This window comes from Cuculus canorus, chromosome 9 (genome assembly GCF_017976375.1).
Source record: "Cuculus canorus isolate bCucCan1 chromosome 9, bCucCan1.pri, whole genome shotgun sequence".
NCBI classification, from domain to species: domain Eukaryota; kingdom Metazoa; phylum Chordata; class Aves; order Cuculiformes; family Cuculidae; genus Cuculus; species Cuculus canorus.
The window spans coordinates 14,654,031-14,870,360 of record NC_071409.1 but is presented as its reverse complement, the minus strand read 5'-3'; the positions used below and the strand labels follow the sequence as shown (position 1 = coordinate 14,870,360).

The following is a 216,330-nucleotide window of genomic DNA, read 5'->3' as shown; positions in this document are numbered from 1 at the left end:
CTGGCCCCGCACACCCTGCATCATCCCCGCACCCCCGCATCGGTTCCATGACCCCCGGGTCCGGCACACCCTGCACCAGCTCTGGCACTGCCCTGCGCCACGCCGAGCACCGGACCCGGTGCAGCGGGAACGTGGGGCCAAGGATCGCACCACCGCCTGCAGCAGTGCCAGCCGCAACCCGGGAGCGGCACCCGCGGCTCCCGGTGAGCAGCAGCCCAGGGCCGGGGGACATGGCCGAGAGAGGACCCGGGACTTCCACATCTGCACTTGCACAGGCGTCCTGCGAGTCAGGTCCTGTTACCCCAGGGTGGAGATGGTAAAATACAAGCAAAAAACACGTGCTGTGGAGGGGTAGGAAGCTGGAGAGGGACAAGCAAAGGCAGCAGTGACTGCGAAGTCAAGATCTTGATAGAGGAGCGGCTGAACATGCACCCTCAAGGGTAAAACGTGCCCCCCCAGGGTGCAACACACCGTGCCCCGGGGCAGCGATGGAGTGGCCTCTGCAGGCATCCTGTGCCGTGGAGGAGGTACACCTCTGCACACCCTGGCCAGGCTACAGCCACATTGACAGCACTCTTTGGGGAGCGATCGCCTCCTGAAAGGCCAATTTGTGCCCAAGTGCAAAATCTTAGAAGCTCTGCAAAGCCAAGCCGCAGCTCCCACCCCACGTGCTGTAATTCCAAGTACTTTCCCAAGCAATTTCCTTTGGTTTGCCCTCTGCAAACACCATATCCACTCCCATGCAAAACACAGCTCAGGTCATTGTCACACCCCCACCAGCACTGTCAGGGCTCCACACATCCCATCAAAGCAGAGAGCGTTCGCAGGGATGAGTATGGAGCTGTAACCAGGGCTTTGGTCCCGGCACATGTTGTACAGCCACAGTGCAGAAAAAGGCCCATCTCCCACAAACTGACTCTGCCAGCCAATGGTGAATTAAACCCTCTTGACAGCAGTCACTGTGCCCATCTCTGGCAGTTGCTTGGTGTTGGTGTGCCTGCCAGATGAGCCAGGAAGCTCTAATCCATGGTACATGGTAAACACTTATCCTGTTCCACATCCATCCTTCTCCAAGCCAATAATGTCTTATAACAAGAACCCATGAGGGGATAAGCAGCTCAAAGGTGTAAACAGCAGCAATTGCCTTGGCCCGTTGCTCTTTAAGGCTGCTTGGGGCCAAACCACCTCTGCAGGGTGGGCAGAAGTGTTCCAAGAGCACTGAGAGTGAAAGCAGAGCCAGAATCCACAGGTCTGCCCTAGATCAGTGATTCCCAACGTGTATATTTAGACGCTCATATGCTACGAAGGTGGCTGAGCTGGTGCACCTGCTCCCTACCTGTCCTCTTGGCTACCCATCCCCAGAGTCTAGCAGGCCAGAAGCCACCACAGGGAAGGGGCATGCCACAGGCTGGTCCCCAGGCACAGCAGAGGTGTGGCAGCCTAGGAAGGTCACTGTGTGCCACCAATTTTAAGCCAGGCAAACATTTGTCCCAGTTATGACAGGCTTAGCAAACACTGTCCCATGCCAGCATCCCAGGAACCAGACAGCCTGGATGAGTTTCAGAGTGACTTGCTGCCCTGGGTCCTAGCAAAAGTAACTTACTCATTGACAGACGTGCTGATCAGCAAGCCCAGGGGAGATAAACCAGAAAGATTAGGCTCCTCTTCCAAGGATCAGAGTCTATTGTTGCAAGAGCCCATGTTTCTACACCAGCGTAGTAGCTCCAAGAGCAGCTGTCAACATGGCAGGGCTACAAAGTCAGACACCATTCAACAACCACGTCTGGCTTTAGTGGTGCTCCAGTTTTGTATTTACAAGGATCTTTTTTTCTCATCTGTCCAGAATCCTGCTCATGGTCCTGTAGAGAAAAGCGCTGGGTGTAACCAGTGCCCTGAGCTGTGCCAGCAGCCGTAGGAGTGGGTGCTCATCCCAGGAACCCTCACCTTGGGGTGACTCTGCTCATACTTTCCCTGGCTACAGAATTTCAGGTACAGCCCTCACTCAGATTTGTTCATAATCCAGTCGCAAGCGGAAGGTGTCTGGCGAGGGGGATCAGCAGCTTTGGCTTCTCCTTTCAAGGAACAAACCAAAACCAGACACTTTAGCCAGCTTGACCAGGGAAGCCCAGATGTCTTGAACTTGGCCTTAAGGAAACAGGGTGCTCCCTGCAAACTGCCAGAAGACCTACAGCATGTTTGAACTCTACACGAGCTGCCAGTACAGCCCATGGTGTGATGGTGCCAGATACACCTTGTCTGATGTGCTATCAGTCTCTCAGGGCTCTTTTCAAGCAGTGCTGTGGCAGTGACTCACACAGAAACCCCAGAATGCCTTGGAAAGTGGGCTTTCAAGCAGGCCACCCCCAGATTTACAATGATGAGTCCTGCGGAGAAGTCACAGAAAACATTGAAATGATCTTCCTAACTCGGCTCAGAAGGAGCCCCACTGGCTGTTTCTCTGCAGTGGCCTTGATGTTTAAACTGCCAGCACAGCCTCTAAAAACTAATATTTGGGACTGGATAGAACTCTTCTTTGTGGCCACTGCAATTCTCTAGTTAATTTTGGGTACACGTGTACCATTGCTGGCAGAGCCTGGTCGGAAATGTGAATGTGATCCACAATACCCAAACAACCCTGTTTACACTTCTTTACTCATTAACAGAGGTAAGATCTAATAGCAAATACAACTTTATCCTCCTTTGTGTTACTTAAAGGGGTACAGCTCAAACAGTTCAGACGCAGTCATGAGCTCACCAGTGTTCGTAGTTTTCAAAAAAGTGACTTCAGAACTCTGGCAGGCATCAAAGCAGCTGTATCTATAAGGTCTGAAACTCCTTCAAATGTCCATCTGAAAGACGCATTTGTAGAAAATCTCTCCAGATAACCCTAAATGAGGGTTATCTCTCACACATGCCCATGGCTATTCAGAGCAAACACATTGTCTGTTCATTTGAGACTTCAAAGGAGTAAGAGAAGATGCTTTGTTCAGCGAAATAAAATTATCATGTGCATTAGTAGTGCCTTGAAGTCCAAACAAAATCAAAGTTCCATTGAATTAGGCCCCTAAAGCGATTCATTTCCCAAGACAGATCTCTCTTTCTGAGGAGAGTAGAAAGAAGACAGGAAAAAGGATTCTCGTGCCAGTTTTGATGATAGGTGGGCAGAGAGGCTAAATGAGCAGGAATGGGTCTGCAGGAGCCACTCTGAGACCCCCAAGTCCAATGACACAGCCCAGCTCCTTAAACTCTTCCTCTCAGCAGCCTTGCTTCTCACAGGGGCACTTGGAAAAGCCTCTAAGCCAGCCAGGATAGGGAACTGGCTGCTGAAAAGCTAAAGCTTTAGCAAACCTTTGCACAAGTGCTGTTCTCCAAACCTACCTCCACTTACTGCTCTGGGAAAATACATCACCCTTGAGAGTCATGGAAGGACATCCGCTTTGTTCGCGCAGCTTTACCAGCTGCCACCAGGAGCACTGCCACAGGGCACCAGCACTCACTGAGCTCTTCATCCACAGGTATCTTTGTTGCCACAAAGAAGCAACAAAGAAGGTAACTGCAAGTGAAGAAAATACCACAAGCCTCTCCTATTCCGTTGCCCTGAACCACCCAGTGCCACTTATCCCCTTTTAGCTTCTGTCTTCTGTTTACTCTTCCATGGCTCTTCCCATCTTTTCCTCTGACCTTCTCAACCTTTCTAGCCCTGAATCCAGATCCCTTCCCACTTTTCACCAGTCTTTAACTGCATTCCTGTGACAAGCTCAAGTCACAGCTGAATCCAAACTTTGCTCTGTCCCATCTCCCACACCCAGCCACCTCCAGGACCGCTGACGCAGCCCAGTTTTGGTTCCCTGGCAGTCCATGCCAACCCATTCCTGGCCTGAATCCATTCAAATCATCACCCCCCTCTGACCTATGCGCAGCAGAGGTTACAACTCATAAGTAAATAAGCCTGGGAAGTCCACAGCTCAGATACAGACTGGCTTCCTGATGGGGAACAACAAACCCTTCCCTGCCTCTCTTCTCCAAAATCCCATTCCCTTTGAAGGCGACACTTCATCCTGCCCCATCTCTGTATTTGCCCTAAGTTTCCTCATGTTTCCTTGAGTCAACACCTCTTTCTGGATGGCAGAGGAGCCTAGGAAGGTATTTCAGAACAGGAGGATGGGGACTGGGCCGTGTGCAGAGTGCCGCTTGTATTGGGAGTGATGTCTCTGCCTGTTCCTTGGGGGTCAATGGAGGCTGCCCCTTAGTCTGCTCAGCTCTTTGCTGCTCCACTGGGAAGATCTTAAAACCCTGGCTGGCGACAAACATGAAATTAAATGTAAGGACCAAGTTGCCTCTTCTGGACTTTTTCCAGATGTATTCTACCGTGTAACCGTATATACTCGCACAAACTGATGCAACCCCAGGCAGACACACGAGAGTCCCTTCTTTCCACTTAGATTTATCCCATTTCCCAGCCTCACTTTGCCATCAACTGTGTGCTGAAGCTGCTCCCCTTATCAAGAGTTTTCTCTCAAGGATGAGTGATCCTCAAGTCCCAACAGAGCCAAGGAAAAAAAATAGCCAGGGATGGCACTGTTCTTGTGCTCCCGGCTTGGGCAATCCCTGAAATCTAGTGAAATGAACTTAAAGGAGATTGGTGCCGCAGTACTTCAATACTCCCATCATTTTTACCTGTCCCTTGCAGCTTGTGATGGTTCCATCCATCGAAAACCTGTGACTACCTGTTCACAGCCAACAGCCTCCCAGATCCACAAGCTAATGGGATCAAGACATACTGGGTAGAGGAAGAAAGACAGGGAGGAAAAGATAACCAGGATGGCATGCGTGATTATACAAGGATCAGGATTAATGTAATAACAGCTGAGTGAACCAGTATGAGTATAAATCTAACAATCAAAAAATAGCATTTCACCAAGTAGGGTTGAACCCACATTTCTTATCCTTGGGTTTCTCTCTCTTAGATTACTAGCAATGGTAAATAAACTCCAGTCTGAATGTATAACCCACGAGCAATAATAATTTTCGAGCACTCAATGGGGCGCCACTTATTTTCCCAAAAATGTTAAGGTTTAGTTTTGTACCTAGAATCCCACTGGCTCAGATAAATTTAGGGGGCTTTACAGGCACTACAGAGTTGTATCATGAAAACATGACTGAAGAAACGACATCAAGCAGACACTACAGGCATGCACGCTGCCCAGGTACACATGGCCTCATTCTTTGCGATTCCACTGGAACTATTTTTAGATGCGAGCTAGGACTGCACTTGCCAGGATTCAGCATCCCATTACGCTCAAAAGCAGTCACTGTCAAGTGACAAAGAAGTGGGAGTCAAGCCCCCTCTAGTAGGAGGGCAAGGAAATACTTCTCATGTTCTATACAAAGCTTGTGTGCACAGTTTAAAGGTTGCCAACATTTACTGTTTAGCCCTGCAAACCATTCAGATTCCATGATGGAAGGCACGGATCGCTCACAGTAAAGTCTGCCAGTTATGCGTTTTCATAATGTATTCTGCTTGACAAATGTCTTGGCAAGCACAGGCGAAACCCCCATGTCATCACCCAGCCCACTCACTAATCCACTCCTCTGCCACGAACTCTGAGGTGCTACTGAAAAATGAACATGAGTCCCTCAAAATAGTTGAAGCAGATAAAAGCAGAAATGTACAAAAGTTAAACAGACTCTCCATTTTATTTTCAATAAAAATTTAGATCCTAGATGGATACAGCATCTGTAAAAGGCAAGAACAGAGAGAATCACGTTAGAAATCTTGCTATTGGATAGTACTACTTTAAACAAAAGTTTTGCAGTTAGAATCTAGATCCTCTACCTCTTCAACTACTATAAAAGCGATCCCCCCTTTACACAGAAGAGGACCCAGAATGGGAAAGCCTAACACCTCGTTCAGCAACATGCAGTAGCCCTTTGCTGGCATACAGGCTCCCGTCAGCCAGCCCTCCTGTTTGCTGACAGGGAGAGGCCTCACAGGATTTAACTGTGCTGCTCCTACTGTGTTTTTCCTAAGGCACAGGAGAAAGAAAAGAAGGACTGCACTCCTCTGATATTCCTTTTGACAACATCACTAGAAAGATACTGCATCAAAACTCCAGGTAATGGATCCAAAGGGACAGTCCCACTGAAGCCTCTTGGCTAAAGCACTGACTATGGAACGGGCACTCAGCAGACACATCAGGGCAGCACACTCCTCAGTTAAAACATTCGGGAGGTAGGAACTGGAGCAAAAGGGCGCAAAACTACACGTAGAAGATCTGGGGAAATTAAGATAGCTTTAGAAGGGAGTTGAGCAAAAATCCTGGAACTCGAAGAGCCTTTCCAGATGAGTTGAAAAAGCACACAAAAACTCTTGCCAACGGGACAAGGAACCAGCCATAAACCTCTCCTAGCTTCAAAGAAGCACTTTTTAAAAGAGCCACACTGAACACAACAGCAACCAAACCGAACCATAGTTCAAGTTTTCCCTAGTGTTATATGGGATTAAAAGGCACCCTGAAAACTGCCAATAAAGATATTGTTGCTGAAATAAATTTGCTTACCACTCGGATTCTGTGTCCAATGGCCTTGGCAGGAAGGTTGGAGCGGAACTTGGCACGAACCATGCCACTGTTGCCATGGGCGCGGGTTACCTTCCCCCAGATCACTCGTGTCCTGTTGGGCTTGCCACCAGGGGTTACAGTGTTGCTGAGGAAAAAGAGGAAAGGCACTGTTGAGCTTACCAGTCACAGCTCCACAGGGCACTATGGGGCAGACAACACAGTCTCTTTTAAGGCAGAACTGTTACCAAATCACAAAACTTAGAAAGTCTGGCAAACAATAAATGCTAAGCTATCAACCCAAAACCATACCAGTATCAACTGTTCGTTCAAGACTGCTTTAAAAGAAAAGCCATCTAAAAACAACAGAGGTTAACTTACCAACCTGACCAGTTTCATTCAAGGCAATTCTGAACTCCCATAACTGTACTCAAAAAAAATACACTCAAAAGCAAACAAAGGGGAAGGAAAAGTCACTGCTCTTAAGGCCTCCAGCAATGCCAGCAGAGCAGAAGTGACCATGTTCCAACACGGACACGAAAAAGCCAGTATATAAATTCCTCCAGGCTTCACAACATAATTCTGCTGTTAAAGTTAACTCCACAGCTCAGTCCTTGAACAAATTTACCTCCCTTTCATTTACTCTATCAAAGCTGCCTTCAGTTTTTGCAAGTTTCAGGCAAAATTTCTTTCTCATTCCATTTGCTCTCTAAGCTATCACTTACAGCAGCGAGTGATTATTTCTCATAATTTCAGGATCTGAATTAAGAACACATGGGCCAATTAAAGCAAAAGATACCCAGGACTTTAAAAATGAAACCAACCCAGGAAGCCAGTCTACACAGTTCTCTCCACAGACACTGTATTGATAAACTGAGCCAGATTTATTGTTGTTGTTCCAACAAAAGCTCTATAAACACTGCTCACATCCCAGCATTTGCAAAAGCTGATACAGGCATTGGCTGACATTTAGCATAACAATAAAAGTTACTTACTTTTTAGCTTTGTACACATAGGCACACTTCTTGCCTAAGTAGAAGTCTGTCTCCTGACGGGCATAAACACCTTCAATTTTCAGAAGGGCAGTGTGCTCCCGCTGGTTTCGGAGGCCACGTTTGTAGCCAGCAAAAATGGCCTTGCACCACAGCCTAAAGGGATTGAAAACATTACCAAATTATAATTCACTCCAAAGTATCAAATGTAAAGACAAATAATGTTCTGTTTCAGTAAAAACCATCTCCAGACCAGCAGAAATTTAGCTGAGGAAAAACCCTACTGCTTTTGCTTCTATTAATTACCACAAATCCTTACACTCAGTCAGTAGAGGACAGCTAAGTAACTGGTATACAAGGTACTTATGAGAACTTTGTATCTTTCTAGTTATAAACTTCTGACACTACAAGCTTCATGCAAACCCCAAAGTTTCACCATCAGTAGGTGTTGTTTTTTTCAAACATCTACAAAACATTCTGTGACGATTAAATATCGCTTTTTTCTATACACCACACAAACCAAGTCTCCTCTGTTGCAGTAACTGCTACAGGAGTAGCTACCAACTGGTGTTAATTTTTACCCCTGCAGAAACAGGGGGGTAAACAGGGACAGCCAGAGAGTCCCACATGCACTGGGCAAGTGACACTGCATGAACTGTTTGACAACTATTTACAACAAAGACTTGCCAGTACTACGCAGGCAACGTCAAAAGGCTCATTCCACACAAGCACACGCATCGTGACTGCATCAGCTGCATCCAGCAACTGTCTCATAACACAGCAGCATCAAACTAAGCTACCAGTTCTACCTTCACATGTCCACAACAGAACATAAACCCCACAGATCAGTATTAAGACAAAAACCTGTGTTTCAGATTCAACCTTTCTACCATTTACCACCACGATTCCTGTATCCATCAACACAGTAGCTCCCTTACCCAAGGGAACAGTAAGTCAAAGCCTCTGCTGCACAATGAGAGTTCAGAAACACTGTGTTAACAAACCCACCACTAACATCCCGCACTTACTGACAGTGAGAACAAGGGATGCCACACAAACAATTACAACCAGTTTAAGGCAGAAACACAACTGTGGGTGATTAACAAAGGGCCCAGCAGGACGCTGGGCAGATGAGGTGTCCTGGAAAATGACAGCACCCACAGGGAAATTGGTGCATCACTACCAACTTTAACAGAACTCTCCCAGAAATGCCCTATTTCAAAGAAGCATAGAATAGTTTGGACTGGAAGGGATCTTGAAGCTCATTTGGTTCCGACTCCCCTGCTACAAGTAGGGACATCTCCCACCACACGAGGCTGCTCAAGGCCCATCCAACCTGGCCTTGAACACCTCCAGCAAGGGGGCATCAACAGCTTCCCTGGCAACCTGTGCCAGTGCCTCAACACCGTCATTGGGAAGAATTTTTTCCTAATGTCTAATCTAAAACTTTCCCCTTCCAATTTAAAGCCATTTCCTCTCATCCTGTCACTCCATATCCTTGTCAAAAGTCCCTCCTCAGCTTTCCCACAGCCTCCCTCAGATACTGGAAGCTGCTCTAAGGTCCACCTTTCTCTTCTCCAGGCTGAACAACTCCAACTCCCTCAGCCTGTCCTCACTGCAGAGGTGCTCCAGACCTCGGATCCTCTTCGTGGCCTCCTCTGGACCCATTCCAACAGTTCCATATCCTTGTGTCAGGGATTCCAGAACTGAATCGACTCCAGGTGGGCTCTCAGGAGAGCAGAGGAAATAAGAATCCCCTCCCTCGCCCCGTCGGCCACGCTGCTTTTGACCCACAGCGAGATCCGGGCCCCATCCGGCGGTGCCGGCCACTCACCTCCCGGTCATGGTGTCCTCCTAGAGCCCTGGTCCCCGCAGGCCTAGAAACGACACCGAACCGTGAGCGCCTCGCAGGCCACCCGAGAAGCCACCCCCCCGCCGGGCCTCACACCGGGGCGCTCCCCTCAGCCGCGGGCCGCCCGCCGGCACCATCCGCCGCGCATCGCCGCCATCCCGCGCATCGCCCATCCCGCCCGGTTCCAGCCGCACCGCCCCGGCGGCTCCGGGCCCGCCGCCGGCTCTGTGCCCGGGACCAGTCCTCTCAGCCCCGTCCTGGGCCGCCTCCCGCGCTCACCCTGCGGCGTCCCACCAAAATGGCGGCGAAAGGCCGAACGCGCGCGCTGCCCCCTGGGAGGTCGGAGCGAAGGACCCCAGGACGGCCGCCTCAGCGCCTGAGTGAGCGCGACAGCTGCGAGGCGGGCACGGCGGGCACAGCGGGCACAGCGCTTCCCTCACCCCGTCTGCTGCGTCCCCTGAGGCGATAGGGACAGCAGCGGACTCGGCCCCGCCGCGCAGGCACTGCCTGGGGCAGCCCCACGAGGACCCCGTGGCGTCGCGGTCGCCATGGAGACGGGAGACCCCGCCTGCCGGTGAGCGGCGCTGCGCCGGGCCCGGCAACGAGGGGGGAACTGGGACTGCCGGGGAAACCGGCACCGGGGGAGGAGCTGGCACCGCCGGGCCCGGCACTGAGTGGGTGGGAGGGAACCGGTATCGCCGGGGCAGCCCGGGACTGGAGCGGATGAAGCCCCGGTGGCCGGTGGGAGGTGTGACAGAGCGGGCACCGTCGGGAGGGACCGGGAGCAGGGCCGGGGCTCCGGGGCTGCCGGCGGCTCTGCCCCTAGTCTCCCTGCTCGCCCGCAATTCTGAAATCGCCTCCGCGTTTGCGGCGCTCCCTGTGTCTCCTCGGTGACAGAAAACTCGTATTTCAGCCTTCAGATCCCTGCAGTGCAATTTCACGTTCCCTCGTTGTCCTGAATCAGAGCAGGTGGGAGCGCGTTGTTACCCGTTTCCCCAGTCGGGATCATCCTCTCGTGACTCCTGTCGCTTCCCTCTCACAGCCAGAAACCCAGGTGCAGTTTCAGAGCGCTTTAACCCATCCAGGAACTTACTCCAATGCACGATGTGCCACGGCCCTCCTGACTCTGGCTGCAACTTTGTTCCTGGGTGTCTCAAGCAGCACCTGAACGTGTGCCCAGAGTGCTTTTATTAAAAATTGGATCTCAGAAATGCAATCTACTGTTGTCTTGTCACAAGTTTGGAGAGCTTCAACTTCCTTCCTGAGGAATTGGATCCCAATCCAGGAGAACAGAATCTACCCATTCTTTGCTGGGCCAAGGCAGATGCACTCGATATCTTGTCTATGTGTTTATAAGCAGCGGGCTTTTTTTCAGAGAAGTGAAATGATTAAGAAGTACGAGCAGAGAAGGGATGGAATATTATGAATCACCCAAATTTTTCTGTCAGCTGATCCTTTAAGGAAGAGGTAGAAAGCAAAGCAACACTCAGTAATCTACCCAGTTGGCAGTGTCAAATCTGTGCTAGGAACCTCTCTGGTCAGAGGACAAAATGCCTGCTTTGAGGAGAATAAACGATCTGACAGAACCCTGTTTCCCAGCTGTAGAGATGCTACAGCCAATAAATGCTCCTTAAATCTTATCTTTTCCTGTCACATATAGATTTAGTCCCATATGGGACATACAGCTAAAAGGTAGCACTACGTCTTTATTCCTACTGTCTGTTCTCCTGAATTCTCACCACTGCACCTCCAGAGAGTTGGAGAGGAAAGTGTTTCTATACAGTCAGGGGGAAACCTAAATTCTGCCTTTAAGCCCAAAGCCAAGTTACTTCAGCTTGTCAAGGTTTCCTTTTATTTTTGCTTTCTTTTTCTTTTTTTTTTCTTCTTCTTTTTGCTTTTCCCAAATGAGCAACTTATGTTCTAACACTTGTAGTGGTATGCAGGATTTGTAAGGCCACAAATATTTTCTCTTGCCCAAGAGCCATTTTTAGGGTAAAAACAAAGGTATTTTTTATTTATATCCCTGCTGCTGTGGAGATTCAGAGTCTCTCTTTGCCAATCATTTGCATCACAGAGCTGAAGGAGATGTGACTTTCTCAGCTTTGAGTTTTCTCACTGGAATTCACCGGTATCTTCTTAAGTGTCTAAAAGGAATGCTGCAAAAAAATCTGCTTTTGAAGCTGTTTTAGTTTATCAGGCAGCAGGATGGGAGAACTGTGCATCCAGGACTCTCACAGAACAGAGGCAGTTGCAATCCTCAAAGGAATAGGAGGCCAGACCCTTTATACAGCTGTTTTAGAAATTATTTCTTGATATGTTTTTCTTTCCCTTTAGATAAGCAGGGAAAGAATGTCAGCCTAAACTCTGGAGGAAGCTGAATCCTTCACATACCTCTTTTTTTTTAATGAATAGAGTTTGATGAAGGAGTTGAGCCAAGTGCAGTGATTAAGGTCGATGCCAATGGCTGCATCAGGACGGTCTGTGGGCACTGCATTACTGCTAAACTCCAGGGAGAGCAGCTCACTGTTTATAGTGTTTCTTAATGGACAGCAGTTTCCTTCTCACATCGCAGTCCACATAAGATCAGAGCGTACTGGCTTGGCACATGCATGTGCTGAGTGAGTCTATGGTTCTGAGAGGAGATATATAGGAGGGCAAAACAGCAGGCTGTAGAGAAATATCCCAGCTGTGAGCTTTCTCAATGCACATTAATATCTTGAGTTAATTTTCTCCGGAACAGAAGTTGCTGATGAGAAAGAAGAAAAGCTATTGCATTCTCCCTTGTTTCCAAATAAGTCCCATTTTCCTATGAGAGCTGCAAGTGTTATTTCTTCTTTTAGGAACTGTTGTAATCATCTGTCACAGCTATCGCACAATAAAGCCTTTTTCACCAAATTTGTAGCATTAAGACTCCACATGTAATAGATTATTCTTATTTTGGACTCAAAATATGGATCATAGATTTCTTAAAAAGTGGTAAAACATTTAAATGAATAAAACATTTAAAAATACTTTATTAGCGTGCGCTGAATGGGAAGTCAGGTATTGTCTGACTTTTACCATGTAAAAGTACTTTATTTGTACATCTGCGCTTCTGTCATTGATTCCAAGGTTGAAAAGAAAGGAAAAGCAATGTTTTTAGTTTATTGTACTATATTAGATTATTAGCAATTTATTTGTTCATTACATTACCAGATTCCTATCTCAAGCTGTAGCAATTTTTTTAAAATTAAGAGAAAGGATAAATAGTACAAGAAGGATAGTAAACATATTCAGAATCACTCCTTTGCTACTATCTTTTCTACCATGATTTAAACAAGCTTCTTGAAACAATTTAGGGTGCCTCTACCATTATCTTGTCTAACAGGCTGTTCCATATCTTCATCCATCCAGAAGTTAGAAACCTTATCGTAATTGCCTGGCTTAGGGGAAATTACATTCCTTTGACCCTTGTCCAGTATTATCCTTTAACTGAAAGAGCTCTGTCTCTCCCTGGTATCTGCTTTACATATGTATTTACAAAGAGTAATCACAGTCCTATATTCCTTTAACCTCTTGTAAAACAGAATTTCTATCCCCATGATCGCCCCACTGGTCATCTTCTGTACTTGTGCATTATTTTTAACACAAACCACTAGAAAGGTGCACCACGTCTTACTTGAGGTTTACTGATGCGTTATGCAGTGGCACTAATACTTCTTTATATCTGCTGAAAATACTGGTCCTGCCATGTTCTGTCACTTTGCATTATTCATGGTTCATAGCACTGGAATTGTCCCACCCTCATAGCAGAAGTTCTTGTGAAAATCTTTAATGCAAGACTGCGCACTTGGTAGTCTTGCATTATGAGTTATTGTTCAGTTCAGTGGAGAAAAAAAGTCTAAGCTGAAAAGAGCAATATTGCATTCTCATTGACTATTCACGTAGCTGTCATGAAAAAGACTGCCGCTCGCACACTAGTCTTTCTAGTTGTAGTCTTATGCACAAGGAAAGAAAGCTGTGTCGTGTTATAGAGGGCTGTACATTTAGATATATGTTGCATTAAACAACTTACTGCAAGAGACAGGGATATCAAGAAACAAGTATATGGAAATATATTAAAAATATCAGAGAATTTCTCCACTGTTATGCAGGTTTTTTTCTCATGCATTTTTCTAAATGGACCAATTTCACTTGGATTAATAGTGATTTTTCATCTTTCTGTAGGCATGCCTTCACAATAGTCCATCTGTAAGTGAGGCAAAGGGATGGTTAAGCACACATCAAAGTAGTTGTACATTTGAAATGAAACTTAAAATAAAAGAACATAGAATGTTAAAGATAGTTTACTTAGTCCAGATATGGGTTCTCCTTTGACTTTCAACATCTTAAGGTGGTAACAGTTCCTGCTGAGAGGATTGGGATGATAGAAATGCTAAGGCTACACACTAATAACAAGGAATGATTAGAGCATGAAGGTTCATCATCTGAGATTTTATAAGACATGTGGGTTTTTTTTTTTCTTTTAAAGCGGCACCTTAATCTCATTGTTTCCCAAAGAACAAAGTCCGTCATGAAACACTGCTCCCACTTTAACTGAATGGTGAGATCACCTCACCCTTTTGTGCCTTCCATATCTATTCCCTTTTCAGCCTATCTACCCAGATCTGCTGTAGGAGGGACCAGGACCTACTTTATGTTGTGAAAGCTAAACATTCCCACTGCCCCTGAAAGCAGCCATTAACAGAGCATGGTTCCTCTTATAAACAGTGTATGAAAGGCTATAAACAAAGCTAGGGAAGTATATGAAAAGCTGCAAATAAGGCTATTTCAGGTCTATTTTTAGTTTAAACTGTTGTAATTTACGTTAGTAACACCACACCATCCTTCTCATTGGTATCTTTTGTCTTTGTCCCTCTTAGCAAGAACACAGAGACTAAAGAAATGGAAAAATTCAGTCATCTGGAAGCTCTGCTGTTCACTGCTGTGCTGGAGAATTGTGTCGATGAGCTGTCAATTCTTGGATACATCATGCCGGTTTCACATAAGGGCAAACCAGACCTCAGCCATGTATGTGCCTCTATCTTTGCTTAAAAAAAATCTTGTGCTTTTTTCTCGCCCTCCCCTTGTCTTGGTTTTGTGTCTCCTACCAGCATCTTTTAAGAATCAACTTAAGACTTTTTTCTGCTGAGTGCTCCATGACACTTCGGTGAAGAAGCACAATAAAAGTGCTTGGACAACCAATTTTAATACTTACACTGCAGGACCACTGAGAAGCTTTTGTCCAGACTTTATGCAAAGGACCCTACTGACCCAAGATCAGGTTCTGGGGCTTGTAATTTTAAAATCTTGGTGGCTAGATGACAAGCAAAGGATTAGGGAAAAGGACACAAATCATATTTAGGTTCCTATGCAGACAGACAGCTATTTTAAAAACACAAACAAATAGGATATTTGAAAGTACTCAATCCCCGCTTAATTCTGTTCCTTTTAAATACACGCTAAAGTTTCTTTAGTCCCCATAGACAATGAATTAAGAAAGATTCTGCTTCAAAATGTATTAGTTACTACACATTCTCAAAGACCATTATTAATTAGCTGATTTCTAATAGGCATCATAACTAAGAGGGTTTGGCAGAGATACGAAGAACAAAGGCCTGATGCTCAGGCAGAGATTTGTTACTGTGGAGGAAGGCGGTGTGTTATTTCTGGTAGCTGCTAGACATAGGAAACAGAACAGGACTGTCCTGAGGGGTAAATGGTTCTAAGAGCTGTTGTCATATATTTTAAGTGACATAGCAGGCTGTTTCAAGTTTAAGCAGGTTTGAAACTCTTTTTTTAATAAGTACTCAAAAAAGAGGAAAAAGTGTGCAACGAGGGTGAAAATAACAACTGGGATCTGAGTTTTCAGATCTAATGCTGTTCACTCTGATGTACCACCAAGAGGAAGGTAAATCAATACGCCTACTATAAATCAGCTAATTACTAATGGTCTACTTGTTTCCTTTCCATACCGCCTTCTTTTCAAAAAGATCCACTGCAAAGCAGCTGGAGCTGCATTTCAGGGCGTGAAGGATGCGTAGACTGTGCAATAGAGGGCACTCCTCCCCTTCAGAGAGTCCTGTGAGGCAGCCTCGCCCTCCCAGAGCTGGGTGGGAAACCTTATGTGCCAGCAGCAAAAGCACAGAGGAAGAGCATATCTGTAGGACAGTAGGAGTCGTTCTTCAGACACACAGGCTCTGCTGATAGACCTACTAAAGGTACACTTACTTAAATTATAGAGAAAACACTTCTCTTCAATCATAGATACTCATTTTTACCAAGTCATTTCTTTAAACCGTTTTCTCACAGACTACAAACCCTACTTGTGTTTTTAAAGATACCAAAACAAATCGAGAAGGAAACGATTTAGAAACAAGAAAAGGGCATAAGGAAGCTACTTGTTAACTTCGGTGCTCTGTAATTTGCTACTCCTCCCTGTTTCTCAGTTTACATTTGGCTATTATCATTGTACTTGTAGAAGACCTGTGTTTGCAAAGCGCCCTTAAGCCCTGTCAGTCAAATCAATGACATTTTCAAAGTTGATGACATTATTGAGAGGATTAATCACAGTGTTGGCCAGCACCTCATTGATTTTCCAGGTTGGGGACTCTTGTATGCTGCTTCATGTGGCACATCCTCCAGACGAAGGCAGCCTTTCTATTTGCTGAATTTTGGGCAAAAGCCTAGCAAAAGATAAACAGACTACACAGATGTTAATACTTGCAGTTTACAAACTCCTTGCTCTTCCATAGTTACTTGGCAATTATGAGTGTCTAAGTCCCTACTATTTACAGACAAACCAGTTAAAGCCTTTTTGACCTTTTGCAGACATTAAAAAAGTCAGAACATTGATAAAATCTACATGATATTAAAATAATTTGTTTGTCAAAATTAGTTCTTTCTGAAGTACAGTGATCACCAGCAAAATAGTTAAACCTTTTTTTCCTAATTAACTATGTAATTTTCATTGGTCTCTGTATACTTTGCATGTGATTCATTTAATGTAAATTTAACTTCAAAAATTAAGCATGCAGTCACCTAGACTCCATCTGTAGTCAGTGGTGAGTCAGGCACTGCCAGAACCTGATTCATCCCATCCAGATATGGCCAAGATACTCATAATGAAGCAGACCCTTCCAGTGCCCTGTGCACTGTCCCCACGGAGCACGGCACCATCGCAGACCACTAACGGAGCCTCGTTTGACAAGCAACTTATTGGAAATTCTGCTGGCATACCCAGTTGTTGCCCGACCACTGGTTTTCACTCTGCCCTCTGTGCTGTGTTGGCACAAACGTGTGGTTGTGGAGGGATCCAGACTGAGAACTGGTGCTGCTAAAAATAGACTTTTTTCTTCCTTTTTGCTGGAAAATGTTCACTGAGTTCTCTAACCCATTTCCCCCAGCAGCCAGGGTGGGGAGCAGGCAGCTATGGACTAGGATGGGGCTGGCAGGACTGCGTTAGCGGGCTTCAGCAGTACTGCTATTAAGTGTTCAGCCACAGAGATGGCGGTAGGCAGGCAAGAAAATTTTATCTTTTAATGTCCCAGTATATAGAGCAGGGAAATTCCTAGAAGCAAGGCCTCAGCTCATTTTATAGTGTGCTTTTGCTTTTCTGGGCTTCTCTTTTTTAATAAAATTCTACATGGCCACAAGATACATTTCCACATAGAAGATTGCTGCTAAGATTTTGAATTTGTTTTCTGAATTCATGTTATACTTGCTGTGCTGTCACCTTCTCAAAAAACAGCTAAGCAGATCACTGATGCCTGTCACTTATTTGCATACATCTCAGCTCTTGTTATAACAATAATATTGTAGGGAAAGGTCATGGTGTCAGGCAGTGGGAAATGTTTAAGATGGAGAGGAGGTGAAGGGGAAGTAGGCTAACAGTCTTCCAGTACATAAAAGCTGCTGCAAAGGAAAGAATGATTTGTTCTCTGTGCCTGTGGAGACTAGAACAAGAAACCAGGGGCTCAACTGCAGCTGAGGAGATAAAAAAACTTTCATATGGTAAAGATTGTTAGGACCTTTGATCCCATAAATTTTAATAAGCCTGCATTGTGTGCTCAAAGCTAACCAAGATAAATGTTTCTGCTCTTTGTAGAATGTTAACATACACTATCAAGAGCTCTTAGTATAGCTTCATGCTAGCTTATTATTAATTTTTCTTCCTTTCATATAATGTTGCATTGGGTTTATTTCTACTGTGCAGTGTGCAAGCAGGTCTCTGTTACTCCCTTTTAGACTGGCAGCCACGAAATTAAAGAAATCAGAGAGACCCAGAAGGAGCTGGGCATTAACAAGCAAGAGCTTATGTCAGCAAGGCAAGGGAGTGGGGAAACAGTTACCTCCACATCTCTGAAAAGCATCGCACACAAGCAACAGTGGGGAAGAACTGAAGATCTGAAAAGTGTCCATCATCTTTCCAGCAGGGCCTTGAAACACAGTGCTCAGTCCATAGAGAATCTTAGAAAAATCCAGGCTGACTGGTGAGTGAAGCACAAACATGATGGCTTCTCCATCTGTCTCTTGAAAGCAAACTCACAAACTTCCCACTGTCCCACTGCTGCTGTACTTCATGGTCCAGGAGTAGCTCCAAGGAGAGCAGTGGGGTCTTGCTTCATAGGACATTTAGTTCTGGCCTTTGCTTGCCTCTGGGTGCCAAGTAATAACAATCAGTTTATTTTGAATGTTGTTGCAAAATATTACCCAGTTGATGATGGTTGCTTGGGTGGAATCCATGCCAGTGCTGATGTTCTGGTGTCTGGAGTCAGGTTGCCCTAGCAGATAAGTACAGGCAAGGCAGGATCCAAGCATTGTCTTGCAAACTCAGTTTATTCTGCAGGGCACACAGAGCCTCTATGGCAGCTACAGCCATTCTCCTTTATAGAACAGATAATGTATATAAAGACCAGAGAGTTTCTTTCTTTTTTCAAAAAATACATTCTATTTCTCTATCTAATCGGGTGACTCGATTTGCAGAAATACCAGTAGCCTTTGTTTTAAAAGAGCGATTGGAGAGCTTAGCATTCAGCATGCATTTTTCTGCATCCTGGCTTCTGTCCTTTAATGTTATTTCAACAAAGGGTTTAAAGGCGATCCTAACACAAATGAGGCAAATATAGCTAAGATGTAAATACCATATGCCCCATGACATTCAATAAACTGGGCTAGCCCATGTATTTGTTAAAATCAGCTTAGGGCTGTACTAGGATATTTTGGCACCCAGATGTCCCTTCACACACACACTTGTCTGCATCCCCAGGTCTCATTTTCCAAGATCCACCTAGCAGTCATCACTATTGCAGGTCAGCAGCCTTTTTTCCTGATGGCAGCACCACCTGGCACAGTATGGATATTTTTGTGCCTCCATCCTGTCTTCTAGAGTAGCATTCAGGGCAGCTGAATAGGTAACTTTCAAATTATAAACTTCAACTAATTCCTAATACAGAGTTCTCTAGAAGTACAAGAAGCAGATACAATGGGAGAAGCATTCCTGGGTTTGAGAGGACATAGAAACAGAAAAGGGATCTTGTATTTCCTTATCTTTTTAGCTGTAAACAATAGTGGATAAAGGTAGCAGATGCTGTAACAGCACCTATAAACCTGTTGTGATCCTTTTCTTCCTGGCAGGCAGTATGCAAGTGATGTAATTACAGCCACTATGAAAAAGCTGCAGGAATCGGGAACATTTAATATCCTAACAGAAGCTAATGAGCGAGAGAAGGCAAAAAAGAACAAGTGTCATGATGCTCTCGTCAGGTCAGTGTTGTGTTCAGTACTTTCCTGTTTAAATGTTCAAAGCCAAAGCCCATTCCCACTCAGTACTTGCTAAAAAGGGGGAAAAAAAGCCCAAACCCAAATACAGAAATGATTCTATTTTTTTTTCCACATGAACTATTCTGTCTGTTTTACAAGCTGCACTTCTTTCCTCTTCAGAAAGAAATAATTGATGGTTCCAATACTGATCTGAGCTAGGAATTGCCTGAGCTTTGACCATAGTGGACACCAGCATCTGCATCAATGCAAATACTGCCCCATATCAATTAAAACATAATGGGATGTAGGAGCTCCCTGATCTCTAATTCCTTGTCCCTAGTGAAAGCCAGCGCAGCAGAGAATCTGTTCAAACCAAGGCAAGCAGCATATGGTCTTTAGGTTACGTGATGCTCAGGAGAATCTGCTCTGACCCATATGCTAATATGCTCCCTTTTCCCAGTAGCAGCAGGCGAGCACAGATGGTGACAGACAGTTGTCTTATTTAAGGCTAAGCCACCAGCCACAGCACTATAGATCCTTTTCTGTCCCAAATCGGATAGGGTACAGATTTGTTATAATCTCAGCTCAAACTGATGTGTCCCAAACGGGATAGGGTACGGATTTGTTATAATTTCAGCTCAAACTGGTAATTTCTTAGTTCAAACTTTTGTGCACTAGAGGTGTGGAAATTTTTTTAGCATGGGAAGCTCTGGTTTAATCCCCATCCTGTCAGAGCAAACAGCAGTCATCAAAGGAGTATTTAGCCATTTTAAAGCTATTTTGTTTTGTGGGTTCAGGCTCATCATTTAGGGTAGACAGCAAAGCTGCTGTGAGCGCCTGAGTCCAGCTCACTGGAACAGCCCTGATGGTGGCTCCGTGGTCTGACTCCAGTGCACGTCTCCAGCTTCTAGTAAGCTGTGAGATTTCCAGCACAAAACCCAACTCTTCTACTGTCTAGAGCCAAGGGATTTATTGTTAATCCATGGAAAGGAGATAAAGCAAAAATGAAAGCAGCAATTACTTGTGGAATAACTATCCAATACTGGAACATGGAAAAGAGCAGACAAATAACAATGGGAAAGGACACAATCCTTTTCATTCTATTCTATCAACCATATCTAACCATGTTGTTGTCTGTTCTAAAATACATTGTTTTCATGAAATGAACTTGATCTGTCTTTCAATATAATATATATTTGTCTGGCTTTGTGTCAATATACCAGTCTGTGGTGAGACTGGAACTTCTCACCAAAAGCTTTTGTTTATCACATCCACCTAAGAACTCTGAAAACCAAACGCATGCTTGATTGTATGGTTGGGATTGTGTATGAAGTCTCAGGTATCAACTCTAGTATCTACTGGCTTTAAATCAAATCATGAGCATAAAAGCCTAGAAGAGCACTCCAAGTGAAATAAGATAACAACACCTAGAATGTTACTACACCTGTTTTGTTTTAAACAGGTAAACAACTCCGTAGCTTTTGGCCTTCACTCATGCCCCCATGAATCTCAGAATCAGAGGCTGTTGTTTTTGAAAGATTTTAAGTCTGATATGAAAAAAACATATTCCATATAATGAAACTTACACAGTCTGGCACTCTCTGCTGACTAGGCATCATTCTGCACAGAAACAGGGAGAGTTTTGTCTGAAATGCAGAAACTGTCCCACAATGATAGGCTTCTTTCCTCTGCTACAGGAACTGCATCATCCTCAAGCTGATTCCAGGGTTTCAAACGAGAGCATCCTCTTGTTATGAGCTCATTCTCCCTTTCATTCCCATCTCCCTTGCACAGTCCCTGCACCTTTTCTTTCGAGATTTACTTACCAAGTCACTGGCTTTGCTTAGGAGCCTCTGTTCCTGACTTGCAGGTGTGCTGCCTCCCTGAGGCTCAGAGATTGATGCCTTTTTTGCTACTCACCCACGGGAAGGGGCTTGCCTCGTGCTCTTCTGAAGAAGCAAGCCAAGCTTTTGTGTGCACTTCTTTTAGTTCAGCAGTTAGAAACTTGTTGAGTGAGCAGGATAAGCAGGCCAGTGCTCGGTTAGGTGCTGCCATGACTCAGGAGACAGGAAGCTCCCCTTTTTGGTAAACAGCTCTGGTCTTTTTTTATGTATTCAGGTGATTGTATTTTCCCATTTTTCTTCAGGGAGGAGGAAGGAAAGAAAGAGATAAACACACTCAAGAAACAGCTGCAAGATTTCAAGAAAGAAACTGAGATAGAACTTCAGGTGAGATCACGTAACACTGGGCATCATGCCAGGGGGAAAGCCCGTTGGCAAGCTCTCCTCTGCTGCCCAGGAACTAGCACTCAGATGAGAGGATTTGTGGCATATATGATGACCCATCATTTAGAAATATAGAAGCAGAATAATTGCTATAAAGATTTTTATTCTGAATATGCCTGCTAAGGGCTTTAAGAGCAATGACCAATGATTTTCAAATGGGAGCTCAAAGTGCTTCTAATGGTGAGATACCACGATCAAATAAGAATACACCAAAAACACTGCTAGGAGTGGCAAAGCACAGACATCTGCAATCAGTAAGAAAGAGGATACCTGAGATAGCAGTATCAACGTTTCTGCATACTTTCTCATGCAGACGTGATGACTAGAACAGAAGAAAGCATGACAATGAGGGAGTAAGAAAGAAATAAAGCTGGCATAGGGGCATGCCATTTTTCTGCCTACAGTTTTGTCTGGGGAAAATATCATGATTTTAATCTTTTTTTTTCCTAGGCTTCCAGATGTTAGAAAATCCCACACGTGGAAGTCCTACACAAGGGCAGATCAATGTTATTGCACATACGCTGTCAACTTGATCTTTCTGGAAAGCGTCAGCCCTTGTGTTTGCAGCACGCAAATGGTGTGTGCATGCACAGTAAATCTGGGGCATTTTGGTCTTGTCAGATTTGCTACACAAGTGCAGATCAATTGAATGACAAACCCCTGGTCCCTTTGATGCTCACCAGACAGCTCAGACTTTATGCTTGTGTGCTTTAGAGCAAAAGCACATGCAGTTCTATACAGAAACATGGAAACACAGCCTAGCACTCCTGAGGCAGGAGAGAGCGTGTGATAAAAGACAAGCAAAGGCAGGCAAGGTCAGAACTATTCAAGGACTGAAAGGAGGAGCAAGAATCTGACACTTGGTTCAGTGCTGAGCAAGAGAACAGCAAGGGTGTCTGAGGAAAGAATTGGTATCACGGAATTTTTTCATTGGGAAAGGGTAGTCAGTAATCAAGCCAGGATATAGTTGGTTACAGAGAAATTTTAAGCCACTGGCACAGTGGTAGGGTATAGTTTATAGAAGATGAGGTTTTGTTTTGGCAGCCTGCATGCATGTGTAGTAAAAAGTTTAATTGTAAATACAGCACAGTTGTAAGAACATGAAGGATCTTTTGGCACTGGTAGCATATGCAGCTGTCTCTTAACTGATGAAATACCAGAGGCCCAAGGGAGACATTAGAACAGCGGAGAAGAAAGCAAGAATGTATAAGATGGGAAAATTGATTTAGGTCATTACTCATCTCCTAGTGGAGATTCTGGAAATGCATAATGTACACCGGGAAGTGTAGCAAAGTAAAAAGACCACTTGAAAAAAAATTGTAGACACAATGGAGAGGAGAAAGAAGAGAAATTATAGAAGGAAATGGAAAGTTAGCAAGTTAGGAGACAAACCAAGAAAGAACAGTTATGGGAACTGAAAAAGAAATTAAGGATGAACCATTTTTTTCCTTACAGATGTGAATATAACATCTAAAGGATGTAGAGGTCACAGCCAGGACTGAAAAGGGGAGCTGTATGTTTCAATAGATGTTTACTTACTGCCACTGGCAATGGTATGGGAGCCTACTTCCAAGCCCTGTGGGACAATTCAAAGGTCCCTTGACATCTGTGTGGCAGTTAAATGGATTAAGCTGGATAATTTGTCAGGCTCAAGGACAAATGTTGTCCATTTGCACCTGTGCACTGTCCCTTCTCAGTCAGATTCTCATGGCTCCTGGAAAGCTCCTGCTTTCCCACTCCCCAGGCTAGTGACTATGATGAGGTAGTTCTCCTTCTGTGTAGTACTCCTCAAACCTCACAGTGTCTGTACACACAGTGTACGTATCTGCTTCTGGTTTAACGCGTTTCCAAGGGCTGGTGTACAGGAGGCTGTGCTCATCCCATCTCTCACTAGCAGCAACATCCTGGCACTGTGTAGTCAGGCTTCTCCTCTGTGTCCTGCCCTGCAGCTCTCCTGCCTTTTGCAGTCATAGAAGGTGTGCAGTTCCCATACTCAGAGGATGCTTTTCTCAGTGTTCTTTCTTCACCTTCTGCTAACTTGGTTCTTGCTTTTTGCCTCATCAAGAAGGATCTGCACTAATCTGGGATTTTGTTTTTAAGTTTCCAGCTTAAAAGTCCTTTTCTGGGCTTCCTTATAGTTTCAGCTTTGATAACAAATCAAAGACAAGACTACTTTCAAGTACTGCTTTCCTCCTGTGCCAAAAATAATGGTGTCTCACTATGTCTCCCAAGGGAGAATAATTTCTATTCTTTTCATATGGGATTTTCCCATAGGCAGTTTTACAGACACTCACATGAATTGTCACCTCGCCAACTAATTAAAACCAAAAATACAGCTTGCTGATTTTGGAGTACTTTGAACAATAATAATAGACAGACCTATAGACAAAAGCCTACATGGTTGTCTCTAGTCTGGGGGATGAGAAAACAAAAGCAAGCAAATCTAATCATGGAACCAGAAAAACACGGTCTTCGCTTCACACATGTTGCTTGTATGTTTCATTTTCAGCCTTGCAAGCTCTTAATGAGATGCTAATTAATGCGGCATTAGCCTGCTTAGCTAATTCTTCTTTCTAATGGCACACAAATCAAACGCTAAATGTTCTTATTTGTTTTGTTTTCTTTCCCCTTGGGAAGCACCGATGTCTCTAAAAGAGCCATAATGAACAGTTTGGTTTTGTTCTCACCCCTCTGTGCAGGAGCATCACTAATGGCTCCGCTTTGGCTCCAGGAGTTCTGTTTGCTGCTGCAGCATTCACTTCCCAGCTTGGATAAAAATACACACTTTCCAGGACAAGTGATGGCAGCCTGCAGATTTTGAAACATGTTGTTTGAAACAATATCATATAGGATTATACAGTTTAACATAAAAATTTAGGACATGTAAACTTCAGAATTCCTGCACAGCTTTTCACACAAAGATTTTTTGTGTCCAGTAGGTTTTGTGGTACGCTTATGCCATACGTGTGTGCAAGTCATGGTATAATTTTATAACAAGCAGTAATATGGCAGGTTGCATGCCAGACAGAAAACCAAGACGTTGCACCACGGTAGCAGTGAAAACAGGTCCGTAACTTTTATTCTATGTGGGCTCTCATAATACACTCAGCTCTCAGTGAGCCACTTGTTAGTGCTTTAATCAGCACAACTAGAATCTGTCATGTTTCTTCCCCAATCCTCTCCCAGGAGGACAAATGCATCAATGATGTGCTCTGGGGGGATGTTTTAAACACACATACACGCCCATTGGTGCATATTTCTACTGGAGAAATGCACCAGATGACTATAGTGGAAGGTGCCAGGTTTGTGATGGTCCTGAGCTCCTGGGCAACTGCATTCCACTGCCCGCAGAGCCTTGAGGCAACTCAGCAGAACCCGGAGCTGGTGCAGCACATCCAAACCTGGCTCCAGAGGGACAGGACTTTCCACAAGAGTGCTGCTGCCAACACGTCTGCTCCCTCTGCCAGCAAACTGCCCCTCACACAGCTCGCTCCCGCCGTTGCTGTGGTTGGAGATGTGCTAGTGGAGGGCTGCAGAAGCTGTCACACCAAGGCTGGGTGACCTTTCAGGCCTGCTGTCCTTTTGGCTCAGGCATTTCTTGGGGGCGTGCAGCACAGAGATGATCTGGCAGCGGGGACAGAGATGCGGGCTATGGCCTTATTGAAGTGTCTGTAGGGCTGCACGTTGTGTTTTCAGGGGAAGCAAGTTCCGGCTGCAGCAGGTGTGCAGATCTAAGCATATCTTCAGGCTTTCCACCCTGAGAGAGCGCAGCTGCTCGTGGAAAGATTTGAGGTCATACGCACTCGGTGTGGAAGCGAAGAGGCAGGCAACGGGCACCCACACCCCTGCCAAATGGTGGGTGAGCTGCCGGCGGCAGGGGTTATCCAGCTGCTGGAGGAATTCCTCAGACTGTTTGCTCCCGTTTGCTATTTTTGTAACCAGCTGTATTTTAAGTGACTGTAAATACTGATTGCTGGGAAGAGCTGAGAGATCTGGCACTTGCAAGAGAGATCAGTCGAAGTAAATGATAACACAGGAGTGTGCAGAACCTCTCTTAAGTGCAGTTGCTTTTGCAGCCAAACTGCATCTGTGGGGCAGACTCCTATGGCACCAGATAACAGCAGTAGAGAGGCCTCTGAGGTGATGTCTGCGAGCTGAGAGATCGGAGAAAAACAGCTTGTTTACCTGCTTGCGAAGCAGACTGGCTCTTGACAACTATTTCCTGTGGTTTGATCTTGGTCTCTGCCAGTCTTGTGATACTTTTGGATATGAGGCATGATTTTGTATCTTTAGTTTAGCAGATTCAAGGCTGAAGTCATCCCAAATAAGCAGCCCAGAATTAACTGTGAAATGGCTGGGACCTTTGCTATGATAAACCAGAATGAACAAACACTATATTAACTCATTTTCCCAGTGCCTGCCGCTGAAGTTCAGGGAACAGTATACTCTATAAATGGTGCCAACAGGTTGTGGGCATTGACTGCTGCATTTACTACCTGCAGCCTCATGGCGAGGGTGCCCAGTTCTGCAGTTCTAGGTCCAGTAGCTGCCCACATGCTTTCAGCCCACTTTCCCTCTCCAAGTAAATACATTGTTGTAAATGACCTGTGGGGGTTTGCATTTCACTTCCTGTCTGCTTTGGATTGTGCAACTAAGCCCCCAGACTCCTCATCTCCAATGAAGATGTTTTACACCACCACAGCCCAAATGCAAACCACCAACATGCCATGCAGCAAAGAAAGCAAACAGAGCAGACGGGCCCTCACCCCAGCTGAGGCTTGGAGCGCTGGAATCAAAAGCACTTTTCACTTTAATTTGCTAAAATATGAAAGGAAAAAGAAAATAATCTGGTGAAGCATTCATGCTCTGCCCAAGCTCTCTAATACCCCAGTACTTTGTGACCTGGGTTGAACCCCTTTTCTGTCCTGTTTGCAGATCCTAGCAGATAGTAGTAACACCCCAACACCAGCAGTGCTTGGCTTTGCTCAGCCTCTGTGCCGTGAAAAAATTGGTGTTTTTCATTAGCATCTCTCCAGTCTCTCTGCCAGCACCTCAGTTTAGACGTGATTCCTCCACGATACAGGAAAACAACCTGAAAAACAGTGGTACGGTCACCACCCATGTTCAATAAAGGTCATTACTAGAAACCTTAATAGGGCATAAATAGGTCACGTCTGAAGCTGTCTGCAGTCATGTGTTGATAGAGCCATAAAATAAAATCTAGTGTTGGAAACATTCAAAATAATTGGAATGCATGACTTTTAAATCCACAAGCCAGCATCAGCCAAGGCCTGTCCTGTGTCCAAGTTGTCCTGCGTCTTACAAATATACTTTACTCTTCCTAACTATGTCCCACAAGGGGTGCAGACGGAAGGATTTTCCTTTTAACCGTTCCAAACTCTTCTTATAAGAAAACCTTTTCCAAATGAGTCATGCTGCATTGGCTTTTAAACACAGCTCTATTGAGCTGGCTTCTTCCTGTGGCATTTTTCCATGTTTACACAGCTAAGGAATGCAAGAGTGCTTCAGAGACAAGATATGCGGGCTTCAAAACCTTTAAATGCCAGCACTTTGGTGTTTCATCTTCAGCTGCAAGGTTTGGCTGATGAATATCAAAAATATCAAAAATAGCATGGCAGGAAAGCAAAGAGAAAGGCTGTAATGGAGCAATCGGGCGCCAAACCAGAGCCATTGCGACTGATCTTGCATAATCGCACAGGAGACTTTGATAACCATTTCAATTCTTAATACAAAAGTCTAGAGTTTTTCATTTTGCAGGAGGTTCTTCCAAGTTCCCATCCCAGATTAATGGACTTTTTAACTGTTACTCAAAGGAATTAATTAAAAAGGAATAAACATAACAACAAACCCAAATGTATTTTCCTTCCAGAGCATGCTCCAAAAGCCAGACAAATGGGGCATATTGGCTCAGGATTCTTGCCCAAGGGGAGCTCCTGGGACAGAATTCCTGCAGGAAAGCTCAGCTCCACTGCAAAACAAGGCATGGGCAGGTGCTGGGAGCTCACAGCCATCTTTTCCTTGGCACTGCTTCCTTACCCTGGGTGTATGTTTTTACAATAAAGTGGGCACCATCTACCTGGTAAGAGTTCAAGAAAGAACTGTTTAAACATATCAGTGAGACAATACTAGATTTTCACCTGTTCCTAAAGTTGTGTTTATACAGTTGCTGCCTAAGTAGAAAAAAAATGAATCCAAGGAACAGAATAAACTTTAATAAATTTGGGTTATGTGAGGCTGAGCCATTATCTTTCTCTTACAGATGCACACACACTCACTGAGATGGCCTAATCCATGAGGTCAGTAAAGCCTAACTTTAAGCAGTTGAAATTATTTGGCTTCTTTCATGCTCATAAAAAGCATGAGTGAATCCATTCCTGGACCAGAGACCAAAAGGCCTGTCTTCTTGTCCCATTCCATTCATCACTCCACCCTCTCCAGAGGTAATCACTCCTCACTGATGGGTTTATTGCCTCCTGTATGGGTTACAAATCAAACTTTCCTTTGAAGCAGAGGCTGAGATGGAGCAACATTCAGGGAAAGTGTGAAGCCTATAGCCTTGTGCCTTCTGACTGTTAGGGAGTGGAGAGATTAAAGGACAGTGAACTGACCTCAGTCTCCAAGCTCACTTTTGTGCTTCTTCTGTCTCCTCCACTAGAACCGGGATGATATGATTGCTTATCTCAAAGACAAGCTTCAAGCAATGAAGGCCAAAACAGACATGGAGAGACGCTACATGAAGAAAAGCACAGATCTCCAGGTCCACCAAACTCAGAAGAAGTGCAGGAATGCAGAGAATATCTTGGACAAGGAAATTCAGGTTAAGTCCTTCCCCATGGGCCCTACTGGAAGGCATGTCAGCTAGTAAGGAAAGAGCCCTCCCTTGCTCCTCAAATGCCCTTTCTGTTCTCCATCACAGCAACCAACGCAACTGTTTGAACAGGCAACTCATCCAGGTTCTAAACCTTTCTCTCTCCAATTAGTTCTCTGTGCATCCTGCAAGCAGCAACAGCACAAATAGCATGGCTGCAGGAGACAATAGCTGGAGGCAGGGACTGTTTAAACTAATATTGTCAGAGAAACATGCCCGTAACTGTGTCCGAAGGGTGTAGTTAGAAGGCTGTTTAGCAATGTAAGCAGCCCGAGCTCCCAGCATTGCCCACAGCACGTTACGCTGATGGAGCTCTTTGCGTGGCTACGAGGTGAACCAGACTAGAAAATTGCTCTGGGTTTGGAAGCATTTATTTTTTGACTGATAAAGGTCTGATCTAGTTGTCCCTTTCTCATGGATGGCCCAGGGACAAGGACTGCCTCAGTTAATTTTGTCACCGGGAAAAATGTGTGTGGACTACCCAGAGCTCTTGCACGCTTGCTCACTAGCTCAGCTTCTGGCAGCACGTGTGCGTGCGTGTATGCACTAACGCTGTCCGTCATGTTTTCTGTCTGCACCGATCACAGAAACTAAGGAGCGAAACTGAGGAGGAGAATCGAGTCCACACGGAGACTGAAAATTTCCTCAGAAACCGCTATAAGGTTTGTGCGACTTTCTGCTAATGCTTAAAATAGCAACTGATAAGCATAATATCATCAATTGGTGCCTAAAGAAAACCAGTTATTGTTCTCTCAGATTTACAGGTTCATGATTGCCGCTCTTTGAATGAGTACTTACTGGAGTTTTAGATAACACAGCTCTGGCAGACTTGGTATTTGCTATGCTTGGATACATTTCCTTAAAAATAGGCTTCACGTAATGATTGGAGTTGCTTATTCAGGTGTTAGGAGTTTTTCCTCCCTCGGCTGTATTCAGCTAATCGGGATTTTGTTTCGACTTTCCTTGGCAGTAGCTGGGGCTCCCAGCAACTCAGCAAAGAGCGCTGCCGCACAACGCGAGGGCAACACCTTCACAGCCCCAAGTGTTGTAGAGAGGGGGCACTGAGAAGGAAATTACACAAACTGCCAGCCCAGTTTTGCCTTCTTCTGTGGAAGAATCAGGGTTGGATAATTGGTACCTCACAATTATTGCACTCAGTTTCAGCAACAAACCACCATGAATGTCCTTGTGCTGTTGATCCAGAGCTTTCCTATTAACAGCAGTGCCCAGTACAGTGAGTAACACTGGAAGGCATTTCATGCGCCATATGACTGGAAGAAAACCTGTACCACTGCAGAGTACCTGACATCACTGCCTGCAGGGAATTTAAAAGAGGATAATGATTTTTAAAAATGTAATCCGTGGGCAAAAAAGTGCTGTATCTCCAGAGCAATTAAATGGTGTCCTCCATGTTGCAGCCTATTTGACCTCTACCAGAAGGCAAAGTGCAAGCCTCACTGTACTCGGGCAGCAGCTGGTGGCTCTATAGGGGCCCACGGAGAAGAAGTTGTCCATTCCCTCCATCTCCCTTGTGTGTCCAGCTGTGACGCCGTAATGAGATTGATGCTTTTCCGCAAATGATTTTTCCACAGAAGCAATCGTGGTTGTTGCTATGGAGACGTTATTGGTGAATGGGAGGAAGTCAGACGGGTAACTGTTTCAGAAACACCTGCCCTCCTATTCACGGGTGAGACAAAGCCAAGATCACAACCTGAAATAGCATGAAGTGCTGTCCCCTGTGACCTTACTCTTGGTGCATCGAGTTTAATCCAGAAAGGGGGCAGGGAGTCAGGCAGAGCATAAAAGTTTTCTCACTATCAAGTTCCATTTAACTCCCCTCTTCATCTGTATACACACAGAAAATGGTTTCTGGTTGCATTCACCCCACAAGGATTGCCCACAAAACTAACCTCAGTGCTTTTCCATTCTTCATGCCTCTCTGAAAGCACAACCCAATCTCTCTTTACCTCTAGTCCAGTGCTGCGGCTCCGTGGTGAACCCCAGCAAGGAGCCTGGCAGCTACCAGTTATTTATCACTGATCCTGGGGGTCTGATCCTTTCAAGGCTTAGGTGAGAAGGAAACTTTGACCATGCAAAATGTACAGGGCTCCTACCACCATCCTGAAAGTGGGCCAGATAACAGCAGCAAACCTCACCCCTGTACGCTCTTTGTACTCTATCCCCATGCAGATTGTGGAAGAGAAGCTTGAATCCTGGGTTGACAAGTATGAAAATGACATGGATGCTAAAGAGAAGGAACTGGATGCCCTAAAAGCATCAAAGGCAAACAACTTGGAAGTAATGCAGAGAATCGCCAAGGAGGTAAGGCAGCAGCATCATGTCAGTGCTCAGCCATGCAAAACTGCCTCCTAGCTTTTTCCTACTCTTATTAAGGAAGCAGGACCATGGGAAAAAAACCAGTAATCCTGAGGTGCAGGGGGTGATTATAAGCACTGCTCCTGGGAAAGCAGGGACCAAGTAGTCATCTTCTATTTGCCACCTGTGACATTGAGGAGAGATGATGGTATTTCCCCTATGGCTATTTTCAAATAGCAGAGCTGTCGAAAGCCTTTGCAAAGGGCAAAGACACTGTTCCATCCCATCAATATGCCTCACCTTAGTTTGTTTCTTTAGTCGGAACAAATCTGCTCCTTCTAGCAGTACTCAGGTATGCCAGGCTGAGACTGGGAGAGGCAGCTCCAGCCCTCCCTGCAGGTGTGCATTCACAGCTGCACAGTGCTCTTATATAAGGGAATTGATTCCAGTTAAATCCTTTCCTGCTCCACACTGGTTTCTTGATTAACTGCTGAGCTCTGAGTACAGTTACGCAGGCACCACAGGGCAGAGAGAAGCATCTAGAAAAAAGAGGTGTTTTACAGCCAGAAAGAATTAACTTATAATAATCCTTTACTGTTACTGGCTCTGAGATGATGGGAATGTGTTAGATATTTCCCTGCTTGTGGGCTCATTCTTCACTCTGTACACCCTCATCTCATGTCCTAAGTGTGTTTGGAGATCATCTGCTGCCTGGCCTGGCGGAGATGGGTCCTTCCCACCACCGTCTGTTGCCTGAGACGCCATCAGACAGCCACGTTACAGCACAGGCACCGAGAGGGTTCACTTTGGCAGCAGCGCTCAGTGCATTGGGAGTTATAGTGATAATGAGCAACATTTGCCATCTGGGTTCAGGAGAGATCAAGTAAAGGAGGTGAGGGAGGAAAGTCCATGCTTACATTACCCTGGAGCTGCCGGGGAGCTCCTTGGTGCATCTGCACCGTGACCCACGGGTCAAAACAGCCCCAGGAGAGGAACCTGCTCTGGGAAGAGCAGGTTGTGGGGATGAGACCATAGGCAGCCAGAGGAGAAGACTCCTTGCCCCAGGGTCCAGGTGAGCCCTGCCCTGCCTTGGCAGGGGCAGCCCTGTAGTGTAGGGGAGGTGTTTTTCATACAGCTGCTACCACCCCTGTGCTGTCTTGCAGTACCTGACATTTGAGGAAACCATCATCAGGGACCGGGCGGAAAAGGAGGCTAAAAGAAGAAAACTGGAGCAGGATGCCCTGGAGCTGAAGAGCATCCTGAAGGTAAAGGGGAGGAAGGCTGAGGCAGAGCTGCTCCATCAGCAGTTGGGCTTTAATAATTTGCACCACAGGCTTTGTTCAGGCAGAAAATGACCCAAGAAAGTTGGCGTGTGTGGGGCAGCACAAGCAAAGGAGAGATAAAGCCTGTCCCTTTCCCCTGGGGCAGACACAAAGGCAGCACCCAGCTGCAGGTTTGAGAAGGGCGTGAAAGGGGAGAAGCCAGACACCTGGAGCAATCTGGGGCTGTATTCATTGCACCAGCCCCACTGCATGGGCACCATGGGGAGGGTCACAGGGCAGTTCCCCTGCTTGTCCCCTTGCCACTAGCAACCGATGCTCTTGGCCCAGACGTGGACACCTTCAGCATAACCAGCACAGGCCCAGCTGCTGCTGTGTGGGCCAGGGGTTCCCTCTGGCAGCTGGGGAGGGGGTGCAGGAGAGAGGCTCTGGGCATTGAGCTGTACCAGGCACCCCAGCAAGGGATGTCCCCTAAAGACCTTTTTCTCTCTCTTCCAGCTGCAGGCCTGGTGGAAAGGCACAATGGTCCGCAGAAACCTTGGCCCCTACAAGGCCCTCAAGAAAATGCAGGAGAAACAGCTATTACAGCAGAATGAAAAAGGGAAAAAGGAAAAATCTAGAGCAAAGAAAAAGACACGATAGTTAAAAGAACCCTGGTGACAGACATGCTCCAGTGCTGCTGCTGGGCAGAGCATCACGGTCTGCCTCTCTGACAGGACAAAATAAACCACGTATCAGAGCTCAGACTGTTCTGGGGAGCACAGTGGAGGGAAAGATGCAGTAACTTTTAAGATCTTGAAGCTGCCCTTGTACAGCAGAGATGCTGTTTCTCCAGTAGAAGGGGGAAATGCTTCAAAGCAGTGAGAAAGGCTGCATCTCCAAAGTGCTTTATGGAAACACCAGAGCTAGCTGGAGGTCATCCTGCTAACAACCCATAACTCACCTGCACGGGACGCTCTGCACAAGAGCCTCCTCTGCAGGCCCCAAGGCGCTGCCCGTGGCAGGAGTGTGGGCGTTCACTGCGGCTCTGAGTGAGGCATGGAGGCCAAGCCACCCACATCCAGGCTCAGGCAGCTCTCCCTGCCATCAGTGCCGGCACCAGGTCGGTAGCAGGACAACTGCTGAGTTTGCAGTGTGAACACAAAGGCACTCAAAGCACTTAGGTTTCCATTCCCACAGTCCCGCAAAATGTCAGCACAGACTGGATCGCTCCAAATACCTTCTAGCCAAGGGAAGAAACAACGGAAAAAGACAGCCGGCTGTGCTGCCTCCAGGAGCTAATCTGTCACAGCTGTACCCACCACCCTGGCCACCAGCCCTGCACTGCAAGATGAGGCGGTAGGCAGGGAGCGAAGCTGCTGGGGAGCAGTGTGCTGCCTTTTTAGCCAACAGGGAGCCCTCTCCCCTGACACGACTTTTGGTCACATGCAGGTTTGCACATAAAGCAAAATGAGCCCTGCAGCCAAGCTGGCAGGTTTCTGACACTCCAGTGGGGGAGAGCTCAAATGATAGTGTCTGCTGTGCTCTTTGTGACTCTATCCAAATGTCCTCGTGTCCAAGCTGAACTGTAAAAGGCAAAGGCTGTAAAGCTCAAGGGAGATTGACTGAAACGGTGGGCAGAGAGCCTTTGGCTCAGAACATGGAAAAGGAGAGGGGCTGGTGCCCAGCCGTCAGGCAAAGTCAGTTGTCCGGGGAGCCCTTAAATTCCAGACACTCCAGACAAACTTGTGTTGGAAGTATTGACATAACCACCAGTGCTGTTGCTTACTTTTAACCAGAGTGCATTCCCGTCCCAGCACTGGTACCAGAGCCATGAACAGTCACTCCCTTTTCCATGGTCCCTGCGTGGTGGTAAGAGTAGGGCTCACTCCAGTCTAATGCTGGCAGGAGCCGAGCCTGGACCGTGCTTACACCCCACATCTATACCTGCACCATGGCTCCTTGCTGCAGGAGGCACCGCAGAGCCACCGCGGCTGCTCCTCATTTTAACTCCTTTTTCATGTGCTGCTGACTTGGTACATTGCATTCAGTACCAGTATTTTCCATGTGTGGGGAGTGCTAACAGGTGACATGTTTGGATGGAAGGAATGAAGGTTGATCATAAACTCTGTAAAAGGTTTTGAGCTAAGGAAAAAGTGAGATTGAACGCAGCAGATCCCCACTGTCCCCACCAGACTCTGAGCACCCATCAGTAACACAACCAAACAACTAAAGTGTGAGGCACGGCACTGCTGGGCTGCAGAGAACAATATATAAAGTATTCCTGGGAAGTTCTCCGCATCCAAGGACTCTGCCAAGACTGGGCTCCCAGTCAAGCCCAGGTTCCTGATGCCAGTGGAACTGCACTTGTTTTTATGGTACCTCAAGCCCCTGGAACTGCAGTGAACAGCCAGCAGGGAATTAACACGCTGCACTGCGTCAGGGAATAATTAAAAACTTCCATTTCAGTAACTGGAATCTCAAAGAGAAAAACCACAATCCCCAAACCATGGATTGCAGGGCACAGCAAAGGCTGCTTCCAGAACCAGGATGTTCTGTGTCTGCATGGGGGACAGGGGCTCCTTGTTTCAAAAATGAAATAACATTATAAAGAACAACAGTAGAATTGGGTCTGTGGTTCCAACAGCGCTGAGACCTTGTGCCCCAACATGACCCACCCGGGCTGCTGGGGGTAAAGGTTTTTAACCTGACTGACCCCCTATGAGCTTCCACCTCCCAGGTGAGAGCAGTGGGGTCCTGCCTGGAGCTGCCCTCCCACCCATCCACCCAACTCCTCCCATCCCAGAGGCACTGCTTCCCTTACCTCGCTCGCTTGGGAACCGTGGCGGATTTCTTTCTTGGCTGTTCAGCTGCTGAGCACACAAGCTGAGCGCATCCAGTGGTGGGAGCAGAGAGCAGAGTCCCAAAAACTCGGCAGTTTTGAGGAACTTTGCCAGAGTGGTACTGCTCGTTTTTTCCAGCTATGGAGAGATGGGGTCAAAGCGCACATCCATGACATTTTCTGCAGGGACAACCAGAAATCACAAGCCCTTTGGAGGACCTGGTTTCCAAGGAGGGAAATGGAGAAACCTGGAGACTGAGAAGCTCATTAGGAGGTGGCTTTCAACAGAGCAACAGAAATGAACGCTCGGAGAGAGCTGTGCAGCCCTCATGAAGGCAAGAATGGGGTTGTCCCAAGGACTGACGGCGTCACCAGGAGAATAAGGAAGGATGCTGAGGCAGCCTGGCAGGCAGGGAACAGTCCTGTGGGGTTGGCAGTGTGTACGGAGTGGCGAAGGTTTGTGGATCTCTGGCAATTTCCAGGCCTTCCATCTGTGGTTTGTTTTTTTTTTTTTTTTTTTTTTTTTTTTTAAATAATAAAAGGTAGCTCAAAGAAGGGAAGAGGAGCTGATGTTTTGGCGAATAAAAACAAACCTTTCAAATGCTGCAGGTGGATGACACAGGGGTGCAAGCTTTACAGACTGAAACAAAGATAGGATCAAGCCAAGCAAAAGAGAGCACCAACACTGGCAGCAGCAAATGGCCTGAACCCAGGAGTCCTTTTACTTGGAGAACAGGAAAAAGGAAGGGGGAAGCACAGGATTCTGTATGAAATCACTGCTTCTCAGTGCCTAGGGAAGGTTAAAAACATCCCCAAGAAAACATTTCTGATGTGGCTGCAGAATGCGTGGAAAAACACTAGAGTTTTTCTGGCCTGGCTAACAAAACCAGAGAAAAAAACCAGGTCCATTAAAAGGCAACTGTGAGGATGAGGATGGGGAAAGGGAATAAACACGCGGCACAGAGGGCGTAATGTTCATTGATCAACAGAAAAACAGCAGCAAGAAATACTGGAATTCATGGAAGTTTTAAAACTTTATTTCAAATTACCACGGTTTCCTGTTACGTTATCCATGTGCTGGAAGCTCACACTACTGGCAGAATACAGGCAACTTAAAATAAAGTATACAAGATCCCGACACATTTATATGTAACAGACTTAGAAATTATGGAATGTATTTACACACATACAGCATGGGATGAAGCTTTAAAATCCTTTACTCTATTAATTACACGTGTACACTGCTTTCAGAAATAACAAAATTAGATTGCTTTGTAAAACATCACCATCTCTATACAAAAGACTTCTTTAGACATCCAAATTCACCTTCCAAGTCCTTTGTTTGTAAAACATTTTTTCAAAGAACCATTTATAGTCATAAAAGGGTAAAAATACCATTTCCCATTGTGTCACTACCCGGAACAGAGGTGTTCTCGACACTGTAAAAAGCAGCCTCTGATTTATTTCATGCATGCCTCTACGGTCAGGGCCTTTCCAAAAGCCTCCTTTTCCCAGGGAGGGAAGACCCAAACCCTGGCTGGTTTGCCCTGACCACTAAGACAGCACCAGGGTCTCCCGAGTGCCAGAGCCACTCAATCTGAGCATGCGGCTGTGCTGAGTCTCAGCTGCTGCTCAGTGCTTGACATGGTTTGAGGCGGGATGGTGACACGATGGAGTCAGTGTATTAAATACCAGCAAGCACTGAACACTGATGGATTCCTCCCACACCCTCCAAGACAAATGCCCCGGACAGGAAGGACCTTTTTGCTTTAACACACAAAATAGAACTTTATACACGTTTTCTTTAAAATACTCTTCATGGGATACAACAAAAATTGCACATAAATACACCAAAAAATCCCAACCCATTTTGCAAAAGGGAACCGGAGTTGGTGTGGGTGTAATACATTAAATAAAATGTGTGGTGAAACCTCAGGTCTGGAGTTTTGTTCTAAACATCTGGTCAAGATTTACTGTTTGCCAGCACGACAACACGGGCTTATGAAGTCAAACTCACATGAATTGAAACCTCCAGAGTGAAGGTTGCTGAGAGCAAAGGAAGCGACACTGCGGACGCCTCGCCTGCCGCTGTGCAACCATCGCTCCTTTTGGGAGCCCAGCTGCAGCCCACGCCCCGCTCGTGCAGAAGAGGAGCGGTGTTAACTGGGCACTACAGGAATAGCTGTTTCTTGCAGTTGAGACTCAAGCCCCCACCCCCTTAATTCCTAAAAGCTAGTATTGATGAAATGTCAAACTTCCACCAACTGGAATACTGATAAGTTCATTTCCCCTAAGTGCTGGAATCATAGAATAGTTTGGGTTGGAAGGGACCTTAAAGATCATCCGTTTCCCGCCCCCTGCCATGGGCAGGGACACCTCCCACACGATCAGGCTGCCCAAGGCCCATCCAACCTGGCCTTGAACACCTCCAGGGATGGGGCAGGCACAGCTCCCCTGGGCAACCTGTGCCAGTGTCTCACCACCCTCATTGGGAAGTTCCTCCTGGAAGCTGGACTGAAGCAAACAACACCCCCTCACAATTCCAGGAAGGGAATGGTTTTCTTAAAATGGGAAGAAGGGTGTGCTGTTAAAAAGCAACGCGCCCTGTACCAATATAAGAGACCTAATATGGAAAACTAAGACAAAGTTGGTGCCCCCCTCTTTCATATTATGTGCAGAGACAAATGCAAAGGAAACCCCTGTGGTAGGTGATGTTTGCTTGTGAGCGGCAGAATCTTCCACTGAGCAAACACAGCGGAGACTGCAGACACTCCTGTGTGATCCCTTAAGAATTACCAACGCTTCTTGCAAGCACAAGGCCAACTGAAAGATGGAAGCATGTCTGTATGGAGTTGCTCCCCTCCTCCACCTATTCCAAGTACTGGCATTTTCATTTCTGACAGGGCCCAGGACAACGCGCTTACCCTGCAGGAAAACCTTTCACTTTTCAGCTGTGCAGTTTTAAATACCCTTCAGGCGTTCCTTTCCACTTGCGACACGATCAGCCAATGCCAATCAGAAGCAACTGGAATAATTATGTGAAATAAGAGATTCACAGCCACCACAATGGACCTTGAAATAAATACATGAAGCAAAACGGAGTGGAAACAGAACTACAAATCAAAAGGGGAAAAAATCCAGCTAGAGCCAGTCCTCTCCAGTGTTCCCACGGCAGGTTTACTTCCAAAAAAAGGCCCTGTAGCTAGCCTGTTTCCCTTTCTTCTTCCTTAATCCCTGTGAAATCCGCTTGGTGTGTTCTGCTTCAAACATATCCCCAGATGCAGTACCTACAGCAAATGCCTGGAGTTGGTCTCAGACCCCTTGCTCCATGTATCAGCAGTGTAACCATCTGGGCTTTAAATTGGGCTAAACCTAACACAGAACTGCACAGGCGGATAACTGGATTCTCCAAGGCCTTTTTTTGAGAGAGGAGGGTTATTGTAATGGATCTGGTAGTGAGCTTGGCCTCCTGACAAGGACCCAAGCACAGAGAGCTTGTCTTTGCTTTGCAGATCAACTTTCCAGCAAAACGCAAAACCTGTCTGCTGCATCTCCTGTTCCTGCACACTGGATTTCCATATTTATGTTAAGGAAAGAGGAAGGAAGTACTGGCAGTTCTGGAAAACCAGAGCATCTCTCCACATAAACTCCAGTGAAAAAAGACTTTCATTAAAGCCTTGTCATACCCACAAACAGGAGCAACATTTTGTAACAGATTTTGACAATTTGCAGCCCACCTGGAGAAATTCAGTAATTGTGTTCTTAAAATCATGCATGTCTCAGTGTCTGCGACAACCACCAGTGCTGGCACGTCTGCGTATGACCTTCAGCCTCGAACAAATGTATTATTTGATAATGGGTTCCTAAAGATGAGCATGGCAGGCTGTACCTCTTCACCCCACAGTGACAACACAGACACAGTTCCTGACGACACCTCGCCACCACGTGACAAACCGCTGAGTAACCAAACGCATCCTTACATGACCAGAATGGGAGGTGAAAGGAGGTAGAGATCTCCATCCACTGATGTTGGAAAAATGTTCAAGATGAAGACATGTTAAAACCCAAAGAGAAAGCGAACCTGGCAAGAATACCGATGTGCTTAACACAATTTGAACAGTTCTGACTTAGTATCTTTACAAAGGTGTTTCTTGTGGAGAAAGCATGCAGTACTTTTTCCCTTGGGAAAAAAAAAAAATTACTTCGTTTTTTCCTTCCAATTTCCAGTACTGAGGACACGACAAGACAAGTTAGAGCTGCCCGAGGTTCGACCCTGTTAAGAAACATTGCCGCTTATGATCGTGTGTCGCAATTTTTTAATACATAATGGAAATGGCTGTTCTGTGGGGGCAAAGAAATTCCCTTTCTTTGAACCCTGTGAGGAAGGAAAGAAATTTCATTCCCCCTGTGCCCACTGCAGCAACATCCTTTTTTACAAATTAATTCCCCTAGGAATTGCTTTTCCAACTCTACATCCACATCTTCAGTTTACACAAGGCCAGCCGGCTCCAAGAGCCAACTTCCAGAATTCCCTGCCTTCCTCCCAGTGAACTCTTATATTTTTTTTAAATAAGGGGCAAAAATATTGATAGTAAAAACGTTTGGAAACTGTTGTGATCTCCAAAAAAATGGAGAAATGACGTAAAACATTCCTGTCAGGAATCACGGAAACTCATTTCCTTAGAACAGAGCTCTGCGTGTTTGGATGCACTGCAAGGGCAGTAAAGTCTTCATGTCCTTCTGCTTAGCCAAGGTAACCCAAAAGGTCCCGGAGGTCTTTACACAGCAGACAAGTGGTGAAGTTGCTGCTGCTTTGGGGGTGCCAGCTCCAGGAGCGCCTGGACAGTCACAGCTACCTGTGTCAAACCCTTCTCTTCTAAAATATGTAGAGGCAAACATAATTGCTCCTGAATGGGGAACAAAACAAAGACAAAAACAAAACGGATGAAAAACACTCAACTGAAAAGAAAAAAAATTAAGCAAAAGGTGACTGAAATATGAAATGTTATGGACAGGCAGCACACACACACGAAGTATGAAATGAATTCTCTGCTTGTGACTAACAAACCGTGAACATGGCTACTGAAAGAAGGCGGCCCTGGGGTGGTCCTTGAGTTTGTTTATTAGAAAATTGTACAAGTAAGAATCCAAAAAAGGATGCTGGGAGAAGTGGGGAAGTCCCCTACTTCTGCCCACGCTGAAATGGCAGCAGTTTATGAAACCAAAAGTAAATGGAACTCGAGGAGGCAGAAAGCTTAGCTTCAACATGGTGAACCGTCTATACCACAGAGCAGGAAAGGACCCCTTTCCAAAACACAACTGCCTTTTTGAGGCAGCACTCACATAGCAAGTCTGTCCAGCTACCAAATGCGAGGAAAGATCTGCTTTAAAGCAGAGAATGAAATACCCAGTATGGGCTGTGGAAACACTATTCAAGTCTGAGAGGAAATGTTACACTGAAAAGCACTTCTCATCTCATGAGACATGCTGACTATCTGTCTGAAGTCCTATCCACATGCATGTAGTGATCTCAATCAATACCGAAATTCCTCAGAAGGCACAAAAAAGCAGAAGCCTTATGGAAGAAAAAAAAAAAAAGACTTGCTTTTATGTATGACTGAAACAACCTTGACAAGAAATGCAGAACGTGCCATTTCTCCTGTTCAAGGCAATGAGAAATCACCAGTGTATTTACAGACAAATCTCCATCCTATGTTAGGTGTGAGCCCCAAAGCACACCTGCTTAGCAGGTTACCTCCAGAGTCATTCTAAGGAATAAGAGTAATACGCAAAATGCAAAAAGAGGTTTCAAACTGTTTATTAATAATTGTGCTATTCTCAGTCTAAGAAGGATTTAAAGCCTCATCCTACATAAGTCCTTGGCACATCCTGGCTGTCCTCACTCCACAACAGCCAGGATACATGCCCAACAGTTCTCTGCATCTCTAGAAAATAACCAAAGTGTGTCCTTCCTATAGAACTACAAAGATGATTTTTCACATGTCATTTTCACAGGAACCTGCATTTCTCCACTTTTTGATGTTAAAGAAATCCTTCGGCATAAACAGTGGCAGGCAACACTCCTCCCGCAAAGCTCAGAGCAGAGAGAAAACAAACCCAGACTGATATTCTCACAGTAAAGCCATATGATCAGGCTGAAATACATTTTTCTTCCAGCAGATTTATGTTATTTTGAAAAAAAATCTGCTTTTTGAGAAAATACTTGTAAACTTGAGCAAATATGCCTTATCTTTTTTGTTATGTATGCAAATAGATAAGGAGGAAAGCTTTGGAATGACTCCATACCACAACCATGACAAACAAAACTTAAAAACTGGAAGGCACTGTTAGTGTAAAACCCCTTGCAGCTTTTATCACAGTGTTCATTAGAAGAAGTTAAGAAACATAGGAACCGAGTTCATTTTAGTTCATACCAGTAACCAGCAAAAATAGCTTATTTAAAAATAAAACAACGTCCCCCTGTCAAAGGTCCCTTCTTTCCTCAAAAATGTTTTGCTTGGACAGAATACTTTGTGCCATTTGGACAGAGGGCATCAACTCCTCTCCTTGCTCCTTTGTTGAATACTCACTTTATGTTACAAGAGCTTGTGAGATGCATGTACACAGAACCCAGTCTTACTGGTAGTGGCCATATCTGCAACTGAACTCCTGTGTATCTTAAACTGTGCCTCAGAGTCGTTGCCAGATTAATGTCGGAATGCTATCACCACTTCCACCAGGCTTACCAGCCATTTGCTGTATTTTCAGATCCAGCAAATTCACTGAACTGATGTTTGGAACAACCCTTTTACTGAACACTTACCTGTCCCTGGCCTCTGGGCAGTGTTCCAGAACTGATCTACACTCTGAGGAGACATGGACTTTTGCACATCCCATTGGGAGTGCCCTGAAGTTCTGAGGTGTCCCTGAGACATTAAAGCATTAACACACCAGGATGCTTTTCCTGGGAGGAGGAAAGCTTTGTGGAAGACTACCTGAGCTTTGTAAAACATTATAGAGTTGGGACTTATATTTCTGCAACTGTACAGTACAAATGTTTCTGAAAACAACTGGGTAAGTGGAAGAAGAGAATAACCATGGACCATGCATGGGTTGGGGTGCCCACAATCATGTGGCAACTCAAGAAGTTTTTGTAAAGTTTTATCCAGTTTATCCAGATATGCTACGCTGCTCTGTGGCACCTGATAGAATCTTAAAGATTTTTCCTTTGGTGCTAGAAAACTTTTCTCTCAAAGCCGTTGAAAAGCTCAATTTCTCTGAAAATTTCCTGTTTGACCTGTTAAGAAGCTCAAGTAGGTCAGGGTTCACTGATAGTTATTTTAAAAATCCTGACTCAAATACACCAGATCATACAAACATGAGAAATCAAATGCTCTGAGAAGCCGGATAAGGGGCTGAGGGTAACAAAATATAGATCAGTTGCAAAGTCCTGTGGACAAAACTTACCAGCCCATGTCTCCTAAGACTGTGAGATCTCATCAAGAACACTGATGTTGGAAAAAAAATACTCTGCATTCTTTAACATTTTTCATCAGATAATCCCCAATCAATTTACCAACGTGAGTGCAATTCCCATTATTCAGATAGGGAAACTGAGGCACAAACTGACAAGGCTGTTTGTTTTCCCAGTACTACATTGTTCGTCAGCAGACTGTATCATGCACTCACGTGTCCACACCTCAGTCCCTCGCTCTAGCCCATGGACAGCACTTCCTCCTCTGTACAAGTATTATATCTGCTAAATGTCACACAGCAAATGCAAAAGTGAATTGATTCACAGATGGTTGTGTCGGTGCACCAGTGTGTTTGCACATTGTACTTGTCACTTCTGTCCCGTCAGTGGGAAAGAAAGTGCTTCATATGCACAGTCTTGACAAAAACCAAAATCCTTTCCTGAGCACCGGAGTGATGGAGGGAGGAAGCAGCAACACTATCCTCAGCTAAAGAAAAAAGACCCAGCGATAGAACATACAGAGCGTTAGCATTAGAGTACAGTAAAACACCACAAAGCCCCAGAGCTGAATGGAAAGGGAGACAAGACTGGATTCTTCTGAATCTGTCCCCAGGGAAAGAAGAGTCTCAACTGTTCTTTTAACGCTGAGGTTTAGCTGAAGAATGTCAGAAGGGGAACAAAGATTGTCCTGTCCAGAGTGTGTGAGCAGGAAGGGAAAACAGACAGAAAAAAAAAGGTCAGTCAGTTAGCCATAGCAACATCTGCAAAGCAGTCAGTCATCTCAGATATAACCTACACGTTGGAGAAGCGCATCACAACTGGTTAGTTCTCACAAAGGAATCTGCAAGACTCCCATTGCAAAGAACTCACTCAATGCAAATATTTAGCATTCAATGAGGTGCCCATTATCTGTACAACTTAAACTTCTAACAGTCTTTGTTAAAAACATAGTAGTTTACACACACCTTAGTGAAAACCACTTCTCCCCAGGGCAAATGAAGAGGCTACAGGTTTCTGGGAAGCTGTTAGCGCTGAACAGTCACCAAAACTAAGTCTCCACATGTACCTAGTTAATGAAAACTGTAGGACAAGGGTCTATTTAGGGGTAACTGATGCTTGAATGCCATATCCTACAGAAATATCTACTACTAATTAAAGTTGAAGAGTTCTGTAACTACTCCCAATGTGTATACTTTTCCTTCCCCCTCACAGAGGTAACTACTGTAAACCAGTGCAATCTAGATGCATATGTCAATCTGTTCAGTTGTCAGTTTCTTTTGATGCAAGAGCTTTACCTAGCAAAGTCCTACAGAAACAGCTGCTCCCCTGTGGTGTCTGTAATGAGCATATCCTAAAGGCAGCTGTCCTCTTAGAAGATATTTCTAGGTAGATTCATACTTTCAGAAAGTCTTTTATTTTGTAATTAGAATTTATACAAAAGGAAATACCTGCAGGCATCTTTTCAAGAAAAGTACATCAGGCTGCCAGGCCCCTCTTGCGCACAGACATCTTAGGTTCAAATCTCAGTGGTGGGGGTATTTCAGTACATTTCCCCTGAGACACTCCCCTTCAACTCTTTCCAGTTAAAGCAAGAAACACGAAGAAACCAGAAGGGTTCTGATAGAGAGCAGGTGTAGCAGACTGGGTGTTCAGGCGCCTTTTTCTCCAGTGGTTGTTTTGTTTGTTTTTAAATTTGGATCATTTCAACCATCTGCCCTGTACTGCAATCCCATAAAAAATACATCTTCATATATGAGGGAGTTACAAATAGGACAGCTGGGGTGGAACTGAACAATTTTGCCCCAGACAATTTTATATTGTGCAGTTCTGCTGGGAGCAAAAGTCTGGAGTTTCTCAGGGGAGCAAAAGAGCGCAGGATCTCAAAGCACTAATGATTACTTACAACTCCCTCCCACTTTCCAATGAGATTCACCACTGAATCATGTAAAACTGCCAGGCAGCTAAATAAATATGCTGTCCTGAAATCCCAGTGGCTCAAATGTCTGCCAGTGAGGCTATCTGAAAATACCAGAAAATACTGCAGGATTGACTCAAGAACAGCGCTTTTAGAAATAGCTGGGAAATGAGTCACTAGGTCTGCCTTCCCTTTTTAATATATATGAAAGAAAGAAAATGGCATCTACAACAGAAACACTAAGCCTTAGTAGCACAAGAAATCAAACCAACTAATGCATTAGAAGAAAAATTAAGAAAAATATGACATATCAAAACTATTTGTACTGAGACAGCTGCTGAATAAGAAAAAGTGGAAAGGACAGGACAGTATAAAACAGCATGACCGGACTCAGATGGACGATTTATATGTTTCCATCTCCTAGCTCTTCCAAGTTTCAGAATAGGATAAGGAATACCAGAAGATAGACTTCTACCACTGGTACATAACAAAAGACTTTGGATCTACACAAAGATAGCTACCACGAGAGAAAGGCCAATAACACTGCAGCTTTTTGGTGAGACAGTAGAGATGTTCATGTAAGAGAATTATTCTGAAGGAACATGAAAAGCTCTATGATAAAAATAACACAGGCCAAATATCATCCCACGTTTAAGCTGTCAAATATCTAATCTTGAAAAAATGTAATTGTTCTTATAGAAACACCTTGCAATTCTAAAGGCAGACTCTAGCTGCATCGGCTATTATGAATTTGAAGCACAACAGTAAGTGAATCAGACACCTCTCATAAACTGTAGCTGACTTCATTTTACTCTGGAAGACAATGCAAGATAAGTCTGCCTACTGCAAAAAATAGCTTATATTTAAACCTTCTGAAGTTTTAATCGTTTTGTTTTCACCAAATGTTTCAAAGATTCTACTTTGTGAAGCATACAAAATTGCACCTGAAACAATATAAGAGGATAGCAGAAATACATACCTGAGGCACTCCAATCCTTCTGCAAGCTTCCAAAAAATTCTCCACATTTCGCCTGCATTTTGCCATTGTAAGTTTAGGCTGTAAAGAACAGGAGGTAAGCATTCAGTGTTCTTCACTGGCAGAATTCTAAAAGATTATTTATTTAATATTATATATTATATATTATATGTATATTATATATTAATATTATATAATATTAATATTATTTATTTCTTTATTTTTATTTAAATAAAACTCTCAGTCAAAAATCTACCACGCTGACAGCAGCTTCTCTAATTCAAAGCAGGCTCTGTTGTAGTTTGCCCTTCTTTAGAAAAGCAAGCCCAAATTTCAAAGCTATTTTATGAAGAGCTAATTGATGAATGCTGGATGGTTGTTTTTTCTTTTTTAAAAAATACACTTCTAAGCTGTGCAATGTTTCTGTATACGGTGTTAGTTAAAACTGGCTAACGTTTTAGTGACTACACTTTGACAATATTAAAAATATATTTTGAATGAAACACACATGCTGTGATTTCAGAGCAATTTCATGACAGGAAGCAATCTGAAGCCTTTGCTGGACTACTATAATAAAAAAATACATAAATATCAAACCATATTTCAATTAACAAAGAGATAAAAAAATGAAGGCTAGATGAAATCAGAAAATAATAGGAGAGAACTGGATTTGAAGCTTGTTGCCTGTAAGCCTCTTGTAGATGTGTCTGATGCAGCTGTTTGAATTGCCTTCACTGACATTTTTTCAAGCTAGCTTTTTCCTGCAGTTGGCTTTCACACCTCTACATAGACAAAACTACGGCACAGGCTATGTCTTTTTTCTATTCTTGAAGCTTATTCTTTTCTGGTTAAAGGGACACAAGCTTCCTACTCCTTTAAAGAGGTGACCCACAGTCTACATAGCAGCAGAGAGCAGTCTCTGTGAGTTCAATATTTTTCCTTAAGTTGAGGGGTTTCTGCTCTGTCTCCTCAATGTGCCGCATTTCTCTACCGAGAAAGCATATTAAAGGCTAGTGCTGACTTCTTCCCCTGAAGGATGAAGGGAATACAAAGATCACATTGTGACTGAGGAATGACATGATGCCTCTTCTGCTCCTGGAGCACTGTAGCTAAAGGCTGCCTCTTTCTTGGGATTTATATGACAAAGTCATGATTTAATTCCTCACACAGAATATTCAGCAGCACATAAGATCAGGCCACTTAAGGGATACTCTCAATGACTCAAGTCTTCTGAATAGTGGCTGCATGCCTTTTTTCTTAATGACTCCACAATCTGTCTGAAGTGTTGATGCATCCAGTTTAATCGTTCTCCAAATAATGAGATATCTGCTTGTTGACATTAAGTCCAAGAGAGAGGAACCACAATGATATATTAGGCAGCCCTGTAAGTGTGAGTGCAGATTCCAGCCAACACAAAGACTGACTCCAAAATAAGGAAAAACAAACACTACACGCATGTTTCAACAGCTCCATGAACTATCTTCATGTTTTTTTTCCTTATTCACATAATTCAAAAGTGTGTAACAAGCAATCTGCCCCCGCCCCGTAATACTTTTAAGTAACTGACCCTCAATATTGTCACCAAACTTTCCAACTTCTACCAATATAGATCAGGTAAATAATCTGTCACTATTTCATAGTTGTTGACCTTTCTCTGATTCTCTGCATTCCCTATATGTTACACAATAATGTACGCAGAAACACATTATCTGCATTGCTTTCCAGAAACACTGCTGTTAGAGTAAGAAAAACAACTTCAGAAATTTTCAGACTTTGCTGTGCGCTTCCTTCCTTGCTCTCAGTGGTTCCCAGATACAACACCTTTCTTTGCTGTTACCACAAAGACATGACTGGATTTGTTTTGTCCTAGGAGATGCTGTTCTCCAAGAAGCTGCTGAACTTCCTAAGCAGAGGAATTTGTAGAGCTGTGAAGTGAACCCAAGAACCAACTTGGCTTCTGTGGCTGTCTTCACCGTCTTGTGTAGTGGAATCCTAAACGTGGTGGAGAATGTTGTATTTTTGCTACTGTTTCCCTGAACTTCTTGGACCTCTTGATCTGTTGAAATATCCTACTTCAGCTTTCTCACTGAACCGTCTCTTAACTCACCAGTTTTCGAGTTAATAGGACTTGAAAATGTTAACATCTTCCTAAAATCTGTGCTTAAAGTAACTTCATTTAAACGAAACAAATCCAAATATATTTTTTTAATCAAGCTATACACCATTTTTAGACAGAACAAATGGCTATTTTTTGTCATGTACGTTCACAGAGAAGAATGCTGAATTTAGCATTTGTCTGGATCACAGAACATTGTTGAATGTTATTCTGGATCCCTATAAAATCCTGTCATTATTACATACTTACAACAGCAGGTGAGGGGACATGAATGCTGGGAACAGATCGGGGTCGCACATGATTAGCTAAATGGCACAGAACAACCCCATCGGTGAGAGCTGCTCCAAGATCACTGGGCAACGACACTTTCAACCGTGATTCAATATTCTGCAGAAAAATGAACACGGACACACAAAAAGTAAGAGCTGGTTTTCTCCAACTGCTTCCCTCTGTACAACGTTTTATAGGAGGCAGAAGTGGTTCCGTTACAAGACTCTGTCCATCCTCATGACATTTCTAAACAGCTTTCTGAGTAACAGCAAGGAGAGCTCTGTGCACTACTGTGGCCCAGAGCTGACCACAATCTGGGAGCAGTAAAGTTCAACAATGAACAAACAGTTTTTATTGTACAGCACAGGGGACGAATACAACCATTATTAAAAAATAATGGAAAAGGGGGTCCAAGAACAGTACTGCTAATCCTACTTGTTCTCAGAGAACAGTTCTGCCAAGGGAAGTGAAAATAATTGTCTGTGGGCTGGAGCACAACACAGTTACCAAAAGTCATGGTAGTATTTTCCACTGTAAAGAAAAACCCGAACTACTTGGCATAAACAGTTTTAAAGAAACAAGGTAGTTACCATTTGTATAAGGGAATGAATAAAATTTTCAGTTTGGGCTTTTAATCCTATTTCAAATGCTCTGTGAATTTCACTGAGTTATTATGATGTATCTATTTTTTTTTTAAAAGTATTAAACAAGATTTACACTTACTTGGGAAGCAGAACAAGAGACAAGAGTACATACAGAGCATTCTGAGAAAAGAGAGGCTCTGCAAACAGTACCAAGCTTTGCTTTGCTTTATTAAGTTACATAATAACTTTCTCGTTTAGGGAAAGGTGATTATCTTTAGTTTAAAATTTACACAGAAAAGGAACTCTTTCTGTCCATCTGGGATGGCTTTTCAAATCAGCTTTAACAAGTAGGAATTCCTATTTCTTGAGAAAGCACTAACAATTAATTACTGCATCCGAAGGGATCCCTTCCTACTCTGCAGAAACAAGCATCAGGCAAAGCACAGCGGTACCTTAATGCCATGTGACATTTTCAATATTCATGTGTATTGTCATTGTATCCAGGCACAAACCAGGAGCGTGTGGCCCTGACCAGGCAAAGAGCACAACCATAAGGAATATTTGTATCTCAAGTGTTCTGCACTTAACTAAGGATAAGACTATAACCAATAGATGGATCCCAAGCACACAAGGAAACCAATCATGCTGTTACCATGACTGGCAGTAGTCTGCGTTCCATCTGCTCCTCTGTGGGCTTTACAGCAAAGAGGAGTTTAAAAAAAAAAGGTTAAAAATGCAGTAAGGCAGCTTTCCAGGGAGTTCCTTACAAGTGTGAAGGCTGATAAAGAAGAAAGAATTAAAAGCAGAGTCACTCTGCTGGACACTCAGAAGCAAGAATCAGCACAGTATATTTTACGGAATTTGAAGCTGACTTTATCCACCACGAAACCCACAGTGAACACTACTGCACCACCTGAAAGAAACACTCAGACTGTACAATGACATTTAAATTTGGTCAACTGTTCACCATATTGATTCAGAAATCGGTCCAAAACAAAAGGACAGATTTAGCATGATGCATTTACTAAGCTGCTTGCACACTGGCTGCTGGCAGCACTTACCTTACGGAGCTGCTCTATCAGCTCCAGCTCCTCCTCTCGCTGTTTGGAGTTTTGTCTCACTCTAGGGTCCACAGAATCATTAGCGGGGGACAAGGCACGGGGAGAAGATGGAGTAACAGCTAAAAAAGTAGCATAAAGGAATGAAAATCACTAAGCTTGGTTTGGCCGATTGCCCTTCACTGCTGTATAACACATGCATACACAAGGTTCTGGAATGCGTACAATGCATTCCTTTCCACAAATCTGTTTCTTTCATTTGATTATTAATCAAACTAATGACCTACTAATCTAAAGGAGCTGTTCTATAACACATTTGCCTTTCTCTTTAGATTCTGCTCTTTCTGTTGGCTAATAATCAATCACAAAAAGAGGACAAAGTCTTGCCAGATGAAATGTCTTGAAATAGTTCAGTCCTTCTACACAAATTGCAATTCTGTTATGTGCAACTGTACAATGCAAAATTTAAGAAGCTGCCTCCACCCATGGCATTTTTTATGGCAGTTTTTTATGGCATTTCCTTGGTATCTTTTTAGCACAGACCAATTTAGCCACATTTACACAAATATGACAAAAGAATATTTGACAGCTCTAAATATAAAAATTGCTTATTCACAAACTATTTAATGCCATTTGTCTACAAATGGAACTCTAAAAGTAGTTTGATGATAATGACCTGAAGTAACAGAACAGTGCAAACCTTAAGTAATGCAGATGTTAATATAACAGAGCAAAACTTGCTAATTTCTGTGCCATATAACCTACCTTTGTTTGCTTCACCCCTGACAGCTGCTCGGAAAAGGAAACTCTCAGGTCGCTGGGAAGGGTTTCTATAGGAAGGTGGGGCTGCATGGCCAGGATATGGAGGGGAAAGGTGGACTAAACAAATGTGGAAAGGCACAGGAAAGGATAAGAGGAAGAAGGAAATGGTTAGAGTTTAAATAGGAAATGGGTTCAGCAATGTGGTAATTAAAATGAACAAAACAAAAATTTTAATATAATAATGACAAAATAAATTACAGCCATGCATGATAAAAGCACAGAGCAGGAAAACACACTTCCAAGGATGCCTGCATGCAAAGCACATTCCACATACCAGTTCCAACAACTGTTCTGACTGTTGCTGAATGCATCTGTGTGCCACAGCCTGTATAAAGGCCTAAACCACCCAAAACCCACGCTCTGCCTGAGGACACGCTTCATCCTTGTTCTCTTCCCTCATGTGTTTCTAAGGAGACCCAAATATCCTGAGTAGATTCTTCTAGAACATACGCTCTCTTCTCTTCAAAGTACAAATAAGTAAGCAGGCATTTTGAACTTGTTTTTCACAAACTGTTCTTCCTTTTCCTGTTACCTGTCTGAGCAGTAGGTGAGCCGGAGGAGATGGTAGGTCTGTCATCACTCTGTGGACAAAAAAGCAGAAGAGGGTAAATGGTCCTAATCTGGAAAAGCTGTGACGACATTTCACTTTGCTGTATTTTAAAAAAAATGCTCCATCCATCTAAATGTGTTTCAGAAAAGAAAGCAGGAATGTGGAAAGACACAGTAGACTGTTCCCCAAGTCTCATCTCTGCAGAAAGTAACGAAGTCTTTTCTTTTGCAGAAATGACACAATTTTTTTTTTCTGGGGGAAAAGAATGATGAAACAGCACTGACTGCAGTGACAGATCTTCATTTATTCTGCCTTCCAACCAAAAATTTCCAAGTGTTATTTGCAAAGAGGACACTGAAAACCAGATAATTAAACAACATGCAGAGCTTGCATCACAGCAGCACCAATAGGGATACACCTCTGACACCCTGCTAATGCAAAACTGCTACTTACTGAACATCACTCTCCCCAGTGAAAGACACTGCGGTTCTATTACAGTCCTGACACAGACTGATGATTTCTTGTGATGAATGCTTTCAGTGTAGCAGTTTCCACAGAAGAGAAAGAAACATAAGATATCTGTATTCAAAAGCAAGCTGGCAAAGATTACAAAAGTATTTTTGATGAACTCAACTTGGTCAAGACTAAATCATCTTGTACAGAAAAAGCAACGTCATAGACAACCAAAAACCCCTTGGAGCACAGACTGGTTACCATGTGTTTATAGCTTAGGCCTCCTGCAGACACAGCCTAAAGCTAAGATGCGGTAACTTCTAATACAGTTTAAGCAGGTTAATTGGATTCATACCCTACCTGAATGTTTGATTAGAAGCTGACAGACTAACACCTGTTAAAACAGATGTGTGGATCCAAGAGTTTTTTTGTTGGCTTTAGTGGTGAATGATAATAGCAAGAGATACCTTGACAGGACTGAAGATAGAGGCATTAGGCAGGGTAGCAGCACAGCTTTCCTGATTCAACCCTGACTGTGACTGAATGCAGAAAGAGAGATAAGGCAGTAGCAGTGTTAGCAAACAGCTGACAGGTCATGCACAGAGGTGGAATGCAGCAGACAAGTTAAAAAGGAAGAGGTGATCATGAGCACGTTCTCAGAAACACTCAACAGGCAAAAGATACACACTTGCTGAACTACAGTTAAAGCCTTCCTACCCTCCTGAACCTCCTGGCTAACAAGCTTGGGAGATGCGATGTTGCTTTTACACATAACACACTGGCATCAAAAGCAGAACTAAGAACAGCAAAATAAAAGCTTCTTTATTAACACCTAATATAACACCTATGCCATTAGACAAAAGGAAATTTTACCCTATAACAGTTCATTCTGAGCCACTATTCAGAATAAACAGCTTTATTTTTAATGTTTCAAGCATGTTATGCATTTTTAGTAAGTTATTTTCCTTTCAACTTTGTAAAACCAGAAAGACCCACATCTAATGGGCTCAAGAACATACACTGTGTCTACCACAAACACCTAATGCTGATCCTTGTGAATTCGACATTAAATAAATAAGACTCTAGCTCTTGGAGAAAATGTCAGTGTGAAGATTGATGGTGGTGTCACAAATAAAGTGCAGCCAAATTTCAAATATAACAAAGACAATCAAAATAAACAACTTATTGTTTGCAGAACGGGATCACCAATATGCCAATCTGTCACTGACAAACACCTAGAAGGCCAAGCACTGTGGTCTTATGGAAAGCACAATCAAGATGTTAACATTTGAGGACTGAATGGCTCAAGAATGAAACTAGATTCTCTGAAATGGCATTGAAATAGCCAAAGGGCAATTCAGCACAGGAAAAGAACACCAAATGGCACTTCAGAACAGTACAACCAGGAAGGACTAGAAGAAGAGGCTATACTTAGGGCAAGCCATAAAACCAAATATCTTTAGGCCCTATGCAGGCTCAACAGCTGATCCTCAAGACAGCCTCTTTCTCCACAGCAGTGCAGAGCAAAAATTGTGAGTTTCTTCTTGTTTTGAAGAGTGTCAAATTATCACTTGACTTGCACAGAATGTAGGCTAGTATATGAGAACAGTAAAATAAACTGAAGTAGGTCACCTGTAACATTAACATAACTGTTTATTCCCGCATGAAAACAGCAAGACAACCTTGATGCAGACTAACAAGAAGTCGTCACAATCCACGTACCCTGCAGTGGGTGAAGGGAAAGGGAACACGGCACGGCACAGCACAGGGTAGGACAATCACAATAGCAACACACTGCATGCTCGTCACCTGTTTGCGAGTCCCTGGCCTTCTTTTAATGGTATTGGTGTTATTGTCAATCTCAAACACAAAGAGAGGCTCAAAGCCATTCTGTCAGGGACAGCAAAGAAAGAAAGAAAGGGAAGAAAGGAAGAAGTGAGGCAAAGAAAACTCAAAGTTAAGTTAGCCTCAATACAAAAGGAAACAGGCTGCTGCAATTCAGACGTACACACTGCAATCGGCCTCTAGCACTGAAGTCAGAGAAATCTCCTGGCGCCAGAAACAACTGTAGATACGAGGACTGCCAAAGCAGAGCCCAACCAGAAAGAGCTCCATGCCATCCAAATAAGGGTATTTTAAGGGAAGCTGATTATTAACCGTTTGAATACGCAAACAGATTCCAACAGTCTGTGAGAAAACTCCAGGGTACAAGTTAGCATAATTCAAGTCCTGCTTACTTTACTCATACCATTACCATCTGTAACACACTGGTGCCTAAAAGCCTTGACTTAAAACGTTTCAGGGATCTCATGTGCTAACAGTAACACGATGGCCTCGGGCCATGTTAGAGACCACAACGAGAAAACACAATGCAATGCAGGGAGCCCACGGGTAGCGATGGCACAAAGGTTATGAAAGGAAGAGGCCACACCAGCCACCTGATGTTTGTCAAGCATTTCACAGCCTTCACAACAGAGAAACTAAGCAGCAGTCTAAGAGGACGTTTTGGGTTTTATTTTCCTTCTATAGTATCCACCTTGTAAGAGACAGTACGGGAGAAAACAGGAAGGTGTTTGGGGAAAAACGAGATTCATAAGCAATCAAGGCTGAAATCATTAGCCCTGTCTGAAGCCCTGACACTGTCTCAACAGGTAACCCACAATGAGTGGGACTGACTGCCCTTGTAAGAACAGCAAGCAGAATCTGACTAATATAAAATTTTGAGGTATATAGCGTATTTTCTCAGAGAGGCTCGTGACTACATTTCTTCAGCAAAATTTTAGTTAGCTTGGCTACGAGAAGTCAAAATTTTAGTCAAGCTTGGCTCATGTGCAACGAGCCAAACTTCACTCCACTTCTAATCACAGGGATTAAAAGAAACACAGAACTCAACTGAAGTATTAACATTCATAGAAAGTATGGGGAGACCTTTTGTGAGCTCAGACTGTCCTGAAATTGCTGTAAACAGAAGGAAACAGAGTAACCTGTCCAATACAAATACATATGAATTTTAATTAGTGAGAAAAAAAACAAGGAAGAGACCAAAAGAAATATGATGTAAGGTTTAAAAAAAAAAAAAAAAGGATAACCACAACTTAAATCTTGGTTTTAAGAAAATTTTTGTTAAAGCAGTAACAATACCGGAAGAGGTAAATAGTAAAATAAAAGGAAGCTTACTTGCTTTCTAACTATGTATTAAACTTATTAAATTTTTAATCTTTCTCTTAAATATGAGCTGAAAACATTGTTTGAAGCAAAAGAAAAGCAACTGCTCAGTTTACAGTGCTCAGATGTAATGAGGGAAATGCTGAACAAAAGAGTATTTACCATACCTCTATGTAATACTCCCCTCTTTTGCCATGAGGTGTTATTCCCACACCACAAAGCCTGAACTACCAGATGAAAATCTATCACTTTTTAAAAAAAACTTTAAAATATTTTTTTAAAACTACCGTATCTGCAAGTTTCAATGTCCAGAAGCTTTGTAAGGCAAGGTTTACACTACTGCATGCAGTCTTTACACAGAGAGAAAAAAAGACAGAGGGGAAATGATGTAAATGGAAAATGTATACTGAAAACTATCATCAGCAAACAGAATTTTGGTATGAACTGCCTCTCTGCTTTGGTGGAAGAAAAAAATGTCCTCAGAAATTAGATCTAGCTAAATTTCAAATTAATAAGCACAGGGACTATGTCAAATGAAATGCAATAGAATATAAAAAGGCAAAAAAGTAATTTAACTCTGACAGAGCATTTTTTTTTTTTTTAAAGCAAACTAATGAACTTTTGTTTGTTGTTGAACAAGTTTTCACCCTACAAAATACATTTGTGGAAACAAAAATGCCACAAATTCATGAGCTAGCATTGGCTTAATGTTCCAGTTACAGTAACTGCCAGAAACAGCTGCCCTGGCATATGTCATCATTAGACACAGTGTGTATTTCCACTACAAAACAGAGTTGCAGATCATACTTCAACGGTTCAGAAAAAAGTTATTTCATACACTACTATAGTTTAGTGCCACTGAAAAAAAGCAAGGAATTAAAAGAAAAATGATTGCTTTCCAATCTAGTCCAATCCTTCCCTACAAGTTGGGCCACTGTTTTGTGAAGTGCAGGATGTAACTTGGATAAAGACACAAAGGAGGCAAACAGCGATGCAAGACAGTTTCAAAATCATTTCTGAAAATTCCAAGTCAGATAATGTGAAATTCTACGCATTAATTTGCCACAAAAGTCACGGGATCACACAATCTCACAGAAACGGGGCCTTTAAGGTATCTTTAAAATACATTCCAAAGATTAACTGACAATAGAGTATCAATACTTAACTCACACCAATACTGCTCTCCTGCTTCTTGTTATCTAAATATGAAAGCAAGTTTTTATATACTAATTGATTGGGATTTCTCTAAAAGGGCACATGCACGATCGCTAAAACTCTCTCCAATATTATAGTCCTTTTTCCTCTCCTACACAGTGCTAGAAATGTGAAAGCAGGAAAACCAGAAAGCCTGAAAAAAAGAGACAGTAAATATCTTGACCAACATGGACTGGAGATATTCTAACTTAGAGCAAAGCCTAAAGAAAATTTAGGCAGATAATGCAAGTGCATGAATTAAGAAAATAAATCCCATGCATGCAGTCATGCAACAGCAGGCAAATCAGGCGTATTTGTATTTTATAGAAATAGATTATGGCATTAATGAAATTCTTTAGTAATTCCACATCACAGATGCCACAAGGAAGAAATAGCATAAAACATGAATTAAGTACATAAATGTTTTAAGTTTTGCTAAGTGTTCAAAATGGATTATTTCTGAGACATCTTCATCAATAAACAATAAAAAAGTATGAGGAATATTTCATTAGATGTAGCATTCATATATAGAGTAGCTTTTCCCTGTGCTATGATATGGTTACCCAGACACTATGTATTCCTAACCACCCTGTATGCAGACAAGTTACAGTATAAGGCTGTACTTGAAGCATTAAAACTGCTTACTTGACGCTGAAGGGCACAGCAATTAGTAAGCAAGCTAAATAGAGAAGAAATCAAACCAGAGCAACTGGATATGAATTTTTTATTTCAGAAGCTATTCTTTACTATCAGTAATTTTCTTCTGCTCTCAGCAAAAGATAAACTCTAATTATTTTGTGGAAAAACATCACTATATTATTAACAAATGGATGACAGTACAAGTAGCAACATATTTATAACATGAAAGTTCACAGCTAAGCTACTTTTGAAAGAAGATGGTCATGTTTTATGCTATTTAGATTAGCTCTAAAATAGTTGGTCTAATCTGAGACAATCATAACATGTTATTTCTATGCTCTAGAATCAGCCACATAAAAAGGCCGTTACGTGCAGGATCTTACCACTAACAAGGCACTATCATCAGTATGTTGAGACCTTCTGGATGGAAAGGGACACTGGGAGGTGGGAGAGATGGAGTAACGTCAGAAACACACAGAATGTCAGAAACACACAGTATGTGAACAGACAGACATTTTGGAACACGTGCTCCTTCTTTATAGCATTGTGAGGCTTCTTTTAAAAACCCATAAAATGTATGTAACTCCGTAGGAATACAGAGCCACGTGACCCATGAGTTAAAGTGTATTCACATTACTTAAGGAATCAATTATTCTGCTTTCTGCGTTGTCTCAAGCAAATACAGACAACTATGTATTCACAGCTCTTACTGTGGTAGAACAAAGGACCCTTTAAAGGAATAAATTAAGAACAGAAGAACATTCAGAAGGAAAAGGAGCAAAACCTATTTCAATTACCCCATGTTTCAGTAATTTTCTAACAAAAAAGAGTTAGTTGGAAAATGCTGCTAAAGAAGTATTTATATTCATTATATCATTAAAAGTTTTGATCTGATTAACACTGCCAAGTGAATTATCTTCCCCTGGAGTAAACTATGGATACCAAGTAGTGGAACAGCTATTACTATGCAGAAATCTAATGCAGAGAATGAACAGATGTCATTGGCTCGGCTCTGTATATTCTACAAGACTGAGTCTTGTATGATTTGTGTTCCCTGCTGACTTACTGGTTTTGATTATAGAACTACAGCAGAATAAAACTTAAAAAAAAAAAAAGTATTGCTTTTTCTGACAGCCCTCTAAATTCTAATGCTTAATCTTTCTGAGACAGCTGTTGATCTACTGGGAGAAAACAGATCAACCATGGATGACTGGAACACAATAACTTGTCTGAATCGTCCCCTTAGAAAGTAACCTGTGCTGCTCACAAGGAGCATCTTAAAATGGAATGTGAAATACATTTTCCACATAGAACATAGACAGATACAAGAAACAATAAAACAACAAACATGGACATGCAATCTAGGTGAACAGAAGAAAATATTAGATTGGTTCCATAAGCAAAATAAACAACCCAAAGCTTAGTAATCAGCGTGGAAAAAACTATGCCATAACCCAGTCCTGAAAAGATATCCACAATCAAGAAAATATCTCTGGTGGAGAGAGATAAGAGTTCAGGTGCTGATATCCCTAGTAATAATCTTATCGGACTCTTACCTCACTATCCAGAGGACTTTGTTTCTGAGGACCTGAGGATGCTTTTTGCTGTAGAGAAAAATGGAAAAAAGAAAGACCAATTTAAAAGAATGTGACAGAGAAACAAAAGCTCAGAACAAACTAGAACTGTTTTAAAACATAAGAAGCCTCAGTTTTAAATAAAACATGCATTCGGGAAATTGTGAAGTTCCACTGAGCTGAAAATCTGGATACTATTAGTAAAAAACCCCAGCCTTTACTCCATATGAAAACAAAAAATATGAATAGTTTTTGCATATTAGAGATGCATAATAAACCCAGTATATAACCCAAGGAGTTATTTAATTGCTGAGAATAAAATGCTCGTGAACAACAAAGGCAACAGAGAAAAAAATACAACCAAACTCCAGAAGGCTCATCAATGAACAAAATGCATTCTAAACAGTGCAAGTCTTTAACTGAAAGACTGATTTGCATCTTTAATAAGAGCAGCTTTTCTACAAAACATCACGAGGGGCCTGAGATTAGCTGATGGTAATGAAAAGCCTACATTCAGGCAGCTGTAAACCATTTTCTAAACCGACTTTATACATTACATAAATGCAATAAATATTCTTTTCCCCTCTGCAGACCACCCCGAGCCCAAAATATTAGCTGTAGCATTTCTTAAATTTGTGGCAGGGATATTTGGGTAGGTGACCAGAGTCACAACAACAGTGAAATAAATTTAAGTCAACTAGCATATAAACAAGTTTGTATGTTAGGCACCAGAGTACTTCATATTGACTACAGTGAAAGAGAAAGTAAAGATGTGGTGTCCACGGAGTATCTGATAAACCATAACTCTGCACCTGTGCTTTACCTGGAGGTAACTTATTTATCCATCATAAACTATCAAAGCAGATGAGGCAAAATTATCTTCTTGTATTTACGATTGCTTTTCTTCTTTTCCAATTTGCATTAAATTGCCTCTATGCCTTCTCAAATAAAGACCCCTTCTTTCTTATATCAATCCTGTCACATCCATGCAAATGAAAAATTGACAGAATGAGGTGGGCAATGTAAAACCAGAATTCTTTGCAATAATTATATTTTGAGTAAATCTCTCCCATCTTCCTCCCCAGTTCTATTTTTGCCTCTGTGAAGCTACAGTACCAACACCGAATGGACTTAAAACGCCATTTCTCCATTTTCTTTATAAAGTGCCATGCACACCCCAGAGTGTAACATACAAGTATTAACTATCCTGGCAATTAATTTTCCTCACAGGATTAGGAAAAGATAAACTATCAAGTAGGTACTAAAAGAAAGTACCTTAACAAAGTCAAGGACAGCTTCCCTCTGAATCTGTTTTGTTCTCATCCTCTCCTCCTCGTACTGAAGTGCTGCGAGCTGGGCCTCCCGGCGGGTTCTCTCTACGTGCCTGCGGTGCAGCTCAGGATCTGTACTAGACACCTGGAACAAAACAGTGCACTAGGCTGTAAAGACAGTGCTACACGGGGTACAAGAGATGGGTTATAGTCCGTGTCTTACAGCTTATTTGCATCAAACTCATCCAGAAGAATAAAGTCGTAGAGGTCAATGGGTTACCTGACTGTGGTGACTTGATAGAAAGTAAGGTGAATCAGCCGGGGGTCTGACAAATGGAAAAACAGAGAGTAAGTACACTTTTTATCTTAAATATAAACGAATGCTCATGAGTTGTCAGTGACACACAAGTATCTCATCAAATCAGATGAGTAACTGTTTAGTAAGCAAAGCTGTTAAACCAACTGCTGAGATATCAATTTGACTCATTGTGCATGACAGATTTTGCGCAGTCATTTCTATATTTTCTCTTGAATTGTGGTAGTATTTTTCTACAGCTCAAAATGTACCAACAGGATGATACGTTTGGCCTATTATATTGGTATACTCAGTACTTCATATCCATTATCTAAGAGCTGGTTAAGTAACCAGTCAGGAACTTTTGAGATGATCCTCATTAGAGGAACAACTGGTTACTAAGGTTATCGGGGAGGGGGAATAGAATTAATCCGTAGAACCTATGCATTTCTTTTCACTACCTCTCTGTCCTGTCCACATAACTCCTTAGTACTTGCTGATGCTCTCTGTTCTGCATCAAATTTAGAGTTTCAGGTCTTCGTAACTCATCAGTATCCCTGCAGGTAAACACCATGTGGAAGGGGGATTGGCCACTGATGCATACAAACTACTGTCAGATGAATTCTTCTCTAGATTACAGCTGGTTTTCCAGGAGTAACTGTCTAGACAATTAGCTTCAGGTAACCACTACTGCAGTTCATTTAATAAACTGCAATTTAATAAACGCAACTTGCTTAATTAACAACAATTTCAACACACACAAAGGTGAAACCTCTCTTTTAAGACTACACTCTGATTACCGTAGGCCTCACTCTGCTCTGGAAAGAACAGAATTGGTTTTAAGCATTAGCACCCTCTGATATTTTCAGAAACAAATCTGCTCACTTCACCAGCCTAGTGATGACTTCCTACTGTCAGTGACACAAGCCAGCAAAATCACAAGGTAAACAATAACTGATCTCTCTTATCCATCAGACCAAGAACGAAAGAGAAATTTTGCAGTCAGTTCCTTGCTAGAATGCAGCTGGTAGCACTGAAACAATTCCCAAGGTCCACAGTCTACAGTGTGTTCCTTGCCATGTTGCTGCCTAAAAAGAAAGGTAGTGGAAACTGTTAAGCTTACTCTTAACAGCCTGGACTCTGCAACTTTCACCCAGGGCAACCATGGAACTGAGACACTTATCAATGCATTCCCAAACAAGTCAGTCTTGCTGCCTGTGTGTAGCCATTACCTATGATGCATGGAAAAGCTTAAGACACGTGGAAGACCTGTACGCTACAGTTCTCCTCTGTCACTTAAATTAGCAACAATGCACATGACAAATCCATCAGTGCGCTGCGGCGAACAGACAGGACCAGGTCCAACTGAGTGCCAAGAAGCGTATTCAGATCAGAGTACACACAGCTCTGTTGCATCAGGAATGCACACAGTCCATCCAGAGGCACAGACTGAATTTACTGAACTCAATCAACTAATGTAAGTCCTCGGGAAATGAAGTCTGCATTACATTACTCAAAGACTTTTAATGACTCCAGCATGCCAAAGGAAAAAAGGAGGCTGCTTGCCAAGGCATTTGCACAGAATTATTGCGGAAGCAGTTCACAGCTTGTGGTTGCCACAAATGAAATATTTGCCTAATACAAGCTTAAAATACAAAAAATTACTCATTGTCACATGGCTGTTTTTACAGTTTTGAAGGCAATAGCAGTATGACCTGTTCTCAGTGCCTCATGAAGAACTTCAATCTGCTGCAGCATAAAATGGATAAGCTACAATTCATTGAGATCATTAACTGCTTCCACATGAAGATCGACATCCTTACGTGAAATTTTGAGAACACTGGTTACCCTAGTGAATTACAGGTTCCTTTATCATTAAAATCTGTTTATGCAACAGCAACTCTCTCCTGGCTACTGAGCCTTCTCTTACTTCCTTCAGATATGCTGTGGAATCCAGTGTTTGCAAAATCTAATTATTTCCATGTTGACCACCAATGTTCAAATAGAAAAATCAAAAAGAACAAACAAAACCACCCCAGTCTTTCAAATCAAAAGCACTTTATTTGGGGGGGAAAACACCTCAGACTGCTGTGTTACTTTACACCTTACCTGTAGACAATACAGGATAATGAACACTGATAAATGCTGAAGGAGTTACCCTCCTTTATATCAGTACAGCTACTGTATCTGCACATTTCAAAATGCCTCTTAAAATGTTGCCATAACTCTCAAAAGAATTACACACTATTCTTGATTTAATTTTCTCTTTCAATACTATTTTAGAATGCCATTAAAGATTAACTTCTACTAACAGTGCAAGCAATGACAAGCTTACAGCTAGCACTCATCTTCTTTTTAGGCATTCCTGGTACAACCGAGCTGGCTTTCTGCTTGCATGTTCACTTTCACTCCATGGAATACTGAAATGCTTTTACAGCATATTAAAGGTTCTATCGATCATGATGTCAGTTCCATTAGCAAGAAGCTATACATTTGCTTATCTTCTATTCTTTTAACTAGACACCTAAAAGTATTTCCTCAAACCTAAGCACCTAATTTATATTCCGTTCAACTCTGGCCCATATTTTACAGATAATCATTCCCTTCAATAAGCCAAGTAACCACTAAAGAGTAAAGACACAACTCAAAAAATCAACTTTATTAAAATCAACAACCTGTTTTCAGCATTGATTCCCATTCTATCCCTTCTTCCTTGATGTTCGCTCACGATTATGGTACAGAAGAGCACATTTTAAATTAAACTAAACTAAACTCCCACAGTACTACAACTACCAAGAGTTAGCCAAGAATGTGACCTCACAGCACATCAGATATAACTCTTTCTCCCTCCCCTAAACCTGCAGCAGAAATACATAAAGCCCTTCTGTCCTCTATGTTATATTGCTTAAGTCAACTATTGAATCAAAGCACAAATTAAATCATGGAAAGCAGATATCTGCTTAAAAATATACACTTCAGTTTGGTAGAATTCTTTAACCAACTGATTTAGAACCAAGCATTGGCCTAGAACAGCCAAGCCTTTTGGTCACCACTATGACTGGAATACAAATTCCTAATCTGGAGCAATAATTTATAGACAAAACATCATGTACATTTCTGGTGAAGCAACAGAAAATAGCATCATTTTTGAAACACCTTTGGTAAACATATGCTCTGCATTTATTGTGAAACTTTGGATAAAATTACTGTTACCACACATTCTTCTTACCTGTTCTGATGTACATGTCGTTTTATATCCTCTGTTCTCTGAAATTCTTTCACAGATACAGGTTTCACTGGTGACCCCTAAGCAAAACAACACAGAAGACAAACTTAGCAACTTTTCAGAAACCTGTAGATTAATGTCAAAGAATCTCTTTGTAAACATTTGTTACAAATGTTACAACATTTGTAACTCCTGGCATTGAAAGTACCTGACAAAGAACTATAAAACACAACTCAGGGATGTTAATTTAAAACTAGGCAAGCTCACTTTTATTTTCCCCTCCAGTTTAAATAAATGTTAGTTTCAAGATTAAATGTGCCCACTGACAAATGTGAGAGTTTAAAAACCTCCACTATTAAGAATCATGCAGAGAAATACCTGTAGGTAGAAAATAATAAATGTAACATAGAAGAAATGTAGAGTTAAGCTCTGAAGAATACAGCAATGCAGTCTGGATTCTCAGAAATACAGGATACAATAGGTGATGGTCTTTTATGATGCCCTAAAGACAGGTCACAGAGGGTCTAAGAAAGCAAAACATGGGATGAATGAGAACATCTCAGGTTTAATTTGAGCTATGAAATCATTTATCCAACTGGGAACAGAGACATACTGCCTCTAGTGTTACTGTAAAACTTCTACTGGCACCCATTAACGTAGGAAAATGGAAACTTCTCAAGATTAATTTGTCCATTTTCACTTGTGCCTGTATGCATTTTGCTATACGGCACAGTCAGCCTTCCTAAGTAGCAGCATATTTTGGATCATCTTTTAAGAGAAACTATGGCTTCACTTAAAAGCAAACAGTTTAATTTTTATGACTTTAATCCCTATGAAGAGAATTTTTATGTTGATCAATGCCTTTTGACTCTCTACAGCAAAGAATCCTTGGGCTGCATTGCTAATTGGTATCTTTGCTGAGTTCTGCTCTTCTGTCTATGCTTTTAAGTGGCAACCACTTTTGTGATCTGATACTGAATTTATGAGATCTGCAACACAAAAGCACCTCTCAGTGTTACTGATTTTAAACACAGTAAACACTCATACAAAGTGGACAAAATAGGGATCAGGTTCCTACGTGAATGCTAAAAATCCATGTTTTCTTTCTTTCTTTCTCCAAAAACGCAAGTACCTTTCTGCTTCAAAGCCCATCAAACTTTGAAAGGACACATTTGAATCGCAGCATAACAGGTACTGTTGAAGCATAGAAAAGATTTTCTCAGACAGGCTATTCATATAGTAGGCACAGGGAGCCACTGAGCTGTGTAGCTGTGTACGCAGTTATTAAGACTGACAGAACACAAAACAAAACGTTACGTGGCTGAAAATCTTTTTGGTAGGTTTAATTTCTAAGGACGCTCTCCAAAAGTGTACCATCCAAATGACTTAATGGGGAACAGTTTTCTCCACATTGCTCTCACAGCAGTGGCTGCTATAACTGGAACAAAGACACCTTCCAGTTTTGTCAATTCACACACTTTCAAAGGAGCTCCGGTGAATTTTACTGAAGTGCACACTAAACGTCATGCAGAGAGAAAGCAATGAAATGACATAAGCTAAAGAAAAGTGTGTTAGTAACTTTACTGGAAACACTGCCCTCCTCTGCACCAGGACATTACTTGGACGCCGTAAGCAATCAATAAAAGCAGCTACTGTTAGGACAGTGTACACCAACATTGCCCTTCATTTATTTATTTATTATTTTTCTTTTTTTTTTCTGTGAGAAAACAAGGCAATGCCCAGAGTTACTTCCACCTATTTCTAGATATTTGTAGAAAGCTGTCCAGAGAACTTTCTAACCTGTCTAGTAATAATTTTACTTACTGTTCATTCAGCAGTGTACTTTTACTGACTATGAACAGTTTCACACCAGATTTATCTGAAATTACAGATGGCATTTCTTGTTCAGAAAAGTGACAGTATACATATCCAGGGCTGCACCTGTAGGTTCAGAGCCTTGCTCAACACAGAAATAAATTGTTCTCTGCAAATAGTAAGTTTTCTGAGAAGTCTAAATATTTAAGTTGGATTAAACTTATACAATGCTCAAGATATGGAATTTATGGCAAATCACTCATATTCAACATGAACAGTCAACAGAGTTGCAAAGTTCCTGTATTAATACTTCAGGCTACCAACAATCAACATTTTTCCCTTGAGAAAGCCAGTACGTATTTGGTACTAAGAAGTAAATGTTAACCACTGTCTTGATATCACCAATTATCATTTGGAAGCATCAACTTCAGTGTTTTTTGAAGACAGCATTCCTTTCTAAAAACCATTTACTTCACATACGCCTAAACCACAAACTTGCAAGGACCCAACATGACAGGAAAAAATCATGGCTGCTTTAGACTTATTCTGTGTATCCCAAAGGGTACTTGGGAACAGCCTAACACTCCAGTTTTGACCCTCAACAAAGCACAACGCACTGCTCTTCCCCCAGATCAGACCTGACTTTCTAAATCAACAAATAAATAAAACCACAGAGAAAACCTCTGAGGATAAGCAGCGCTAATACCATCACAAAAGCTTTCCTGGAGTGTACGAATTTAATGAATTTAAGTAAAAGCACCACCTCGTTAGAGATTCTCCGCTGGTCAATATATGCCATGAATTGCGAGCTGAGGCTGTCTGAGTCCATGCACTTGGGTTGCCTCACCTCTTCCTCCTCCTCTTCTGTGGTGCAGCTATCAATATAGTCGATCTGATCGAGATCATGTTCCACTTGACAGACATACACAAAGAAAACACTCATAATTAGATAACCAAGAAGAGAGGTAAGAACCCCCCAAAAAAAAATTGTTGGGAACTAAGGCCCAAGTGTTGTTCTGTCTGGGAAAGCTCTGCCTAAAAGCTCTTGGATTTTGCCAGGCCCACTAACATTTGTTAAACATCAGATTTTGAAATAATGATAAAATTTATGGTTTTATAAAGTAATGAAAAGCACAGATCAAGCATGCAGTTTTACACTGCTGGCCGCAGATACTTTTGCAGTGACTGAAAAAGTAAAGTAAACACTGTGATTTTTTTTCAAAAGGAAAGGAGCTTTCAAAAGCTCCGAAAAGATGCTATCAAAATCTGTCAGCTCACACCAAGACTGTACAATTATTTGTGTGCATTTTGAATAATTTCTCTTGGTTTCATCTGTCATAAAAATTAAATGGATGTGACAGATACTTCTATTTTACTACTACAATGACAAAAGAGAGGGCACCATGTCTAAGTTATCTGGATGCAAATGTGATAAACATAAAGAGCTTATGAGGAAATAATAAAGGACAGTACAGAAAGCAACAAAACCCTTCTAAAACAATTTAAAGCATCTGCAGTTTTATTTTAAAAAGAGGAAGAAAAATGAGAAATTAGGAGTCACCAAAATGAGAGCAAGGAACAGCATAGTTTGGCTAGTATCGATTTTCCCTTGTGTAGGCGATAAAATGTAGGGCAATTTTTTCACTTGTCAGTGACTTCGCACATTGAGAGTCATGACAGTGAGCAAACTACCCTGGTGAAAAATACAGTGCTGGGGATGCAGGGCAAAGCATAAGCCCCTGTTCTGTGTACTGGAGCTTTTTTTTTCTTAGAACTCTCCCCAAACTTGCTCCAGACTATTGTAGACATTCTTTTTCTACTCCTCCGCCCCCTTCCTGCTTGTCTAAAACAGGCTCCTCTTTGCCTCACCACGCAATCTAGCAACTGTTACTGCCAAAGCTGCCTCCTCTGCTACTAGAACCATCCAAAACAGCATTCCTATATACTTTGGCTTCATTCAATCTCCATCTCAGTTCCAAATCTTAAAGAAACCCTCAACAACACAAAGAAACTCTTCTTTCTAGATTTTCTTATTAAACTTAAATAGTAATAATACTGCAGTAGAAAGTGAAAGACATTCATATCTGTGTTAGGAACACAAAATTGGAAAGGATCTCATGGATCGCCAACAGCCACATGCTATGGCTTGTGCCCCTCTCAGATACTCCTACTCATGAACTCACTGTGCTCCATCTTAAGACTAGTGAGGCATTTCAAAATTCCTGGTGCACAAAACCCAAAGAACAAAATAAAGTTAGTCTTCGAGGCGGAGCTGGCAGCAATGCCTGTTATCCAGGCTGCCCACAGCTTCCTCCAACACCATCTTCAAACTTTGCCAGAATTTAACCATTTGAACTGAATTTTTGTCTGTTAATGTGTAAAAGAATGTGAGTCAACCAAGAAGTTCCAGATATTTCTAGAAGGTGGCAAAGAAAAGAAAACACTGCGACAGGGAAGAGCAAGTCCAAGAAAAGAAGATGGCAAAAGATGAAGAGGGGTGTTAAGGAGGGAAGAAGGAAGAAAAAGTTGGAGCTGTGCCTGGAAGATTAAAACTAGCTGGGAAGAGTGACACACTCAGATAGGGAATATGAACTGGAGCCATTAGGGGAAATGGAGAACTGGGAGCAAGTGACAAGGAAGAAAAATTAATCCAAGTATATGGGGATGAGATCTAATAATCAGTAGTGCAAAAAAATGGAGAAGAGGGAATGACTGAAAAAATAAAACTGGAAGAATGATAAAATCAAGACACAAAAGCAAAAGGAGGGCTGAACTGTGAGTCAGTTGTAGCGGCAGATTATGAGAAATTGAATTACGAAGGCCTGCAAAGATCAAGAAACGTGGGAAGTGGGCACTATCACCTCTTGACCAAATATGCAAGTGCTGCTGTAAGACTGCAGGATAATAAACTGAGAAAGTGAAAAAAAGCAATGTCACCCACAAACACCAGTCCCTCCTAGATGGCTTGCACGTTTGGATTAAAACCCAAGACTGCTGAGAGAGACACTTTTGCTACTTGGAAATAAGAAAAAATTACTCATCCCATTCTGACAGCAGCCAGCACAGAGCACTGACAATTTACTACTGCTGTAAATTTTCCCCAATAATGCATGCAGCAAAACTCCATGCACTGAAATTCAAGATTCCAAAATAACACTTGAAGCATTTGGAGACTTGGACATAGCACATATGCAGAAGCTGACAATGTTTCCCAGATAATCCTGACTTTGATGCTATTTGATTTTGCCTTGTTACATCATTAATACAATAGTGGTTTTACACTGTTTACACAACTGTGTTTTTGTGTTATTTCACCCAGACCTTTATCTTTTCCCTCTTTAGACAATCTATTTATAGCAAATATAATATATATAGCAAACTTTAGTAACAAAGACAATAAATATTGTGAAAGATCATTATTTACCTCCACCATTAGGTATGACGGTGCTCCCTCTGTTTTCTTGATACTGACTTTCTCTTCTCAGTCTCTGTTCTTTAGTGATCTCTGCTACACGTAAAGGGAGATCTGAGAACTCATCTGTCGGCTTTAGAAAACAAACAACAAAGTCAAGGAACACTTTTCTTTGAAAACATTATCTTGTAAACTACGACCTCCTGATCTGTGGTTTTACTTCAGCTGTCCTGTTCTGCTCCTACAAAACACTAACAAAAAAAAAAGCTATAAAGCATTGTTTTTAAAAAACATACATTTTAGGCATTTTTTAAAAATCTGCTTTTTTTTTTTGCTCTGCAATACCTGCAAGTGCTTGAAAACATTCCAGGATGGAAACTCCTAGAACTCTCTCAAAAGTCAAGCTAGGAGTGCAAACAGGTGTATGGTGCATAGCTCACTGAAACACTTTACGTCTTGGCTACTACCTTTTCTAGTAGTCCCAAGAGGAAAAGGGAGCTTCTTCCTTGGAAGAATAATTGACAGAATCCTTGCTAAGAGATCCCACGTTCCTGCTTCTAAATGGCAGACAAATTTTATTTTTAACATTTGAAACACACTGCACAGATAGAAGATGTAATCTCTATCTCATTTTTGAAGCTTAGTTTTCATGTTCAAATTTATTTCATTGAAATAACTACTCATAAGTAATTGTAGTTGACTCAATATTGTAATGTGATAGTTATGAGCTTTTTTCAAAATGAAGAACCCTTTTTTTCTCATCTTTGATGATCCAGTTAATTATTCTGCCATGCATTGTTTCATACATTTCACTCATTATTTCTAACTTTGTGTCCATCCCATATGGTTTTCTCTGATAAAACAACAATGAATTTTGGCTCAAGGCAACCTGCACACTAGCCTATACATGCCATCCACTGAATGTGCTTCCAGACTTGTACTCGTTATTTCTCTTTTGTGTACAATACTGCACTCAAGAAAAATAAAGCTGCAACACTTACTTCATTTCCTGACCATCTTTTGTCTCCGCTGTCCACACTGTTGAAACCAGAATCAAGTGCTCCATACGGCCGTCCGGAATAAAGTTCGTCATGGCTGTCAAACATACAGTTTTAGTTACTGTAATCTAAATGCCATCAGAAGCTTCTCAGCTATTACAGAACAACAGCAGAATAAGCCACCAAGCACAGTTGCAGTGTGTTCCCAAGCTCAGCATAGTAGAAAGCATCACACTGCATTTGCCACACAGAGCAAGAGATATGCGCACACAACTACAACCACATTTGTCACTCATCTGTCCACCTGCCACCGCCTCATGTTTACGAGCTAATCTGATCCAAAGGATATATCCACACTTCAAATATTTCCCACACAGAAATTATGACAAAGAAAACTGCAAAATGGTCTCTTATTTCACTGCTTAATGAGTCAAACTTTCACTTTCCACTACTTATATGTTTTGGTTGAAAAACACCATCTCTCAAAAGTTTTGTAAGCAAGCATAAACCCATACAAAATCACTAAAAATACAGAATGTACTGCTTCTACACAACAGTACACATAATGTGTAACATTAATGTATAATCTTCTGTACCATTACCCACCCAAGAAATTGTGCAGTAAGCTGGACAGTATTTCAAATACTCCAGAATATAATAAATACAGAAGTAAAGTTTTCAATTACAGAGCCTGACTTCATCAACGACCTGTCTAGAAAAGGCACCAGACATGTGTCTAGTGTTACAATACACAAAACCAAACAGCCATGCAGTTCTTCTCTAAATTTCTGGGCTTTGAAACTATGTAATCCAGCAGTACAGCCATCACAGATGTCAAGTCTGCAACTGCTGCAGATAGCTACAGCAGGAGAGACAATGGGACTTGTCTGATCCACTGCAGATGGCATTTCACAATGGCTTGACTGTCCCACTGGCACTTGATGCCCCAAGGAGAACTGCAGCAGTAATTACTACATAATACACAAGGAAGAACGAATTTGAGGAAGCTAACTGCTTCACCCATCATAACTAAATTGCAGGTCCTTTTCTCACTGGTATTGCTCTCAAGCTGTTGCTCACTCTGAAATCTCTCCTTAATGAATTACTTATTTTCAAATTATTCATTACTATTTTATTATTGTCTCACCATATGTCTGCATGGGACAGACTGTTATTCCAGACTATTCTAAATTTCAGATAGACATAAAGCAGCAAAAAAAGGAAGAGGAGGAATGGAGGGCTACAGATGAGAAATGTTAGGCTATATATCTGCTTCTCTGCAGATGTTCACCAAAACACAAGCTTTCGTATTGGCATGCAGTTTTGATTAACTCAAAAGAGTTCCACTATTATGGCCCTGTATTTGAACACCTACATCATCTACACCAGATCATCTACATAATAAACCCTTGGAAAGAAAAAAACAAATCCCTTCTTTGGGGTGGGTAAGACAAAAGAATGACCACAAAATCACCCAGTGCAGTTAAAACTATTAAACTGAATCACTAACAATAGACCCATACTTATGCTAACAGTCCACAGTACTTAAATATGGGACTTAAAACATGGGTCAGAGAACAGAAAAATCCATCTGCAGTATAATTCTATTTTAAATGCATCAATATTTTCAGAATCTCCCGAGAGCCCTGTTGTAATCATTTACTGAAAATTGATAACAATCAAAATGATTATTTGGCTACATCTCAAAAGTGAGGAAGTATTTTGATACAAATTTTCTACTTTCAGATTTCCTTTACAACCAGAGACTTTGAAAAGCTATACCTCTAACACTAAGGTTATCTGGAAGCTCAAAAATTCATAATCACTGTTCCCAGGACTCCTGCTTTCTAACACAAAAGCTACTTTCTGTGTCCCCAACTCTCACATCTAAAACCAGCTACCAAATGCTGCAGACTTTACACATTTATAATTGTATGATTATCAGCAGCCATCCTGAAATCAGCCGAGACTTAGAGAAGATGATCCGAAGGCTAGAGCATCTCCTATACAAGGACAGGCTGAGAGAGTTGGGCTTGTTTAACCTATAGAAGAGAAGGCTCCGGAGAGACCTTAAAGTAGCCTTCCAGTACTTAATGGAGGCTACAGGAATGCTGGGGAGGGGCTCTTTATCAGGGAGCGCAGGGATAGGACGAGGGGGAACGGTTTTAAGTCTAAAGATGGGAGATTTAGATGAGATATTAACAAGATTTTTTTTTTTACTTTGAATGCGGTAAGGCAGTGGAACAGGCTGCCCAGAGAAGCTGCAGATGCCCCACCTCTAGAGGTGTTCAAGGCTAGGTTGGATGAAGCTTTCAGCAATCTGACCCAGTGAGAGGCGTCTCTGCCCATGACAGGAGAGTTGGAACTGTATGATCTTTAAGATCCCTTCCAACACAAACTATTCTATGATTTTTATTCCTCTCTGACCAGCAAATGACAAAGAACAACGTTTGGGCATTTGAATAGATCAGAGAACTTTGGGGCAACTACAACTTACCTGGGAATCTATGTAAAACTTGAAATCAAAGGATGAGAAGCTTAATGCCTTGTAAGGCCAAGAGCCAAAGGAAACAGTACTTGACAACATTTCACAGCCACAGCTCCAAAGCCACACTAAACCACCTATTTTTACCTCCTGTAAGAAAAGACAGTTGCCCAAGTCCCAGAGTATCCTCTACACTGGTTCATGCATGAGTACTTCATTTTAAACCTTCTGACTCTGGGCTACATCAGTTTGCAAAAAAAAGTGCCAAAAGAATTGCCACACAGCTCAGACTTCAGTGCTGCTAACGAGAGACTGGCTACAGCAGATCAAAACTTGCTACAAGATATATTTCACGTATCTTATGTTTAGTAAAGGACTGTGAAGATTTCACTCCTGTGACACAGTTTGATACAATATAACAAGGCTAAAACGAATAATCAGCTGCATTAGAAGCCTCACCTTCTGCCATGATGTTTAGCTAGTATCTTGTTTTACTTGCAATATTAACAAATATATTATTAAAAACATTTGATAAAGACTGAACTGATGGCATGATTCAAACTTCCTTAAACTTTAAGAATCTCTACCACTCAGCTTCAGACTCTTGACCTCCACAGGATTTCACTTAGCTTAAGAAACAAAACAGCAACAAAGTCTAGGTGTACTGGCTGGTACCTTACTGTTGGTCACCTTTGAAGATAAAAAGCTCTTATTACTTGCCTGAAAATATTAACTATGCCGTAGCCAAATGCTTTTATTTTTCTCATTCCAAGTTCCTAAAAAATATAAGAGTTTGGGATCCTCTGTTCCACTGGATCATTCTACCATTTTCTTCCAATATGCACTCTGATCCATGAACAGTTCTTCCACCTACAACACTAAATGCCCTAAACAGAACAGTAACAACAAATAACTATCACCAACTCTTATGTCCTCTTGGGTATGAAAATACAGCTAAAGAAGAACTAGTGGAAGCTTATTTCACAAAGCTGAATCTGGAAGCAACTCTAGAGATAGCATCCTCAACCAGTTCTGCCTTGTTATATAAATGATTCCAAGCTAATATTAAAATCCTTCTCATGTCACAAAAGCAATTAATGAAAACTTCCATAGTAATATACAACTATAAACAATAAGTCAGTTACCACACAACCTCCAAATTTTTTGGGAATTTCTCTTAAAAAATAAACAAACTACGCTAGAGATAAGCAGATTAAGACATTTTATCATTTAGAGCCTTTTATTTTTCCATAATGGGACACTAACCCCAGTATTACGCAGAAACCATCTGCAACACCTCATACTCTAGGAAACTGAGTAACACTCATAAAATGCTCTTAAGTCGACCTCACCTAGAAAAATTATTCAAGACATTCACTGCTGATGGGGAACTGCTCTGTCAGTCTCTCGTGCAAATTTTTCTTCATGAATCTGATTCATGATGACTTACTGTGACGCCCTCTGCTTTGTGTTTTATCACTGCTAAGGCAGTAACACATCCTTTAGCAACTTACTGCTCCACATCTTACTACCATCTTCCAAAATGACTGAGGTAAATTTTATATATGTTTAGTACATACTTCACCAACTCCCTTCTTCCTATATCATGTAAAAGAAACAAATCTTAGCTCCTGCTTTTCTCCAGACATCTTAATTTAGCAGCCGATACGGCTGACTGCTCTAATATTTGTGTTACACTGCTAAATGATAGTGCCAAACCTTGCCAAAAATAACAGTTTACTAATGGGATGGAGATCAACATTTACACTTGCGGCTTGTGCACAGCAGTTATAAAATTCTGAACAAAAGGTTAAAATTCACAGCAGGGCTATAACTTCAGCAAATACATGGAAAACACAAAGAGCTTACAAACTGAATACATATGTTAAGAACGAGAGCAGCCTCTCCGTACTACGAAAATACAAACACTCTCTTCTTACCATAGACTCTTAACAGTGCCTTTCATATTATAATGCCCAGATTTTCTTCCTAACTGCACCTCGCTTCTTATGTACCCTGTTCGAATGCACTGGGAGATAACATGAAATGTGGTGTTACGAAGCCACCTCCACTGATGCGCTTACCAAAGAACAATGCTTGGATCTATTATTTTAAAAAGCTCAGGTGACAAAATTTTCCTGAATGTCAACAAAATTAGGAACTTGGATTGTGCCAGACTTACCAAGATCCAAATCCCATGGGTCTCCTATCATAATCAGGCAAGTCTGGAGCTATCTTGCATGCTTCTATGTTCAGGTATTTAAATATGTGAATTTTTCCTTTTATACATATCTTAAAAAGAAAAGAAAGAAAATAATACTCAAGTATAATTTCACAAAACATTTTCAAAGTAGTTTACAGACATTTAACCTGTAGTTGGGTAATAAATGAACAGATTTCTGCCAACCAATGTATCTTTTCTTCTAAGCTCACTGTATTTCAGAGAAACACCTATACTGGAGCATCATGGGACACCCATGATAGACAAATGGAAGCTGTCCTCCAAGTACATCTGTCCGTATTCAGCTTTGTCAGCTGGATGTTGAAATTTTATCATGCAAACAAGACAATCATTTACTAGTACTAGAATTTATACCTTTGGTATCAGAACAGATGCATCCCACCTCTGTCCAGCTTTGAATGGCAGTGGCAGACTGCCAAAGCAAGCTCAAATTTAAAGTGAACAGAGCCAGTTACAGCTGTCTTTGCTTTCAAAAGGCAGGCAAAACCTACTGAAATTACAGGTATTCGCAAGTGCCTCTCTTGACTCAGAAGCAGCAGCTCACAATAGAACCTGCAATACTCAAGGGCTTAGATACTCACATTAAAAATCAAATTAGTCAATAACCATATTGCAGGTTCTAACTCAAAGGCCAATTTGAGCACTTGGCTGCAAAGTGAGCCTGCGCACAGCAGCACCGAGGCCTCAGCTGAAATTTTGACATGAGCAGTACAAAATCAGCCTTGCCTAACAGAGCTTCCTCTCTCCTACACTGAAAGCAGGAATGTTTAGCTAACATTAGTACCATGCTTTACAGTGGAATGCTCAGTAACATCCCATAAGTGAGACTACTAATGCAGTAAAGTAAGAGGAAAAATGGGTTTTTCAAGTTGTGCTGTGTATTTAACATTTTCAGACAATACTGTTTATTTGAAATCATCTTTTTCTTACAAGAGATTTGATACATAATCCTTCAGCTTTTAACTTTGTTCTCCCCTTCTTAGTTGAATGAGTCTCCTGAATTCCTAGCTGCAGTTTACCTGTGCAGGGGGTGACTGGAGAGGGTTGTTCTCTAACATGATGGTCTGCAGGTGTCTGAGGTTTCTATAACAAACCGGTATTGTTGTTATTTTATTGCAGGAGAAATCTAATCGAATCAAAGGCAACTCAGCAAGCTCTGGAGATGGAAAATAAATACAATTAATCAGATTTAAATGCAAGAGCATAAAAATATGTTTTACAAAATAATTAAGTATGCTGCTTCTGGTTCTCAGGGGAATAAAAAACGCATTGAAAATGGAGAAGTACATGAAGTTCCTGCTGTTAGAACTGACAGCCCTCATCTCACCTTCAGGTAAATGCACCAAATTATTTCTTCTGACATTTAGGTCCCGCAAGGATTCCAAATTGCCTATCTGTGGAGGTATTGTCTGTATTTCATTACAGCTCACATCCTACAAAGCAAGAGTAAATAATAAGTTAGTGATTTTGACATTAAGCCTGTTAATTACAATATGTAGTCTTTTAGCTAGGGACTGAAAGAAAGAAAACTATTTTCATAACATCTCAGATCCTTATATTCATTAAATCTCACTTCTGATGTGAAACATTATTCTAATTTTAAATACATGGGGAAATAAAATCTTTAAAAGATTAAGCAGTCAGATGCAGAAGTTTATTTCAAGTTATCTCATTCAAGTTATTCCATACTATTTGAGTCAGTGCAACTTTCTACATAAAAGCCAGAAACAAATGCATGAACAGCTCTAATTCCATCCAGCTTTTCTTTCAAAAGTAGGGAAGACTCCTAGTTAAACTGACATGGATCATTCGATCTCCAGTACAAGGAATCTTTCCTCCACATAATTTGTTTATTTAATCTCAGAATATTTCAAACGCTAACACCTCTATACAAAGTCAAAGCACAGTTGGAGATACTACAGTAGATAGAAATCTTTCTTAAGCTAAGAGCAGATTTGAAGAACCTGCTATTGCATACAAGTGACTGGTTTACAATTACAAAGTGTCAGCAGAATAAGAAAGAGGATGTCAATCTTGCACATGCCTATACAGCATCCTACTCGTTGCACTATTTTGATCAGTTTAAAAAAAATCTTATTTCTTCTGAAGAACTTCTGAACCTATTAAACCAATCAAATAAAAACTAAAGACTGAACAGTAAAAGTTAAAAAGTAATGGTATACTCACAAGCTCTGTCAACTGTCTGAGCTGTCCAATTTCTTCAGGTATTGAAACCAACTTATTATTACTTGCTATCAAAACCTTTAGTGGTAGACTACAGAGGTGCACTGGCAACGTGGAAAGCTGGTTTCGACTTTTTGGACAGAAAGAATAAAAAATTATCAAAACTCCAATAAGAAATCACCTCACATCTTAACACGATGAAAGACACATACAAAAAGCACACAATTTAGATGATCAACACAGTTTTTATACAGTCACAGTGAAGGTAGTTCCATGAAGTCTTTCTTCGTTATTTGCTTTATCTAGCTAGGCGTGAACAAACTCTGAATATCAAACACCAAGCGTGATCGAATGTTTTGAACTCAGCGCTGTGAAATATGATCTTTTCGTGCCCTTTTGGGTGCTTCTGATAACTGACCACCCCCTGTCACAAATGAGTATGTTCGAACAGAGTGTAAAAAGCCTTTCTGATGGGTAGCATTGTAGGTCAGCACATACAAAACGCCCCAGAGAAAGTCATGACTTGCTCAATTAGAAATATACTTTAAATATTCAGTAAGTCATGTGGATCACGAACCTTGGTATGATGGGATTTCACTATTCCAAAACACAGTCTTAGACATTTCATAATAAACTACTATTAAAGCAAATATGAAGTCATATGACTGGACTGTAATCTCAGGTAAGAATCAAGCAGAAGGAGAACACTGCAAAATGAAAGATTCCCTTTAAAAATAAAACATAGCAAGCAGCGGCTGGATGATCAGAAACAAAGTTATTAGGATCTTAACTACAGCTTTGACTGGGTCTTGACATTTACGAAAATATTCTGCTGTACTATTTCATTCTTGAAACCCAGGTCTCCCTGCTATTAAAGGATAAAAGAAATCCCAAACTTCTGAGCAGTAGGTGAGCCACCAGCAGCTTTTTAAAGAATAACTGGATTGCACCTAATAGAGGTCACAGCAATAGGAAACCCATACCTGATTCATATCCTATTCCTACAATTCTCACTATCAATTAAAAAGCAAAATAAAGAAACGTAAGCACATGAAACTGGCAAAAATGTAACACCGGAAGGAAACAGCCTAAAGTTCTTCTTGTTTTATATCACTGCCAATTTGTGAGGAGGAACTTTCCACACCTCTTAAAAGGACTTTTACAAATGGAGCGCACTGTACACAGCCAAATTTTATCAAGAGGCTAAAGCTGCAGTAATTAGCTTTTAATTCTGGCGGAGAAGAGTTAATGGTTGAGAAAGATCTTTAAAAGCCACCAGTACACGGAAGGCAAAAGGAAATTGCACAAGCTTTATGCAGTTGCTGAGAGCTGAACTGTAAGCCCTTCCAAAAACTATGCTCTCTCTTCAGTCTGCAGGCCTATGTTTCACCTGAAAATTACAGGAATTTATTTTGTGAGTACTTTAAATTTGAATTAGCTTTCTTCTTCATGCTCCATTTCTACAAGCTGCTGCTTAATCCCCATATTCCCTACCTACCCGAGTGGGTAAGACTGGCTCAGGTTGCTTTGATCAATGACACAGAATACATCAACATGACAATTACATATCATGTTAGCATTACTTATAGACGCATCAAGATTTACAAACCTAGACTACTGATGCCAAAGCAAAAGTTTTAAGACAATTGTTACCTGATATTTAGAAACGTTAAAGACTGTAAGTTTAAAACAGCCTCTGGGATATATCGAATGCAGTTCTGGTACAAATTAAGACTCTCGAGGGAGACAAAGTGACATGCTTCTGCTGGAAGCTCTGACAGTCTGTTCCGTGAAAAATCTGAAGGGAAGGAAAAAAGGAAACATTCAGTACAACTACCTTAAAACTTCACAAGGACAAATATCATCTGTATATTTGCCATCACACAGTGGGAACAGTTGGACAGGAATCAGTTTCACCGTTGAGCCCGCAAAATTTTCGATACTATGAAGTGACTCTCACTTCACACAAAATAATTCAACATCTTTGAAAATCTTACAGTCACAATGATAAAGAGAGAGACAGGCACAACATTCCCTTTAAAGTCACGCTTTCACACCCCAAACTGTCTCATACTTAGAAGAAGCTAGTTTAACATGCTGAAAGCCCAGCTTCAAACTGCTGTTCCAGGCTAATTTTCAGCTTACGGAGTTGGTATTGGGTGGGCAGTGCCATATGAAAAGCATCAGGAAGTACTTTTCTCAGCCCTTGGCTAAGGTACTCTGTCCTACATGGAAATCTCAGCTTCAAATTTCTGGTCTAAAATTCACAGTTCATACAGATACTTATTTATAGGTAATAGTTCCAACAGGGGAAACATGAGGCACAGACAAGCCTTCTATACTCCAGCCAAAGCATTTCCTCCTTCAGAGAGACACCAGTTCAAGCATGTTGTCTCAACCAGGTGATGGATTTTCAATAAAGGGTCTTCCCAGCTGCAGAGAAATGCTCTTGTGCTGCTAGCAGTAAAGTTTACTATTTCTTTGTGTTCATACATTCCTTGCTTGGCAAGAGAAAAAAGTTTAACTAAAACAACTACCAAACATTTGTAATTGAAGAATCAATATTTGTCCTTAGCCAGTTCCAGTTACAAACTATTCCTCAGTATTACTCTCCTTCAAGAGTAAAAGCAGCATTGTGATAAACAATGCGGTTGGAAAGAGTTCCTTTTCTTTAAAGGTCAAGGAAAGCTCTTGCTTATAAATGCCAAAGGCCAGTTCTCACAAATACGCTCTAACAACTCACACTTCCTAACACATCCAGCTCTTACTTCTGACAGGGGCCATGCTCACATCAAGAGCACCTTGTGTCGGCAGGGTGCTCCTAGAGAAGTAGTGCCCATTTAATAAACTGACACACAAGTGGGAAGGAACAGCATTATCCCATCTACAGGTATGGCTGATGCTAATTGTAGTGGAAGCTACAATGGATATAAAGTTCAGCAGATGCTACAGGGTGCACACAGGCGATAAAACATGGAAATAATGGAAAATACTAATCCACCAATAAAAAAATATGATGGGGACCATAAAATTCCTTGTCTGTTCAGCAATGAATATTTAAAAATAAAATAAAATAAAATAAAATAAAATATTAAAAACCCCACACAAAGTACTTCTTTCCAGCCCACGTCAACCTCAGCTTAAATTTGTCCCAACTTGATTTTGAAGAAACAACACTTCTAAATGAATATTCCTGATCAGCTCTAACAGCAGGAGCTAAACTTACAACAAGACAGAAGCTGTGAGTGTTACATCTGCATTGAATATCTGGAACCGTTTAATTGCATTATGACAGAAAATGGTTGGAGATCTTTGCCCCCCTCATTTTCTTGTTTTTGTGAAAAAGACAACCCTTCCTCCCTCTCTTTTTTTTTTTCTTCTTCTAAGAGTAAAGAAAAAACTGCACTTACGGATTGCTAAATACAGCTTCCGTAAACATCCTAATCTTACCATATGCTAATCCAGATAAACATCAGATAAATGCATCAAATGCAAAGAAAGACCATAGTGATGGATCCTGCTTCCTGCTACTGCCAAACCCAAAGTTTTCTTACGCTCTGTCGCTGGCCCTTTGTATTGTCAGAGTTTGTGGGAAACTGACTGGAATTAAATACAATTTTTTCTGATCACCTCACCTCACAGCCCCACAGACCCTACGCCAGCACGAGGGAAAAACGATGATGCAGAAGAGTCCCTCGTTTTGGTGGCAGGGATTACTTTTGCTGATTTAAAGCATTTGCTGAACTTCAGCCTAAGCAGAAACAGCAAATGAATCAGCCTGATCAGAACATGCTTAGGAATCTGTAGAAAGTAAAGGAGTCAATAGAGTAATTGCGTATATTCTGCAGGGACACTGCATACACTTTCAAGGGAATTTATGCAAAGGACACTTATTTTACCTAAGTCGTCTCTCATAATACACAACCCTTTTCAAAGGTTTCTTGTGCTTTACTTCCATGTTTTAATTCTCGTTAATGTTTAGTGAAAATGACAGCAAATTTTGACCCTCCACTCCTCCGAGTTGTACGGCTCCAGTGGGTTTAAAGCAGACTAATAGTGCTAGAACTGCAACAATGGGATGTCCAAAATTGCGACATTCCCAATGGAATCTCTCCTGCGCCAACATTGTTGTAAAATGTAACAGGAGAAGGGTGATTTCCAAACAAACACACTGTCCCAACACAAATAAAAATGATGTATCCTAAGAAGTTTCTAATAAACACAGTCAACTATGGTATTTGACATCACTTAAACTATCCGCAATACATATAGCTGGCCATAAGATTTCAGTGTTTGGCTCTGTTACCATGTAAAAAAGGGAAGAAGAATGCAAAATATTTCAGAGATTACAAGAAACAAGCAAGAGTAACTTAGAAAAAATACTTTGCTTCCACATTGAACAGATGTTTAAACACCTATCTATTTTAAAGAATTTTTACAACATTGGTTCATGTATGGAGTCTCAAGTATTTTTCTTACAGACCCTGGAGGATGGAACTGAATTCCATCACTTGTCTCACAATATACTGATATCCTTCAGCACACAGCTTTATCCGTCCTTCACACAGCTGTGCTGGCAAAGTCTGTTTTAATACTACCCATTTTAACAAAGAAGGCGGCTCCCCAAGTACTTAGCCATATTTTCCAGCAGAAGAGTCACAAAGAAGAAGTTTCTTTCAACTCCGTTTAGTAAAGGGTTTAGCCACAGACAGGAAAATCCTCAGTTGCTTTTTGTTTCACTTTATCTTACAAAAAAAATTAATGTTTGCACAGGGTTCAGAGCACAAGGCCTGGGAGTACTAGTCAAGAACTTCATGTATACTGACCTATGATTTAGTATGTCTAAAGAAATAACTCCCTGCAAAATAACATTAGGTATGAAGAAATGGATACACACTTTTAAACAACAACTGAGGCCCCAGCATGATAGAAAAGAGACACCAAAGCTGGTTAGGAGAAACGAATAAGTTTCTCCAGACTTCCCACACAACCTACAGTGATTTTCAAAACTTGGCATTTCTGTTCAGCAGTAGAAACTCAGTAGAAAGCAGATTAAATCAGAGCTGAGTTTTGATGCTGCAGAACAATCTCTTAGATAATTCAAAATTAGTCTAACCAGCTAAAAGCTTGGTTAATAAGGCTGTAGCATTTTTACTTTCATGATGGCCATCTCATACCGAGCATCCATGATCTCATGTGTTCAAATGGAGAGCTACAGGGGAGGGTCTCTCAGGACCTTAAAAAAAGCAAGTGCTAGAAAAACAAGATTAAGTTATACAGTCAAACAAGAATAACTTGAGGATTCAATAGAAGCAATACATGATAAAACTCAATGAATTCTGAATCTGCAAACATAGAACTTTTGGGTTATCTGCAATCCCTGCCTTGCCCCTCTGCAAAGCTCCAGCTAGCATTTATATTTCCTGAAGTCCAGAACACAGCATCCCCCACACTTGGGGGCATTTTTTTTATTCTGGCCAGTTTCTCTGGAACCCTCCCCTACTCCAGAAAGCAGACCTTAAATGAGATCAGAAACAGGGCAAAGAGTACAGCAGTCACTGTATGAGATGATTCTATAACTCCATCCTCTTCCCCACCTTCCTCCTAAAAACACCTGAATGAAAGGAATGGCTCTAAAAAAACCAGGAGAGAAGAGAAAAGCACTCTAATGACTGGTTGTATGTTTACATATATGCCATCGTGCTGATAGCTGTTGCTTTTCTGGAAGAGAAAGTGGGAGTGGGGTAAGGAACAAAACCAAAGGTATTTTACTGAAAATATTTTGTCAGTTAACACTTGTTCTAGTGATATTTTTCCACTACTGTATGCATAAAATAACTGTTCAATAACAACCAAAATTTAAAAAGGTGTTAGAGTACAAATTATTGTGCAAACTAAAATTTGTGCAAAGATTTCTCTCCAGTACTCAGAAAAATGACAGAAAGCTGCTGTGAGATATTTATTTACAGATATCGTAGCATGAATTAAGAAGCAATCAATAACTGTCAAACCAAGCAAGAATAGTCAGCGTGATGCAAGTTATTTGCTTCAATACATACGTACACATCCTTACTGCATGACACACAGCATAAAAGCCAAGAGTGACTAATCTCCGTAAAAAAGCATGAATGCTGAATTTTACTATCAGTAAGCGTGAACGAAATATGGCTACTGTAATGTAAATTAGGATTAACTTGTTAGCGTCCACATTTCATGAGTTAAAATTACTGGTACGAGAAATCTGCTTCAAAACCAGCTCTCTTAGCCTCTAAAAATGGATGTGTTTCCTTGAAGGCAAGATCATGTGGAATTTTGGCAAAGGGAAAAGCGTTCTTTGGAACTAAGCTCTTTGTGAAAGATAAAAAAGCCTACACTACAAATACAAAATGAAATCTTGGAGTGGGGTCAGATCACTGACCTTTTCCATCTTAACTAGGATTCTATGTGGAAAGCCAGCAAATCTAGTGTTAAATGTGACTAGAGAATACACTATGTTTAAAACTGCATCACTTGGCAACACATGTAAACTCTTTCTGCTTAAAGAAGAAGGTTGCTCCACCATCAAACATTAGCAGGGCTGTGTTCATACATCTTTAACTTCACCTGTAACACAAATTTTGTATCCAAAGGAAAATCACTGATGCATCAAGATGCACTGTTTAAGGTACTGGGGACTTTAACCCACTACAGACACTAGAAAGAGAGGGAGCTGCAGCTCAACTGTTGCTGGCACTCAAACTGGCTGGGTGATGGTGCATTCCAATTCATCACGAGATGCTAATGTGATCTGTTCACTAATCTTGTTGCGATGGGAATACAGCTTCTGCTCTCACTCCGATTAACTACGACAATGAAGGTCAGTTCTAGGCCTGGCTTGTGCTACAAAAATCTGCCTTTCGTCACTCGAGATCTGCACATGTTCCCCACACACTTTTAAATTTATTTTGTTTTATTAAATGAAACCCAGTAGAGCCTAGATTTTTGGCCAACTATTCAAAACCAAGTCGGCAACCACCACACCACCCGCTGGCAAAACACTAATGTAAAAGACTGTGACATGATGTCAGCAGCTATAAGCTGTGGGTTCCCACACAAGATGTATGACGTCTTCTACAACCACCCAGCTGCAGCTGTGTGACATCAGCCACGAACATACAACAATCCTGGTATCTGAGTTGATATGAATCCTGATTGTGATGCTGGCTGCCATACACTGCCCTCAACTAGGATGACTTCACTTAAAGGCCAAAACCATGTTCTGGTTTCCGTAAAACTACGAAGCATGCAGTGTAACTTAAAAGCACACTCAGGGTTTTCCCTTTATACCAGACAAATCTAAGATATATTAGCTTGCAGCTTACAGACAACACTATGTTTTCATACCAATGACTGGAATGTCAATCAACACCCAAGAGGCTGACAGCTAGCACAGTGACAGAAGGGAAAAGGCTGAATGAACTGCTGCAAGAGGACCAAGTACAGCTGTTCAAGAAGAATGATGTTCAAAATGTGGAACTGTATAAACTGACTTTTTCTTCCCACATACCCAACTTAAAGATCAGAAGCAAACTCCACAGTCTCACAATGATAACAAACCCACAATCACCAGCTTCTCACTGAGGAACATCCTTGAAGTAGCTGATGTCATCTCACAGCCACAGAAAACAGCTCACCTGAACAACTCATCTACAGCTACTGCTCTGGGAGATTTCAGGTTTCTCCCTGGAAATTAACTGTTTAGGTTAAAGGCATCTTTCAGATAACATCACTAAATAGATCTCCCGAGGAACTTCATGCCATTTGATTGCTCAATTATGACATTTAGAAATCACCGCTATTAGAATGATTACTCACGTTTCCAAACGCATTTATGCACGTTGTTATATTAACCTTAACTGCACTTTTTATTTGTCATTTGTTTGCTAGAAAAATAAATTAGTGCATATTGATCCTGGTCTTACAAATGTATTTCACCTCTCAAACATTTCAGAACTTGAAAATCATAATCTGTGAAGTGCAATGCTTCTGATCCTGATGATTTTTAAGAAACACTCCCATAAAGCTACTACAAGAAAACTAATAAAATGAAAGTACAGCCCCAAGCAGATGAGCTATAAGTGTTATTGCACTGACTACTTTTGCACAAGAAGACTAGAAATCATCATAACAGAATACCTCTATAACGTAATTCTGATGCTGTTGGCCTCTGTTCTGTTTCCTTTCTAAGCACTAAAAATGCTGGCATCCTTAGAGCTTCATTTCACACCTGGAGGATTTCCTGACGCAGGAGGGCTGATTTTACCTCTTCCTGCCTGCTGGGATAAAACACTACCGCTTCTGTCATACCCTAATTTAAAACAAACCTCAGAAATGTCATCTCCCAACTCACCTCCGACCTGCCAGTCCTGTCAAACCTGAGCTTTTTTTCCCAACTATTCTCCCACATATCCAAGATACACTTCTTGTAAACCTATTAAGGCAAAAGAAGGCATCCACTGAAACAAAATGAGGCTGTTTCTTCTTTGTTTTACCCAGGTAACGCACACTGCCAACATGATAGCACCACTGCCCAAGCTGGAATACCTATGTAACAGGCATAATGAAGACTGTTTTCATCTACATTATTTTTGTAGGCCTGTAATGAAATACATCCCCCAATTTCTAGTTTCAACTTTCACATTTCATGAAGGAAAATCAGATTCAGACATGCAATATGTCCTTGATACTCTCACACATTTCAGTTCCCAGCAGATCCATTCCTGATATGTACAATTACATTCCTACTCAGCAGCAGTACCAGCAGCATTAAACTGTGTTTAACCACTTCCATAGACTAATATTTTGTAACCAAGAATCTCCAGCCTACTGTTTTTTGCAACACAAATCAGCTGTGATTTCTGCTGTTGCAGAAAACAAGGTAAAGGTTAGCAGTTTCTTCCGAATGTCAACTTGGCAATGCTATGCCTGGAGTGCAGAGATACTTACCACCAAAGCCAGCTTCACCAACCTGAGAATACACTGCATGACATGCCAAACAAATGCAAAGATTTACACTTCACACTGAAATCAACCCACTAGATTTACTGCCTTGCTTGCTAAAGACAAGGTTTGTATCATGCTTTTAACCAGAGCTGCTTAACACTGTCCTTTACAAAACCTGTTCCAAGTCACTGCCAAAGTTTCAGATGTGTGGACCAAAGTTCCACATATGCCGTTTCCTCTGACTACACTTTTATTTTGAAACTTTCAATACAAATAACAAAGCTTCTTGCCAAAGGACTTAAAAAACAAGAAAACTCCTCACTTTTCTGAAGAACTCTCACAAATCCCTTGCTTGAAGCAATTTTAGTGAGCAAGAACTATGCCCAAAGCATTTACTCCCTCCTTCAACACCTGGATTACCAAATGAAATCTGGCTAGTTTTTTTAAGTCAGGAGCACTTTAAGATCGGTCTCACCGGGGATTTTTCCAGCATCTGGCTTCCAAATTACTCGAACCACACTAGGGTTTTTTTAACAGCAAGTTGCCCCTTCAACTCTTCTCTATTAAAACACAACTCATAAGCCCAAGAAATTAATCAAGTACGACTCTTACTGAGTTTGGTCTCTGCCACATTCACCATTCTGTGTAAAGACTAGAAAAAGCTATGTACAAAGTTCTGCAAGAACTTTAATTAAACTAAATAAGAACACTCAGTCATAACTGGGATCAAAGAGGAAAACAGAAGATTCTAAGCACCAACTCCCATTCTCCCTCCCTTTTTTCTCTCCACACGATTTTAATGCATATTTGTTGCAGTTTAGTTTTCTCTTTTACATGAAAACCTCATAGGCATCACCATAAAAAAACACTGACTACGCACAAACACACCTTTTACAGCCCTGCACTTAAAGTCAGCTACCCTACATCTTCTAACAAGAAAGCACATTCCCAACAAAAGCATGAGTTTCTTGCAGGAGCAGACTGCACAAGTACTGCAAGAAGAAGATAAATGTTATAATGAGAGTAACAACTTGGAATACAATGCCACTTCCTCTGAAAAAATCCCAAACCAGTGGAACCTATACTACACCATTATACAGTTGTTTCTGTGTGGTTACTGGAGAACAGGCAATAGCAACAAGCTCCAGTCTCTGCAAGGAACCCAGTACTCCTAACACTATATGGACTCTGGTTGCTTTTTCCTCTAGTTGGCTCTACAGCAGGAAAATCAGTAGCCTAAATGAATCAACTTGTTATGTCAAGCATTATTTACTCATTTTATAATGTAGACCCTGGCTTCACAGTCAGCCATTCTAAGCCAGTGAAAGGAATGATTCCTTACTGGCCACATGCTACCATCCCCTCCCTTGTGCCAGCATTTCCGACTGTGCAGCCACACAGCCAGTTGGGTCTCATTACTGAGAGCAAATTCTGCAATAAAACCAGAGCCACAAATAGTTTTCAGCCGTTTTGAGGCATGGTCTGATTCATGCTGCAGTCGTGTAATTGCTAACATCAACATAAGGGAGAAGATGAGAATGTGTGGCTGCACGTGTAGGGAAGAAAGGGACCCTGGCTTTTGGCAGTAGCTGGGATTTGGACTAACTGTTTAATAATAACCATGAAACTGCAGGTTTTTTAATTCCTTAACACACACACTTCCAATAAAACATGAGTTCTTTTCAGACTAGCAAATACAGGGTTGTGATCAGGGATTTATTCCCAAGTTTTGCTCATTACTGATAGCTACCTGTGTACACAGTATAACATTTTAAGGATAGCACATGGTGGAGGAAAGCAAACAAGCCAGGAACAAGGCAACCACTTTTCATAAGATGCTCTGGGAGTGGAATTCAGTGGCTTTAAAAGGGAGGGAGATAAAGGAAGTCAGATGACCCATCAGCTGGGCCTCATGACTGGTCAGTAAACAATGGGACAGACTATAGACAGAACACAAACGGCAAATGCATGCACTGCTACAGCAGAGATGACGCAAAGTGGAACTGTTTATCCATGTTTGAAAATAAGGATTAATTCTAACCCCTTCCTATGTCGTTTGAGGTTAAAGAACTTTTAACACATGCCCCTCCCCAGTCTTCTCTCTTCCAGCAATTTCATCCTCCTTCCTCACTGAACTTGGGCATCCACCCAACACCACAATCATGCTCCTCTTTCAAACAACCCTAAAACATAAAGCCAAACAAAATACAGTAAGTGAAAGTTGGAGAAGCAATGTTGCAAGAGATCTGACACTGAGGAAATGAACCAGTCTCCAGCTCACCAAGGCAAGTTAAATTGGGGAAGTTCAGTTCCTCACTGCCCAGCTGCACTGCACATCCCTCTTCTTTTTTTCTGTGCAAAACATACATACAAGTAATCATCTCCAGGGAAAGCAGTGTTTAGACTACACCTACAAAGCTGGTAAGGCACCACACAACCTTTCATTGATAAACGATATTTAAAGGAGTCTATTTTTGGGTTGACCCAAACCTAATCCTTGTTGACTTTAAAAAAAAAACAACAAACAAACCCCTCAAGCCAAATAATAGGATGGCACCTGCGTGCCTAGCCTTTTATACTAGTTTAACCAAGATGGTTCAAAGGGATATCTGAAAGCCTTGGAGATAAAACATCTGAGACCCAACTATACTGGTGTGAAATTATCACATCTACTGGATACTCGGCAGCCCTTTGCTGTGAGCTATGGATTCTGCAATGCTTGTGCGAGCATTTCTCATCAGGCAAAATAACCCAGTCAAGTTAGCTGATATGACTTTAAGCTGTTTAAACTACTCTTGCAAATTCTGCCTGAAGCTAACCCGGGGAGGACTTAGATGAACTGCATCTCTAGTGGATATGTAAGGGCAGTGACTTTCTTTGGCAGTACTGTCTCCTTGAAGTAGCCGTTATCTGCACACGGACATCAAGTTGAAGCCTTGGCTTAACAATAAGGTTTAGAAAAATACAGAGTGGAAGAAAGAAAACATGAAAGAATATCTTTAAACAGGATTTTCTAAGCAGCCTTTACTTGGAATTGAATCAGATCAAAGTCCTCATTACTTAAGTATTCTATTTTCTTCTAGCATTAAGCAACCCTTTCAGCTAAAACAAAGAAGACTAAGATCGTTTAAATAAATTTCATTATCAGGAAAGATAAATCTCCCTTCTCTGGACTCTCTTCCCTAACTGGGAAACAACAACTCATTTTCTTCTGTATCTCCTCACTTTCCTATGAATATTTCAAGACAACTGATGACTCAAGACTTGGGTACAACTTCTCATTTCCACAGAGGTACAACTAACCTGGCTGTCACTTCATAACTTACAGCAACTTGTTCTTAGTGACCTGGTTTATAGCACAGAGGAGATTAACTGCACAGAAATAGGAATCAACGTGGCAAAAGGCTGCAACTTCTTCAATCTGCTGTGACAGCGTCTCCTGAAACTATACGAGAGCTTCCTTAAACTTCAGTTAAAGACACCGTTTTTCAGGCATGAGTCAGAACACTGAATGTAAAAGCCAAGTCACTTAATAATACATACTTTTTTATCTCGTTTCTAACTAAAAAGCTTGCTAGTGTCATTATAAAACTTGTTCTCGCACGATGGCAAGCTGTATTCAAAAACATACTTCACTACAGGACATGATGCATGCTGCCACCTCCAGAACGAAGAGCCAAGCTGGTGCTGTAATGGGAAGATACACTCGCTAAGAAAGGAGAGATGGCAAATTTTCATTTCATGATAAATATCAGTTCCTCTATTTCAGGATTAGGCTCTAAGATACAAGGCCAGACACCTTAGTCTACAGTTTAAAATCCATCGTCAGCTTTCAGTTATTCAGAAAGGAGAGGGAAGGGAGGGCCAGATCAAGTGGGTAAAGCAACAGCAGAGGTTAATATAAAACCTAATGCAGACAGCATACAATCCTAAGAGACGACACTGCTGACAGAAGAGCGTCTAGACCTCTGAGGTAGCACTGAGCCAGGCTAGAAAACCCCCACAAGGCAGCACAGTGCCTTCTGAATAAATTTCTGCTGTCCAAGCTGGCACTCCCACAACGAGCTCAGGCATTCCAAGTACACCTACTACATTATTAAACCACCCCCAACAATCTGTTTATCGCTATTAAGAGTTGTATATGAAGGGACTACCAGTGAGGAAGATTGTATGTTTCTGTCTCCACGCTTGATGCTCTGCTCTGACTTTCATCCGTCTCAATTAAATATTTCACATGTTCAGCAATTCCAACAGCTCTGTGACTAAACTGTAACTTGGGGAAGCAGACCTGGCACTGAATAAAGGCAGGAACAGGTCAGTCAGGAGGGCTGGAAATGCAACCAACAACGACTTCGTATTTCCACTGTTCATCTATTTATTTTACTAAAAGCCATCAATGACTCCAGTTCATCTTAATATTGTACATAAAATTCTTCATCTACAAGTACTTTCACATATAAATATGTCAGCTAATGTACCAGGTCCAATTTACCTAGTATCACATTAGTTTTGCATATTCCCCCTATATATTTCATCAATCAGTTCCAAATATATTACTTTACTCCCTTTTTTCACAGTTTAAATAGAACAGTATATTAAAGTCCGCAACGGATGGACAGACCATAAAGAAAAATATTTTAGTTGTGAATACATTTCAGAATGTCTTAAGTGGAGAGTAAGAAACAAACCAGCTCAAACCAGAACTGAAAATTCAAAGGCAAGTGAGTAATTTCACACAAAAAGCCCAATTACCTTCAGAGAAAGGCAAGCATTTCTATAAATTTTTATGCTAGTTATTACTGCATTTCTCTGAAGCTCTAACAGAGTCCCTCCGTATTTACGGCACCCAGATACAGCTTCAGACTTCAGTAAGGTCACCAAAGATGTCTCCTATCACTGCAGACACTCATCTGTCTTCAGCAGAATGGCATTTTATTGAGGAGCAAAGTCAATAAAGTCCAACAGTCAAAAGTCTTATGTTCTTTTAATGACTCCTTGAGGCCATCCCTCATGCTGACATCACTCCTAACAAAAAAAGCCTGTTACTCTTCACTCAAGCGGCACTGCAATCTTCAATAGGACAATTATTGCCAGAATTATAGAAAAAGAGCTAGAGGCTGACCGAGTCATCTGTGCAGTACAAGCCATTTTAGTGTCAAGAAATAAAGCAATGGTATAGGATATGTATGGAAAATATCCTGTATCGAACAGAGGGAACAGCCAAATGAGGAGATAAATGACAGCAACTGCCAAAACATATGTTCATAAAAGAAATAAATTTTGAATCTGGAAATCCTAAAAGTCACTCTCAGTCAAAAACACACCATGCAGACATTAGCAGGGATGAAGGACTACAGAACTGGCAGTCACTATTTAATACTTCACTTTTTTAAAAGCTAAGCTTGTTAAAAACTAGTAGCAAGGCTATCAAAATGATTGTTACAGTCTCAAATTAATACTTCAGGTGAATTGTATAAATCTTTTCACAAAAAACTCAACATTATGAATCCCTGGCAGCAAACACACATGCCAAAATCCAACTGATCTGACTACAACTCAAAATAATTTTGCCTTTTTTTTTTTTTTCCCTCAAAATCAAACCCAACCCATCCCTGTTCAGGAAAATGCTTAAGTCAAGGTTTAACAGCAAACACTGCTCTTAAGAGGCGGTGATGTAAATTAATCTCTAACTACAGTAGTCGATTTCAAAGGTTTTGCCTGGTTGGCTCTATCCCTCCAACTCCTTCTGGGAAACATTGATATTGTGCATGTGACAGCTCTATCTATACCAGCTCAATACAAACTGCATGGAGCAGGAGAAAAGGGAGAACAAAAGCTTTTTGCCTTGCTAGAATTCTTGACAAAACACTGAACCACAGAAGAAAAGCTCTGTGGTGACTGCCCACACTGCCCAACGACAACAATGGGAATTCCACTTACAGAGATCTCTGTTATTCCATTTTATAATAACTATTTTAACTGCTAGTATTTTTAGAACTCTACATACATATAAAATCTTATTTTAAAGTGTTTCTTTGCAAATGTGTAAAAAACCCAAATGGAAAAATCTCAAATTACAGAGAAATTGCTTCCTACACACTAACACATGGACACAAGCACGACACTTGAAACGTATGAAAGCTTACTAGCGCTCCTCAGCAACACGACACCCTGCCTCCTGCCTACTGCTTATGAAATACTTGACTGTGTTCCAGCAGAGCAGGGTTTCATTTTACAAGAGTGCTTCACAAAGTTAGCAGTGAGAGGAAGTGTGCAGTAAGTGAACTCATCCCTCCCAGCCCCCCACATGAAGTCTCTTCAGGTGTAAAAGGAATTACCCAAGTGAACAAATCAGCTTTGAAAAAATTCATTTTAAAACAAAAGGCATCCAAAAAGCATTAAAAATGTAGCTAGAACTACTGCCAGATTGTAAGTCCATATGCAAACCTCTGGATTCATCTTCTTTTGAACTGCAACTATACTCAAAGAAGGAACAGTTGCTGTAACTGTGACAAGAAATACTACATAAAAGAAATACAGAGCACTGCATTTCATTGATGCAGAGTAAGAAAGCACAAGTGGCAACCGTCATAAGACAAGATGCCATAAACTGACTAAAAATTTGGTTAAGGAAAATTTGCCACTGGAGTTTGATGTTCTCTGAAGAAATTAACAGCAACAACACAGCAGGAATGACTCTTCTGTCACAAGAGCTACACGGAGAAGTTGTCACAGGGAAAACAACATGAAGAAAGCTCTTGAACAGCTGGAGTGAAAAAATCTGTTACAGTGAAGTTATACTGTGCTACAGGTGTGAAGCAAAATTAAAGCCACATTTAGAATTTAATATGCGTGCACACATATATTAAACTCTTCTTCATTCTTCTTTCTCATCAGAGAAGACGCCACCTCTCAGAGGAAGGCCGACTGTTCTATGAATCAAGATCTCCAGAGCACCATCAACTATTTCACTTATCAAAAAGGATTTCTGCCACTTTACAACTGTTAACACCCCCAGTCCCTGATAAGCACTGTCATCCCTGTACATCATGCAATTTTATGAGATTACATAAGTAGTCATATAGTTTCAAATCAACTGGCATGGAAACAGAACCCAAAGGCATATTAAAAAAAACTACCCTTTTTCAACAAATTTAGTCTATGTGCAATGTAAAACTTGAAATTAAATTAAAGTCAAGTCTCTCAAGTCAGATGGCTGGCTTATGATTTCTTTCTTACTCCTCTCTTCATGGGCCAGAAACTCTGTTTTCTAGCTTTAAAATTACACAACTCTGCCTGAGAAGTAAAACAATACAGCAAACAAGTTTTTCTATCAATGCCCCTGACACAGGCATGTATCACCATGCCAACAGCAAGGAAGCAGGATATACCACACAAATTAGAGAGAGCAACATGCAAAAAGACAGGAAATGCAGCAGTAGAAGTGTTTCTTTAAGGTCAAAACCAGAGAATGGATATAGAGTAGGCAAATTTAAGAAGCACCATTTATTTTAACTACAAATATACTTTCTTCTAATATGATTAAAAAATAGACACCAGAGTTCAGGAGACTTAAAAACCCCTAGATTAGAAAAACAGAAGTATGAACTGCTACTCAGAGTGAAGTGGCATCCATGCAGCTGAAAGAAATCCTCTCTGCCTCTTGCACTGCATCGCAGTGCCGGAGCAAAGAGAAATTGCTATGATTCCACCCAGAACTTTTTGCTTGCTTCCTTTTCTAATCCCCAGAAATTGTCAGGTGTCAGATTCTTCTCTCATTACCTTACGCAGAAAGCCATAGAGATGTGTTGTAGTCATTCATTTGAAGAGGAAACCCCTTCTGTGCAAGAGAGGGGATAACACCTCATTCAAGTTATCTCAGAATCTGCTCATAACACTTGCAATGCATGCCTCTACAAAAACCTTTTATTTATATTTATTACGTACTCCTCTGGTCAAGAGCTGAAAAGAACTGCATCATATGGGAAGAAAAATCAGGTTTAAAAGACAATAAATACCCCTCACATTTCTGCATGAAAATCTAATTAGACAGAAATATCAATGGTGGTATATATGACTGTATAATACATGCATATACATAACTGTAAATTTTTTTTTTCATTTAGATACTGCAAATATGGCAGCACTGTACTAAGAATTGCATTACTGAGGAAAATATACTGGTTTTGCCGCCTTTTGCTTTGAATATCCAAACAGGAAAAATGTGTTTTACGATAAAAGAATATGAAATGAATAATATTCTAGTTTTATTTAAATGGGAAAAGCTATTTAAACAATCTATTTTCAAACTGATAGTGTTATTGAACTAAACTTCCTCAGACTTATTTCTTAACCACTTTCTGAAGCAGCACTACAGCGATTGTGAATAGAAATTATACTTCAGTAATGCTGATACAAAGAACTTGACAGATTAACAGATGCACTCCTCATTTTAGCACATATTTGTGAAAGAAGAGAAGGCAGATGTTTAAAAGATTACATCGAAAATTCAACTTGAAAAGCTGATTTTAAATAAATGTGTTTTCAAGGAGAACAAGAACTACAAGACAGACTGAATAGTATCAGTTATGGAGGGGTAGGGGTGGTATTCTCCATGAAAATTTCCTTCACTATGCTCAGAATGAGAAGCTGGTATTTAATCCCCAGCAAAGGGAATCAACACTGAAGCTCCTAGGCTTTCCTTCTTCCACTGTAGCTTTTAACAGTAATTCTAACAATCTTCAGACACATTGGTGTCCCTTAAGGGTGGGATATGATCTGCACAGCAGCCGGACAGAGCCATGCCACATAAAATAGCTGACTATTTTGCAACACATTTAGAGCTCAAATGATCAGTCTGCTGGTTTAGCTTTGATGGGTTCCAAAGATAATTTTTTTACCTTGCTAAGCACAAACATGCCCAACCCCTGGCAAGTCAAAAGAATAAAAGGAAGTAGCAGACATTTTATGGCTGATAACCACACAGTTGTGGCCCTCTGCAAAAACATTTATTCCACAGCTGAGCTTGAAGTCAATGTGATGACAAGCATCTAATTGTCCTACTATTACTGTGCCTAAAGACTCTCTTACTCCTAGAGAACAGCGTGTAGGACACCAACTCAAAGACCAGTAAAAGCCTTGGGCTATGACTGCACTAAAAGGTAATATATATGGGCATAAATAACAGTAATAATGAATTAAGCCAGTTTAAATTACTGCTTATCTCATCAGCACCCTAGAATTAATGTTCTCCTCTGATTTAAAATGAATTTTCTACCAATGCTGAGATGCCAATTAAGTCTTCTTTTTACCACACTAACAACTGAGGAAGTCTAACTGTCAAGATGCTTCTAACACAAATAGGTTTTCACCCCTCCACTTCAGAGAGGGGGACACAGCAGATTAGGAAGAAATCACACTGTGTAATCCATGACTTCAGCTAAACACACAACTGCAATTCATTCAAGCTGTTTGGCTAACATCAGAAACCATGCGATCCAAGCCTCATTAGTTATGAGAGAGAGAAGAACCCTTCAATTGAGTTATAGTCTTTTCATTAGCCACCATGTAATTTTATTTTTAACACATGCTATATAATATGAAGTGTTTGCTGTAACTAATTCTTTACTGCTTGTTCTTCTACTGAAGAAACTCATGCTGTCTACTGTAGTCTGATGCTAAACGATCGGTTTCAAATCACTTTCATAAATTAACATTTTGTTAAATGAAATCATGAGATCCAAATCTGTCAGCAGTAAAGTTTCAATTAATGCAGTTCAGCTACATGAGCCAGGCTCCGAAAGAAAAAATTCCTAGGCCCACTGACTCAAAGGCTAGTGCACTGTTTTACAAAAAAATAGTTAGCAAATTTACACCAAGGCAGTGGTAGAAGGTTACAAAATAGAGTTAAGCTGTGATTTCACAATTGGTGTGAGTCAATATATGCTTATATATCTGCCAAAACAGGCCCCCTCATTCTCATCACCCCATACAGCCTTTCCACCCTTTCTGTTTGCTGGTGCTCAGAAACATGTGAAAATGCAGCGAGCTGTCCAAGGATTTGATCCAACTGTGAACTAGTTACTGGCTGACTTTGCAGCCAGATAAGTACAAAACAGCTTGCTGGAAGGCAATACAATTGCTGGTGTCGACTGTGCAGCAGGAGATGGAAGACAGAACTTCCCCTTTTGGCATCAGCATTGACCTTTAATCACATTAGGCTGTGTATTTACGACTAACTTCAGGGAGCACTTAAACGATATAAGTTTGCTACCTCCAACCACAGGTACAGGCATGGGAGAAGAGTGCTGGAAACACCATGGGAGAAACAAAGACTTTTCCTAAATTCTTAATTTGTTCTTCATACGACTGCAGGATTCAATATATTCCCCTACCAATCCCTCTGCTCTCTACTTTTTATGTTGTTACAGTTATCTCCAAAAACATAACAAAGAGCGTGTAAGCAGACAAGTCAGTATTAAAAACAAAATAAATAAATCTGATAATGGTGGAGGCAGGGAAGTGGAAGGCTACTAGGGAAGTAACTAGAAACATGTGCAACCCTGAACACCATTTAGAGACTTTACTGGCAGTAAAAGTTTGATTATAGGACTTCTTTTTGTTTTAAAAGGTCTTTTTAAGCTAAACAAAGGCATTTTGAATGTCAGGTACTACTTTCATTGCAACAAGGCTTAGAAATTACAAGCTCAGACTCCCCATTCCCAGTTGCTATAACATATTGGGCAAAAAATGTGCCTGTGTGCCAAGAACCTTTGAGCACTAACTGCAGGCCTCAGCTCTCCATCAAAACACCACACAACCCATTCAACAGAAACGAACTATGAACTACGACAGTCAACTGCTCTCCACGTTTTGAGGGTAACAAAATAAGCATGAGAACTGACCTCAGCTTACCAACGGCACCACACTTAAGCAATTCCGTAAGTCTAGACTAAAAATCGCCAGTATTTATGCACAGAACACACATGAGATCCAGACTTTTTAACAACAGAAACATAAGGAGAAAGAAAACAAGAGGAAGCAATAGTCAAATTAAAATGGGACTGACACAGTAGGAGGTAAGACCAAAAGATGGAATCAAATGGAATAAGTTACATAACCATCTAAAGTTTGGGGAAAGGTTGTCATCTCCCTCCTCAATCTTAGAGCTATTGGAACCTCTCTGGACAGCATATTTCTGTTTGGGTTTTGATAAGGGTAGAGACAAGTTCACAAATCTGAGCACAAGACTCTAACTACCCTCATGAAATGTTAAGATTTGATTTTTAATACCAAAACTTTAGATAATCTTAGTACCAACACCGTAAATTCTTCTGACAATCAGTCTGTGACTTCAACAAAGAACAATCTCATTTCCTTCCAAGTTATCTTACACTCAAGACATAGTAACCCAAAGAATTTTTTCAAACAATCATTTAATTTTAGGATGGTCTGGGTTCTGCTGTTGTGGCCTTAAGAACAAATGTTTGGGAAGCATGGCCAATGTTATTAAGCCACACTGTACTGCTCAAGCTGTTTCACATTTCATCAGGTAATATTAACTGAACTCTGGCAAGAAAGAAAAATACCAGTGAGACCTCTTACTGCAGAACACTCATACACTCGCTGTAAGCCTTCCAAATGCATGCAAGCAGTTAGCATGTAGATGTTTTATTGACACTATGGTCAGATTTTACCATTTCTATGGAGGGCTGCTAAGAACAAAACTATAGAGACACCTTACTGGAAAAGTCATTCAAAAGGCAGTGGCAGACATTTTTTTTCTTCTTTTTTCTTTCTTTTCTTTTCTTCATTGTCAGAGTCTTGCCATCCATTTTCACTATTCCCATCTTCTCCTTTAAAAACGGAGACAGTGAGTGGTTTACTCTATTACGGCTGTCATGGAGGGTTTGACAAACAACTTTTCTGCTCAATGTACGCTTTAGGCCAGTGGGAAAACTGTCAAATAATGACATCAGAGTCTACATTAGCACTGGCAAAATGCAACTGTGCTTCCTTTCATATTTAATTTGGATAGTTTATAGCTCTTTCTTTTCCTATTCTCTGGTTGAGAGCAAGAGAGGAATGAATAGACAGGCTGTAATTCAACTCAGATAAAACAGGGATAGATAATGCAGGTTAAATGGAAGAGTATGAAAGAAAAAGAGAAGGACATACTTGCTCTATAAATGAAGCTTGTTCATTCTTCATCATCAAATGAATTTTGTAAGCATGAATCACTTCCTAAAATTCCAATTATGTTGTAAGAGATGAGCATAAAGAATATCTGCTTTCCTCTCTTTCAGTATCTACGTTATTATCACACTGCATTTCTTGTACCTGAGCCATCCCACACGTACCAGAACGTTAGATGAACAACTGCACCAGACACTGTGGAGAGATACCTTCCTACTAATATATTCCCAAGCTCCCAGGCATAGATCTTCCCATCTTCAATTTGATTTTATATTAAGTGATCTTAATTCCAGTTAAAGTACAAAACAACCAGGAACTCACTATTACTTCAGTGACTGCTGAAGTTACCTGCTCGGTTCTGAGAACAACCTGGAACACTGACCTTGGTTTAAAAAGCCACCTGTAGGTCTTCACCACCTGGGAGACAGCAGTACCCAGAACAGGTGAGGCAACGGCATCGTTAGAGAATTCACTTTCCAGTGAAAAGCTTAGTGGTGTAGGCAAATGATTAATGAGGAACTTAATTATTCCACTGATGCCTAACAAAAATACTATATTGACTTCCATAATAAGAACACAGCAGACCTGATCCGCTCCTGCAAGGAGCAGGGAGCTGTACTCAAGTGATCCTTATGTGTCCCTTCCAACTTGAGATATTCTATGACCTGTTATCAAATACTTTTCCAAAGTTAAGTCACACCTGCCAGAAACTCAGCTCTGATTATTGTTTAGTGAGCAGTTAAGAATAGTACCTAGAAGCTATTAAAGTTTGAGCACCAGTGTTAGTATTACTTTCAACTCTGAACCCATAAAAGATCCAAATAAATGTGATCTTCCCATTGGTTTAATGTTTGAAAATGTACTGCTGACACCTACTTAAAAGAGAGTCTCCCTTTGCTCAACATCAGCCTCACAACATGCACAGAGCACCCAGCTAAACTTGATCTAGCATCTAATCTTTAACACTCTGTGTCCCTACTGACCCGCTTTGCTGGTTCATCTGCATTAACAACAGCTTCCAGGCAAGGCCAGGGATAATGTTAAGGCATAAGGCTCTGCTAGATGCTGGAATTCTAGCAGTGTAGTTACATTAAAGAGGGATGTGATTCCTTCCCACCTCTTTAGCATCACTGCAGTTCCAGTGACGTGCAATCACTGTTATCACTACAAGAACAGGAATGAGCTATACCAGTATAACATGATCCACACTTAGAGAGGTGTCTATTCTGGCACATAAATGGAGTATGATTAGCATAAACATTGTTTCGTCTTTAGTTTTACAGTCTAGGAGTAATTCCAGTGATATTTATGAAACTCCACACACACATGCTCCATCTGATGTGCTTTGAGTCTCTGCAGCACAGCATGCAGAAGGGCACTCACAGTCTACGGCGTAGGGGGTTATTTAAAGTGTTTATAACACCTAACATGCAATATACATTATATCATATTATTTGTAGCTACTCCCATATAAAAGGACTAGAAGTTACACAAGAAAGAAATTGACATAGGGAAAGAAGTGGATTAAATTCATTGCCGAGTACTTAACTGAAAACTGGTTGCCAGAAATGCTTGGATGAATTTTTTCTCCACTGCCCAGCCTTATTCAAAACAAGTCACAGATCAGACCACACTAAAAATGGCATGAGATGGAATTATTCACAGCAGCCTTCAAAACAGAGAACTTAAACAGAATGTGTCTCCCAACTAAGCTTTGCTTCTTAGAACTTAAGACCAGTTCCAGCTTTTTTCCAAGGTTCATTGTGATGATAAATGCACAAAAGTGTATGGTATGCACTGCCGCTTATTAGCATTTAATGCTCCTTGAACAACTACAATGCAAATATTCATCACAATAGATGGGAACCTTGGTTGAAACAAGAATTCCCACAAATTGTTTAAGAGTACAGTAAATGAATAGTATTGTAAACAAAAAGCCCCAGTCCCTCACAAATGTGTATGCTGTGTTTGCTTATGGGTCAGACCACCACACATTCATTGTGCAGCTGCATTTGTTAAAAATCCTTTGAACCAAAATTTTTATACTCTAACAAGAAGTATTTTCTATTTATAGATGCGTTCAATCAAACAAATCACAGTTGACACAAGGTTTGTTTGGGTGGTTTTCTTTTTTTTTTTTTTTGCATTAGCGACAGTTCTGCATAAATAGGTTGTTACAGGACAGAGTGTGAAGTCAAGACAATTTTAAAGGAGGCTCCATTTTGAATTACTTAACCGAGTGTGTCAGCACACTAATAAACATGGTAACTTTCAAAAGGCGATGTTTGTTGTTTATTTCTAAGTTTCTAAGCTACAACTCTAAGCAAAACACTAGAAAACCTAAATGACTGCATAGGAAGTAATCAAAACTACAAACAAATGGCATACCAATACCTTTTAAAACTACTTTTACTTTTATGCAAGCTGACAATCAAAATAGAAATTGCTTTATATGATGCATTAAGAAAACTTCTACATCCTGCACAAACCTTCATCGCTTCCCATGTCTCACCTCTATTCAACACAGTAATACGTAAATGTATTCCACAAATGTGTTTTTGCTTCGGATCAAGCTTCTTACAGGGAAACCACACATTTTTGGTTTACTCCTATGAATATATTTGAGGAGCAGAAGGGAAAAGAACAGCCCTACTCTGTACTGTACCTTGTGAAGTATTTCTTAAAAATCCTTAATATTTTTATCCATATAATACAGGAGACAAACAGAAAAAGAGAGGCGGTTCTGTTAGCAGTGTCTTTCAAATCTTGCTTATGGCTGTCAGAAATGAAAGAAGCCTAAAAAAGGGGCTGAAGCACAAGTCTTCTGAGGAGCAGATGAGGGAAATGGGGCTGTTTAGCCTAGAGAAAAGGAGGCTGAGGGGAGACCTTATCACTGAAAGAAGGTTGTAGGGAGGTGGGTGCTGGTTTCTTCTCCCAAGTGACAGGTGATAGGACGAGAGGGAATGGCCTCAAGTTGCACCAAGAGAGGTTCAGATTGAACATTAGGAAAAAATTCTTCACCGAAAGGGTTCTCAGGCACTGGCAGAAGCTGCCCAGGGAGGTGGTTGAGTCCCCACCCCTGGCGTTGTTTAAAAGATGGGCAGATGAAGTGCTCAGGGATATGGTTTAGTATTGGACAGATATGGTTGGACTTGATGATCTCAAAGGTCTTTTCCAACACAGTAATTCTATGATTCTGTGATTGATTCTAAGAAAAAAGCCTAAGAGCACAAGAAACAGTTGTCTTTAGCGCACGTACACCTGACAGCCCTTCTTGGAAAGTTGGTTTCCGCTGTCAACGGCGCCGGATGAGATGGCGAGGGCGCGTCTGTACGTGTTTGCACACTCACACGGCTGCCTAAAACAACATCGGTGAGCGGCAGCGCGGGGGAGAACCCCGGTAACCCCTCTTACAGCGGTCTGAGCAGCGCAAGGTCAGGCAGACCCCAATGCCCGGAGCCCCCGCGGGGCTGGGAGCGGTTCGTGACCCTCGGCGGGAGCGGAGAAAGGCGCCCAAGCACCCCCTGCACCCGGGGAAAGAAACGGGGCGGAGGCGGGGGAGTCCCTCAAACAACCCCTGAGGAAGCGTCTCCTCCTCCTGCACTGAGGGGCGGCGAAACCTCTCCCTCCCGTCTCTCTTGGGGGGATCACGGCCACTCCCGGGATCCTTTCCCACAGGGGCACCCCCAGACTATCTCTGAGGGGGAGAAGCAACCCCTTAAAGGCACCGGCGCCCCCAAAGCCCCTCCCAGGGGCACCTCATCCTCTCTGAGGGGGAGAAACACTCTCCACAAGGGCACCCGCGCCCCTCTTGGGGCCTCCCCCATCCCCTCTGAGGGACTCCCCGTCCCGCGGCGCTGGGGGCAGCGCGGGGCCCTCCCTGCTCACCGGCCCGGGTGGTGTCGCTGAGGTCGTGCCCGGCGGCGCTGGCCCGCGGGAAGTCCCGTAGCTTTCTGCCACTCAGGCTGAGGGCGCCGCTGGCCGCCGCGTCTTCCAAGGCTCGGTCCAAGGACCGGCTCCACGAGCCCGGCCCCGCGGGCCCGGCGGGCGGAGGACCTGCCGCGACGCTCCCCGCCGGCATCGCGCCGCAGCCTCCCTCCGGCGCCGCCAGCGCCGCCATTTCCCCACGCCCGGGCTCGGCGCACGCGCGCGGCGGCAACGCGGCCGGCCGGGAGCGCGCGCGAGACGGAGCGCGCATGCGCAGAGCCACCCGCGGGCACGGGACAGCCCCCTGCGGCGAGGGGCGGGGCGGAGGCACGGGCGGTTTATGCATAAAAAAAAGCAGACTGTGCATTACCTGAAACGGCCTCATTCCGCGTCTTGCTCTTGGCCTGGAACCAGCGCCAGCGCTGCCTGCGGCGGGGAACGGACGGACCCGCCCGAGGAGCGGGGCGCGGGAGCCGGCGAGGGACAGTTACGGGCAGCGCGTCCTTCCCGCACCAGCACCGCCGATCCTGCCCCACGAGGTGTCGAGCGCGGCCGCTGCTTGGGAGCAAAAGATGTCACAGCGATGGAAAACTTGGTGGGACAGATGAAGGGAGCTGGTACCGAAAGCACAGCGGAGGAAACACATTAACAGCAGATACGCTGAAATGGAAGTGAGCTTACGCAGTGCTGCTCGGCGAAGTCCTTACTTTTCAGGATATTAAGCTGGACAATAGCGAAAGCCCTCTTTAAATAAGGCTTTTTGTATAGTCATCAGAACGCTTAATAGGAACTTAAATCATTAAGAAGCCCTTGAAGGATGTCAGAAAATTGACGTAACCAACGTGGTTATAACAGGAACAAGACAGTATGAAACCTGTAACTTTTTATTTAAAAAAAAAAAATTAACAGCTTCAGAATAGATAAAATGTAATAACTTCTCCAAAAAATACCAAGAGGTACAGTGTAAAGCATCTTCTCATTAAATACAAACTAGCATTTTTTGATGCACTGCATCAATGTTTTGCATCTATGTTGATGCAAAAGAATTTTTTTGTTGCATCCTGGCCTGGAAAATGTTGCATTGAAACAGGATGGCTAACAACACCTTATCTACTCAAATTCTAACAGTGGGGCATTTTTTCATAAGAAAAATCCTACTAGTAATTAAGAAAAAAAAACCTTAACACCATTACATTTAGTTTATTTCTGCTAAGGTATATTTTAACATTAAAAATAAGGGTTTAAGTACTATATAGCATATCAAGGATGACTTTCAAACCCCTATACGAACAAAAGCCCTTCTACTCTCAAATGCTCTTCAGCACTGAAGTTCCTGGTCTATGCTAGTTAACTTGGAATTTGAGATAAAAATACAAGGAAACCAACTCTGTAAGAAGTCAAATGTATATTCAAGACAATCAAAAGGAATTAAACCCACTTTGAACACCATACACATTTCTGGATGCAGCAAGCCAATCCTTCTTTTACCTGACTGTACCTAAATCTCATTGCTATAGAACAGTGCTAAGTTCATCAGTTCCTGGTCTGGAAGTCATTCTGAACAGGTACCTCAGTTTTAGGGATCACAAACTCACACTGAGGATGCACCAGTTGTAACCATCCTGCAGATTCTGATGCATAAAGCTAAGCCTAAAATAAGTGACTCCATGCTCCTGCTTAATGCCTTCATGCTGGCAAACCGGGGGCTTTCCTCCAGCGACGTTCCCCAGTTTCAGCCAATTTCAAGACGACTGACCACTTCTGATCAGCTTCATATCTTGCCTCTCTTTGGTATACACAAACAAGTGCCATTAGACTGCTTGTCCCTGGCTGTTTGTAAGAGCCAGAGAAAACCCTCTGGGGCAAGGTATGAGAGATGAGAATCCTGTGTCTGGGAGGGTGAGGAACTCTACCATACCACTGACCTTGTCAACTGTTGGAATTTATTCCTATGAAATTATTGAAACATGAAGTTATTGCATTGAATTTGTGGGAAAAAAACTTACAAAAAGAAACAGAAAGCAAAAGAAGAAAAAAAGATTTTTTTTTAAAGAAAAAAACAGAGACAGATATACTCAATTTACAGAGGACAATGATGAACTTCAGCTATTTGCAATTTAATTTACTCTCATATTGCCTGTGCAGTACTCCTCCAATATGATCTGGACCACTTTTTAGGATAAGAGAATAGTCTCCATCCCAATTATGTGTTTTGGATCTCAGCTAACATCTTTATTTGTGAAAGTGAGGATGCAAGACATTTAGTTTTGAAGAAAAAAATGAACTTCAAAAGCACAAGTAAGTACAACCAATGCTCCCATGAAAAATGCCGCTACATCACTACCAAAGTATTCATGGACTGAGGCTCTGTGCCAAACTGCAGTCCATAAAAAGTTCATAGGCAGTCCCTAAAAAACCCTAAAATGGGGTTTGTAATGAAACACAGTCTTTATCATAACAGAGGGGCCAAAGAACAAGATACTGATCTCTCCTAAATAACAACAAAAAAAAACCTTTTAAAATTCATGTTTGTGTTTTGGTTGCGAGATGAACCAAAAGTCAGTGTTTGTTACCAGTTGGGCAACGAAATCTTTTCCAACCATCTGATGGTAGCGCTCCAGTGGATCTATTTCCTCACTTTCCTCCCCCTCGGGGTACCATGTCTTTTACCATTCAAAGTAAAAGTAATACAGATAAGATAGCTCTGCCACCATCTTAGCAAGAAGTCTGGAGAATTTCAGTAACATATACTATGTTCTTCTGCCCACTTTTTATTTCAGTTTCTTAGGTAGGTGGGATCAGGGCTCAAAGTCCATCTGTCAGGTTAGCCCACTGTTACAAACCGGCTTCCTTTGTTCTGAGACAGTGCTGTTCTTTGTTCCTTCAGGATCCCAAAACGTTCGTTTAACGTCATCCCTGTCTGCAAAATAAAGTCATTTCACCAGGAATGTAAAAGATTTTGGGTTAATTTAATCAAAGAAGTAGAGAGAAGAATACTTTTTTTCCTCATTGTGTATCATCACTTGACTTCTTGACTGCCTCACAAATTAAAAAACAAAAAGGAAGTTTAATTTTATTTCATCACTTCCCACAGCATTTAAAATCAGATTGGACTATACATCAAGAACTAGCATTTCTCAGAATTCATTAAAAACATATGGTACACAGTGTCAAAAATGAAAAGTCTACTCAAAATATTGTAGGTTAAACTGAGGAGAGAAAGAAAGAGGGAACTTTTGCTACACTCTTTTCCCCAGATCGTATGCAACTTTGACAAATACAGCATTTTAACTGTGTTAATAAGGTTGTTTTCCAGTCCATCCAGCTGAGGCAGCAGACTGGAGTCTAGTCCAAAAGCTCAATTAATTTTACAATATAGTAGGGACTATTTTCGATATACTGCTTATTCATGGAAGAAGCAAATCCAGACTGATGCCCTGACCCCATGTAGTTTTTCACAGCTTGCAGGAAGGAGCTGGTTAAAAGAACAGGATCCAGCTCTTACTCTGTAACAACTCCTTCAATAACAAGTAAGATTCTTGCCTCAAGTTGCCTGCTTTCATGAAGCTTGTGAAAAATTGTTCATCTTTCAAGCCTTTAAGTCATCATATTTGATTTTTTTCTTCCTAGACGCATAGAAAAAGTTGCCTTTTAAATTCAGCTGTCAGGGTTCCCTGCAGATTACACAACTGAAAGCAGCTCATCCCTGAATTACGCACATTTGTTGATTCAAACGCAGTAGGAGCACCAGAAGGCTTTTAGGAATATTTAACAATTTAAATTGCATTTAAAGCACGTGGGCATGCAAGACATGAACTAGAGCAACAAGAAGAGTGAGTTTGGTTACTTGAAGTTACATGGCAAATTAATGGAAGAACTCTTAAGTGGAAACAAGTAGTCGCTAGTTCCCTCTTTCTGCCACTAGTGAATCTAGGCAGAAAGTGCCTGGCTCACCAACTTTTATCTGTCTTGCAACTACTTCCACAGTTAAGGAGAGAAACTGCATTTACCTGTTTTCCAACACTATTGATATCAAACTGCAAAGGAACCCCTTTGGGAATTTTCTTCTCTTCAGATTGGTCCCTCTTCATCAGAAATGGTGGCACAGGAGTACGAGTTAATCGTAATTTCTGGGAACTGTGGGAAGAATGTTAGAAAGGATACAGTGAATACGCCTTATGTAATAAAGCCTTAATGCTGATAGAGGTATTAATTTTTCATCACACCATTTGATTAGGTGGGCTGAACAGCTGGAGGGCAGATTCAAGAAGCTAAAAGTCAGGCAGAACTACCAACAGGTAGCATTTGTTATCAGATAGCAAGTGTCCCGATTGGAAGTGATCTTACCTTTTATCTCTCAATCCTACTGACAAATGTATAATTTGCGGTTAATTATTCCCATAAAACAAAAAAAAATCAGTACAGTCTTCCTTACAGACAAAATCCTATTAATGAAAAAAAGCTACTCAAGAGATTTTTTTAAATAAAACCCTTCAAGAAACAACAGTACCATCATCTTCCCGAAGATCTATACAGCAATGCTTTCTTTAAGCACAACTCTAGCAGTATCTTTATGAATCAGGGAGGAACTATGACTATCACTCATCAACAAGATGGTCATTCATTTTCATTCAGGCAGGGGAGGAAACCAGCAAACATGGTCTGGTTTGGAAGAGACAGACAGGGTGAAAAATATACCTGCCCAGCAGTCTTCAACTCCATGCATCACATCACTCTCCTAAACAGGAGACACCTTGTGAAATCCAGCTGTGATATTATCCAAACACAGCTGAGAAGTGCTCAGAAAGTTTTCATAAGAAGCTGCAAAATACTGAAGTACTATCTGCAAGGAACTTGCAAAATGCCTCAGAACAGCAATTTCAATTATGTCAAGAACATTTCAGAGCTTTTTTGAAAACTTACATTGGGGTTATGATTGCTCCTGGGTTGTCAATAGACACAGTCAGAATCCCTCCACTTGTAGTCGAAGTTCGCCATCTAGTTTGAAAACACAGAAATCACTTGCAAAGACAATGCAGAAATTTGAGTCAGAGTATCTTTACATGTGTGTCCAGAACACAAAAGCTTCCAGAGTATGGGCCAGTACAAAGACCACATGCAGTCAAACAATCTAAAAGAAGCCTGGCTATTGATTCTTCTATCTTTTACATTACATAAACCTATTCAGGAGAGCACTAGATCACCTGCTGGCAAGGTGTACTAAAACTACAGCAGTGACTGAAACTTCACTTTTTAAAAACATTGTTTCATTGCTACAGATGGGACCAACAGGGTCCTGACAGCAAATCAAAGAGGTGACAGACTGCAGGTCTGCAGAATATGCTGCTTACTCAGCCTCTTGGGTTACTGACAAACAAGTTGCAAAGAGCCTAGCACGCACAGAATAATATAAGAAGAACACCTGTGGGAAGAGCTGAGTGTCCACCTTGTGACCTGCCTTGCTTATTTCCAAACTGCTTCATCAGTTTATATGTAAAATAAATAAAACAGAAATTACGTCGGGAGCTCAAGAGAATCTTGACATTTGAATCTTAGTTCCAATCTATGCAGTATTCATGAATGGCAAAGGTTAGTCTGATCCTCTGAAGCTATCACCTTCCCCCTCATTCCTGCAAGCATCTTATGCAAATAAACTCCTCCGGGTTAAACTAGAAGATAATTTAGGAAATGACTGCAAATAGGGGGAAGATCACTGTCACTCAGCTGACAGGCCTACAGGAAAAAAAATCTCATTCAATTATCATAGTCAGAATTAAAGTGAGAATTATAAAAGCAACCAAACTAAAATTTTCCATATAAATACTTACTGACGAGCCCTCTTTACTGTCTGATTATCAAGATCATCTGTTGATTGCACTTGGGCCTGCACCTGAAAATACATCAAATCAGACACTGGATTTGAATATTATCTCAATGCCTGTGGTAGCAGTTGTAAATACAGAAGTTCAGAAGTAGAAGTTTAAGGCAGTTTGTAGGCTCTGCACAAATGCCGCTGTACTTTCAGAGCGACTTCAAAGGTAGCGATCCTATTACTTTAAGACATTGGAAAGAAATTACTTTAAGAACACAGAACGATTTAAACAAAACAGTCAGTGACAGTAACTTAACCAAACAGAGAGACGGAAACATTTGTGGACTATTGTCAGCAAACATACACTTTGCCAAGATCCACCAAAACGTTACCAGGCAAGTAAGAAAAACCTGGCTAGTTTCTAATCTGATCAATGTTAAGACACATAATATCCAATATGCCACTGAGTCACACTGCTCTTTTAAAGGACGTTGGGTTTGGCTGTCTTCCTCCTGATCCTGTCTGTAACTCTACAATCCACGTACATGGAAGATGGCAACTGCTTACTGTCTCAGTGATGGCAGTTGTAGAATGAAGGTGAAAACAAAAACCAGAAACACCACTATCACTCACTGCAAACTCTCTATTCTCTTGATCCTATTCAAAACAACTGAAAAATCCTTACATAACTAAAATAACTTAAAAAAAAATAACGCTAATAAAAAAATCTGATTCTAAAATATGTTTTTGCTTTATTCTTCACCTGAAGGCAATTTCTGAAAGCTGCACAAAGCTTTCTAACCTATACTCTTAAAAGGAAAAATTAATACCCTGCAACTATTCAGTGCCAAATACTCTGACATCTGGCTATGCTGGAACAGGAAGCCAGACTCGGTGGGTTACAGTAACTGAAAAGGACAAGTACATTTCCCTAAAAGAATTCGTGCGTATTTCCCAGTCTACCTGAAGATTCTACTCAGAACTAATATTTGAAGTTGATTCTTAAGTGAAAGAGGTTAGCTTAGAATCTGTGGCACAATTACATTGCATTTAGTAATTTTTGTTACCTTCAGCCCCCTTCTAAAAAGGAAAGTTGCTTGACGAGTGTCTTTCTGCTGATTTAGTTTGTTTCCAATTCTGGCAAAAGCGGATGGCATGTTATTCCTGTAATATTTAATAAAATACAGTTATCAAATGTCGACAAGTAACATCTCGGAGAGATCACTATGAAAGTCAGGAAATTGCCCAAACACATCCCTAAGCACAGCTGCAATACTGCCTCTTTGGGGCTGAACATTTCAGTTTCAATAAGCTTCCTTCTCATCTACTAGGAACAAAACACATTACTCATAAATGGGGAAATCACTTCTGTCACACAGAAGCATAGCACTCCTACATCACATGGCAGCATGGCTATTATTTATGCTTTTTAGTTTGCTCAGTATCCACCAGCACTTTAAATATTGCTGATTAGATCAAGAAAAAAAAGGGTAGTCTTGATATCTACAAAGAACATTTGTTTACAGTTTCCACAATAGAGCCACATAGTGAAAGTTTTCATCATGCAGACCAGTGAAGATACAGTTTGTAACAGATATGTTAATTCCAGCACTAACAAAACATGCAATAACTTCCATAATACTGAAGATGGCACCAGCCTCCACAAAGGCATTTTATTTACAAAGCCACTTCAAAGCTACTGAAATTCACATTGGTCATACAGGCTGCATATGATAGGCAGAATACCAGGTGCTCACAAACAGAGGTACTTCCCCAGTGCTCTACACAGAAATAAATATCTGGCTTCATATTGAGAATGTTTGTCCCATACTCCTCTTCCAGATCTGTAGAACTTCATACATAAGATAGCCTTGACCATATTACTACAGCTAGTACCTAGTGCCTTCCCCTGGACTCAGTCCTGTCCAACAGAAATCACTATGGAAAGTTGTCAAAAAGAATTCAGTAAGCAGACATGGTATTTTACCTTCTGTCTAGCAAGGCAGACCTCTGGAGGGCTGGAGCTCGTTTTCTCTGCATTTCAGATTGTCTCTGCAGGTTTGTTTTCTTTTTCAAAACTGGGTAATTCCGCTGTGCATTCTTAAAAAAACCCAATAATATGGATACTGTATACACACAAACACTTTTCCTTCAATTTCCATTTACAAACCGCATATATATTTGGCTTTACCTACATTTCACAGTGTAGTATGATTGAAAACAGCTTTTACACTTCCATGAATTCTAGACTCCTCTCCTTACCAGGCAAAAAAAAATAATAGCAGAGCTTAGTAGTGACTATTTGATTACTGTACCTCCCTAAACGTACAAAACACATGCTCCATGCATCTTTAAAATTCCTCTCCTTCCCAAACGCAGAAGTAATCCCCATTCTACAGCACTGAATGAAATGGAGCAGGAAACAATGCAGTGGAGGAGTGTAGAAAAGGGAGCCAACTGAAGGAGTGAAGTATTCCACAGTAACATTTTTGCAAGAGACATGTGCTTAACACCTGCATGTTTGCTGAATCCCAGATTGTAACAAAGTTACGCAAAGACCAGTAAGTGAGCTTGTCTTGCAAATACTTTTGTACTTCAATTTTCATGACTTGCAACCCAATTAAGTGTTAAAAAAAAAAATACTTTCAAACCCAGTCTTTAACTACACTCCTCAAACCAAACAAGAATTAAGCTCAGGCATCCTCAATTTAATAAAAGGTTGTACCAGATGTCTCCATTTTAGCATTGTTCTGAAGGCACTGTATTTCATTCTTTTAATCCGTTCTTACATGAACCACTAGAATTGCATTAATTACCTTCTCAGTAAGTGGCTGTCTGTTCAGAGGACTAACTCCTTTGGGTGAACCCACTGCCTTCTTGGCTGCCAAGCCAGTTATAACTCCGTAAGAACGCTTCTTCCCTGCTATCTTCTTTCTGCGTCCCAAACGATTTTTACTATAACCTGCGAAAAGCACAGAGTTCAACAGTTCTTATTGAAAGAAAAGGTTTATTGCTTTAAGATGCTACAAAGGCAACAAAATTTAGTTGGCTGCACACTTCAAGCCTTAGAGCAGAAGCTGTCACTACAGCTGGAAGATGATTTGGTCATTCAGTCACTTCAGTAGGTCTGGCCCGAGGCCTGGCATGACAATAACCAGCTTCTCATATAAATCACAGCATTGCTCTGGTTTGTTGCATTAATTTCTTAATTTTGTTATTTGACATGCCTACAGAGTCATTCTGGCATAGAAAACCAGCAGTATACTCTAAAATGGAACTGCATCAAGTACTGAATAATACAGACCAAAACCAAACAACAAAAAAAACCCAAACCCAGCTCCTCACCCAATCAACAAACTTTAAATTACCAGTTTAAAGGGAAAAGGAAAAAAAAAAACACAGAGAAAACACAACTTCAAAGTTAATTTATTTAGATCAGTGGCTCCCAAGACATGACTTAAGAAAAAAGAACGTAGCAGTTGGTCCACAAAACCATATTAAACAGAGTACAAATTACATCACATTTAAAGTGTTTTCAATTAGAATTCTGCATGGTGATCCAGACAAAACTGAGAATTGAAAGCAGCCTTTGAATATAAGAGGCTTATAAGTCTGAAGTCTGTGGTATAAACATCTTTAATCTTCAGTTACAAGGGTTTGGTTCACCCTGTCTGGAGCCATTTAGCTTTGCACTGTGAATACAGACCACACTTCAGTTTCGTCCCCAAGTATCGCTCCCTCTAGAACCTCAGCCAGCAAGATAAATTCAAGACTAAGGAGTCAGCTCTACAGCAACAGACATGTCTAGTTTTGACATATCTGACTTCACAGCATCAATAATAAATCTGTGCTTCTTCATGAATCAGGATCCACCACGAGACCGGTCAAAACCCAGCTTAGATAAATCTGCCATGGAGAAACTGCTGTGTACCCACTTTTTGTGAATGCTCTTTTCAAACAGAAAAGCTGAGAAACGGTTACTTAGGCTGAAAGGGACCTCATGAGCTCTTTGGACCAACCTTTGCTCAAATGAATAAGTACCTCAAAGTTAGCTCAGGCTTCACAGTGGTTTCTGTAGTTGCATTCTGTGTGTCGCCAAGGACAACTTTTATTTAAATCAACAATGTTCTTCTCTCTGTTTCTCCCCTCAAAGACTGAAAAGCGTCCCAGCTCAAGTTCCCTGCCTCTTTCCAGAGAGTTTGGCAGCCACTTCTAAAACCACAAGGAATTGAATGCTGTTGTAGACAGCTACAGAAACCACAAACAATCAAACAACATAGTATTTGCTACTTATCAGAATAACTTCAATGGCAACGGAGCAGCAATAAATATATTGTTCATGAGCTACTAATAACTAAAATGTTCAGAGCTATTTAATGATACGTTTTGCTCAAAACCCAATATAAACAAGTTTTGCTTTAAGTGGGAGAAAATGTGTTGAGCTGTACAGAAGAGAGCAGCTGAAGCAATCCACATTTCAATATGTGATGAATCTGGCAATTTTGGACACTCACTTTTTCCTATAACAAGGGCAGGTAAGGAGGGAAGGTTGCAAGAGAGAAAAGTAACTGTCAAGACAGTTGTATTCAGAGTTCTTCCTAAAATTCTGAATTCTACTTCTTGCTTCTTTCGTGCCCTTCGGATCATAAACAACTGTGGTCATAAACAGAAGCAAACCTGTTTGATAATCTACAGCTTAAATTCACTTACTCTTTCACCTACACAAATATTCTTACACTTGGGGCTGACTGACGTAAAATATTTTCCTGCATTGTCACCAATTTACTGAAGATGCACACATTAAGCAACGCTGCCCTGATGACCTATAAGCAGCAGAACTCCCCTGAGCAACATGACATTCCACTTACTCCCAAAGACATTTGCGTCCAAGATGCTAACTATGAGCTGCAGCTACAGCAAAATTAAGCAATGACAAAGATAAAATGGGGGTCACTGTGAATACACCAGAGACACATGTATTTGTTTGAAATGAATGCCACTAAACAGGGAATTGCATCTATTAACTTAAACACTTCATTAGTTTGGGATTGAGGTGGTAAGCTTTCTGATGAGACAGTATTTTTCCATATTTTGATAATTCAGTGCTAAAAAGGTACTTTTCAACATTAAACATAAGCAAAACCAGTCTATACTTCAAGCAGGTGCTGGCCATGTACTGGACTAACACCTGGAGACCATTTTAGAATACGACTCCGGTTTATAAAAAAATCCTGACAGTTACTTGGGGAATCTGCAGCAAAGTCTTTATTGTGCACTACTCCACCTCTTCACTCACTTGCTACGTGATTTTTTTCCCCTGCTTTCGTATTCCACTGTAAAAACACTGTCTTAAGAAGGCTGACACAGCACTTCCTCTACATCCCAAGGACTTAACAAGAAAAGCCAACTCAGACACTCTGCACTATCCATTTACATATCCCAGAGGCAGCATTACAGTCTCAGTAACAGCTATTTTGGGGAGGCCTATAAAAACTCTACCTAGCAAAATTAAAATATGCTGTCTCTTTTGCACAAAGCTCTGGGCTGTGGCAAGGCCTCCGCTTTTCTAAATATACAGTCCCTGGCACAAGCACACTTTCTGTCCATCTCTGAGAATGAACAAAGTACCAAAACAATTTCCAAAATTAAAATATTAAAAAAAAAATAAAAATCAGAAAGCAAGCCAAACCTTCCTTGAGTCAAGAAGTCCCTCAAGCACCTAAGCTCCCTGTTGGCCAAACACATGAATGCTGTTCTCGCACTGAACCAAACATAATGGATTAAAAGTACTGAATTATATAATCAAAGCTGTATAATCAAAGCTATTTCAAAGACCCCTCAATTGACCGTGTCCATCCACGCATTTTCATTACGTTACATTTCAGCTCAAAAATACCCAAACCTCTGCAATCCACATGATTTTTGGGATACATACCTTTCTGCTGTTGGATCCCCCACTTGGAGCCTGGCGTCCCGAACTGTCGAGTTCGATTCTGCTGAAGCCCTCTTTTCAGTTTGGGGGAATACTGTTTTCTCTCTTCTTTCTTGTTCAGTTTAATTATATCATCTGCAAGCAGGACATAAAAAAGAAAGATTGGCCACATTGCAGACATATTCTAGTTCAGAAGAAAACATCCTCGCAAGCTGCAGTCATGGGAAACAGACCAGTTAATCTCACAAATCCAGCACATACAAATTAAGGTTCTAGAAACATGTCTAAAGAACAGTGAGTCCCTATTAGTCTTAAAGCGCTGCCTTTATAACATAATGCCCTAGCCAAAGAGAAGGAGTTGCATACATCCAGAACATCCAAGAGACTTGAAATATTGTGGCACTCAGCCCAGTATGAAATTCTAAACTGAATGACTCCACTAGTTTTTGTCTTCCATTGAAAAGGAGATAATCCCTTCTCACTATCAGACTTTGCATATTCCAGACAAAATGTCAATTCAAGCCTTAGTTCTTTCATCCCAAGTTACTTGAGAAAAATGACACAGAGAGAACTTGGCCCATCAGTTATCTTCATAAGTTCAGTGAGGCTCAGATGACGGGGAAAAAAGCAAACAAGACTTCCGTCCCCAGGTACCAGCAATCCAAAGAAACTATTTTATCTATTGTCCAGGGAAACAATGTTGAACAAATTATTAATTGGTTTATGAATACATGTAGGATTATAAACTCATGAAGAGTGAACAGCAGGTCTGTCAAGTGCAAATCATGCCACATCAGTTTGATTTCCTTCACTGACCTGAGCTGGCTCAGGACAGAAAATTAAAGCATGTTTTTATACGACTATCGCTTTGTTTACAAAAACATCATAAAGGAAAATGTCTAATTATGTTTATTTTGTCTAGATCATGAAAGAACAACTGACAAAAACATCACATTTCAGCAGGGATCTACCACAAACACGTGGATATCTTTTTTTTGAGTCAGTGGATATCTTTTTTTTGAGACGGGGAAGGGTTACTGTAATAGAGTTCAAACAGACTCGGATGGGGTGGAAAACAGTATTAAAAAACCTTCATGACATTGTTATCCAATGTTTTGTATCCTGCTGAAGTAAAGCCAAGAGAAAAATCAGCTCACAGTGCTTCAAAAATGACTGACTATTCAGGAAAAAAAGTCTATTAGGATAAGGAATACTGATACAGGTCACTCAGGGTTGATTTCTATGGAATCTTCTTTACCAAAGGTATCACTCCTGGAGCAATGATTCTCAAACAATCCCTTCTATATGACAAAGGAAAGCAATGGAACTCCAAAGTTGTACAGAGGTCCAAAACAGCAGAAACAATTGCTGCCAACAGTGGTTCTCAAGCAGAAGCGCTATCTGAACTTGGTGCCATTAATAAAGCAATGTTCAACAAAAACTAAAACTTCCAAAACTGTTAGAGCAGAATACATAATTCTGTGTAAGAGCTGCTTCCATCCTTATGGACTTGTGATACAAAACAACATGTTCAGAGAGCACTTGCTTCACAATTCATCTGCTACATCTTAAATCCCATTTTTGCAAGTTACTTGCAAAAGTAACTATGTGCAGAGTTACAAGTTTCTAAACAAAGGAACTTAAGTTTCAGCTATCCTCTTCTTTGGGGAAATGAAGGATATCTAGGACATCACAAATTTGTTTGCTCAGATACACTGAAGCGTTCTCCTATCTTACCTGAGACTGGAGATCAAAACTACAGCTAGAACAGCAGAGTAATCTGGGAACATTATCAAACTGCAAACTTAGCTTCAGATGAGTTGCATGTAACACGCTAGCACCAAAAGTAAGTTTAGTCTTTATTACTAGAAAATATTCAACGTTAGGACCTACATCTTAAGATTTCGTAGATTAATGTCATGTCTATTTTTTGGATATCATGACAGATGTGGGACTGAATATTATCTTTGCCTACACCAAACCATAGAGCTTTGGCATGGGAACAGTAGCCACGGATGACACTGTTCTCCCACAATGCTGCCCTTGCAAGGAAACAAGTTAAGGTACACACCTGTTCACAGCAGCTTCTTACACAAAAGCTCACCATGACACCAGAGCAGCTTTTTGCAACCTGCTATTAGTCAGTGTCCAGGACACGTACCAGTGGCTACCTGAACGGTTAATTTGGCCAAGTAAGAAACATCAGATCATATGAAAAGAGAGAACTAGCAACTCACTATCAGTAACTCTATTAATCTTGGCAACCTTGGAAACAAAGATTCAGCACTCTATACTGTAAGTAAAAATAGATGTTCAGATTTATATGAATGCTGTAACGCTACTCTACCTTCAGACAAACTCTAAACTTCTTTTCACAAGTTGTCTCCGTTGACAAAACAAAGAACTCCACTGGATCATTTACAGAAAGAAAAGTTGTACAAATCCTCTTATTTTAAGGTGGCCCACAAAAGCTGAGTCTACCCTTAACATTGCAACTCATACTGTGATTTCACTGTTTTAAGCAAGTCTCCTAATAGTACCTATCAGCCACACTCTGGCAGCGCCATGGAGCTGTACTGGAGCATACAAAATCGATTCTTTTTTGGTAAAACTTAACTGGAAGATGCACTCCAGGTACACAACAAATGTGTCCTCAGCTGCTAAGGGGCCTCAGTACACAGGACCAGAACAGAACTACTCTGGGATACCTCTGAAATATAACAGCATGGGAGGCAGGTTCTCAGACAGACACAGCCCTGCAGCGAGGCTGTGGAGCTCCCTCACACACCCCAATGGGAGCAAATGGAAGAAAGGGGGAAGCTGTCACAGGAAACTACGCGCTGAGAGAACATCACACTTGATCTGCCTGGTACCTTACTGCAGAAGAGTTACAAAGACTTGCCATTACCAACTTCCAGACCTGGGAAAAGAAAAATGCAAGGCCAGCTGAGCAGCAAGCAACCCAAACCCCCGTCCCTGCAGTGCTGAGCCCCGAGACGCTCCCCTCAGCAAAGGGCACAGGCACCCAGATAGCACAAAGGGGCTTCACCCCTCTGACCTCGGCCCCGCTGCGGCGCGGACACAGTCGCCCCGCCCGCCCCCCCCGCGCCCCGGCAGTGGTAGGGGCCGCCTGCCCCCGCGCCCTGCGTTGGTTCCGCCCGCGCCACAGCCCAGCAGCTGGCTCCCCCCCAACCCCGGCGGGGTTTCACCCGCGGCCCTCCACCCCCGGCGCGGCGGGCCCGGACATTCCCCTCACCGAGGGACATATCGATCTTCTCCAGGCTGTCGCTGCTGCCGGCCCGCACCCCCACCGCAGGCGAGGAGCCCGACAGCGGCACCGCAGCCCCGAATGCGCTCATGGCTGCCGGCAGCACCTCCACCACCACCCCTCGCCGCCTCAGCCTGCCCCGCGCGTGCGCGCGTACGCACATAATGCGACGCGCATGCGCTGTAGCACCCCCCAGCCCCGCCCGCGCATGCGCAGTGATCGCTCCCCGGAGTAGGGGAGCGGGCGGCGCTCTGCCCCCCCTCACCTGGCGCCGCGCGCCGCCCCCTGCTGGCCGGGAGGAGCAGGGCCAGGGGGCGCTGGTTCCAGCGTCGCCTTTGGAGCGGGGACAGGAGTGGCTCTGCTCGGCTTCTGGCAGAGTGGTACCTCCAAGAGCGGGGTTCCAACCAGGGTCCTAGTTAGAAATATCACGGTGGGCTTAAAATTAGTACTTAAACCCAGAAGAGCGTGACTGCTGGCGTTCTGTTCTCCAGCTTTTGGTCAGGAGCACATGAGCCAGAAACTCAGAGAGAAATTAACTACTTGTTTCTTTGAACAAGGAATCCAGTGAAGGCTTTCCCTCCCTGTCTATTTATGTACCCCATCTGGAGTCCAGTTCTGGAATCCCCAACATATGAAGGATATGGAACTGTTGAATGGGTGCAGAGGAGTCTTCAAAGATGATCGGAGGGCTGGAGCACCTCTGCTATGAGGACAGGCTGAGAGACTTGGGGTTGTTCAGCCTGGAGAAGAGAAGGATCAGAGGAGACCTTACAGCTGCCTTCCAGGGGCCCTACAGGAAAGCTGAGGAGGGACTTCTTACAAGGGCATGGAGTGATAGGGCAAGGGGGAATGGCTTTAAATTGGAGTTGGGAAGATTTAGATTAGACATCAGGAAGAAATTCTTCCCAATAAGGGTGGTGAGGCATTGGCACAGGTTGCCCAGGGAAGCTGTGGCTACCCCATCTCTGGGCGTGTTCAAGACCAGGTTGGGTGAAGCTCTGAGCAGCCTGGTCTGGTGGGAGGTGTACCTGCCCTTGGCAGGGGGGTGGAACTAGATGATCGTTAAGGTACTTTCCAACCGAAACCATTCTATGACTCTATTTGCATTCTTCGGAGCTGTGTGCATGATTGTTGGGTCAGTAGGGCACACTGGGATCTGCCTCTCCTACACAGCAGCGCTGCCTCCCCTTGGCACCCTCTTTATTCAAGTTTTTATCTGGAATCTCTACATCTTGCTCATAGTTGGCTGAAATTGGTCAGTGAGTTCCAGAGGGAAGGAGCAGATGGGCAATCATTGTGATTGCAGAGGCTGAACTTCCTTCAGAAACCAGGCAGTGAACGGCAAAAGGAAAATCCATACCAATTTTCCCCACTCACATTGATCACCTGGCATTACTGTCTGCATCTCCATGAGTTTTCTCCAGGAGCTGTGCTGAGGCTGCCATAAAAAAGCTGCTTTCCCTTGCCCTTCAGTGGACTTTGCAACATGACCAAAGGATAACTTGTTTTGGGGTTTGACTGACTGCCTCCACTAGTGGGGAACTCCATTCTGAGACTCCAAGGACTATGCTGTGAACACCCTCGGGCAGGAGTAAATATTTCCATACACACAACCTTACACAAAACTTTCTGCAGTAGGATCACACCCACATCTCATTAACTGCCCACACACTCCATATGCCCATTTGCTAAATAAATACTCCGTGGCAAATGTGATCTACTAAGCATCTGATCCTCGCATGTGACCCCAGGCACGGTTGTGTCCCTCTGTGCTGGGAGGTGCCTGTAAACGCTGTACCGGCCTTTGCCCCTTCACTGCCAATTTGATCTTTCTAGGAGCATTTCATGAAAAGCAAGAGTGGCAGGGGAAAGCTGAGGCTTACTGGTCTCTGTTCTGTACTACAGCCTGGTTCTCTCCATTTACACTTTTCATGCGACTCTTCCCTTTTAAAGTAAGGCAAATAACAAGCTGTTAGGTGTCCCTCTTGCTGCTTTCCACTGCCTAGAACAGAATGGCTCAATTATTGTTAGAGGACATCTTCAGCCAGTGAGAGATTTTCCCTTCAAGCAGGAGGAGCTTGTGACCACAGTGCTGCAGGTGGAATTCTACCTCATTTTGTTCTCTGTATTCTCTATAAGGAATCCATACAGAATCTTGGAGCCACATATTTGGTAATTTATGCATTTTTCTCCAGATGACAAGTGGGATTTGATGACAAGTGAATGATAACAAGTGGGACTTGAGCTTCTGAAAGTAAGGCTGCATTTTTAAATCTCCAGATGACCAACAAAAACTAATAATAAATGTGTCACATTAAAGATGTGTTTTTTAAAAAACTTGAAACCAAATTCCTGTGATGCTGTAGGGTGCAGCTCCATCTGGTGACTATGTCACACTGGCAAACAAATGCTCCGTTTACCCTAAACAAATAAATTCCCTGTGAAGGTGGCAGATGCTGCCGGTCCTCGTGACAGGTGGGAATCAGAACAAATTCAGACTGCACCACATCCATGGGTTGCATTTATTATCCAAACAGAACAGCTGCCTGCTGCTCAGCACAACAGAAAACCAGTCAAAGGTTCTGATCCTGTATTTCTGTTTGGTGTTCAAAGTGGCTGGAATGCTGTAGGGATCATGGAGGCAGCCATGGAAACATCAGTTCTTGATTTTCTGTCTAATTCTCAGGGCTGTGTCAGCATTGAACCTTGTGGCGTGTTCCATGAGGCATTGATCGTTACAAGAGCTTGTATCCACTGCAAGAAGACAGTGTGTCTAAAGCATCCACAGGCTGTAGTAAGTTTTGGAGCCGATTCTTCCCTAGCCCTTTCCCAGACTTTTCCTGAACACCAGTTGTCTCCTCACAAAAATGGGACTTCACAGCTTGGCTGCTCAGTAACCTCTGTTATTATGGTACAGGACATTGGGGTCGGACGGGGAATTGCAGACTAGATGTTCCCTGCTGCACATCCTGGCTGAAATTCCCAAGAGGGAGTGTTTAAATTGCCAAGCAGAAACCACATCAAAAGAATAAGGTACTAAATGCACTCATAGATTTAAAGCCAGAGGGGACCATCTAGTCCAAGCTGTGGAATATCACACCTGCATTGGTCCCAGAAACAGGTGAGTTACTCAAGTGCATTTTCCAAAGGGTGTCTCTGCTTTCCCTAGGGAGTGATTCCAAGGCACAGGCATTACCCCTGCTAAAAATAGGTTCTTGTTCCTAACATGAAATTGTCTGGCACCTACCAGTAACATCCAATTTTGCCTTCTCTGTGAGGTACTTTTAATAAGTAAAGAAATTACATTGAGTTGTTAACTGACTTTGTGTTACCCAAGTCTTCCCCAAACAGCAATCAGGTCTGTTGGTTCCTAATTCTGCTGCTGCTTAGCAAAAGGATACATACATGCATTTAAAATTGACCTCTCTTGGCGCACTCACATTTTACACTGGAGAATTAATCTTTGGTTTAGTCTCAGCACGGTCCCAGAATCCAACACGTTTGTGTCTGGCTGTAGGGTCTATATGATCAGGCTTACTTTAGACACAACGATTTTTTATACGCTCTCTAAAGTGACATAGGCATTGATACCAGTTCAGTAAACAGTGTCTAGAAGTAACATAGGAAAAACAACATAATCAAGGAAAAGGAGAGGATTTTCTTAAGTAAAATGTAAAAAAATGACAGTCGAGCAATACGCAAGCTATTTTTGACTTATGGAGCTACAAGAATCTTGTAAATTCCTGTTGTAGGAGCTAAATTAGTTTTGTCAGCTTCTTCTTATCGACCAGCACCCCCAAGTCCTTCTCTGCAGGGCTGCTCTCAATTCTCTGCAGGGCTTCTCCCAATAAGGCATCAGACAACTCTGCAGACATCTCTGGGTTTTGCCTCCCACAAGAATTTGTCTTTGACTGTTCTCAGTCTGGCGGGAGCTGCACCACGTTTGAAGTTTCATTTAACTGCTTTTTAGTGGAGAGTACGTAATAGTTCTGCAACGTTTTTCACATGCCCTTTACTGTGGGCAGTGGAACAGAAACGCTGTTCGCCTCTGCCGGTACCGGCGGTGTGAGCCGTCTCTCGGGGACACGTCGTTTGTTTTTTTTCCTTGCCATTGATACCGAAAATACCATTTTCCCATCATTGCTGATGTAGCGGTTGTCTCGGTCAGCGATTATTGTGGTTTAACTCTGCGGTGCAGCAAAACCCCAGTGCAAACACTGCACGCGGAGGGCTGAGACCGCTCAGTCCCTCGGTCGCCACGGACACAGACACACGTGAGCGCCCGATACGTGGCGTCCGCGGCAACGGGACGGCGCGCAGTGCATGCCGGGAGCCTTAGTTTGCGGCTGGGCAGGGCGGGTTCTCGCCTCCACGTGACAGGGGGGCGGTGGCAGCGGGCGAGGGCGACCTCGCGCATTGCATGCCGGGAGTTGTAGTTCGAGGCGGGACAGGGCGGGCTCTACCCCCCACGTGACGGTGGCGCGGTGGCAGCGGGCGGTGGCGGCGGGGCCGGGATGGAGGTCGGGCCCCGCGAGGGGGCGAGCAGGTGGGGCGCGGCGGGGGTGCCTTGAGCTGCGTGACTGTGTCGGGCAGGATCGGGTTTGCCAGGGCACGGTGGGGGGTGCGTGCGGGGATACGGGTGGCAGCGGCGCTGCGGTGCGCCCAGTGCCTGGGGATGCGCGGAGGGGGGGCCCGGATGCCCTGGGGCACCGGGGCGCAGGTGCGGGGGTGCCTGGGGCGATCCCGGAGAATCCGAGCCCCCCGTGCCCGGCGGCGATCGGCGCTTTGCCCTGGTTCGGGCGGCGACGTGAGCTCTGAGCAGCTGTGGCCGCTGTCACCCACCCGGGGCCAGCGCATAGCTCTGCTGCCTGCCCCGGGCGAGCGTCTCAGCCGCACGAAGGGCAGTGGCGGGCACAGACCTCGATACCTGGTGCCGTGGTGGAGCCAGCAGCTCCTCATCATCAATGCCAAGGCAGCAGCTTGCCATCATCCATGCCAACGCTCCATCATCCGTGCCAAGGCAGCAGCTCCCCATCATCCGTGCCAAGGCAGCAGGTCCCTATCATCCATGCCAAGGCTCCATCACCCATGCCAAGGCAGCAGCTCTCTGTCATCCACCCAAGGCATCAGCTCCCCATCATCCGCACCAAGGCAGCAGCTCCCCATCATCCACACCAAGGCATCAATTGCCGAGCCTTTGCTCTGCATGCTTTGTGTGGAAGGCCAGAGCCATCCGGCCCTCGTGCCATTCTGGTGGCTCTGAGCTCGCTGCTCTTGGATCACATCTCCCTGCCCTCTTGGCATTTCGCTGCATTGCCCTTCCAGGTGCTGGAAAGAAACCTTCAGCTTCTCTATTTCTGAAGGTGAGGCCCTGCGCCTGCAGGTGGCTGGCAGCGAGAGCGGCTGTGCTGTGGTGCCCTCCTCTATGTCATTTTATTTTATGCTCTAGGGATGGGTTTTCTTGTTAGTGTTTATAAAGCAGCAGACGTTGTTCCCTGGACGTGTTTTGATAACAAGTTCTGTGTACTTCAGGTTTTTGCCTGTCTTCAGCCTTTGCTTTGTGCTTTGGTTTTACCTGGGTGCTCCCAAGTGCAGGGCAGATGTTGGATGGGAAAGGGAGTGGCTGAAACTTGATATGGGAGAGAAGCATTCCTTATCTGAGGGACTCAGCTAGCTGCTCTATTCCTGCTGGCAATATCAGCCGGAAAATGCTACCAGTGCTTTTAAAGCCATAGTGCAGGTTTGCGTGGTTCGAGCTGTTCTCCCTCTTTAGCTGATGTTTCAGACCCAGCAGGTTCAGAAGGGTAAAAGGGATTGACAGTATTCACTTTGTTTTCTTTCCAGAATCATCTTTGTGTGTTTTCTTGCCTTTGCAAGTGTGGGTGCTGCACTACCAGACTCTGCCATCGTGTGACTGATAGGGCTGATGTGGTGCCAACCCAGCACTCCCCCGACGATGGGGAGGGCATTGTCCCCTCTGGTGCTGGCAAATGAGCGGGCCTGCTTGTTCTCCTGACTGTCACTGGTGCAGTGGGGAGGATCCTGGCACGGGCCTTGCACAGGCTCGTTGTCCTCTGTGCATTTTAATTTAATTAGCGTTTTAATTCCCAGTGAGGTGCTATTTCACTATAGATTGAGGCCACAACTGACAGCAATAGGATCAGTTTCACTAGATCCATCTTCCTGTGGACCATGGGAAACACAGAAGCAGAAGTTATTTTGCTGAAGTCTAGTCTTCTGCCAGAGCAGGAGAGGTAAATGAAGAGATCGTGCTGGGTTTTGCCATCTCTGCTCCTGAGCAGCAAGTACCTCTGGGAGCAGAGACTGTAACGCCAGTGTCCGGTGCAGTAGGAAGATTAGAGCTCTCGGTGCCTCAGAGTGGCGGGTGGGTGGCATGGTGGACACAGCAGCCCCTGGGGGAGCAGAGGAACCAGGCAGGTTAGCAAAGAGCTGCCACCTTTGGCGTTGGTGCCAGTGAGGCCCAGGGATGGCAGGGTCAGGGGAGAGAGTCCCTAAGGACAACCTGTGCTGGGAGTGACGAGGGAAGGCAAGCAGCTGGTCCTGGGGAGGTGGGCTGGACGGGGTCTGCTCGGCCTGCCGTTGCCTCTGGCTGCCTGCATGCTTGTTGCAGGCAGGTCCTGTGCAGATCGAAGTCTAAAGAACAGTATCCTGGGTCCACAGGTTGTGGTTGTCTGCTTATGGGAGTCTTTCCCAGGATGAGTAGGCAGAACAATTTGCCGTGCTGAGGAGAAGGCTAAAACCACCTTTAATCCCCATTTCCTTCCTTCATCCTTCATCCTTTGCTAGTGCAGAGCAAGAGTGCTCTGGTGAGCAGCAGCTCTGGCCTGCATTTGCTATGGGAACCTTTTGTGGTTGTGTCCCCAGTTTTGTACTGGTGCAAGCAGCCCTGTGTTTTGTTTTCCCAGCCAGCCTACTCGGCTCTACTGCCCAGACGCTGTGGAGCTGACCTGCCAGGCTGTCAGAGCTCTCCTGGTTTCCTCTGCCTTGTCAGCCGCTCCCCGTGACTGCAGATGAATTGCATGAAGCCTGTCTTTCTTTAAATACCATTTCCCAGCAGTGCTGAGCCTGCTGGAGGAGCTGGGGCTGCTGGTTGTCTGGGAGATACAGGGATAGTGAGGAGGGAGCAGGCTGTGCACAGTGGCGAGTTCTGCAGTGCTTTTGGAATCTGCAAGAGGAACCGGCAGTCAGCACAGAAATGTCCTTGTAGATCTGGTGGAAGTCCCTCCACGACCTTGGTGTCCTCAGCTCGACCTCTTTACTGTGCTAAGATCAAGCGTCTCCTCCAGGTAGAGGACTGTTCAAGCAGCCATTGCTAGATGCTTCCTGCAGAGCACAGACACAAAGCAGATAGTGTTTGCAAGGAAGACAGCTTCATTTTTTTCTGAATACTTGCTACCTGTGTGATTATGTTTTGGAAAGTAACTAGGGGTTGGTTTTGTTTTAAATGAAGAAGTTCACTTGAGTCAGCAGCATGGCTCTGCTGTGAGTCACCTTTGCTGACTTGGTCCAAGACAAGTTCCAGCCCTTGCTGGTATGGAGGGGCTGAGAGAGCCTTGGGCAAGCAAACGGCATTTCCCTGTCATCATCATCAGCGGCATTAAGCCATTTATTACTCCAAGGCTGGATTCTATCATTTCTCACTGAACTGCAAAAGGTTCGGTTAAGTTTGGAGCTGTTCCTGATAGTGGCTTAATGTTGCTGTACCTGAAGATAGAGTTTGTGGTGGTAAAGCCAGGAAACCCAGTGCCAAATGTATGGAGTGGGTGGCTAAAATTGATGGCTGGATCAGAGGTCGCCTTTGAGGAAGGAGAGGGATGCTGCTGAGATCTTCCTGGTGCTTTGCCAGCAATGACTCCTGCAAACACTCTTGCTCTTCTGGCAGGGGGACCAAGCTCTGCTGGAGCAGGAGAGCAGGAGCATGGGTGGTTCTTGCAGGGGAAGCTCTGCTCATGTACTGTGGCCTCTTTGGGGTGTGTTGCTCACTTTGCCCTTCCTGTAAGCTGGAGTGTTTTCATGATGTGATATGAAGTAGCCTTACCCTGTGTGTCAGGATTTCTTTAGCTCTAGCAAAGTAAAATTCTCTTTATTCAGGAAAACACAAGTAGATTTCTCAATATTGCTCTGGACATCTGCTGAAACAGGGAACTGGAGGGCAGCTGAGACACGGGCTTTTGCTGTCCATCCTGGCAGCCCAGGCTCAGGCTCTGTCAATGGGAGGGGGGCAAACCCTGTTGCTAACTCAGGTTTAACCCTGAATTTCAGTTCAAGCTGAAATGCAACTAGCTGCACTGCCTCAGTGTCTCTGCCACCTGCAGCCAAGTTTTGAGCCCCTCAGTACAAGAAGGATGTTGAGCTGCTGGAGGGTGCCCAGAGAAGGGCAATGAAGCTGGAGAAGAGTCTGAAGCACAAGTCTTATGAGGAACAGCTAAGGGAACTAGGGCTGTTGAGTCTGGAGAAGAGGAAGATGAAGGGAGACCTGATCGCTGTCTACAACTACTTGAAAGGAGGTTGTGGTGAGGTAGGTGTTAGTCTTTTCTCCCAAAAAACAAGTGATAGAATTAGAGGAAATGGCCTCAAGTTGCGCTGGGGGAGGCTTAGATTGGATATTAGAAAAAATTTAATTACCAGAAGAGGGGTGAAGCATTGGAACAGGCTGCTGAGGGAAATGGTGAGTCTCCTTCCCTGGAGATGTTCAAAAAACGTGTAGATGTGGCACTTTGGGACATGGTTTGTAGGCACATGGTGTTGGGCTGACAACTGGACTGGGTGATCTTAGAGGTCTTTTTCAACTTTAATGATTCTATGTTTTGTTTCTTTGGCCTTGTGTCACTGTATGCCTTTCAGCACGCACCATGTACCAGCCCAGAAGCAACTGGGTTTTGGGTGTCAGTAGGGTCTTGTGCATTCAACTGCAAACTGCTTTGGGCCAGCAAGTCCTGTGGGATCCTTACTGTCTTACAGGGATTTAATTCACTTTTGGTAGCTTCTGAACCACCTCTGCAAAGGTGCTTTCGTTGTTCTGCTTGTTCCCTGTATGCTTCAGAGTTCAATATTTTAACTTTTTGAGGTCATTTCGTTTGAGGATTACTTAACTTTTGCCCAATATGCTAGAAGGGAGCTGTGGCTCCAGTCTGTTGTTTCTTGGTTTCCTACCACTTGGTTTCCTACCACAACTCCTCTTTTAATGAAGTGGTTCATTTGGTGAGGCATGGCTCTGCGTGTCCTATTCCTGCATCCTTGTGTGCATCACTCGGTTTTTATAGCATGAAAAAACAGGGAGTTTCCCTGGCTCACTGGCTTGGCAGATCAGCAGCGTGGCTGAGCTTTCACTTGTATTTCCTAACTCTGAGTGTTAGAAATATCTTGGGGAGGAGCTGGTGATCTTTTCAGTTCAGTGGCTGCAGGTGCTCTTTGACCCAGGACCAGCAATGCTGCTCTGGGCAGCTTCGAGTGCCCAGAGAGTCATCCCTGGTCAAAGAGCATCTACATCCCTCAGGGCAGGGATGGGGAAAGCCCATAAATTCAGGAGAACCTCTGGATCGGTTTTCTGAGCTCTCTGAGTTGGGTCTCCTCCAGGAAACTGCTTTTGATTTATAGCTGTCCTTTCTTCTTCAGTCTCTCCTGAGATAAAGCCTGACCCTGCTTGTTAGTCTAAGTACATCATAAACATGTACCTGCTTCTTTAGGCATTGCAGCTCTGGCTTAGGGCTTCTGTGCTGTCAGGGTGACAGATTTCATTGGTGAGGTGGGTTGGCTTCTGTGTGGTTTAAGTTTAGGGGAGCACTGAAAGTGGTGTGGTTTCCCTGGGAAGACCTCCTCCTGAAGGTGGTGGATGGAGAACTTGAAGTAGAGCAAATATTTGATGATCTTCTTGGTCAGTTAATCAGTTGTGCAGTAACAAAAGAGATGCAAAAAAGAGAATATTGTTGAGAAAAGCTTGATTTTAAATACTGGGATTATGTTACTTTTTAGTGTCCTCTATGCAGGAAGAGCTGTGCAGCCCACACTTTCATCCATAAAGATGGAAATGAGAGCAGTTTTAAATAATGTTGTTTATTTAAAATTTATTTTCCTTTTTTTTTTTTTTCTCTATTGCTTTGGAAATCCAGTTTCTTTTGGGCAATGAGAGGGATTAATGGCTAAAACACTGGCTTGTGTCTAGCCAGTTCAAAGGTTGGAGTTTTGTCACCCCCAGTGCTTTTGCTAGAAATCCTACATTGGTGCTTTTTTTTTTAGCATTTACACCCCCAAATCTACAACATTCCTGTTGCTTCTGAGAGAGTGACTCCTATTTGAATATGATTCTGACAGCTGCTGTTCCTCTGGCTACACTGTTAAAGCAGCTTGAGCTCAGTCATCCAAAGCTTCCTTCCCCAAAGTTGCTTTTGCATAGGCAAATGATGTTCCCTCTCTGCAGTGTCACTCCCAGTTCAAACGATGGTGATTCCTCACTGCACACAGGGCAGCTGATGGGACTGATATCAAGGAGGAAAGCTGTGCAAGCTCTAGAGCACGCCTGTGGCTTGCATTTTATTAAATTCTGTCCAGAACACGATGAATGCTTTTGCAAGCAAGTTAACATGCGCCTACAGCAGCTCTGGGGCCAGAGAGCAGCTGTGCAGTTGGAAATGCAGATGAAGAGCTACCAGACTCAGAGTGGAACACCTCTGCACCCCGATGCTGCTGGAGTGCCTGATGCAGTGCCCATTGCTTGGGGACTGCATCATTCTGTAAATGCGGATACAGCATATCCAGTGTCTGTTAGATGTGGTGGACATGGTGCTGTTGCCTTACAGCTGCTGTACTCCTGATGGGCTGCCGCTCTGAACATCTCCGATAGAGCATGCAAGTGAAGCAAGCGAGAGGCTTGCTGAAAAGATGTCCTCTAGCATTGTTGGCCTGTGCTAAGCAAGTATTGCAAGAGCCACTGGTGTTTGTGCTGGCTGTCTCCTGAGACCACATTGGGTGCCGCTACCAGTCACCATGAGAATCATTACTGCACGGCCTCTTGTCCACAAACCATGCATGCGAGACCACAGGGAGGTGTAAAGTCCTTTAGTTCACCCTTGCTAGCTTCTGGACCACCAAAGGTTTCAGCCTGACCAGAGTCTCCTTGGAGAAACTGCAATACTGTGGTCCTGTTGTGAAGCTCCTCTTGCCGTATATCTGACAAAACTTGCTCTGTGCCTTTGCAGGAAGGAACATTGGAAGCTGCTGGGTGACCTGAAGACCACAGTGGAAGGCTTGGTGTCCACCAGTAACCCAAATGTCTGGTCCAAGTATGGTGGTTTGGAACGGCTCTGCAGAGATATGCACAGCATCCTCTACCACGGGCTCATCCATGACAAGGTAGGGCTCTGTTCTGCCGGCACCGCTGCCTGTAGCAGCTTCAGTGCCTGTCCTGAGCAGGTGGGACAGCCCTGTCTGCCTGCAGCTTGCTGCAGTGCTTGTAGCATGGAGTGGGTACAACACTTACAGCATTGTGGGAAATGATCAAAGCAGGGACTGAGCTTGCCTGGCAAGTGCCTTCTGGTTGTCAGAAGGACCTGTCTGTGTGCGTTCTTTCTGTTTTATCCACCTTTGGCATGGTTTTTCTGAGTACCTGTGCCCCTCATTGCAGAATCCAGCCCCTCTGTCCTTTCTTTCTGCTGCAGCCAAGAGATAAAGCTGTGTTGGCAATGAGTCAGCCCTGTATCGTCTGCACTTGGACAAGTCCCCAGCGAGGCCTGGCAAGAGAAACCTTGCATCATTACTGTTTCTGGTTAGCTGTGTTAATAATGGGAACTCGCAGCCTAGTCCACGCTCTGCATGAATGAGATCTCTCTTTCCAGGCTCTTGTCGTGCCTTGCAGTTTCTCACCCAGATGTTTTTCCTTCCATGGCTGCCTGGAAGAATTTCTCCTTCCCACTTGCGTGCAGAGGCCTGAAGATCTCCCTTTCAGCTTGCAATTACCACCACGAGTAATTTGCAATGGAAAGTTGAAGCAAGGCTGCTGGGCACGCCTGGGGGCCGATGCCACCCAGAGAGAGATGCAGAGAAGTGAGCAGTACAGAAGAGCCCTGGGCAGCTTGCACGGCCCAGCTGGGTCCAGGAGCAGGAAAACAATGCTGCACGCGAGCTAATAAACCTCCAGGAAGAGCCAGGCTGGCAGCTCATCCCAGCAGGGTGCTTTGATCCCTGGCTGTATTGGCTGCGGTCAGTGCTCTTTACAGTGCTGCTCCGTTCCCGTTAGTCCCCAGTGGTGTGGGGAGGGACCTCTGGGAGATATGCAGAAGGAGAAGCTACCTTTTACATGTGAGGAGTGCAGTGCTGTTTTCTGATAGACTTGCTATTAATAGGCTTCAGGAAGTGAGGCTTAAATTATTTATATTCATCTCTCTGTTGGCAACAGTTCATGCCAGACCTGCAAAGCATGATGATGTGCTGCCTCCCTTGATGCTTTTGCAATGGGCAAAGGCAGCTCTTTTACCTAGAAATTTCTCCCTTGCTTGGGTACGTGTGACACCAGTCAACTGTAAGAGCTGCAAAGGGAAGCTTTTCAAAGTACAGCTTCCTAACACCAGTTTTCTCAGTTTCTCTAGTGAAAGACTTCCTTTTGCTTACTACTTTCTCAGCTATTTTTATCAACTTTCCAGCAACTGGGAATAAATTTAAAAAAAGGTTAAAAAATCCCTATGTACATGTTCAGAGAACTGGAGTAAGAGTTTTTAAACTTTTGAGTGAATTTTTGCTGAAGAGAGACATTTTGGACTGTGTTTACACCCAATAACATGGTGAGGAAAACAGCAACTCTGCTGCAGTTCCTCTTTAACAGGAAGAATAATTAAGAACAAAATAATTCATTGTCCGAATAAAGCTGAGTCAAACAAGAGCAAAGAGCTGATAGAAATGCAATGCCAGATTCCTTACCCAGGGTGCTCAGTGTGCCAGTGTCCTTGGCGTTGGCATCAGAAGACAGCAATGGCTGCTGGTTTTGCTGGGATTTGCTTCCATGTTGCCCTTAGTGTCCCCTCGCTGAGGTCTGACTCTGTGCGGTGCTGAGGCATCAGGGCTTCCCTCCAGGTCTTGCTCCACCAGGAAGGTGAATGGCGCCGTGTGAACTCAGTCAACTTTGAATTTGGCAGACCTTCTTAAAGAATCAGGGTTGACAAAACCAAGGCACTGACCATGGCACAGCTGTGACACTGCCATGCATGGAGTGATTGGGAGGAGTCCTGCCATGCTGAGCCCCCAAACATGCTTTGCTGTAGGTGCAGCTGGCACCCGAGGGCCATTCCATCTCCTGTCTGCGTGCTTTTGCCTGCCTGGCAGCAGAGGTGCAAGCTCTGCTCTGTGATCCGCTAGTGAGCTGAATTAACCTTTGGGATCCTCATTGCCACACAGCAGAGGTGTGAGCACTTCAGTGCCACATACTGTCCCTGTCCTGAAACCTCTCCTGTCTCCATGGTTTGAGGGATTACGATCTTACCTTATGAAAGAAGAGAACCTTGGGGTATCTTTTGTCTGATCGCTTGTGAGCTGACCGTGATTGTGAGACTCCAGCCCACCATGGGAGGGGCTGGAGGAAACTTATCTACATCACATCCATTTTTTTTGCCTTGGTCCCTTCGTCTTCAAAGCTGTGTTATGCACTTGCTTTGTTTCTCCTCTGTATAGCAGTGCTGCTCTTCCTTTGCCTATTTGCTGGCCCATCTTGCCAGGCTTAGGGGCTGTCCTCTCTGGCTAGCAAGGGGTTAATGGGGGATGTTGTCATTTACCTGGGACTTGGGTGGTGGTATCTAACTGTACCTGTCCTGTCCTGGACAGGTGTGCTGCAGGCAGAAGGATTACTGGCAGTTTGTGAAGGACATTCGCTGGCTGAGTCCTGGCTCTGCTCATCACCTGGAGAAGGTGGGTTTTGGTGGGGTGGCCTTGGGTGCCCAGAGGGGAGAGGAAAGGGCGGGTGGGCTGTGAGCCTTCCTGGTGCGATAGTGGTGCCTTGGCTGTTGGTCTGCTGTGGGCAAAGCAGTGCCATGTCTTGTGGAGGCTGCAGCAGCCGTGTGTTTGTGTACAAGGCACATCCTGGGAACTCAGTGTGGCTTGGGCTGAGACAACTGGCTGCTTATTTTTCTCAGGCCAGTCTCCAGCTCAGCTTGGCTGGCTGCAACGGGCGTCACCAAGGGAACCGGTACAAGGGATGCTTGTGTGTGTGCAGGGGTGATTCACATGTCTGCAAATCTCTAAAGTTCTGGGCTGTTCCATTTCTGGGTTGTGGCTTCACTATGCATTTAGTTCACCTGTTCCTGGCTTGTGCTGACCGCTGGCACAGAGGGATGCTCTCGGCCCTTGGCTGCTCTGTGCCAACACCCACGGTCCATGCCATGGCTGGGCACAAGGGGCTGACCACTGGTGGTCCCTGTGTGTGGCCTCCTGTGGGGAATGTGCTATGTGACTCCAGGCCAGCTCTTCTAGCTGCAGCAGCTCAGGTGTTTTGCTATCACCTTCCCCAGTTAACGTATCAGCGAGAACGTGACCGTCAACCACCGAGAACAGGTTGGATTTGGGAGCATGGGGTCCCTTCAGGTCAGGGGTGAGACACACGGGAGGGAGAATGTGCAGGAGAAATTCATACTGCTCGTGGCTGTTGAAGGACTTTGGTCACTGGCTGACCTTTGAAGCGTTGTTCCCGCCCAGTGCTTTTGACTCCTAGGTGGCTGGGGAGCTGCTGGGATGTGTCCTCCTTCCCTTGACAGTCACCAGGGTTGGAAAGCTGCCATTATTAGGGAGATCCAAAGCCATGTGTTGGAACAAACCTGGCTTTCCTGCTTGCCTCTTTATGCCTTAACTTATGTCTGGTATTACTTTCCAGTTCATCAGCCTGCAGAAGAGCGGCCAACCTGACCCAGAGGGCTCGGGGGACCAGGCCATCGCAGAGCTGTGGCTGCAGCACAGCCTGCAGTGCCACTGCCTTTCGGCACAACTGAGACCACTCCTGGGGAACCGGCAATACATCAGGAAATTCTACACAGGTAAAGAGAAATGAGCCTTTTCCTTCTTATTAGATAAATATCTAGCTGGTGGCATTTCCAAGTCCTGTAGGAGTGAGGGTGGATGGCAGAAAAAGGTGGTTTGCCTGTGAGCAACCAGTGAAACCATGTGGGTGAGAGGGACACCCCCAAGCAGCTGTTTTCTCTCCCCAGACACTGCCTTCCTGCTCAGTGACGCCCACGTCACAGCCATGCTGCAGTGCCTGGAGGCTGTCGAGCAGAACAACCCCAGGCTGCTGGCCCAGATCGACACCTCCATGGTGAGTTGAGGTCTGGGGTTTTACATCGGTCTCTTCCAAGATGACCACCGTCACAGGGGACAAGCAGTGCCTCAGGACGCCTGGGTGCCTACTGCTGCCTGTGGTGCCAGTGAACCCCTGTGCAGCCCTCCTCCAGCTGCCCCCTCCCCAGAGGAGGGTAACAGTGCCTGCTTTCTTTGCACAGACCTCCCCAGAGGAAGGCAATTAATGAGGCTTTGTTAAATGAGGGCTGTATCCTTTCAGCTGGCTGCCACGTCCCTGCCATCTCTGTGTGCATCAGATCCTTCTGCTGGGACAAGAGAGATGTGTGACCGCCACACTGAAGGACAGGAGAGCCGTCTGCCTGGGGCGCTGGGCTGCATGGATCATTTTACTGAGAGCCTGGTAATTTCCCAATGGGAGCCTGCTGTGTAACTGTAAACAAAGAACCGCTTCCCTTCTGCACTGCCATGCTTTTCCCTCCCTATCCTCCTGCCTCCAGGGCTGCTGCGTTCTTTGCTGGCTGGTAACCAGGTGTTCGCAGGTTGATCCCTTTCCGTTGCTGCTCCTTTGCTGTGTAGCCCTGTAACTGCTGATTTATAATTATTCCACCTCTTTTTAGCTCACCAGGAAGAATGATGGTCCGCTACAAGTGACTAAGAGTCAGAGCCTGACTTCCCTCCCCGCGTCCCCGTACATCCCTGCTGCAGGCTGCACGCAGCAGCGCTGCTTTGGATCCTTCTCCAGCCTCCACCATCCAGCCTCCTCTGGCCTCTCAGGTAACAAGGGTGGAAGGTAACAAGGGACTGGGAAGCTCAGGATAGACCCAAAAAAGACTTTGCTTTTTGTCTGGTCTTGGAGTCATCATGTGGGATGGGTGTGAGGGGGATGCCTGGCCTTTGCCTGTGGTAGGTGGGCATGCAGGTGTGAAGCCACAAGCTTATTGCTGTAGGGTGGTCTGCTTGTGGCAGGGTGTGTGACATCCTGCTCTTACCTCTGTCCAGACAAGAGACCAGCGAGCTCCTCTGTCAGCTCCATCTCTAGCCAGCCCCAGGAGCGCTGCCCATCCACCCGGTCCTCCTCCTTCAGCGATGGCAGGTCCCCTCTGGAGCAGCCTGGCTCTGTCTGCTTCCACGTCCCCTCACCTAAAGACCCCTTCTCTCCAACCAGCGAGATGAGCTCCAGTTCCACCAGCCAGAGCGAGGACACTTGGACGGGGAGTCAGGATGATCCGCAGAGTGATGCTAATGATGGGCCAGAGTACCTGGCCATCGGGAACTTGGGCCGCCGGGGCCGGGCGTGCAGCAGCGCCAGCACCACCAGCACCAACAGCACTAACAGCAGTAGCTCCAAACTGTTCTCCTCCAGCAGCTCTCAGAAGCTGGACTCTGTCTCATCCCTGGGGGAGCAGGGGGCAGGTGGAGGTGGAAGCAGGGGTCTAGGCCTGTTGCGCCGGTCCAGCTTCTCAGAGGGACAGTCGTCGGCTCCACAGGGCATCCTCAAGAAGAGCCATGTGCGCTCCCACTCTGACACCAACGTGGCTTCAGGGAAATTGCACGGTAATGGGGTGTTTTTTCTGGGATGACTGGGGTGTGGAAGTCTCTGGTACTGGGAGGCTGATGCAGGCCGCCCCTTTGACTCCATGGATTAGGTCAGTGAGGGGAACAGTGGGGGAGTGATTGGAAAGTTTGGTCTTTGCCCTTAGCTTTCCTGCTGTGCACTGGAGTGATGAGCTAACATCTTGCTTCCCAGAGTGCCCTGGGCCAATCTGTTAATGCTATTGGCAGCTTTTACCAAAAACGTAGAAAGTGGCAGCGATGCCGTGGCATCAGCCATCCGATGTCCTCACTGACTGTGCCTGGCTGGGGCATGGGGCCATGACAGGGCACTGGGCTTGGCCTTGGGCTCATCCTACTGGTAGGATGTCACCCTACTGGTAACTTACTGGCTCCTCCTGTGCTCTTAAGTGGGTGAATGCATGGTGGGGAGGAGTGGGATGTGAGAGGACAATGAGCTTGTGGGACTCTGCCTCACTGGTGCTGACTTAATGGAGAAGTGGTGGTTCTTGCTGTAACCAGTCTGTCTCTTGTTTTCTCTCCCTTATTGCTGCCCTCCTCCTCCTCCTCTGTCTGCCCAGGAGGCCTCAGGGATATCACCATTATAATAGAAGATCCAGTGGCAGGTTTGGGAGCCAGTACAACAGCCCTTCATTAGTGATCATCACATCACGTTCAGGATTTTCATCATCCCATTAGTGTCCATTTAGAAAACGAAAAAAATTCTTCCTTCCCTGTGTCCCAGCTGGTGCTTTGAAGTGTGGTCAATTTTATGCATGCGACCTGACTGAAGATTCCAGCTTGGTTTTTGGGAGCAGTGGACCAGACCCAGAAGGGTGCACAGCTCCCCTGCATGGCGTTAGGGAGTGCTGGCCACTGAGTCCCTGAGTTGCATCCCCTGCCTTACCCTCCACCCCACTGCCTTGGGAGCCAGGAGAGGTTTCATCTCTCACCTAGTGAATAAGGGCTGGCAGCTAAGCAGGTGTGGGCTTGGACATCTTATTTTTCTTTTCACTTAGTGGATCTACACCATAAGGAGGTTTGACTGAGTTTAGCTGCATCTGAGACAGCTGTGCTTGCATCCACAGCCAGGGCTCCTGTGTGCTCTTCTGGGCATGGGGCAGGTTTCCCCCGAGCAGAGGTGCTGGAGTGCTGCTTCCCTTTTGCCCCTCACGCAGAAAGTTATTAGCTCAAAAAATGGGCTGTTTTCTTTCACACCTGTTCAACAGCTGCATGAGGTTTGTCAAGCTCACATCTGGGTTCTGAGGGCTCTGTGGCTGGGAAGGCTCCTTTTTGGAGGTGCTAGGGATCCGGACAATGGCAGCCCTGTGCCCTGCTCCAGCAGAGGATGCTGGGCACTGCCTCACTTTGCTCGTCAGCAATAGGTTCTGTTGCACATGGCATCCCCCAGGCTGGTGATCATGAGGCGGTTTCCATGGTGGCTTTCAGCAGGGTTAAGGTGGCTGTGGGAGACCCTGCTAGGGTACAGCGATTAGCTGTGCGAGCCTCCCACTGAACAGGTCTTCTTTGTCACCCAGCCTGTGGGGTGGGTTGGTCCCAAGCCCCATCCTGGTGGCTGTCACTTCATGGTCTTGGCAGGGAGCTGCTAGTGGGTTTGGGTTTGGGAACCTCCAGCCCCGTTGAGGTTGTGGCATGAAGCTGGGAGCAAAGAGGAGCAGTAGGTGGAGAGGATGGGTTGCTTTTCTGTTGTGCTTGGGATGCCAGCCAGTGCCTGTCCCATATCCACACCCGAGTGCTCCAGTCGGTGTTTCCAGTCTCCTTCAGCAGTCCTCTGGTCACCCAGCCTCTCTCTCCAGGTGCTCCCTGGGGCCGTGGCTCTCTATAGAGCACCAGCTGTTGTTGGTCTCTGGTCAGGCCAGCTCCTGGCAGTCCCCGCCGGCTCAGCCTGGCAGGGAGTTGCATCGCAGTGCATGCACAGGGCAGAGCTCTGCCCACAGCCCATGTAGGTCACCTTGAGCACTGCAGGCTCCAGGATTGGGTGCAGGGAGCCCTGGCTTCTAGTTGAGCAAAACCATGTCCTTCAGGTGCCTCCTTTTGCCATTGTCTGGGCTGCTTTGCAGAGCCAGAAGCCCCACATTTTTCCTTGGCTGCCCAGGTTTACCCTCGTCTCATGTCTCTTTGCCCTGGGGGATAAGTCTTTCCTCAGAGACACTCCAGCAGGAAGAAGGGGCTGTGAGATGTGCTTGCTGTAGGCTGTTGGATCTGCCAGCTCTGCTAAGGCTTGGGGCTTGGCTACTCTGTGGCTCTCATGGGCTTGTCTCCTCCTTTCCCTTTCTCCCCTCCTGCCTGAAATGCCCCTTTATCTTTGTCCCCTCCTGGGCTTTTCCTCAGCCCTGACATGGAGCAGGAGGGTGTCCCTTCTTGCTCCCCATCCAATTGTGCCTGCCAGTGTGGTGTTGAACCCCTTCCATTTCACCCTGTGCTTTGGGCTGTGCACCTTGAGGATATTGATGTCTGTCTGGTGTTGTTTTCCCTTCCAGAGTCTCACGGCGATTCAGGTGGAGGGAGAGGGCCAGTCTCTGCTTCCACCCAGAGCAGCGAACTGAGCACACCCAGCTCCCTCTACATGGAGTACGGTGAGTGTAGCCAGCCTCAGCAGCAGCACACGCTCCTGATAAGGTTCCTCCATCGAGTGCAGTGGCCTCAGCTGTTGGCACCTGCTTTTGAGATGCAGGTTGGGCACTGGCAGGGCTCCTTAGCCTGGGGACAGCAGCAGGTCCCTCCCTCATACGTTTGTCTCTTGCTTTTCTAGACTCTGGCCAGTACCTGAGCTCAGGAGAAGGGATGTTCAGAAAACCCTCGGAGGGGCAGTCCCTCATCAGCTATCTCTCTGAGCAGGACTTTGGCAGCTGTGCAGACCTGGAGAAGGTGAGGGAGGTGGCAGCAGCCTGTGTGCTTTGGAGAATGTATTTTACTGCAGGTCCAGTGATACCTCCATGGGGAAGGTAATCCCATAGTATTTTGTGCTATAGAGCTGCGCACAGAATTTGAAGGTTGAGTTCCTTAGTGGTTTCTGGCAGCCAGGATCTGCCTATCCAGCATGTACACAGCAGCTTTGCAATACGTTAGGGCTCCTCAGGGACGTGTGCTGACTTCCCCAGAGTGGACATGTACATCATTTTCACAGGACACCGGTTGTTTTTTATAAGTATTCTGGTGCCCAAGAAGGTTTTAGTTTCTAAGTCCTCATAGAAGAGTCAGGTTTCATGGGCTCAGCAAGAATGATGATCGTTCTACCACCCTTTCTGGTAATAAGCTCTTTCCTGTCCCAGGTGGGGAACAAGATTTTACTGAGTCTTCCAAGTTTCGCCATGGTATAGCCTTGAACACTTTTGCTCTTGCTTGCAGGAGAATGCTCACTTCAGTATCTCGGAGTCCCTGATTGCTGCCATTGAGCTAATGAAATGCAACATGATGAGCCGGCAGCTAGAGGAGGAGGAGGAAGACAGTGACAAAGAGATTCAGGAGCTTAAACAAAAGATTCGCATTCGGCGCCAGGAGATCCGCACCAGGCATCACCTATACCCTACCTGCCGGGAGATGGGCTCAGACAGTGGGTGATGTCTTTTGGACTCATCAGCTGGTGGGATGTGGGTTTTCTATCCATTGCCTATCCTTGCAGGATCCTGCTTTCCTGCTTGTTTGTGGGAAGCAATCATATTGCTACTGAGGTGCTGCAGAAATCTGTGAAACTTCTCTGCTTTTTAAGACCATAATGGGACTGATACTGTACATTGATAACACTTGTGCACTGCTGGCGCTCAGTTATGGAAAGTAGTTTCATTTTGAACCCATAATGTTTCACATCCTTGACCTCCATCCCTCCCTGCCCTGGCCATACCTAGCTATCAATTTCTCCATTAGCTGTCAGTGACCCTTTAGACCACTTCCATTGATGGCCTGGCTGTGTTGCTTTTCTCCCAGGTCTTATGGCAACAGACAGCGGGTCCCAGTTCAGCTCTCATGGCTCCATGCAGTTTTCTGACTCCGGCTCTGCAGAAGATGTGGAAGAGTACGAGATCCGAGGTAGGAGGGAATGGCTGTGTTGTCTTCTTGTGTAGAGACAGACATCTCCTTGATGTGGTTGCGTTGAGGTCAGTCCTGCTGAAGAAGAGCTTGTCTCTCTGGCCTTCAGGATGACTTTTCCCAAACAAACAGCTGAATTCTGAGTGTGAGCAGAACACCAGTTTCTCTCATGTGCTGGCATGACTCTCCTTCGAAAACCTCTGTAACCCTCTAGCATTCAGTGCCTCTGGCTGGTAGGTGGTTTCCGTTTCATTGCCTGGTCCGCAGGGTAGCTGTCACAGCTAGAGAGAGATGGGAGAGCTGCTGTTCTGCTCTCCTTTCCCCGAGGCAGAAGGAGCTGTAGCTTTAACCACCTAGACCACTTACCTCTTGGGTGGCAGTGGTGGGTGCTGGTCACATCCTGACCTGTAATACCTCTGATCTCTGCTTCTGGCAGCTTGGCTGGTCAGCTGTTTGCCCACAGGAGACCTGTCTGTGTCTCTGGGTAAGGATGACTTACTTCTCAGCAGTGCCTCCATCTCTCTGACCTTAAAAAGAAGATGGAGCAGTCCAGTCACAGAATCACAGAATCACAGAATCACAAGGTTGGAAAGGACCCATTGGATCATCGAGTCCAACCGTTCCTAACACTCCCTAAACCATGTCCCTAAGTACTTCATCCACCCGTTCCTTAAACACCTCCAGGGAAGGCGACTCGACCACCTCCCTGGGCAGTCTCCAGCTATAAACTTCTTGTATCTTGACTGTTGACAGCGAAGTCCTCATTTCAGTGCCTGGGGGCTGGATTTTGGGCTCAGTTTTGAAGCCCACGGAGGGGTGTGTGAATTCAGTTCTGGGCTTCTCTCGTGTGAGTGCTGCTCTTGTATTATGCCCTTTCTCTTTGGCCTGGCTGAAGCACTGAAGTCAACTGTTTTGTCATCACCGTGTTATACAGATGGTAACGATGGATCTAACCTGATTCAAATGTCCAAGAGCGGCCTCTCAGTGTCAATGGCTTCCTTGTTCTCAGGTAGTACCCTACAGTGCTCCTGTGTGGCACGTGTGGGTGTGCGTGCAAGGTGTGTGTATGCATGTGCCCTCTTGTCAGAGATCTGCCTGATTTGGGAACTGCAAACAGGATCATCCAGATATCAGCAAGAAAAGCCATGGCAGGATGATATGGCAAGATGGAGCAGGAAGGAAGCTGAGGAACACTGCTATGGGCTCCATTCCCCAGGGCATTTTGTCATGCTGTATTTTGGATAGACCAAATATGCCTGGGAGACCTGTCTTGCCTATGGTAGGGCTCAGCAGAGTGGTAGCGCAGCTTTGTCACTCTGTAGCTGCTGAAGGCTGAGCCTAGGCTGCCTGAGAGCAGTCTTCTGTGGTGTGGGAGCAGGTTTCCATCCCAGGTAGCTTGGGGAGCATTACTCTGTTGACTCAGAAGAGCTTGTGTGCCATAGCTCTGATGCAAACTATGGCCAACACTTCCTGTCCTGCTCAGACTTGACTTGGAGAAGAATCCTTCCAGGCAGAAGTCCTGGAGGGAGAATTAGTGAGAAGAGACAGGGCACAGACATTTTGTTTACCCAGGAGGCCCTGGGCATTGAGATCACATGCAGCCAGGTCTTGTTTAGTGTTTTTGTTGTATAGGGTACCCCTAGATAATCCTTCTGGTCTGCTGGCCACATTTAAGTAACCTTCATGTGCTCCCTGTTTGCTTTAGCCAGGGAGCAGCCCATGTGAGCTGCTGCTGATCTCTCTCCTGTCCGGTATTTGGTGCCAGCATGTTGCTTCTGTCAGCGCTGCTGGTGCTCAAACCATCCCATCAGCTCTGCTGTGTCCTATGTTTACAGCCCAGGAGTTTATTCCAGGGAGGCTTATCTTGGCCTGAAGCTGGCTTATGGGGGCTAGGGTGACATCCTTGGGTTTGGGGTCTGTTCACTAGCCTCCTGAGGACTATCTCCCCTGGTGAAAGCATTGGCAGCAGTGGCATTTTGGGCAGCTAACTGGAGGGTTTTGAGGAGTGTCTGCAGTTAGGGTTGGGAAAGGAACATTGGCTGGATCCCAGTGCTAGTCCCCACGGAAGCCTGGGGTCAGCTTTGGCTCCCTCTGCCATCTCTGACATGATGCCAGTTCCTGAGCACGCCAGCTCTGCCTCTCTGTGATGCTTGGTCCACGCCATGCTGCGTGCCCTGCTGTTTGCTCATATTCATCATAGTGAGGAATGTGTGGCACCTTCCCGTGCAGAGCTGAAGGCACCAGAGCATGGCGGGTATGGTGACTGGGAGGCTACATTTGCCCAAATTCCCTGTTTCATGCAGCTAGAAGTCTATTTGCATGATGTAGATAAGCAGTTTCCTTAGCATTAGGATGCTTTCCTGTGCCTGTTTCTAGCAATAGATGTCAGCCATGGAAGGTCAGGCATCCATGCCGAACTCCACTAGTGTGAGTCTGTGTGTTTACAGACAGGACTGGGACTTGCTCCCCTTGCTGCCAGTGTAGCCCCACTCTTTCTAGAGGAGCTAACAGCTCGCAGGGTGGCTCTCTTCACTCATCCAGGCTGTGATTCCCTGGGCCTTGGTGTGCATTTAATGCCTGGCCAGGAGCAGGTCAGCTCTCTGCGGGTCTGCATAGTTGACCTGCTCAGTGGGGCGGGGGAGGGAGGTGCAGGGACCCAAAGCTTTTTCTTCCCTAGACAGGCACTGCACCACAAGGTCCTCTGTCTGTGTGCAACCACACAGTCACTGCAGACCTTGATCCTAGAGTTCCCCAGAGATACAAAACAGGAGACTTGCTAGGATGAAGGTTGTGGCATTGGCTGTTTCTGTCTTGATCCGTAGTACTTACCCCTCGTCTGCCTGCCTTCCTGTTTCTGGGAGTCTGTAATGAAGCAGGGCTACTGCCTGCTTCTGCACACCTTGCACTGCTCAAGTCTCCACCCCAAGGTCCTTCTGCTATTCAGATGAATTCCCTGTCAGGGTTTAGCAGAGAAACCTGTCAGAGTGAAAGAAAGGTAATGGATGAAGGTATCACTGGGTACTGCCTGGTACCCGAAGCTGACACTGAGGAGGGATGCAAGGCTGTTAGAAGGGTGGAGAGAACAGGACCCCAATGTTCTGTGCCTTATCTTGGACTCCTCCCTTCTCGGGAGATGAAGTCTCTGGCCTCTGCAGAGGGCTGGCCCCTGTGGCTGTGGGCCTGCTCTCCACAAGGGATGCTGATGTGTCTCTGGAGTGTTGGGCTTAGGCTGCCAGTCCTGGCCGTGCAGTCGCTGACGAGCTGTGGCCTGGCCACTGTCTGGTCTTGCAGGTTATGGTCAAGTAGAAAGAAGAGTTGTATATTACACCGCTAATGCCCTACAGCGTCTGTACTGTGTGAAGAGAGCTACTAAACCTTCTTGCTAACCTTGCTGTCCTGCCCCACTAGCTGCTGTGTGCATACTGTTTCAGGCCATATCTCTGCTAGGGCTTGGTGCGTGATCAGTACCAGCAGCCACTTGTCTTCCCAAGCCCCAGGCTCGCTGTTTTCACAGCATCCTACCGTGTCCTTCCCCTGTAACTCTGACAGGTGACTGATTAGATTGCACCTCTCCTTGCTGCTCCATGCCACTGGTAGAAGTTGATGCTGTAGTTCACCTGCTTTTGAACAGCTTGATGAGTTTTACAGTGAAGCTTTGGTTTGAACTGAGTGTATCCCCCTGCCCTGCCCCATCTGCTCCACCTTGTCTGTTTGTAATTTAGATGCAGACATCAAGAGGAACCCAGACTCCAGCAGGAAGTCCTTTCTCTCCTCAGAGTCCATGTACGTCTTTGACTTGTGGCGAGACATCTTGGTAACAACTTCCCCTCCCTGCCCGGCTCTGCTCTTCCACGTATATCAGCTGCTGGTTTGCACTGGAGTGGATATCCCTCCAGCTGAGTCCTAGTCTAAAATTTGGGAAGCCTCACCTGGTATGATGAGAATCATTCTCATATTACGTTAGCATGAGGTAGATCTGATGTGGACTGGTGTGAGGAGAGACCCCTAAACCCCCTAAGTAGGTAAGAGGCTGGAGAGAGGACCTGGCACATCCTGGAGCATCCAGACTGGCTGCTAGCTTGTTGCTGAGCCTCCCTTACCTCCCCCTTCTCAGGTGGCATGGCCTGTTAGACTACACAGTACTACCATCATCTCTCCAACATGAAGTGCTTGGCCCTTTCCCCCTACTGCCCTTGAGTGGAGAGGGGGGGCCGTGGGCAGGTGAATCACAGCCTGGTTTAAGCACAGCTGCTGTGTTAATGCTCTGAAAGCAAAACCCTTTTAGGATTCAGGGACCCTTCTGCTCGTTGGGTGAGATACTAAGCTATGTCTGTGCTTGGTATATTTTCTTCTGTCTCGTACAGGCACTGGCTCTCACATTGCAGCTTCCACTGCAAACAGGCACAGATTTTGTTAAGTAAGATAAGTTTTGCTTGCCTTTCTAAGCAGTTGTGCTGTTAGCCAGCTTTGCTTGGGGGCAGCTGCAAAGACAGAAATCATTTGTGCAGGTGAATTTTAAGCCTGTGTAGCAGTGCAGAAATAAGAGTGGAAGGGAGCATCTTCGGCTTGAGGTGAGACCAGCATCAAGGGTTGTGAGGAGGGCACAGCTGTGTGACATGGTACCGACCACTCTCTCTGCTGTCTAGATCCCACTCCTTCCTCAATTCCAACTCAGCAGAGGCCGTGGCCATGGGCTTGCTGAAGCAGTTAGAGGGCATGCAGCTCCCAGCTGCCTCTGAATTGGAGTGGCTGGTCCCTGAGCACGATGCCCCGCAGAAGGTAGGTGTGTGAGTCCCTGGCCACTGATTGCATTTGATTGCTCTTCCCCAAACCCCTGGCTTCAGCCCACTGTCCAGGGCCTTTGCCAGTCACTATGACCCTTTTGTGGAACTGGAGGAGGGGTTTTGTCCAGGCTCCAGAGGTGGGTGCAGCTGAGCACTGAGACCTGAGTGGCACAGGCCTGAGTGCTCTGCCACTGGAGCCTCCTAGAGCAGAGTGCTTGGATCTCTGGAGACATCCCTTCTCCAGCCCCCATTCAGCTGGAGCAGTAGCTTGGTGCCTGGCAGTTTTCCAGAGGGCTGCAGTTGCAGCTTTCTGGCAAGCCAGCCAGGTGATTGCCTCTGTGGTACCTGACCTATTGCCTGTCTCTCCCAGCTCCTGCCCATCCCCAACTCTCTGCCCATCTCTCCTGATGATGGAGAACATGCTGACATCTACAAGCTGAGGATTCGGGTGCGCGGAAACCTGGAGTGGGCCCCACCACGACCGCAGATCATCTTCAATGTCCACCCAGCCCCAACGTAAGGACCTGTGTAGTGGAGCGCTCTCCAGGGACCTGCCCTTTACAACCCTTTTTTTCATCAACACCAACGTTGATGATCCTCTCCTTCTGCTGGTGGTCGGTGCCTTTGGTGTGCACTAGGGGCACAACAGGGCTTTTCTCCTTGGCTCTGTTGTCCATGCTTAAGTGGCAAAGCATGTGGCCATCTCTGCCGTCCAGCCCTGTGCCAGTGCCTGTCCTCTGGTGCTGAGTGTAGTCAGGGCTGGAGTCATGGGAGTTGTTTTCTGTCTCTGGGCAGGAGGAAGGTGGCCGTGGCCAAGCAGAATTACCGGTGTGCAGGCTGTGGCATCCGAACTGATCCTGGTGAGTGCTGGGTCCCTGACCTGTAGCTAGAGTTTGGGGAAGAACTGGTGAACAAGTGAGAGAATGCGGAGTGGGTGGAGTGGTGGCAGGGCTCAGCACAAGGTCACTGGGGAATGATGTGCTGCCTTTGCCATCTCTGCCTGCACATTGGTGTGTACCACTTGCAGAGGAATCTTCCCCAGGTGGTTACAGGGCTGATGGAGGCAAAGAGCAGCCAGCCAGCCTTTCAGAGGGCGTTTCAGGTGTTAACTCTTCAAAGACAAAGTCTTCTGTTGGGGTCTCAAAACTACCAGCAGGTTCTGCTGTGGGTACAGATGCTGCGCTCTTTGACCAGCCGTCTTTCCCCAGTGTGTAGGTAGAGGTTGCTGCACAGGACCAAACTGTGGTCCCAAAGGCTTTTGCCGTCAGCAAGAATGCTTGCAGAAGCCAGTGTAGAGTACTCTGGGGCTGGAGTATGTACTGCCAAGGGAAACTGCCTTGCTTGTTGGGAATGCTGAGCCGTGTTGGCAGTCTGATGTGTCACTGGACAGAGCCCGTGCCTCGGCTGACCTCCCTATCTGCTTGGGCTTGGCCAGATTACATCAAGCGGCTGCGGTACTGTGAGTACCTGGGGAAGTATTTCTGCCAGTGCTGCCACGAGAATGCCCAGATGGTCATCCCCAGCCGCATCCTGCGCAAGTGGGACTTCAGCAAGTACTATGTAAGCAACTTCTCCAAAGACCTGCTGAGCAAGATCTGGAGCGACCCGCTCTTCAATGTGCAGGATATCAATCCAGCCCTGTACCGGAAAGTGAAGGCTCTCAACCAAGTGTGGGTAAGACTCTTTCCATGTCCTCCTGCATGAGGTTTAGGTGAGGTGGGTGGCTGCTCATTGTGAGTCATATTCCAGGGAAGCTGGGAAGAAGCGGCTATTTTTGGTTTTGAGGCTTAAAACTCCAGCACCATGAATTTCCATTCACATCTTGTTCTTTGTCTAGTAATGCAAGGATTTCAAAGGGAGTTTCTGCCTGGTGTCCAGCTGGGCTTTGGTTTATCTCCAGCAGCATGTGATGATGGCTGTGCTCACTTTGTCCTTTGTGGTGTAAACATTTGGGTAGCAGGAGAGCAGCAGCTGAGGAGCAGCAGTTGTTTCACCAGTGCAGGAAAGAGCAAATGCTTGGCCAAGGACTGTGCTCTGTTTACTGATTCTGGTGTCCCCCTTTCCTCTCCAGCTGCTGCGAATCCAGCTTTTCCACATGAAGAACATGTTTAAGACCTGCCGGCTAGCTAAAGAGTGAGTCCTGGGCTGTGAGATGAAGCTGTTTTGTTGTCCTGGATCTGTCCCGTGGCAGGTTGCCCTGGGGATCTGTGTAGACTGCAATGAGCAATGTGGGGAGAGGGAAGCAGAAAGGGAGAGAAAGCAGAAGCAGTGGAGAGAGGGGGCTTAGTGGAGTCACTTTGCTCTGAACTCTGGTTTCTCTGTCCTGCAGCCTCCTAGACTCCTTTGATGCAGTGCCCGGTCACTTGACGGAGGATTTGCACCTCTACTCGCTGAGCGACCTCAGTGCTACAAAGAAGGGGGACCTGGTGCCTCGCCTGACAGAGCTCCTGAAGGCAGGCAGCCTGCATGTTGAGAAGTGCATGGTAAGGCCTCCTTGTCTGCCTCCCACATGCCTCTGCACCCTCACAAGCACCCTTTGGAGCAGGCTTGGCCGCATAGATAACCAGTGGGGAGAGCTTTGAGGCGCAGGGTGGCCACTGAATTAACTGATTCAATGCTAGCTGCTCCTGCCTGCTGCATAGAGCTCCTACCCACCACCAGTCGGATATTTCTTACCCCATTCTGGCTTGGCCCCAACACACGCTGATGCTGATTCTGTTTCACTGTGCTCCATGCTGGGGGAAGGGCTGTCCCACATGGTTAGAGGAGGACACCATGTCCTGCTGTCCTGCTCCGCTCTACCTCCTGCCCAGCTTGCTTGGGAGATGAGGAGGATTTAGCTGCTCTTTCCTCTCCTTTTCTTCTTCCAGCTGTGCCAAGCCAAAGGCTTCATCTGCGAGTTCTGCCAGAATGAGGGTGACATCATCTTCCCCTTTGAGCTCAACAAGTGCAAGACATGTGAAGGTGAGATGCTAGTTAGAAACATGGCGGAGACAGACTCCAGGGCCACCGAGGTCTGCCTCTGGTTTGAGTGGCATTGGTGCTAGTGAGAGGTACAGAGCCAGTCAGACCAGAGTGAGTGCGTGCCCTGTGTCTCTGCACCACGTAATCACAGCAGCCAAACAGCATAACAGTATTTGGCCAGAGCTGCTGGCACAGTGGAGTGTGTAGGTCACACCCTGACCACGCTGTATGCTGCCTGCTGATTTTGTAGAGCAGAGAAAGCCTGAAGGCTTTTTCTCTGTGCCCTTCCTGCCTGCCAAGAAATCCCCGGACCCCTTCAGGAGACATCGTGGATAATGCATAGTACTGATGTCCAAGTAGAGCTTGGTGCTGCAGGTTGGGACCAACCTCTGAACTGGCTTGAAATGGCTCCTGACAAAATGCGAGCCTGGGTTTGGCCCGTGCAGCAGCAGAGAAAACTTGGGTCAGGGTTGCTATTTCCTTAGAGAATCAGGAAAGTTTGGGGAGGGAGCTTGTGGGGATCAGGATCCTCCCACCTGCACTCCCAAAGGCTTTGTGAGCTGGTGCAGGGACCCTGTACTGTGACTTCTTGTAGTTTCCAGAACAATGCGAGACCCTGCTTCTGGTGCTTATTCTACCACAGATTTTGGGTTGAAATGTTCTCCTGGGAAGCCTGGAGCATCCTCCATGGGGTGTAGAGTGGCAGGCAGTCTGTGTCAGCCGTTGCCAGCACTGAGCCATGCTTGCTTTCTCTCTGCCCGCAGAATGCAAAGCCTGCTATCACAAATCCTGCTTCAAGTCCAGCCCCTGCCCTCGCTGTGAGCGGCTCCAAGCCCGGAGGGAGCTGCTGGCCAGGCAGAGCATGGAGTCCTATGTCTCGGACTGTGAAGATGAGCTGGAGCAGCCGGAGGCAATGACAGCCACATGAGCACATTGCAGCAGAGGAGCAGATCATGGGTTAATTATTTATGTATGTGGCCTTCATCACCAGAGACTGAGCCATGCAGACTCGAGATGAAGAGGACCAGCACGAGGCCTGCAGTGCTGTCTTAAAGGGATCCATTTTACTCTGTGCAGTAGTGCTGGGCTGCGGAGGTGGCATCTTCCCTTGTCTCTGTCTGCTTCAGGTGCCACTCACAAGCCCTGATTCCTTTGCTTGAGGAAAGGCAGCTGCTCCTATCTGTCCTGCAGGCAGAACAGGACCCTTTTCCAAGGGTTTGCTTGTGCAGGGCCAGGCAGGGCTGTTCTGCTGGTCCCCATGCCCTCCCATGGGACTGTTGGCAGTTTCTGCTCATCAGCTGGACACTAGAAGTTCTGGCCACGTCTGCTCCTCAGAGGGGGGAAATCAGCTCTCTGAGTCCTCTGATCCCCTCTCCTGCTGCTGGGGTGTGTGTGCATGGAGGGAGGGTGGCGATTTGGGGTTGATTGTACGTTTAACAGCTCCCTTTCTCAAATCTGGCTTGGGACACTGCCAGAGAGCAGTTGCTCTCAGTCTGGGATCAGAGCAGAGGAGGTGGCAGTGGTGAAAATGCCAGATATCTGCCTCTCCTCTCTGCCCCATCTGAGCTGAGCTGCTTTCCCTGCCTTCTACCCACAGCTGGTGCTGCCCAGGGGCATTTGGAGCAGCTGCACAAGGGGGTCGGTGCTGCTGGACTTTGGGTGAAGGCAGACCTCTGTGGGTGGAAGATGTGGTGAATGAGGCTTCTAACCCTGCTTTCTTCTCGTGCTGCCAGTCGTCCTCTCAGGGGAACACGTGCCTCTCTAAGGGTGACATGGGACCTCACTCTCGTGGCAGCAGGAGCTGCCTTGTGTGCAGCTGCCTTCTATCTAAGACCTGCTGGGATGTGAGTGAAGGCTCAGCCCTCTGGCCACATCCCCCCAGCCTGTCTCAGTTTGTTCTTTAAGTTGTTTTTTGGGTTTTAATCTGCTGGATTTGGTTTTATTTTTTTAATGTGTTTGTATTTTTAACTGTGTTCCCCCCTCAAGGAGGCGCTGCTTGAAATGCCTCTTTAGGAGGCAATGAGGTCTGCTTGGGACTCACGGGTATGAAACCTCCAAGGCCGTCCTGCTCCTGGTTCCTCACCCCTGGTGTTTGCCAGGTGTCCTCTCTTCCAGCAGATCTCCCGCTCCCCTTGGGAAGAGGGGTCCCTGAGTCAGGCAAAGGCTCAAGGCTTCCCTGCTGCAGTGCAGCAGGGTGGCTGGGCAGCCTGGTTGCTGTGGGGGTTGCACAGAGGAGAGGGTTTTGGCACTGGGGTGCTACAATGGCTTGGTCCCCTCACTGATGCAGAGCTGCCTGCCATGACTGACAGCTCTGCAGGGTCAGACCCCGCAATACAAGGTGAAGCCCTGTGCTCTGGGGCTTGTGGTCAGTCAAGGAGGTGCCTCAGCATCACATTGGGAGGCTTTAACCCAGGGCATGGGTGGGCATCCAGCACAACCTTAGCGTGGGTGGGATGTGGGGTGTTTGGAAGGATGGTGTGGCCTGTGTACGTGCAAGGAGGGTGTTGAGGGACTGGGGAGCTATACACTGGGAGAAGGTTCAATGGCTCTTGCAGTGTCCTGGCTTGAGGCTGGGATGTGACCCCCCTAGGCAGGGGCTGGCAGGGTTGGTGCAGGGGGAGAGGCTGGGACCAGGACAGTTAGTTGCAGGTGTGGCTGCAAGCCTCACTGCTAGGGACCAGCATTTCTCCCGTGCACTGCAGCATCCTGATAAAGCCAGGTCTGGCCCAGGAAAGGGAGTTCAGCTTCCCACTCACTTCTCTAGGGCTTTTGCCTCCTCTTTCACCTCACTTCTGCTTGCTTTCCCTGGGGGAGCAGTTGATCTCCCACTTGCTCCATCTCTGCAAGCCCTGGGGCTGCCAGATGCTGGTCTGCCTTGGTCTTGCCGAGCCCTCCCACTGCTGCCCAGCGCTGGCACCCCATTTCCTGGAGCTGTCTCAGCAGCACACCTCCATCCACCCTGTTTTGTTTGAAGCACTTTAACGTCATGGTACAGCAGATGAGAGGCTGCCTGCATCCCTTTCCAGAAGCACTGAGTACATTTAGAAAAGAGGGAAGGGATTTTGGCTTATTTGTGGTTTCCACCATGGACTTTGCCTGGAAGCAGTGGGACTCACAAACCCAGCGGAGGTCTCCAGGGCAGAGTTGTGCCCAGCACTGACACTGCTGCCCAGCACTGAGTGCTGTAACACTGGAAGTGGCCGAGGCAGTGAGCTCTGTGTGAGGGAGAGCGAAGGGCTGCCCCGGCCGCCAGCCAGAGCCCTCCCCGTGGAACTTGCACAGTGTAGCAATGAAAATGCCGTCCCTAATAAACTAAGTTAATAAGGGGCCTGGTTGTGTTGTGGCATTATTTCAGATGGGGTAATGGGTAATTTTCCCCCCGGGGTCAGTGCTGCGGTGCCTGTTGGCCCCTGGAGCAGGGAGGAGGCAACTGGTGATGCAATGCCAGATGTCACTGGGAGGGGGTTACTGTCACCAGCACTTGACTAATCTATTTGGTTTGTGGCCTCCACCTTCAAACTGCCTACTGGACTTGGGGCAAGCGGTAGAAGCCACCGAGTTAAGGGGTCTCTGTAACACCTGTCCCCTCCCTGAGCCTGCCCTTGCTGCTGGCAGAGGGACCCAGGGCTTGGCTGCCCCGTCCCTGCTTGCATTGCTGTGCCAGCTCTCCCCTCACAGCAGTGCCATGCATCTCCCAATAAACACCACAGACACAGCAGATACAAACTGTAAACTTCAAAACAACTGTTGAAGGATGTGTGTGCAAGCCCAGCACAGCCCTGTCTCCGCCTGGAGTGAAACTGGACTTCCCTGTGGGCAGCACAGCACGAGGAGACAGTTTCTGGGGGGTTCTTCCCAGAAGAGCACCGCTCGGCCTAAATCTAAGCTGTGGGCGGCAGCAGCAACGGTAACTTGGGCTTAGTCCTGAGCACAGTGGTTGTAAAAAAGGTCTCTGGCAGGCATGGGCACGCTGAGGCTGGGCTCTCACAGCTGCTGGTAAATCCCTGGCAGCAGGAGGGCCCTGCACGGCCCTGCGGGGCTCCAGCAGCCGCCCCAGCGAGGCAGCTCGAGCAGCGGGTGATGGCAGAGAAGAGAGACCTCCGAAACCTTGGGGCTTGCTGCTGTTCCAGTGAGCCCTCCAACAGTGCCGGGGATCCCTGGCTGGGATGGAAGGTGTGAGCTGGCACCTTGGCAAAGGCACATCTGTCCCCAGCGTAGAGGGGCATAAGCAATTTCGAGGCATGCTGTGCCCATCACTGGGAGAGCATGCAGGGCGCATAGCGGCGCTCAAACTTGCCCACGTCAAACTTGCGCTTGCAGCCGGCGTAGTTCATGTAGCGAATCTTCCCGAAGACAGCCCGCTCTGCCCAGCCCTGGTCGTGGATGCCGCAGATGGACCAGAGGCAGCCTGCCGGGCATAGGGATGGAGGGTCAGCTCTCCCCCTTGCTCAGAGGCACTGGACAGCAGGTGGGATGTGGGTGCAAAGCGGAACAGGCTGGAGCATGAGAGCCCTCTCCTTGCCACCACAGCTTTGGCCTCACAGATAAGACCCCCAGCCCCATGCCCCCACCCTGCAGCTTACCTACATATCCATTGGGGTCCCTCCCATCCAGCTCGTAGCGGTCATTGAGGTAGATGGCAAATTGCAAGGCCTTCTCAGGGGAGTGAGTCCATTCCAGGATCTTCTTGGCCCAGTACATCCGCAGGAAGCCGTGCATCTTGCCCTCCCGGACCATTTGGAGCTGTAAGGAAAAGGAAAGCCACAGGGTTCAGTCCATGTCAGCTCACTTCTGTCCCTCAGGAAAAGGCTCAGCATTTTGAGGGGGAGACACAGGACCCTACCTGGGCAGCATTCCAGAGTGCGTCATGTGTAGTTCCCTGCTCCAGCTCCTGCAGCTCATAGAGAAAAGGCCTCTTGTCTTTGGCGTGGAGTTTCAGCGTGGTTTGTGCCCAGTCACAGGCACCTGAGCAACAGAGATGAGAGGCAACACTGAGCAACCCGCTCCTGCAGGGTCTCAAGGAGGGGATAGAGATCTGGGCTACTGAGGGCACCATGCCCTGGAGGCACCAGCATTGAAGAGGGCACGTGCCAACTCCTGTCCTATGTCCAGAAGCTACCAAACAATGGCACACCAGTGCCCCCATCGCCCCTCTCCTAGCAGAAACAGGATTGGGAAATTGGGGTGACCAGTTGTTGCATACCAGCCCGGTCCCCAGCTTTGTCCACCCAACCTGTGATGCTACCTTGCACACTGTCATAATTCTCATTGTAGTAGCAAAAGTTTTCAGCCAGCTCCCGCCGCACTACGGCCTCTTCCACAAATGCATCCACTGACTCCTTGTACTTGCTTCGGTGTTTCTGTACCTCCAGAATGGCTCGTTGGGTGGAAACCTGGCCTGGGGACACAGAGAGGGAGCAGGGTGGGCTGCTGGTCCGAGCCACCATGCTTTGGGATGGGAAGCCTGGCGACACTCACCAAAGTGGAACCATGGGGACAAGTTGCTGAGCGCTGCCTTGTTAGGGTCATTCCGGTGGGAGCCAAAGAATTTCAGCCGCTCTGTGATGAAGGACTGCAGTACAGCCAGCCCCGCAGCTGTGCCGGGGGTCGCCCACTCCACCTCCTCCACACTGCGGTCCACCTGCAAGCTGGAATAACAGGCCTCCCAAGCGATGGGCTTGGTGGCGACCAAGCAGTGTGAGTGCATTTGCAGGTGCTCTTCAGCCAGGGCTGCCCTCAGTGTTATGTCTCCTGGACATCCCTAACCAGCGAGTCACCAGCTCATGCCAGCCTTCTCCTCTTAACCAGCTCTGTACACGGGAGTTGTGGGAATCCATGTCCCCGGGACATCCCCATCTTCACACCACCTGCACATGACCTCAGGCACATCCCCATCCCCATCCCTTGCCATTCCCTCCCAGGATCAGAGAGCAGCTGTGAAACTCTGTGGGACCGGCCATGAGTGGGTGTGGTACCTCTACCGGGCAGGAGGGCGGATGTGGGTGACGAATGACAGAGGGGAACTCAGTGAGGAACTCGGGGAGCTGAGCGTGGATCTTGCCCCGGATGGTCCTGGCACTGTACTCTTGCTTGGGGGAGGCGACCCAGCATGGCACGATGTTGTGGGCATCAACCTGGAAAGCAAGGAGGAGGGAGTGAGCAAGGAAAGTGATGGGTCCTGGTGACATGACATGCATGCTCCCTGCTCAAGTTACTCTGCAGGCATGAAACATGAGAGATAAGGTTTACCATGTCTCACCAGCCAGTTTTCCCCTTCCAGAGCATAGGCACCCACCTGTGCAAACGGCACGTCCTCCGGCAAACGCTCCTTGACGTCCTCCACCCACTGCCGGGGAAGACGGAGGGGGCAGAAGTCTGTCACCAGCCCACCCACACCATGCTCCACCACAAACGTGGGCAGCACATCCTTGGCATAGCCCAGAAGCAAATGGAAGGGGATGTTCAGCTCCGCACACTCCTGCAGCAAGGGAGAAAGGGCTGTGGGATGGTTCATGCCTCTGCAGACCCCATCCCACCACCATCCACTGAAGGGATGGATCTGCTTCCCTCCTTCCCCACGAGCCCTGTCCCAAGCTGCACGTAACATCCCTGCAGCGGCTCTACCTTGGCCACCTCCTGCAGGCCCTTCAGCATGAAACCGTAGTGGCGGATGGTGGCATCCAGGAATTTGGGCACCAGGCAAAAGCAGACGTGCAGGGGCAGCTGCTGTTTGAGGGCCAGGCGCTGGGCATAGAGGAAAGCCCAGTTATCTGGAGAGAAAGCGCCCAGGGCTGTGTCAGAGGCAGGGAAGGAGATGGGCTTTCCCAGAAAGACCTTCCCCTCCAGCTGTCCCTCCTCAGCGGAGGGGGACACCAGCTCCACGGCTAATGAGAGGAGAGGCTGTGGGAGCATCACTCCACCAGCTGGTCCCCACCTTGCACCCGCTGGTCCCGGGACATCCAGTAAAGGATGCACCGCGCATCCTCCTTCAGCTCCGAGCCCTGCGAGACGAGGCGAACCCGCTTTTTGTTGTACTTGAACTCCCGCACGGACGGGGCCGCCCTTCGCCGCTCCTGCAGCGCCTCCTCTTCCTCCTTCCTCCTCCGAGACACCGGTGGTACCTCGGTGGCCTCAGCCTTTCTCTTCCTTTGTCCCCGCCGCATCCTCAGGACTGCCAGGATGGAGGCCCGGAGCAACGTGGTTGCTACGAGGGAAAACGGGACCGTACCGAGTTCCCGGTGGCCGGTGCCTTCCCCATGCCGGTCCCCGGTCCACCCGCAGAGCCCGGGGGATGCTGGTACCCACCCCGATGCCCATCCCAGAGCCCGGGGAATGCTGGTACCCACCCCGATGCCCATCCCAGAGCCCGGGGAATGCTGGTACCCATCCCGATGCCCAGTCCGCTCCCAGAGCCCGGGGAATGCCGGTACTCTGCCCATACCGATCGCCGGTCCAGCCCCGGTTCCTACCTGGCAGCCACGCGGTTTCGGGTGTTACACAAGCGCGGGAGGGGGCGTGACCCTCTGGAAAAGGGGCATGACCTTTGGAAAAGGGGACGGGTTTTTGGAGAAGGGGCGTGGCACCAGGACCTGGTACCACCCCCTCTTCATTGGAGCCGATGCTCTGCCGATGCGACATCGGAGCATCGGCCCCCGGGAGGGGCGAAGTGCCCATCAATGCCTCCCCTCCCTGCCCAGGGAATGAGGAAACAGCTCCAGCCACCTTTAGCCGTCACTTGGGAGTGTAGCGCCCCGCTGGCATCATCCTCCCGCCCTGCATCCTCGGGTATAGGGACCTTTCCCATGCAGGGAGCAGGGACGCTGGCTCTGGAGATGGGTAGGCAGAGAAGAGGGTTGCCCCTGCCCCTGCTGCTGCTGAGCATTGCCATGCTGGACCTCACACTGGGTAAGGGCTGAGTGGGATGCAATGTGCTCCATCGGGTTGGTGATGAGTGGGGAAGCATCATTTTCAAGGGTGACGGGTGGTTCCGGGGTTGCTTCACCCACATTGTGGGTGCCATTTGTTCTTGGACATTTCAGCACACAAATAGGCCTGCTCTTTGCAGCACTAGAACAAATGGCTTGGCTTTATTTCTTTTGCCTCTCATGTGCATTTGTCTGGGCACAGATCTTGGTCTCAGTTGAACCCTCTTGCTGAGCCTTCATTCCTATTGGGCTTGTTGCCTTTGCTGTGACCTGCTCGGCAGCACCAAACAGCCCTGTCCGGACGGCAGCATCACCAGGATGTCATGGGCCCGCAAAACTGCAAATGTCGTCCCAACGTTTGCACTTCACATAAAGCAAGAGTAATGTCGAGCTGAGTACAAGGAATAAACCTGAGGTTTGTACCACTTGTGAGCCTAGAGCTACAGCCATAGGTCCTTTCATCCCGCATCCCTCAGCCCCACACAGAACTTTCAGGGATCCCAGCACATCTCTAATGACTCGCCTTGACCTGCAAGCTGGAATTTGTTCCTCCATGGCCCCCCTTTGAGGGGCTGTTCCCCCGTTGCCATTATTATTACCCGGCGCTATCAGTTCCTGACTATCTGCAGCTGAGGGCTTTGTGTAAACTGTTGCTGCTTCGGTTCCAGCCGTCTCACGGTCACAGTTCCTGCGCTGCTCTTCCCGTCAGACGAGTTTGTCTGACTTCCTGCAGGGATGGGTGAAGGTGGTGGTACGGGACTTAGTGCTGGCACCTACAGGAGTTCATGGCCCAAAACTGAGACCAGCGATGCCCATGACTTGTTCCCGCTTTGTTGGGCTGGGGGGGGGGGGGGCGGGTTATGAGGCCTGCCTTGCTGATGATCATGTTGCTGTTCAGGGGATTCACATATTTGATCCACCCAGGACAGTGAATCCCCGCTCACGCTGCTCCTCAGCCCGTGGGTATCTTGGGGAGCTCATGCTGGTGGCAGTGCTGCACCGTTCTCAGCTCACCCATGGTCTCAGCCTTTCCCCGCCAGCCCTTGCATGTCTCATTCTCCCAACCTTTTGCAGGTGCCACCACCATGAACGTGACAGCACCCGCATCCCCAGCTCACCCTACCTTCCTGACACCTGCAGGGACCACCACTGCCTCCGCTACTGGAACCACTAACCCTCCCTCCAGACCTAAAACCTCCACCTCAGAGATGCTGACGGATGCCTTCACCGCCAGCGCTGCGACGCCTCCAGGGAGCAGCCTGGCAGCCTTTGGCATCATGAGGGGCAGCTCATCCCACAGCACCGCCGGGTCACCCACCAGCACCACGGGGCAGCCTGACCCCACGGCAGCGGCGCTGGGGCTCAGCACCGGCCCCCCAGAGCCCACGACCACCACCTCGGTCTGTGCCGAGACCACCATCGCCACGCCTGCAGCCACCAGCACGGCTCTGGCTGTCACCTCGGTCGGGGTGGAAATGACCACGCTGCCTCCCCTCGCCCTGACTCTTCTCCTCCGGACCTCCACGGGCACCGCGTCCCCGCGCAGCGGCGGCGCCTCCTTCCCCGCCGCTTCGGACGCGCCCTCGACAGACACCGCGGACACCAGCACTGCGGTTCCCGGGCGCACAGCATGGACCGCGGCCGGGACCCCCAGCGCCGTGTCGGGTGAGCGCAGCGCCGGCGGGAGGGACCCGTCTCCGGGCTTACCGGACGGGGCCCAACCCATCCCACAACAAGACCCTGCGATCCCTCCCGCCTGGCGGGGGCGGAGCTTATAAAGCGGAGAAAGAGGGGCTTGTTTGGGGCGTGGCTTACAGGACAGAGCTTGCATTGGTGGGGCTCAGTCAGGGGCGTGGTTTTGAGGGGCGAAGCCTGTAATGTCTTTACCAAGAGAGTGGCTTATGAGGGGCACGGCTTGTCAGAAGGGGCGTGGCCTTGCAAAGGGGCGTGGTTTAAAAGGGGCGTATCTTATGATAGATGGAGTTATTAATGGGCGTGGCACGATGGGGCGTGGCTCTCTGGCGCTGGCCACGGAGGGGCGGGGTATCTCCGGCCCCGCGGGTGGGGGTCTTTACCGGGCACTGGGAGGGGTCCCGCTGTACCCTGGTAGTTTGGCTGCGTCCCGGTAGTGGGGCCGCACTCCGCTCCACCCCAGCGAGGTGACTGCACCCTGCGGCACCTCTGCAGTGCCACCGTATCCTGGCGGTGTGACCATTGTACCCCACTGTACCCCACTGTAGCCCTGCAGTGTGGCTGTGACCCGGCAGCGTGGCTGTACCCTGCTGTGCCCCTGCAGTGTAACCATACTCTGGCAGTGTGGCTGTACCCTGCTGTACCCCTGCAGTGTAACTGTACCCCAGTGGTGTACCCAGGCGGTGCGGCTGTGCCCCGGAAGGAGGCTGTACCCTGGCTGTATCCCTGCAGTGTGAGCGTACCCCAGCTGTGTGGCAGTATCATGGTGATGTGACTGTACCCCTGCAGTGTGGCTGTAACTTTCCATACTCCTCATTATGGCTCTACCTGGCTGTGTCACCCTGCTGTACCCCTGAAGTGTCATTGTACCCCACTGTACCCCAGCAGTGTGGCTGTACCCCAGCTGTTCCCTGACTGTGTGACTGTACCCTGGCAGTGCCCCTGCCTGGGCAGCTGTGTCCCATCGGTGTTCCTGTATTCCGGTGGCTCTCCCAGGAGCCTTTACCCTGTGGCTGCAGCTGTACCCTGGTGACACCCGGCTCTGTGCACCCAAAGCAGGCAGGGAGACAGTACCGTGCCCCGTGCCCCGGGCTGTGCGCATCCCTCTGCTGTTCCTGCATCCCAGCAGAGTGACCGTACGCTGAGAAGAGTACCTGTACCCTGGCCTAATGCCTACAGCACAAAAGCTCCCCGGCACCGTACTCCGGTGATGCCCTCAGCCCGGCTGTGCCCTGGCAGTGTCCCCCTGTACCCGTGCAGACCTCCAGCGTGCCTGTTCACCTGTGGAGCGCCTGTACCGTGTCCCAGTGCCTGCAGCCACCTCTGACTGGTCTTGTCCCCGACCCCAAGAAGAAGGAAGCGACTCCGGCTGTCAGTGGCGCGCTTCAGCCGTGACATGCTGTGACATGGGGAAGTGATGCTTGTACAGACAGTCCAGGGGACAAACCCTCAGCCCGGAGCACGCCCTTCCTGAGCGCCGCCTGTTCTCTCGGCCAGTTCCTCACCCTTAGACGGAGCAGGCTGTTGTCTCCTGAGGGCGTTGGTACTGGGAACCGCTGAACACCCTTGTGGTGAAGTGCAGGGACGGTGTCAGGCAGCACGGCTGCTTTTCTGGGCTTTTTCCTATTGTCACCATCCCCTCAGCAGGCAGACAACAGCACGGTCCACGGGTGCAGGGTCTTGGTCTGCAGCAGTGGTGGCCTGCCCTGCCAGCTGCTTGCGGCTGCTCCGGGTCCGGCCGTGCAGCTGATATCTGCTCAGCATTGCACCAGTCCCTCGAAGTGTGTTGGGCGGACACCTCCCCTTCACGGGCAGCACCTGCGGAGTAAAAGGACCCACCTGAATGCTCCTTCTCTACTGGGAAAAGGAGACCCAGAAACCCTAGTGCTGGGGCCGTGGGGAACACTTGGAGCGGGGGGCATCAGCTTCCAGCCATCTGGACATGGCCAGGTGGAGAGGGGGGCTGCTCCTGCTGCTGCTGAGCCTCGCCGTCCTCGCCGTGCTGCACCTCACGCTGGGTAAGGGCTGAATGGGGTGCAATGCTTTCCGTGGGGTGGGTGGGGAGCGAGAAACATTGTTTCCCGGGGCGGTGGGGTGCTTCGCCTGCGTCAGGTGCTTGTGGGGTGCAGGGAGTGAAGCGCTGTAGGTGCTGTTTGCTGTTTACTAAATGGGAAGCAGAGGTGGACTTAAAGCTGCTCCTTTGTGTGAGGATGAGGCCCTTTAGTGCAGACACCCACCTGAGCACGGGCTGGGATCAGACCTATGCCCTTCTCCACGTTATTATTTAACCAGCTGCTGCCTGCAACAGCTCAGGGAGGGAATGGCTGCTGGGGAACTTCGGGAGTTTCTGGTGGGGCTGGCTGAAAGCAGCCAGCGGCTCATGTCTTGGTTCCCCATTCCCATGTGAGCTGAGCATCAGACTCACAGGGTTTATGCTGGAATCACCAGGGAATCCAGTCTGCTATCTCAAAGCTGCCACTTTGCAGGCATCCCTTGACACATGATCAGACAGCCAGGCTTTTTTGTGCATCCTTTTGGAGAGGGTTACAGATGCCTGGGCTTCCCCAGGGACAGCAGACTGTCCCAACATGGGGTCCATGTGGGCAGAAAGGACAGCATCCCATGTCTCTTAGCCCTCCCCGCAGAGCTTTCATGGGTCTCAGCATGTCTCTAATGATTCGCCTTGACCTGCAAGCTGGAATTTGTTCCTCCATGGCCCCCCTTTAGGGGCTGTTCCCCCGTTGCCATTATTATTACCCGGCGCTATCAGTTCCTGACTATCTGCAGCTGAGGGCTTTGTGTAAACTGTTGCTGCTTCGGTTCCAGCCGTCTCACGGTCACCAGTTCCTGCACTGCTCTTCCCGTCAGACGAGTTTGTCTGACTTCCTGCAGGGATGGGTGAAGGTGGTGGTACGGATCTTAGCGCTGGCACCTACAGGAGTTCGTAGCCCAAAACTGAGACCAGCGATGCCCATGACTCTTTCCTGCTTTGTTGGGCTGGGGGGGCGTTATGTGGCCTGCCTTGCTGATGCCCACTCAGTGATCCCTGTGTTGGGTTGACACAGGACAGCGAATCCCCAGTCCCAACGCTCCTCTGCTGAAGGGTATAGCTCTGGGTCCTTTGAGGAACTCATGCTGCTGGTGGTGCTGCGCTGTACCTGGCACAGCCACGGTCTTAGCCTTTCACTGCCAACTCTTCCGTGCCTCACTCTTCCACCTCTTTGCAGGGACCACCACCATTGATGTGACAGCGACTGTGTCCCTGACTCACCCTACCTCCTCAACACCCAAGGAAACCTCAGCACTGCTGCCCAACAGTGCCTCCACCACTGCAGTCACCATCCCTCCCTCCAACCCTGAAAGAGGAGCCTCCACCCTGGAGAGATCCAGCACAGCCCTGTGGACCAGCAGTGCCTCTTCTCCCACCATGCTTCCTCCCACTGCACCAGCACAGACAGACACATCGTCTGAGCCCTTGACAACTCTGTTAGATACCACGTCTGACCCCAATACCATCACAGGCATTCCTGGGACCACCCCTGATCACACCCAGCCAGTGGGGACCACAGCCAGGACCACCCCTGGCATCTCCACCCTGACCAAGAAGTCAAACTCAAGCACCTTGACAGCACTTGAGACCTCCAGTGCAGCCACAAGTGAGTACAGCCGTGGGGCATCTGGAGGGCAGGGGCATGGCCAGGGCCACAAATCCCTGTGAGGATGCTGGGCATGCGCTTGGGTGGCTTTATTTAGGCTTGGTCTGTCCTCAGCTGTAAGACCATCCTGCACCTCTCTGGAGACAGTGCTAACGCAACATTGCTTTGCCCAGGCACAGAGCCCTCTTCCCCTGCCACTGACTCAACTCAGATCACGGAGGTTACTCCCAGCACCCCTGCAGACCTGTCAACGATGCCACCAGTCTGTCCCAATCCCACATCCAACACCAGTAAGTGCAGAGCCCTGTGGGCATCGCCACCCCCCAGCATGGGTGGCTTTGGGCTTCCAGGGTCCATTGCAGAGTGTCCTGGAGAACCACTGCTTTTGCTGTGCTCTCGGTACAGAGGCATTGGTGCTCTGTGAGATGTGTGGTTTGCTTACAGTTGGAGGGTTGTTCTCCTGACAGTGCAGTGTCCATGACATGAATAACCCGACAGGATGTCCTGTGTCTCTGTCAGTGATCATGGGAGACACCCCTAGATGCTTTGGCACAGCCCAGGGTTCAACGGCAATAACCAGAGCCATCTTTTTTGTCCGTAGGTGCATCTCTCTTTCTGTCACTGCAGCTAACCATTCCCCTGGACCTGGGGAACACCACGGTGCAGGAGATGGTGTTGTCCAAGGTGAGGTGTGCTGGGATGATGTGCCACTTTGCATCTGCTAGCCATGGTCCAGCCAGCTGGGAAAGGGGTCTGGCTTACCAGCAGGAGGGGATCAGCTGGGTCTTGCAATGAATATTACCCGGAGCCCTTTGAGATGAAGAGTACACCCTCCTTTAGCTGCTGAGGTCAAGGATCAGGCCCTTCCTAGGTGGGGACCTGGAGTAGGAAACTTCCTCAGCATGGTTTGATGGTTGTCCTTTCCCTTCAGCTCCGTGTGGATCTCCAGACGCTGTTCCCATGTGCTGGCCTGGCAGTGGGGTGGCGAGGGAAGAGGAGGACCTGACTGCTGCTCCTCATCTGGCCGGGACCTGCAGGGCTGGCACCCGTGTGAACTGGCAAGCTTTCTGCTCCCAGCTCCTTATTCCACAGCTGTGCAACCTTTTGGGGTAATCTGTACAGCTCCCCTTGAACCTGGGAACCCCCATCCTTCACTGTACACACCTAGAGGACCTCCAGTCCCCCAGTGGACTGGGAAGACCCTTCCCCTTGCCACCGCCTGTCTGTAGAGCCTGAGCCTTGCCACCACCCTGCACCAGACCTGGCTCCTGTGATGGAACCTTCGTGCCAGCACTGCCAGGAGGCTGGGAGGAGGGGAACCTGCGGCTCTGGGGTTGAGCTGGCTCAGGTATTAAAGCCAAATTGGCGACCGATGGATGAGACAAAGAAGACTTGAAACTCCCGGTACCATTGTGCCCAAGGCCCTCAGGAGCTTGGTGATGGTGACCTCAGGATCTGCAACCCTGAGGTCTTTGGGAGATGGGCCAGGGCCAATTTTATCCAGAGCGGGCCAGGAGGGAGCCAGGGGTGGCTCTGGGACGGAGGCAGGAGAGGAAAAGAGCCCCCCCTGTCCCACTCGAGTTCTGTCCTGGGACCAGCCCGGCTCCTGAGCCCTGCAACGCAGGGGGCGAGTGAAGCCAGAGCCCCGCGCTGGCTCTCCCTGCCGTTCCTGCAATATCATTGATGGAGAAGCACGCCCATGCCAACATGGGCTGCGCAGCAAACGGAAATCTCACGTTTTTCATAGCAAAGGTAAAAACCTCATTTCTTTCCAAGCTGCCTTTTCCAATTTTTGGCTTCGCAAAGAAAACCAACTGAGTCTCAAAAGCTTCGCAGCAGAGATGGGCTCAGGGCTGTCCCCTCCTGGCAGGGACACCACAGACATTCCTGAGGATGGCTCGGAACCCCGACAGGCTGGGGGTCCCTGCTTTGGTCCTCTCCACCTTGTGACACCCCGCAGCTGCTGGCGCAGCTGTGCGCACCGTGGGACCGTGGAAATCCCGTGGGCTGTACTCCTTCCCTGTTTTTTTCCAGTCCCAAGCTAAGCAGACAGCCACAGCGTCTGTCCCCCTGCAGCAAAGTCATTTATTAACTGATTAATTACCCAGATAAAATCCAACTGAAGCAATTATTAGCCTAAGCAAGTCACCTCGCCGGGAGATTGAAAACTGAAATAATTAGCAAAATAGCAATGTTGCGCGTTGGGGGTTATTTCAGCTGAACCCTGCTCCTTGCTGGCAGCCTGAGCCAGTACAGGGACGGCTGGAAGGGGGTGCACGGGGCCGTGGGATGCCAAACCCAAGGGTGGCTCCTAATGTCCCTGGGTTGTCACCCAGCTGGGAAGGAGCCAGCAGCCAGATAGGATGGGGAAAGACATCCTGGGATCATCCGTCTGCCTGCCAGCTCCATTGGCTATGAGAAGCTGAGCTGGGGCTGGAGGCTCAGCCCAAGCAGCTCATTGGGTTGCTTCCATTTGGGATGACCCTCGCATGCCAGGGTTTCTCCTTTGCTCTACAGGATGCTGCCTGGCTTTTGGGGGCTTGTTGGAGCCCTCAGTACCAACAGAAGTCCCTTAGCACCTGGGCAGGGAGCTGGGCAAAGCCTTTTGGAAGGGGTTCCCATGTTGGATGCCTAGTGGGGCTCTGGGAAAGAAATCCTCATGCTCTGCCTACGCTGTGGAGCCAGGCCAAGAGTCCTCCCACGTCACATCCCACTGGGCTGATTTCTCCGGCTGTTGAATCCATAACTTCAGACCCCAGGACATGGCTGGGAGCCAAGGCCAGGGTAATGGAGCCAAACTGCGTCACAAAGGGAGGAAAAGGTCCTGAAGTGTTGGGATGAAAAGGTGACCGGGGCACTTGCTGTCCCCTGCCAGCACAGCTGTCTTCCACCATTATTGTGGTTGGGGGGCGGCAGGAAGAAGAGATACTCCAGTCCTGCCAAGCCCCTCTGCCACCCAGCCCAGGAGGGAGAAGAGAGGCATGATGGGGGGACATGGTTCCCATGAGGATGCTGGGCACTGCCCTGGTGTTGAGGACACAGAGCTCTGACAAGCTCCTGACACTGCCCATGCTCGCTGTGCCTGCCTTCCTTGAGGATGCTGGCCACCATCTTCACCTCAAGGCTGCTTGCCTGCCATGGACCCCTGACTGAAGGGGTCTTAAGAGGTCAGATCCGTGTCCCAAGAGGTCAGATCCATGTCCCACTGCTTTCCCAGCCTGCAAATAATTTCTTAGCCTCTATCCTGTAACCCACTATCTATCAGCACTGTCCTGAGGAGCAGACCCTGCACCCAGAGGGATTGTTGGTTTTGATGGTCCCAACAGCACCATGAGGTGCACCTTGAATCCCTTGTGACACAGCTGCCCCTTCCCGTGACCCCCTCCCCTTCACCTCCGCTAGTGGCTATAGCCCAGCTCCTGCTGTCCGGCAGGAGGGTGTTGCAACACGCCCAGTTTGCCAAGTCACCCAGAACCTGTGGGGTTGATGGATAACCCGGTGCCCCCTTCCCCCCCCCCAGCCCTCTCCAAATGCCCTTGCCAGGAGGCCAGGGCGGTGCCAGTAGGAGATGCTATAATCTCCATGGGGCTGGAACAACAAGGCTATTGATTCCAGGAAGGCTGCTGGATGGTGCAGAGCCCCTGGGTGCTGGGATTCACAGCATTACCTCCTGGCTGTGGGCTCCTGAAGGGCTCCAATGCCCATCCAGTGCTTTGGTCCATCAAAATGGAGGATGATGGTTACCCTTGCAGGAGCCGGTGGCTCGCTGGGACCTTTGTTTCAGGCATAGCAGCAGAATCAATGAATGAAAAGTCCCTTCCCAGGGTGGGAACAGGGCAACATCTTTGAGATGAGGGATTGACCCACGGTGGCTGCAGGCTTTCCTGGGAGGGTGTGCCAATGCCAGAGCAGAGGGATGAACTTGGTTTGCTACCCGTGTGACTCTGCTGGAGAAGCAGCAAGGAAATAGGGCTTCTTGGGGACAGCATGGGCAGGAGGCACAGGTGTGAGGGTCTCCAGGGGGTGCCAGTCCCAGCACACTATGAGCGGCAGCTTGCAAGATGGGCTGGAAGCGCCCTGCTTCAGCTGACTTATTTTCCCTTATGCTAAACACCATGTTTGCATCAATCCCTGTGGTTCCCACCACATTTTGCACCTCAAACACCAGCTGAAGCAACTCTCTCCAGTGTCAGCACATATTCCCCATCTGGGTGGCTTTCCAAAGTGATATGGCATCGTCAGCACAGGCAGGAATGACTGTCCCACGGTGGGTTTGCATCCTTCTAATCCTCCATCAGCCCAGGTGTGGCAGCTGCTTGGGTGGTCACTGGCTGAGTGATCACCCCGTGAGCTGCAGTGCTGCTTGCACGCGCCCCTGACTCACTGTTCTCTCCTGGCTTTGCCCCCACACTGGCATTTTCTTCGTCAGGCAGGCATTCGTTCCGGTAGACCGGTGCTCTCCCCTCATTTACCGTCTGTCCTCTGTTCCTGCTGCCGGGGGTAATGCGTGGGTTTATAGGATGGGGTTTCATTGGCCGTGACTTGGCTTCCCCTGGCTTTTCCCTCTTGACGCTCCCGGGCAGCGGCTGGGGTATTGCTCGGCATTCCTTACCTTTGCTGCCTGCCTGATGGAGACCAGCTCCAGCGGGACACTGTGTACTGCCTGACAACACCTCTCATAACACTGTGCAGCAATCGCCTGGGGGCATTTCTGGTTAAGAGGCGTTAAATTGATTACAAAACCATGTAGTGGTGGGGGTTTGCATAATGCTGTTCATGGTGCGGGGAGTGTGTTTGTGGGGGGAGCTGGCAGCTCTTCCAAAGAGGGGGAGCAGGAATTGCTGCTCCAGAGGAAAGGAGGAAGGGGAGACACAGGGGTGAAGTGACCCAGGGGATCCCTCTAGCAAAGAAAGAGGGCTGGGTCTGCTCCAGCCTCTGTGGATGATGGTCCCACCTTGCAGAGGGGCTTCCCTGGCCCTTCACCCACTCCCAGCACACCAGCATTGGTGCGCCCATACTGAGATGCAAGTGTAAAACCCCACTAGGGCCCTGGATAGGGATGCCCAGGGCTCCCAGTTGCAGCCAAGTCCTGAGGGCTCAGCTGGCACCTCAGGACCTGCCCCCAGCCTTACCTTTCCCTGCTTTAAAACCTTCCTCTGCTCCTGTGAAGCCTTGAGCCAAACAGGGGTTTGCGTCCTGCCTTGACCTGGTCTGAGACACGGCTCAGCCACCAGTTTTGGTGGCCACAATGTCCCTACAAGCATGGTGGCACCAGCTGGCAGTGCCCCATTACCCATTGCTCCCTGCACGGGGAGAAGGTCCTGTGGGGTCCGTGGGTTGGCTGTTGTGGGGAGCCGCTCCCATAGGGACCACAAGGAAACTGCTGTGGGGAGAATGTCCTGTGGGGTCCATGGGGAGGCTGCCATGCCGCTATTAGCAGTGCCATGCACTGCTCCTGGCTCAGCTTTTCCAGCTTGTGCTGGTGACCCAGGGAGCTGCACTAGGCTGTGTCCAGGTCTCCAGGGAGACTGAGTCCCTTTGGGTGTCCTTTGGGTAACCCCCAACTCATGCCCTGGCTGAATGGGACATCCAGCCCTTGGGAAGGGGAGGGCTTGGCAGGAAGGGAATGGTGACAGGGACATTAGGAGGAAAGCACCGAGGATGGGAGGGGACGGCGACTGCAACCTGCCTCCTTCTGCCATCCCCATAAATAGGAGGGAGCAGGAGTGAGATTGCACCTGCAGGACTCCAGCTCTGCAGGAGAGCCAGGCAGGGAGGGACGGACGGACGGACGGACGGAGCTGCTCCTTGCTGCTCTCACCTCCCTTGGAGCTCCCCAGCTCTCTGCCTGCTTGAAGGCGTGAGGCATGGGGACCAGGAGATGGACACTTTCCACCTTTGTGGGATGCTGCATATGGATTCTGCAAGGTACGTCCTCTATTTTTTTGCTAGCACACGTGCTACCCAAGTTCTTGCAGGCCACAGCAGGTACACCTGTGAGATGCTTTGTCCTCCTGGCTGCACTGGAAACTCCTCTTACGACCAGTCTTTGCAACACATGGCAGAAAAAGGGCTAGAAAAATGTTTTACGGGGCAGGCATCACTCTGAGGGGCTTGTTGCAGGTTTAGACCTGTGGGAGAGGCAAGAGCCCAGCCTGGGAGCCTGTTCCCCTCCAGCAAGGGAGCCAAAGGCAGCCAGCTGGCAGAGTGAGGCTCCAGGGATGCTCCCATCCCTTCCGTGTCCCAGGGAAGAGCAAATACAGGGTCCCTATTGCACAAGCTTCCTGTGATTGGGCCGTGTGGAGTAGATGACATTTCATGCTCTGCATGAGAGAATTAAGATAAAACATGGATTTACTGGGATGGAGTGAGCTAAACTAACCTGGGGGCACTTGACTTTTTTTTTTCTCTGACAGGAGGAGGGAAGCAGGTGAAATTCTCTGGCTGATGGTAGTTGCTGCCAAGTCCTTATTTAGGTGGGGAAAGACAGAAGAGCAGGAAGGGGATGGCAAGCAGGCAGCCTGCTGGCAGGGACACGGGGAGGCTGGAAGAGACTGGGCCCTCAAGGACTGGTCTGGCGTAGGAGTTCATCAGTGACTCCAGCACAAGTTATTCACAAACTAATGAGCTGAGCTGCTGGTGAGGTTGGAGGCACCTCCTCTGCAGGGGTATCTGGCTGCCTGGCAGGGGGAACCTGATGCACCGGAGCACCAGGACAGGGAGCAGGCTCGGGCTGTCGAGCTGTGGTGAAACCCAGGCTGCAGTGAAACCCTGCTGGGTCTCACCCTCGGGGTGCCCTTTGTCTCCTCTAATTGCAGCTGCCTAAAAACAAGTGTCAGCAGATCCACCTGGCTCCTCCTGGAGCCAACGGTGGCAGCTTTGTCTCCCCAGAGCCCACATCTCTGTCCTAAAAATAAGACTGGGTGAAACATCATCTGTGGGTGCCAGGAGAAACTCTTGGGATGCGACGTGGTGTCTCCTTCCCCTTTCAGAGGAATTCCTTGATGTGGGTCAGGATTTCAGCAACAAGAGGAGGGAGCTGTAAGCAGGGCTTGGTCCTGGGAGATGCTGAGTATTCCTTCCATGAGCAGGGAACCCCTGGATGCCTGCATCCAGCTTGGGGCAAATAGGACAGGGAAGGAGTAGGCAGGCTCCCACACTGGGAGATGTTTAGTGAACCTGCTTTAACTGCAGAAGGTAAGAAGACATTTGCATTCAGAGAATGCTTCACCAAGCCCTGGCTTTGGGTAAAGTGTTTTTAAATGTCTCTCAGACACCTGAAAGCCAAAAAAAGGCAAGAACCCCTCTGGCTCCACAGGAGCAACTGCACTCGGAGGCATCCCACCAGTGAGGCAAAGAGGGCTGAGGGCTGTCATCAGGTGGCAGAGCTCCACAGACACCCCTGGGGCTATGAACTAGACTTACTGGGCTCTAATTCTTCCCAATGGCCAGGAGGCACCATCCCCATCACAACTGGGGCTGCCTTGGCTTCTGCGCTTGCACCTGGGTCTCTCCCTGACTCGTGATGTGTTGTGCTTTCTCTCAGCTGGTGGCTGCTGATGCTGGGGATGCAGAGGGTGCTGTGAAGAATTGTGCCTAAGGCAGCCCAGGCTGTGCTGCTTGACTTTTAAATCAGAGCCTTGTAAGGCCGTGGCATGAGGCAGTGGGGTTTAAGAAGAGGCAGAGCATTCAGAAGCTCACCTGGAGGGGCTGAGCCTGGCAGGCTGCTGGCTCCGAGTAATGCTCTGCTTTGTGCTTCTCTGCAGGGCTCAGGGCTGCTGCAGCTGTCCCTGTCACTACCGAGGGGCCAATTACTGTGGGGACAGCTTCTCCCATTGCCGAAGAGACAGAGTGGCCCCATGCCCTGGGGACGGGCACTGCAGAGATGAGCACCACAGTAGCTGATGCTGAGATAGCTGAAAGCATCCTTGAGCGGAGCTCGGTGAGCCCAACCTTCCCTCCTGGGTCCGAGATGGGAGATTTGGTGACGACGGCGAGCAGCTATGTCTCTACAATACCAACTTTGACCAATGCGACCAAGCCTCTTAACCCATCTCAAGAAAACCAGAGGGGTTTGGCTGCTCCCACTGCAGCCATGACTGCTGCCTCCATCTCCACACAGCTCCCTGCTCTCACCCCAGAAGCGGAGCATGATGTAACAGGACCTGCTTCCAATGCACCCCCGGCGACCACCCTTCTCTCTGCAGATGTGAATGAGGATGTTCTCGTGGACGTGGCCAGAGAAGGAGCAGATCTAGACCCCACTGTTGGTGATGTGATCTTCCCCTCCACCTTTTCACAGGCCATCACCTGGGGGCCACAGCCAACTGCTGGCAGCCCCATGGGTACCGGCGTCACTGTGCTGCTGAGTCAAGGGCTGGACACAGCTACAGGAGTGGTCAAGGAAGGTGTAACCCTGCCTGTAGATATCCAGAGTGAAGACAGTACCAGCTCCTCACGGCCCGGCCCTGGTGCTGGGACTCTGCTCATTACCCAGGAGGATGGGGCAATGAGCAGGGCTGTGGGCATCACCCCAGACCCATTGGGAGACACTACCCTGGCTGCCACAGAAAGACCTTTGGCTTCAGTGCCCGGAGATGCAGGAGATGCCGTAAATGGTGCATTCAGCACAGCCGATGCATCCCACCTGCCTCCAGAGAGTGTGATGATATCAGGAACAGTAGGAAATCCAGGGGAGTCCTCTCTCCTTCCTGGCCAGGCAGCTCTAAGCTCGTCTGCTTCACTGACACCAGCCGGTGGTGGGGATGGGCAGGGAGCTCCTGGGATGTCATCAGACACTCCTGGTTCATCCCCATTGCTTGCAGTCAGTGAGGTGCCTGCAGCAACAGTGGACAAGGTCACCTCACTGCTGGCCCCAGGGGTTCCCATTGATGCACAGAGTGACATGAATGCCCCAGTCCCGGCCACTGTGCTGCCCACAGGATATGTGGGAGCTGTGGATCTGGCTGAGCCATCCCTGCAGCCTGCCCCACGGCAGAACCCTGCTGGAGAACAGCCACGTCTGCTTCCTGCTGCCCTGCCATTCTCCACGGACACTTCCAGCTCTCCTGGGGCTGCGTACCCACCCCCAGGCACTGGGGACAGCACTCTGCCTGCAACTGACCATGGGACAGAGATGCCAGGGAGCCCCGACCTTGCTGTTGCTCCAGGAGCACCCATGTCTCCATCAGTTGGAAGACCACAGCCATGGGGCATGGCAGCTGACACTTCCCAAGGAACAGAGGGACCCGGCACTGGATTGAATTCAGTTTTAGATGCCCCAAATCCAACATCTTTCATACCTGATGGACTCTCATGGCCAAGCAGTGGGGTCCCAGCTCAGGGGACCGAGGGTGCAGGAGAAACAGCCCAGTCAGGAGGTCCAGGGGATGGCAGTCCCTATGTAGATACTCAGACTGACATGAGTCGTTTAGCCACCAGTGCTCAGAAGGACCTAACAAACACTGGAGAGATGCCAGCTGGAGGAACAGAAGCTTTGGCAAATGCTGAAATGTCCTCTCCATCAGCTCTTGGAGATGGAGCAGGAGCAGGGGCAGCCCTAGCACGTGGTCCTGCACCTCCTGGCAGTGCTGGGTTGGAGCCTGACCTCTTGGGGGCTGAAGGACCAGGGCACCTGCCTGGTGAATCCCCCAGTGCTCCTGGAGTAGCTCACCCACCCCCAGGGGCTGCAGCAGAGACACCGGTGAGCCCCAACCTTGGTGCCGCCCAAGGAGTGCCTGTGCCTCCGTCTCTTGGGGGTCCAGAGCCATGGGAGATGGCAGCTGGTGCTCCGCAGGGAGCAGGTCTTCCTGGAGCTAATGGACCAAGCAGTGGCTTGACTTCGGCATGGGATGGCCCCAGCTCAGCATCTTATGGGCCAGCAGGACTCCCGTCACCTGCCCTTGGGCACCAGCTTGACACAAACCCGGCACTGCCAGCAGTGGAAGGGCTCGGAGCTGGCACAACAGAACAAGCACTGGGGGGAGTGGGCAGCGCAACTGGGTTTGATCCATCCCTGAGTGCTGCTGCAGGCAGTGGGATGGCAGCTGGGATGGATCAACTGCCAGGCGCAGGGTCCCCATCCGGCCCTGCCTCTCTCAGTGATCCAGTTGCAACATCCTCCGTTTCAGCAGATGATGGAGCAGGACCCATCCAAGCTGCATCCCCTGGCACTGACAGCCTGTCTCCAGCCTCTCTGGACAGTGAAACTCTCACGGAGTTTCCAGCACAGGGGACTGAAAGCACAATGGATGTGGCAGAGGCAGGGAACCCAGAGAGTGAAAGTCCCTACATGGAGACGAGTCCTTCAGCCTTCAACGCTCAGCAGGATGCCACTAACACTGGAGAGATGCCAGCTGGAGGAACAGAAGCTTTGGCAAATACTGAAATGTCCTCTCCATCAGCTCTTGGAGGTGGAGCAGGAGCAGGAGCAGGGGCAGCCCCAGCACTAGGACAAGTGTCCCCACATGGTCCTGCACCTCCTGGCAGTGCTGGGTTGGAGCCTGACCTCTTGGGGGTTGAAGGACCAGGGCACCTGCCTGGTGAATCCCCCAGTGCTCCTGGAGTAGCTTACGCACCCCCAGAGGCTGCAGCAGAGACACCGGTGAGCCCCAACCTTGGTGCCGCCCAAGGAGTGCCTGTGCCTCCGTCTCTTGGGGGTCCAGAGCCATGGGAGATGGCAGCTGGTGCTCCGCAGGGAGCAGGTCTTCCTGGAGCTAATGGACCAAGCAGTGGCTTGACTTCGGCATGGGATGGCCCCAGCTCAGCATCTTATGGGCCAGCAGGACGCCCGTCACCTGCCCTTGGACACCAGCTTGACACAAACCCGGCACTGCCAGCAGTGGAAGGGCTCGGAGCTGGCACGACAGAACAAGCACTGGGGGGAGTGGGCAGCGCAACTGGGTTTGATCCATCCCTGAGTGCTGCTGCAGGCAGTGGGATGGCAGCTGGGATGGATCAACTGCCAGGCGCAGGGTCCCCATCCGGCCCTGCCTCTCTCAGTGATCCAGTTGCAACATCCTCCGTTTCAGCAGGTGATGGAGCAGGACCCATCCAAGCTGCATCCCCTGGCACTGACAGCCTGTCTCCAGCCTCTCTGGACAGTGAAACTCTCACGGAGTTTCCAGCACAGGGGACTGAAAGCACAATGGATGTGGCAGAGGCAGGGAACCCAGAGAGTGAAAGTCCCTACATGGAGACGAGTCCTTCAGCTTTCAACGCTCAGCAGGATGCCACTAACACTGGAGAGATGCCAGCTGGAGGAACAGAAGCTTTGGCAAATACTGAAATGTCCTCTCCATCAGCTCTTGGAGGTGGAGCAGGAGCAGGGGCAGCCCCAGCACGTGGTCCTGCACCTCCTGGCAGTGCTGGGCTGGAGCCTGACCTCTTGGGGATTGAAGGACCAGGGCACCTGCCTGGTGAATCCCCCAGTGCTCCTGGAGTAGCTCACCCACCCCCAGGGGCTGCAGCAGAGACACCGGTGAGCCCTGACCTCGGTGCTGCCCAAGGAGCACCTGTGCCTCCGTCTCTTGGGGGTCCAGAGCCATGGGAGATGGCAGCTGGTGCTCCGCAGGGAGCAGGTCTTCCTGGAGCTAATGGACCAAGCAGTGGCTTGACTTCGGCATGGGATGGCCCCAGCTCAGCATCTTATGGGCCAGCAGGACTCCCGTCACCTGCCCTTGGACACCAGCTTGACACAAACCCAGCACTGCCAGCAGTGGAAGGGCTCGGAGCTGGCACGACAGAACAAGCACTGGGGGGAGTGGGCAGCGCAACTGGGTTTGATCCATCCCTGAGTGCTGCTGCAGGCAGTGGGATGGCAGCTGGGATGGATCAACTGCCAGGAGAAGGTTCCTCACCCAGCCATGTCTCTCCCAGTGCTCCAGTCGCAGCACCCTCCGTTTCAGATACACACAGCCCAAGTGCCTTTGGAGGAGTCGGTGGTGCTCCTGGAGCTCCACAGCCTTCCCTGGGTGCAGGGCCAGACATCTCCCCTCCTGCAGGAGAAGGAGTAGGTGAAGAAGTGGGTGACAGAGGGCCCTCAGTACAGTCCCAGGCCCCCACTGGAGAAAGACCAGCTGGTTCTGGAGCCACTGATGGAGAAATGGGAGCTGTGCTGCACTCTGCATCTTCCTTCCCGTCTATGGTGGGGTCTTCATCACCTGGGATGTCTGGCCAGATTGCCCATGGAGCAAGTCTTCCTGGAGCTGTTCAAGGTGGCAGTGGTTTGAGCACAGACTTGGAGGCAGCTGGCCCCCAAGAACCCCCTATGTCTGCCACCAGCATTCAGAACAAGGCTGATCTTGGACTTTCTGATGCAAAGCTGAGTCCAGTCAATGCGGTGGAGCATCCCGGGGGAGCCTTGGCGAATGGCACACCTTCCCCCGGTGCCAGCCTGAGAGGGGGCACAGGAGCCATCGTGCAGACTGCATCGGGAGCACTGACCCCATCTGCCCTTACCTCCCCCCAGGAGACTCAGCCCCTGGTCCCGGTAGCTCCAGACATCAGCAGCATCTCCGATGGCACAGCCACGCCAGTGGCTGGTGCTCTGCTCCTCCCTGGGCATGGGCTGAGCTCAGGACTGGCACCCAATGGAGACCCCCACTCTTCCCCCAGCACCCAGAGTGGGAATACCCTGAGGGCACCTGGTGGGCTGGTGGGTGATGCTAGAAGTGCTCAGCCATGGTCTTCTGAAGATGAGGTGGCCTCAGGGATGCCAGCACCTCTGGGAGAAGTGTCCCCCCATGCCCTCACATCCCCCAATGCTGCCCTGGCTCTGCCCTCTGCTCCAGAGAGAGAAAATGCTGCCGAGGAGGCATCTGCTGGCCCTGGGCTTTCTGCTCCGCTTCCAGCACGTGAGTCGATAGTGGGGTCCTCTGCAGGTGGAAAGGGAGGGCTGGGGACTGCAGCTGCTGGGGGGGCTGCTCTGCTCCTGCCTCCCCACCAGCCAGGAAGTCCTGGGGTCTCCTCCTGGGATGCCAACAGCCCTGTGCCCGGGGAAGCAAGCGCCGTACTCCCCGGAACAATGGCAGGGCAAGGGGACGTGGCTCAACTCCCTCCCAGGGTTGCTGGAGCTGGGGCAGCTGCGGAGACCACTGCCCGCTCCCCACCGCAGGGGATCCCAGGGCTCTCTGCCTTCCCTCGTGCCAGGATTGCTGCTGGCAGCTCTGGATCAAAGATCCCAGAGCCGGGACCTGCCAGTAGTGGCTCATCACCTGCCACCCTGCAGTCGTTCTTGGGTGGCAAAGTGACCACCAGCCTGACAAACAGAGCCCCTGCTGCTGGTGGCTCAAGCGCCCCTGCAGCCTTCCCAGGCCAGGGGGGAGCCCAGGGGGGCTCCCCAGCCACCGTGCGCCCAGCTGTGTCCTGCAGCCCAGCCGCCACCAGCCCGGCCCCGCCAGCCCCGCTCCCGGGGGGCAGGAAGGTACCCCTCAGGCCAGGAGCAGCCACTGTCACCTCCCGCACATCGTTCCCCGCGTTTCCAGCTCCACCAGGAGGGCTGGCAGCCACCCCGACCCTGCTGCCTGGCCCCACAGGTATGTGATGCTCACGGGGTAGCCGGGGCAGGAGGACCACCTCCAGCCTCCTCATGGACCATCCTGGGGGACATTTGGTGCCCAGAGACTAAGGTGGCTATTTGAAGCTGGGACCCCTGGGGCAGGTGTGCCATGAAGAACTCCTGTGCAAGAGCTTGCATTTTTGGGAAACAAGTGTCCCCCCATCCTCCTGCCTGCCCAGGCTGTGTCCCTTTGGAAGTAAAATCATTTCAGTCCTTTGAGGTTTTGGCACAGACCAAGGACTTTGTTGTAAGTGTGTTTTCTGTTTTGCTTGTTTGTTTTCTTTTCCAGTTCCAGCTGTGCCCCTCTATGCATATGGAGTAAGGGAAAATGATCGGGAGTATGTGCAAAGGAGGGTGGATTTTACTTCTCCACTTTTCAAGCCTGAGACTGGATTCCCATTTGGAAGAACCCTGCGTGACTCTCTCTACGTGAGTCTGCCTTGGCTTGACTTGCTGCTGGGCAAGCAGCTGTGACCAAAAACCCTGAGGGAGGCACCAGGGGCCACATGCCTGGAATGGGACACCTGCTTGCACAAATCTGTTGGGAAGCTGGTAGGGCATATCTGCAGCAGGAGGTGACTTTGTGGCCACTTTGGCAGTGGCTGGTTGTGGTCTTCTTTGGCCATTGCTCAAATTGGACTTGGAGATGGGAGGGCTGCCACCTCATGCTGTGAGGTCCCACCAGTCCTGATCTCACCTGATGGAGGGATCCCTCTGCTCAGTTTACAGATAATGGACAAATCATTTTCCCAGCCTCGGACAACAGCATCTTCACGTACCCCAACCCTCCTCCCAGTGGCTTCAATGGCCATGAGGATGTTCCCATGATTGCAGTGTTTTGGGACAATGCTGACTTCTCCAAAGGTGTTGGCACCACCTTTTACCAGGTGAGTAAAGTCACCCAAGTGCATGGTTGCATGGAACACCTTTTGATGAGAAACTCGTTACCTATTCTGTGGATGCCCCTTGAGGTGAGCAACTGACGGAGCCTATGAGCGATATTTCCGTTTTCTGGGCCAAAACTAAGAGCTGTTCGTTGTCTTGAGCCATCCAAAGCTCATCCAGACCCTTAGTGGCAGTGCTCCGTGCATGACCCCAGTCTAGACCTGCCTTTGCTCTACTGGGAGCTAATGCAGGTGTGGGTGTACCCAACCACAGGAGTTTCCCACTCTCAACACGGCCAAGCCTCAGTTTGTCCTTGATGTGGAAGCGAAGATTCGTCAGTACCTGAGGTCCTCCTACTCTGCAGCCTGGACGCTGAAGATCACCTGGGAGAAAGTACCTGCCTATGCAGCACGGACTGACACCCGGAAGGTAAGGGGCTGATGGAGCTCAAGGGCATGTTGAGTTGTCAAAAAAAACCCAACAAGTCCCATGGGTGATCACATTGTTTGTTTCTAAAACTAAGAACCAGTTTTATGGAAAAGGTCAATCTTGAAGACTTTAGCCTAAAAGAAGTGGGCTGTGCCCATGGTTTGGTGGTTTTCAGTTTTTTGGGAGGACATCTTTAGCTGAAGTCTTCTTGCTCTGTAAAATCTTTGTGATGGAAGTTTATTGTGCACGAGAAACATTGTTCTTCAGGAGCGTAAAACAGGGTGAAGTTGAAACTTCTCGTGGAACAGCACCAAAGTAAAACTTAAATTTTCCATGCAAAGTGCAAACAACCCCAGGCTGTGTTTGCCTTGCATGTCAGGATCTTAGCCCTGCCGTGCCCCAGTGAGAACTCATCCACACCCCTAATTTTAAACCAAAGAGCTGTGCTTGTTTTCTTACCTGTCTGCAATGCTTCTTCCCAGACGATCACATACCAGGCCATCCTGACCACTGATGGCTTCAGGTCCTACGTCCTGATGCTGTACCAGGATGGAGGTATGCGATGGGATTACACCAGGCTGGCTGCCACCAACGTGCTCATCGGCTACACCAGGTACAGAAGGCCTAGCACCCTGCCACTGCCTCCTCTGAGCACTGGGCTGTGTCCTCCTCCTACCTCTGCCTGGTTTAATCCTTAAATCCATGTCCCATGAGGTACCCTGCAAGGATGAGGACAGTCTATATGGGATCTGCACACCCATACAGCCTAACGTATGCGGGTCTCACAACCAGAATTGCCCTGTTAGTGGCTAGATCACGCTGCACCGTGCTGACCTGCCCAGCTGTGCTTGTTGTAAGATCCACGCATCCCTCTGAGGTCCCAAGCCTGCAGCATCCTGATGGTTTGAGTAGAAGGAGTGGGGAATATGGGATGTTTGTTGAACTTTGCACCAGTTGAGGGAAGGGATTTCCGTTGCTTGGCTGGAGCAGGCACTTCCTGCCTCCTCGCATTACATCTCGGCCGTGCATGCTGTCCCCGGGGTTTGCTCATTAGCTGCTTGCTGCAGCTGGAGAAGGAAAAGGTGGCCGGGACAGGAAGCGCGGGCGGCCTGAGTGTGTGTGTGTGCGCTTACCCGTGCACAACTGCTCGTGGGTTTCCGCTCCATATTGCCCTGTAAGAAAGTGGAAACCATGGAAGCTGCTTGCAGGGGTCTTGAGATGCCTGGAGGTTCAGCCCATGATGCAACAGGAGCATTTGCAGCACCCACAACTAACTGCACTATTCACAGAGGAGGCAGTGGGCTGGGGAAGCTGGTTCCTTTGCCCTCCTGTCCCTGAAGCTGAGGTTTGGATGCTGTAGGGTCCTGCCACCTCAGGATTGTGGTGGTTGAAGGGCAGGCTGGGTCTGGGATAACCCCATCTGGGAAGAGCATGCCCTGATTTTCCCCTTTTCCTTTGCAGTGGGGATGGCTTTTACCGCAATGATGACCTAACTCGGAGACCTCCAGCTGCTAAATATCGCCCTGATCAGTTCAGGGGCTATAACACAGGTAGTGCCACACCAGGGCAAGTACATGCAGCCCCTTGAGAGATTGAGGAAAGGCTGTGTAGGAAGGACATTCCTAGGGCATAAAATCCAGCCACTGTGGCAAGGCCCTCACCTGAGTTCACTCAGGCCAAGCTTTCCCCTCAAGCCCATAAAATGCTGCCTCTGGATACTGGCTATGCCCTGAGGCTGAAATGTCCTTAACATACCTATGGACCCTTTTTATTGCAATGGCTCTATCTCAAGGCTTTCTTCTTTGATAGAAACCTCTCCTCTGCCATTGGGTGACTGTTAAGCATGGGGTCCCGTGGCTGAGGTCAACACAGGCTTACAGCATCGGCATCACTTAGAGCTGAAACTGTCCCTGCAAGCCACTTGGCCAGAGGTGACAACTCATGGTTTCTCTCCTTGTTCAGACCTCCGTGGGCTGTGGATTTACAGACTGGAGAGCCGTGTGGGCACCAACTACCGGCTGAAGTGCCTGGCATGGATTGGTCGGCAGCAGGAGCCACGGGCATGGAGCCAGGGCCTACCCACCTGCCCCTGCTCCCTGCAGCAAGGGCAGCAGGACCCACGCTTCAAGAGCAGCCGGGGAGGCAAGTGGACACACTGCTTCTCTAACTTCTTTGCCCCTGAGCTATCTCTCCCCATCTCCCCTGCAAGGGTGGCCAGGGTCTCTCCTAGCTGGGCAGGCAGGGGAACTTAAGGAAAATGAGGAGGGGCTGCCCTTCCCTGCAAAGACAAGGAAAACGGGGAGGAATGAGCACTGACCTGTCTCAGTCTTGTTAAACTGGATGGACCTGATCTAAGCTGCATGGGGACAGCGGGGATATACCCTCCCCAACACTAGTGTCTCGTGTTGGGGGACCACTTGGATGGTGTCCATCAGTCTCTCCAAAATGCTGGTAACACCATGGGTGATTTGGTGGGAGTGATGGATAACAAGGTATAAATCCTGGCCCTGCTCCTTGTCCTGAGGCAGGGATAGCGTCTGGGGAGCGCTATGCTGAGGCTCATCTCTGCCCTGTTGCAGGCTGGTGGGCTGCCCGCATCTCCATGCTGCACTCCGCCTCCCCCAACCAGCACGGTGCTGGTGTCCGCTGCCTGTACGACAGCCAGAACCAGCTCGTCGAGGGGCGGCAGGAGAGGTACTGGAGGTTCTCCAGGCAGGCGTCCCCGTATCGTGGTAAGCACAGCCAGCCCTGGCATCCCCACTGATCCTGGCATTGCTGTAGCCTGTAAATCGTTTTAATCTCTGTGCCAACCTGTTTCCTGACATGTTGTTGCCCTTGGAGGGAGCATGGACCTATCGAAAGCTGAGACGACAGCTTTGCCAGCCCATCTCCCTCACCTCTCCCTTCAGCCCCTTACTCTCCTTCTTTGCCTCCAGACCAGGAGCTGAAGTTGTATGACTGGTGCTGTAACCAGGCGGGCAGCGCCCGCCTCTGTGCCCACTATGGAGAGAAGAGACCGAAGATTGGCTGTGATGGATACCAGTCCCCTGGCACGGGTGGGTCTGCAGCCTGTGTGCCCCAAGGCAAAGCTCTTTTGGTGTCCAGCACTGGGCAGCGAAAGCCCCAGCCACCCCATGGTTAAGGCAGCAAGAGCCCCATGCAGAGGAGGGTGGGTTTTGGCTTGCCCATGTGCAGGTTACGCTGTGCCCTGGGCTATGTGAGGTTGCAGGGGACACCTCCCCTAGCACAAAACCACCAGTGTAATGTGGGGGTTATAGGACTGGAAAGGGAGGAGGACCACAGCTAATGCAGTTATTAGTGTAAGCTGATGTGGGACTTTCTTGCAACACCCAGCAGGTTCCTCGGAGGAGGCAGAGGGTGACTCGGAGGAGCAGAGAGGTGAGTGGGATCAGAGGTCTTCCCTCTATCCCTGTCCCCTGTGTGGAAGCTCTCCCAGCTTGCCCCAGGCCCCCAGGCAGGCAGTGGCTGGGCAATTCTAATTTCTTCCTCTTTGCAGATGGAGAAGACAAGTAACTGAGGGGGGTGCGGACCTGCCGTATGGTCTGGGCCACGGCCGATCCTTCAAGTTCTTTGCTCCTGGTCATCCCCTGTGTTTCCCACACTCCTTGCAGCACCCAGTCACCCCTGCCCACCGCAGAGAGCAGCTCGCTCAGCCAGTGCCTGTGGTTGCCTTCACTGACACAAGTTCGTGTTTCTAACCCAGACTTGTCCCAGGGAGTCAGTTCCTTTTGTCACCCTTCCCTGGTTGCAGCTGAGTGGGAGGTGGGCAGGGATCCCCACCACATACCCCACCCTCCGTCTTCCCTGCATTCCCCTGTGCTTCCTGTGCTGCAGGATGAGATTGGACCCCCGGCACCCGGGAAAGGGTTTTTGCACCTTGTGTGGCTTGACTGTGGCCCAGTTCCCAAGTGCTGTGGCGTACCAGGCTGATCCCGGGATCCAGTCCTGTCTTGTCCCCCATCCACCCCAGGCCTGGTGCCCAGGAGAAGAGGCAGTTCTCCAGATCAAGACAGAGTTAGCTTGACACTTCTGCTAGGTGTATGAGGGTGAAATGCAACTCCTCTGATCAGAAATGTTGGGTGAAAAATAGCTTTTTGTGTATAAGAGAGCACCTGTCTTTCTTTAAAAAAATAAATCCTTGTCAAATCTTGTTTGCTCAATAAAGCCTCAGAGGGGTCTGAGCACCACTGTGGCAGACTCGTCCTCTGCTGAAATGGGGTGGGAGGCAGTGCAGGGCAGGCTTGGAGCGGCAGGATTGCAGGACGCAATCTTTCTGAGCTGGTGATAGAGATGTGAGTGTCTGGGCTGTGGCCGAGCCAGACTCAGGCAGTTGGGCTGGAGCTGCTGTCTGCCAGGGTCTGACAGACCCTCCTTGGGAGCAGCATCTTCCCTCAGCAGGGGTGAAAGGCCACAGGGTGTTTGTTGGGCCACAGCCCAACCTGAGTGCTCTGAGCCGGTGTGAGCGGTGCCTGGGCACACACTGAGGGGAGACTTGCAGCTTTGCAGAGGGAAGGAGGGGCTGGAACAACAAAGAAAACTACAACCTTCTTTTCCTTGGTCCTGTGGATGGGACCAGCAGAAAGCAGAGCCGGGTGACAGGGAAGCAGGGCTAGCACACGAGCAGCATATGATGCAGGCAACATACTCAGCAGCATGCCATCATTATTTGTTTATTCTATTTTGTTCCTAATGGATTATCATTGCTACATTGCCCCACCCCACTGCTATCAGTGGCTTTTCTGGGTCTGGTTGCATTGCAGTAGAGCATTCCCCGGTGCAAATACACTCCAGGAGTATGCTGGTTGCCTCTGCAGGTCCTCAGGGGAAAGTAAAATCCTCTTGCCTTGGCCACCCATATAAATCCATATTTTTCATTCAAAAAAAGCACCTCCTCCAGAATGAATCCTCCCGCAAAGACCAGACCATATAAACCAAATCCCTGTCCCCTGCCTCCATGTGGGTGCTGGTGCTGGAGACCCTGAGAGCAGGTGCCGGGGCTGGCAGGGGCGTCTGGCTCCTCCGTGAGCCCAGAGGGGCCGGGACAGGCGGGGGGCAGGCTAGGGCTGCTGGAGGGGCTGGCTCAGAGGCCTGATGTGGGGTCTCTGGATCCTTATCTGTAAGAGAGGAGAGGCCACACTGCAGTCAGCACTGTATGGACTCTCGTGATGAGCTTGGACAGCAGTGCAGATGCCAATGCCAGCCGAAGCATATGTGATGCTCCAGGACAAGGCATGGCTTCCGAGCACCATGAAGCACAGGGCTAGGACATGGGTCCCCAGCCCCTCACAGGGACAATAACCCCTGAGCAGACCTGGACGGAAGGGTCAATGGCTTGCAGCTGTGGTTCCCAATGCCTGTCTAGGGAGTGGGAGGTCTCTGTCTGCTCTTCTGCTGTCATCAGAGCTGAAGTGGGAAGGTGAGCAGAGCTCGAATGAGACCAGAGTGAAGCAGAGCTGGGATGAAGGTGTTCTCAGGGATGTACTCACAGGAGAAGGGCCGTGACCTCCAGAAGGTCTCCTTGGTCCTAGGAGGTGGGCAGAAGAAAGGGGATCACATGTCAGAAGGGTGGCAGAACCCCTGGCTCGTCCTGGTGGGTGAATTAGATGGGAGTGGGGAGCCGTGACTGAGTGTGGGGGTGAGATGGGGCTGCGAGAGGAGGAAAGGTCGCATTATTGTGCCCACACAATTTCTTGCCTTGCCACAAGTGCAAATGAACAGAGGCGCTTCCTGGAGAATCCTGGCAGGACAGCCAGTAGCAGGGGCAGGACACAGCTCCGACTAGCATGGGGAGCTTGCTGTGCTGAGCTTCCCCCAAGTGAGGAGGATGCCACATCGGAACCAAAGGTTGGGGAGAGGGAAGGAGACGCTGGTGCTTCCACCCCAGCCTTGCAACCTCTCAGCCATCCGCCAGCTCCCTATTCTGCAGAAGAGCAGGGTCCAGTCTTGCAACCACCTTTTTCTTGCTCTAGACCAACTCTTTCCAGATCAGTGTGAATTGCAGTGGAAGCCATTTGGATGGTATTCAAATTAAAATGAATTAGAAAGCCCATCTGTAACTGAGCACTGGGTGAGGTGAGGAAAAAATGCAAATACTCATTTACATGAAGAAAAGGGAAGGTAACATTCAACCCACTGATGTTATTGCACCCCTGAGCAGCAGGTGACTGGGAAAGGGGCTGAAAGATGCCGAAAGACCTTCCAGCTCAGCCTCTTCCCCAGGGCAGGCTCTCTGTGCTGAGGCCAGATGGGTCCCACTAGTGGTGGACCTTACAGAGAGAAGTTTTCCACCAGTTTTTTTGGCTGGCAGAGCTCTTTCTGACCCCCAACCTCCATGCGCTGTTGCACCCACAGCACCCACCCCTGTGCGGGTCCAGCCCATCACTCACCCCCAGTGCCGGTGGTGGTGCTGGCGGCAGAGGTGCAAGGCCAGGCAGGTGGTGGTGAACAGGAGGCAGAGCAGAGCTAGGGTTCCCACCAAGATGCCAAGGAAGGCGGCGAGGCTGATGGCCAGCCGCTCGCACCGAGTGCCACCAGGGGAGAAGATGGAGAAGGGGAGGCAGCTGCAGAAGTGAAAGGAGGAGTGATGGTGCTGTGAGGAGACATGGCCATAACCAGTTGCCTTGTCCATCCCCAGCCTTGCTGCTACCTGCACATGGGCCCCTTGGGCAGGTGCTGGCATTGGCCACCGTGCTGGCAGTAGCCCATCTTGCAAGGGGAGATGCAGACGAAGCCGATGGTCCCTGTGTAGTGGAGCTGGTAGCCTTTGTAGCCATACAGACCACAGGGGAAGTAGCGCCGCAGCTCAGCCACTGTCACTGTGGAGGGATGGCACAGTTTCAACCAAGTGGCAGCATCACCCCTTCATGCTTTCCCAGGTCTCCCTGAGCTGGATCTGTGCCTGAGGGGGGGCTGCCACCCACTCACCTCCCCTGTGGGCGTTACCTGAAGGCCAGGGCACACAGGGGGATGAGGACAGTGGGGACAGTGGGATGCTTCTCTTGGGCTCACAGGTTTGGCACTGAGAGCAACTCACACTTCACCAGGTCAGTGATGTTGTCGTGGTGCAGGCGCTGGAAGAGGAGGTGCGCTCTTGCCTCCCGCCGTCCCTGCCGCCCGTTGAAGGCGTTGATGATGGCCCCCGGCAGCTCCTTATTCAGGAAATGAATGACAGTACCGCGGCTGTCATAGGCGAACTCAGACACCACTCTGAAGGTGAAACCATCACCCTCTGTCCTACAGGAAAAAAACAGAGCTTCTGGCAGAGCCACTGCTATATCACAGAGTGGCTGAGCCTCACTGTGCCTCAGTTTCTCCATTTGGGGAGTGGTAAAGAAGATATGAGGTAGGAGATGGAAGGTGCTTGTGTCTCCAAGGTTTTATCAGCAGCAAAGGTGGAAAAACAGACTCTGGGGTGAGGAAAAATGTCCCTTTTCCCCCAAAACTTTGTGGCCCCATGCCCAACCCGGCCCCATCAGCTCCCTGGGGTGGGTATGGGGCTGCTCCACAGCTGACTCACATCCGGGTGATGTTGGTGTTGCTCTGGAAAACCTTTACCTCCAGGGAGTCCAGGATGGCTGAGACCTGCAAGAGGAGTGTTAGGGAAAGGCAGTACAGCACTGGTGTGGGAAGAGGCTGAAGGGCAACGCGGGCACTGTGGCTGAACCCCAAGGGCCTCACTGGTTCACGTGCTGGGAACTTGGCATGTGTCCATGGCCCTCAGCCAGCATCATGTAGTTGACGCTGTGTCCCTCTGGCCCTGTGGACCTGCTGGGTCCTCGGGGATCCCATGGGAGGGGAGTGCATGAAGGCATGGGCTCCCCCAGCTGCCACGCTGCCGGGTGTGCTGGTGTGTTATTCTCCCCCAGCCCAGCCCCTCCAGTGACATACAGTATCATTGACTTCCTCGGCAGTGGCATTTTGCATCGTCCTGACCTGCAGCTGGATGCTTCTCCGGGGGAGATCTGCCAGGGGGAAGACGCAGCGGTGGCTCCGGTGTCCCAGGATCAGGGAAAGCAGGGTTGGGGTTCACTGCCCACTGAGCACCAGCACCCACCTGTGCTGGGCAGTGGCCGAAAATCTCCCCCTGCCACCAGGCAGCGCTGGTCGGTGAAAGCCGGGTGGCAGGAACAGGTGGGGGAACAGGTGAGGGGATGCAGATGGCAGTGTCCCCCGTTACTGCAGTAGCCCTCAGGACAGGACCGGGAGTCGCAGGCTGAGCCACAGTCTGGCCCCTCACCTGTGGGACAGGGTGCCCAGATCAGGAGGAGGCACAAACCTGGCTGCAGAGGCAGAGCCCCAGGGCATGGATCCATCCCTAGCCACTCCTTAGGCTGTAAAGCCTTACTTCCAGGTTTTTTTTGGGATGTGTGTTATGCTTTAGGACTTTTAGTATAAAATCCTCAAGGAAAAGCCCTTCTGGAGCCTTTTGCTGAAGTCCCAGTCTGCTGTGCTGGAACAGGAGCAAAACGCATCACCCAACCCCACCAACACCATCTGAAATCAGGATTTGATTTTAAACATCCAACCTCCACATGGGCATCTGATTTTTGATGGGATTATATACTCTTTTTTTTCCCTTGAAGGAAAATATTGCATGGATAAAGTTTCCTTTCCTAACAGATTAGTAAGATGTGCATCCTGGGAGCACCATGGGTGGTTGGGCTCTGGTCCTTTCTGTTAAGGTCAGCAAGGGCTTAGCTACAGAGCTCAGCCAGCTCCCCTTCCTCTCCTCTCCGGCCAGTTCAGGTCCCATGAGTATCCTTTCCCAATGAGGCCCAGGGGTGATGGGGATGAGGACCGTGGCTGCTGGAGACCCCGTACTCACCGTCCTCACTGGCTGGGCAGGTGCAGATGTAACTGCCCACTGTGTTGGTGCAGTTGGTGTTCCCCGGGCATGCCATCCCCTGCGCACACTCATCGATATCTGCCAAGGCAACACAGTGTGGCACCAGAAGAAATACCTCTGCCATGGTCCCACAGATGCCGCGAGTTCCTGGTGGCCATGGCAAGTCCTCATCACCTGAGCAGTGCCGCCCATCCCCAGTCAGGCCAGCTGGGCAGGGGCCACAGCCGGTGTGCACGTTGCAGCCCACGCCAGGGAAGCAACCTTGGGCACAGGGGTCTGGTGGGTCCTGGCAGAAGGGACCTGAGTAGCCACCATCGCACCTGCAGGCTGCCAGCTGGGAAGGGAACAATGACACCAGCTTAGGGAACAAGAGGAGGATAGGTGGGCAGAGAAGACAGGTGATGTAGCTGTCATGGGGATGGGCACAGCATGGTGCTAGAGGAGCTATCTGGCACTTGGTGTTGCCCAAACCCTGCTACCTGCAGGGAAGATCCCTCAAGGGTGACGGTGTCACTGTAGTCACACTCCTGGCTCCTTCTGCAGCTGCAAAGGGTGAAGTGGAGCTGGAGGAGGGCAGAGAGGTTGTTGGACCCAACAGCCTCCAGGCTGACTGTGAGTGGGGCTGTCCCACGGGGCTCCCACGTCAGGGTGCCACTCTCTGCCGGGGGGAGAGGTGGGAGTTAGAGGAGGTGGCATAGGAGAGGGGTTTGTTGACCGATGTCCTCCCATCCCATCCCATCTCACCCCATCCCATCTCAGCCCACACCACCCCATCCCATCCCATCCCTTCCCATCCTGTCTCATCCCATCCACCCCATCTCTCCTTCCTTACCTGAAATATTGAGCTCTGTTGAGAGATGGGGGACAAAGTGTGCCCCTGCCCCCGTGGCGTGGTACTGTCTGCTGACCCTTTCTGTCCTGAAGGCTGTGAGCGATGCATCGCCAGTGATGACAGGAGGGAAGGCATCTGAGGAAAGAGCAGCTCAGCACACAGACAGCTCTTTGCTAAGTGGCCTTGGCACTGCTTAGCCCCGAGTCCCTCCTGGTGAGGATAGGACTCCAGGTAGATGCTGCCATGACCGATCAAAAATAAGGCCAAAGTGGTGGTGTTTCCCAAACTTGGAGACAAGCCAGCTGGGCAGTGCAACTCCAGGACCTTGGTGACTTCTTCCCTGCCTCACATGGCGCAAAAGAGCCCAGGAAGGGAGCAGGGCACTGCCTGGTTACCTGAGCCATGCATTCTCAGAGGTGAGGATCTGCTCCACTTACTGAGTAGAGTCTTCTTCTGCTGGAAGTCGACTGTGAGGCTCTGGGTGGCCAGGCCCAGGGCTACATCCCCTGTGCTCAGTGAATCATAGATGCACTCCTTGCTGCCGTGGCACTGCAAGGCTGCCAGCTGATACTGGCTTTCGTTCTCCTGCCTCAGCTGAGACAAGAAGATGGGCGTGAAGTTCATTGCTGATGAGTCCAGAGGTGGAGCAAACAAGCTGTGCTCTCCAACAGCCCCTGCAAGAGAGCGCACCATGGGTACAGCCTTGGGTTTTTAAGATTTGTTATATTTTAGGGGTCATTTCCATGGAGTGATGAGGAGACCAAAGGGCTTCCCTGGCATTGCTTTGCTCAGGCAAATGTCTAAATGTCTGCAGCCAAAGCATGGCCAGAACATACATGAATCATTCAAGGTGGAGTCTGAGCCTGAACTTACAGGTCATCCCGTAGCTGTAAATTTCCTCCTCACTGCTGTTCACAGGGATGCTGGTACCATTTAGCATCTGGAAGTCATCTGTGGGGTCATGGTCCCACACACCTGATGGAGCACCACCAGAGGACTGTAGTCTCCCATGCCAGGGCTGAGCTCCTCTCTGGCACTGTCTGGTGTTCAGTTTAGATCCAGGGGTCCATGCCCTCACAAGCATGTTCCCCCAGCATTTTCCAGCCTGCTTTAGGGTGAGAGGGGGACTTTGCACCCTGGCTCTGCAGCAGTGCTGGAAGTTCTTACCCAGGAGGCCCTTGGTGCTGTTGTGGTACTGATTGGGCAGGCTGCAGACCATGCTGAGGATCCCAGAGCCAGCCGAGATGGAGACAGCGATGGCCCCATCAAAGACAGCTGTGATGGAGGATCCGTTGACCAGTAGCACACCGGGGCTGTAGTACACCTTGGCACCCATGTCTGCAAAAGAAGGAGAGCACAGAGGGAGAGTCCACTGTTTGCATTCAGATGCCCCTGAATTTAGGGAGGGGAGCACTCCGTGTGCACCCCAGCAGAGTCAGAGACAGGGTATAGGGTACAGGTGAGAGACGTTTGATGGAGCTCGGGTTGACTGCCCTTGCGCTGGGCAGGGCTGGTCCTTGTAGGATAGGGAGACACCTCCCCCCCCCCCCCCCAGCTACATACATTTAACACACATCCTGCTCACCTTGAGAATAGGAAAACTGGATAGTTTTGTTGTTCAGTAGGACTTGGATGTCACCCTGGCTCCCCAAGGACCACTCCACCTGCAAATCACGGCAGATGTCCCAGTCAGCCCCTCTGCACATCCCTTCCTGCCATCCTCCCACGCTGGGGACATTTGTGCTGAACCTCGTCCTCCTCCAGACCCATCAGAGAGGCTCAGCCCCAGGGGATATGTTGGTGTCATCTTCAACCCAGCACACACACTAAAATAAATTTGATGGTTGCACAGAAGAGGACAACAGGCTGCCTCTCATTCTTGCTGGCGTGGGACACGCATAAACCACCACTGCTGCTTGGCTGAACGTGGCAGAATGGAGACCTGTGCTGGTAGAGTCCAGGTACTGAGCCCCCTCCTCACTGTGGCTTCTGGTGACACCAGAAGGTTTTGCTTACTGAAATAGGTGTAGGGAGCAATTCTACAAAGCCAGGAAGAGTACACGCTTGTGCTAACGTGCCCAGAGGAGACAGGTGCTTGGTGCAAAGGGTGTGCAAAAAAGGTGGTGGAGCAGTCTGTGCTCCTGCAGAGCTCCAGGCCATTGCTGTCCAGCTTGTAAGAGGTGTTTAGAGCTGTGGCTTATTAGTCTTAGTCCAACCCACCACTATTAGCAATTTGCTGGGATTGTGGAAGGTGGCAGGGAGAGGAAAGGGGATGCTCTTTGGGTAGCAGCCACTTGTAGGTGATACAGAGGAAGTGCCCAGCCAGCCTCTCAGAAAAGTTTGTCTAATTAGATGCTCAGACCGATACCCATGACGCTCCTACTCACTGCTGTGGTGGTGGTAGATGTGTACTGGGCAGCAAAGGCCATGAAGTTGGTGGCCTGGGCTGTGCCAGTCCTGGCTGTGCGCCCTTGCAGCACAAAGCTGGTCCGGGCATCACTAGCCAGCAGCAGGACAAAGTCCCCAAGCCCATTGAAGGTGTAGGTAAGTCCATCCAGGGTGGTGATGTGGGGATCTCCAAAGGCGCTGGCTGGGGTCCAAAGGAGACAGAGCCATTTTGATGGGAGGAAGAAAAGAAATCACATGGAAGAGAGAAGCCCCCAGTGCTGGGCTGGGCTCAGCAGTCCCTACTGGGATGCTGCAAAACCATATCTTATGTGTGGGGTCCACATGCAGCTGTGCTGCCCACTCAGTACCCCAGGACAGAGTGAGGGCCAGGGACTCACCAGGGGTGGGTGGCACATATCCCTCACAGCCCACTCTGGGCCTCTTCTCAGCAAACTTGGTGCAAAACAAGGGCTTCCCCACGCGCCGGCAGCACCAGTCAAAAGCCTCCAGCTCCTCGTCTGCAGAGGAAGGCAGTTGGGTGCTGGGGGTGTCAGAGTCCCTGCTGCACCCGCAGAGCACTTGGCGCTTGGGGTGTTTTAAGGCAAGGGAGTGCCAATGCCCGCTTACCAGGGGTGAGGTGAATGGGAAGGGTCCATGTTCTCTCCTGCCAGCCTTCAAGCAAGCTCCCATCTTGATATAGACATCGCACCCCAGCTCCGGCCAGGCTGGGGGAAGTGGTGCGCAGTATCCTCACGGAGGCATCCTCCGGGCCTGAAATGGTGTGAGGGGATCACAGCTGCCCCCAGAGCAGGAAGGAACCCCCTGCCATCCCATGATCTGGCGGCTGGCCCCAAGGGGCCACGCTCAGCACCTCTGCTCCAGCGGTAGCGGGGGTCCAGCTCTGCCTGGGGCTGGGAGCAGGGGCATGGCAGCAGCTCGCTGTTCCAGGCACCCGGAGCCGGCTGTGTATCCAGCCATGCCAAGCACTTCAGCCTGAAGTTCACTCGGGAGCGACTGTCCAGCCTGTAGATCCACAGCCCGCGCACATCTGTGGGAGCAACAGGAGAACAGCACAGCTCGGCCAGTCTCACTTCATGCCAAGGGATCCCATGGGACAGCTGTCCCTGGCCAGTGACCTCACACGAGGTCTCCAGGCTCCCTCTAGAGCCAGCGTGGCTGTGGCAAGCCACAGAAGACACGGACACCCATACTCTCCTCTCAGTGGCCAGCCCTTGCTTGGTGGCTTCGCTGGCCCATCACCTCACAGAGATAAATGCTGGGCATACAATCCCAGCGTGGAGCACACGGCTCCCTCCATCCCCACCTGCCCTGAGGGCTCCCCAGTGCTGTACCAGTGCTGGTGCTGCTGTGCTGGTCTGGTCGGTACTTGACAGCTGGTGGCTTCTGGGTCAGCTCATTATTCTGGGCATAGCCATCGCCGCTGCGCAGAGAGAGGAGGTTTGGGATCACTGTCCGATACAACCCCACTCAACTCCCCATAGAGGAGCTGGGGTGCAAACTCCTGCGGTTTGCAGGAGAGAGGGTTTAAACAGGACAGGGGTAGGAGCTGGGGTCTGATGGAGATAGCACCGCTGATGGCCCCAACGTAGTGCTGGGAGAAATCCCTGCTGTCCCGAAATGCAGCCATACACGTGCACAGCACCTGGAGAAGCCGATTAGCACGTTGCCCGCAGCCAGCTCAGTGTAGTCCCACCGCATCCCACCATCCTGGTAGAGCAGCAGGGCAAAGGAGTGGTTCCCATCAGTGGTGAGGACTGCCTGGTAGGTGCTTGTCTGGAGAAACCCAAGGCACTCCCCTAAGCATCCCCAAAGCTCGCCCTGCTCTTCCCACAGCACAGCCCACATCAAGAGACCAGCAGCCCATCCCTGCCCTGGCCATTACTGGTGACAGCCCCTTCCATCACCTGGGTCCCCCACGGCTCACCTGAGTGTCGTGCTGCTGGGATGGGTACGCTGGAGCCTTCTCCCACGTCACCTTCAAGGTCCACTTGGCATTGTAGGGGATTTTCAGATATTTCTCAATCTTTGCTTCCACATCACGGACAAGGGGCTCTTTGGTAGAGCTAATGGTGGAGTACTCCTGCCGGTTGGTAAGAGAGAATGTGAAATGGGGGAGCTCGGAGCTGGGCTCTCCCAGGAGAACATATTTGGTGGACCTAACCTGGTACCAGGTAGTGCCGACGCCCTGGGAGAAATCTGCATCATCCCAAAAGACGGCCACTACCGGTAAATCCTCACGGCTGCTGAAGCCTTGGGGAGGCGGGTTGGGATTGGATGGGACGTAGTTCTCCGTGGGTGGGAAAATTATCTGTCCATTATCTGTAAACTAACCAAAATAACGTGTTATTTGCCAACACCTCAGGCAGCTCCTGCCCTGCCCATGTGGCTTTTAGCCTCCATGGGCGAGCAGAAACCTGCTATTTTGAACTGCAACAAAATTTAACATTTGGATGAAATTTGGTTTCTGCTCCATTTCTGTGGGTTTTTTGCTATCAAAGAGGCTGCACATCCCTTACGTGCTCGGTGAAGGGGGAACTTACATAGAGAGCATCCCGCAGTGACATCCCAAAGGGGAACCCGATCTCTGGCTTGAAAAGGGGGGAGTTAAAATCCACCATCCTCTGGATGCACTCTTGGTCCCCTGCCTCCATGCCGAAAGGGTACAGTGAGGCTGCTGGCACTGAAGCAGGCAGGAAATTAATCAAAAAGATGAAAAAAACTTTTAACATCTGCTCCATTATTCTTGTGGCCAGGGCAAACTCACTGCCTCGCCACCATGATGCTGTGCCTGCACTCCCTCCGGGCTGGACCACTGCTCTGATGGTTGTAACCCAATTTTTAACCCAGTTTTTAACTGGAATAGTGTATACTTAGATGATCTACTTCACCTTTCCCCATTAACCCAGTAGCCCAACATGTAACACAGACAAATCACCCCAGGCCAAGTGGTACCCTCAGCCATCACAGCGCTTGCTTGGCTGACAAACCCTTCTTGCTCTTTGATTTGAGAAGAAGAAAACCTACTTACTGATAATCCTGTGTGTGGGCTGGGGCTGAGGGGCAGGATTTTTGTGGCCAGCAGTTGCATGGGCAGATGTGCTTGATGCTGTGGATGGTCCCTTCTCTGTCCCAAAGGAATGAGCTGGGGTAGTGGCAGGGCTGACGCTGGCTGGTGGTCTCCCTGGTATCACAGTGCCTGGGGCTGGAAGACCTCCTGCCTGCTCATCTGGGCTCACTGGGGCTGAGGGTGCAACAGCCACAGTGCTGCCTGCAGTGACGGTTGTGATGCTGCCTGCAGTGACAGCTGTGGTGTTGCCTGTCGCGTTCGTTAGGGTGATGTCTGCAGTGATGGCCATGGTGCTGGATGCAATATTTGCAGTGGTGTTGCCTGCAGTGATGGTCATGGTCCTTCCTGCAGTAACAGTCATGGTGCTGCCTCCAGCAACGGACGTCGTGCTGCCTTCAGTTTTGGTCATGGTGCTGCCTGCAGTAGTGGTCATAGTGCTGCCTTCAGCGATAATCATGGTGTTGCCTCCAGCAATGGTCGTGGTGCTGTCTTCAGTGATGGCTGCAATGCTGCCAGCAGTGGTGGTCGTGTTGCTGCCTTCAGCGATGGTCATGGTGCTGCCTTCAGCAACGGTTGCGATGCTGCTTTCAGTGATGGTCATGGTGCTGCCTTCAGCAATGGTTGCGATCCTGCTTTCAGTGATGGTCATGGTGCTGCCTGCAGTGGTGGCCGTTTTCTCTCCCCAGGCAGTTGCCCCAATGGACGTCAGGGAGCTGGGGGGCGATGTGGTTGCTGCCCGTCCCACGGCACGGTTGCTGATGGCTGTGGGAGAACTGCCATCTGTTGCTGGCTCTGGGAGAGTCTTTCCAGCAGCTGTCCCCCTGGTTGTGCCAACACCAAGTAGAGACGTGACTGTTGCTGTGTCCTGCCCTGGGCTGTGTGGGCTGGGGCGGGGTGAAGCGGGCAGGGTGGTGGCAGGGCCACCCCAGGATTCCGCAGCTGTCTCCACCGAGGGGGTATGTACTGCAGGGGACAGGACAGGTCTCCCACCTCCCCCTGCCTCATCATGTGTTACAGCAAGGGCTCTGCTCGTGCTGGTGGCCTTTGCTGTGGCAATCGGCACAGCTGCAGTGGCCCTGGTCACCACGAAGGTCCCCCCACCAGCTGAGGTGGGTGGCAGGATGGTTTTGCTGGCAAAAATGCTGACAGCTGCCATGGTGGCCAAGCTTGTGCTAGTGGTGTTGGAGACAGGCGCATGGACGCTGTTGGTGCCGGCTGGGGGTGCTGCACCCTCGGTGCTCCTCTCAGAGGCGGTGGTGTCTGCCCAGGCAATGGTACCCTCAGCACCTGACTGGGATGCAGTTGTAGCCTCCCATGCCCCATGTCTGTGGCCAACATCCAGCAAGGTGACCCTGGCTGTGGGCTCATCCTCCGTGACCAGGTTGAGAGTCCTTGAGATGGGGTCATGGATGCTGTTGGTGGCCTCACGGGGTGGTCTCAGGGTGACACGAGGTCTGCGCAGAGTGGAGGAGCTGCTGGGGGCAGTAGAGGGGGGTGTCGTGACCCTGTTGAGATTGTCATCACGTGCTCCCACTGCTGGACCAGTGACGTTTATTCTAGGGGTGACAGAAGGTGCCATCACCACTGGATGGGCATTCCCAGGGACAGGAGGAGACACATGGATGTCTTGCTCAGTAGTGCTGTGAGTGAGGCCAGAGGAAGGTGCCATAACCAGCTCTGGGGCTGTGGGTGACACTGTGTCCATGATGGCCACTGCAGTAGGGCTTTTGCTGCCTCGGGCAGAGCCTGCCGAAGGACTGGGCAACCCCAGAGGCAGCCCTACAGCCCTGTTCCCTGAGGTGGGAGAAGCTGTGTCCTTATTCAAGTCCATGCCCACATCTGTGTTTGTGGTGGGCTCAGCAGGGAGATAGCTGTGGTCTGATGCAGCTGTGCTTGGTTGAGCAGTGCTTCTGGCTGCCGCAGGGAGTGATGTTTGCAAGGATGTCTCCAAGGCTGTGTCACCGCTGTAGGGGGTACCACTCACAGCACCCACCCTTGTGTTTTCAGCTGGGGTTGAGCCCAGAGCTGCCTGTGTGGTGCTGCCATCTCCTGCCGGTTGGGACCTGTCCATTTCTTCCTCTCTGGCTGCATTTTTGGGGTGCAGCAGTGTCACAGGCTGGAGTGTCTTGCCAGTAGTGGTGTTGGGGAGCGGACTGGCTTCAGCCAGTGCTAGGCTGAGGTTTGCCCTGGGGGACAGCGATGAGTGGTTGCCCCTGGGAGCCGGGAGAAGCAGATCCGCTGGGGGCCTGGTTTCTGAATCATCGGTCCCTTGAGCAAGCGGCTCTGTTGATGGCCAGACAGTGACAATCGCATGGCTGGGAGTTGGCCCTGCTGCATCGGCATCTGGGTTCTCCTCTGTGCCCACCTCCAAGGGTACCATCCTCACCAGCGGCCCTACGATGCTGCCATCAGGGTGGGGATCACTTGAAGCAACCATTGCTGGCGGTGGGGTGGCTGGGACCAGTGAGAACATGCCTGCTGCTGCCTCTGCGGAGATGCTGGATGGGGACATCCTCAGAGCCATCTCTGCAGTAGTACTGCCTTCCAGGAGACTGGGAATATCTGCTTGCGATGTCACGGGGATGCTGGTGGCTCTGGGTCCTCTCAGCGTGCCTGGTACACCCACGTCTGTACCTGGTGCAGCGCTGAGTGATGACATCTCTGCCCTTGGAGCTGCCCTGTGCTGGGGCCCAACCTGGATGGGTGAGACTGGTGCTGGTCCAGGGGTGCCATCAGTTCCCAAGGGTGCTGAGCCAACGGTGGGGCCAGGCTGGCTGCTGCTGAGAGATGCATCAGGCGCAGCCAACGTGGCTCTGTTGTCCCACAGCATTGTGGTGGTCTTGCCACCGGTCAGTGATGCTGTTTCCACCCCTGCTTCACTAATTGTAGTGTTGCTAATGGAGGATGGACGGGCAGCTGGTCCAGTCCCAACGCCATAAGAAGATGTTGGTGCAGCAGTGGCTTGAGGGTCCCCATCTGGCTTTGCTCCACCACTGCCTGTGAGGGACAAAGACAACTCCGTACTGGGTCTGGCTGGAGGGGATCTGCCTGAACCTGCCTCTGCTGTGGTGGCCCCAGGGTCTGCTGGCGGAGTCTGGCTGACCAGAGACCACATGGAATGCACAAAGGACCCTGGAGAGGGACCACCAGAGCCATCAGGAGCTGTGTCTAGGGACAGCCCCATGCTGAGCCCCTCTGGGATGGCCTTGGTCTCCAAGGAAGTGGTGCCTGCTATGGCTTTGGTGCTGGGCTCACTCCTGATGGATACCAGCTCAGTATCAGTGCTTCCTGGAGCTGGGAATGATGTGGTGGGAATGTCTTCTGCAGCGGTTACATCCATCACCATAGCTGATGTGCCCAGAGCTAGTGCTGTGGCCTGAGCGTGGGTGACAGCATTGGCTCCAGGCAGCCCGTCTCCAGCAATGCTGGGGGCTGCGCTGTGGCTGGTGGAAGGTCTCTCTCTTGCATCCAGCACAGCACCAGTAGGGTGTTGGGGTGAAAGGGCTGGAGGAGGCTCAGCAGGAGGCACAGGGGTGACCTGCAAGGCATTGTGGCTGGCATCGGATAAGGCACGTGCTGGTGGCTCTGTAGCCTCATTGACGCCAGTGATGGCAGAAGAAAAGGCGACCTTTGCTGTGGGTGCACTTCGGGGGTCTGCAGGTGGTGGGGCTGCCATCCTGGCTCCTTCTGTGGCTGTGTGTGCGGGACCCCCAGGGAGGCCAGTGGCAGGGCTGGCTGAAGCTGCAGCTGGCTTCACGGTGCTGCCCGTGTCCTGAGAGATGCTGGCTGCCCTGTCTGGGGGCGAGGTGGTTTTATCCAGCCCTGGCATGACCTCTTGGGATGGGAGCCATGCGGTTGTATGTGGCACATCAGAGTTCTCACTGATGATGGGGGGCAACACCCCTGTGCTGTGCTCATCCTGGGAGAGCAATGGTGCTGTGGTCCACATTGTCCCTGGCATCCCCTTCACAGTGACAGCATTGCCCAGCTGCACCAACTCATTGACATCAGTCAGTTTGCCAGTGACTGAGGAAGATGCTTTTGTCCCTGGCACTGGCTGAGCAGCCAGAACGTGTGCCGCTGGCATGGACAGATCTTGGCCTGGTGCTGGAGGGGCACCTCTCACTGCACCAGCAGCACCCATGGGTGGGTTGGCTGCAATCCCCTTTTGCATGGGGACAGTTGTTCCCAGCACTGGCTCTCCAGGGATGCTGTCCGGAGCCACTCTGGACACTTCCAAAGCCTGCTTAGGAGCAGTGCTGCTGTTTGATGGCGATTTGCTTGTCCCCATTACAGCCAGGACACCTGGAGCTGGTGCTGATGTGGCTGCGGCTGGCCCAGCACCGCCACCGCCCTTGGCAAGACCCATCTCATGTCCTGTTGGTGAAAGGGACAGAAGCTGCCCTTGCTGAGAGGAGGTGGGAGCCAGAGGGACATTGGTCGGGTGGCTTCCAGCACCTGGGGAGGGGACCCCTGACTGGGGTCTGCCCTGTATTGCCAGACCTGTCCCCTGCTCACCGCTGCTCCTGGCTGGAAGTACTGCTTTCATTGTCACCTGTGGCACCAGGCTGCCTGCAGGGTGAGACAAGGTGGCCCCAGCTGGATCAACCCCACCACAGCCCCAGCAGGCAGGAACCTGCCTGTGCCCAGCTGCCTGCCCTCCTTACCTGAGCCGGGGCTGCCTGCAGAGCTGGTGCTGCTGCTGCGAGGAGAGGGGTGCTCGGGCTGGGTGGCTGTGGTGGTGGGGAACACCTGGCACATGCCCAGGTCAGGAGGCACTTCGACACTGGTGCTGTCAGCCATGGAGGAGAAGCTGCCGGGCTCTGCCGGGGCTGGCACAGGGGCAAGGGGCTGCTCCCCTGTCTCCCCACCTTGTGCTGGTGGCAGAGTGGATCCGTGAGAGCAGGACAGGGAAAAAAACATCCCGGGAACCCCGTCACTACCATGCCTTCTCCCTGCTGCAGAACAAAGGTGCTCCCAAGCCACACATTGCCCTTGGGCCCGATCCCCACCCCACACAGCTGAACAACGCCAAAAGCAGGACAAGCAGCTTCCTGGTGGGCCTGAGTCCCTGTTTGACCCACAACCCCCCACCACTTCCCCTGCTGCGCTGGAGGGACCACACCAATGCTGTGGCACCAGCAGGTAGAGACGGAGGTAATCCCCAGCTGGGCACTTGGACGCAAAGTTGCAACATCCAAGCAGCCAGAGTTGGCCACAGCCCATCACCCAGAGGGCATCGGCCACCCAGTCAGACCAGCGGTGCTGAAGGTGACCCCAGCACTTACCTGGCAGTACCCAGAGTCCCCACAGCATCCAGCTCCAGAGCAGCCACTGGCCCGGGAGCTCCATGGTGTGTCTTCGGCAGCAGGGACGGGGCTGCAGCTCTTCCAGGGGAGCGATGCAATGGGTTGGACGCAATAGGGTGGCTCCATCGGTGAGCACTCCCCCGGGGCGGGGGAGCTGGGACAAGGGTGCCACGTGCCCTGCCTGAGGCACTGACGGCTCCACGCTGTCGCAGCCCACCATGGAGTTGGCCTCACCCCAGTTCTGCAGACCCGCTGATGCTGAGTGACACCCATTTTGCCATGGGAGGTTTTAAGGTCCTTCCTAGGATGACCCCATGGTTAACACCCCAAGGTTGGGGTCCCCAAACCCCAGGGGGTACCCAATGGGCTGCAAAGTCACCTGGCCCAAAGGCCCTGGGATGACAAGAGGCGACAGGTGTCCTCCCCACCTCTGGGAGAAGTGGGTCAGCCTTGGTCCCTGCGTCCCCCCATGCACCCCTATTTGCTGTCAGGTCCCCATCACACTTGGCCGCACAGCTGATAACCCTTGGCAAGGATGGGCTTGTTGCCAAGGAGGAAGAAGGAAAGAACAGCCTCCTGCTGCCGCCCCAGGGTCCCACATGCTAACCTTGTCCTCAGCCCCTCCCAGCCCCACCGGCACTGCTGCCGGGGCCCTGCGTGCAGGGGTTATCTCTGCCATCGGGGCAAACACCTACGCAAGCCCAGCCGGGGGGTTGTTGCTGCATGGGCATGGGGCTGGGCTTTGCCCCGAGTTGCAGGTCACCTTCCGCCAAGGACAGAGGTCAGGCACGCCCGGCCGTGCAAAGGGATCCAGTAGGGCCACCACAGCAAACACGTTTGCTTCTTCACTAGGCCCAGTTCAATTCTGGGATCATTTAAGGTGGGGAAATAAGTCAGTGAAGGTGGTGTGCCTTCCTCACTTCATTGGCAGCTCTCCCGCCTGGCTGCCGTGCCAGAGTAGCTGCACCTTATAGTGGGAAACTGAGGCACTAAGAGCCCAAAGCACCTCTGAGCAGCCGTACCTGCAGCAGCACCAGCAAATATCCCTGTCTCTGGCTCAAGGAGGGCCAGGATACTGGAACTGAGCACAGCCATGGGTGCATATGGCACACAGGTGACGTAGTCAGGTACCATCTGTCATGGGGAAGGACCCATGACCATGCCAGGGCAGCCCTTCCTACCAGATGACTCACCGTGTGTGGCAGCGTCTCTCCTCTGAAGCCACCAGTTCTGGAGCAGAGGGCATCCAGGGAACCAGGTACCGCCAACGTTCATGGACTCAATGGGTTTGGGCGTTGCATGAAGGACCCCTTTCTGATGCTGCTGCAAGGTGGCACCTCAGGCAACCCAGCTAAGGGGGTCTGACACCCACTTTGGAGGGTGTGGGGGTGAAAACTGCCACCTGCACTGGTACCCCATGGAGGCCAGCCCCCACCCCCCCACTGGCACCTGGCTCCAGCTGCGCAGTGGCATCCGGTTGCACAATGCCCCTCATGGCCCCACGCGTGGGTGGGAGCGCGACGCAGGTCCTGCCACTCCCCACGCAGGCATGAGTCAGGCAGCGGCTGGGAGCAGAGTGCCGTGAGGCACTGGGCAAGGGGGGGATCTGCCACAGGGGGCTCCCCTGCACGGGGGCAGCGCTTGCTCTGAGGGGGCAAAACTGTGCCCAGCCCTCAAGGATTGGTCCTAGGGGTGGGACAGCACATGACTAACGCCAGCAGCCCTGGATGGAGAGGCTTTTAGCAAACAAAAATAGCTTGTGTGCCACCTCCAAGGTTTTTTTTATGGGTGCTCATAACATACAGCTGCCTCGGGACCCCCAGTGCCTGCTGGGCACTGTAGCACACCTGCACCCCCTCCCAGGCACCCCGCATCTGGGCTCCCCAGCAGCAGTCCTGAGGGGCAGAGGGGGACAGGCCATCTGCCTGCAGGGAGCAGCTGACACTGATGGAGACATGACTGAGGTGGCCTGTCCCCATGCACTGGTGGGGATGAAGCTGGGAGATGGGCACAGGCACCCTCCTCCTCTTCTCCATAGAATATTTATATATATATAATATATATATTAAAATTAACATTTCTCTTTACAAAAACAATTCAACAAAGGACCAGGGGACAGAGCTCATCGCCAAAGTCAGGGCACAGGCATCCTGGCAAGTTTGGGGTGCTGGGCAGGCTCCCTTTTGAGGTGTCCCCATTTCCCCAAGAGAAGCTCAGTTCAGAGTCCAGCAGAAGGTTGCTTGGGTGAGGATGGGCACCAGAGGGGTGGCCCTGCAGAGGTGCCTGCTCCATATCCGACGCAGCTCGCCCCGTCCCCGCTGTCACCGCCTGTAAGGAGAGGAGAGGGCAGGACATGAACTCAGGAGGGGTGATGGGTGTCAGATGGCTAAGACCAGCGTGGAATGTAGACCCCAGCTCCAAAAACCACCCACGCCCTTACTTTTGGCGGGTGGTGCTGTAGGGATCAAGGAGGTGGGAACTGGCCTGGGCCAGGTTCCAGTCGAACATCTCCAGCACTCGGTGGCACTCGACCCGGGACTTCAGCCCTAGGCAGAAAAGCTGCTCCACCTGCAAGGGGACAGGGCAGGGTGAGGGAGGTGACAGGGATGCCACCACTCTCACAGGAGTCAGGTCAGGGGGATGGGGGCATGCAATACCTTCAGGTACTGGATGGCCCGTTGGACATTCCAGCTGTGGTTCTGCAGGGCTGCCTGGCACTCCTCGGTGGTCACACCATGCACGGTGTCCTGTACCTGGGGGGAGGTTGTCGTCACTGTCTGCCACAACCTCACGGCACCAAGGAGCCTGTGGCTGGAGCAAGGGGGTGCCAGGACTAACCCCCACCCTAGCTCTGTCCCTGGGAAGCACCATCAGCCTGGAGCCAGGACCATACTCAGCCCTGGGATCTTCAGCCTCTCCTGGGCTCAGGCATAGACTCCTGGCCACCACAGACCCAACCTGGAGAGCCCAAGAAGACTGCAGTGACAGCCACCTTCCTCCCCTCCTCCCAGGGGCCATGGATAGGGCTAATTTAGGTTAAAAGGGCCTGCAATACCTATTCTGGAGTTGCAGAGATGCTCAAGTTCCATAGCAAACCTGGGACCCCTTGTAGCCATCTCCCTGGGGCTGAACTTGGGGAAATTGAGGCACAGGCGAGAGATGGCTCTCGACCAAGTGAGCCCATGGCTCACGTGTCCCCTCTTACTCACAGACACTGGGGATGCTGCTTACCAGCCGGATCTTGTCAGCAGCACGGCAGCCATCTGGCCCATCATACACAATCTTCTGGAGGCTGCAGGAAGCTTTCACCAGGCACTTGGGCCCAGGGTTGCTGTTGTTGGAAGAGAAGTTGGCCTTGCAGTCTGGCAGTGGCTGCTGCACCATGGGACGGACGGTGGCTGTGGTGACCAGGCGGGATGCTGACGTCTCCTCAGGGCTTTTAGCCTCCTTGAAAAACTTCTCATACTTGTCCAGGTAGGCAGGGCGCTCGGGCAGCAGGTAGTAGTGGGTGCTGCTAACCTTCTGCCCATCCTTCACAATGGGCAGGATGCAGGGTCCCTTGGAGCAGTCCTTGCCCTGTGCCTGGATGACTTTGGGGGTGGCGTACTTGGGGTCAAGGGCAAAGCTCTGCGTGGTGGGCATGGGCTTCCCCGGTGAGGTGGAGAGGCAGGAGCAGAGGGCGGTGCGTTGCTGGGGGGAGCCCACCTGCAGGGCCATAGGGCTCGGCGTTCGGGAGGTGGGCTGCGACAGTGGGTCCCTAGGAGGAATCTGGGGTGGCCGGTCTTCCTCACCCCCAGAAGCTGGGGAAAGGTCCCCTGACCAGCGCCCAGGCTCATTGCGGCGTAGGGGCCGGGGTGGGATGGGGACACGGGGTGGGATCTGGGGCTTGTCATCTACAGGAGCAACTGGTCCCAGGGGGACATTAAGCCTCTTCATGCACTCCTGCTGCAACTCCTCAAAGAGCTCAGTAGTCTGTGTCAGGCTGGGCTGCTTGGTCTCCTTGGGGGGCAGGAAGAGGTTGTCCTCTACTACTGGCCCCCGCTCACCCTCATCCACGAAGCCGTAATTAGTCTTGCCCCGCCGGCTCGGGGGGCTGGTGATGGAGCAGACCTCAAAATCATCCTCATCCTGTGCCACATCATCATAGGCAGGTGGTGGGGGTAAAGGACGGGCATCCCAGTCCACCACTGGCGTAGGGTGCAGAGGCCGGGGTAGAACCCGTGTGGGACTCTGCGGTGGGGTCTTGTCCAGCAAGGAGAAGGCCTCCATGGCCAGCTTAGCCAATGATGGGGCTGTTAGCTCCCCGACTGGCGAAGGGCTACCTTGGGGCACCTCCTCCCCAAAATCGATGAGGGTCACCTCACTGCCTGCTGGCCCCTCGCTTGCCAAACGGCCAGGTTGTCGCTCGCCCACCTTGGTGCCTGGTACCCGTGCCGACGGCTTGACTGGTCGCAGACCTTTCCCTGCACCTGGCTTCTTCAGGCAAAGCTTCCGGAGACCCCCCTGCAGACCCTCCTCTTCCTCACAGACTGGGTCATAGCAGGGCTCTAGGAGGGGATGGAAAGGGATGGTGAGGATCCCAGCACACATCTCTGGGGTGCAAGGGGAGGCACTTGCATCCTCAAGCCCCCAAATTGCCTCATAGCTTCAGCCACCTTTGCTCCCTCCTTGGGTGCAGCAATTGACACTATGGGTGCTGGGGGGTCACGGAGTGAGGAAGGGTGGGTACCCTGTCCTTCCCCATCCCTCAGCCCCCAGGCACGCTGCCCCCTGTCCCAGGCTGGCCACCCTGTTCCCCCATCTGTGACCCCACCACAGTTGCCAGCACCCAAGGAGCAGAGAGAGCAAGAGAAGCAAAGAGAGAAAAGAATGGGAGCACAAAAGAGGGGGACCAGCACCCGGAAAAGCCCAACTTACTGGTGAGCAGGACGGTAGGCTGAGGCGGGCGTGGAGGCGGTTGCCCTGCAGAAGAGAGAGCCCAAGAGGAAGGGAAGCATGGAGTGAGCGCGTAGAGCAATAGCAGCCAGAGCCCTCGTTAGCAGAGCGCATGCTTCATCGTGTCCCAGGTCACCGGTGGGGTGTGGGGAGGATGTTGGTTGGAAGTCACCCCAAGGGAAAAGTGAAAGTTAAGGGGAGTTGCAGCACACACACGGTGTCTGAGCTCCCTCCCTCTGGCAGCTCCACTGAGATGCCCCATACTGGGAAGCCCAGCTGTGGAAGGCTGGGAATGGGATGAGAGACCTGGACAAAGGGCAGCAGGGCATAGTCCAGCTGGGCAGAGCCACTGACCGCCCACGCTGCTGGCAGTGGCATGTGGCCAGGTGACATCGTCCCAGCTCCCCCCAGGTCTGCAAAAAGCAAGTGGCAGCAGAGAGATGGCAAGGAGAGAGTCTAGCCCATCACCCTGGTAGCAGGGCAAGGGGACAGGGGCTTCGCGCAGCCAAGGGGCAGAGGGGAAGGGGGAAAGCTGCTCACTTTTAGCCCTGCCTGGAAGTTGTGTGGGTCTGGCAGCACTCGGGTCCGCACCTAAAACGTCAGGAGGGTCCATGGGATTTCCCAGGTACAGCCTGTGGGGAGAGAGGAGGAGAACACCCAGGAATCAGCGAGGGCCACGTGGAACCCCTTGCTCCCACACCATGTCCTTCAGAACACCCCACAGCACCTCTGCCACGCATGTACAAGCAAGTACAGTCTCTGCAAGCCTCGAGGCACGGCACAGGCTTTCAGTGCTACAGCAGAGAGCCTGATACCATCCCAGTGTCACTGACCCCTCTCCAGCTCGACATGCAGGATGCGCCAGTGGATCACAAGCAGGGTGCCATGCCCAGTGTACAGGTGCGGTGCCCAGGACAGCCCCACAGCACTGGGGTGCCACAGCATGGTGCTGCACCCAGGGCACAGCACCCCAGTACGATGGCTGTGCTGGGAGGCCTGGGCGAGCCATCGCAAGCCAGGTGTGGTGAGGCAGGGAGCCGGCGGGAGCCGGCACAGCCCGAAGGCCTGGGCGTATGCCGAGCTCAGTGCGTTCTCGGCGGCCGGGTGGCACGTACCCAGCACCTGTGCCCACGCAGCGGGGCGCGGGGAGGCTTGCTGGGGCACGAGCAGAGTCCGCGTGCATGGTGCCTCAGTTCAGCCCTCTGAGGGCTGCCGGCACAGCCCACAGCACCGTGAGGTGACCATGCTGGGACCAAGGGTGCCATCAGAGCTGTCCCAGGGCAGGGATGCTGAACAGTAGTAGGGATCACGATCCCAGGAGATTGGCTGCACCAAGTGTGGCACAGGAGCTGGTTTTAGCCAACAGGAGCTTTCCAGGTTTTGAAATCCTATCCTCCCCCTACACACAGCCCTCTCACATGTCCTCAGCCCAGCTCTGGCGGAGAACTCCATGCACACTATCCCAAGCCAAGGCACCCTTGCTGGACACTGCCAGTCCAGGGAGCCATGGGCACGCAAACTCTGCTCCCCATTACAGACCAACCAAGGCCAATCCTGATAGAACAGCTGGGGGAAAAGCATTTTGGTGGATTTCTTTCATGTCTTGCTTTTCAAAAGACTCATGCTGCCAAAAGCATGGAACCAGGCTGCATCCCCACCACAGCCTTCCTCCACCCTGACACTGAAAGGCGTGGGTTTAGCAGCTCTGGAACACCCCAAAAGCATTGAGGTAAAGTGGCCACCTCCATGGTGGTGCTTACTGATATCCTCCTGCCTCGGTTCAGCCACAAAGGGCTGCAGGGCTGGGAGAAGGTGCTCCCCCCAGGACAGCCCCCACAAGCACAGCAGCCCCCTTTATCCCCAACCCTGTTAGTGAGAAGAGGCGAGGGAGTTAGTCCAGCCGCAGAGACCCTACCCGGAGCCACCGTCCCCAGCACAGCGGGGGAGGGGGAAGAGATGCTTCAAGGCAGCGGGGGCGGCCAAGCCGCAGCTCACTCCGTGCCTGGCAGGCAGCAGGGAAGGCAGGGAGCAGGCAGGGGATGCAGAGAAGACAAAAAGTTTCTTACTCATCAATTTTATCGGGAAACCCCCAGCAGTGCTGCGGGTTGGTGTCTCCATGGCCTGTGTGGATGAAGCTGTTTTTAAGCGGCTGGCTGATGTCGTGGGCCGAGAGCCCTGCCACCGAGGTCACCGTGTTTCGGGGGAACTGGCCCACTTTTAGGGTCCGCTTATTCTGACCCCGCCACCAGTAATTCTCGGCCCTAAGGAATAAAAAGGACCTCGTTACTGATGAGGGGATTGGGAGGGGCGGGGGGGACACGCGCCTGGCACAGTGACAGGGAGAAGATGAGATGACTTGTCCAAGTCCACATAGGCAGGCGGTGGCACAACTGGGAAGGGAACCCAGGTGCCCAGGATCCCAACTCTACACCAGCAGCTTGCTTGGCTTCCCATCCTGCAAGGTCGCTGCACTGGGTGTTGCTGGGGATACGTGCATCGGGAACAAAGCTGCCCATTTGCACCACAAAAGATGCACCCCTTCCTCTTCTTCCTAGCTGCTCCAAATTACGCAGGAGCCTTGGGGTGATGCCTGCACCGAGCTGATCACCACAGGTTTCCCTGTGCCCCATGGGCCTGGGGGTGGCACAAGGGATGTGCATGGAGATTGCTGATGAACCATCCAATATCCCAGTCCTGCAGGGGAATCTGTGACAGGGGCAGTAGGGGACATGAGGCTTGGGGAGAGTCTCTTGTCATTTTCTTCCTACGTTATCAGTGAGCCCAGTGCTGGATGGCATAGGCAGGGAAAGACGGGCAGGCAGGCATGGGGATTCCAGCTGCAACATCTTCCATGGCCATGTGAGTAGGTTTGCCAGAGTGCCGGTCCCGGGAGAGCCCAGCGTGCCCCAGGAGCCGCCTGCCCCAGGATGCAGCCACCTCTAGGCTGGGACTGGGCAGTTGCCCAGCTTGGAGTGGGGCAGCGCGGGGTATAAGAACAGCAAAGATGCCGGGATGAGCACCCCAAGAGGTGCCTCCCGCGCAGCCTGTGCTAAAGCAGTCGGGGGGTGGGGGCTCTGACTTTAAACAATCCCCCCAGCTCCTGCTCCCATCACGTCCCCCGCGGGCAGGGGGTGGCGGGCGATGTGCGCTGCCAGCCCGGCACGGCTGGCACGGGCCCCACGGTTTCCTGGAGTCACCTGTGAGTCACCCCTGGCCACCAGCTCAGCCCTTTTCCTGTTTACCTTCCCCGCTCGCCGCCAGCCAGACAGTCGCCTTACTCAGCGCCGGGACCCTCGGCAGAGCCGGCACCGGGCACCCCCGTCACCTGCGGCGGGGACACGGGTCCCCTCCCAGGAGGTGCCCTGCGTTCCGGCACCGCTGCATCCCGGTAGGGATGCTGCAGCTGGGCCGGCCCCCTTCTCCCAGCCCCATCCCGCCGGAGCCGCGCTCCCAGTACGATCCCGCCCCGGCTCTGCCCTGCCCTCCCCCGAAAGCCCCCTCCCGCGGCCGGCTGCGTCCCCGGGGGCTTTCAGGTAGGTCCCTGCCCCTGCCCACACACACGTACGCACGCCCGGCGCCCGCCGATCGACACGCAGGGGCTTGAAATGGGGTGGCGGGTGTTTACGGTGCCTCGGGCGGGCTCGGCGGGGCCGGATGCGGCCCCCGGGAGGAGCCCCCCGCCAGCCGCCCCCGGGGAAATTGAGGCACGGGGCGAGGGCTGCCCCCACCCAGGGAAAACAGGCACGGGGAGGGGGCTGCCTACCCCCGCAGGGAAACTGAAGCACAGGGAGGGGGCTGCTCCGCTCCCCCCAGGGAAACTGAGGCACGGGAAGGCTGCCACCCCAGCCCCTCGGGAGCACCGGCAGCTGCCGGGGTTCCTGCCACCCCCTGGCCAGCGCACCGCTGCCTGTCGGAATCCAGCGCCCCCCAAACCAGCGTCCCCGAGGAAACTGAGGCACTGGGCAGCTGCTGGGGCTCCTGCCAGCCCCCGGCTGCAGAGCGCACCCCTGCCTGCCCGCACCCAGCACCCCCAAAACCCGCGTCCGCGAGGAAAACGAGGCACAGGGCAGGGGTTCCCCCCGGGGAAACTGAGGCACGGGACGGGGGCTCCCTCTGGCAGCTGCTGGGATTCCTGCCGCTCCCCCGGCCGCAGAGCGCACCCCCGCCTTGCCCGCACCCAGCACCCCCAGAACCAGCGTCGTCAGGGAAACTGAGGCAGGGGAGGCAGGGGAGGCTGCGTCCCGGCTCCCCCGCTCCATGCACCCCGCACCGCGTCCTCCCCGCCCCCCCCGCTCACCCGGTGCAGGAGCGGGACCCGCAGCCCGGCCGTGATGCGGCGGCTCTGGCTCAGCCGCGCCGCCCTCCGCAGCTCCTTCCCTCCCTCCCTCCGCCGACGCGGCTTCCCTCCCCTCCCCTCCCTGCAATTAAACCGCCAGACCCTGAGCAAGAGTCATCCCTGGCGGCCGCGGAGAAAGCCGGTCCCTGCAGACACACAAATCCGCACTGATTCACCCCGCTGGAGCCTTCTCCTCACCCCCCGGTGCCAGGGGCAAAGGGACGCCAAGCTCCTCCGGGGGTCCCTGCTGTCCCCTATGCGGATGGGGATGCAGGGAGCAAAGGTCGCCCCAGCCCACAGGTCCCCGTGGCGATGGAAGGGGGTGGCCGGCAGGGATCGAGGAGCAAAGCCTCAGGGGGTGACAGGTCGTGCCGCTGTGGCACCGCGTCCCCCAGTACCTCTCCCGGCCCGGTGACAGCAGCGGGTCCAGTGGTGCAACCCCGTGAGTCTGGTGGCAAGTCCCCACGGTTGTCGGCAGGGGTTGGCCCCGGGGTGCCCGGTGCGGGTCCCGGGGCAAACCCACAGTGCAGCAGGGCGAGTCAGCTGGGGTGGACGCTGCGTGGCCGTACCCCCCAGCACCAGGCTGCCCATGCGCTGCCTGGGGGACTGCACCCCTCCCAGGGGAGCCAAGGCAGCTCTGCCCACCCGTGGTGCTGAGGGGCAGAGAGACCCCCTCCCCATCCCTGCTCCCCACAGCTCTGCCAGTGCCTGCAGTTTGCTCATTCCTGGGGTCCCCTGTCCCCCCGCAGGCTAGTGGCTGGTCTGTGCCCCTCCATTCAGTACCTGCCCTCGATGACCGTGATGATGTCGTTCATCTGAATGTGCAGCTTGTCTGGCTCCTCGAAGTCCTGCAGTGCCCTCATGTCGGTGGGCTGGGCCTGGGGGAAGAGGGGAGTAAGGACAGGGGACACAGTCCCCTAACCCCAATCCATCCCTGCCCCATTTTGAGGCCAGCCACAGCCCCATGGGGGGCAGGGGAGCCCCAAAAATAGGCAGACAGCATCACCACTCCCAGCCCCTCCTCAACTGTGACATCCCTGTCGTTGGCAAGGTGGCACCCAGGGTGTTCCTGCTGTGACCATGTCACCACCTCCCAGTCTGCAAGGCTGCCTGGCCTGAGCCCCACAATGTCACCTCCTGCCTTAACGATATCCTTAAGTCTGCCCATGCTTGAGCAGAGCTGGTGGGAATGGGTGTTAGAGCTCCTGTCCCACTCCCTCCAATCTCACCTACCTCCACCAAGAAGTCCCGCAGGGCCACAAAGGTGGGTCGGTCCTCAGGCTTGTGGGCCCAGCACTGCAGCATGACATTGTAGACATCCTGGGGACAGTCCTCAGGCCGCGGCAGCCGCTCACCCTCCTTGTCTATCTTGTGCAGGATCTGCAGGGCGGGGGATGCCATCAGGGGGTCCCAGGTCCCCCCCAGCACCACTGGGGTGAGGTGGGAGGGGGTTAGGTCCCTGCTGTGCACCTACCTGGCTGCCATTGAGGCCAATCCAAGGCTCCTGCCCATAGGTGAACATCTCCCAGAGGGTCACTCCAAACATCCAGGTGTCACTGGCATGGGAGAAGGTACGCGTCTTCAGGCTTTCGGGAGCACACCTATGAAGCACACATGAGCATCAGGAAGTCCTGGGTACCGTACCCCCAGGTCTCCCCCTCCAGGGCTCACCAAGCGAAGGGGACCTTGCGATGCTCTTGCATCACGTAGTGGTCATCATTTTTGGGCAGGGCTCGCATAAGCCCGAAGTCCCCGATCTTCACCAGCTCGTTGGAGGCCAGCAGGATGTTGCGGGCAGCCAGGTCGCGGTGGATGAAGCGCTTGGATTCCAGATAGGCCATGCCCTTGGCCACCTGGATGGCGTACTGGCAGAGGGTAGAGATGAGGAAATGGCCCTGGTTCTTCCGCAGGCGGTCCAGAAGGGAGCCCAGTGGGGCCAGCTCTGTCACCTGGACCATTGGGAAAGGACAGCAGGTTTGTAAGGCCAGGGACACCTTGGCTGGACTTGTTTCCAGCTTTCTTGTGCTCCCCCTGGTAATACCAGCAGAGGACTCGGAGTAGGGACCCAGCCTGGCTTTGCTTGCCCCATCACATGGGACCCCCATGGGGCAGCATCAGAGTCGGCCCCATCCCCCTGCACTCACCATCTTCATGGGGTGGGAGAGCACCACACCATAGAGGCGGATAAGGTTCCTGTGGTCCAGGGAATGCATGGCGTTCACCTCCCGGATGAAGTCGTCCAGTGCCTCTGGCTGGCTCAGCACATCCGTCTTGAGGCACTTCACGGCCACGTTCAGCTACAGCCAAAGCAGAAATGAGCCCTAAAGTATCTTTCCCCCTGAGTGCTCCCATCACCCAGCTGCCCCCACGGCCCCCTCACCGTCTTGCCGGCAGGGGTGCACCACTCCCCGCGACGCACAACACCGAAGGAGCCATCGCCCAACTTCTCGAAGAGCGTGAGGTCCCGCTCCCGTACGAGGCAGGTGAGGGAATGCTGGCCCCCAGCTTCGGGTGGCGGTGGTGTGGGGGGCTTGCGGAAGGTGCTCTGGGGCTGGGGTGGCAGCTCTGACTCAGGGCGCTTTCCACTGAACACCTGTGGGACGTGAAGGCAGGTGAGATGCAGGCATAGAGGTACCTTGGGCCTGTGAGTGAGCAGCACTGGGAGGACCCCCTGCCCAGGCTGTACACTCTGGAACTTAATGATGACCCCCGACTGGTGATTACCCAGAGCAGGCTGGTTGCAGGAGCAGGCTCTGCTCCTCCAGCTGCCTGCACCCTCAGCTGCGATCCAGGTAGAGAGGGCCGTGCCTCTCACCATGGCCCCATGGTACATCCGCAGCATCCTCGGCAAACCAGGCTGGTAGCTGGAGGGCCCCAGGCACTCCTTGGCTAAGCTGAGGCTACATGATGTGCCTGGGCACAAAGCCAAGAGAAACCTCCAGCTTGGGCTGAGCACGGTGACACATCCCCACAGCAACATGGGCCTTGCAATATGCGCTGCCCAGAGAGGACAAAAATGGGCTCTCTCTGCCTCTCCCCGAGCCAGGACCAATGATGTGCCCCATGGGATGGGGTTCATCCCAGCGTTAGCAGCCAAGACCCACAGTGTGAGGTGTGCGGGGGCCAGAACCAGCATATGGCTGAGGTGGGAGGTGGCATTTCTGTGCCTGGTGCGAGGCTGAGTCGCCTTCTATTAAAAGCCTGTCCCATCCCAGATGATTCACATGGGGAGAGGCCACAACCCAGAGCCTAAATGGCAATCATCCTGCTCTTTTGAAGGTGCAAGGTGCTGGGGTGCCAGGACAGCAGCAGCACTGGCTTTGAAAAGGATGGATGGCATCAAGGGCACACGTGCATTCAGTAGGTCCCCTGCCCTACTGAATTCCCAGCCCACAGGCATAGGGCTATGCCTCCTCACTGAAAAATGGGCAGGGGTCTGGGCAGGGCTGCTGCTGGTTGGGGTGAGATGTGCAGGCTGTGTGCCTCCTTAGCTGCAAATGAGTTTCCTTGCAAAGAGGGGAAATATGTGAGGGGAATAAATTTCCCAAGTGCTGGGGCAGCAGGGCTATCCTTCACCCAGAAGTGGCCCAGGAGACTGTGTGGGACCGGGACACATGCTGGCAGGGTCACACCACAGGCAGAGCACACATGGCAAGGGCTTCTGCCCATCTCCCTGCCAGTCCCCAGGAACTGGTGGTGTGGGGAGAGCCAGGCACCAGGAAGAAGCACGGGGAGAGGTCCAGTTCCTCCCGCTTGCCTCAGTTTCCCTGTCACACCTGCCTCTCTCCTATCCCTACCTTGCTCATCCAGGATTTCCGCTTGCACATGGCTTTCCTTCGTTTCACTGCCTCCCACAGCCGCCGCTGGCCTGCAGGACACAGGGACCATCACTGACCCAGCATGGGGTGGGGGTCCCCTCCAGCCTCATGGGCCACATGCTTCTCTGGGCTCCCCAAAAGATGCTGTGCAGCTGGTAGGGGGGTATGTGGAGAGGTTTTAGGGGGACATACGTACCAGGGCGTCCCATACCAATCTTCTCCAGATCCTCATTTTTGACGTACTCAAAGTGGGAGAGGCGGGTAACGTTGAGCTCATCCCGGATGCGCAGGAAGTACTGCTGCAGCTGCAGCTCTGTGAGCAGCTCCAGCAGCCAGTCTGTGCCTTCCTCTGTCTGCATGCTACAGTTCAGCCTCTGCCAGGACACCATGCCAGGTTAGCGAGGACCCTGCCCTGCTCCCCTCTGCCCTGTCTCCCTGGTGGAGTCATGCGGAGAGGCTGAGAATCGAGGCTGGGGTGCTGCCTGGGTAGGGGGTAAAGGATGCCGGCAAGACTCATCTTCCGAGCCTGTTCCCAGCTCCCCGGGTGTGCTGAGAGAAGCACCTCAATAGCAGGACTCTTGGGGATGGGCAAGGACCCCTGCTCTGCCCTTACAAATACAAGCTCATCCCCTCCACTCCAGCACAGGTTGTTCCCAAGCAACTGTGCCAGGGACACAGAAGGGAACAGAGCCTCAGGGCATGGGATGGACATGGACGTGCTCATCAGCAGCCCCCAGGTGAGGGGCACCCCACAGCCTGGCACTGTGCCTGCAGAGGGGGCACCTCAAGCCTGGCACCAAGCCTGCCAGGCTCCGTTTGCCCAGCTGGAGAGGCTGACTGGGGAGGTGAGGCTGTCTCCAGCAGGGACAGCCACCTCGGCAACCCCGCACAGACCCAGAGTGGGCCTCCTCTGCCACAGATGGTGGCACCTTGTTGAGCGGCCACAGAGAGGAAGCACACAGGGACTTCGGGGTCCCCAGGGGTCTCGATGCCCTTAGGCTGCACCACAGGGCACCCTAGAACCACCGGTAACACTCTCCAAGTGAAGGCACAGGGAGGGAGGTGATGGGGCCAGGTCTCACCCTGGGCTCCCCATGCCACCTCAAACCATGTTCCCCACAGCTCCTCATCCCTGCCCACTGTCCCGACTCTCCCCTCCTCCCTTTCATCACCAGCTTTCTGGAAAGGAACACGGCTTTGCCTCCTGTGGTTGAGAGACAGAGCGGAGGCTGGACCCCCCCATCCCAGTCCCACAGCAGGGCAGCTGCCTTCATCCTCTCCTTCCCTCGCCAGGAGATGATGTGGCCCCAGGCGTCTTCACCCTCCACGCTCAGGTCCCTTAGCCGTGTAACCGCAATTACAGTCCTCAGCATCGGGCTAAAAATACGACGGGTGCAGCAAGCAGCTGGGCATGGGGGCGCGTGGGGGCACGCAGGGGCATGCGGGGCAAGAGCGGCCACTGGCCTTCAGCGCGTGCCCGCAGCTGGCTGGGGATGGCGGGTCCCCTGCCTGCCAGCAGCAGGGACAGGGCCAGGTGACAGTGGGGTCTGTCCGAGGCAGGGGTCGACACTTACTCGGTAGAGGCGGAAGCGGGTGAGGAAGGGGAAGGATCGGCGCAAAGCCTGGAAGCGTCGCATCCTGCCTGGCTGCCCGCCGCTGGCCCCTGGCACTGCCGATGTCCCTTTCCCGGTGCTGGCGTCCCACGGCAGAGCCCACTCAGTGCAGCCGGGGCACTCGCAACCCTGTCAGCTTGGCTACAGAGATGCCCACCAGGCTCGGCTGCCCCATGTATCCCCCAGAGTGGGCAGAAGGGGGTTCGGGGTGTCCGTCGGCCAGACGCAGGCTGTAGCTCTCCCACTCCTTCCGTCCTGCTCTCGATCTTCCCGGCTGGCCCTCCCCTTCTCCAACGCAACAGGGCCGGGGAGGGGGGGACAACAGCAGGCAGAGCTGGGGTCACCCTCTGGCTGGAGGTGCTTCCTGGGGAACCCTGGCCGACAGCGGGGTTTGGTGCCGGCTGGCTGCCCGCGCAGCGCTCCCCGGGAGGGGTTATTTTCGGCCGGGGCTGGGATGCGTGCCCAGGGGGCTGGGCTCCCATCAATGTGCCGCTTTCTCCCTTGTTAAGCGGGTGCCCGCGCCGGCAGCTGAGAACCCGGACTCCCTCTTCCATTTCCATAGAAACTCACCCTGGCCTTGGGAAACACTCCCGGGCCTCAGTTTCCCCCCAGGAAGCGGGGAGGGAAGGGAGGGAGAGGAGACATCCGGCTCTCCGCTCCCCAGCCGAGGCCACAGGCACGATGCCAGGGTGATGGGCACTGCGGGGGGAGCTGCTGGCTTGGCAAACATACCTACTGCCTGGCTGCCAGCCTCTGTGGGCATCTGCCATGGGGTGCTCCCAGCACCCTGGGGCTAACTCCCCTTCTCTGGCAGGGCTGGCACCCGACCCCGGCACTGCTCGCTGTCCGCCCATGGGCTCTCTGGGGAGAACAGCTGGCCGCACTGGCAGCCGCTGCGTGAGAGAGGAAAGACCCGCAGCAACCTCTTGCTGCAGCCCCCGCTTGCCTGGCTCCCCCATACCAAGACAAAGGCGGGTAAGTGCATCTCTAGGCATGGAGGAGGCTTTGCTGCAGCCTTCACCACCACCACTGGGATCCCAGCTGGCACCCGGCAGCACAGGCGCCTGGCACAACAAGCCCATTGACCAGAGACACCCGGGCATAGTGCCCTCGGCACCAACCTCTGCCACGCGCCAGCTCCCCCTCCCCAGCCCAGGGGACACCAGGGTTGCAGGGGGTTCCCTGCCCTGCAGCAGCACATCACCCCCATCAGCCAGGGATGGCACCCACTGGGGCCAGTGTGCTGCCTGTGCTCCCGCCTGCCTCCTGCACTTTCAAACCCAGGTAAGGCTGACCAGTTCGGCACCTGCACTGGGAGTACTGGTCTCCAAAAGGAAGAAGGACCCAGCCTTGCCCACCATACTGGGAGAAGCTGTTTGCCTCAGTTTCCCTCTCTGTAATAGACCTATGGATGCAGGAGCGATGCTGCAACTTCAAGATCAATGAGCAGAATCCTGCCAGCAAAACCCTGACCGTGGTGGGGGGAGAAGCGTCACAGATGGCTGTCCAGCCCCCGTGACGTAGTGGGCGGCAAAGACCATGGCCGATGCTCTCCATGCCCTGCAGATGCACAGTGATGTGCACATCCATCCTGCAGACCCAGGGACGCTCCCTGCATGCACCCAGGCTCATCCATGGGTGGTGATGACTCTCACGTGCACCCTGGGACCACACAGGCGCAACCCCCAGCGCCCCACATGCCTCCTGCCACCTGCACAACCGCAGCCATCCCCCACGCACACGTCACCTCCGTGCACCCCCCCAGCTACTGCCCTGCCCAGCTGCACGTGCGCAAACACACCGGTGCTGCACAGCCAGCGGCAGCATGCCGGCCCACTCCGCTCCTCCGCCTGATGCACATCCAGAGCCACTTGCACCCCTGTGTGCCCACGGGTACCCGCCCTCGGTGCGGCATGCTCCTTGCCTCTGCCCCCTCCCCAATTCCTCCTATTCATGATGAGATTCCAACACCTCTGCTACACCCCACGGGCAGCTGCAACCTCCACATGCACCTACACACTCCCTACCACACCCAACCTCCCCATGCAGAGCCTGACATCTTCCAGTGGCACCCCTACAGGCGATGGCAGTGGCCAGGTGACACCGTAATGCACCAGGCACTGTTCCTGTCTCGAGCTGTGCCAAAAGCCTGGCTGAGCTGCGTTGCTCCACGCCATACCCTCATGCCTCGGTTTCCCCAGCAAGAAGGAACAGGGCAGCCCCACTCCTGTGGTTCGGGATAGAAGTGAAGCCATGCGGGGGAGTGCCATCCCCATGCCAATCCAGGTGCCGTGGGGTACCGTGAGTGCAAGAGAGAGAAGATGCCATGCAGGGACTGCCCCCAATTCCATGCCAGCCACTGACCGTGAGGCGCAGCAGGACCCTGCCCTTCTGAGGGACACTCAGCCCAGCTGGGTGCCCCCCACTGCTCCCCCCCACCAGCTCCCCAAGCACTGACCCGCCGGCATGGCATGGCCGGGGTGACGTCCAGCCGTAGGGACGGAGCAGGATGCCCACCGCCTGGCCGCGGGGCCCGCAGCCCGGTGCTGTCAGATAAGCTGTGGGGCAGCGGGCCAAGCATCTCCTCCTCCTCCTCGGCGCTGCTCAGGCGCTGGTAGTCACATCTCTCGCCCATGGCTGGGGTGGCGGTGACGGCTGTGCTGCGGTGGCGAGCGGGGGGCTCCGCAGAGACGCCCACGCTTGCCTGGGGGTGGCGAGGGCTGGAGCTGGGCTCGGGATCACATGGCAGAAAGTTGCTGCAGTTCCGGAAAACAGCAAGAGGGTGAAGGTGACCGTGACAGTGATGGAGGGGGGGATGGATGGAAGGATGCAGAGGAGACAGAGAAAGAGAAAAGGGGGGCGCTTATTCTCACCCTGATCCCAGCCTGGCACCGCTGTCTTCCTCCCGGCTTGGCAGCTCAACTGCCCACCTGCTGTCCCCCCTCTGGCACCCAAGCAGAGAGGCTGTGGCATTGCTGCCAGCCCTGTCACCACACTCGCAGCGCCCTTCTTCCCCCACTCCGGCACAGTGCAGCCCACCAGCAGGGATGCGGTGCAGGCAGCCGGGTGGGGGAGGAGGATGAGGGGGGAGCATCATCCAGCAGCCGGGGCTCTGCCGCAAGTAGAGTGGGTGAGGAGGCACTGTACCCCCCTCCTGGGCACCTGCAGAGGGGTGGGGAAGGCTCTGGGGCTCGCAGCATCCCCAGCATCCTTCCTGCTTCCCTGCACCCGCAGAGGGGGATGGGATGCACTGGGAAGATGGCTGCTCCACAGCGACCCAGCAGCGTTGGCGCAAGCACAGCAGGGAGAGCAGCCAGGCCCATCGGGCGCTGCTGGAATGAAGGCTAGGGGGGGCATGCCAGGAGGACTCCTCCCAGGATCAATCCTCTCCCACCAGCCCTTCACAGGGAGCTGGGGGTGTCCTAGATCTCTGCCAGGTGCTGCACAAGGCACGGCCCCCACCATGGGCAGAGGGCACTGGGAAGCCACCCCCATGGATGGAGACTCCCCTTGCAGGCACATCAGGACTGGCCTGTACCCCAACATTGCCTGACCAGGCCCTCTCTGAGCCCCTCAGGGCAGAGCTGTGAGGCTGCAAGGAGGCTGAAATCAAGGGGGGGCTCTGCAGTACCCCATGACCTGCCTGTCCTTTGGGACATGGCACAGCCCCAGGAACCAATTTGCTCCTCACACCAACACCACGGGGCTTGATGCCCCATACTGACCCCCAGAAGCACCTCCATGACCCTCCACTGCTACCATCCCTCTCCCATTCCCCAAGGAACGACACCAGAAGTGACACCATGCTGTCACTGTGCCAGGGCAGGAAATCACCCTACGCTCCTCAAAGAAACACTCTCAGTCTCGCGGGGCACTCACTGCAGCTCTAAGGGCTTTAGAGGGAGCCAGGTCGGGGTAGCCCCTGGGTGGCTCTTCCTGCCATACCATGGAGGTGAGCTCAGCCACAGAGCTGAAGTGGCCGAGCCGGTGGTGTGGGAGCAGCGAGCCACCCCCACGTGCAGCCCGCCGGCGTCACTGCGCTGGCACGCCACGGGCCGGTGACTGATGCACGTGCTATGCCACCTTCCCTCTGGCTGCAGCCGCCCCACACTGCCCCAAAACTCCTGCCAGCCTACCCAAAGAGAGCAATGTCACAGGGTCCCCAGGCCAAAAAGGGACAACCCCTGTCCCCACAGCCCCAGGCACGGATTTAGGTCACCCCTCCCACGCAGTGGGTATTTAAGACCTGCCCAGGCTCTGCAGAAACGCAAACAAGGAGGTTCTCTGCAAAGGGGATGGATGGCATTGTGCCATGCCATTCTGACCCACCTGCCTGCAATTCCCACACCGGAGGGGCTCCCACCACGATGACAGTCATTGGACGGGGCGCACTGTCCCCTGCCACCCAGGACGGTGACAGTCACACTGACCACACGGTGTCCCTCCCCTCTGTGGCAATGCCTGATCTCCCCAGACATCCAGAACACCACGCTTGGCACCACAGCCCTGAGGACCAGGGCCACAGCATCCCACACATCCTGCATCCACCACTCCACACTGAAGACTCTGTGAAGTAGTAGGTCCCCAAAACAAGCTCCCAGAGGGGATGGGGTCCCCCACTCACCTCCGGCACATCTCCCTGCTTGCTGTCACAGCCTGTCTGCCACCTTCCTGATGGCCGTGTCACCTGGAAGTGATCTCACCAGCTGTGGCGGCAGCAGGGCGGCTGCAGCTGCACCCCGGGCTGGCTCGCTCAGCCCTGTCGGGGCCCCGGGGGCGGCCCCAAATTGCAGTGACACACTCCTCAGCCTGGTCACCATGCACAGGCATGCGGGCACACACATACCCACGCATACAAAAGTGCCACGCTCCCGCTAGAGACAGGGCTGCTGGGCGAATCCTGCCTGCCTCTGGGATGACACTGCCACTTGGCTTCCTGGGGATCATCCCCAGCCCCTCGCTGGATTGTACCCCCCCCGCATCATTCCCCCATGTGGAACCTCGTACCGGTGGATGTTTTGCCTCCCTCGCTGCTGGCATCTGATGCTGCTTGCTTGGCTGGCTCAGGGAAGCAGAAGGTTGTGGGGGTCCAGCACGGAGGGCTGGTGACCCCCGCGGTGGGGGTGGCCGGGGAGGCCGTGGTGTGAGGTTCCCCCTCGCTGCCATCTCGGGGCTCCCAGAGCCTGTCCCCATAGCCTGATCCTGCCCACAAGCCCGGAGCATCCCCCACTCTGAGCCCCTGCCCGCAGCAGTGGCTGCCTGAGGAGGAGAGACACAGCTGGGTGGAGGAGTGCCCAGCCCGACAGAGGCCGGTGCAACCCCAATCCCCTCCTTAAGCCTCTTTCCTCTACTAAATCCCCTTTGCAGAGCGAGCTGGGGCTGGCTAAGCCAGTCTTGCATCTCCTGCCAGTGAGGGCAGGGGACAGGCAGGAATGGTCGACCCTGTAGCTGATCCCCACCTCAGCCCCAAGCTCTTCCACCAAGGCAGGGACACAGCATGGTGTTTTGGGGGACAAGCAGGCAAAGCAAATCCCCACCCTAGCCATGCAGCCCACCCTCAGCTTTGTGCCCACGAGCAGCGCCAGGAAGGGGGAGAGGGCAGCAGGCTGCCACGGTGGAGACGCTGCTGCCCTGCCCCAGTGCAAGGCTGGTTTGCGCCCACCAGCCCCCGTGCTGGTCTCACCTGGGCTGCAGTGGTCTCTCAGCAGTGCCAGCCCCAGTGCTGCACCAAGCTGGACAGTCTGTGAGGGGTTCACGGTGTCACATCTCAGTCACGGGGCTGGCAGGGCTGCAGTGACGCTGGCTGTGGGGTCCCCCTGGGGCAAAGCCAGAGGGAGAGGTCAGGATGGGCACCCCAGATCCAGACCCCCTGGAGCACCCACGCTCACCCCGTGCCCTGCCCAGACAGCTGAAAGAGCCTTTGTGGAGCTACCCTTCCACACCCCAGGGCATGGGTGGGCTTTGCCCCTGGATCCTGCTGAGGAAGTGGGAGCACCAGCAGGAGCTCCAGGTCCAATCAACTCCTCTCTCCTTGGAGTGCTGCCACGGGTACCTCCATCCCCATGCAGCTGCAGGATGTGCCCTCAGCGTGGGCTGCAGCTGGCATGAAACAAGTTTGCCAGGTCTTGGGCCAGACAAGCACAAAACCACATCCACTCTATGGCATCTCCTCTCTGTGCTGGCTGCTGTTAGCAGGGAAGGTGGGATCGCTGGATCCGGGAAATGCTAAACCCCCTCCTTCCCCATCTGCAGAGCAGAGCAGCACCCTTGCCAGACCATCCAGCCTCTGCTACTCATTAGTGCTAATTGACAGCAGCCTAATTAGCCAGACTGCAGCATGGGCAGCGCTCCCCCAGGCCACTCAGTAGATGGCTGGATTTCTCCTTAAAGCCTTCCTGTCCAAGCAGGGGCTGCCTATGGGGTAGAGTCCCCTCTTGCCCCCCAAAACCCATGGGAATGGCTAATACCCCCTGAGATGCATTGCCCTGGCCAGCTGCCATCCCTCATCGACGTGACTGGAGTCAAACCCTTGACGGTCCAGGAGCAGGATGGGACCTGGAGCTTCCTCTCAGGAGGAAACTGAGGCACAGAGCGAGATCTGGTCCACAAGGTCACTGCGACAGGGCTTGGTTACAAGTCCTCACAGAGCCCCTCTCACGCGAGGCTGAGTCACAGCAGGCTGGCAGCCCCTGGAGAAGGAAGGGAGGCAGGCGGACATCGCCAGCCCCCCCCAGCCATACCACAATACCCTACCAGCAGGGCTGGCCCACGCCCTACACTAACGAATACCGGGCTAACGAGGCCCGGGTAGCTCCAGGGGTTGGTAACAGGTTGCACAGCCTGCACGGCCCCCACCCCGCACCCCCGGGCCTCAGCGCGGCAGGATGGGGGCGCAGAGGCTGCTCCGGGCTCTGCTCCCCGCAGGCAGCAGCGGGCTCCGGCCGGCAGCAGGATCAGGGCTGCAGCATCCAGGGTCCCTCTCCCTCAAAAGTCACCTAGCAGTGCAGCCCAGCTCAGCGATACTGCTCCAGCAGCTCCTGCGTTCAGGAGAGTTTTGCAGAGCCCAGCGCTGAAAAACTTCATCTACGGGCTTTGACCTAAACCAGCTCAGCAAAGCGCTGAGTAAGGCGGGAACACACAACCCCCAGCGCCCGCAGCACCCATCGAGGGGGGGACCTAACTTGCGGGGCAGAGAGCCAGCGCCCGGGGGCACCGGGGCAGCCTGGGGAACGCCAAGGCGGCCCCGGGGAGGCGAGTGCGTGGGGAAGCGCCAGGGCTGTGCCCCAGCCTGCCCTGCCCAGGCAGCCCAGCCCTGGCACGGCCTCCAGCCCGTGGCTGACAACAGGCGCTGCCCCTCGGGCTGCCCGCAGGCCCCCCCCTCCCCAGCGGCCGCTCGCAGGACGTGCAAAGGGCTCCGGCCGTGCCAGGAGAGGCCAAGCAGGGTCCTCCCAGCGAGGTGGGATCCTCACCTGGGTCATCGGCGCCACCTTACCGGGTTGAGCTTCCAAGTTTTATTAAAAAGCAAAAAAAAAACCCAACAGCGATGAAAAGTACCCAAAAAGTCCCGAGTGGTCAGAGAAAAACCCGCTGCGACGCGGACAGAGAGAGCGGCAGTGCCGAGCCGGCAGGGGCTGGGGCAGCCGCAGGGTCTGCAGAGGCGCAGCGCTGGCCCCGGAGGACAAGGATCCTCTGTTCGGCGCCGGGGCTCCCACAAGCCCGGCGAGGAGGAAGAGCAGAGCAAAGCCGCCTTTTCTCCAGGAGAAAAAAAAAAACCAACACGTTCCCCCGGCTTCCGCTGCGGTTTGGGAGGGATGAGGAGCGCCGGTCACCCCCTCGCACCACCCCCGGCGGGCAGGAGTGGGGATGCGGCAGCCCCGTCCCCCGCAGCGCCAGCGGGCACCGCGCCGCCCCCCTCGCCCCGCCGCGCTCGGGGTCGCGCTCGCTCCTTACCTCGCGCTCAGCGCCGCATCCCGCGGGCCCGGGCTCACACCCAGGCGGCTCTCCGGCGGCTCCGGCGGGGGGTCGGCGCGCCGGGGCGCTCCTGCTCCCCCGGGAAGAGCTCGCCCTCCTCCTGCACCCCGCCCCGCGCCTCCCCCTCCTCCTGCCGGCCCCGCCGCACCCACCACCGGGCGCGCCCCGGGGGGCTCCCGTCCCGCCGCCCCCCGCCCCGCTCCTGCTGCGCCCGCCGGCTCAGCCCCTGCTCCTGCCGCGCTTTGGGGCCGTGCTCCTGCACTCCCCGCGCCCGCCGCGCCCCGGGGCTGCCTCGCCGCCGCCCCCCCCGCGCCGCCCCCCGCTCCCGGGGCGCCCGCGGCTCCGCGCCCGGCTTGGGGCTGCCGGCAGCGGTCACCGGCCGGGGCCGCTCGCCCCACTCCTGCAGCCCCGTGCGCTCACCCAGCGGCACCCAGTGCCACCGGCCGCCGCCGGCCCCCGGCCGCCCCCCCCTGCCGCCGCCGTCCCCCGGCACCACCAGCTCCTGCCCGCGGGGCAGCGCCCCCAGCCCCGCCTCCTGCACCCCCCGGGACAAGCCCCCCTGCTCCTGCACCCCCGGAGCCACCCCGCCGCCCTCCGGCACCCCCGGGCTCAGCCCCCCGCCCTCCGGGGCCCCGCTCGCCCCCTGCCCCTGGATGGTCGCTGGGGGAGCCGCCCCGGGGCCGCCCCCCCGAGCCGCCGCAGCGCCGGCGCCGCCGCTCCCGGCCCCGCTCTTAAAGGCGCCGCGCAGCCTCTTTACGTAACGGCGGGGGCGGGGATGGACAGGCG

At 49.0% G+C, this 216,330-nt stretch overlaps 11 protein-coding genes across 50 annotated transcripts; 5 read left to right on the top strand and 6 right to left on the bottom strand.

Annotated features, from left to right (window-relative positions):
* Positions 1–5,678: 5,678 nt before the first annotated feature.
* RPL35A (ribosomal protein L35a) lies at positions 5,679–9,783 on the bottom strand. 2 transcript variants are annotated; one of them, XM_054074754.1, is made up of 5 exons: positions 9,681–9,783; positions 9,384–9,426; positions 7,553–7,705; positions 6,561–6,705; positions 5,679–5,737 (listed from the first exon to the last, which is right to left on the bottom strand). In XM_054074754.1, exons 2-5 carry the CDS (start codon positions 9,392–9,394, stop codon positions 5,714–5,716), a joined length of 333 nt encoding a protein of 110 aa, XP_053930729.1. In that variant the 5' UTR covers positions 9,395–9,426; positions 9,681–9,783; the 3' UTR covers positions 5,679–5,713. The 2 variants fall into 2 exon arrangements, with proteins under 2 accessions (XP_053930729.1, XP_053930730.1); XM_054074755.1 differs by lacking the exon at positions 9,681–9,783 and adding an exon at positions 9,596–9,673.
* Positions 9,784–9,873: 90 nt separating this feature from the next.
* On the top strand, positions 9,874–32,724 carry IQCG (IQ motif containing G). 3 transcript variants are annotated; one of them, XM_054074748.1, is made up of 10 exons: positions 9,874–9,975; positions 14,303–14,450; positions 17,667–17,911; positions 19,056–19,184; positions 21,328–21,409; positions 28,143–28,304; positions 28,943–29,017; positions 30,546–30,677; positions 31,835–31,936; positions 32,450–32,724. In XM_054074748.1, the coding sequence occupies exons 1-10, from the start codon at positions 9,950–9,952 to the stop codon at positions 32,591–32,593; spliced, it is 1,245 nt and encodes a 414-aa protein (XP_053930723.1). In that variant the 5' UTR covers positions 9,874–9,949; the 3' UTR covers positions 32,594–32,724. The 3 variants fall into 3 exon arrangements, with proteins under 3 accessions (XP_053930723.1, XP_053930724.1, XP_053930726.1); XM_054074749.1 differs by lacking the exon at positions 9,874–9,975 and adding an exon at positions 10,139–10,370; XM_054074751.1 differs by lacking the exons at positions 9,874–9,975; positions 14,303–14,450 and adding an exon at positions 15,240–15,640.
* A 3,064-nt stretch (positions 32,725–35,788) lies between these two features.
* On the bottom strand, positions 35,789–100,985 carry LRCH3 (leucine rich repeats and calponin homology domain containing 3). Of its 14 annotated transcripts, none has more exons than XM_054074727.1 (22): positions 100,556–100,985; positions 77,144–77,288; positions 75,494–75,620; positions 74,634–74,739; positions 74,326–74,462; positions 73,247–73,356; positions 68,583–68,676; positions 67,594–67,714; positions 64,933–65,081; positions 62,358–62,434; positions 59,114–59,159; positions 58,838–58,978; positions 57,545–57,592; positions 56,372–56,425; positions 52,800–52,880; positions 51,458–51,529; positions 50,520–50,568; positions 49,931–50,044; positions 49,169–49,287; positions 47,503–47,640; positions 45,141–45,218; positions 35,789–39,679 (listed from the first exon to the last, which is right to left on the bottom strand). In XM_054074727.1, exons 1-22 carry the CDS (start codon positions 100,977–100,979, stop codon positions 39,551–39,553), a joined length of 2,559 nt encoding a protein of 852 aa, XP_053930702.1. In that variant the 5' UTR covers positions 100,980–100,985; the 3' UTR covers positions 35,789–39,550. The 14 variants fall into 14 exon arrangements, with proteins under 14 accessions (XP_053930702.1, XP_053930709.1, XP_053930712.1 ...); XM_054074725.1 differs by lacking the exon at positions 35,789–39,679 and adding an exon at positions 39,688–42,934; XM_054074729.1 differs by lacking the exon at positions 35,789–39,679 and adding an exon at positions 39,688–42,934 and having other exon boundaries at positions 65,017–65,081.
* A 519-nt stretch (positions 100,986–101,504) lies between these two features.
* On the bottom strand, positions 101,505–115,754 carry FYTTD1 (forty-two-three domain containing 1). The gene is made up of 9 exons (XM_054074752.1): positions 115,595–115,754; positions 112,342–112,473; positions 109,223–109,368; positions 108,394–108,506; positions 107,474–107,570; positions 106,423–106,484; positions 105,518–105,592; positions 104,605–104,731; positions 101,505–103,514 (listed from the first exon to the last, which is right to left on the bottom strand). Exons 1-9 carry the CDS (start codon positions 115,695–115,697, stop codon positions 103,419–103,421), a joined length of 951 nt encoding a protein of 316 aa, XP_053930727.1. The 5' UTR covers positions 115,698–115,754; the 3' UTR covers positions 101,505–103,418.
* A 4,300-nt stretch (positions 115,755–120,054) lies between these two features.
* Positions 120,055–147,564, top strand: RUBCN (rubicon autophagy regulator). Of its 5 annotated transcripts, none has more exons than XM_054074476.1 (23): positions 120,055–120,152; positions 126,823–126,976; positions 129,434–129,517; positions 130,476–130,635; positions 130,807–130,913; positions 131,157–131,297; positions 131,515–131,671; positions 131,897–132,451; positions 133,030–133,074; positions 134,950–135,045; positions 135,222–135,337; positions 135,818–136,022; positions 136,394–136,495; positions 137,430–137,504; positions 140,218–140,278; positions 141,142–141,274; positions 141,650–141,795; positions 142,075–142,139; positions 142,715–142,953; positions 143,351–143,412; positions 143,609–143,762; positions 144,150–144,243; positions 145,008–147,564. In XM_054074476.1, exons 1-23 carry the CDS (start codon positions 120,121–120,123, stop codon positions 145,169–145,171), a joined length of 3,147 nt encoding a protein of 1,048 aa, XP_053930451.1. In that variant the 5' UTR covers positions 120,055–120,120; the 3' UTR covers positions 145,172–147,564. The 5 variants fall into 5 exon arrangements, with proteins under 5 accessions (XP_053930451.1, XP_053930452.1, XP_009563628.2 ...); XM_054074479.1 differs by lacking the exon at positions 120,055–120,152 and adding an exon at positions 124,017–124,145; XM_054074477.1 differs by lacking the exon at positions 133,030–133,074.
* A 698-nt stretch (positions 147,565–148,262) lies between these two features.
* On the bottom strand, positions 148,263–152,530 carry LOC104063188 (deoxyribodipyrimidine photo-lyase). The gene is made up of 11 exons (XM_009565344.2): positions 151,966–152,530; positions 151,713–151,784; positions 151,178–151,447; positions 150,868–151,013; positions 150,539–150,721; positions 150,219–150,377; positions 149,722–149,920; positions 149,489–149,641; positions 149,087–149,208; positions 148,827–148,986; positions 148,263–148,651 (listed from the first exon to the last, which is right to left on the bottom strand). The coding sequence occupies exons 1-11, from the start codon at positions 152,261–152,263 to the stop codon at positions 148,497–148,499; spliced, it is 1,917 nt and encodes a 638-aa protein (XP_009563639.2). The 5' UTR covers positions 152,264–152,530; the 3' UTR covers positions 148,263–148,496.
* A 2,039-nt stretch (positions 152,531–154,569) lies between these two features.
* On the top strand, positions 154,570–159,708 carry LOC128853072 (protein let-653-like). The gene is made up of 5 exons (XM_054074861.1): positions 154,570–155,878; positions 157,088–157,516; positions 157,690–157,806; positions 158,118–158,200; positions 158,448–159,708. The coding sequence occupies exons 1-5, from the start codon at positions 155,803–155,805 to the stop codon at positions 158,520–158,522; spliced, it is 780 nt and encodes a 259-aa protein (XP_053930836.1). The 5' UTR covers positions 154,570–155,802; the 3' UTR covers positions 158,523–159,708.
* Positions 159,709–163,271: 3,563 nt separating this feature from the next.
* LOC128853035 (collagen alpha-1(I) chain-like) lies at positions 163,272–168,084 on the top strand. The gene is made up of 3 exons (XM_054074536.1): positions 163,272–163,444; positions 165,283–167,985; positions 168,071–168,084. The coding sequence occupies exons 1-3, from the start codon at positions 163,384–163,386 to the stop codon at positions 168,082–168,084; spliced, it is 2,778 nt and encodes a 925-aa protein (XP_053930511.1). The 5' UTR covers positions 163,272–163,383.
* On the top strand, positions 167,985–176,590 carry LOC128853044 (mucin-4-like). Of its 3 annotated transcripts, none has more exons than XM_054074560.1 (11): positions 167,985–170,370; positions 171,364–171,503; positions 171,797–171,961; positions 172,233–172,388; positions 172,871–173,001; positions 173,850–173,938; positions 174,351–174,530; positions 174,968–175,120; positions 175,325–175,444; positions 175,746–175,787; positions 175,906–176,590. In XM_054074560.1, the coding sequence occupies exons 1-11, from the start codon at positions 168,192–168,194 to the stop codon at positions 175,920–175,922; spliced, it is 3,372 nt and encodes a 1,123-aa protein (XP_053930535.1). In that variant the 5' UTR covers positions 167,985–168,191; the 3' UTR covers positions 175,923–176,590. The 3 variants fall into 3 exon arrangements, with proteins under 3 accessions (XP_053930535.1, XP_053930534.1, XP_053930536.1); XM_054074559.1 differs by having other exon boundaries at positions 175,743–175,787; XM_054074561.1 differs by lacking the exon at positions 167,985–170,370 and adding an exon at positions 170,385–171,051 and having other exon boundaries at positions 175,743–175,787.
* A 121-nt stretch (positions 176,591–176,711) lies between these two features.
* On the bottom strand, positions 176,712–193,138 carry LOC104063189 (mucin-4). Of its 7 annotated transcripts, none has more exons than XM_054074555.1 (29): positions 192,851–193,120; positions 192,230–192,439; positions 192,081–192,134; positions 187,524–191,939; positions 187,036–187,175; positions 186,657–186,821; positions 186,420–186,575; positions 186,138–186,268; positions 185,827–185,915; positions 185,346–185,522; positions 185,102–185,245; positions 184,873–184,992; positions 184,474–184,676; positions 183,672–183,750; positions 183,254–183,424; positions 182,960–183,061; positions 182,524–182,760; positions 182,087–182,221; positions 181,734–181,912; positions 181,234–181,588; positions 180,463–180,645; positions 180,297–180,370; positions 179,926–179,990; positions 179,443–179,642; positions 179,056–179,224; positions 178,796–178,969; positions 177,896–177,933; positions 177,721–177,812; positions 176,712–177,523 (listed from the first exon to the last, which is right to left on the bottom strand). In XM_054074555.1, the coding sequence occupies exons 1-29, from the start codon at positions 193,089–193,091 to the stop codon at positions 177,467–177,469; spliced, it is 8,556 nt and encodes a 2,851-aa protein (XP_053930530.1). In that variant the 5' UTR covers positions 193,092–193,120; the 3' UTR covers positions 176,712–177,466. The 7 variants fall into 7 exon arrangements, with proteins under 7 accessions (XP_053930530.1, XP_053930529.1, XP_053930526.1 ...); XM_054074554.1 differs by having other exon boundaries at positions 181,234–181,332; positions 181,429–181,588; positions 187,524–192,134; positions 192,851–193,117; XM_054074551.1 differs by having other exon boundaries at positions 187,524–192,134; positions 192,851–193,138.
* A 1,758-nt stretch (positions 193,139–194,896) lies between these two features.
* Positions 194,897–215,656, bottom strand: TNK2 (tyrosine kinase non receptor 2). Of its 12 annotated transcripts, none has more exons than XM_054074307.1 (17): positions 213,257–215,004; positions 210,032–210,329; positions 206,157–206,334; positions 205,940–206,010; positions 204,523–204,735; positions 204,287–204,439; positions 203,814–204,091; positions 203,617–203,743; positions 203,376–203,522; positions 202,926–203,020; positions 199,873–200,067; positions 198,347–198,438; positions 197,789–197,833; positions 196,103–197,418; positions 195,529–195,624; positions 195,312–195,439; positions 194,897–195,199 (listed from the first exon to the last, which is right to left on the bottom strand). In XM_054074307.1, exons 2-17 carry the CDS (start codon positions 210,206–210,208, stop codon positions 195,193–195,195), a joined length of 3,318 nt encoding a protein of 1,105 aa, XP_053930282.1. In that variant the 5' UTR covers positions 210,209–210,329; positions 213,257–215,004; the 3' UTR covers positions 194,897–195,192. The 12 variants fall into 12 exon arrangements, with proteins under 12 accessions (XP_053930282.1, XP_053930276.1, XP_053930274.1 ...); XM_054074301.1 differs by lacking the exon at positions 213,257–215,004 and adding an exon at positions 210,447–212,563 and having other exon boundaries at positions 198,398–198,438; XM_054074299.1 differs by lacking the exon at positions 213,257–215,004 and adding an exon at positions 210,447–212,562.
* Between the last annotated feature and the right edge of the window lie 674 nt (positions 215,657–216,330).

What these genes read in the sequence shown, in the direction of transcription:
- RPL35A (XM_054074754.1), bottom strand. An exon ending in TATGTGTACAAAGCTAAAAA is followed by an intron (nt 6,706 to 7,552) that starts GTAAGTAACTTT and finishes CTTTTTCCTCAG; the next exon opens with CAACACTGTAACCCCTGGTG. An exon ending in TTGGACACAGAATCCGAGTG is followed by an intron (nt 5,738 to 6,560) that starts GTAAGCAAATTT and finishes TGCCTTTTACAG; the next exon opens with ATGCTGTATCCATCTAGGAT.
- IQCG (XM_054074748.1), top strand. Translation starts at nt 9,950, where the DNA reads ATGGAGACGGGAGACCCCGCCTGCCG. An exon ending in ACGGGAGACCCCGCCTGCCG is followed by an intron (nt 9,976 to 14,302) that starts GTGAGCGGCGCT and finishes TGTCCCTCTTAG; the next exon opens with CAAGAACACAGAGACTAAAG. An exon ending in TCCTCAGAAACCGCTATAAG is followed by an intron (nt 29,018 to 30,545) that starts GTTTGTGCGACT and finishes ATCCCCATGCAG; the next exon opens with ATTGTGGAAGAGAAGCTTGA.
- LRCH3 (XM_054074725.1), bottom strand. Translation starts at nt 100,979, where the DNA reads ATGAGGCCGTTTCAGGTAATGCACAGTCTGCTTTTTTTTATGCATAAA. An exon ending in CGTCATACCTAATGGTGGAG is followed by an intron (nt 65,082 to 67,593) that starts GTAAATAATGAT and finishes ATGTCTGTCAAG; the next exon opens with TGGAACATGATCTCGATCAG. An exon ending in CTATCTTCAGTCCTGTCAAG is followed by an intron (nt 50,569 to 51,457) that starts GTATCTCTTGCT and finishes TTTTGTCCACAG; the next exon opens with AGTGATGACAGACCTACCAT.
- FYTTD1 (XM_054074752.1), bottom strand. Translation starts at nt 115,697, where the DNA reads ATGAGCGCATTCGGGGCTGCGGTGCCGCTGTCGGGCTCCTCGCCTGCG. An exon ending in ACAGTAAAGAGGGCTCGTCA is followed by an intron (nt 105,593 to 106,422) that starts GTAAGTATTTAT and finishes TTTTCAAACTAG; the next exon opens with ATGGCGAACTTCGACTACAA. An exon ending in GGAGCAATCATAACCCCAAT is followed by an intron (nt 104,732 to 105,517) that starts GTAAGTTTTCAA and finishes TTCTTCCCACAG; the next exon opens with TTCCCAGAAATTACGATTAA.
- RUBCN (XM_054074476.1), top strand. Translation starts at nt 120,121, where the DNA reads ATGGAGGTCGGGCCCCGCGAGGGGGCGAGCAG. An exon ending in AGCCTCCTCTGGCCTCTCAG is followed by an intron (nt 131,672 to 131,896) that starts GTAACAAGGGTG and finishes ACCTCTGTCCAG; the next exon opens with ACAAGAGACCAGCGAGCTCC. An exon ending in AGGCTCTCAACCAAGTGTGG is followed by an intron (nt 142,954 to 143,350) that starts GTAAGACTCTTT and finishes TTTCCTCTCCAG; the next exon opens with CTGCTGCGAATCCAGCTTTT.
- LOC104063188 (XM_009565344.2), bottom strand. Translation starts at nt 152,263, where the DNA reads ATGGCACCCACAATGTGGGTGAAGCAACCCCGGAACCACCCGTCACCC. An exon ending in CGCCCTCCTGCCCGGTAGAG is followed by an intron (nt 149,921 to 150,218) that starts GTACCACACCCA and finishes GTCGCCACCAAG; the next exon opens with CCCATCGCTTGGGAGGCCTG. An exon ending in GTCCCCATGGTTCCACTTTG is followed by an intron (nt 149,642 to 149,721) that starts GTGAGTGTCGCC and finishes CTGTGTCCCCAG; the next exon opens with GCCAGGTTTCCACCCAACGA.
- LOC128853072 (XM_054074861.1), top strand. Translation starts at nt 155,803, where the DNA reads ATGGCCAGGTGGAGAGGGGGGCTGCTCCTGCTGCTGCTGAGCCTCGCC. An exon ending in CGTGCTGCACCTCACGCTGG is followed by an intron (nt 155,879 to 157,087) that starts GTAAGGGCTGAA and finishes ACCTCTTTGCAG; the next exon opens with GGACCACCACCATTGATGTG. An exon ending in CAATCCCACATCCAACACCA is followed by an intron (nt 157,807 to 158,117) that starts GTAAGTGCAGAG and finishes TTTTGTCCGTAG; the next exon opens with GTGCATCTCTCTTTCTGTCA.
- LOC128853035 (XM_054074536.1), top strand. Translation starts at nt 163,384, where the DNA reads ATGGGGACCAGGAGATGGACACTTTCCACCTTTGTGGGATGCTGCATA. An exon ending in CTGCATATGGATTCTGCAAG is followed by an intron (nt 163,445 to 165,282) that starts GTACGTCCTCTA and finishes GCTTCTCTGCAG; the next exon opens with GGCTCAGGGCTGCTGCAGCT.
- LOC128853044 (XM_054074559.1), top strand. Translation starts at nt 168,192, where the DNA reads ATGGCAGCTGGTGCTCCGCAGGGAGCAGGTCTTCCTGGAGCTAATGGA. An exon ending in TTCTGCTCCGCTTCCAGCAC is followed by an intron (nt 170,371 to 171,363) that starts GTGAGTCGATAG and finishes TTTCTTTTCCAG; the next exon opens with TTCCAGCTGTGCCCCTCTAT. An exon ending in GCAGGCGTCCCCGTATCGTG is followed by an intron (nt 175,121 to 175,324) that starts GTAAGCACAGCC and finishes CTTTGCCTCCAG; the next exon opens with ACCAGGAGCTGAAGTTGTAT.
- LOC104063189 (XM_054074551.1), bottom strand. Translation starts at nt 193,091, where the DNA reads ATGGTGGGCTGCGACAGCGTGGAGCCGTCAGTGCCTCAGGCAGGGCAC. An exon ending in CCGAGGAAGTCAATGATACT is followed by an intron (nt 179,991 to 180,296) that starts GTATGTCACTGG and finishes CTCCTCTTGCAG; the next exon opens with GTCTCAGCCATCCTGGACTC. An exon ending in CCATTGACCCTTCCGTCCAG is followed by an intron (nt 177,524 to 177,720) that starts GTCTGCTCAGGG and finishes CCTCTCTTACAG; the next exon opens with ATAAGGATCCAGAGACCCCA.
- TNK2 (XM_054074299.1), bottom strand. Translation starts at nt 210,670, where the DNA reads ATGATGCTCCCCCCTCATCCTCCTCCCCCACCCGGCTGCCTGCACCGC. An exon ending in TGCGGGACTTCTTGGTGGAG is followed by an intron (nt 203,021 to 203,375) that starts GTAGGTGAGATT and finishes CTCTTCCCCCAG; the next exon opens with GCCCAGCCCACCGACATGAG. An exon ending in ATCACGGTCATCGAGGGCAG is followed by an intron (nt 200,068 to 202,925) that starts GTACTGAATGGA and finishes TTTATTCCTTAG; the next exon opens with GGCCGAGAATTACTGGTGGC.